The 288358-nt window shown below is 44.7% G+C and overlaps 2 protein-coding genes across 15 annotated transcripts; one reads left to right on the forward strand and one right to left on the reverse strand.

Moving 5' to 3' along the window:
• Nucleotides 1-4919: 4919 nt before the first annotated feature.
• LOC146865436 (zinc finger MYM-type protein 1-like) lies at nucleotides 4920-60129 on the reverse strand. 14 transcript variants are annotated; one of them, XM_085632238.1, is made up of 5 exons: nucleotides 60073-60102; nucleotides 55105-55150; nucleotides 54406-54590; nucleotides 16904-17125; nucleotides 4920-7831 (listed from the first exon to the last, which is right to left on the reverse strand). In XM_085632238.1, the coding sequence occupies exon 5, from the start codon at nucleotides 7806-7808 to the stop codon at nucleotides 5235-5237; it is 2574 nt and encodes an 857-aa protein (XP_085488364.1). In that variant the 5' UTR covers nucleotides 7809-7831; nucleotides 16904-17125; nucleotides 54406-54590; nucleotides 55105-55150; nucleotides 60073-60102; the 3' UTR covers nucleotides 4920-5234. The 14 variants fall into 14 exon arrangements, with proteins under 14 accessions (XP_085488364.1, XP_085488363.1, XP_085488358.1 ...); XM_085632237.1 differs by lacking the exons at nucleotides 55105-55150; nucleotides 60073-60102 and adding exons at nucleotides 44964-45058; nucleotides 46889-47260 and having other exon boundaries at nucleotides 54406-55097; XM_085632232.1 differs by lacking the exon at nucleotides 16904-17125 and having other exon boundaries at nucleotides 60073-60129.
• Nucleotides 60114-228972, forward strand: MTX3 (metaxin 3). The gene is made up of 9 exons (XM_085632246.1): nucleotides 60114-60263; nucleotides 88284-88353; nucleotides 117383-117459; nucleotides 160930-161022; nucleotides 170181-170363; nucleotides 170473-170549; nucleotides 172143-172300; nucleotides 208789-208877; nucleotides 221771-228972. Exons 1-9 carry the CDS (start codon nucleotides 60183-60185, stop codon nucleotides 221879-221881), a joined length of 939 nt encoding a protein of 312 aa, XP_085488372.1. The 5' UTR covers nucleotides 60114-60182; the 3' UTR covers nucleotides 221882-228972.
• Nucleotides 228973-288358: the final 59386 nt, after the last annotated feature.

Here is a 288358-nt window from a genome sequence, read left to right on the forward strand (position 1 = left end):
GCCAAGAGTTAGGGAAAGCAAGTTTGTGGCATGGCACAGTGCACACTGGATACCTTAATCAGTGCCCCTTGTATTTTATTTTAGGAATGCTTGTAAAGGGCAGAGATAAATCCGGTGAGGGCACCAACAAAAGGCAATTGTAAGAAGCAGGTCTACGCAAAACAAATACAAAAAACCTCCCCCACTGTGCACAGCCAAAGGCGAATGCAGCAGGGTTTGGATACCTATGACAGGTTGGATGGACACAGTGGCAACTTTTGAATGCGGTGTTTGAAAAAAATGTAGAAATTCACTGGAAATGTTTAAATGAAGTTATGATTAGTGCTGTTTATAACCTCATACGTTTAAATTTATGGTTAGCTACGCAAGCCATAGCATGCACAAAAGCCATGCAAACCGTAACTCCAAATGCAATGCTTATGACCTCAATATTTATACCATTAACTGACAACACCTAAAAGCAAAACATAGTTAATTAACACCACATAGTCAAACCAATAAATAATACTACTTTCATAGTTGTATATGTCACAGCGTTAAAAAGAATTGTATATTTATTCTCAACCATTCACACATTTGGAATTGCGTCTGACAGATCAAAAGGTGAGGGTCAGGAGCATTGTATTTTTTGTGCAAGTTATGGATTGCACAGCCAAGCATAATTTGCAAATTTCAGTGAGTTTTTTGGCTTGCATTTCTAACCATTATGTTTAAGTAAAATGTTGAGTGTTTTAAAAAATATATGTTAAGGTATTCTAACCAAAGCTAACTATAACTTCACTTTGGTTTTGAATACATAAACATATATAAATATATATTTCCTACTAGCGGTCAGTCCCCAGTAGGCAGTTATAGTGAGGACCATGTTTCGACAGAAAAGCCTTTTTTGACTTGCCTATATCTTTAGAGTCGTTTGACGAATCTTCACGAAATTTCTCAAAAAAAGTGTCAAGTTAGGCCTTGCTGTGCTTTGTTTCGAGGTGATCTATCCGACCGGGCCGAGAAAAAGAGGGGTAAAAAAAAGTGTGTTTTCCCATGTTAATTCTCATAGACTCTTTAGACACGCCTGCAGCCCGAACCGTTGGACGGAATTACAACAAATTTGGCAGAAAGCTAGATATGGTTCTGCAGTTTGTTCTTTTTGGTGTAAATCAGTTTAGCAGTTTTCTAGATATTAAAGGAAATCTAAACTTGTATATCTACTATCGCGAAGCCTTCGCGAATAATGACGAGCTTGTGCAGTGATCTGCAGAGCTCGGACTGGCTCCCAAAACTTTAACCAGGAAGTGTTGGCAGTCATCTTGGGACTCTGCTTCAGCCGAGCCCTCCCCCCCCCCCGAAATAATAAGCAGAAAAGAAGAAACAAACTAGCCTTAGTCTTGAGATCCTGAAAACGTACCCGGTAGGGCAAAAAAGAAAATAATTTTTAAAAAGTGCCAAAAAATCGTGAAAATGTGTGCAAAAATGTTAAGAAAAAAAAAAGCTCAAGCCCCCTTACTTGTTTTGAAAAGGGCCCCGGGTGGGCCAGGTGCCAGGGGCTTTTATAAAAGAGAAAGGAGACCCTCCTGAGGTTTTTTAGCCTCAGGGACCACCACCACTGCGGGGCTTCATTTTACATGAAGGAGAAGGGCCATGTGGACCCACCTCCTGGGCTTCCTAGAAGCCCCAGGGACCACTACCTTCCAGGTGGCCGGCCCGGGCACAACAAAAGAGGGAAGGGGGTGGCACAGTCCTCCTCCTGGAGCAAGTAATGGCCTTGGTGCTTGCCACACTCCACCATTAAGTTATGGCCAGGCCCAGGGGGACAGGGTCCCTGGGGCCGTTCTGGCCCAGATGCTTATTTCACAGAAATGAAACCTCAACAGGATGTACTTACAAATATAAACACCGCTAGCACCCAGCTGAAGATCCACTTCTGTAAACGACAAATGATCCTAACTCCTGGGCTTGGCCAAGCAAATGTGTTTTCTCTGTAATTCCATTTTGAAAGATGACCTGAAATGTTTCGTGGAGATGAATGCATCATTGATCTAATGGAGCGCAATCTGTAATGACTGTGACGAGTGGGTATTTCTCCTTCCCTGGTGAGAGCAGAGTTCATGGTTCTCCCTTTAAATTGCTACGACTATTCAAATATACAAATCACTTGGAAGCTTTGCCGTTTGGCCCCACCCACCTTAGTAGTACGAAAAGGTCTCACAACCTTTGGCAAGAATTATGGACAGCTTAACAAGTGCCCCCCAGCACGTTTCTCGCTGATTTAGGTGAGGTGCTGTTGATGCAGAGGAATATGAATTCTCTACCACACAAAGAAGCACTTACTTCATATAGTTAAGAAGAAAGATCCTTGTTTAGTTGAGATTTACCTCTTTGAAGTCTTGTTGTCTTCTCTCCAAGAGGATTTACGTTATCATATATTTCTGGATAAAGACGCACCAGGAACAATCACATTGCCAAGATGCACACAAGGTCACTGGTGACAGTTCCGCTTGCTCCATCACACAGCTGTAGTGTAGAATACGCCCTGGACATTTACCCAAGGCAGTAGCACTAAGTAATTAAATAGTAGAAAGTTCCCCACTTAGGTAAATATTTTGTGCTAATCTGTTTAGTCCTGTTGGATAAAGGGACAAGTGCTGTTCCTCACATCCACTCACCAAGCCACTCATGCACCCACTCACAGAACCACACAGACCCTCTCACAGAACCATTCATACACTCAGACCCAATGAGACTCATGCCCCCACTCACAGACCCACTGAGACACTCATGCACTCACTCACAGACTGACATACATTGATGGAGGCACTCGCAAACCCACTAAGACACTGTCACCTACTCACAGACGCACTCAGACACTGATGCACTCACTGAGACATTCAAACATTCACTCTCAAAGGTTAGTTAGGAAGTAAATTTAAAAAAAAACTTGGAATGTCACTAAAAAAACAAAGGTTAAAGGGACAGTATAGTTAGGAAAAAACATTACAAAAACACAGTATTCACAGAAAAAAAGAAAACGCCACAGGGATGTTATAGTTCGGAAATGGAATTTAAAAAACCTTAAGAAATTCACTGGAAAAAAACAAAAGTTACAGGGATGTTATAGTTAGGCTCAGATTTCACTCAAACAAAACCACTGAAATTCAGCAGTTATAGTTACCTTAGCTAACTATAACTCATGCCCCCACCATGCACTGCTTATGACCTCACATATTTCATCACTCATAACATGGTCCGTGACATCACTGATGACATCATCCACAGAGCCACCCACACCCCCATACTGCACATACGTCCACTTACATACCCATTCACAAACCCATTCAACGTCTCACACACCCACTCACCCATACAGCCACTTACACTAGCATTCACTCACCCATAGAGCCACTCACTAATACAGCGACTCACCCATACAGCCACTCACATACCCACTCACTTATCCATACAGCCACTCACACTAGCATTCACTCACCCATAGAGCCACTCACTAATACAGCGACTCACAAAACCACCCACACAGCCACTCACACTAGCACTCACCCATACAGCTCCTCACACGGCCACTGACTTACCCATACAGCTACTCACACATATGTTCACTAATCCAGTTAACCACTTACATACCCATTCACACACCCATACAAGCAGTCACACACCCACTCACCTATACAGCCAGTTACACAGACTCTTACTATGCAAAACAGCCACTCATACACACTCACCGATATATCAATTTAAAGTCACTAACTTACCCATACAGCCAATAACACACCCATACAGCCACTAACACACCCACTCAACCACTCACACAGCCACTCGGTCACCAAAACAGCCACCCACACACTCCCCCACCAATATAGCCACTAAGGCAGCCACTCACTCACCCATCCATCCAATCACAATCAATCACCAATACAGCCACTCACAGTCATTCACACACCCTTATTCAACTATACATCCACTCACACACCCACACATACAGCCCTCAGACACACACCCCCACACTGATAGTCACACTCACACAGATGACATGTCAGAAACAGTATCAATCATTACTAGTTTAGAAAGATTAAATTAACTTATGCAGTAGCTTAATATATATCTTTAAACCTCAAAAACATTTAGAAAACACTCAATCACTGAATGATGTCATCAGTGATGTCATGACTGATATCACGGACCATGTCATTAGTGATGTAATATGCGAGGTCATAAGCAGTACATTGCGGGGCGTGGAGTTAGCTACGGTTAACAATAACTGTTGAATTTCATTTGTTTTGTAGGCGTTAAATCTGAGCCTAACTATAACATCTCTGTAACCTCTGTTTTTACTCGGCGAATAGATAAAATATATATATATATATATATATATATATACACATACACACACATATACATACACACACACACAGAGACACACACAGTCATGTGTAAACATTTTAAACAAGCAAACATTGGCAGAGTGACTTCATTTCATCTGCACCTATTTACAAACGTAATTTAACATAAAAGGCATTTATAGAGTTATAAAGCAAACATTCACACACAGAGTCTCTTGGCAGTATAGAATTGACAGACATGTATTTGTTATTCCCCAACTCAAGGGAATTAAATTTATCGTTCGCAGAAAGGTAACAGACTGAGTAGATCTGCAAGGATTTGAACGTGTGTAAACGTGGTCACACACATATCCTTAAGGTGGATGCATTAGTCCAGTGAGGTAAACGGCCCAGCTAATTTCGTAATTAAAATTCTGGATGTTATACTTTTTTTTTTTTTTAATTACGAAGAAATAGGGCATATGAATAACTATGCCATGATATTTACCACAACAAACACAAATCGGTCAATTGCTATTCAGAGCTGCAAAGAGGAGCCAAAAGGTAGAAAAAACATTCAGTTTTCTAAAAATGTCAAAGGAATTTTGTGGTTTATTTTTACATAAAATACACATGGCACTTGATTTGTATTTAGAAAAATATATATAGTGATCTCAACTACAAAAAGTATCAAGAAATGCTTTAGACCCAACATTAGAACAGAACTGTTTATGCACACTGCTGTGGTACTTAGTGCATGCCATTTTTTTCTACCCCTATGGTTCCAAACAAATATGAAGATTATCTTACAAATAACGAATGCCATATTTACAGAAATTCACATTAAGACAACATTAAAACGATCCTTTCTTACACATCATATTCTATGTCGCAACCCCCATGTTTACGTTAGTAAAGGTTTATTCTGGAATTCTTGTGGATTGCTGCAAAACGGTCAATAAGAGTATCCATACTTATTTGGTCTGCAAGTGTGGATTCAGTTGCTAGAGTTCCAAGATCGGACAACGTTTCCTCTGCTTTTATTGTGCAGAGATATGACTTTATTAACTTTAGTGCTGAAAAGTTTCTTTCACAAGATGCATTACTGACTGGTAAAACACATGCAATTTTACACAGCTTGAATAGTTCAAAGAATGGAACAGCATAAGGTTCAAGAAAGTTTGTAAACTCCAGAATCGTCCTCACCTCAAAGTAATCTGAAGTCTTTTTCCTCTCTAGAGTTTGATGTGCTTGCTTAATTTCAACTGTTAAATCATCGAGATTACAACTGTAGTAAGTAGCCATTGGAAATAACTTCTCAACACTGAGAAAAGACTGTGACCTGGGGTTCAGCGCTTGGACAGCTTCCATAATCCGTAAAGAATCAACTGAAAAGCGCAATTTTAGTTCTTTGAGAACCCTGTCAAGAACAACATGAACAAAATGTGTACGGTAATCTTCCTTTTTGCTGATTTGAAGTCTGTGTCCTACAGATTCCATTATAATACTGTCAGATAAATGGAAAGGCAGATGGCAGTCACGTTTCTTGTTAGATGGTGTATCATCTTCATCATAGGGTGCTGCTATACCACATTTAGCACTGAGCAGTAGCGCTTCTTCCCAAATCTTGTATGTAGCTCTTGACTGTGTTGAAAATGCAGTCTTCCAGGACTGATTGCGCATTTCCTCAAGTTCATGTATAACGGTCTTTGCCACGAGGACAGCAGATCCCAGGTCAGGAACTGTTGCTTCTAACATGTCGGATAAGGTTTGTGTCCTTCTCAATATGTCCTCAAAGACTACAAGGGCCAGAATAAAGTTGAAGTCAATGGTCTGACGAATTGCATTTGCTTCAATGGCTCTCTCTGCATTTCTCCCTTCTGCCAATACATTAAGTGTTTCCAAAAGAGGCTCAAGGGTCAGGAGCACAGTTTTGCATGCAGAATGTTGACATATGCATCCTGTATCACTCAACTGTTTTAAATGTATTACCTGACTTTTGGATATTCGTTTTTGCACAGTTATAAATAGAGAATGAACTACAGAACTACTGCAAAACACATATAGCTTCTGCAGTTTAACAAAAAATTCAGCTGCCATGTGTACATTCTTAACAGTATCAACAATTATGAGGTTAAGGTTTTGATTCATGGAATGAACATAAAGTGCTTGGGGCACCTCCTTCTGAATCTGTGAATGGACACCATGAAGCTGACCACTCATCACTGAGCCACCTTCATATGCTTGACCAACACATTTGTTTTTATCAATGCCTAGTGATGAGAATACACTTAATATGTTATTAGTTAGTGAATCAGCATCAAGACAATCAGGGTTATAACCCTTTAAAAAACTTTCATTCACAGTTTTATTATGAACATATCTGACAACAACATATAATTGATCCATTTTGCTTAAATCATTTGCCTCTGCTCCAAGAATACAAAACGGACTGTTTTTAAGGCTGCCTGCAATTTCTTCTCTGACTAGAGCAGCCATAACTGAGACAAGCTCATTTTGAATGGATGGGTGCAAATAATGTATATTTTGTCTTTCATTAAGTTTCTCCTTAACAATTCTGTCATTCTCTGCAATTAAATATAAGATTTCTCGTATATGTCCATGGTCCAGCTCATCAGTAGTGAAGCAATTCTCTCCTTGCCCAATTTTAGTTTTAATTGTTAAGCGTATAACTTTTGCAATTGTTTTGATGTAATGTCGGTTTTCTTTAACTTCTTTGGCATAGGCTTCCTTACGGTCTTTCATGAGTGACATCTCTTTCATTATGTGCCTTTCAAAATCATCCCACCTTGCATAGGCTTTTTTGTGCGATGCAGATTTGTCATGTAGTGAAATTCCCTTTTCATTTCCTAAAGCATGTTTCCAATTGGTGAATCCTACAGTAACAAAAGTGTTATTTTTTAATCCTCGGCTACCAGGATAAAGAGAAGAAGACTGACACAGAGAAAATAAGCGACAGGGGAAACAGTATGCTGCGTCCTTGGAAACAGAGTACTCCAACCACTTATATGTCTGAAACCATTGTGGCCTGAAAGATCTGAAACGAACTCCCATTTTTTTGAGAGGGTACTCCTTTAGGATAGGCTGTCTCGGCCCTTCTGTAACTGACTGTCCAAGATCACTCGGACCGGGTGCTTTTTGATTACCACAACTAATTGATGCTTCAACTGTAACTTCACTACTGTAACTGCAATTGAGTCCACCATTAGAAAGGACAGAGGGTTGGCCAGTTTCCCTTCCATCACTTCGAATGATCAGTGATAAAGGTTCCTCATCTCCTAATACTTCTCCATTACTTGAAGTGGCATCGGTTTCCATTGAGTCCTCCCACACAAAATTTACATCTTTTAAAGATCGAGTAGGAATATTGTCCTCATGTGGCTGTTCCTTTGCACTGTTTTTAGTGTCTTCATGTGGACGTTTGATGATCTTGGAATGTGAGTAATACGATGTTATATCCATTTCAAGTATTCTTGCATCGCCAACTATAATCAAAAGAAGAAAACATCAATTGGAAAATAACCCATTTGAAATTAATACTGGACTGATGGATAAATACTAGGCTACATACCCAAACCTTACTCTCCCACTAGAATGGCATTTTTGTAAATTATACCTAAAACGCAATATTTCAGTCAGATGATATTTTTGGTAATGATATGACATATCTCCCATCCATCTCTCATTTTGTGTGCATGTATTTCACTTTCTCTTCCACAAATTGCATACACATGCTTTCTGCCAAGGCAAATGTGCAACCGTTCCATATCATCAAGCCAATAAAAATTAAGGATAGAATTTCAGCTGGTGGTTGAAATCCCCACAGAGCAAATCACTTACAAGTTGTTAAGAACACTTCTGAATACTGTTGACATTTTATAATATACACCAATTTTAGTCCCCACTGAAGCATTCTGTCACCTGTTGTTAACAGTACTGCAGGGGAAAGTCATGTGGTTAGTAAACACAGGAGCTAGATAAGTTTCACTTACAATAACACCCAGGGGTGGAGGGACTCATTAAAACAGCACTAGCAAGTGGCAGGGATTTCAAAACAAAGACACAAACGGCCCCATCACTTTGACAGACTGGATATTTACTTCATTACCTTATCAAAGACCTTACAAAAACAAATCTGACCTCTTTGCATACATAAATCATTAAAAGAATTACCAGTTGCATAAAACTTGCATACTTAAAAGGTAGTTTACAGGAAACCCCAGACTTGCATGTTATAAGAAGGCGAAACATGCACTGGCTGTGCTATGAACAAATATGTGAGACTGATGATAACATGTAATCAATTCTGAGAAATAACCTTGAATGAAGAAAAAAAAATCCCATCAAGAAGAAAAAAATAATTTTCTCTTTCAATTAGAATTTTTGATATGGGCTACTTGAAAAGCAACACGTTTAAACGTAGTCTATAATTCACAGGAAAGGGGCCACATCAGTATCACTGTGTGGGGATTTGCTCTATTGTCTTAGTTACTAATATAAGGCATTCAGGGAAGAAATCTGGCCATTCTTCTCTTTAACATAATTCGTCAAAATTCCTTATTGTATTATTGCTTGTCAGATGGCCACATTTTCAGACTATTTCAAAAGTGTATCCATGATTCATATTAATAGTTATCAATCTCTCTCATCCCTAACTTATCAAACCCCTCTCTCATTCGGTCTTCATTTCTTAAATGCATTCCCCATCTCCCTCTCGTTTGTTTTCTTAAAGATCTTTCGTTCTTTCCCTTTTTTCCTCACTCCTCCTTGCACCCCCTCTCCCTTAAGAATTCTCTGCGTTTATTTTTTTCTTGTAGGTCAAATAAAAATTCTGTAACAGTTTACTAACTGTTAAGCTGTTCCTAATGAACAAATGTATTGTTAAGTTATATTGGGGACAGGGAGTAATTGTCAGACTTCTACTACTCTTGATCTGTGTGTTGCGTACACCTTAAAAATAAATCTGATTGCACTTTGACTCCAAGTTAGAATTTGGAATCGCATCTATTTTACTTCAATGGTAAAGAATTATGAATAGTCTTTGAAACTGAAGAGAAAAGGCCTATTGTGAAATCAAGAGAATTTCTAACAAGCTTCAGGCCAGTATGGGTGGAAATGGATCACTCATATATCAGACGGCACCTAATAAAACAAATTACTGACAACAAATGACTTGTACTTGTAAAGACTCCACAAGTTTATAAAGGGATTTCAAGTTAGAAAATGTAAGCAGCTTACTGGCCTTGACGAAACACTTCAGGGTTGTCACACCTTTTCAGTGACCTTCATTGACCATCAAAGTGCACAAAAGGAAGCATCTTCTAACATGGACATGACTACTTTGTTCTATTTGTCACATAACACACTGAAGGGTCACCCACGAGCATTGTGACTTTTCAAACATGGACATCTCACATGAGCACACTGAAACTATAAGCTTCTGTGTATTGCCTAAACATTCACTACCTTCCACCAGCTGTAGACTAATAAATATGAAAACATACTTTGCCAATAGCACCTGCAGATGCAACGGGAGGGAACAGGGTCACAACTTTAGAAGAGATCCAGGCACTCCTTCAAGTGCTGATGTAATATTCTCCCATCTGAAAGACAATGCTAAATAGTACTACCAGTAATTAACCAGCAACAATAATGATTGCTGTAAGCTTATATTAAGCCAAAAATGCTCCCTTTAGAGAACTTCCTAAAGACACAAATGAACACAATCCTAAACAAAGCCAAACTTCAAAAGACAAGCACAGTGATGCCTCAACTTTCCCACACAAAAATGTGTGAAAAAGGTGATTTTTTCAGCTAAATTTGAGGTTTGCAGGGCATTCTGGGTAAGGAAACGTTGGGGGATCCACGCAAACCATACCTCCCTGGAATCCCCCGGATGTCTAGTTTTCAGAATTGTGTGGGTTTGGTAGGTTCCCCTAGGTGGCCGCCGAGCACCGGGCCAAAAACCCAGGTGACCCCCCCTTGCAAAACCAGGTCGTTTTGAGGTAGGCAATTTTCATGTCGCCTCAATACGTTTTGGGACCTTGCCTGTCGCGGGTACTTGGGCCTCCCACACGAGTGAGGCACCGTTTTTAATCGGGAGAACCGGGGGAATGCTGGGTGGTAGGAAATTCGTGTCAGCCCGGTGATGCCACAACTTTCCCACACAAAAATGTGTGAAAAATGAGATTTTTTTCAGCTAAAATTGAGGTTTGCAGGGGATTCTGGGTAAGGAAACGTTGGGGGATCCACGCAAGCCATGCCTCCCTGGAAGCACACGGGTGTCTAGTTTTAAAAAATGTATAGGTTTGCTAGGTTTCCCAAAGTGCCCTCAGAGCTAGGGTTCAAAAACTACAGCTAGACATTTTGCCAAAAAAGGGTCATTTTTCACTGCGAAATTGAGGTGTGACCACATTGCGTTTTGCACCGTTTCCTGTCGCGGGCACTAGGCCGACCCACACAAGTGAGGTACCGTTTTTCTCGTAAGACTTTGGGGAACGCGGGGTGGGTGGAAATTTGTGGATCCACGCAGATTCCGGAACTTTCCACCACAGAAATGTGTGGAAAATGTGTTTTTTTGGTAAATTTTTTAGGTTTGCAAGGGATTCTGGGTAACAGACCGTGGTGGGAGGCAGTCAAGTCACCCCATCCTGGATTCCCCTGGGTGTCTAGTTTTCAAAAATGTATAGGTTTGCTAGGTTTCCCAAGGTGCCCGCAGAGCTAGGGTTCAAAAACTAGAGCTAGGCACTTTGCCAAAAAAGGGTAAATTTTCACTGCGATATGGAGTTGTGACCACGTTGCGTTTTGCGCCGTTTCCTGTCGCGGGCACTATGCCTACCCACACAAGTGAGGTACCATTTTTATCGGGAGACTTAGGGTAATTCAGTTTAGTAAAGGAACTGTTATTATCTATTGACTTTCGATGCATTTCTGCCTTCCAAATGAAAGATATTGTGTAAAAAAGAAGTCATTCTAAAAAATGACTGATAATTCTCATGCTAGTATGAGTATCCCCAATTTCAGAAATGTGCAAATATCTACTGTTTCTAAACTCTATATTTTGTTCCCATTTCATACATAGGTGTCTTTCATACCGATTTTTCCATGTACACATTTTTACCGAATAATTACTATATACCCGGTACATAATAAAAAACCATTGCAAGTTGCTGCTCAGTTTTTGGCTCTGGGTTCGTTGGGTTCTTGGTGACCCTACAAGTCCTATATATCCCCACAACCAGTAATGTCCAGCGGATGTAATGGTATATTGCTTTCAAAGAGCTGTCATAATTAGAAGAAGTTACAGGTGAAAACGTTGACACAAAAGGCTTTTTTCAACTAATTTTTAATTTATCCTATATTTAACTGTTAGTTTCTATAAAAAAACCTTGATGGATCTACACAAATGACCCCTTGCTGACTTCAGAATTTTGTCTTCTTCTCGAAAATGTATAGCTTTCCAGGATCCATTATTGCTTTTGTACCCATTTCTGCCATTAACTGGAAGGAGGTCAAAACCACAAAAAATAGCAAAATTAGGCTATGTCCCAGAAAAATGCCAAAACTGTGTAAAAAATGTTGGGTTTCTGACAAAAGTCTGGTATCCCCGAAAAGCCGGGAAAATGGTGATTCCAACCCCACAAACCCTTTTTTGATAACATTTGCAGGGAAAAACCCAGATGCTTTCATTTGCAGCCCGTTTTTCCAATTTTTCCGAAAAAAAAGCAAAATGTTGCTGTATTTTGGCTAATTTCTGTGACCCCTCTGGGAGAATCCACAAACCCTGAGTACCTTTAGAATCCCCATGATGTTGGAAGAAAAGGACGCAAATTTGGCGTGGATACTTTATGTGGTCAAAAAGTTACAGGGGTCTAAGCGCGCACTACCCCAAATAGCCAAAAAAGGGCGTGGCACAGGAGGGGAAAAGGCCTGGCAGCGAAGGGGTTAACCTGCAATGACAATGATTTACAAGGGAGTAAAATGAAGTCCAAGTTACAGATTTCTTTCCACAAAATACCTTTTGATTCAGTCCAAGAGGTGGTCATCCCTCTTGCTGACGAAGCATATACACCAGAAGGAATGTTTTCATTTACAAATTTGTATGCATTGAAAAATTGCAAGCTTTGACCGTAGCAGTCTTTTTCCTCAATTTGTTTATTTATACCTAAAAGACAGTTGTTTTTACAAAAAGAATCAGTTCTATGTAAATAAACCAAAATTGCCCTTTAAGCCCAGGGAACATCATACCCTTTCACCTACATCACCACCCCTAAATTACACAGTAACGAGTCTTTTAAGGATTGAACGCCTTTTATGGACTAAAACTTTTACCAAGTTCTAGGCCTGGGTGCAGAAGGAGGGTTTTCCCTGAACATTAGTGTTCTATGACTTCATCTTTAGACTGACACCGCAGGAATAAATATTCATAAGGCTACTTGGAAACCAGGCAGGGGCTATACACCACCTTCCTAATATCTACGCACAAGGTTCATCTCATACGTCATCCTCATACCAAACAATGGCTAACACAAGAACAAAGGACAAAGGGACTCTATATACTTTTCTGTATAAATACAGCACCTCTTGCAATCAGTAGTTAGAGGGAACCAAGACTTCCAGGCCAACACACTGACCAGCGACGCTGAGGCTCCTACATGCAGATGCTCCAGCTGACAGTGGTCTGATCATCTCTTGCGGGGTGTCCAACTCGAGACCAAGAAGGGCTCCGACATTCTCACACTTCAGGCAATGGGGTTTGACTAAATCCTGGAGGGATTTTTGGCTTTATACCTACTCACATGCTAGGTACACTTAGGTACATCTAGACAGGCATCGTAGGAGTACGCGCACTTTTATCATGCATTTTATATTCATATATTTATTCATGCTTATTGCAAAATGGTAGAACTGTACTATCCTTTATATTCATAGTACTGCTAATCATACATCTCTGCGACTGTCTAATGGTTGTTGCAGCTCATATATTTTATACGAGAATAACAACTGTTCAATAAATCCTTATTTAAACGCCCAGACTGTTTATTCTGTGTACCTCTGAGATAAACTAAATGAGCATGAGTGACTGAGCGAAAAGTAGTACACTGTTTCCACGATCTTGAGGGATCAGGGTTTTCATGATCTGAGGTTGTCAGAAACAAATCTCTCCCCGATAAGAGGAGACACTAGTGGCACTGTGAGCTAGCTAATTGAAAAAATGGCTAACATACGCGGTAGGGGTGCTCAGAGTTAGTCTGCCACCAATCCTACAGTTTATGTTATCCTGCATGAGTACTATAGGAACTGCACAACATGGCGCCACCAACGTTGGTTGGGTACTTATTGAACAGTAGAATCTGAGTAGTTCAGTCTTGCTTATTCTCAGAGATCCCTACTCACAAAACGCCAGAGACGTCTGGAGTGGGTGGGTATAAAGTACGCCACAGCAGAGTAGGCGAAATATCCTATATATTGGCTGCTGGTTAATCAAGCTTGAAGGACACAGTGTTCCTAAAATTGTGCATAAAACCTTATCTCAGTTTCCTCGGATAAACTTCTTCGGTTAAAAAATTACTGAGAATGGGACTGAAAATAACCCAGTAGCGGATCTGCACCTCTCAGGAGAAGAAGAGGTGGATGGAGTTCTCATTCCACCTAAATTCAGATGTGCTATCACCCTGAAACTACTAGAACATGTTTTATCAGCAGGGGTGGCTTAGTAGCCTTTGTGAGTGAGGCACACAGATCAAACAAAACAGAGGTATTCTGTTTGTGGGTTAGATTCCCAGAAGCAGATGCCAGAACACATACATTTCACTCTTACACAGAGGGAGATGCACCAGCGAAATATGGTCCTTGCGAGGACATAGAGGTTCCGCTCATGTACCAGGAACATTTTTTCTGGTTTAAAGGCGCCCTACCCCACTTAAGACACAGAATAAGATTAGACCCGCTCGGAGAAGACGGGACAACATGGCCAATATTAGCAGCTTACACACCGCATCCTGACACAAACAATGCCACAGCCAGAATTACTCATACAACACAAAGATTTAATTAAAATCTACAGAAACCTGACGCAATTCGTCATGCGTACTTTCACAGTCCAACCAACAACAGTTGCAACAAATGGAACTCAATCACAGGGTACAGCTACTAAAATAACTCCACAAACATTACACGTAGTAATGGGCAAAATGCCCACGAAACGAGAACAAATACCATTCTGGGTAGCTCACAAAATTACTCAGCTTGAGGCTGCATTCCTAAATACTACTACATTTGAAAAACACAAAATGTTAAAATCTGCTTGCCCATGGGGCTAACATCACAGTTAGAGGATTGTACCACTTGGGGTACAGTCTTTGCTGCTATATAAACCAAAACTAACGGTATTCCCTCATAAGCGGTGGTACCCGAAGTATTGAGAAAAATACAGAATGAGTACGGAGCAGAGCCTGCTCTCAAATTAGGGATGAAGTTATTAAATAACTACGCCCAGGTATCAGCCATAATACTAGCTAATATTAAAGGGAAAGCAGCTGCAGTAGTAATCCGCCAATGCCTAAGGGAGTTCAGTCCATTAGATCAACCACACGAACTACCCAAAATAATTGAAACAGCATATGAAGAGATAGGCAGAGACAGTTTGGGTGGGAAAGCTTTAAAACCACAACTGATGGGCCGTCCTGAAAAGGACACTTCTAGGCAGACACCTACTTCTTCTAAAAAAAAAAGTGGGATAATAAAAAACAACAAAACTTTACAGAAAAAAAGATCTCAATCCCGAGGTAAATCTCCTCCACAGGAGCACTCTGAAAAGAGGTATAATCTCAGGAATAGGGATAATGTTAGGAAACCTGACGGGTATCGGGATACTGATACACGTTCCTCTCGTTCCTTTCAGGTTTCAACGAAAACATCAGAGAGAGAAGGACGGTCAGAACATAAAGAAGAGCGTACAAAGTCCAGAGACAAGCAGCACGCTCAAGACTACACTTCTAAAAAAGAAGACAAGACAAAATCAAAACCTCAATTTAAGAAAAAGAAAGTTGCAGGTCTGAAGATCAGACATGCCCAGAATTCTGAGGACGCAGCTTCTGAAAGGGGAATGGGCTCAGACGATGCTAGACAGTGCGGCAGAAGTAACAATAGCTCGCCAGAACCTGGAGGAATTTCTGGTGACCGCGGACTTGAATGATAACATCACGGTGGAAACATCAGACACCAGGGTGAGCGTCCCACATAAGTTACACGAGATAACATTCCAGATGGAGGGGGACAAGCACAGGAAAGTAAAGGGTCTCTTTTGGGAAAATCTGTCATCCGGGTCTGACATCCTATTAGCAGAACAAGATTGGCCACCAGCATTCGTTATGGAGTGCCCAAGGGGAGAAAATGTAATTTTTCCATCTTTTTCCGATCTCGTTCCCATACATCTTAAACATGCATATGCATGGGAGTGGGCAGTAGCCCTAGCTCCAGCATTGTATAAAAATCACGCCAGATGGGATGAGGACTCAACCCACCACGTGATCCCATTAAAATGCTCAGAGGCAATACCCTATAAAGCAAGAAGCTAAAAAACAGGTCAGGGGAAAATTGCACCTCACCAATGAACAATCCTTTGTTTCCTGTATCAAAACCAGACAATTCATATCGTCTAGTTTTAGATTACAGACATTTAAACACTTGCACAAAGACATTTGCTGTCCAAAAAGCACACAGTGCCTCATTAATGAATAACATTGAAAGGAAAAAATACAAAACACTTGATATCTCAAATGGATTTTTCGACCAAAATATAGCGCCTGAAAGCAGGTATTTGACCGCATTCTCAGCGCTGGGGTCTCAGGGACAGATTTTTCGTCTCCCCCAGGGGTATAGGAACAGCCCCGGGGTATTTTCAGCAAGGGTAACAGAGTTACTGCAAAATTTTGATGAAGAAGCATTGTCCTATGGGGATGATATTTATCTGACAGACGATGACTTAATGAGGCACTTGACCAGCGTGAGCACCATTATTATGGGATGCGCTTCTGAGGGCTACAAATATAACTTTAAAAAAATCAAAAATAGCCCACCACAGCGTCCTGTTTTTAGGATACGAGCTCGCAAGTGAAGGAAAAAGTCTGGCAGCTAACTTTTTAGAAAAGTGTGCGCTGCTCCAACCTCCAAAAACATTAAAAAACTTACAATCAATACTGGGATGCCTAAATTTCGGCAGAACATACATTTTGGATTACAAAGAGGGAGTAAAACCTTTTTACGTTTAATAAAACCTGACTTTTCAGGTAGACGTTGGACACAGGAACATTCAAATATCCTGTGTTCATTATAAGAGGACATGATTGCTTCCAAACACTTACAGACACGCGTAAACGTACGCAACTTGGTGATGTGTGTAATAGCGGGTCAATGCGGGTACACTTACTTAGCTTTCAATGAAGGCGAAATGGTACCAATCGCATACAAATCACACCTGTACACAAACGCAGAAATGTGTTTTACTTCAACAGAAAAAATACTGACAGCTATTCAATCATACAATGAATACTTACATCATTGGGAACCAAACGGGTTTAAAGATGCGAAAGGTGGCACAATTAAGCACAAAATGCTATGGGAACAGGTAGTGGTGTTGAAAAACGAACTACAGAGGGCTCATGTGATCCATACACTGAGTCATCAACGTGATGGCGTTCACGTTGAAAGGAATTCATTGGCTGATGAAGCTTCAAATGGGGCTGTACGTACGGCTTCCGTAGCTGCAATCACTCTCCCTAAAACGAGAATAGGTGGTGAGATTATGGTAGCTGTCATCGCTTCACGCAAAGGCAGCACAGCAGTACCTAAACAGTTTCCACTCAAGTACTCCTACAAGTTAGATGCACGAAACATTCCATATGCTCAGATTCCTGCAGTGGGGGATAGGGTAATATCAAATATGGATCGTAGGCAAGATTTAATACTAGCAACACACGAGGGTTTGGGCTCTGCGCACACAGGCGTTACAGCGACTATTTCTTTATTGAAACAGCGCTACTGGTGGCCAGGTCTAACAAAACAAACTAAGGACTATGTCTTGAAAAGTGACATCTGCCAGCAGATGAAGTGACCCACCATTACATGCCCGGCACAGACACCACTGTTAAAATCGGACAAACCTCTTGCATGTGTGTACTTGGAACACTGCGGCCCCTTACAATCTGATGGGGCTAAAAAATATATCATGGTTGCAGTGGATTCATGCTCCAGATTCCAATGGGTTTGGCCTCAACGCTCGGCTGACGCTCGAACTGTTATAAAAGATTTGCGAGTCTTTATAGGGACATACGCAGTTGGCACATTAAATTCTGACTGCGGCACAGTGTTTAGCTCTCGGGTTTACAAAGAGGCCATGAAAATTATGGGCGTAGCATTACAGTACTCCTCTCGGTACCATCCTGAGGGAAATTCGGTCGTGGAGAGGAAAAACTGGGACTTAAAGCAATCTTTAACAGCTAGGGTATTAAGCAATCTTTAACTGCTAGGGTATTAGGCAATGGCGGTAGTTGGGTCAGTCACTTATATGTGGGACAGAGAGCGCTTAATAACCAGTCAAGAAGTTCTCTAGGGGGTGTCACTCCATATGAACTCCTATTTGGGACGAGAATGTTGGTACGTAATCTTGATTGTGAAGGCACAGTGGCGGATGGGAAACCATTTGATATCCATGATTGTTTGGCTGTTTACAGGATCTAAATGAATCCAGAACAAGACAAATTAACGTCCTTTCAAAACAGACCGCCACTGGGGGAAGTCAAAGCAATCACAGCAAGACCTGTCTGGATTCCAAAAGCCGGGGGATCTGGTCAGAGAAAATAGAGGACAAAAAAGAATTTGGACCTTCATACAGAACAGTGGTACCTGTCCCAGCAGTACAGGGAACAAGAACTGTATTTCTGCTGCCTCTTGCCGGGAAAAAGGAGAAAAGATTTGTCTCAATTGACTTAATCAAACCATGCTATGTGGCCGATAATAAACAGTAGGCCTCGTGGACTCCACAGTAGCAGACGCCCTCCTCTCCCTACAATCCAAGAAGTTCAAACAGAAAGACTCATCACATTTGAAGAGCCTCCTGTATGGAATGATGGACTATGCAACAATGCTATAGAACTCGTTCCTCTTGAACCCGAACTTCAAAATCAAACTCAAAGCAACACCCAAGTTGCAATTAGACCAAATACAGACGTCTACATCAACATGCCTCGACAAGACTAAAATACAATTTCAACAAATCCAGATGCAATTCCAACAATTGATCGAACTGCGTCTGGCTACTTCATGAACTTTGACAGGGCTCGAAAAATCCACTCGCCCGCTCGCATATGCAAGCTAAATTTAATGAGGGCGAGCTGTTTTTAGGTCCTACTCGCCCTTTCTGGCAAGTAGGAAGACAAACTAACTTTTGTCCTCTGTCTGTGAAAACAGAGCAAATGTGACAAGATAACAAGATTTATAGGAATTTTATTGCTCACAAAGTTAGTGAGCAATAAAGATACCTTTAAATCTTGTTATCTTGTCACATTTGCTCCGCTTTCAGAGACGGAGGTCAAGTAGGTTGCAGTTAGGTTGAGGAGATTTTTCAAGGTACTAGTTATATCATTTTTTGGATTTTTCGAGCCCTGATTGATATGTTTTCCTTGGATCCAAGTGAACCGGAAACGACGCCAGCCCAACAATCACACAAGTAACAAATCAAGAACCTTCTTCACTTTCTTCAAAAGACATACCTGGTATCACCTTGGGTAGAACTCTGGGATATTGTATTTTCTTTTCTGGCTAGGCTTAGTAATAACTTTTAGCATGCTTATTAATAGACGATACCTTCAGCAAAGCTCTACAGTCCAAAAGGTCAACTTCATTTTAAAGCCACATCAATCATCACATCGTGAACAAAGACACTTGCCATCAGTGAACATCACAGCAGTTCCTATACCAGACGGCATAGTTTCGGACAAGGTTAATTTCAAAATGTTCGGTCCAACTGAACTTTTAAAGATTCCTCACTTATTTAAAATCTCATTAAGTGATGTCATTACCTCCAGTATTTTTTCTGATGACTGGGACACTGAAACTTATCTGTTTAAGAAAAACTGCTGCATTTATGAATACTAAAATGTTAGAAGATAATTCAGACTATGACACTTTGTACTGTTATCAACATTATGTCATCATTTTCCACACAAATCTATTTCACCTAGAAATGTATTTGAGTACCATCAATGAGAGTATTGCCCTACACCACCAAAGAGTAGTTTGCATACCTTTGCACAGAAAGTTTCATATTTTTCAGGGTTTAATGCCACTGACCCGACCTGATACTATTATAAATTTACAACAACATCGGCACTGAAAATTATGCTAACACCAAACAGATTTACTCTGCTTCCTTTATTGGCCACCTGTCTGAACTGGGTTTTGACCTATGGAAGGACACAATTGACTTAAAATCAGTCTGGGGATCTAGGGACTGGCAAGTCCAGAGAACAGAAGCGCCATTTAGAGCATGCCTCATTGCACAGCAGATGATATTTCTTAATGAAACTGTGCAACAGACATCCTGTCTTGGATTAGCCAAGATAAAGGACCTTAACACACCTCGGTTTCCAACACCATCACTGGAGTGGCAAAATTCAACTACAACGGAAGGGGCAACAGTAGATGACATTTTACAGTACAATAGAACATACCTCAATTAGAGAGAATGAGTGGTTTGGCACTTAGACACGAACATATATCATAAGAAATTCTTGGGTATCGCCGAAGGGTTAATTATCCACAGGCCAGACCCACGTTATGTACAACGAGACCAACAGGGGTAGTGACATCCTACAGTGTTGGGAAGTTGTGCCTTGATTGTCTAGAAACCTCAACACTCAAAGACGTGAAACAACACTTATCTTTACTCTCAGACATGGATCTTAGGGATTTTTTACAAGGTCCCAGAAAGACACGTCAGGAACGTTTCGCATATGCTGGCATTTACGCTGCCTATAATAAAATCTGGAAAATATCTCAACCAGAGGTTGCAGAAAGAATGCGGGAAATGGACTGTATTAACTTAGAAAAATCATTCGCTGTCGTAGATAATGGGTTAACAACTTTGTCCTCCAGGATATGTTCTTTAGGCAACATTGTGTCTTCTGCGATAGACATCCTAGAACAAGATTTGGCCATATTACAACACGGGCAATCTCAATTACGTTCTATCATGCTATTAAGCTGGACGCTGCAATCTTTGCATGCAGGCTTTGTGCCTGTTTTCAGAATATAATCTACCAGATAAACAGGTTGAAATGGCACAAAGTGGAGCAAAATATACAATGCTGCGTATTGAAAATCCGGACCGACTTCCATTTACAGTAGCAGAAGCTCCGTCTACTGAATGGCTTATCCATGGCCACATAACTCTAACGGTCACTACTTTTCAGTTTCAATATTGCCTTGAGCAAAGGCAGGCGGACGGGCAAATGTGGAAAATTGGGTAAAGATTACATAAAGGAATCCTGGAATTTACCATATAGATTTCAATGCCGGAGTGGGGATCAAGAAGTGTTTCTAAGTGGTACAAACTGCAAGAACGCTTTGAGCGGTTCGCTCATGTGCCAGGACATTTTGTTGCATGGGGCTTGTAATGGGTCAATAGCAAACTTGTCCTGCCTCATGAAAGGGGCTCCAGCTGCCGTGATTAAACCGGTGTTCGAGCTGCGCTCGAGTGGGAGTTACTTGATGATGAACGATCAAGGTTGCTGTGGTATGCATCCGGGCATTGCCTATCTGGTCACTGTAAACTCCAGGGTTACTTGCTGTATGCAAGTATTGTTTCCACTGACAAATACAGTCAGGGAGGCGCCGCTATGAACTTTGCTGAATGCTTCTTTTATACAATTTGATACTTTAAGCAGACTGAAAGCCATGCTTTTACAGCAAACTGTACCCTTAACCTCCGCTCGAGAGACCTTTGATCTTCAAATAGCAAGGACCTCGACTGAGATACAGGCACTTATACGTACAAACTGCCCCATTCATTTTGCAGAAATGGTAGGTCGTATCTGTAATATGTCCGACAGGAGTGGTATTGTACACCTATTTAAGACCATAGGGTCAGGATTTCTTAGCACCTTTCAGACAATCCTCTGAGTTATTCCAAACTTTATACACTCCGTATTTGGAAGCATTTTTGGAGGCCTGCCTCTAATCCTGCTCTCAATAGCTGGAATCCTGATTGTCGTTTACCTGCTACGCAATGGACGGCCCAATCACCAACAAGATGGCAAAAGCACTCATGGAGCGGAATTACTGTGAACGTATGGTACATCATGTTGGCACACCTCGCCTAAGGGAACTAAGCGCCTCTTGGTTCCTATCATTTAGACCAGTCTGGATGGACTGCATCTTACCTGTTCTTCGATGCCTGTTTTGTGGTGAAGAATACGTGTTGGACCTCTGTCTGACACTTGCAACGGACACTCCTACGGACTTGAATACCGGGCTGGAACCCTTGAGGTCTCATGCTCAGCAATGTCACCAGCGTATTTCTATCCTAATGACCGCATTCCTTGAGAATCCGCAGTTGCCTTTCACAATTGGAGTGAGCTTTAGCTCTGCCACTAGCACCACTTGCACCCAGGTATCAACAACAGCACCGGCTGCCTCTACACCAATTGTTGGCAGTACTGAATATCATCTGTGCTCCATTGACGTACTCTGCGAGGTGTTACAAGGACCGTCCCCTGCAGCAGCAAGCAGCGATGATGTTGCGTCTCCCAGCCAGGACATTTAATCTATAATTGGCTCATCGTGTGCTAGGAAAGAATTCAGATTTTCCTTTTCATTTCAAAATCGACTAAATTTGGAACACTTCCTAAAATTGACACTTTCGCAAGAAAAAGCATGGCCTTCCAAAAGCTTGTGGGGGGGTTCGATCTGTATAAACGAACTCATTTAGGACGGTGACTTACGTTACAATTTTAAGTAGTAATTTTTCAGAGAACATTTTTTACCTATTTAAAATGTTTAAAATGTTTTTTCAACAATTTTAACGTTTTTCCAAAAATATAAATGGCTCATTGATAATTTTATGCGCTGCCACCTAGTAAAATTAGTGTTTACCTTGCATATTATTATGGTTGACTATTCGGAAGAGGAGTGGGTGTTATGTTTCATATTGGTATCCTAATATAGGCCCAGGGAACATCATACCCTTTCACCTACATCACCTCCCCTACATTACACAGTAACAAGCCTTTTAAGGATTGAATACCTTTAACGGACTGAACCTTTTACCTAGTTCCAGGCCTGGGTGCAGAAGGAGGGTTTTCCCTGAACAATAGTGTTCTATGACTTAATCTTTAGCCGGACACCGCAGGAATGAATATTCATAAGGCTACTTGGAAACCAGGCAGGGGCTATTCCTAATATCTACGCAAAAGATTCATCACATAGGTCATCCTCATACCCAACAAGGGCCAAAACTAGAATAAGGGACAAAGGGACTCTATATACTTTTCTGTATAAATACAGCACCTCTTGCAGAGGTGTGTTGACTTCCAGGCCAACACACTGACCAGAGAGGCTGAGGCTCCTGCATGCAGACTCTTCCGCTGACAGTGGTCTGAACATCCCTTACGGGGTGTCCAACTTGAGACCAAGAAGGACTCCAACATTCTCACACTTCAGGTAATAGGGTTTGACTAAATCCTAGAGGGATTCTTGGATTTACACCTACTTACATGCTAGGTACATCTAGATAGGCATGGTAGGAGTATAAGCACTTCTATCATGCATTTTATATTCATGTATTTATTCATGCTTATTGCAAAATGGTGAAACAGTACTATCCTTTTATATTCATAGTACTGCTAATCATATATCTCTGCTACTGTCTAATGGTTGTTGCAGCTCATATATTTTACACACGAAAAACAACTGTGCAATAAATCCTTATTGAAACGCCCAGACTGTTTATTCTGTGTACCTCGGAGATAAACTAAATGAGCACGAATAACTGAGTGAAAAGTAGTATATTGTTTCCACGATCTTCAGGGTTGTCATGATCTGAGGTTGCCAGAAACTAATCTCTCCCCGATAAGAGGAGACACTAGTGGCACGGTGAGCTAGCTAATGCAAAAACCGGCTAACCTATGCTGTGGGGGTGCTCAGAGTTAGTCTGCCACCAATCCTAATATTTAAGTTATCCAAACGTGCAGTTCCTGCATGGGTACTATAGGACATACACAACACTTCTGGAGGAGAAGGATTTGACATAAAGCCCGGCAGAATTATATCTTGTTCTAAATGGAACTTAGAATTGATCTTTGGAATAAATTTCAGTGCAGGCCATGATATTATCCTGAGGAAATATTTTTGCATAAGGAGAATCCTTAATCAAAGCTTCTACTTATCCGAAGTATCTAGCAAAGGTTATGACTAGAAGAAAGGCAACTTTAGCAGTTTAATATGAGAACACTATTGTTTGCAAAGGCTCATAATTCTATATTCTAGGCCTCTTAGAACTAAATCCAGACTGATGTGGGTGAATTAACAATAGCTGTTTTATAAGAAACACGTTCAAGTCTTCCTGTCAATATGTATACCAAAGAAATGGGACTTTTAAATGTTGGATAGCTTTGAATGGAGCCCAATGGACTTTTAAAGTAGAGGGCGAAAGAACACTTTGTAATCTATCCTTTAAAAATTCGAACACCTTGAAAAGATTACATGAAATAGGAACTAGATTCTTCTCCTGACACTATCTTTTTAGGTCTCGGCCTGGCGAAACCAGCGCATGCATTGCTCTCGCCATACGAGGGCTTCTTGGAATCAATATGAATTCCGAAGCCGTGTCTCCGCTCCGCCTGCAATTTTCATTTGTGCGCTTCGTTTGGCGTTATGAATTACGCAAAAGGCAGTGCAACTATTGCACCGGAGGCATTTAAATCCCTCCTGGTTGCCACCCTCTTTCTCCTTTTGGCCTCGCCCAGCGGGATTGGATCTCTCACTTGCGGCATTACACACTCTCCTTCATTAGCTGGGACGCACTATGTTTTTCACACAACGCCGACAGCTTGTTTAAAATGCGCCTCGGCGTGCTCCTGTTGCCACCTCCCTCGGGCCAAGGCTTGTTATTCAGTGCGCTTTTTGTTTTACAATAGCGGCCCTGTGGCGTTCTATTGTGTATTGTATGAGGATCTCCTTCGTTTCTTTGAACAATAATATGTTCTTGCTTAGTATATTCTCTCCGTTTTGTCACGGTATTATTTGGAGTAGTGAAGAGTTTCACGGTGACCTTGCTCATTTTCCCAGACTAGCTGTGGCGTGGAGGGCTCCCTGCGACTTCCGCTAGGCGCCTCCAGAGCTGCAGTCGGACTAGGAGAGATCGCATGCAGTGAGGCAGACGGAGCTCAGAAGATGGCGACCCCATGCATCGTTGAGTGTATGCAGGAGGCGCGAGCTCTTTGTCTCTGGTGTTCACTGCCTGGGATTGCCTGTAGCATCTAGAAGACGTCTGTGAACCAGAGGAGACTAAAGACACCCCCTCCTTGCGACACCTCGGGGAAGGGGTGGGATCACCTTCGTTTCTCCAGTTCTTTTAAGCTTGGGAAGTTTTTTTCAACTATTCCATCTATTGGCAACCTTCCAGTGGTATGTATCCGGTCTTAAACATGAGGGCAGCAGGGCACAGCACCTCAATCACTTATTTGCATCCTATGTAAGACCCACGATTAGAACTGAACGCCAATATAGTTTTTACCGTAATACTTTCTGCTACGCGTTTCATTGGGCTGACTGGGATTTCGACTGTGGTCCCGGTTTCTCATCAAAACTCTTCATTGTTTAACTTTATAACTCAAGAGCGGTGCTACAGGTGTAGTGTTGGTTCAGAAACGACCACAACCAAAATGCATTTTATTAAATGTAAATATACTGAACTAGGCAGTGAAGGGGTTAGCCATCCACTTTATATTTTCTGTAATTGTTATCTGTTAAAGTAGGACAAACAGAACAGATAACTAAATGCCTCAACTTTTTCTGTCCTGTGCTTTCCTCTTGCAAAACATTATTTTCCGGTAGATTAGCCCACTTGTTTCTAAAAAAAAAAAGACTTCAGGTCCCAGGAAGCAGTGTTTTGCTTGATGAAAGTCATGGCTGAACACCCAGCATCCCGGTGATAGGGAGTGACTTTAACACGAGACACGGCGACTGTGATCGGCAGCCTGTAATATGTTTGCAGTGAAATGTTAAAAAGAGCCCACGTTCAGTTCTGGAAATGTAATTAGCCATTTCCACAGCTCGGGAGATGCCACTGCGATAGCGCTGCACGGGGTTGAATGTCGTGGAGTAGCAGAGTCAAATTGACAGTTGCCTTTTATCTTAAAAACTTAACTGTGTTGCAGATACATACGTTTTCATACCTGTGTCACGCAGCAGAAAAGACGCAAATGCATAAAGATAGTTTGGTAATTAAGGTGCTGGAGCTTAAACTGCCAGCCTCATGTAATCAATAGTAGCCCTAAAGAACAAGCATTAAAAATGCAATAGGTCTCGCCTTTCATTAAGTTAAAGCCATTTGCTTTGCTATACAATACAATTAGCAAAGCAAAAATATTTAACTTAATCAAAGAGGAGACCTATTGCATTTTCAATGCTTGTTCAATTAATGCAATGTGCTGAGTAGGATTGTCACGGATTCTCTGTGACTGTCCCGTATATCTGTGGCAACGTCTTTCGAACACCCCAATTGTTCTAGAGGCAACCTTACCTAACAAGAAGACGGCCAGTCTGAAGGACAAAAGGAAGCCTAATATGTTCTGTAAACCATTGCTATCCCCTTCTAGACAGGTTGTACATTCCCACCAAGTGTGGATGAAAGAACCTCTGTGACCACATTGTCTCCAACACAGTGGGCTGAAGATTAGAAACATCTTGTGTACTTTATTGGGATGGAGAACTAACCGTTCAAGACCTATGTTGTCAGATTTAGGTGTAAGCCGAGCTGCGGAAGCGGTGTGGCTACAGAAGTGGACTAGGAGAAATCAGGAGAAGCTAAGGAAGAGTTTCCAATGATAAAAAGAGTCCTCCTTTGTGGTGTAAAGTTATAACCATGGCATTCCCGAGTTGCCTATAATGATTTGGAACATGTTTGGATGAAGGTGAAGAGAAACCATACAGGAAAAAACTCCATTAAATTTGTATGCATACTGTTTTGAGTTCCTGCTATATATGTGACAATTAGGAATGATACATTCTCCTTATGTGCTGCGTTACATCCTGCCATTAGGGTCTCTGAATTAATTTACCCCTGTGTGGCTGTATCTCTGTGGCTTCTTCCAGAATCCGAACTGAAGGCATATTTTTCTGAAGCGTTTTGAAATGCATCATTAACTACCTTATCAGTGATGCCCCGCAGATTACTTTGAGATACTGAAATCATTACCTCATTTTTTTCCACCTCAGTGGGCCTTCTTTTTGAAGAGCACTTTCTGGGCTCCACAGAAGCACTAAACTCAAACCACAGGTGGACTTTAAATACCTTCAGGATTAATTTCTCTCTCCCTGACCAAAAACAACAAGCATTGGCATAGCCAATAGGTCTCGCTTTTGGGACCTTATAAGTATTTAGTTATGCAGCACAATATCCTTGGTGCAATAACATCAACTGTTGCATGGCTAAAAACTTATAAGGTCCAAAAGGCGAGACCTATTGGCTATGCCAATTCTTGTTTTTAGAGGCCTGGCATGCAGTTTTAAATGTAGGCTGGTAAGAATGGTGCCAACCCGAGGTGCAAGGTCTAGAGAGAAATAAGATAGGAAGAGTGGTGAGTTATAATGAGATAGCACAAGTAGAAATGAGAGGAGGAAAGAATGACAGGTCAGGTAAACAAAGTAGCGAGGCAGATAGAGCCGGAGGGATGAAAAATAGAAAGATATGAGAAGTAGAGAGTAAAGAGGTGCAGATGAGGTAGAGAGATGAGGCTCATACAGAGCAAGGGCGAGGGAGAAGTAGAGAATGGTGAAATAGGGAGAGAGACAGAGGTAAGAGATGTATTAAACCAGTGAGACATTGGAAGCAGAGAAAGTGAACGGAAACAGTGAAGGAGATAGAAAGAGATGAAAGAAAAGGGAGTGATAGATGAGTGGAAGAGGTAGAGAGAAAGAAATAAAATAATGGGAAAGGTGAGGGAAAGAGGACATCAATAAAAAGAGAGACATAGAAGGTCAATAGGTGAGGTAAAATGGGAGGCTAGATAGTGTATGAGAGGTGGGGAAGAGAGATGAGGCAATGAGTTGTGAGGCAGAGAGAGAAATGAAAGAGAATGGCGAGGTAGAAAGAGGTAAGGTATAGATGGCAAAAATGATAGAAAGGGTGAGATAAAGAGATTAAATTAAGAGGGAGGTGAAGTAACTGGAAGAGAAATGAAGGGGGATGAGATGCAAAGAGCAGCAAGATGCAGAAAGAAGAGAAAGTGGAGAGAGAGAGAAAGTGGAGAGAGAGAGAGAGAAAGTGGAGAGAGAGAGAGAGAAAGTGGAGAGAGAGAGAGAGAAAGTGGAGAGAGAGAGAGAGAAAGTGGAGAGAGAGAGAGAGAAAGTGGAGAGAGAGAGAGAGAAAGTGGAGAGAGAGAGAGAGAAAGTGGAGAGAGAGAGAGAAAGTGGAGAGAGAGAGAGAGAAAGTGGAGAGAGAGAGAGAGAAAGTGGAGAGAGAGAGAGAAAGTGGAGAGAGAGAGAGAGAAAGTGGAGAGAGAGAGAGAGAAAGTGGAGAGAGAGAGAGAGAAAGTGGAGAGAGAGAGAGAGAAAGTGGAGAGAGAGAGAGAAAGTGGAGAGAGAGAGAGAGAAAGTGGAGAGAGAGAGAGAGAAAGTGGAGAGAGAGAGAGAGAAAGTGGAGAGAGAGAGAGAGAAAGTGGAGAGAGAGAGAGAAAGTGGAGAGAGAGAGAGAAAGTGGAGCGAGAGAGAGAGAAAGTGGAGCGAGAGAGAGAGAGAGAAAGTGGAGAGAGAAAGTGGAGCGAGAGAGAGAGAGAGAAAGTGGAGAGAGAAAGTGGAGCGAGAGAGAGAGAGAGAAAGTGGAGAGAGAAAGTGGAGCGAGAGAGAGAGAGAAAGTGGAGAGAGAAAGTGGAGAGAGAGAGAGAGAGAGAAAGAGAGAGAAAGTGGAGAGCGAGCGAGAAAGTGGAGAGAGAGCGAGAGAGAAAGTGGAGAGCGAGCGAGAAAGTGGAGAGAGAGCGAGCGAGAAAGTGGAGAGAGAGCAAGCGAGAAAGTGGAGAGAGAGCGAGAGAGAAAGTGGAGAGAGAGCGAGAGAGAAAGTGGAGAGAGAGCGAGAGAGAAAGTGGAGAGCGAGCGAGAAAGTGGAGAGAGAGCGAGAGAGAGAGAGAGAGCGAGAGAGAAAGTGGAGAGAGAGAGAGCGAGAGAGAAAGTGGAGAGAGAGAGAGCGAGAGAGAAAGTGGAGAGAGAGAGAGCGAGAGAGAGCGAGAGAGAGAGAGAGCGAGAGAGAGCGAGAGAGAAAGTGGAGAGAGAGAGAGCGAGAGAGAAAGTGGAGAGAGAGAGAGCGAGAGAGAAAGTGGAGAGAGAGAGAGAGCGAGAGAGAGAGCGAGAGAGAGAGCGAGAGAGAGAGCGAGAGAGAGAGCGAGAGAGAGAGCGGAGAGAGAAAGTGGAGAGAGAGAGAGAGCGAGAGAGAGAGCGAGAGAGAGAGCGAGAGAGAGAGCGAGAGAGAGAGCGAGAGAGAGAGCGAGAGAGAAAGTGGAGAGAGAGAGAGAGCGAGAGAGAGCGAGAGAGAGCGAGAGAGAGCGAGAGAGAGCGAGAGCGAGAGCGAGAGCGAGAGCGAGAGCGAGAGCGAGAGCGAGAGCGAGAGCGAGAGCGAGAGCGAGAGAGAGCGAGAGAGAGCGAGAGAGAGCGAGAGCGAGAGAGAGCGAGAGAGAGCGAGAGCGAGAGCGAGAGCGAGAGCGAGAGCGAGAGCGAGAGAGAGAGAGAGAGAGAGAGAGAGAGAGAGAGCGAGAGCGAGAGAGAGAGCGAGAGCGAGAGCGAGAGCGAGAGAGAGAGAGAGAGAGAGAGCGCGCTTGAGGAGAAGAGAGGGGCAGAGAGCTGACCGAGAGCTAGAGATAGGATCGGAGAGAGGTGGCAAGTTGAGGTCATGAATGGTAAGTGCTGTGGGGCACTGAGGTTTATTGAAGGAGAGGTTTAATGTACAGAGAGAGTTTAAAGGTAGAGCAATAGTGTTGTAGGTACGTAGCCATGTATAAATAGACAGGTAAAAAGGGAGTGTTTAGGTAAAGGAATGAGACATCGGACAGAAAGGTGCGACAGAAAAAGAAACGTATTGGGTGGTATAAAGTGACAGCTATTCACAGAGTGTGGTATGTAGAGACATACTTTACATCACACTGTACAGTCTGATGCCTGAGAAGAACTGAAAACAGATTGCAAACATACTGTTTTTGACTCTTAGTCTTAGATTCTGGATTTCCCAAACATGTGCGCTACTTGCTACTCATTTACCAGGGATCCCTTCCGCGTTATCTTCCCCAGATGTGAATATTTTAGCATTCAGCAAGGGCATATTTATTTTCAGATTATCCAAAAAAGTGAGTGCCATTCTGCTATATTGTATGGTTCATGATGTCTTTAGAGATGCTTCCCTTCAGATCTGCCCCCCACACACATTACACAGGAGATGGCTCAGGAGCTTAAAGGTCGAAAAAAGGGATAGAAATGCTAACGGTCTGCCATTATCAGGGTGGTGCGTATTTCACGTGTTGCCCATATTGCCTCCAGAACTCCTTTAAGGGCAATCCTCTGGATGCTACAGACCTCTGTAGTACAGGAGGCCCGTTGTCTCCAGCAGGCCTTCATCCCTGCACCATCTGAATGAGAGTAGCCAAAGAGTATATCTGACTTTGGCGTATTCCCACAAAGTGAGATGTGCAAAGATGCACACAATAGCAGTCTCCCTGAAAAATGCAAGCCATTCTATTGAATGATGGGCTTGCACATTTGTTGAAGCTGGTGCAAAGTTTCAGAACATATCATTATGCATCACTTCTTTGCACAAGGGTTAAAGTAGCTCAATAAGCATCTGTTATTCAGCGCCAAGATGCCTACAACTGAACGTGCGGTGGCCATACTGCTGAATCTAATTACGACCTGAATATGGGGTGCTCATTACTGGACTAGAAAGCTCTATCTGCTTCTGTAATCACCTCCCCCTGTCTACTATGGGGAGGATGGCCCTGAATAAGATAGTATTGCTCCTGCATTGCCTGTATGCCTTCAAGAATTCCTTCTGTTGTATCCCTCGTGCCACTTTCACCACCCTGAATAGTTTGCTGATATATCTGATGTGGGCTGGTAAGCAGAGCAGGGCGAAACTAGAGGTGTTGAAACTGGATACGGACACTGGTGTCACACAGTATACTGTCAAAACCACATTTTGATGTAAAAGTGACATTTTGGGACCATTTTTGGGAATTCACAAAAATTCATTAAAAAATAACAATTTCTCAAACCCTTATATTTTCGGCAGTAAACACGGATGCTTCTATGAATCGGCCCCACAGAGTTTTACAGGTAGAGATACAAAAGTAATAGACAGACAGATGTTCCGATGCAGAAAATGGAGAGAAATGCAAAAAGTGGAAGAGAGACACAGAGAGAGAAAGAGAGCTAGTAAGAAGAGATAGGAGGAGGCAGAGAGAAAATGATACGAAAGTACGCGGAAGCATGAACAGTGCGGTAAAAAGACAAGCCTAGAGAAAAGTAGAGACAGACAGAGGCTCAGATAGAGATTGAGCGGGCGGTGGGAGGAAAGTAAGGTCTGGGAGAGCAGGCAAAGATAGGCGAAGACTGCGCTACATGAAGTGATAGAAATATAAAAAGAGTGAAGCTCAGCCAATGGCGGGGGAGGGCAGAAGAGGCAACGAGCGATGACATGAAAGGGTGCCCAGAGAGAGGCGCTTAATTTCCCATGACAACAAAGGAAAAGCAGATGGGGCTCCACGCGTGCACATGCACTCAAGCTTGTGGCCAGCAAAAGCCTGGGTAGAACTTTGAAAATCCACTAACTAAATGTCTCGCCAGAGCAGCTGCGCTGCCTAGCGAGACCTAAAAAACAGGTTTGCAAGCCCAGAGCCATTGAAAAAGAAACTTATCAGTGAAGGGGAAGGATGGAAGAGTGCCAGGCTCTGTCCCCCACCAGTAAAAAGCCAATAGATAGTGGTGTGTATTTTTTTATAAAAAATCCCCCACTGAAAGTTTGTTGACCAGGGATCATTTATTGTGACAAACAGTAGTTAAAGCTTATAGGCAGCTGCTTATTGATTATGAAGACCCTTTGAGAAAGGCAATAGGCAGAGATGTGTTTATTGTGTAAAGCTTGTTCATTTGCAAATTTATAATTGAGTGCGTGCACTTTAACTGTGTGTCCAAAAAAAGTACTGGCTGGACACTGATTTATGTAAGTGTTATTACACTGTTCTGAGTTCTGAATTTGTAGCCCACACCACATCCCAGAGTATGAATTAAACAGCTCTGCCTCATGATCCTCAGGGATAACTGAAGAAAGGGTACTTGGTGCTCAATTCTAAGTCTAGTAGTAAGTTGGCCACAAGACACTAAAGGTTAACTGTCCCATATGACAAAATCCCTTCTTGGTAATGCCGACTAATGGTATGATACAAAATCGATAGTCAGAGGTACAGGGCGTCCTTCCATTCCTCCAATGAACAAATCAACATTGTTTCCTATTGTCCACTGTGCAAAATGTATGTTTGTAAGCAGTTAAAACAAACAACAAAGGTAACATTCCATAAAATACTGCATTTGCACAAAAGGATTACACGAGACCGTGGTAGGCTGTACTCATTGACAGGCTTTGGAAGACGATGTTTTGACGGCGGGGCTGTTAGTAGACCAGGTGAAAGTCTGGAGTCAGGCGAACTCATAGGAGTCAGGGTTAAGGAACACATATCTAAACAGGGAACGGAAGCATCATGTTTACACCAGAAAAAGTTTGACGGTCTCTGAAGAATGTCTTGCTGTGAAGCAGATTTTATGTGCAGCAGCTGCAAAACAGTCAAAAAGAGACGAAAAAGAGTTGAAAGATAAAAAAAAGAGGGTTAGAAAGAGAAGTGAGGGAGACCAAGGCAGGAATTAATATGCGAAAGATCCGTAACATGAAAATAATGAGAAAGTAACAAGGTTTTTGGATTAGAGAAATCAACATCATCTGAAAGAAAAAGGCTACGCTGTGTAAATGTGCAGCATATTAATAACTGTAAAAAAACAATTTGTGCTGGAAAATAACCGTGTTCTGCAAAATGTAACAATGCAACCATATGGTATGCGAGTTCACTGACAACCGTATGGGGGCAAAATAACCTCTAAGAGACATGAGCCCAGCGGCACTATGATGGAGATGATCACATACCATACACCACTTTATAGATTCGATTAGCACTGACATTTGGAGGGGCGCAAGATTGAGAGAGTTAGCAAAACCACTGGGTGATGAATTAATCAGTTTTTGTGAAGCATCTAAGAAACAAAGACCAGCGTACCGGTGAGGTGGCAACGATAAAAAGCAACAACCATTGGCTGCGCCGCAGTAAAAGTAACTCCGCGTAAAAGCGAAAGTCATCGCGATCACTGTGAAAGCGAAAGTCATCGCGATGACGCTAGGGATGCGCGCGCAGCAGCGGGGGAGGGGCGGAGGCAGGGAGCAAGGGAGAGGAAAGACAGATGAAGCACAGGAAAGGCAGATGGCCGCACGTGCACTCAAGCTCGTAGCCAGCCAGCAAATGCCTGGGTAGCACTTTCGAGATCCCCTTTACAAAAAAGTCGAGCAACGGCGCATGAGCTGTTCTAGGCTCGACCTAAAAAGGTATAAAAATTAGCCTTCAGCGGCACACCTACTACTAGGAATGCATTCCAGAAAGAACACAATCGAGACACTCCTCTAACCTGGCTAAGCACAGCTCATAATGGAAGGTAAGACTCTCCCTGGGAACAGGTCCCCAACTAAGCTTGGTTTCCCGCCAGCGCATTAACCTCATTCTGAAAGCTGCATTCACTGCTACAGTAAGTGAAGAAACAAAGTATGTGAAGTTAATGTGGTGCCTTTAAATTATTTGCTTAGTGTTGTACTACCTTTAAGTTTGTAATTATGATGCGCTTACCTTAACACAGAAAATGCTCAGCCTCTCATTTGTGATAGGAAAATTATTATGGGTAGGGAAGTGGGTCATCCTTGCTTAATAAAATAGAAAGAACTCATTCTTCATATACATAACAAAGGTAAACAAAGAAGAAACGATATTATGCTTACTAGAACGCATGCCTCGCATACAGGAATACTCGAAACGTTGGGACTATGGTGAGGAAGAACTGACGTGTCTTTACTCTGCAAGACTAAAGGCTACAGAGAGTCCCTTGAAAACCATTAATTGAACAGAGACATTCTGAGGCCGAACGAATAAGAATCAGTGTTACCAAATGTTAACTGATTAGCTAAAGTTCTTAAATAAAGATGTTGAGGGTGATGCCATGAAGCGGAACTGCTTTAAAATACAAATCCTATTCAGAAGACATACTTTGCAGAAGGTTTCCTCTGTATTTTATGTTAAAGTATCACACAAACGTGGAAAAGAAGCTAATACAAAGCAAAAAGACAACATTTTTGGAATATATGTTTTGAGAATGTGATCTTTTTCTTACCTTAAATGTTTTTTGTTAGGACCAATTGGAATTGACCTTCGGACTCAGTTATACAGGTGCACATATGGACTTCAACGACTTTTGCTAATGCGACTGAATGGAAATATTTTTAGCATTCGATTGTTGAAAAGGGGGCAGACATTAACAAATGAACCACTTTCACTGTCTATATGGACATTTTTCGAAACAGAAAGGGCAGACTGTGTCGCTACTTTAAAATATGCCAATTCTGCAAAATCTATGTCAGTAGTAAATGGAACAATAATAACTGTGTGCTTATCTCTGTCAATCTAATATCACAGTTCGGCAATAAGGTGTTTCACAAATTTGACTTAAAGTGGCTCGTTTCTTCAACCCTCGGAGGATGAAAAGCTGAGTCAGTCAGCTGGGATTCCAACCCGTGCATTTTACCCACAGATACTCCGAGAGCACGCAATAAGCCACTGCTGATGCCTATGCGGAAGATAATTAAAATAGTAACTCAATTTTATTTATTTTTTAAGTCTGAAAAAACAAGGCGGTGTACATTTCTAAGTTTACCCATGCCAGGTTTAAACACAATTCCAATAATGTCATTACAGCGCCGCTCGGCTTGTTTAAGCGCAGCGAGAGAGAGACGTTTGAAATGCACACCTTCTTACAGAAAATGAAGAAAAGCTGGGACGCAGACAAGTAAAGCGAAAGTGATCGCGATGACGCTAGGGATGCACGCGCAGCAGCAGGGGAAGGGAGAGGAAAGACAGATGGTGCACAGGAAAGGCAGAAGGCCGCACGTGCACGCGCATGTGCACTATAGCTTGTAGCCAGCCAGCAAATGCCTGGGTAGCACTTTCGAGATCCCCTTACAAAAAGTCGAGCAACAGCACATGCGCTGTTCTAGGCTCGATCTAAAAAGGTTTAAAAATTAGCCTTCAGCGGCACACCTACTACTAGGAATGCATTCCAGAAAGAACACAATCGAGACACTCCTCTAACCTGGCTAAGCACAGCTCCTAATGGAAGGTAAGACTCTCCCTGGGAACAGGTCCCCAACTAAGCTTGGTTTCCCGCCAGCGCATTAACCTCATTCTGAAAGCTGCATTCACTGCTACAGTAAGTGAAGAAACAAAGTATGTGAAGTTAATGTGGTGCCTTTAAATTATTTGCTTAGTGTTGTACTACCTTTAAGTTTGTAATTATGATGTGCTTACCTTAACACAGAAAATGCTCAGCCTCTCATTTGTGATAGGAAAATTATTATGGGTAGGGTAGTGGGTCATCCTTGCTTAATAAAATAGAAAGAACTCATTCTTTATATACATAACAAAGGTAAACAAAGAAGAAACGATATTATGCTTACTAGAACGCATGCCTCGCATACAGGAATACTCGAAACGTTGGGACTATGGTGAGGAAGAACTGACGTGTCTTTACTCTGCAAGACTAAAGGCTACAGAGTGTCCCTTGAAAACCATTAATTGAACAGAGACAAATCCATACCTGTTACTATCTGAGCACAATCATTAGAAAAACTGCTTAAGCACGTTTTACGCTACCTGCCCCGAGTCCTAGGTTGCAAAAACATACCCTTCAAGTATTTCTGTCTCAAGGTCAAAAGAAATGGACAATTGCGGGGATTGTGTGCTAATGGGAAGTTATCACAACAAACGTACTGACTCCACTGTCAGGAATAATAATTATTTTTACTTAAGTCACAATGTAATACTACTACATCACCCCCTTTCCTTACAAAACAACAAAAATATTTATAAAAATAGTACTTGTAAAGCAAGAACAGATTAAAATGACTAAAGACAGGATCTGAACCAAGTGAGCAAACAGAACTCACCCAAATTAAATAATTGCAATGCAGGATTTATGATACATAAAAAATGCGCTAAAACCTATTAGTAAGAAGGGAAAGAAATATCATACCTAAAATACTAGGTAAGTTAAAACAAAACATAATCATGCAGTTCAGGAGGTAAGCAGATTGTGCACAAGTTACGTGTGGACACAGGTCTCAGCAAACTCTCACCAGAGCTGAAACATGGCACACCATTTGCAACCCCAGCTACTGCACCATCAGTAATCATACCACTGACTCTACCACCTTTATTTGTTTGTGCAACACTTGAGGGAACAACAACCCTTGTCTCTGAAGAAGGCATGCTGGATGTCAGAGCACTGCTGCACAAAACATCACCAGTCACAATAGAAGGTAACTCAGGATTACTATAATCCCCGATAGCAACATCAGAGGATGACATTGAACTGCCCTTGTCCCTACTGGAGTATATTCATCCGTAAATATCTGCGTGCGAATTAGAAATGTGAGCAACATTGTCTCTATTCCACCACCCTTTCCCTTCCAATAGAACAGAAGCTTTGCTGGACCATATCACTTTCACAGGTAATGAGAACTTGGACCCCCCTTTTTTAACTATGAAACACCCAATCACTCACATCAATTTTAACATCTCTGACACCCTTCTTGTCCTCAGAGTGAGTTTTCTGATCTTGTTGTTTATTGAACACTTTGCTTCTAAAATTCATATTGGCTAAGCTGTTGGACACTTTTGCCCCTGTCCATATATATTTTTGACATCCAATCTGGTGTAAATTTAGTTCTGGGATACATTCCTCTAAGAAGTTTAAAAGGACCCCCCTAGTGGAACGTGGGGTTGTAAGATAGGCCTAAACTTTATCCTGAAGACATTAAGAAACATCAATGTTGGCAGCTAATGCAGTCTGAATACCTTCTTTCAAAAAGCGATTGACACTCTCGATGAAACCACTGGATGAAGCACTGTATAAGGCCACTTGCGAGTGTATTATGCCATGTGTTTGCATGAAATCAGTGATGAGCTTTGATACAAAATGCATGACACTGTCAGTGACAATCGTTTTCGGGAACCCTCCACTCTGAAAATTTTACCCAGAAAGGAAATCACTGTGTTGGAAATTGCAACCTCTACAAAAGAGTAGTAAATCCAGGTTGAGAAATAATCCACAGCTACAATAGCGTACCGTTTGTCTTTAGGTAATAAGTTGAATGGACCAGTAAAATCCAAAGCAATTTTCTCCCAAGCTTCCTCAGGAAAGGGAACAGGAAATAAAGGTTTAGTGGAAGTCCCAGTGTTTTTCAGAAAAAATACACTAAGAGCATTTCTCAATTACATTAGACACTTGTTTGTCTAAAACCAGGCCACCAGCAAGTTAGTCTCAATTTCTTGCACATGCCAGAACTACACAATGACCTTCAAATGCTATATCAGTTATCCTGTTTCTTAACTCTGTGGGTGGAATAAATACATCACCTCTTAAACAAATATTGTCTTCATGAGACAGCTCCTTGGCTACTTGCCCAAAAAACCTGAACTCACCAGTAAGGTTCTTCTCAGAAGGCCCTTTTGTTTTTAGGTCTCGCCTAGCTATTGCGTTTACGCAATTGCAATGCGAGACTCTAGTAAGGGGCATTTCAAAGTGCTCCCAAAATTGGATTGCATGGCGAGCACGCGCACTATCACGTGCATCGTGCCACCATGCAATCCGTTTTGGGAAGCGCTTCAGCCCACCTGCGCCCCCGCCAAGCGCGCGCTCTTGCTTTCACTTTCGCGCGGCGGGCGCTCGCTTGCGTCCGGACCAATTTGTCTTGTTTTTGTAGGCACGGCGCTGTGTCCTGAGGTTGCCTGTTCCGTCCTCTATCTCCCAATTCCCTCCCGCTTTGCAGCTTGATCCCCTCCCCTATTGCCGCTTGTTTATAATATTGGTAGGCGCAAGCACATGCCAAACATAACAATACATACTTCTGTGATGGGGGTATGAAAGTCACGTGCAGAGTGAATGTAGTCCAGCGCTGTGCAAACCTACTTAACAATGAATTTATTAATAAAACTCTCCGATGCTGAGTCAGGTTTGATAGCATCCTTTCACACTGGTGTTTCGTGAAAGGCGCTGATGTGTACAAATACCACTGTTGTCTTCTGTCCGCCGGTCTTAGGATGCCCCGCACACAGGAGTTTAACTCTTTTCTTGTAACTCACCACAGACGGGCCTTTCTGCAGGGCTCGGGGGCAGCTGGGTGTCCCTGTAAAATGTTTTAAGCTGTGCACTGTATTCGATACACTTACAATTCGGTGTATCACGCAAGCATGCATTCCTCAATCATCACACTGCATGGCCCAGTGTGTGGTAATTGTTCAGCTTTTCAATCCCTGGTTTAATTTCCTTGCTGTTTTTTTTTTCAAGTTGTGTCCCTTAACCCATGCGCGGGCGGGGCCATGACGTAACGGTTCCGTCATGCGCACAGCGCAACCGACGTGCATGACGGAACCGCTCCGTCATGCGCGTCGAAGGGGTTAATTTGAATGTAAGGTTGGCAAATTAAAAACAGGTAAGAACGGAGAGACACGCCCCTTACACGTGCTCCTGGTTGTAAAAGGAAGTGACACGCAAGATGAAAGCCCACAGCATGTGTTGTGCACATGAAAGTGACAATCCGGAAACAAAGCAGCCTGGCGGCTCCTTGGTCTGCAGAGATCTTATCGGCGCTATAAGGTCTCCACCATGAATGGGCCCTAAACACCGTCGATCGCCCTAAGTGGCCATATGTTAAAGTGATGCTTCACTTTAATGGGTATTTTCCACTTTGAATTCTCCCAGCTCTGCCCGGAAGAGAAAATTTTTTGTTTCAAACTGCTTTGCCCAGTGCTGTTCTATTCACTTTAATTCTGAATGTGAAATCGTGCTCGCATACAATAATATTGTATTTGTGCACACAAACGAAATGGAGGTGTTCCTAAAAGCAGGGCATAAATAAATGGAATAAATGCAATTTTGAGTCTTTCATTAAGGATGAAAGCATGTAAGAGTGCCTGTGTCAACCAGGGAGGCCTTGAGGACACATAGCTGTGCTTTCAGAAACTTGGTCCAAAACACAACTTGCTAATGATATGAATGTATTAAATTCATATTTTGTGGCTTGGAGATAGCACGCACACACATCTAGTCAGGCGCAAAGGCAGCTTCAAAGAGTTAGCACATGAAAGTCCGATGGTTTGCCTTCAGCAATGCACGTCATGAGTGTCACTTGGCCTTGGGAAGAGTTTGTGGTTCATGAATGCAGCAAACAGCTGTGTTATAGTATTTCCATTAAGAGATATATTATGTGCAACGACTGATTACAGAATTTGCAGCCCTCCATATGTGCGGTCTGTGTGGAGACACAAATGTATAGCATATCTAGTTTAAAAGCCACCTTATTTTTCGTATATTTAACAGTGGCAGTGAGCTGCACTTTAAGCAGGACTTCCTGTGCCACTGACACGGCCCCAGCCCTTCCAGTGTACCCAACGCGGTAACAGAGATTTTTTTACTTTAACTAACAGGCACCATAGTTTTCACCTTGTACAGTGGCAGTGAGTTGCACATCAAAGCAGGGTTTGCCATTTCACTAATACTGCCCCAGCCCTTCCAGTCTTTCCAATGCACAATCCCACTACAAATAATTCCAGTACACTAAAAACCACATAATTACTATCCACATAGTTCTACTGCACACCATGGCACATAATTCCAGTAAACACATCTGCGCTACACCACACATTTACGCGTCACACAATTCCACAATTAGCAATTTCAATCCAACTCACATAATTCCACTCCACATTCATGCACTCCGCTCCATAACACATGGGTAAAGCACATTGTCATTTACAGCGCCAATAGCTCTAACTCTTGCAAAAGTGAGACCTATGGCCATTGCACACAATAAATTCAACTTTGTAGCATCCCACATAATTCCAGACAATATAATGCTACTCCACACCATGCCACATAATCCCACACAACACCACACTATTTAATGCTACACAATTCTACATCACACAACATAATTACACTCCACACAATGCCACTCAGCGCTGCATAATTACACTCCACATAATAACACTCTACTCAATACAACATAAATACACCCCACATAAATGTACTTTATCCCACATACCAGCAATCCACATAAATGCTCTCCACACCATGACACATAATTCCAATAAGCATAATTTCACTCAACGCCACACAGTTCCAAACCACACAATTCAACTCTACACATTTCCAATACATACCACACCAAACAACATATTTCGAATACACAACACAATTCCACAACACACTACATATCCCCCAATCCACACCACATATTTCCACATCGTGCCACAAAATTTAACAGCTCACCACAAAATTCAACTCCACAACATGCCACTCCAAAACACACGTCATTTTACACAATAAACTCCATAAAACACAATCTCACTCTACATAATTCCAGTACACCTAAAACCATTTAATTACTATCCACATATTTCCACTACGCAACTCCCCACGACACCACACCACACAATTCCACAACAAACAATTCCAATACAACAAATCTCTACCTCGCACTTCCACCAACACGGTTATCTCTCTCACACACAACCACTGCCCCTCTCATCTCCTCCTCATGCTGCCACGACCCCCTCTTATCTTGCAATCCCACTGCCCCCTCGCATTCCTCCCTCACATTCTCTCTATACTGCCTCCTCACAAATGGTGCCTTCCAGTACCTCCTCGTGCAGTGCACTGGTCCACCTTTCAACTCCCCCCCACCTCTTGGTGCCTCTCCCTCTCAGCCTCTCTCTCACCCCTCCTCTCGCTCTCTCATGCACTCCTCCTGCCTCTGTCTTGTGGTTGACTTCAGGTCTTTGAGCACGATATCTTCCGGTGCCTTTTTTCAAGGTTTCCGTCCCTCAAACCCACGCTCTACTACTCTTCTTGGGGTGTGAGTTCTGCGTACACAGGTGCTCCCTCTTTATGCGACTGTGGCCTGCTCTCCACTTCTTTCTCTTTCTCAAACACTCTTTCTGCACCACTTCCTGCACAAACCACCTATCCCTCTCTCTTCCTTTCTATCTATTCTGTGCAGCTCTCACCACATCTATTCACCATGCCACATAATTCCACTACCCAAATACACTGCACACCACCCAATTCCACCAACACGATTCCAATCCAACCCATATACACCCACTCCACTCTAAACCAAAATACATAGGTAAAAGACATTGCCATTTACATCGCCAATAGCTGTAACTCTCACAAATGCGAGACCTATTGCATTGTAAATGCTTGTTTTACATTGCATCACCCTCAATAACACAACATCCTTAGCCGTGGCTGAATTCCACTCTTCCTCAGTGATGTGGAGAAGCTGCCAATGCATCCACTAAGGCTACAACACACTCCTTATCCTGATCAGCATCCAATGCCTCATGATACGGCAACGGTATGCGTGACAGACAGTCCGATTTAACATTTCTGCCTCCTTGAATATATTTGACCACCAAATCATATTCCTGTTACTTTGATAACAAGCAAACTAGCCGGGCAGATACTTTCCCTAACCATTGCCACTCAAAAGATACTCCAAAGGCTTGTGGTCTGTGTACACATCACACGAGGTACCCCAAATATAGGTCTTCAATTTCTGTACTGCTCAAACACATGCCAAATCCTCCCTTTTGATGGATCTGTAATTTATTTCTGCATCAGAAAGAGTCCTGGACGCAAATGACACAGTGATCTCATGACCACTGAACCACTGTCCGAACACCACACCAAGACCTTTAAGACTGGTATCAACTGCAATGTACAATTTGCCTGTGGGAACAAATGGCTGCAGCACGGGAACAAATTATTTTGATGTTTTCAAATGGAGTACTAATAGGACTGGTCCACTCAAATGTACTACCCTTCTTAAGGAGAGATCTTAGGGGCTTGGCAGTCAAAGCATAATCTGGCACAGAACCCCAGTAATAAGCGTAAACATCTTTATCAGCGGGTGGAGGAGAACTCTTGATTGCTTCTAAATTAAAAAAATGTGGTTAATGCCATTCTCTGGTGTGGCCTAATTGTTCCACTTCTTGTACCAAATGTTTACACTTGTTGGGCTTCACGGACAGCCTCTTGTTTGTAGGACATGAAACACCCTTTCCAACGCCTGCAAATACTCCTCACGTGTCTCTGTGAAAATTAAAATGTCATCTTGGAAAGCCTGTACATGGGCCATGTCTTTAAAGGTGGCATCCATAGTTTTTTGGAATACACTTGCCGCTGAACAAGTCCAAAAGGCAAGCGTAAGTACTTGAATACCCCAAAAGGAGTCACAAATGTAGTGAGATACTGAGCATCTTCACTCAAAGAAATTTGATGATACGCTGAATGAAGGTCTATGGTTGAGAAAAACTTTGATCGCCCCATATTAGCTATCACCTCTTGTATGTGTGGTAACAGATGACAATCCACCAAGATATTCTGATTGAGGGATCTCAATCCCACACACAATCTCAAGTCCCCAGTCCCTTTTTTCACCTGAACAACCGGAGAAACCCACTCTGGGGAATCAGTTGGTGGAATAATACCCTCAGATTCCAATTTCCCCAATAATTTTCTTAAACCTTTCTTACGCTTATTGGCACTGGCCTAACCTGGAGCACCATTGGTAACGCATCAGCTTTAATTTTATAAAATGCTAAAATCCTTGTACAGTACCCACTTGATCGGTAACATATTTGGAAATGACATGATCATGCGATCCATGATACCTCCTGGCACATCAACAGTCGAAACAGACTCCAAACCATTCCGACTGGGCACGTCACCTAAGGCAACAGGAACATTATGACCAGGACATAAAATAATTCCCAAATTGGCTTGCTCCCTCCAGCCCACAATGTCCATGCCCTTGATAGCAAGATACATTTTTGTAATAGTGGATCTTCCCAAACACTGCAAAGTGATCCAAAAAAATCCCAGAAGGTGACTGTCCTGATCCCCAAATGCCTTAGGACTGATATAAGGGTGGACCAGAACAAATACCTTGGGCCAGAACTTATGGCAAGTATGGTCAGCTAAAATTGCGACTAGAGCCCTGGAATCAGCTATTCCGTAAGATGTCTTTCATCAATAACTTTTTCACATAAAGGTCCTTTAACATGCTTCTAAGGACCACTAGTAGCATCAGGCATTCCCACCATCAACATCACATTTGAAAATCTATCAACACATACCTGTGCCTCATCACACAAATCACCAATGTACACATTACTGATCTTCAATTTGCTGGTACCACCACCACCACCACCACTCAAAGAGCTTTCACACACCCCTTGAAAATGCCCCAACTTGTGACATCTCATACCTCTTGCTAATAGCAGGAAAAGAAGGATTGTTTCCAATGTAATTTCTTGAACCACACCAACAGCATACTCGCTGGCCACGACCTCTTTGTCCTTGAGCCCTTACCTAACTTTAAATGATTACTTACAGCACAAACCAAATGATCCTCAAGTACACAACTAACAGGAGGTTGCCCCCCATGATTCGCCAACACTTTAGAGGTGATAATAGATCTCTCTATACTTTTCGCTACATGAATTGTCTCTGCCAAAATTAAGCTCGGACATGTTAACAAACATTCCTGAATTTTTCTAGAACAACAATAAAACACATATTGGTCACAAATGAAAATAGCCTCATTGTTCCCAAAATCACAGTTTGCTGCTAAGACACGTAGAGTAGCGATATACTCTTTCACCGACTCATCACATGTTTGCTTACACATGGCAAAGTGCAACCTTTCCAACAAATCACTTGAATCATCTTTTTTCATCCTTTTCATTGCTTCCAAGAAAACATTCCATGGAGTGTCATCACCTCGAGGTGAAGGAATAGGTGGCAAATTATCAAAAACACGCTGCCCTGCCACTCCCAAATGGTTTGATAGACGCGCATATTTTCTACTCGGTTGGTATCCATTAGCATTAATTGCAGAGAGGTAATTTTTAAAGTTTCGCAACCAGTCCCACCATTTCACTTCTGGCTTTTCTGCTTTCTGTAAAAACAGAGGACGTTGTACAACTCCTTGACGTGCAGCCATGGCAACACCAGAAATCTGTTTATTATGAATACAAAGTTCTGCCATTCTCTTGAAATAGTGCACAAATAACTAAATGCAGAGTGCTTCCCTAAAGGAGGAGTTATGGTAAAATATAAATACCCCAGAGTGAATTGAACAATAGTTTTTTTACACTGGAGACGAGTTGAGGGAGCTGTGGAGGGGAACAGTTCTGCAACATCATCATCCATGGATCAAGTACAAGGCAAGTTAATAGTATTGGTGTGGAGTAATCAACAAAATGGAGGAAAGTGATGTCTGGAACTGATTAACATCAATCAAAACTAGCTCTGTATATCAAACGCTCATTTTTCATGTGTATATATGCAATAAACTTTTAATTTACTGAGCCAAACTGTCAGAGAAAAGCAGGTCTGCCTGTAACCTGGATTTTAGATTACGCAGCATTAACATTGTGCCTGCCGGTGTTCTGTACTTAAAGACAAGCAGTGTTGGTATTCAAAATAAGTTGGGGATAGGGGCATCGCTGTGTGTGCCTCCCTGTGGTTTAAGTGAAGTTAACCGGCATCTGCACAGCGTGGTCTAAGTGAAAATAACCGGCATCTGTGTGCGCGGTCTGCAAAGATAAAGGAAAAGCAGACTCCGGCGCGAGGCCAGTATCGGCGTGCGGCCTATGCACCAGGGTGCGCGGTGTCAGCACCGTCTGTTCAAATGCACTGTGACAACACGCAAGAGGCCGAGTTGGAAGAGCTGTGACAAACAGGCAAACGGCAGATTGCTTAAATATCCAGATTGCTCAAACATCATTTCAATATGTGTTCACTAGTACACTGACAAGGCAGACATACGGCAGAGTCGGGGCACGTCCAGACCGTATTAAAATCCCAACATACTGTGTAACTGTGGAAAGAAAAGAAGTAAAGTAAAATACTCTTCTCACTTCGTACCTCTGGGTTTCTGGTTGTGATTTCCTGCTTTTTGCTTCAACAATTAATTTCCTGTTTCCTGTCCCGGCAACTGTATTAGAAGAAGGACTATTGGCCTATGACAATGAACATAAAAATAAGACTGCTGTAATAAGGACTATGGACTCATTACAATGAACATAGAAATAGACTGCTACAATAAGGAGTCAAATATTTGCATTATTTGTTTTAGTTTATTGTGGTAGCTTATTATATTAAATTGTTATTTTAACTTATTGTTTTAGTTTATTGTGTTGGGTTTATTGCAGTGATGGCAGATCAAGGCATGGCTTCCCCTCCACCTTTCTTAGCTTCTCCTGGAGATCCACCTGTGCCGTGGAACTGTTTCTCACGTACATGTTGGCAATTTGTGGCGATTGTTATGGTCCACCCAGATGTCAAGCAATTCTTCTCCATCATTTAGGCATTGAGGGGAGGAGAATTTATGAAGATTTGCTGGAAGTATCCTTAGGGATGGGTGATGGGCAACCAAACAATGTTTTTGATATGTCCATGCAAATGTTAGATATCCAATTTACCTCTAAGACCAACTTGGTACTGGAACGACATAAGTTCTTCTCCAGTGTGCAAAAGATGGATGAAGACATAGCGTCTTATGTTGCAACCTTGAGAGGATTAGTATTGTCATGTCGCTTTAAACAGTGAACAGATTCTCTTATTAGCGATCAAATAGTGCAATGCACCAACAAGAGGGTTAAGGAGAGGTTGTTAATGAAGGACCCCAACTTAAGAGGAAACCATTCAAATTGCAAAAGGCATGGAACATACGGCGATACGGTTAAAGGAGATCGATAGTACAAGCAATGAGAAGAGACAGTGTCATAGGTGAAGTTGGAGCTGTGCAGCCAGTGAAAAGAATGAAGATAGAAATGGTGATACTAAAAAATTGAGTGAGGAAAGAAACAAAGAGGAACTAGAGATGAGACAGAGAAATACAAATTGGAGAGAAATAAAGTGTTTCCGATGTGGTGCTGCAGGCCATATCGCATCTAGTGCAATGTGTGCAGCTAGAAATGTGGTGTGCAGAAAATGTGGGAAAAGGGGACTTCTAGCTATAGTGTGCAGAACCAAGATTGAGGTCAGGGATACACAAAGAGTCAAACTAGTTGATCAAGAAGTTAACAATACTTCTGAGAGTATTCAAGAAATAATTTTGACTGTGGAGGAAGAGAAGGAAGCCAAAAGCGAAGAGGCAAAGGTCAAGTTACCAGGAGTAAAATTAGAAAGTGTTGACAGAGAAACCGCAGTGTCACGTTCTCTTTGATGGACAACCCATAGAGGTATTAGTAAACTCTGGGAGTCTAGTCACTCTTATTTCTAGGGAAACATTTGAGAACAAATGGTGCTGCACTGATGGTTCCCAACTGCGTAAGTCTGTTATAAGATCTGTGGGATATGCAGGGAAAAAGATAGACATTTTTGGAATGAAATGGATTACAATCAATTTTAAGGGCAGATATGTCTATGGAAGGTGTACATTACTGACTATGGATCAGATTTGCTAGGTTGGCGTCATCAGCGGGATCTGGGCATAATGATCAATTCCCAATGCTGTGGAACCGATAATGTTGGCTGAACAGAATGTGGTGGAAGAAGTCTATGTGGGGGACCATGAGGGCTCGATGAAGAAATATCCTAAAGTGTCTTCCGACGAATTGGGTCTGTTGAAGGGGGGTTCTCACATAAAATTGTTCTAAAGGAAGGTGTAAAACCAGTGGTGCACTAAGTGAGAATGTTCCTAACATGATGATGGAACCTTTGAGGCTAGAACTGTAAAGACTACTGAAAACAACAAATCATCGAGCCTATTGAAGCCACCGAATGGTTAGCTCCAATTGTGGTGGCACCTAAGGGAGAAGGAAAGATTAGGTTGTGCATTGACTTACGTGACTTGAACAAGTGCATTTGGGTAGACAGGCAACCACTACCAAACATTTCCGAAATGTTGACCATGGAGGGTGAAAGAGTTGTGTTTAGCGTCCTGGACATGTCATCCGCATACCATCAAGTTAATCTTCACATGAAGTCACGTCATCTGACTTCTTTAGTTACTCTGTTAGGTGCATTTCGTTACAAGAGAATCCCTTTTGGACTTGCTTCGGCCTCAGCAGTTTTCCAAAGGGTAGTGAAGAATATCTTCAGAGACTTATATCAGATTTTGTGTTTTCAAGATGATGTACTCATTGTGGGAAAGAATGATCGTGACCATGACAAGTTGTTTGAGGAAGTGATGTTGAGGTTGGAAAAACATGGCTTGACTGTGAAGAAAGAGAAATGCCAAATTAAGAAAGAGGAAGTAGCATATTTAGGACATACCATTAATGCTAAAGATACGAGTCCAAAGAAGAGTATTGTAACAGCAGTTGAGAATGCGTGCAAGCCTAACGCCAAAGATGAATTGAAGTTGTTTCTAGGTTTGGCAGAATACTGTGCAAAGTTTGTGAGGAATTTTACGGAGATTGTTGAACCCTTGAGGGGGTTAATGAAAAAGGGAGTAGGGTAAAATTGGACGGAGGAGTCTGAGAGTGCCTTCCAAAAAAGGAGCGTATCGTTCGTGCCCCCACCTTGGGTCATTTTGATGTAAGGAGTAAAATGTATGTCATCACTGATGCTAGCAAAGTAGCGATTAGTGCAGTTTAACACAACTTAAGGATGGAGTTGAGAATGTGATTGGGTTCGCATCCAGGAGATTGAAAGGAGCAGAAACTGCTTACTCCGTGATTGAAAGCAAGACTTTAGCCTGTTGCTGGCGAATCAATAACTTCGGGTTCTATGTGTGGGGAATTCCTTTCAAACTAAGAACTGACCACAAGCCTTTAACTTATATCTTCGAGGGCGAAGAGGTTTGGAAGGAAATGTTACACCACGCATCACTAGATGGTTGTTAACTGTGATGGAGTACAACTTTGAAATAGAATTTGTGAAGGGTAGCAAGAATGTGGTGGTAGACTTTGTGATGGGTAGCAAGAATGTGGTGGTAGACTATCTGTCGAGGATGTCTGTTGATATAGAGGAAACAGTTGCTGAGATAGCTTACAGAAAGGATATGTTTGTGGATGGGGAGTTAGCTATTGTTGAAAGTGAATGGATGGTTGCAAGGGAGGATGATGATGTTATGAAGGAAGTGGAGGAGAGGGTTGTGTGTGGATGGGAGGACAGTGATGGACAGAGAGAGAAAATGTGTGAATTCTTTAAGATCGGGGACGAGTTGTGCATTGTTGATGGAAAGTTAAGGAGAAGGACCCAGTTTGTTCCTCCCAAGAGTATTCGACCTAGGATTCTTGACATTATTCATGAAGGACATCTTGCCTGTGGTGTCATGAAGAGGAAGGTGAGAAAATCGTTCTGATGGAATGGTGTCGATCACGATGTTGAGGAAACAGTAAAAGATTGTGTAGCATGTGCAAATAGTGATAAGACCAAGATGGTTAGAGCTTTTAGGTTTCCTGACAAGCCCTGGGAGAAGCTAGCCACTGAGTTTCTGGGACCCGTAACTAGACTGGGAACAGCAAACAGGTTAATTCTAGTTTTTACTAGTAGATTACCACTCCAAGTGGTTTGTGATCAAGGTGGTGCCAGAAGTGAGCACATCAGCTGTCATCGAGTTCATGGAGGAAACCTTCATGGATGAGGGAATACCAAAGATTATTGTGTTGGATAATGGGGTGCAATTTGTGTCTAGTGAAATGACGGCTTATCTTTCTGGTATGGAGATTATGCAGGAGAGGGTAGCTCTCTTTCGACCTCAAGCCAATGGGTTGGTGGAGAGAGTGAACTGGTTGGTGATGGTGAATGTACAGTTGTCCTTGGCTAACCACTTATTGTGGAAGAAGGAATTGAGGAGAATGATGTGGTCACATAGGACAACTCCTCATTCTGTGACAGGGATTTCACCGTTTGTTTCCTTAAAGGGAAGGCTGCTGGGTACGAAAGAATGTCCTGTGTGGTTGGGAAGTATAGTGAAGGTCGTAGTTATGTTAATGGACTTATAGAGTGCATAGCTGCCCCAGCAACAGGGCGTCCCAGGGCTATGTCTAGCATAGTAGGTATCCAGGAGGCTACTGATTGGAGAATAACCACGGCGTGACCATTTTCCTAAAGATCTAGTGGTCGGATGTGCTGCGTGCGGCAAGGGGAATGGAGTTCCACAGGGTCGGTGCCATTGCCCTAAATGAACGGCCACCCGCTCTTGCCCTGCATACCCGAGTTATTCGGGCCAGGTGCAAATCCGCAGAGCACAAAGCCCGTGCAGGAACGTACCGGAAGCACATATCACTTAAGATGTCAGGACAAAGGTCATAGAGGATCTTATGGGTAGTGCAGAGAGCTTTAAAAGTAGACTCTCTGCTCTATAGCTAGCCCGTGGAGCCTGCAAAGAAGGTCCAATACATGGCAATATTTTGGAAGTGCAAAGAGAGCGGTGGGCGGCCGCATTCTGTGACCGTTGAAGCCTTTTGGTCACTGACTTGTTGACGCTGAGGAGCAACCCGTTACAGTAGTCTAACCTTGACACGACGGTGGACTGAATAATCAATTGTCGAGTATGTGTGTCAAATAGTCCCAAAATCAGCTTTAAGCCATTTAGCAAGCCAAAGCAGGTACCCGTGAGTGCCTTGGTGTGCCCCTCATATGAGAGGACTCCATCCACCAGAACTCCCAGGTTCTTGACGACCAATTTAGGTTGAGGGGGTACTCCAAGGGCCACCATTGACTGCCCCACAGATGAGTGTCTTTGTCCACTAGGAGAACCTCTGAACAAGGATTGAGAGGAAGTAAAAAGAGAGTTCTAAGGTTGCAAGGGAAGAATGTGGTATACTACAACAGAATGAAGGGTGTGAGAAGGTGTGGCATTGGACCTGGTGATTGGGTAGGTGTGAGAAAAAGAGAATTTGTTCCTAAGGGAGAAAGCAAGTACTCTACTCCATGCAGAGAGAAGGAAGTCAAGCGCAGTGTGGTGGTCCTGGAGAATGGCACTACAACAAGTATGGGTGATGTGTGTAGTGTCATGGGTTAATCCTCTGCAATATGTGCACCATTGTGTGTGTGTTGCGTTACAGTTATTATTGTTTCTACAATCACTCTGTTATAACCTTATAGCATGCAATTATTTCTGGAGTTCTATTATTGTTGCTAGTAACCTTTTTATGGCTGACTTGTCTCATCATTTACATAGTGTCAATGCACACTCGCCAAATATTGCAGGCCAAAGTATAAAATATTTGCAATATGCAGACGATACTATTCTTCTAAGTCACACGCAAATAGGGCTGCAAAGATTGATCGATATATATTGGTGAATGGTTTACAAATAAATGCCAAAAAAACAAAAATTATGATAATAGGATCAACAAAATCAGAAAAAGACATTATGGAAAATGAAGGATTTATCTATTGAAACAGTAAAGCAGTATAAATTTAGGAGTTACGCTGGATGATAGAATGACTTTTAAACCACACTTTGATAACTTCAAGGCCAAGGCAACTTCATTGTCTTTTGCCTTTAGATCGTTGCATGATAAACTTTCATGCCCTAGTAACAATCATTTATTAAAAGTAATGAAGGCAAAACTTATCCCTGCGCTTACATATGGGTCAATAATTTCCAAGGAAAAAAGTTAGCCAACTGCTGGAAAAATTACAAATAAAAGTTTTTAAGTCCATTTTTAGGATTTCAAAAAATGTTGGACACGCTAGTTAGAGTGGAATTTGGTTTGCTAAACCAAATATTGGTAAGACGAGCTGCATTTTTAAAATGCCTATTTTCACTTTATTTATCGGACCCAGAGTCCCTTGCATGTATGTGTTGGCAAGAAATAAATAAGGAGTATGCAAGACCATGGAGGTCATACTTAACGTAAAGTTTGAATACTTTTAAGCTCCAACCTTTTGACAATATGATTAGAAATAAAACCATTTTAAAACAGATTTTAAATCAATCAACTAACTTGCAATCATTAATATTGGATCAGGAGCAGACTGTAAAAAATAAATTAAAAAAAAGAACGCCTGGTCGGTTATTAATTCGTATAATAAAATTGAACCCCAATTCTATCTAACATCTTGCTTGGACACCGGTGGTAAGGGGTATATTGCTTAAGCTTAGATTTGGAAATTACCCAACAAAAGATGGTACAACTAGATGGGTACAAGTTTGACAATCACAAAAGTGTAGATTATGTGGTTATATTAATGAAATGTTATTGCACATTGTATGTATTTGCCCCAAATTGTGTCAAGAAAGATTAACACTTTTAAAACCAACATTTAACGAACAAGGGGTGAGAATGTGTCGCCAAGCAATAATACTGTGCCTCCAAGGGCGTATCATCAATTTAACAGTTAACTTTGTCAAATGTATTATTATAGCGGAGAAAAAACTGGCTAAGGACGATGTTGTGGTCATATAATAGGAATAGAAAGCGGCTGTGATTCCAACTATATTGTTTTCCCCTATACTGACAATGTAACTTGATACATTTTATAAAATATCTGAGATTCGGGGTAATTTTAAGAAACGTGGATGCACTTTATATTTTAAGTACTAAGATCACAACTGGACCAAACATGTGTTACTGTATGCTCTGCTTCTTTTTAGGGGCTGTTTAAAAACCTGAGAGGGGACTCAAAGATTATCTGTATGGATGGGTTTACTAATATGTATGGTGAATAATAATGAAATGTAATGTTTATATTCGATTATGAACAAAATACATTGTCAGCATTCCATCCATCATTTGTTTGTTGTAACGCTTTTCGCCCTAAGTGGGATGGGTATTCCCAGACGTGGGACCCGTGCTCACTACGCCACTGGAGTCAAGCTATCCTGGCTGATGACGGCTGATAGCCAGAAACCGGTCCTAGGATGCTTGATTCCGGTCCAGGGAAGACATGGCTTGGCAGTTCGGGCTGGACTGTTCCCATGAGGCACAGGGTCAAGACTGATTTGCATATGGCCATGTCTGAACTGGGGTGGTGTAGTGGGCAAAAGAACGATGGATTTAACCCAGATCTCGACTGGGGGAGAATGTATGCATTGTCAGCATTCCATCCATCATTTGTTTGTTGTAACGCTTTTCGCCCTAAGTGGGATGGGTATTCCCAGACGTGGGACCCGTGCTCACTACGCCACTGGAGTCAAGCTATCCTGGCTGATGACGGCTGATAGCCAGAAACCGGTCCTAGGATGCTTGATTCCGGTCCAGGGAAGACATGGCTTGGCAGTTCGGGCTGGACTGTTCCCATGAGGCACAGGGTCAAGACTGATTTGCATATGGCCATGTCTGAACTGGGGTGGTGTAGTGGGCAAAAGAACGATGGATTTAACCCAGATCTCTTGACTGGGGGAGAATGTATGCATTGTCAGCATTCCATCCATCATTTGTTTGTTGTAACGCTTCTTTTTAGGGGCTGTTTAAAAACCTGAGAGGGGACTCAAAGATTATCTGTATGGATGGGTTTACTAATATGTATGGTGAATAATAATGAAATGTAATGTTTATATTCGATTATGAACAAAATACCTTTTTATGATATTTTATGTATTTCTAACAGTTATAAAGATATGGTAACACTTCCTCATTATCTTTAAGGAATGTAAGAAATTGCCTTGTTTTATGAACGGTGTTGTTTTATTGTAATGATTTTAATTAATCGGACAATAAAGAATATATATATAGTTGTTCTAAGAGTTCTAAATCACAAATGTGAATTTCCTGTTCAGGATATTGTAGGGGGGGGGGGGGGAGATGTGTGGAGACATGCAGAACTGACAGCATAGAATGTTATGATATCAGATCTGAGAAGGGAATGTTAAGGCATTGTAACTGAAGAAGCTGGTGAGCATTGAGCTTAGCTGGAGATGTTGTGCTAAAAATAAAGCTTTATAAGAAGTATATGCTGTCCCTGGACCTTTACACACTCCTACCAGCTGGTAAAGGCTGCTCCACTCAAAACTCAAGCATCGATGCAACAAACAGCGGGATTTACCTCAAAAATACCATCCCGACAATCCACTGTGTAAAATTGCCAGTGGAAGCAGCCAAAGTGCGTGACGGAATGAGGTCACAAGTCGGGCGCTGGCATCCAAACCAAAACACGCGAACAAGCTTTTTCAAATCGGCAAGCAGTGACGTAGAGCCACTATACATAAGATTACCTCATCGGAACAGTTTGTCACTGCATATGTACAATAATTGTTGTGAAGGAATCCTCAAGTGCGGAGACATTCCAAATGTTTGTCCAGTTAACACAAGCAACAGTTTAATGGCTCACCAGTTTAACGCTCGCCAGCACCCTCGTGCATAATTCACACCCAGGGTATCCAAAATAGAAATCTAGACAATGTTCACATCGGCCACATCAAATAGAAAGCGGTATCCTCATAACATCAGCGAGCCGCTTTCAGTGGGTCCAAGCGACAGTGGGAGGTTGAACCCCACTCCTGGTACCAAAATGTAGTGTGCAGCCACAGGAATCTCTCAGAACATCTCAGCCACGGTCTGAAAAAAAGCTGGAGACTGATGGTGTAGCTTGAAGTATCTTTACTATACAATTGGACCCATGACCACTCCGCACGGCTCAAAGAACAGTTGGCAACTGCTCATTCGCCTGTAGTTCTAGAACCCACACAATACACAATGAAGTCGCATTCTAGAAAATAATGTATAAGCAGAGCTACAGCATGCATTGGTAAAATCAAATACTTTACAGAGCACATCGATAATAACAACCTGAATGGAATACTACACCTCCCAACATGAAGCTTGGTGAAAGCCACAATAAAGCACCCTAAATTTTCACCCCCCCCCCCCCCCATAGATGTCAAATCAACTTCAAGCCTGATTGAAGCGTAAGGTGTACAGATCAAAAATGTAAATAACTTCTAGATTTAGTTGTTTTTAATCATGTTTAACATATTAAAATTACGCAAGTGTTGAGTAATGTCACGTAAAAAGGGTAACGCAAAATGGCATAAATTATGCAAATTAAACCGGTACAACTGAAATGTCAACCTTGTATAAACATGAAAACTCAGCTCGTTTTGGGCTCGAGGGTCCACGAGGACCTCAAGCTGCGCAAGAGCCAGTGTTGTGTTGGATAGTTCTATGTAATCTTTCTGCGTGCTGTCTTTGGGTTCCAAATTCTCGGTTGGATTCTGGAGACAGTAGCTGCTGGGGAAGACGAGAGCAGAGGAGGTTGTTCCGTTCGCTCTCCTGAGTTGGTGCTTCATTTAGAAATAAACGAGCTTTAATATTATTTCTGTCTACGACTGTTCATTACATACTGGCGACGAGCGTCTTTGAAGCACCAAGAACCTACAAATATAGCGTGCAAGTTCTTATGCATTACGGCGAATACCTGTTTAATACTACATGGAAAGATAAACCTTGGCATGTTGGATTACCTGGATTATCTGCTTTGAGTCTTCAAGTAAGGATTTTCTGCTTCTTTCCATCCATTATTCTTCTATTGCTGGCTTTTACCCTTATGATCGGCGTAGGATCATTTTTCGACTTGCCGAGGCGTTCCATTCAGTTGGTGTGATGTCCGCTCCCACCATCTTCAGCCGATTAAGCGTCTACTTCACCTCTGGAATTACGTATGTTACACGTCATTGCTAGGCTCCGAGATTATCACACCCTCGCCTAGTTACAGCCATTCCTATTGTAACGCAACGTTTTGGATCACCTCACGTTGCGAGGTCACGTTACGTGCCTCTATTTTGTTTTCCATTACGAACTAGGGACACAGCTGATGAAGGTGTCAATTTCAACAGCGTATCTGTTAAGTTTGCAGTGCTCATAAGCGTCTATTTCCACAACAGCCACAGCTAAGTTTGCAGCTTTTTACAAGAGCAATACAGTCTGAGGCCTTCTATAGGTAAATTTTTCATATTTTACAATTTCAACAGCGAACTAGTTCTTTGTTCAAGTGAAGAGTGGACGCTGTTCATTTTATGTGGAATTATCGTTTGGCTCCTATTTTCTAGACTTCATTTCTCATAGCCATGGCAGCTCAAAACGTTACACTGCAACTCCCACAAGCCTTGTGGCCAGTCGGAAGCAACAACCCATGCATGAAAGGGGTGGAATGGAAGGCTTACTTTCTTAATGTCTTGGAACCCATAGATGATGATGGCAAAATGGCTCCTGCACAGAAAAAGAAAATCATCTTACATTCTGTTGGTCCTCAAGTCCTTAAAGTATATGAACGTATGACTAAAACCTCGGGTGGGGGTGATGCTAATGTCTCATTTAGTACTACAGGGTGTTGATAACCATTTCTTACCTAAAGTCTGTATAGGTATCGTTAGGTATACATTTTTCCAAAGAAAGCAAGAAGCCAATGAAACTGCTGATGAATATATTTCTGCACATACTAAACTTGTGGATGATTGTAAGTTTGATCACATACAGGTACAATTTATTAGATACCAAGTGGTCATGCACACTAGAGACCCAGAAATTCAAGATAGACTTTGGCTAAATGGGGACGCTGATCTTAAAGATATTTTAGCTATTATCAGGAAAGTAGAATTATCTAGCTTAAGAGCTAAAGCTCTAAAATTAGATTCTAAAGTTAATCCTGATGAGATTATTTGCAAGTTCATAAAACAAGACTTTTGTCAATACCATACCCCGATGTTAAAAAAGAAAAAGTGAGGTGAACAAAAAAGGAAGGCTTTAGATGTTAACGTTGTGGCAGTGCTTTTCACTTAGCATCCAGTAAATTTTGTCCAGCTATCAAGCTAAAGTACTCTAACTGTGGCGTAGTAGGACATTTTGCTAAAGTGTGTAAAAAGAAAAAGTATGTTAAAATTAAATGCTTTGATGAGGGTAATTCCAGTGATGGATGTCGGAGTGTAGTAAGGAAACTCTCTATAGATGACACAGAATGTTTAGCACAAGATTTTGACTCAAAAGAGCTTTTTCTTTTGAACATTAATGACAACTCAGTCAGTGAAAGGAAAAAAACATTATGCTCTATGTATATTGGTGGAGTAAGGGTGCAGATGTAAGCGGATTCAGGCTCCCCATATACTATCATTAATGAGAATGTATGGTTGACAAAATTCGTCAAGCACATTGGGCACAAAATAATTGATACTGATATTCATCCAGAAGGGTATTCTGGACAAAAAAATTGACATGCTGGGGTACCGTCATTTAGTGTTTGGATTCACAAATAGGAAATCTTTTGGAAAATTGAATGTTGCCAAGAAAGATCCAGCTGTACTTGGATGGAAGGACCAAGGAGAATAAGGAATAATTCTTAACCCCAACAGCCCGGAACCTGTTATGCTCATGAATGAAAGTAATACTTTGAGTTCAGAAATGTTGGAGGAATTTCTTAAAGTATTTAGTGAAAAAATAGGAAAATTGAACAATTTCAAACACAATATATTCTTAAAACCTGATGCATGTCCCAAAACACATAAAGTTAGAAATATTCCCATCCAAGTAAGAGATGGAGGTGGAAAAAGAGTTAAAGAAGTTGGTAGATGCTGACATCATTGAAACTATTGAGTCCTCACAGTGGATTTCTCCGATTGTTGTCGCAAGACGTAGCAATGCAACAATTTGTCTCTGTATTGATTTGAGACATCTCAATAATAAGATTGTAATTGACAAATTTCCACTTCCAAACATCTCTGCGATGTTAGCCTTAGTTAAGGATGCCAAATATTTCTCTACCCTTGACCTTTCCGCCACATATCATCAGATTCGTTTGGGTGAGTAAAGTAAGTCCTTGACGGCATTTATCACTCCCTTTGGATGTTTTCAATATCGTAGAATGCCGTTTGGGTTGGCTTCAGCCGCAGCAGTTTTTCAGAGGTTGATGTACCAACTATTTGGGGACTTGGCGAACGTGAAATGTTTCCAAAACGATATTTTTATTTATGGTAAAAGCATCAGTAACATGATAGTATTTTAACGAATGTCTTAAATATTCTTCAACAGAGGGCTGACTCTTGAACACTCGAAATGCAAAATTGCTGTACAATCTGTTACATATCTGGGACATGTTTTGTGTGGTGAAGGGGTTTCTACCAAACCATCCATTGTTGAGGCCATTCAAAATGCTCCACCTCCCACGAGTAAGGAGGAAGTAAGATCTTTCATTGTTTTAGTAGAATTCTATTCCAAATTTGTTAAAGGATTCTCTAACCGGGTATATAACATAAGACAGCTGCTTAAAAAATAAAATTTAATTCTGCTGGACGGAAGAGTGCAGTAAGGAATTCACTGACATCAAAAAGCTAATTGTGGAAGCCCCTGTTCTTAGATGTTTTGACCCTGATGGTGAAAGTATTGTCACTGTGGATGCTAGTAACAAAGGACTAGTGGGTGTGTTGTCCCAAATTGATTCAGAAGGTAAGGAGTCCATAGTAGCATATGCCTTCCGCTCCCTGTCTCCTCCAGAGGAAAGAGTCTCAGTCTCTGAGAAAGAAGCATTAGCTTGCGTTTGGGCTCTGGAGCATTTTAGACCTTTCAATTGGGGTAAGCAATGCAAAGTTTGCAGTGACCACAAACCTTTAGTAAAACTATTATCCACTCTAGGCATGTATAATGACTTGGCAAGGATTGCAAGAATGTCTATGAGGTTGCAGGACTTTGTGTACAAAGTTGAGTAGGTTCCTGGGAAAAAAAAGTAGTGGCTGATTTTTTATCAAGCATGCCTACTGACATTAAGGAATGTCATGAGAATGAGTGGGATGATTTCCAAGGAACCTTGGTGCATGATGACAGTGCAATTAGCTTAAAGGAAGAAGAGTGGAAATCTGAGTATACTCAAGAAGTGTGTACACAACAACTTATGTTTGTCGAGCTCGGTTGGCCAAGCAAATGTTCGATTGGGAAAGATTTAAAACCATTCTGGGAAGTGAGGAATGAACTTGCTGTTGTTCATAGATCTCTTTATCGGGGTGATAGTCATACCTCCTAATTCTATGGGGGTGAATATTGTTAAATTGTGCCATGACGGTCACAATGGTATCGTAAGAACTAAACAAAGAGTTAAAAAATGGTACTGGTGGCCGGGCATGGACATACTTATTGAAAGACTTGTTAGAAATTGTGTTTGGTGTACCAATTCAGATAAATCTTTGAAGACATTGAGACCTAACATGTGTGAACCCATCGTCCCCAAGAAACCTTGGCACACTGTAGCAATTGATATTATGGGACCTATAGGCACACCTGCTAAGTATATTATTTCCTTGATTGACATTTTCTAAAGATAGCCTGCGAATAAAGTTGTTGAGAAGGTAGATTCTAAGGAAGTTTTATTGTTTATGGAAAAAGTCTTTGTAAGTGAGGGTTTACCAGTGCAGGTTATTTTTATCAATAGGGTTCCATTTTTATTAAAATTAGCTAAGGATTATTTTGAAAATATTGGAATTTTGCATAGAACCACATCTCTGTATAATCCCAGTGGCAATGGTATGATAGAAAGATTCAACAGAGTGTTAAAGAACACTGTTCAGATGGCTATCAAAAATGGCGCTGACTGGGAAAAAGAAGTTTTTAAAGCGGTGTGGGCATATAGGACTACAGTACATGAAGCCTTTTGAAGTAATGAGAGGCAGAGGAGCAAGAACAATATGTAATCCTGAGTGGATGTTACATATCCCAGTTACCACTGTTCCTATTGAGGTTGTAAGGGAAAGAATTATTAGAACACATTACAAGCACAAGGAAACTTTTGATCGCAACAGAGGTTCTGGTTCTCCTGAAGTGAAAATTGGCTTGTGGGCTAAGGTTAAAAAAACGTGGGAGGTCAGGAAAGATCAGAGCCAATTCTCAGAACTTTTAAAAATATCCAAAGTTTTCAGCAATGCACAACAGCTTAGTGATGGCAAAGCATGGAATTTTAGGAGAATTGCTGTTTTAAAAGCAAAGAAGGACCTGTATGAGAAATTTCAAAGTGTGGAGAAGGATCTAGTCCTCAGAGGACAAACAATTTGTGTGAGGATTTTGATTGCGTCGTTGATGCTGTTCCCAGTGTGTGTAGAAAGGATGTTGCTGAAAGTTGAATTGAGGCTGTTCCCAGTGTGAGTAGGGAGGACGTTAATGTTGCTGAAAGTGTTGGTGAAATTGAAAGTGATGCTGTTCCTAGTGTGAGTAGAGAGGATGTGAATATTGCTGAAAGTGGAAGTGAAGCTGGAAGTAGGGGAGAGATTACAGAGATTAAAAGAGTAGGGACTAGACCTAAATGCCTTTCGATTTTATTTGTGAAGATTCTAATGACAATTATTGAAATTTATTATTAATCTTATTTGGTACTGTATGGTGCACTTCATATGGTTATTGAAATTGTTATTGATCTTTTATTGTATTGTGTGTTTTTTTTAGTTTGTTATGAGGAGAAGATGTGTTGTGTTGGATAGTTCTATGCATCTTTCGTAATCTTCAGCGTGTTGTCTTTGGGTTCTAAATTCTCGGTTAGAATCTGGAGACCTAGCTGCTGGGGAAGACGAGAGCAGAGGAGGTTGTTCCGTTCGCTCTCCTGAGTTGGTGCTTCATTTAGAAATAAACCAGTTTAATACTATTTCCGTCGACGACCGTTCATTACAGCCAGGTTTCTAACTCCAGCTTCCAGGGGCTTGTTCACCTCTAATTATCTCGACTACCCAGCTATGGACACCTCAAATCTACAACATACATCTCCTATCAAACTTTTGTATCTATACAAATACAAAAGTATTTCTTAGGCTCGGCCCACTTACAGCCCAAGAGAGTATCCTGCTAAAATCATTAGTTACCGATCCTCTGTAGAAGAGTAGTGGCACTATCCAATTAAACTGTCTGTTCTACTGGGAAGCGCTGGTACTGTCACACAACAAGTACAATAGCCCTCTTAACCGGTACTTGTCTTATTCAAAACCAACTTATTCCCGCCGCCGTTTCATTTCAGCCCTGCTACTTACTATTTCGCGTTCTCGCTTTTCACTCCCACTTCCCCATGGCGTGCTCCCAAAATATGTTTTCCATGTCTGCCGCTAACTGATTTGTGCTTATGGGCTTTTATGTTTCCATCCACCCAGCTGAGCATCCGCTACCACCCTTACCTCCTCCTTCCTTCCAAACAACGCCAAGCGATTTTAGAGGAGAGGGAAGTGGAGGGCGGGTGGAATCAAGTGCAGAGACTCCTTCCGGGTTAAGGGCAAACGATAACAACATGGCGACTGCCATGAAACTGAGCTGCTGGGGAGGAGACTGGGGACTTCCTTCGGTGCACCCCGAGTGCCTCGTCGTCATGGTAACACAGCTAACAGCCCTTAGAATATCCTTCGTTTTTGACATTGGGGCATAGGGTGATGGTAAGGGGAATGTTCTGGTCTCACAGGAGCAATCTGTCTGCGGGGACGGGATGTGGTCCGTCGGCTAGACTGCAGACCTTGGTGCTGGAAACCAGGGTTCGAGCCTCGGGGTCGCGTCCACAGCCTGTGATTCTGGGCAAATCACTTAATCTCCCCGTGCCTGAATGTGTAATGTAAATAAGGTGCTCGTGTAAAGCGCTCCAATACCATTTGGTCGAGTTTGCGCTATATAATTAATGCAACACCGGGGGTGTAGCGTTACTGGGAAAGCCCGGATCAGGTTTCAATACCCAACAACTGTGAGGTTGCTTCTGGCTCAGACGAATGTCCGATTTCTTTTGCGTTGCACAACTGGGTCAACCAGTGTAAATCAAGATACTACATACATATACGTGCGCGTGAAGTACTAGCAACAAAGATGTTCAAGATGCACTTTTTTTTTGTTTTAGTCCGATACTATTAATGCTATAAATGAAAGCAATGTTGTATTTAATGTGTAACACATTTAAGAAATGTTAAGTTGTCCCACTTAAGAAAAAACCCTTTTAGACTACTTCGACCACTGTTTGTAATCAAAATCATTTGTCTCTGACCAGCTAATGATTACATGTAATTTTTCAGTCCCTCAGCTGGCTGTTAGAATATGGCGACCCCTCATAGTGGGCCCTTTGGGGTTGTACTTTGTGCGCAGGGTTGAAAAAATACATTTTGGGATGTATTTAAACACAAAACGTTCCATGCTGTCAGCGTTAGGTGCATTATGAAACAGTTTTTTTGTGCAAGCTAGGGTGTAGAGTTCCAATATATTTTTAGATATATAAATGAGGATAGCTATGCGTAAGAGTAAACAAAATCAGAATCGGAGATGGGTAGCTTAAAGTGAGACCTCAGAAAGGTGTTCGTTCCTTGTTAGACCTTTCAATTAAATAATTCATCTGCTCATAGATGATCAAGCTGTTATCACGTAGTCAGAATGTACTCTCTTTACTAAGCAGCTGATTGAATAGGGCAAATTCCTGGCTATAAACCACCCAGTAGATAAAGAAAAATGGGGTGGATGAAGAATAATGTTTCTGCTCTTTTTGGGCTACCTTTTAGCTGTTCGGTAGGAAATAGCCTTTTGTGGACCATGCCAAAAACTTACTTCACCCATTACCTACTGTTGGTTGACTTTTTTTTGCCACCCTCATTTGCTTGATTCGTATTCCACGACTTACCTTGCTCCTCTTGTGATTGCCCAGCATAGCTCTTTACCATCCTTTTGATTGGTTGACTTGTATGTTTCCACTACTCACATTTAGGGAACTATGTTTTTCATTTTTCATGCTACACTACATGTAAAAGTGTGTGTTTGTGTGTTTTTTCTTGCTCACTCCATGCTCTGTGTTGCCATCTCTCCTAGTTTGTCTGTGAATGAACAGCAACAGGTATATTTTTTTCCCAGTTTAAAAGAGCAGATTATAAGGATTTTTGTTTTGTTTTTTCTCCTGCATTCCCAATATTACAGAAATACTCATGCCTTCGCTATAAAGGTTTTTATTGCGTTAGGGGAGTGGTGCATGCTGCACTCACTCAGCTAGAGTTTGAGGCAGAAAGTGCAATTCAAATTAAGGCAAAGGAGATGTCTCCTTCTGTAGGCCCATAGATCTTTTCCTTGCACTACTGCTGTTGGCCAAATGGCTGGAGCATTTTTCAGTTCCGAGTCCTGTGGAAAGTAAATGACACGTTGGCAAGCATTTTCCTATAAACTTTCTTATTCTTAAAATCTGTGCAGAGTTTTCTGCATAAACAGTCTTTGATAAATAAACCATGCCGTTTAGAAAGGCTGAACATATTTAGTTCAGTGTGCAGTTTTGAGATCCCTTTCAATATGTGCTTGCTTTTCGTCGAATATTTTGAAATGTTTCTTTCTTTTAGTTTTTAAACAACTCTTTACTAAGATGCATTGTCAAAGCCAGTACCTTGGCATTCTTATTATAAACGAGCAACCTATTGGCTTTGCCAAATCTTGCATTTTTACGTTGCATTAAGCTGCCAGATTGCTTTATTACAGAATCTAGATAGATTAACCAGCTGATAGGCATTTGATCATGGCTGGTCTTATAAACAGTGTCATAAGAATTATTTGCCAGTTGAGGGTCAAATTTTGTTTATGTAACCTCTTTACTATCCTTTTGATTGGTTGACGTGTATCCTTCCACTACTCACTTTTAGGGAACTCTATTTTTATTTTTCATTCAACACATCATGAGAGTCTGTTTTTTTTCTTTTTGCTGTCTCCGAGGCTCTATGTTGCTCACCACCTCTCCCAGTAGCTTCCCAGGGTATTACTAAAAAAAGCATACTATAAGGGTTGCTTTTGTTTTATCTCCTGCATTCCACATATTGCACAAATGCACAAGCCTTGGCAAACAAAGGCTTTCATGACCTTGTGAGACTGACTGGACACTGCACTCATCCAAGTGGCGTTTGGGGCAGAAGGCGTAATTAGCATGACTAAAAAGGATATATCAGTTCGTCTGCAGGCCCATAAATCTGCTTCTTGGTCTACTGCAGTGGGCCAGATGGCTGTAGCATGTTTCAGTTCTGAGTCCTGTATGAAATCAACACATTGGCAAGCATTTTCCTGTACATTTCCTTATTCTTTCAGTTCAGTTTTCTGAAAAGTATTTGATAAATAAACCATGCCCTGTATAATATGTGAAAATATGTAATTCAGTGTACAGTTTACCTTACAATATGTGCTTGCTTTTCCTCCACTATTATGAAGTGTTTTTTTCTTTTATTTTGTAAATCATTATTTACTTACAATCCTTGGCAACGCCAATAGCTTGGCATTCTCATTAGAAAGAAGAGACCTATTGGATTTGCCAGTGCTTATTATTTTACTGGTGTATTTTTTAACTGCAGAATTGATTGCATGACTGTAGATCCTAGATAGGTTAACCAGGTCACAAGCATTTTATCGAAGCTGGTTTTACTTCTAAACAGGGCCATTGGAATTATGTGGCAATTGAGAATCAAATTATGTTTATGTAGAGCACGCTTCGAAACATACTTGATTCTAAGTGCTGAGGTAAAAAGCTGAAATACAATCCAAATGTTAGTAGTTCTGTGAGTGAATCCTCTGCAAGGCGCGATGGAAGGTTTCTTTTGATGCAAAGCTTAGGGTCATGTTTATTTGGAGAAATTTGTATAGATATAAAAGTTTGATAGAAGATGTATATTGTGGATTTGAGGTGCCATGCCTGGGCAGTTGAGGTAGCAATGACTGTGTTTTCTGGCCTTATATAAATCCTAATTTGACGAGGCATAATGAGAGAGTAATATATCTTCAGCATGAATGGAATTATGTGGCAGGGATGACTATGTTTGGCATCAGGAAAAGGCAAATAATGTAGCCTCTCTGTCAGTATTACGTTTTTGTCCCTAAAGTAATTATATTTGAGAAATATTTCATATGCGATAAAAGAAATACTCAGTCTCAAGATCCTATTGAAAATGTTGTTCATATAAAACTTTGTTTGCATGCTTAAACTTAAAGAACAATTCATAAGTCACTGCAAGTAACAATGGAAAAAATGTTCATGCAAGGATCAATCTTTGCTTTTTGTCATATAGCAGGATATAGAGCACTCAGAAAATAGTAAAACACTATTGACTTTCTTCTACAATTGATGTAATCTGTCTCCAGGAAACATGGAGTACTACAAACAATGATATGGCTGGATATGAAAGTTTTGCTGTTTACAGCCAATAGACTCTTAACAAAACGAAGATCTTCAGGAGGATTAGCCATTCTTTCAACAACACATCTTCACCTGGGTTGCACTAAGCTGAACATTAATTGCACAGGTGCAAGCTGTCAAATTGAACTAAAAAATATTTCACTTCTCTTATTTTTTTGATCCCATTATATACATTTATTCTTCGACAAAAGGTAAGAGGTCTTGCATTAAGGAATTAGCCAATATATTAGACTCCTTACAGCCCCTCGCCCAAGAAGCCTGCCGGACAACTTCAGTGTCAACCAAATGGCCAGACCCAGATGGCACGAACAGGAAGACAACCATTGGAATGTACCTAAACCTTCGATCTTCAACCTGGGAACATGTGCAGAAAATCAAAATTTTATTCCATGGTTTGAAACACGTTTTTAATCTGGTAACTCAAGAGCAGACAATATTGCCGCATTATGAGCACAAATCCAACAAGGCGTTCGATTGAGGTTAAATCTTTATCCATGTTTCATTGACTTCCGTAAGGTCTTTGACCCTTGCTTTGGCTAAAGCTCAAACAAATGGATATTCCATATTAGCTACTTAAAGCTATTCAATTGCTATATATGGGCAAATGCGTTCAAATCAAATCTGAGAATCAGGCATCTATTTCTGACAAGGGTCCTGTAAATAAAAGCCTGAAGCAAGGGTGCATTCTCGCTCTTTTGCTATTTAACTTGTATCTAGCTGACATAGGAAAAACCTTTGAAACACAAGAGGCTTGTCCACCAGAGCTAAAAATATAAGCTTCTCCAGGTTATTCAATATGCTGATGACGTAGTACTTCTTGATCAAGTGCAATGAGGCCTTCAGCATTCACTAAAACAATTACAGTTCTGTTTCATCTAGAATAACAGACTAGGATTCAATAATACTAAAACAAAAATTATATTGGTTGTCTCTTCATCTAAAAAGAAATTAATCTGGGGATTTAATGAAGCCATGCTCAAGAGATCAATGTTTCCAGTAGCTAGGCATTAATATTCAACGTGGTGGTGCTCTTAAAGCTCACCTTGAAAACATGACGTCTAAAATTTCTCCAATGTTATATGTTTTTCAAAGATTAGCTTCTAACCTCTCAGGTTCTTCACTTCTCCCTCTTTTGGAAGTAGTAAGAGCAATATTTCTACCAACTCATATGGGGACAAGGCGTTTCCTTTAAAAAAAGCTAGGCAGTTGGCTAAACATAGCACTATTCAATCTCCACAGAAAACCTTTATCTAAATTCTGCTAAACCAGGACCCTCTAAGATTCCATCTAAAAAAGGAACTGGATTCATGGAAGACACCATCATGATGAAACATAGTCTCTGCTTTAGCAACACAAGACTTCAATCAATGCATACAAGAGAAACAGGGTTTGACATATTCAGACCTTAAGAGAATAATACCCAAGATGTCTGATCAGGTACATGAGAAGCTAATCCGTAACTTATCTTTCCCCTATGGCGATACCATCTCTGGAACATGTCTTGACTTTTAGCCTGTCAATCTAGAAATAGCTTGCATCAGCCAATTTCTGCTCTTCTCTGGATATCTGTCCCCATAGATCTGTGCTGTTCTTTCCAATTAACTTGCCTCGGTTATTTGCTCCCTATTCAATCTTTCAGTTAATACTGGGAAACTGCCTTCAGCATATAAAGCGGCAGAGATGATACAGACTCTAAAGAAGGCCAATATGGCTCCTACTAATCTCACCAACTATCGGCAAATCTCGATGCTTTATTTACTGGGCAAGCTATTGGAGGGACAAGTAAATTAATAACTCATGGATTATCTAGCAGTTAATAAGATTTTGGATCCATCACCATCAGGGTTCCGACCCTCCTATAGCACTGAGACTACCCTGCTAGCGGTTACTGACCACATTAGATGTTTTCTGGATGCAAATCAACCATCCATGCTTGTGCTGCTGGACTTGTCCAGAGCATTTGATACTGTGTCTCATCCCAGGCTGCTCCGAAGATTACAGATTTGTATACATGGCACTGCACTACAATGGTTGGCGATTTTCTATCCAACAGAACCCAAACCATCAGTCTGTGTTCTTTTAAATCACTCACCATGTTACTGGATAAGGGAGTGCACAAGGGCTCCTGTCTTAGCCCTGCGCTTTTTAATATATATGCGGCTCCCCTTGCCTATATTGTCAAAGCCTTTAGCTTCAAAATACTATCTTATGCTGATGATACGCCACTAATAATCTCTTTTGACAAAGATCTGGCCAAAGTGAAAGATAGCTTTTCTGCTGGGAGGAAAGCTGTAGCTGATTAGATGATGGAGAATTGCCTCAAGCTGAACGCTGATAAAACAGAGTTAATGTTGTTCGGTAAGGCCCAAAAGCTCTGGGCCCCGATTGGTGGCCCACAGAATTAGGCATAGCCTGACTCCCAAACAGATACTCAAGAACTTGGGCATCCGACTCGCTCAATCTCTTACCATGAAAGAACAGGTTCTTTGGGGGGGCGCTAGGTGGCGCCGTGCAAGATGGCCGCACATATGTGAGGCTCCTGCAGTTCGGCGCACTGATCCGAACATTATCCTGCCCACCGGCGATCTGCGCGGCCTGCCTGCAGAGGCTGCATGCCCTAACACCGTCCGACCACCCGACGGCCACTTCTGACGGCCGGGGGGGCCTCGGTTGACGAGCGGGAGCGATCTTGGCAGGACGGCTGCGGTGGCGGAAATCGGAGAGGTGGAGCAGCCCGGCCACTGATCTACGGGAGCCCGCGGCTTCCCACGAGGCGCGCAGGCCGCCAGGCTGCAGAGAGATACGCCGAGATTCCCTGAAGAGGTCAACTTGCTAGACGCGACCTGGGAGACCTGAGACACCTGCATGCGCTGTCGGAAAGAGTGAGGTGGCGGTACCCTTGTGCTGCGCTGGACATCGCCGGAGGTCGGGTGAGTGCGACCGCAGCTGCTGAGTGACGGAGGCCCTAGCTGTGCTGACGGCGAGGATTGCAGGCCGGCTGCCGCATCGGAGCGGGGCTCCGCGACGGACGCTGCCTGCCTAGAGGCTTGCTGGGTGAGACGTCCCACTGCACCCCTTCGCTCGCTGTGGGCCTGTAGTGCGAGCTGGTGGAGCCCCCCTAGTGCAGCGGGAGAGGGGAGAGTGCCGCGACCTGCTTTGAGGCCTTCCTTCCCGGCACCCTCCACCATAACCGCATGGGAGGCAGCGCTGGGGCACGAGATTGACCGCACTGGCCGTGGATGACTGAGCCCCTGCAGCCTCTCGTCGAGGGTTGGGCCTGCTGATTCCTTCTGAGGACGCTGGACAGGGAACAAGTGGAGGACTGTGAGTGAACTATCGCCCATTGCCAGCAGTGCGACATTTTTGCGATTGTGACTGCACAGGGCCGGAGGACCCCTGGCGCGGCCCCCTTTAGAGCCTCATCTGCCCCTGGGAACGAGGGGGACGGCGCACCGGCGCTAAGAACGCGAGACTGGACTGGAGTGTGGGGGTGGCCCGGAGCATCGGAGGACCCGGGACGGTGAAGAACGGCGACTGAGGCCGCAGTTGGTGGCTTTCCGCGCGGGGCTCGATATCGCGCCCCTGGTGGCGCCTGGTGATGGGGAAGGCCGATGCTCGACAATCTCGCCTCACCTTTGAGGCGAAGAAGACGGGCCGTGCCCCTCCGGCCGAGAGAGTGGAGATGGCCGACTCGGATCAGGCTGCTGGGCCTGCAGAGAGTGCGGGGGAGCTGACATCGCTTCTCCGGGAGGTCCGGCAGGGCTTCGCCACCATGGGGGAGAAAAAGGATGGTATGTCTACCCGGATGGACGCCATCGTGCAAAAGCTCGACAAACATGAAGATCGCATCTGTGAGACAGAACGCCGTATTTCAGATGCAGAGGATACCACCACCCGGGTCTCGGCGCAGGTTGCACAAATGGATAAACTTCTCAAACTAATAGCAGCCAAGAACGAAGACTTAGAAGCGAGAAGTCGACGCAATAACATTCGCGTTCTTGGGCTACCGGAGTCCACAAACACGGGCCGCTTAGAGGATTATGTGGAGAGGATGTTGATTGCAACCATTGGGAAGGAACAGCTCTCTTCCCAATTCATCGTGGAACGAGCTCATCGGTCCCTGGGCACCCGCCCTCCGCCGGGAAGCACACCTCGCCCCATCATTGCCCGACTTCTCAATTACAGAGACCGGGACACAGTACTACGAGTAGCGAGAGGTAAGCAACAGCTCCAATACGATGGGGTCTCCTTCTCTATCTATCCAGACTTCACGGCTGCAGTGCAGGAGGATAGGCGCAAATTCATGGCGGTGAAAAATAAGCTGCGACAGGCACAGGTAGACTATGCTTTGCTGTACCCGGCGCGCCTCCGGGTTACCCATCAGGGCCGACAGCACTTCTTCACTAACCCACAGCAGGTGGAAGTTTTCCTTAAACAGCTCAGACGATCCGGCGGCTGCTCTGATCCGCTGCCCGCCTCGGGCGGCCCAACCTCCCAGGACTGACGTGTATTGCTGCCGGGGGTGCCCTGGCCAGGGGACGGTGAGCAGGATGGCCGGGAGGGAGTGGCGGACTGCAGATGGGCCTAGCGCAGCACATCTTTATTATTCAGCTGATGCGAAGGACTTAGAAAGGCCCACGCCAGTGGGCGTAACATTTGGACCACGCCGAACACCCTCTCCTGACCCGCATAGGGCTTGTCCCTACATCCACCAGCGGGCTTAGGGGGAGGGGATACCCGGTTTGCCACCTAGAGGTTGCACCCCAGCGGGTAGCACCCATTGACTCACTTAAGTATGGGTAAACCTAACAGTATTGCAGTTTTCGTTGTTTTGCGGGTGGGGGGAGGGACTGGGGATTCTGGCAAGTTGGGGATGCTTCAGTGGAAGGTGGGGGGGATGTTCATGGGGGTTCGGTATCCAGGTAGCAATTGTGGTGTGACAGAGGAGGTATGCAGGGATTTACTATGCAGGACTGGTATGTGTATTTGTAGCGCAGATGGCCCGGGAGAGTAACGACGTGATTAACATAATGACGTGGAATGTGCGGGGATTGGGGGACCCGAGGAAACGCAGGAAAATTTTGGCATACCTAGACAGACAGAGAATTCAAGTGGCGCTGTTGCAGGAGACCCATCTAGACCCGGGGGTGGTTAGCACGTTCGCCTGCAAGTGGGCAGCACATCGGCTGTTTTCCTCCTACTCCACTTACGCCCGTGGGGTGGCGATCCTTTTTAAAAAACAGCTGCGCTGCGAGATAGCAGGTACGATCTCAGACCCACAAGGCCGCTATGTGATTGCCTGGGGCAGGTTAGGAGAGGACTCTGTCACGATAGCTAATTGTTATGGCCCGAATACGGATAGCCAGACTTCTTTCATGATATATGGGGAAAAATACTGACGATTGGTTCTGCACACATAATATGGGGGGGAGATTTCAACATTGCCCTCAGGCCCGCTCAGGATCGCTCTCACCCATGCCGCACCACTACACTAAATCCAGGGAAGCTTTGTCAGGCATACTCGAGGAAGAAGGGTTAATTGATGGGTGGCGATATTCGCATCCCTTGGGGAGGGAGGGCTCGCACTTCACATCCCACTTGGGCAGTTGGGCGAGAATTGACTATTGTCTGCTATCCCGAGGTCTGGCCTCGGGTATACGAGAAACCTCACACTTGGCCAGGACATACTCGGACCATTGTCCGGTGAAACTATCACTAGCACTGCCAGGGTATACTGCTCCTAGACCGCGCTGGCGAATGCAGCCCACTGTGCTGCTAGATGCCGTCTTTCAGACGGAACTCGAGGAAGAGATACTAGATTTCTTCGCACGCAATAAAGATTCGGTCAGCAGTGTGGAGGTGATATGGGAGGCCTTTAAGGTGACGATACGCGGCTATTGTCTCTCTAAGAGCTTTGGAGTACTTAAAGATATACAGCGCACTCTTGGTCGCCTGGAGCAAGAACTGAAAGAATTAGAGGGCCAGATGGGTCAGGGACAGGCGGAGGCAGCACAAGGTGCATTTCGTGAAACGCTCACTAAATACGAGGCTGAGGCGCAGCGAGAGTTGAAGTTTCGTGGGAAGTATTGGGTGGCCCGCAGATACGGAGAGGGAGAGCGTCCCGGGAGGGCTCTCGCGGAGGTGACGTGCCCTCCTCGTTTTGGTGCCCACATACTAGAAGTACATAGCTCGGATGGCACGGTTCACAGAGATTCCCGTGCAATACTTGACACATTTGTGGACCACTACCGCTCACTCTACACGTCTCAGAGATCGGGGGCACTTGAGATGGCTGATTTCTTGGACGATGTGGCCTTGGGGTGGTTGGGGGATGCACAGCGCGAGTTTCTGTGTCACCCGTTCGAACTCGACGAGGTGCGGGAGGCGATCATGCAGCTGCAAAATGGGAAAGCGCCGGGTTCCGATGGGCTACCGGCAGAGTTTTATAAGAGTTACATTGAGGTGATGGCGCCGGTCCTTCGGGAGGTGTACACTGAATCCCTAGAGGTGGGTGTGCTGCCGCCGTCCATGAGAGAGGCGGTGGTCACCTCGTTGCTGAAGCCAGGAAAGGCCCCAGACTCCTGCGACTCCTACAGGCCACTCTCGCTAATTAATTGCGATGCCAAAATATTGGCGAAGGTGCTGGCGAACCGCCTCAAGTTATTGATGGACAAACTTGTCCTACCAGACCAAGCGGGGTTCGTGCCCGGGAGGTCAACCTCCCATAATCTCCGGACGCTCTTCTCCCTGGTGCAGATGGTAGATCAGGAGTTCCCGCTAGCCGCTGTGTTTCTCGATGCCACGAAGGCGTTTGACTCAGTGGAATTGGACTACCTATTCGGGGTTCTCCGACGGATGGGTTTCCCTCAACTGTTTCTTTCCTGGTTGCACTTGCTGTATAATCAGCCGACGGCCCGTGTGATTATCAACGGGCATTTATCCCCAGAGATACCGATCTCGCGGGGTACCCGACAGGGGTGCCCGCTCTCACCGCTGTTATTTGCATTAGCTGTGGAACCGCTAGCTGCTCGGCTCCGACAGATGCACAATGACAAGGCGTTCCGCTGCAGCCTGCGGCAAATATTGATCTCGCTCTATGCGGATGATATCACATTATACATCAGGGACCCGCAAGACAACATAAACCCCATATTGCGGGAGTTTATCCGATTTGGGCGACTCTCCAGAGTGAGCATCAACTGGGGAAAATCTGTGATGTTCCCGCTCACGGCGGCGGTGACCCCCTTCCCCCTTGATTTCCCGTTGGAGTGGTGCCAGGAAGATTTCCGGTACCTAGGAATTCAAGTAACCCGAGATAGGGATGAGATCATTAGGGCGAATTACGGCACGGCTGTGGAGCGGCTCAAGACCAATGTCACGAAGTGGATCGCTCTGCCATTATCAATGGCGGGCCGTGTGTCGCTCATAAAAATGAAGGTGCTCCCGCAGTTTCTGTACCTTTTCCTCAACGTTCCTTATTACCCTGGGCGGGCTTTTGTCGCCACGCTGCGTTCGGAGCTGATACGATTAGTGTGGGGCGGCAAGCAGTCACGTCTGAAATGGTCTATCCTCACCAGGCCGTACGCTCAGGGCGGATTCGATGTTCCGGACCTTGAATTATACTATTTATGTGCCCAGGCACATTATGCCTACTATTGGATGCGTCCCCCGCGGTATATGCCGCAGATAGCGGTAGAGGCTTGGCTGGCCGACCCCATCCCCCTTACTGGTCTCATACATGGCTATAAGGAGGCGCCTGTTGTGGCACCCACCACAATCACCGGTACGGTGGAGGCGTGGCGACGTCTGGCGGCCTTCATGGGAGCCTCGTTCCTGTACTCCCCCAGGTTACCACTCACGTATCATCCAAGTCTGACATTGCTACAGGAGAAGGGGTTTCAGGATCTCTGCATCAAAGCGGGGGTCGCGACTTGGGGAGACCTCTTCCGAGAAGGGACCTTTCGCACTGCTGAACACTTTGTGCAGGGCACGGCGGGCACGCCGCTCGATGTCTTTCTTTACGTGCGGCTGCGGCAGGGTATGCGTTCATTGCTTCCCTCTTTCCCATGCGAGCCAGAGTGTTTCACACCGTTGCATCTGCTTTTGGGTGTGGTGGATGGGGGGCATCTGGTGTCCAGATTATACGCTTCCATGCGCGAGCGAGACACAAGAGAGCGCGACTTGTCCCGGACCCGATGGGAGGGGGAGCTGGGCAGCGACCTCACGGATGAACAATGGCAATACTGCTGTCGCCAGACGGCACAAATATCTGCTAGCAGTAGGTTCCGGGTCATACATTTCAAATTCCTGCACCAGATTTACTATACACCGGTCAGGAAACTACGTTTTGGGCTGGCTGCCGATGATCGCTGTGGGAGATGTGGCCAGGTGGGGGCGGGCTTTCTGCATCTTGCCTGGAACTGCGCTGTGGTGCGGAGCTATTGGGAACAGGTGTTCACGGCACTTGGGAGTATGATTGGGACTCGACTGGACGGAGACCCGATACTTGCGCTCTTGGGTCATACGGCACGTATTCCCCCTACCCATAAAAAATATGTTGCCATTGCCTTGCTCCTGGCGAAGCGAAGAGTGGCCTGCAGATGGGGTAGGGGCCGGGCCCCGAAATTCAAGGAGTGGCTGGCGGACATGACGTTTTGTCAGGAGCAAAGCACCACTTACGCTGAGCTATTGCCGCGAGCCTCACGGCCCAGAGATGTGTGGGGACCACTGGTGGGGTACCTCCTGGCGCAGGATCCAGTGGGGGGGGGGCCTCTGTACAGGGGACGGCGGCAGTTGCCACCGAGGAGTGAGTGGTGAGGCTGCCTCAGCCAGCGGAGTGGCTGTACACCCCCCTGTCCGATGGGGTTTGGGCGGGCTCCCTAGAGACTTGATGGGAAACGGGGTTGAATACAAGGAGGGGTCCTACATGCATCGCGTGAATGGGATATTTGTTCTTATCCTGCTGGGTCTGCTTACTCATTTGTTTGTTTCCTTCCCGCCGTTGCCTCTGCCTGAATTACTACATGGGCCCCGCACGGGCATCTGTTGAGCTCAATGATTGATTCCGGACTGTGTGCCTCCTATAACCATTGATTCTTTGACATTGCTGGTACTGTAATTTGGTTTGTTCCATAACTGTTCAAAACTACAAATAAAGTCTTAAAAAAAAAAAAAAAAAAAAGAACAGGTTCTTTCTGTTACAGGTACCTGCTTTCATATGATGCTCTTGCTGAGAAGAGCCTTCCCTTTTCTCCCACCTTCAGCGAGGAAAACCTTGGTTCAGGCTCTTATTATTAGCCGTCTGGATAATGGCAATACCCTTCTGGCCTGGGCAAATGAGACATTGCTATCTAAGCTGCAAGTTGTTCCGAACACTGCGGCCCCTCTCATTTGCAATCTTCCTTCCGGGGCTGTGTCTTCTCCCTCTTGCGCTCACTACATTGGCTGCCAGTTCGGAAAATACTTATCTTTAAAATCTGTTGTCTTACTCATAAATCTCTGATGGGGAAATGTCCCAGCTATTTATGTGCCTAACGTATTCATTATTGCCCAGTCAGACTTCTGTGATCTAGTGACAAAGCCCTACCATGGGTCAGAAAGTCTCGAACTGGGGGCAGGCCTTTCTCATACATTGCCCGCTCTACATTAATGAGTTGCCATGATCATTTTAAGTTTAGGAAATTACTCAAAACAAAGCTGTTTTAATGTTTATATTCCTGTTGCCTATCACCTTTTCTGTGCTGAGATACCGCTCCCGGGGTGATTCGTGCGCATTATAAATTTCAATTAATAATAATAAAAGCCCAGGACATCCAACTACTAAATACAAGAACAATTGTCACTATTGTCAATCAACTTGTACCTCATTTAAAACTCCCAACCTCCTGGGAGCTAAAAACCAAAGGCTGCGATTGCGTTTGTTCGACATAGGTAAATCCCATCAAAACTGGAAATTCAGAAGGGAGGACACCATCTGTCAGCCATATATAGCGAGCATAAAAAACTATTGCTTCCACACTAGAGAAGGTTAAATATCCACACCGCCAAGTAGTAATAAACCATGCTTCAATAGCAATGAAGGTCAATTGCTAACAGGCTTGGTAAAAATTATCGATTTAATCACAGACAATCTCTCAAATGTAATTTCCCCAAGGGAATTGTAACTCTGTGACTTTAAATCTGCACAATTCACTGTGCAGTTTACGATTTTCTTAATCACAATGACGTGTATTAAACGGGTTTAAGTAACTATCAAAAAAAATTTAATTTAATTATGTTTACACTGAAGTACAGAAACACCGTTTTATTAACATAGTCCTTATAAGTCCCAGAGTGAAGACAGTTTTGGTGAAAGAGACAATATTGCTCTCAGGAGACATTATTATGTGAACCCAGTTATTTTTTAGTAGTCTGTAGTTTTTGTGCTATTGTGTCCATATTGGATTAGAAGCACTTCTTTTCATTAAAAGATAGTACTGGAGAACAGTATCATATATTACTTATGTGTAATGAAAGGGCCTTGTCAGGAGGTGTTGAAATAAAGGCTGCTTTCAAAGACTATCATTTTGTAACTTATTTGTGTAGGAAGAATTAAAGAAATATTTGAATCATTTTGTTTGAATAACAATGAACTTTGTCAGGTATGTTTTTTTGTAGGTCAAACCAGAGCTCTTCCTCAGTTCATCAGGAGCAGGCCTCAGTAGTACTTATAGGTAAAATTCACCCCTCATCAGTACTAGTTCAACACTTGAAGATAGCAGTCGGCAACTGAAATATGACCTTTGCATGGTGTGTGTCACTGTATTGCATTATGCGTGGCTTGTTTCTTTTACTAGCTTTTGTTATTTAGTTGGAAGCATTTTTTTTATTGAAACCTGCAGATAATGCAACAGATGATACATGTGGCAAATGCAGTAAACCCATAATAATTACGCAGCAAGTGTCTCATCTGCACAATTCCAGTGTCGATGCTATACAGTGAACAGGAGGAATATTTGCTAGCTGTAATGAGAGGGAAGTGGTGGGGCGGAAACAGAGATTAAAACAGCGGGGACTCTGCAATGAACTATGTCTGCAATTCTGAGTGGTGGATTTGTCTGACTAGGTTGTTTCAGAGTTGGAAGCTGCCACTGAGAATCGTCAGTCATCTCTTGCTCAATATCAGCTTGTTGATGACCAGGAGTATAGGGTACAATTGTTTTCTTGTAAGCATTTGGGAGCTGTGACTTCGATGCATTTATATGTGAGACAGAAAGTATTGAGTGTGATTCTGTCTTTTACTGGAAGCCAGTGTAGGCTGCTGATGCTTTCTATGTTTTGTCAGACCAAAAACCACTCTCTCATGGGCATTTTCCACCTACTGAAAACGATTGATTTTGTAGACAAATACCCACACTACAGAGGTGTTAAATTGGGACACGGTGAATAGGACTTTGTTTTGATGAAATGAGGTTACTCCCATTGCTATTACTTGTGACTTTAGTTAAAAGTCTGCATACCACAAGGCTCCCATCTTGGTAGGCAACTTGAAATCTATAGTGATTCATAATGTCGAGTGGCATCTCATCCTTGAGATTTTTTTAGGCCTGCTTTGGAGTGTTAGTTGGTGGTATCTCTGGGGTTAGGAACTAAGTTCCCGCTAAAGTGTGCGCCTGGGTACCTGCGCAGCCTCTGCCTTTGTGCCACGTACAGAGAGATTAAAAGCACGTACACGGCAAATAACACTAACCAGGGTGGCATTTACATTCTCTTTTAACAAAATCGACCCACGGGTGGCAGGAACACTTTCCTGCTTGGCTGTGACTGCCTCACTGAATTCCTCCATCCTAATCAGCATCACAATCAAGCACTGGCAAAGCCAATAGGTCTCGCCTACGAGACCTATTGACTTTGTCAACGTTTTTCAGCCATTTTATACAGTGGCATATGTTCTGCAGCATGGCTGAATGTAAAAAAATAAATAAACAATCACCATGACTGCCAAGTCGTAGCCCTTTATTTTACATTCAGCCTCGAAAACATTGACAAATCCAATAACTCGTTCATAGGCGACACTATCTCCTTTGACAATGCTTTTTTCACTACATACTTTGAAACGTTCATATAAGAAAGAAGCACTTTAAACTGTGTCACAGAGCTGCCTTCATGATCACTAACTGACAATTAAGATGAACAACGACAGAAGGGCATTTTTAAAATTAATGCAGATGACTTTACAGAACATTCTATTGAAGTGTCATGCTGAATTTTAACACGTGAACCAATGGCCGGCTTTTGTAAAGAATGTGTACATGTAGAGTTTCTTTGCAAGTTTTGTGACACCAAAAGTAGAGGGAGCAGAGCAGCAGCCAGATGCATAGACCATCGCAGACAGCTCCCATGCTCGAGGGTTGCGATGGTGCAGGAAAAAATGGGTGAGATAACGAATCCATACAATGAGTCGAGCCAAGGGTTTGCCCTGGCTCAAAGAGCCCATGCACGCTCCGAGCCCTGAAAATATTCTGCATGGCAATCATGCAACATACATCACAGCAGCTCTTGCTTTTGAGGGCTGTAGTGGGTGTATGATGAGGTGTCTTCAAAATTCAAGAAGGTGCATTTATTTTAACCTGCAGAAATGTTTCACCTTAGTACATCAGTTTATACCAAAAGTATAAATTGAAAGGAGTTTTTAAACATCAACTGAGAAGCACTTCTGTCCCGGCCCTGATGACAATATTAATAGGAACCAAGCAGCAAACCAAAATTCCCAGTAAAGATGGAGTGACAGTATATGCCATTAAATCAAACACAAATGAGGTTCTTTGAACAGCGCACATCCTGAACCCATACATTAGAATTTGTTCTTCTATGGACAATGAACAACAAGTACTGTCATGTACAGTCTACATTACTGACACCTGCCTGTGAAAAATGCAACTCAGCCCAATGCCTTTCAACCCAACCTGCAGAGATCAAGCAGTACGGCATCTGCTGCCATTTTACCCTTTAGGCAGATGGTATGTAAAGTAACCAGAGAAGGGACAGACCGATTTAGACAACTGATGTTGCTCAGTAAGTCCTGACCAGTATTTTAAAATGGCAAAACACTCACTTCAGGGTAATAATGGCATATTAAATGCATAGTCTTTGCTCTGAAAACACATCTTAGTTTGGTGGCAAGGAAGAGTGCAAGCAACAATTACTGGGGAGCAACGAAGTAGACAGTAGAAGCATCAAAAAACAAGCCCAATCCCCCTATAATGGAAGCCGAAACTAATTTAAAAAAAACCAGCAACGGAGTAGGAGGTGCAACAACGGGAAGGAGGGGATCAGGACCGAAGATGCCATAAAATATGAGCACCGAAGCTGAACACGCGCCCACAGTGTAACACGAGTAAAAAAGAAATAAAAAAAATAGCCCCCCAAATGAACAGATAAATAGCCTAAGCGTAAAGATACAGTACCTGGTGCCTGCTCCGTGGGAGGAAACGAAAGACAAAAAGGAGGGACAAAGAGGAAGGATTGACCACTAGCAAGCAAGGATTTTTAAAGGACACTGAAACAAACAAGTAAAAAGCAGTGGGCGGGCTTTAAGTCCACAAACCAAATACAAAAGGTCTCGAAGCTTGACCTAAAAACATTAAGTATGGTTAATGCGCTGCATTTTGTGACACTTAGCTGCTGCGGTGCCAGCTTCTCAGGTAAACAAACACCAGTAACTGAAACACCTTTCATGCCTATTTTTACAGACAGGATGGAGTATTCTGCGGAGGCACCTCTGATTACATGAACTCCGGCCTGAACTTTGTCTTCTGAGCCACTGTGACTTAAATATTAAAACGTCCCTGCTACATTTGTTGACTAGCTATTATTTAGACTGTACAAAACCAAATACATCATGTGGCAATTTTAAGTATGTATATTTAAAGTGTGTTCCTTTCTTAAATCGTATGATATGAAATCAAATTCAAAGGGTAATTAATCAAATAGGTTTTCTTTTGCAATTGAATGGGGGTATGAATAAGGGTAAACTGGCATTTTGCACTGTGTTTCCAACTAATGCATGGACTGTGTGCACTTTAAAAAACCTATAAAGCAACAGATAAACCACGCTTCATAATCTCTATTAAAAATGTTCCTAATTACTCTAGAGCATGGGTACTCGCAAACATTTGTCCAGGGGCCACAAAGTATGGTCTGTGGTGTGTCCGAGGACCGCACTGATGCCAGCATGGTGGTGGTAGGGGGCCTGGGTGGGTCAGAGATTGTGTAAGGAGGGCTAAATTGGTTTTAAATAAACAGGCAAACATTTATTTGCAGGTTAATAAATGTTTGCCCGTTTAGTTAAAAAACAATTCTTGAATATTAGTGCTCAGCAACTAAACAGCAGCTCAAGCTGCTATTCACAAGAGGGGCCACATGTGAAGATCAAGAGGGCCGCAAGTGGTCCCCGGGTCGTACTTTGAGTATCACTGCTCTAGAGATTTGTACAGAGTTAAGTGGATGGACAAGGAGGAAAGTGTAGTTGCCACATTAGATGGGCTGCATTTTAGGGATTCAAAAATGCATGGACAGTTTGAACTTTTGTAGATATGTTTGCTTGTATTTCCCACATACCCCATGTTTGCGAATAGTAGCACCAGTTAACTCGAATAGAAAATATGCTAGTGTTGTTTATCAATGATCCTCTTCCACTCACCCAATCAAATACGGTATTTTACTTAGTACAATGTAATGGAGTACGTTTTCGCGTTCTTGGAGTGCAATGGTGAGAATTATTTTACAGGCCTGGCACTATGCAAGGCTTTTGGATTTCATTAAAATAATTGTTACATACATACGTATAGGGGGTTGCTGTTAGTCCTCTTCATTCATTGGTCTGTTGTGTCTTTCACATTATTTCTTCTGCCTACTAGAGCTAGAGCACGGGCAATGGTCAGCCTAGTTCAGACATTGTCCAATTTCACAGTGAGTGATGCCATTCTACTTTTTATAATAAGCACATCCACATAAATATTAGTTACCGTTAATGCTGGGGACTACCAAGGCAATGTGAGCTTTTTGAGTCAAAAACATATTTTGCTTTTAAGCAATTTCGTTTTATATTGGCAAGGACCCTACAACTCCCCCAACAATGAAGACATGATGAAATAAAACAAGGATTAACAAAGCCAAAAGGCTGGCAGTCAATTCTAGACCCATTGGCTTTGCCAATGTTTGTTTACTATTTGGTCAAGCACGTCTCGTTTAATACAATGCTGACGCAATTACCCAGGATCGCTTGTACAGGGCAAGGGTTTCAGTACGTAAGAGGTTGAAGCACTTGTGTGACCTCGCATTTGTCCTGGCACACTTATCTTCAAACTGTGTCCTCTTCTTTAAAGGAGGGATGTCTGACTGCCCTCACCTCATTTTACCCTCTCTATGTTTATTTAAATGTTCTCTCTTTATATGTGTGTAGTATATATGTACATAGCAGATGTGTAGAGTGTATTATGCTATTTATTATCATTGGTGAATATGGGTGGGGGCTATAACTCATGAGAGGTCAAGCTTCGAATGGCTCATTTTGCCTTCCTCAATAATTGTAATAATTGCATATTGCTACCTGTACCTCTGCATATAAGGTTCATGGCATAGTGGATTTTCACATGTATTTGTTATAAAAAATGTGTAGTAAGAAAATCGGGATGAAAGGTAAAGTCACATTGTAATGGTCTTGTGACTATTAGAGGAGTTGTTTCCCTGTGCAGTCTCATTGTGACATATCTGTGAGGCAGTAGTGTATGTGGTAATAATATGGGAACTGACCTAGTAGACTTAATATGTGTTATTGCCCAATATAGTTTTTACTGGTTTGAGGGTTGTTGAGTGGGTGCGTGCGACCCAGGTGCCCTCTAATAAACTCAGGTGAACAACTCAGTGCTGAGACCAAAGGTATACTTTCCTCTGTTGTTATATCTCCTTCCTTCCCAATTGGATAGGGATTACCTCAGCTTCAGCCAGGACTAGAAAGTATCTTTAAACTTTGGAAGGAGAGCCACCTCCACCCTTGGGTCACTACAGTTTCCACTCAGTGCCTGGGTTTTGTGCCAACCAGACAGGACTCTGGACTGTGCATCTCTGGCCAGTACCCCATTTTGGGAGATTCAGTACTTTTCATCAAGGGGCTGATGTCTGTTACCATCTGGCAAAGAGGAACATTTTACCACCCTCTAACAAGCTATTCAGCCTTTCAGGGGAGCCCATTAGAAGTCCAAGTTGTAGAACTGGATCTCAGTTAGAAGCAACCGGGGACAAACTTGCTTCTCTTTTTCTAATTGTTTTTGCTAATTGATGGGCCTCTTCAGCGCCTTACTATTATAAGCCACCTTTGCCACCACCCGTCAGATACAATGACACGCTCACCCCAATAATACGCTTTGTGGATCATTACTACTCTTGGTCCTGCACATAATCTAGCAAATTGTGCCCAAATATATATTGTTGGCACACCCAGAGGAAATTTAATAGAGGGAGCATTGATCAGGAGTGTTTTTTTTGTGGAGAGTTGTGATGTCAGATTGGTTAATTGCACTTTACACATTTCCTTCAGTCGTGCTGCTGTTCATAAATGTGCCCACCTAGGTAGCTGATATTATGTTTCAAGAGAAGAACGATTTGTATGCAGAGAGAGAAATAGTTTTCATATTTTAACAGACAACGATAAAGAGGGTATGCCAATGCTAAAAGAAGCATTTACAAGTGAGTAGGTGTCATGTTGTCCAACCTTCTCGCCAAAATCCACGCAGTAGCAAGATATTGGTTTTGGAGAGGTTAGCTAAGCATGAACGCTTTTTTTTGCAAATCTGTTTTTATTAGTTTGTAGTTTTGGTAAAAGAATACATGTTACGGCAGCATACTTTACACACAGAGATTAATAAGCATATACAGATTGGTAAACTGTGCCTGCAGTCAAGAGAATATAACCTGCTGTCGGGTTATGCGCCAACCACCACCCGTTTAGGAGCCGGCTACATTGTCCTTATCAGTTCAGGTGTCGTCACTTGAGAAGGGGCCATCGCCACCGCATACCAGCCACTGAGCCGTACATGGAAACTTATATCGCCCACACAACTTAGGCGTAAAAAAACCCAGAAAAGTTACGTACAATGCAAAAGAAGAACCCATAACAGAGGCAGCGTGAATAGTGATACACATAGTTTGCTCCTTCCCCCTTCCTACCCCGACTCCCCCCACCCCCTGGATCGCCCCCCCAGCTCCCACGGATGCAACTATCCCCAAGTATTAGCTAAGCATGAACACTTAACGGTTATATAGGTTCACTTGCATTTTATCTTCTATTCCCTGAGCCTGTCTGAACTTTAATGTATTCATAATGATTTAGCATTGTGCCTTTGCACCATCACACCATAGCTGCCTACATTAAACCAGGGATTATAACCATTGTTCCATGGTGAGCAAGTTGTTGGAGACCGACCCCACCCCCTGTAATGCATACTTTAGCACACCTACAAAAATGACTCTTCAAAGTATGGGGTGACCTCACCAACATGGGGTTTGGTCTGGGGTTCCTGGGTTGGGTGTGCACCCTGTACACTGATCCGTCAGCATGGGTAAAGACTGGTCAATTGATCTCTAACAGCTTCATTATTCAAAGGGGCACCAGACAGGGCTCCCCATTATTCCCCTTCCTTTTTGCCCTGGCCATGGAGCCACTGGCATGCCATCCTCGCCAATGTGCTCTGGCCTGGGGCATCCCAGAGCGGAGCATACACCACATCATTTCGCTATATGCAGACGATGCCCTTGTCTACCTACGGGACGCTGGGACTGCCCTTCCTGGCCTCATGCGTCTATCCGATGACTTTGTGTATAGATCTGGCTACCGTATGAATTGGCCAAAATACTGTTTGTTTCCCTTAGCGCCACGGCCAGCCCACAGGGACTCCTCTCCAATGGTGCTACGATACCTTCAAATACTTGGGAGTCCAGATACATCACAAAGAGAAGGACCTTAAAGAGGGCAATATTGACAAGGCAGTCGGTTTTGTCTGCTGGTCCTTGCCCTTCTGCCAGACGTTGCCTTTGTCCCCATTGGGTCATATAGCGATTACCAAAATGTAAGTCCTACCCAGTTTACTTTACTTTTTTGCAGCCCTCTCAATTGTGTTCCCCAATTTTTTTTCTCGAAAGCTTAATGGATCGCTGCTCGAGCTGATTTGGAGTGAGGGTCGGTGACGAGTTGCTTTAATCATGCTCCAGCATCCACTGTTGGATGGCGAGCTTGGGGCACCTAACTTCGAGCTTTACTATGCTGCGGCGCAACTGCAATGGCCGATAGCCTGGTTGCACGGTCCAGCCTGTCCTGAGTTACCACTCGTTCCGGGGTGTTGGGGGGTGTGAGCATCTACACATAGCTGTCCGATGCCATTGTCTGTCATTAGTGTGATACAAGACTGATGGCAGTGGCCCACGCCTGTTGGCACCTGTTCGTGTACCCCAGAGGCCTCCACCTTCCATACTCTTCAGCAATTGCCATCTGTGAACTGCCATGATTGGTGTCTGTAGTTTATTTATTTAAAGTTCTTTTTATTTAAATTTTCAAAAGGAATACAATGAATAGAGAGGAGAAGTCACGCCAACAACATGCAATTAGTCTTCGGATTGGCAGCCTTGATTACAGCGGGATACTTTCAAAGGATAATTTTGCATAGTCCCGAGCAACAGTAATGAGTCAAGGCCTTGTTCCTGGTTGCGGTTGTCCGCCGCCAGTAGCGTCCGTCTTCCCACAATGTATTCCAGGGCTCTGCATGGCCCTAACAAGGCAAAGGAGGTATGGGAAAGAGGGGGTTAACAGGGAAGGGAGGAAGGATGACCTCTCTGGCTCAAATGTAGGTGTGATGCTCCAGTTACGTCCGTATACCCTGTGACCCATGTATAATGGGGATGCTCCGCATGCAGTGTCAGGGCCTAAACAGCAGCGCTGCTCTCAGTGCTGGGGGGTAAAGAGTCTAAATAGCCCTGCAGTGGTGCCCATATGTCCTTGAGACAATTGATGGGGGCAAAACACTTCATCTGTAAGCCACTCCGCAACTTTTGGTCTGCGCCGTCGACCCTAGCAGATGGCGATCCTTCTCTTTGCCAAGAGCAATAGCATAGCAACCAGTTTCCTATACGCGGCACCTATTTCACGCACACACCCCAACAGAGCCACCAGGGGGGAACACTCAACCACAGCGCCCATCAGCAGAGCCAGCACCTCAAAAACTCTCTCCCAGAACTGCGCTACTTCTGGGCATTCCCAGGCTAAATGCAAGAAAGAGGCCTCCGGAGCTCGACAGCGCACGCACCTCGCATCCTCACTCAGCCCTGCCCTATGAAGCCAAGTAGGGGTCCCGTCCAACATGTGGAGAAATTTGAAATGGATAAGGCGCAGTCTGTAGTTGGGCGACAGCTCCCTCATTTGCGTGCCCCAGTATTTCCATGTACCCTCCTCAGTCTGGTCTCCCAGGATCTGTTCCCACTCGCGCCGTGCCGGGGGTCACATATTGGGGATGTGCGCTGAATTCCCGAATACAATAGAGTAATGAGCCTCCGCGGTGAGGGATTCACTAGGAATTCCTCCAGCACCAAGGATTATGGTGGTGCTGCTACAAGGAAGGATTTGTAGAGTGTGCGCAGCGCTGCTCGAAGTTTGTAATAAGTGAACCTATCCAGCAGCCTCGTGTGGTCCTCGCCCAGCGCTTCATCCATAGTAGCAAACACCCCGTTAGGGAATGCCCATCCCAGTGTGTGGATCGGAGCTGCCGCAGTCTTTTGTCTACCCCCGCCTCTGCAGTAAAGGGCAGTCTGGGATGCTTAATAGGTTGAATCGAGGAAGCGAACATAGTTTCTAGGCCTCTCTACGTCTAAGTTCCCACCAAGCCCATCCAGTACAACCCACTGTATCCACCCTGGCTTGGGGTCGTCTTTGGGGGCCAAACAGCGCAATATGGAGGGGTGTCGGATCTGCCCTATCACTCTCCGGTGTGGTGTGTGCCATGAAGAGAGTCGGGAACACCCCGTGGTAAGCGAATTGTGCCTGCGCGGAGTTACAGTAAAGTTCCAAATCCGGGGCTGCCATACCACCCTGTTCAAACAGCTTAGGCCCATATTTTTCAGTTAGTGAAGGGGATATCCCGTAACCCTAGATTCCACTTTACTCAATTCGATTATGTACATCATACCTACCTCGCCCCCCCCCCCCCGCATTATGCTGGGTTCTACCACATGGCATGGGACTGCCCAGTGCTACACCCAATCTGGCAAGTGGTTACGGCCTCGTGGCAGAGATGGCAGCATACGATCTGACACCCACGGCTGAATCTTGCCTGCTGGGTCTATGCCCCCAAGTGAAAGGGAATAAAATCTTCACCGATTCATTGACCCGGCCTTTGTATTGTTCAAACGCCAAGTAGCAATGGCATGAAAGGCATCCATCCCACCGCTAACCTCCAGCACTGGCTTACTGTATTACTGACATGGACCTGGGCAGAAGCCTACACTCTCTAGCTGCTTTGCATGAGGTGGGAGTCCCACACAGGTGGGGAAAGTTGGGAGACCTTCCTGCTTAATTTAGAAGCCAAAAAACATGCGCATCCACCTTGATTCACGCTTGCACAATCCACACACAGGCTTGCGAACACATGCTCATTGGTATGATGGTAGCCCCCCTGCCAGCCCGCGAGACACACAGGGACCCGTGGGTTCAAAGTCAACACATACCACGCCCTGCCTGAGATACACATCAGGCCTGACCTCTCCCAACTTGTGACATCACCATCGGTCTACCATGGAAGAGTCCCCCCCCCCCTGGGGTCAGGTTGCAACTCCTGCTTGGGTTTTACCCCGGATGGGTACTCCCCTTGGCTACCCCTTGCCCATAAGACACATACCTTCTCATATCCTGTGCAGACTCCAGAGTTTCTCTTTTCTTTTTCCATTTTCTTTTTCCATTTTCTTTTCTGTTGTGAAATATTGTTCATGTGTTTGCTGTATACATTTTCTCGATGAGCAATCCAGAGCCGAAGGCACTGTCAATTCACTGAAAAAACTTGATTTGTATTCATGCCCATGTATTACTATGCTTGGATCCACATTTGAAGTTGATCTTGTACAATGTGTAAAACTTTAATAAACCTATACAAAAAAAAAGCATGGGATGACATGAATCGCCCGGCTGCATAGGCTACGTTCCCCTCTCCAGTCACTCCTATTCATCTTAACCTTGTATTTCCACCAGCACTTACACCGGGCCCTTTTGATCTCTGGAGGGAATGAGGGTGTCTTACCATTCCTGACTTGTTTCATAGATGGGAGATTCTCACCTGTAAAAAATGTCAACAAGACTTTGGCATACCAAATTCTGAGAGATACCATTACACTCAACTGAAACATTGAGTTCTCCATCCTGACTTGAGAGTATCAGCCACTAAAGATGTTTCTCCAGTTGAGAAATTTGTAAGACAAGTGGGGGGTGAAATTGTACTATCTCCATCCTCTACTCACTTTTAATTGATACCGCCCCCAAAATTCGGCCATGTCACATAGATGTTTAGACCAATATACTATCGGAAACGATCTGTGACGAGCAATGGTGGGAGTCATGGTGCAACATATCTAGGTTCAACCACTATGGAGATAAGAGACCCCCATTACCAAATTCTGTATGATTGGTTTCTCTATCCCACTAAACTCGAAAGAATTTACCCCCCAACATGTCTGACCTGTGCTGGAGAGGATGGGAGTTGCTCGTAGATTTCGTCACATATGGTGGGACTCTCCCATAATCTGTCCTTTCTGGTCTGACGTTTTAGCTCAAATTTAAAGACATAGTGGGGTACCTGATCTCATGTGCACCAAGCTTTGCTCTTTTGGGGCCACGAGACAAGACCCTTAAGCACCAAACCTCAGGAGATCACTCCATTATGTGGTTTTGCCTAGGGGCGGCCAAGACAGAGTTGGTGGCTTTTTGGAAAAAACTATGGCACCCTCGGTGACCCAGTGGCATGCCAGGGTGTGGTAGGCCTTGACAATGGAGAGAATGGCGGATATTCTCCTGGATAACTATAAACATTTTGAATATAACTGGGGTCCTCTGGCAACCTTCTTTCTGTGGGCCTTCCACTCACGGCATACCCCAAATGTACTCAGGCACTTCATCTTTTTCAGATGTAATATCATAAGAGAACTGGTGAAGACCCTGGGACTACCTGAGGTCCCATTGGTAGGCTTCGGACGTGGCTTGCCACGCCCACCACACAACACACAGGTCTAGTATCCTCACTCATGGTTTGTAGCTTAGGTTTACATGGGGGATTTTGATGGGCCCTTTTTATGGTTCAGTGAAACAGATCATTCGATGACAGTGCTTTAATTGAACTCTTTGATTGCGAGGATGTCATTACATATTGGAAACTGTATGTACTAATTGCATTCAGACGCATACTTCTGATGTTATCGTTGTGTATTCCTGCCTTTGTTTAGCGCTGTGCCTTATGACAAACTCAATAAAGAAAGTTTGACAAAAAAACCTTTCTATCAGTCCATCCATTAGGGAATTGGAATATTTACACGATATGTCACCACAGTCAACACCTAAACACAATAATCTGCAGCTTTTAATTAAAATCTGTAAATCAAGCAGTCGATAATTGATTGTGGCATGGGCTGCAAATATATGTTTACATGAGAAAAGCTGCAGATTGAATTTTATCCGGTGGAAAGTTAAGTAGAGACCACATGAGAAGGAAAGAAGGTGGGAAACAAGAGACCTTAGATTATGGATTTATTGTTAAAGAGAAGTGATAAAGAGTTGAAAGGACGAAGGACTTGAATTGGAGGTTTGCGGACTTGTTACTCCATCACAAACGTGATTTATGTCCCATCCGCCGTATCACAAGTGCATTTATACCCTAATGCTATTGCTAGGTGCAGAAGGGATACCCCCTCAAGTTTGTGACAGAGTACCTGCCCACCAAAGCCTACATCATTCCAAAAGATTTATTTGAATAATAAAGTACATTGGTTAGGCATAGAGTATATTCGGCCACAAAACGACCTCTGAAAATATACTAGGTACGTCAGTCGATATCCACCAGTGCTTAATTTGAGCTGGAGCTTTCCGGTGCTGAGCACCGGCGCTTAATTGGTTTCCGGTGCTTGGCACCGGCACCTAATTGTCAATACCACACTTAGGGCAGTCTACCACATGGTGGCGATGTTGATGTAATTTAGAGATGAGAAGTATTTCTGATGTTAAGGAAACCAATATACATTAAAAAAATTACTAATACCTGACTCCCTGGCCATTCCTTTAGCTTTGGGGACCTGGAATAATCTGAACTGTCGCATTTACTTCCAAGAGAGATGGTTCGTAGTTGTTTTGGCAGCGATAACAAGGGCGATGGGTGGTGCAAGCTGCAGTGGTCTCCTGATCAGAGCCCTGGCACTTAATATTTTACAAATTAAGCACTGATATCCACTGATTTATTATGTAGCATTAAATGTGATAAAATGTCGAAAATGTCAGTAGAATTTCACGATGTCAAATACATAATTACACAAGTAGATTTTTAATTATTTGGGGTAAGATTAAGTGTGATAAAATAATGTTACTGTTTGCCTCTTATTGTGTTAGGATAGTATATAATATGAATCTGTTAACGTGAGTAACGCAGTGACACGATAACTTCTATTCTAATCATGCAGCTTCTACAAAGCAGCCTGAATTTCTTACAACCTGTACATCCCAAATAATTAGTTCAGAAGTTGAAAATCATTTAAGGTCTAGTTTGTACTATTTGAGTTTACAGGCGGTGTCCTTGGCTTCCGTGTATGAAAAGTCTGGCCATTACATACTCATTTGCTGCCAAAATACAAACCACCAAGTTTAATGGTTCAGTTTTCAGATACTCAGCTCTTTCATATTGTCTACAATTACTTTCACAATCTGTTTTTCCAAAAATTACCATTATAGTGGGATTCATTATATTGGTGCCAAGTAGCATGCTATTTTCAGCGTAACATCAGTATCATTGACTTGTCCCCAAAGAGGGCTATGTTCTAAGGCTCCTGTTTCGCTCAATCCCGCTTCATTGGATGGTCGCTGAGTGAAGAGATCCTGTGCTGTACAGATGACAATACTATAAGTTTACTGACGTACCTTTTTTTGTAAATTTATTTCAGGCTTATGCTAGATTTGCAAGCGCTCCTGTGATAGTGGATGTTGTAGATCACAGCTGGAGGAGTCCAAACGGTAATGGCAATTTAAGTACCTTTAATGTCTTTGTTATAGTTTGCAAGTTGACGTCTGATAAAAAGCACTGAAAGCTTCAGTGGATTTAAAAAGTATGCATAAAATGTTTAATTATGTTTTTTGGACCGACAATATTGCGCATGCCACGGTCAGATCAAATGATTGGAAAAATTGTACCTTTCCTCTTTCATACCAGAACAAACTGGATCTGTCAATGATAGGCCTCCTTCTGACACTAGGCTGATCTGTAATAACAAACCATTGCAGGACATTTCACCTGCTCATGGATAACCACAGCACTTGATTGTTAAAAGGTATTAGACAGGCTGTGGTAGCCCATATAAAATGTCCAGGTGGAGGAGACGGCTTCATTCCATTAGTCAATGTCCAATACAACACCCTCTGTAAAGACTGCCAGGTCATTTGCCTCTTTCTCCTGTTATTCAGCCCTGCCTTTGAGTCACTATCCAAGAAAATCATATTAAATGATCTTATTTAATTAATGCAAATTTACAAATATGAATTTATAGTCCCATCCATGTTAAAGATGTACCATTTTTAACTCAATCCTAAATTTCCCTGTAAGTGTTGATATCTTCACAACAAGATTAGCGCTTTAGTTAATGTTTTTTATTGATTTTAGTAAGATCTAATATAAATATGGTGCATATTGGAGGTAGCATTGCAAGACAATAATATCAGTAGCTAAACGATATGCATGAAGGTACACAGTATAATCATTTAAACTGTTTGATATAGAGTACATTATATAGCATATAACTCAATCTTAGTAGAAAATGCTAGTCCATAAGCCATGAAATGAAAAACTGAGTGCAGTAACAGTGAAAGCAGGCCTGGTGATGATATAAAAGGAGTTATTGTATTTGCAAGAGGGAGGGAACCAATGGGAGAACAGCGATAGAAAGCTGACTTGAAGGGCAGTAGTGGTCGAATATATAGTCAGTCTAGATGTAATTCCAGTAGGAGGCAACTCACGAGCAATCCCAGAGCATATGCTTTAGGTCTGCTTCAGGAGAATCACAGCGAGTCAGTTAGAACTGGCATTTTCATATATTTTACTCAGCCTGTTGGGAGTCAAGTCGGCACGATGCAGAATATTTTTGTATGTATTGAAATTTGGCATTTCTTGAAATTTAGTGTGGATGAGCAAGTGGTTTCTCCCTTTCTTTTTGTGTAAATATGCCGCCTACATAAGTTTCTCCTTTCAATCCCAACTACTCTAATGGGTCATCAGTCTGAACTGGAATGGATCTGGCTATCCAAGATATTAACTTATGTCCTGTGCCTGTAATAAATAATGTCTGCACCATTAGGTGAGTGGGATGTTCTGTGTTTGTTATAGCCCAGGTAGGGGTGAATGTTAGAAGAAGACACTTAATAAGAAGAAGTGTTCTAGAGGAAGACCAAACTGTGTGGATTAAGTTTCAAATGGAATAAGAGCCCTGTCGTAAAAGAAGTCTCCCAAGTAAATTATCACAGAGTTTTCCCAGGCTTCAGCTGCAGTATGAGATGCATCTCGCTGAAAGGAATAGATACTTATCAGCAGTATGCCAGAGACATATGGTATAGTCTGTCATGAGAAGTTCAGCACCCAGTGGTAACTAACCTAAGCTATATGTAGAAGTCTATTAAATGGTTTAGGTATGCTAGAGTGCCGGATGAATCGTTTCTGTATTTTGTCTTTCACACCACGTATGTCTGCACAAGACACCTCGAATAGGGGAAGCGCAGCCAACCGGTAGGTTGGCCATCGAAGTTGCGCCAGCAAATAAAAGTGTTTGAAATCTAGAGCACCCAGGCCTCCTTGATCGGCAGGCAATTTGTTTCACCAAGGAAACCCTACACCTGCTATTAGTCCATATTAGATCACCCATCATACTATCTAAAGTACAGAAGAGGCTTTGTAGGAGACAGACATGCAAATTAGAGAAATAATAAAGAATTCTATGTAGCATTATCATTTTTGCAAGGGCCTCTCTGCAAGGCATCAATGGAGGGAGCGTTCTCTAGCACGAAATCTGAAACTTAATTGATAACACTGTTCTCATCACACTTCTGTCAATCTGGTCTTTGGTGGAGTGGTATTTATTGACAACTAATAGCAGAAAGTGGTAGGTTCCCATTTGGTATGTTTTTTTTTAATAACACATTTTATTGTGGTTTAATTGGTAGTACAACACGGCCTAAAAGGCCCGCAAATACAAATACAACAGCCATTTTGCAATTCTGAGTGGTGCCAATGTTACATAACTTCAAAACCAGGCACAGACCCAATACTAATCCACGAACCCCAACATAAAAACAGTCCACAGTATTGGTGTGATTAAAGCTGTGGGCTACTATTGTGTCCAAGTCCATACGACCATACCTCCATCTCTATAAGGGATACGGAGGGTTGTACAGAGGACAAATCAATACCCCTGTATTCTTCCCACCGCTTCCAGATTTTGTTATGCTTCCGGGGGCAGCCTCTTGCCATAAAGACTGCTATTTCCAACCCCATACATCTGTCCATGGCACGCTTCCACCCTCCCACTGAGGGCGGGGAGACCGTTTTCCAATGTTGGGTGATATCCTTCTTAGCTAACGTCAATAGCAACAAGCATTGGCATAGCCAATAGGTTTTGCCTTTGGGACATTATAAGTGTTTAGCCATGTAACAGTTGATGTTGCACCAAAGATATTGTGCTGCATAATTAAATACTTATAAGGACCCAAAGGCGAGACCTATTGGCTATGCCAATGTTTGTTTCATTTAGCAGTGAAAATACTATGCTAGCCTAACAAAAAGTAAAGTTGTTTTTAATTGAAACCCTCCCTTAGTATCCACTCATACAACAGTAACTAAGAAAAAAAGTGAATTAGTCGTATTGGTTTGGTGCATTCAATCCCTTAACATATGACCCTGTAACACCCTAGCAACGGACAGAGCTGCTGTCGATCTGAAGAGCACACATCCCAGATTCAGCATGCACGAAGCATTTGCAATATTTTTAGTCTACACAATTGGCGCCCCGAGCAGCATTTCTTTTTCATGTCCCGGCACAATCAATGTTAAAGTCTTCCTCACGTCACTCAGGAGTGCAACCTCTAAAGCTAAACACTGACCAATGAAATAATGTGGCAAAAACAGCAGCCTATTCAGTTGCCCGGACCCCAGGGCATGTAAGTAAAGGCACCCCCACTTCAATATGGCTACAGTTATATTAAATACACGAATTATCAGAGTTCCGTGGGCCCCGGTGCCATTGTACCTGCTGCACCAATGGAAGAAACTCCCCTGGGCAAAAAAGCACAAACAAGTAATCAATAAGTACCAACTTAGCGGAACCACTGCAAAAAATAAAATAAAAGTAATTTCCTCAGAACATTTACTATGAATGCATAGAAGCGCTGCCATTATAGTATTATTAATAGAAAATTCTTGCTACACGTTTGTTTTTGAAGTGTCGAATTCTAACATGGAGAATGAGGATGGTATATTTTAGGAGGGCAGAAGAGGCGCATTGCGCGAGATTGCGCTAGCATGCATCACAACCCACAAACCTCGGACACATTTATGGGCAGCGGAATGTATAACATGCAGAAAGTATGTGAATCACCACGTTCTTGCAGAAACCCAATGATTTGGTTAAAGCCTGGCCACATGTTATCAAGTACTGCAGAAAAAAGGAGGAATGAAAAGGGAAACATGTGTAAGGAGAGCTGTTTTCTTGTTTAAGAACAAGGCTGTAAGAGAACAGCGGTATTTAAAAGTCAATTGCTTCACTTAATGCGAGGTTTTGTTATTAAAGCAAATTAAAGGGAGTGGACAAAAATAACAGGTCCCTAGTCGGGAAAGCTGAGTCTATGAAGCAAAGGTGACCCAAACAAGATGGATTTGCCAAGGGATTTAAGGACAGTGAAGAAACGGAAAGCAAGGCCTTCTGCGACAGAAAATGAACGAACAGGCCCTGTGAAGCAAAGGAAAATGCTGTCATCTGGAAACAGAATTAGGGTGTAACAGGATACTGAATGCCTGTAGACGCTGAGGACGTCTGGCGTTTCCCTTACGGGAGTGAGCAGCAAGGTGCGATAATTGCTAACCGATGGCGCCACTGCTCGCTCCCGCAAGGGAAACACCAAAATCTGCACGAGTGCCCATAGAGAGCAGTGCAAAACATGAACAAGTTTTAACAAAAGTGCTGAGCGATGCCAAGAGGTCTCTCTAAGCAGCGCTTGCGCGCTGCGTAGGTAAGACCTAAAAACAAAAGGTGTTGTTTGTATCTATTACCAGCTATCGCTTCTGTGCTATGCAGGAGGACTAACTTGGGTTCAAGGGGGATCTGCCAGGACAGCACCTGAGCTAGACAAGAGGTCACCCCGTGCCAGAAAGTCAGCAGTGCGGTACAGCTCCATACTGTGTGGAGAAAGGCCCCCTCTTCCCCACTGGAGCGGAGACGTGTGAGGGAGGAAATTAACCCCATAGGCGTGCCCTTGTGTAGTAGGCTCTTAAGTCCTCAATGTCTCCCTCCCAGTTTGCCCGCAGTGCCCCCAGGGTGGTGTGGCTGTGTGTAATCAGTGTTTGGTCTAATCGCCCATGTCCACCAAAACCAGCCTGCCTTCTAATGGATTAAACTCGGGTAGATCTGTCAGACCTATATATGGTGTTAGAGTGCGTATGAGTTGTAAATACTTATGGAATTGGCTACGATTTAAGCTGATACTCGTCTTGCAGCTGTTGTAAGGATTAGAGCACTGTCCCCTTCATAATGTCACCTAGTGTGGACAAGCCTATAAGTTCCCATGGGCGGAACCCAGGCAACGCCGCCACCTGCCGAATGAAGATTCCGTGCCACATTGGTGTCTCCCGAGTCAACCTCTCACACCAGCCCAACCGCTGGATCGTCCGTTGCCATAATTGAATGACCACTTTGGCCGCTATGGGCAGGTGGTCTATTCTTGTATGACTATAGAGGAAGTCTAGCATTGACCGGCTGCCCATCGCTTATCTCTCTACGGCATTTGCTGGATCTGTCTGCTCACTATACCACCCTTCCTTGATGTTGAGTAGGTGGGAGGGGGAGTAATAGGCATACACATCTGCTGTTATGTTATGTTAGTTTATTTTTATAATGCGCACAGCTACCCAAAAAGGGTTTCCCAGCGCAAAACTAAAAAGGAACCTCAGAAAAGAAAAAGCACAACAGATTAAGCAGGTTATTGATTAAACAGCCAAGTTTTTAGCTGTTTACGAAAGTTTAAATACAAAGGTTCTTTGCGTATCGACAAAGGGAGAGAATTCCAAAGACGTGGGCTAAGATAGGAGAAAGAGCGACCGCCCATTCTTACCAGCTTGATCCGAGGAATCTCAAAGAATTCCTGAACAGAGGAGCGCAACGAGCGAGCCAGTTGGTAAAGGTGTACCAGGTTTAGCAAATATTTAGGTGCCAGTCCGTTTTTGATTTTAAACGTATAGCTCATGGCCTTGAACTTTGTTAGATTTTTCCATCCTGAGCCAGTTCAAGCCTCTCACGGCCTTAGAGACAGAGGACATTCTGGGAATTTGGCAAAGCAGTCGAGCAGCAGCATTCTGCACCGTTTGAAGCTTGCACAGTATATCCTTGTTGATGCCCAAATAGAGAATGTTTCCATAATCCAGGCGTGAGATTAACAGTGCCTGGACTACAGTCTTCTGGGCATCAGCAGGGAGCATCCACATTTTTTTTTTTAACCACTTAAGAATAGTAAAACATGTGGCAGCAGTTTTTACTGCATGTTGTCTCATTGATAATTTATTGACCATGATAAAGCCGAGGTTACAGACGTGGGAAGAGGGTACAGGTAAGGGTCCCATTTCAACAGGCCAGTGTTGGGTACCCCAGAGGTCTGCATTTTTTCCAAAAATGAGAACCTCTGTTTTTTCCCCGTTGAGTGTGAGCAGTTTAGATTGCATCCAAGTTGCATTTTTGCGCAAGCCCACCTGCAGGGTAGATGGTCCAGAACTACTTTCAGCCGCTAAAGAAAAGATGATCTGAGTATCATCGGCATAGGAGAACAGTGACAGTCCCGCTTCTTCTGCAGCTGCCGCCAGAGGTTGTACATAAATATTAAAGAGAAGCGGGCTCAGAACAGAACCCTGTGGTACCCCATACGGCGAGGAAAAAACATTGGAGGAAGCCCTAGAGGAAAAGACTTGAAATGTACGTTTAGATAAAAAAGAGGACAGCCACCCTAATGCTGATCCCGAGATGCCTAAAGATTGTAGAGACTTAATTAATACGGTATGAGAAACCGTATCAAATGCGGCACTTAGGTCCAGCAATATCAGTGCCACTGTATTGCCTGCATCCAGGCGTTGACGGAACGTTTCAGTTACGCCCAACAGAGTAGTCTCAGTTGAGAAACCTGCTCTAAAGCCAGACTGTGCAGGATGTCAAAAATTAGAGGATTCAACAATCCGAGACAGTTGAGAGTTTACATGTTTTTCCAGGACTTTTGAAAAAACTGGAAGAAGAGAAATAGGCCTGAAATTGGCAGGCTGGGAAGAATCCGCATTGACCTTTTTTAACAAAGGGAGAACCATTGCATGCTTCCAAATTGGCGGCATTACAGCCTCAACAAGAGAGGCGTTAAGTAGTTCCATAACAAAGTTCAACGATGGCTGTTCAAATTGCAGAAGCACAGCAGCCGGAAGAGGATCAGCCGGAGAACCCGATTTAATGATGGCTAGAATTTTAAAAAAAGAACTTGTATTAAGTGGTTCCCATTCTTCCAAATTTATCAGTGGGACAGCCCCAGCAGTGGGATCTACATCCAACATGGCCAAAGTTGGAGAAGCTAGTTTACTACCCTCTAACGACAAATGTATTTGTTCCACCTTATTTATAAAGAAGTTAGCAAGAGTGTTACATTGCTTTTCATCCAAAATAGGAGAAGAAGGTTGCGTATCTGAGCCCGCAAGCTTCTTAACCATAGTGAACAAAGTACGAGGGCAATTCTGCGCACTTGAAATAGTACGGGAAACATGCTCTGCTCGAGCTATTTTGCATACATTTTGATATCTTTTCAATGCACTTTTATAGGTGCATTTAGCTTCAAGGGAATAGTTCTTACGCCATCGTCTTTCCGTGACTTTACATTTACTTTTTTCAGTTTTTAATGGCTCTGTGAACCAGGGGGCCGGAGGACGATGATTATTCAAATTTTTTGTAGACAAAGGAAGGCAGACATTAGCTGCCTCAGTAATCCAGTTGTACATACTCTCCACCGAGGCGGGAGATATAGAATCAAACAGAGGCAGACAGTGCTGAATTAAATTTTTCCACATCCAGTTTCCCTCGATTGACCTGATTTGCCCAACAATGGCAGAGTCGGGGAATCTAAAATTGTAAATTCAATTTTAACAGCAAAATGATCAGACCAACAAAGGGGAAGTGCTGGAGGGCAATTGATATGGGACAAATTCGAAATAAAGGGGTCTAAAAAATGTCCAGCTATATGAGTAGGGCCATTATTACAAAGCAAAACATTCATTGCTGAGAAATCAGAAATCAGTGTCTTACTTGCAATACAATCTTCTTTTTCCAGATGCCGATTTAAGTCACAAATTACTGAAAAATGTGCCATTTTAAGTAGCAGAGGGGCTATCAAGTCAGGGAGTAAAGATCCCCAAGGACCAGCTGGCCCCAGTGGTCGATAGATGAGTACCCCAGACATCGTAAATTGAGCTGTAAGAGTCAGTTTAAAGAGTGCAGCCTCGCAATCAGCTAAAGGAAAATCATCAAATTTACAAGAGTAACGTCTTTCAAAAATTATTGCTATGCCACCTCCTTTTCTGGAGGTTCTATCTTTTCTCACTATGGCATAGTTATATGGTAAAGCACAAGCCACATCTGGTCCTGAACATGCATTTAGCCAGGTTTCTGTTAGGAAAATAGCATCTGGTTTTTCACTAATCAAATATCTCTTCCTTATGTTTGGGCAGAGAGCGGCAGTTGATATTCCAAAAGTTATACATTTTATTATTACTTGAAACATATCCAAACTTTCGTTGGGTAATGGAACCATCAGTATTATCATTACCATAAATACTCGACTTCCGAGTACAAAAGCAATATTTGCAGCCTGCACATATGGTGCTTTCCTCCGAGGGGCAGAGTATATTACAGTCTGTACCCGTCTTACCTCGTAATTCAATCAATTCTTTGTAAGAGTAATGTAACATATTCGTATGGGTAGAGGTGATTTGGGCATGACTCATGGCCACTGGTCCCGGTCGGTCTCGGACGGTCACAGACGGTCTTGCCTTTGTCGCGCCTTCGGCGCGGCATTGGCGCGCCCGCTGCGCGTGTCCGCTGCACGACCGGACCATGGCCTTTAAATGTAGGCAATGACCGGGCGGCGTGCAGCGACTGGAGCGCTGACCTCCGTCAGCGCGTGGCAAGTTCAAAATGGCCGCCAGGGACGATTAGCGTCCCGAAAAAGTAAAGTGCAAGCGCGATTTTCAATTAATAACAGAGTAACACTTTCCCGTAGGTAAAACAAGTTTCCTTAAAATTTTTCTCCAATCATTAAAAACGTTTTCTTGGCCTAAATAAAAAGCAGCAACGTTTTCCCTCCAAGCAATTCTAGATTTTTGATTCCCCCTTCACAATCGAGAATTGTGCAAATTTTAAGCAAAGCTCCTTATAGCTGTGGCTATTCTACAGTAGGTGGACTGGGCACAGGTGCGGAGGGCTACTCTTACTGCGCCACCCCCCAGGAAGTGATTGAGTACTGCATAAATTTGCCAGAACCACGATCGTGGAATGCCGTAGGGGAAGATTTGGAGCTGGTATAACAGTCACCGTAATGATACCATTTTAAAAATGGCGGACCGTCCAAGTAATGACCGTGGCAAGGGAGACCACGCTCACACCTCCTCCCGGACACGTGACAGTAAGGGATTAATGTTATGCGTCCAGGAAATGGTCGGGTTCGGGGAGATATAAATTCCGAGGTACTGAAAACCGTCCACAGCCTGAGTCAATGGAGCTGACCAAGTACTTCTGCCTTGATCACCACAGACCGGAAACAGTACAGATTTCGACGGGTTCATGTATAACCCTGAGGTCTCCCCAAACACTCATAGTATCTGCAGGATTCGTGGGCCTGTGAACCCCGGGTCCGTGAGGAAGAACAGCACATCGTCTGCATACAGTGCGATCCTGTTAGATATCTCAGTGGATCATTGAAACCTGAGCACCAGGGGGTCCTGCCTCACCCGCGCAGCCAGTGGCTCAACATCTAGCACCAATAATAGGTGGTAAGTGGGCACCCCTGTCTAGTACCTCTGAGTATGGGGAATGGGTCTGACAGCACCCTAGCCACGTGCATGGATGCAGAAAGATCTGTGTAGAGTAGGCGGATATATGTCAAGAATCTTGGGCTAAAGTTAAGAGCCTGCAAGAGAATGAATAAGTATTCCCAGCTGATCAAATTGAACGCTTTATCTATGTCCGCTAATAAGATAGCTGCTGGTCGGGCAAGTTCTGGCACCTTTGCTAGAGCGCTATGAACTCGCCTGATGTTATGGTGCGTGTATCGCTGCGGTATAAAACCCGCCTGGTCAGGATGGACGAGGCCCGAGATGCATGGGAGGAAATGATTGGCTAGGATCTTACCCAACAGCTTGGTTTGTATATTTAATAATGAGATTGGTCGATATGAGGAGAGTTCTTCAGGGGGCGCCCTGGTTTGTAGAATACCACTATTTCTGCATGTCGCCAGTTGGGTGGGAGGATCTGCATCTCGGAAGCCTCCTGCAGCACCTTTAACAAATGTGTTCCCAGCTGGGGCATATGTATTCTCAGGAACTCGCTCGGGACCCCATTAGGTCTCGGGGCTCGGCCTGGGCGCAGGCTTGCCAGTGCTTTAGCGAGTTCCTCTTCAGTTATTGGCATGTCGAGCTGTGTTTGTACATTATCTTAGACCGATTTTGGCGGTATTTTGCTTATAAACTCCACTATCTAAATACGAGTTAGGTCCTCTCACCTGGCATATAAGTCCGCTTAATATTCTGCGAAAGCTTGAGTGACTTCGTAGGAGTTGGAACGCAGTCTGACACCGGTGTCCTGCAGCACAGGCACCGGTGCTGGCGTCTGTGCCACCTGGCATAGACGCTGTACCATTCTGCTCGACTTGTCGTCCCATTGATATATCCTACACTGTGCCGCTTGCCACGCCATCTGGGCCTTATTCATAAGTAATTGATGCAGTTGTTGTGAGAGAAGCAATCTACGTCGAGCCTGCGCTCCACCGCACTCTCTAATCTCTGCCTCGAGAGCCCTCTGATGGACTTCTAGTTCCACTACCTGGTCGTTGTGGTGGCGCTGCTCCCAGGCACAAAAGCTGATGTCTACTCCACGTAGCGTGGGCTTCAGGGCTTCCCACAAAACTACGCCAGTGGGGGCCGTCCCAACGTTAAATGCTAGATATTCCATGACTACTTGATCAAGCTTAGATTTGTAAAATGGATTACGCAACTGCCAAGGTGACATTTGCCACCGAAATGGGGATCTCTGGGACCCAATATGTAGTGTAAGGGCCACTGGGGAGTGGTCTGACAACACTCTTGGCAGGATTGTTACCGCTGAAACCCTGTGTACCTAGCAGCCTGGGAGGAAAAGGTAGTCTAACCTGGAAAAGGACCCGTGAACCGCAGAGAAGAAGGTATAACCGGGTTCTGCTGAGTGGTAAGCACACCATACGTCTGACCACCCCAAGGAGGATGCCAGAAAGCGCAACTTTGAGTCGCCCGTGTTATGACCAGGCCCCTCTGCGCTCCATCTGTCGTCCAGCACCATAGGTTGTTCCGCCGGGCGTGGCCCTCCGCATCTTCCACCCAAGCGGCTTGTTCTTGGGTCACCACGGTCAATTTGTTGACTTTTAGTTGAAGTGATGTTATGGTGTCTCCTACCATTGACGCTCTGGTTTCCGTTTCTGTTATGCGGTCTACCGATTTTCTGAAATCCTGTTGTAGAAGTGTGACCTATGATCCGACCACACCGATATTGGCATCCAGCATGTTGTGTGATGGCGGCAAGTAGGGCAGCATTGTCTGGGGTAGACCCAGCTCCGTCCAAACTGCCCGCAGCCCCCACGTTTGCGGTGGTGTATTGATCCGGGGTGCTTTGTTTCATTGGAAGGGCAAGGGATTTGTCCTTCATCCTGACGGATTTAGGGGACTCCACCTAAGGCAGAACCACAGTGCAGTGTAACTTTGTTTGGGGTGGGGGGGTCCTGTTGGTTCCTCGTGCTTTCACTTCAAGGCCGTTCCGTAGGCTTGTCTGCCAAATCTGGGGCGTTGCCGGCTAGGCCTCACGGAGACAACCAGTCCTGGGCAGCATGCCGCACCGGGCCTAGCTCGGCCGATTCTACTGCCCAGGGACTGATCGCAACGCAGACCCCCTGATGGGATCTCACGTGCCGGACCACCAGCCCGCAACGTCTCACTCAAACACTATCGAGGCCTCCCCGCTGCTGGAATCACTCAAGGTAAGCCGCTTGTGGTGTGGGCCCCAGGCGCAGTCTATAGCAAGTGGTATGGCACTGTACAGTGAGAGGGCAAGCCCAGGCCCAGCACGAATGGCCCGGGGCTGTTCAATTTGAGTAGATTCAGCTCCCACTGCAGCACATCAATGTGGTCCCGCAAGGCGGGCCTATCTTCTTATGTCTGGTGAGGGATGCGGTGTATGTGTGTACTGCGGCACTCAGCTCCACTGCGGTAAGCCTCCCACCCCCCAAGCACTCCGCTGGCGTCACTAGCCTCCCGGGCACCTCACGGTACACGGCGAGGCCGCCGGCATGCAGACTCTTCTCTGCTGTGGCCATGGTGGGCCACCGGAGGGCCAGACAGACACGGAGCTCGGCCCGTTAGATGTGCTCCATGGGCCCCACGCTACTGGCGTCCTATGTGGGTGAGCCCCCACTGGCCCCAGGCTCAGTCAGGACCCCCATTTGATATGTTGACCGTCTATATTATTGACATTTTGGAGCAGTCTGCAGCATATAGATTAGAGGTTAAAAGTGAAAAAACCGAGTTCCTGACTTTAATAAAGGCCATTTACAATAAATGACATACACACTATTTGCTTCCCTTGGGAATGTGTCTGTCCAACGCCTTGCTAGTACTCTCACCATAACAGTTTAAAACAATGCCAGGTCAGCTTGAACACATATTTGACAACGTATCCCTAATACCTGTGAGTAAGGTCTGATTGGATCAAAATTCTATTTTCTTGGGGTTGAACCCTTTCACTATGCTACTAAGTCCTTTTCTTTATAAATTAATTGAAGGTTTGAATTGCTTTAACTACCCAGATGGTCCCTAGAATTGACCAATTGATGCACAGAGTAAATCATTGGCAAACAAAAGTAAAAACCAATGTAGGTTCAAAAAGAACTCGTATCTTTATCCCTCTGTTTTTCATTATAAACATGACCCAACATAAATTCATGATAGCAGTAAGAGGGCTACCGTAAATCAGGAGTTGAATGGGAAATAGTGTTGATAACAGTGAGGTTTTAGTTAATTCCTGTAATGTCGGAGCTTTGCCCCTGTATATCAGTCTTCAGTACTAAACCAAAACTGATATTAAAGCTAAAAGGGAAGATATCTTACATAATGGTGCCCGCAGACAAGTGGAAAAGTCCTACCGACCGTATGGATCAGGCTGCAGAGCTCATCCACTACTCTCATGGAGCATCATTGATGCCACAAAGCTTACTTACAGTCAGCCTTTCAGAATCTGAACGAGGCTGTAGATGCTCAACACGAAGGGGTATTCTAATACAACTCTTATTAGAACATTGGAATGTTGAGAGCCCTGTTGAAGATAATGGAGCGGCAGCGACCTGTATGAACTGGTGTAGGGCCGCTGCTCTCAACATTTCAATATCCTAATACACAGCTCCTGTCTTTCTCTTTCCCCTGCCTCTCGAAAATATCTTAATGAGGCAAAGGAAAAGAAAGGTAGAGGCCATGCAAAAGGACCCACGCAGACTTCCCTCCTCCTGTAGCTCAGTGGTACTAGGGCTTCAGATGGAGGGAGGGGTGAATGCTGCTCAGCTCCTGGGCATCCCTGGCTTGGCTGAACTGTAAAAAGCAGTTCAGCCAAGCCGGGGAGAACCAGAGGCTGACTTTAGCCCCTTTTCACAGCTCTTGCTGTGAATATTCAAAATCTAACATCCGTGGCCCTGCACACGGCTGTTAGCTGTAGAACATTCACAGCAACAGTTGTGAACAAAGGCTTCAGAACTTTGTTTTACTAATTAGAATATTCCACCCCATCTGGGCCGAATGTTCTAATAGCTTTATAGCCCACCATAGCTGGGCTATACTGGCCATTATAGGCTCGCTCGCTACAGGCTCTCGCCTTCGACTCGGACCTTTAACGCTAGAATGGGCTTCAAATGGCTGGCATAGCCTGCCTCAGCGGGCTATAAAGCTCTATTAGACCGCTAATAGATCAACTAACATTGAATGGAAATTATCATACTACCCCTAGAAAACACCCCAAAGCAGCAGCCATCAAGAATGAACTGCTAATTTTCATAGTTATCTCTTGCACTACAAACTGAAAGAGGACTTTGGTAAAAGGTAAGTCCACAAATGTGCATCACATGATGGAACTTTTTATGTCTGACCATCCATTTAAAACAAGAGGCTGTACGTAGCCTGAGTGAATCTGAAATACCTCTAGTGACTTGGGAAATCCTTTACAACTATTTCAGAAAGCCTATGTCAAAACGATTTAGGGGAAAACGAATTCTTGATGTACAGAACCTTCCTTGAAATGTTACTGCTGCCTTGTATGGTAAAGGTGTATGACAATGTCTCTATCACTGTACCAATATGCAACACCCCACATGAACTGATCACAGTTATTAAATTGAATACTCACATTTACCATAAATCTATTTAAATCCAATACTTCTGGCAGTATTAGAGCTTTGGAAGTTCCTTCATGACTGTCCCTTCAAATTCCACAACAAACCAGAACGACAACCTTGTGTCCTCCTTCACCTCGTTTGACGATGGACTATGATGGTGTTTTTCATGGAGTTCAGACATAAGCATTGTAACATTCTTGGAAAACACTCATCCCACAGTGATGACGTGGAGTATAAAATATAATTGCCTTGCAGTCTTTGCAGTTAGTGAAGAGTGTTCTTCTAAGACTCAAAGCAGAACTCTTAACACTGTGAATTTCTGTGTTTTGAATTGCGTATTAAAAAATAGAAGAAATCTTACACATTCTAAAGCGTCGAGACGTGCGCGAGTACCGGCATTTGGTTTCTGAAGGAATGCACCACACAAACAATCCTAACCTATTTTGCAGATCGTTAAAAGCAACTGGGAGCCCCACATAAGTGCTCTTTATAGCAGTTAGGCAGATTTGACCATGCCCAGGTTGGATGTCCATGGCTGATCCCTTGACTTCTCACACGAAACCTCCTGTGGGGAGTGAAACACACCTTCAGTTGCAGTTAGCCTTCATGACTCTTTGGGCATTGCCTTCTAACTGTTTCTGGAGTAGTGAGCTCCTATTCTTTCAGTGTCTTAGTAATCTGGCGTATTGAATATATTCCTCGCTCATGGTCCAGTCTTTGTGCCCATTAATTAAAAAAGGGAACCAAAATACCCTGCTTAACTATTGCCTTTTGGCCCTTCACTGCCCAGTCAGCAAAATGTGTGCTAAAATTAAACTATCTGCAGTGCAAGCCTGGATGAAGTCTAATTTCATCCTGCTTTCCCCCCCAGACAGGATTTTTGAAGTCTCCATTAACCCTATCAGAGTCTCTGTTGCTGACCAGCCTGATAATCCAGGCCATTTGACAAGGCATTCCTCCACTTTACTGCGCATTCATTGACCTTGAGAGTGCCTGCGACCTTTTTGACATGCCGCTCTTGTTCAATAAATTGCACAAATTGGAAATGCGTTCTGAGATGCTGAAAGGCATATGCCTACTTTTCCAAGTATGTGGACAGTGGTGTGCATGCATAAAATCTGCATGACCAGAGACGTGAAGCAAGGGGTCTGCTTGTCCCATTCTTATTCAATCTTGGCATCACTGATCTAAACAATGACTATACAGCCTGGATTAGAAACCAGCTGAAAATTGGCAGACAAACCATCGTTCTTCTCTGCTGATGATATGTTGATTCTTAGCCATACACCTGTGGGGATGCAAAACCAAGTTAACTGAAGGCGTACTGTGCATAGAGTAGGTTGAAACTAAACCGTAAAAAGAAAAAGGCAATGACTGGCAGGTGAAGCTCGAAAAACCTATCTGGGCTACATGGGCTCTCACATCTTGAGACAGTTAGGGGATATATTGGGCTAGCTCTCATAGACTAGCAATTGTGGAAAACCCTCCTGATAACCTAAAATGACCAATGGGAGGTTATTGAAATTCAGTGCATCTGACAATAACCTATTGCTGACACCTGTTTTTCTTGCATATAAAGTGAAAGGTATCCTATACCTACTGCGTTATGTGATATGTTATGTGTAAATGTTAAGTCACTTCCACCACAAGGGTATCCTGGCGCAGAGCAGCTGTGTGTGTGCCTTGCCCTCCCTATGGTGGATTGGTTACTTGAAAAGCCAGGTCTTCAGCATCTTGTGGCATTCAAGAAGAGAAGAGGAGACTCTGATGTGGAGTGGGAGGTTGTCCCACACTTAAGGACCAATGTAAGAGAACGCCTATCCTCCTGTTCTAGTCCTCTAAATCCTTGATATGTGTGCGAGTAGGAGTCTTGCGGAGCAGAAGTGTTTGGGTGGTTGGTGAAAGGACATGCAACTGTTCAGGTAGGTGGACCCTGAGTTGTGTAGTGCCTTGAATGTGTGTGTGTGAGGAGTTTAAATTGAGAACATTTGTGTATTGGGAGCCAGTGTAGTTTCCTGAGGTATGATGTGAGTTCTGTGATGGAGGTTGAGGATGAGTCTGGTTGCAGAGTTCTAGAAGGTTTGTAGTCTTCTAGTGAGTTTCTTGGTGATCCTGACATAGAGAGTGTTCCCATAGTCCAACTTGCTGGTGACTAGGGCGTGAGAGACAGTTTTTTTTAGTGTTGGTTGGGAGTCCTTTGAAGATCTTCCCCAGCATCTTCAAGGTGTGGAAGCAGGATGCAGTGACTGCATTGACTTGTGCGGGCATGTGGAGTTTGCTGTTGATTATTATATTGAGGTTCCTAGTGTCGGTACTGGCTGTGGGCCCAATTTCGACCAGCAAACAGTTGGAATCCTATAGTGAGGTGTTCTTGCCAAAGATCGCTACTTCTGTCTTGTCGGTGTTAGCTTGATACTTTAAGGAACTGCAATTTGGGCTTTAAATTGATAATCATTGCAATTGATTCTATGTAAGTAACCATTTTAAAACCAGCCGTTTGAAAGAGAAAGTCAATTCCTATTCAAGCCATTCGATGGGAACTCTCTCTGATGTCTGCCAAGACTAGAGTGGTCCAGGGAAAAATGCATGTAACTATTTAACATCAAATCGACAGACTTTGGAAGCTGAAAGATCTGGCAAAGATCCTAGGGTTCTCGACTGCCACTGTCTGTTTAATAATCTTTTATCTACTGAAGAAAGTAACCTTCCACTGGCCGTACTGTGCTAGAATGGCTTACCTAAAATGAGAGAGCTTCATACTCTAGCTCCTGCAAGCAAACCAATCTATAGCTCACCACAGTACTGCACTGTACCCATGCTACCTGCTCTGAGTGGGCTGTACATGTTATTTCAATCAAATCAGGTCCCATTTTTAAGTTTGATAGGCTAATGGCAAGGCGCTACTCCAGTTCATTGTTGGTGCAAATATTTCCTCAGGAGTTATAAAGTGCACTAGGCACATGTTGCTCAAATGCACTGGAATGGTGGAGGAAAGTAGGTTGTGTAGTTACCTCAGGTACCCACCAATCAACCTGTCAACAGTAAGGTCTGACTCCATTGTTAGTGCACTACTAGAAGGAAGACTATGTAATGTAATGTGAAACAACTACTTAGGCATTGAATTAAGCAAAATTATTGCTTGAAGTTATTATTTTAAATTAACTGTATATTTTGCAACTTTAAGCATACAAGACGTTTTTAATGATTCTCATTTTAAACCGAAATAGAAGTCTTTATTCCAATAATGCTACAGGCAAAAACATGGGTATTTGTATCTTGAACACGTAAAACTTTATTTGAGAGGGTCCCTGGCAGTACCTGGGGCTGTTGTGAAGCATATGGGTTTTGGCGAGGCCTTTCTAGGGTATGTGCTGACCCTTTATACAGTATCAATTGCTCGAATGGCCATAATGGTGCTGGTCTCAGGTCTTTGCGGACATCCAAACTTGGTTACGAAGATGGAATATTATGAAAGTTGTGATGCTCCCAGTGTGTATTCCAAATTATACCACTACTTGTCCCAGTCTCCTTTTTTCCATCTTGACAGCAATGGGGGAAAAATGGCTACGCTATCGACCCCAAATTCTGCTTCTCCTGTAATTTCAGTTTATCATATTTATTTGGGATCAAGTGTTGTGGATTGCTTTTTGAAATTTACTAAAACAGCTCACAGTTAGGAACCCTCAGAGAAAGAAGCCAGGTACCCCATCTGTCTAATATTGTGTGAGCTGTAAATTCATTAACCCATTCGCTGCTAGGCCTTTCCCCCTACCCCCTGTGCTAATCCTTTTTTTGGCTATTTGGGGTAGTTCACGCTTAGGCCCCCTGTAACTTTTTGACCACATAAGCTATCCACACCAAATTTGTGTCCATTTTTCCAACATCATGAGGATTCTAAAGGTACCCAGGGTTTGTGGATTCCCTGGAAGGGACCCAGAAATTAGCCAAAATACAGCAACATTTTGTTTTTTGGGGGGAAAAATTGGAAAAAAAAGGGCTATTGATAAAAGCGTCAGTTTTTTCCCCCTGCAAATGGTATAAAAAAGGGGTTGTGTTGCTGAAATTACCATCTTCCCAGCTTTCAGGGACAAGCAGACTTTTGTCAGAAAACCACACATTTTTACATAGTTTTGGCATTTTCTGGGGACATAAGCTATTTTTGCTATTTTTTGTGCTTTCAACCACTTTCCAGTAGAAATGGGTATAAAAGCAATAATGGATCCTGGAAAGCTATACATTTTGGAAAAGTAGACAAAATTCTGAATTCAACAAGGGGTCATTTGTGTAGATCCTTCAAGGTTTTGTTATAGAAACTAACTGTTGAATATAGGAAAAATTGAAAATTAGTTGAAAATAACAGCCATTTGTGTCAACGTTTTCACCTGTAGCTTCTTCTAATTATGACAGCTGTTTGAAAGCAATATACCGTTACATCCGCTGGACCTTTCTGGTTGTGGGGATATATAGGACTTGTAGGTTCACCAAAAACCCGATGACCCAGGGCCAATAACTGAGCAGCGTCTTGCAATGGTTTTTTATTATGAACCGGGTATATAGCAATTAGTTTGGGAAAATATATAGATGGAAAAATCGGTATGTAAGACACCTATGTATTTCTGAAATTGGAACAAAATATAGAGTTTAGAAACAGTAGATATTTGCACATTTCCGAAATTGTGAGTTCCCATACTAGCAAGAGAATTATAGGTCATTTTTTAAAATGACTTATTTTTTACACATTGTCTTTCATTTGAAAGGCAGAAATGCATCTAAAGTAATAACAGTTGCCCTACAATTCTGTGTTACCCTAAGTCTCCCGATAAAAATGGTCCTCACATGTGTGGGTAGGCCTAGTGTCCCCGACAGGAAACGTCTCAAAACGCAACGCAAACACACTTTATTTTTACAGTGAAAACGGAATCTTTATTTGTAGAGTGCATAGCTGTAGATTTTGAACCCTAGCTCTGCCGGCACCTAGGGAAACCTAGCAAACCTATACATTTTTGAAAACTAGACACCTAGGGGAATCCAGGATGGGGTGACTTGACTGGCTCTCACCAGGTTCTGTTACCCAGAATCCCTTGCAAACCTAAACATTTGTAAAAAAAACAAAAAACATTTTCCTCACATTTCTGTGGTGAAAAGTTCTGGAATCTGCGTGGATCCACAAAATTCCACCCACCCGCGGTCCCTAAAGTGTTCAGAGAAAAATGGTACCTCACTTGTGTGGGTAGGCCTAGTGCCCGCGACAGGAAACGGCCCAAAACGCAACGTGGACACAACACATTTTCACAGGAAAACTGACCCTTTTTTGCAAAGTGCCTAGCTCTAGATTTTAAACCCTAACTCTGCCGGCACCTAAGGAAACCTATGCATTTTTTAAAACTAGATACCCAGGGGAATCCAGGATGGGGTGACTTGACTGGCTCTCACCAGGTTCTGTTACCCAGAATCCCTTGCAAACCTAAAAATTTGTTTTAAAAAACACATTTTCATCACATTTTTGTGGTGGAAAGTTCTGGAATCTGCGTGGATCCACACAATTCCACCCACCCCACATTCCCCAAAGTGTTCCGAGAAAAATGGTACCTCACTTGTGTGGGTAGGCCCAAGTACCTGCGACAGGCAAGGGCCCATAACGTATTGAGGCGATATCAAAATTACCTATCACAAAGTGACCTGGTTTTGCAAGGGGGGGTCTCCTGGGTTTTTGGCCCTGTGTTCAGCGGCCAGCTAGGGAAACCTACCAAACCCACACATTTATGAAAACTAGACACCCGGGGGATTCCAGGGAGGTATGCCTTGCGTGGATCCCCCAATGTTTTCTTACCCAGAATCCCCTGCAAACCTCACCTTTAGCTGAAAAAATCACTTTTTCCACACATTTTTGTTTCTGAAAGTTGTAGCATCACCGGGCTGACACAAATTTCCTAACACCCAGCGTTCCCTCAGGTCTCCAGATAAAAATGGTGCCTCACTCGTGTGGGTGAAGTTCTAACAAAAAAAAGTGGTTTGTTTCATTGCATGGGATGTTGCTCACTGTTTTCAAAACCGACGTGACTTCAAAATAGGGTAAGATACATTTAGGTGATTGAGCAATCAGCCACCAGCATTCTTATAATAAAATGGCTGAATCCTCTAATAAAATCATAAAACCTCACTTCTCTGAGGCTTCATGAAATTTAACACCCTCTGCAGAAAATGTCCCAGTGCTTAAGATGACAAGCAGCCCTGACGCAGGGCGCCTCGCCTTGCAGAGAGCCAGGATGCAGCCATTTTATTGGAGCCAACTAAACATGTTTCCCAACCAGCCTCTGTGAGGTCAGGAGTAACAGCCGTACATGCCCAGCCTTCTCTACTCAGGCTAGTTCCCAAAGTCCCAGCATCATGCCTCACCATTTCAGAGAGGTGATCCTGTTACCCGCCTTAGCCCGGTTTTAGGCACTCTGCGGTGACTGCATTGGAAGGACACCACTCTTTGTGTCTTTATCCTAATGCATGTTCCAGTGCGGGCCAAGCGGCTTTCCCCCTTTCACACTGAGTACATGCCCTGTGTGCCAATATTTATGGGGTATCTAAAGTTCCATCCAGCATCTGCCATCCAGTGCTACTTTTTGAATTACTATTCACACCAGGAATCCCTGCCAGTGGGCCCAGAAGGAACCCTGCAGTGATTGCTCCAAGGAATGTGGACCATCCTCGAGCCAGGCTGCCCACCCTCGATTCAAACCATCATTTTCATAAGTGACATTCTAGCAATCATTAATATAGATAATGCTACCCAGTAGAGTATTGTAAGAAACTAGATTATTATTAAGGGTGGGTGACTTCAAGGAATATCCCAACCCTTGTCAGGATGAACCCGCAAAGTCACCAAGTCACCAAATTAACCTGAGCTCAACCCCCTGCTAGCTATGGCACAGCTCAGACCGGATTAACCTAAGGAAATATATAAAGTATTTATGCAGTACCAAAACAGTAATAAAATCAAAATGAAAAACAATAAAGAAAGATCCCAAACTAAATTAGAAAAATAGAGTAAAATGTAATAAACAAAATGACAAAATTCCAATATAGGGAATTGGAGATATTAATATTTAAAGTTTTAAGTAGAAATACTTCCAAAAAGCACAAAATGCCAATGATAGTCAATGGTGACCTAGGCCCAATATGAGGCTGACTGAGATGAACCGTTGGTCATGTACAACAAGCAGATTTTATCTTCTGACGTTGTCTTTTAAGTCCAAATCCTCCACAAGAGTACACTTCTAAATCCCCCAGGACCTCAGGGGAGGCACCGAAAGACTCACAGGGTGTGAAGCAGAGTCCAATGGCAGGGTCCAGTCAAGGTCCAGTTGCCGCTGGTTACTTCCAGGAAAATGCCTCTTGTAATATGTTGTACCTCTGTAGCTTAAACAGGTGATCAGCCTTATAACCCTGCCTGGACCTGCAGAAGATCAGAAGAGGATTGAACCTGCTCCCTCTCGTACAAAGAAGTGGTCTCCCTGGGTTGTAAGTTTGACCTCCTGTACAAGCTACAGGGATACAATAAGCTAGGAGATGCCTTTTCCTTGATCTCAGCTGTGAGCCGATGACTACACACCAGGTAACCCTGAGCTCCCACACACCACTAGGAAGAGACCCGGGAACACATAAGAACTTTTATTTTCCAGGGTGGATGCTTCTTCCTTTGGTTGGTGGGTTCTTCTGGTTCTCTAGGATTGTGCAGGCACACTGCTTGCATACCCTACATACCTTATATTTCACAGGAGACTGTTGGTCGTAGTCTCAGCCTTTTATTCTGAGAGTCAAATAGTTTTGTTCTAAATATTGTAATGTTGTTTTGCTGCCCGGCGACTTTCCTCCTCTGACGGTATTGAGAACACTTCTGACGGCACCTACGTTCCACTAAAGGTCCCTCCATAGGGTAACTTTGGCCACAGGGCTCAGTGTTAAGCAAAAACAGTGCACCTTTTTTTCTAAAGTTAAGAACTATCTGGCTGTTTGATTTATTGACAGCTAAGGTGTTACACTGTTTCTGACTTCCTAACCTTATACCGCCTCCTGGAGTAAACAATGACTGCTCTCAGGGAGCACTTGGTCACTGAGTGTGAATGCAACAATGTTGTGAGCCCAAGACTGCAATGGTAAATGAACATAACTCCAAAGATTATTGCACAATAACGTCGGGCTGCAGTTTGCGCCCAAGAAAAGGCTTTACACTAATGGTCCTCAATGTGAATGGGATCAGATTAAAAAGAAATAATCTTCTCTTCATTGACAAATGTACAGACAATCAGAGAAACAACAAATATACTCGATCTAAGTTTCTTAGCCAGGGGTGATAATTGTAGCCTAACCAGACATTTGCATAAGTAGACTTATTTTTGTTTTTCTCCACCAAAACGTTCCTATGTCCCTAGCATTCATTTTCCTTCTTTCATGTGTAGATGGCCCTTGTTTCACCTTGCCTGTGAATTCTGTTGACATTTTGTCTCTTGAATCTTAATAATCTTTAATGGGTAGGATCAATGAGCCCTCCTCTACCTTTGTTATCATGTTGTTTTGCCTCAAGTCCATACAGTAGCCATAAACGAAATAGCTATCTTTGTTTGAGGTGCAAAGCCGTGGCCAAGAAAGCATTTGCCTGCTTGTGGTCGCAGAATGGCATCATTTGAATTTGCTAAATTCACCCACAAAACGCAACATTTGAGCAAATTTGGCACTATCCTTCTGGGGCTACTTCCTCTGAATCATCAGTGCATCAGTCTAGTGAGAACAAACTGTTCAGGCCTGCCCTAGTCAGTTTCCTGCTGTCACTAGATGAATGGCCGTGATGTTTGAGAAACCGCCACTGTGGTCTTCGGTGATCAAGCTCTGTCTGGACTCTTGATTGGGGAGTAAAACAACAAAGATGGAGACATTTGCAAGTTGCTGATATTTTCTAATGTCCTGCTGCACTTAAGAGAAAACTTGCGCTTTACAGATCTTACAGTGGTTTTATAAGACAAACATTTCTTCGAACTCTTTAAGACTATGTGCAAGGTCCTATCCATAGAATGAGGTGATATTGAATATAATCAGTTTTCCCCCGTTATTTTGCTAAGGGTTACACCCTGAGCATATTGATGATGAATTCTATGGAGTAATTAAAGTGTGCCTATTGATGGCCAACTTTGCTTCACTGGGGACCTTTATTTCTGGCAAAGCATCTTTCTCTGATTTGGGGGTTAAAAGGTATTTTTGAGCCATGAAGTTGCAGTCCAGTCCAGCACCAGTGCGGCTTAAACAATAGTTATTTTATGGGGGTTTCCAAAGTTCAGCCAAAAGAAAAACTGCAGCAGTTGTTTTGAAATTATAGAACAGCAGACTTCATTCATACTAGAAAGCATCAGGGTCAGCGATAGCAGCTCAGCGTTGCAAATGGATGCGGTCTTGGACAGTGAACAGCTCGGAAAACATGCACATCAAGTTGGAAGTTACAAGTCGCAACACTGGGTCACATTATGGAGCTCTTAATATATCTAATGAGAGCAGGGCGGGAATATGACAAGTACAGTCTCTTCCTAGCAAGGATTGTGTGGTCTCTGCCAGATTTTGTGGTCCTAATGGAGCAAACAAAAGTCAGGTTGGCTCCTCTAGTAAACCGATTGTGGCTTCTTCCATCGCTTCCTAAAGTATGATTATCCCTCCAATCTTAGAAGGTCGCCTTTGTGGGTTGGTTTCTGTTCTAAGGGTATTAACAAAGGTTCCTGCCCTTTCAGTTAACATATTGCAAAATAGAATGGTTCCTAACTTTCCATACTTAGCTAATTGCGTAATGTCTCTTTTGTGCATCTTCCTTTAAAATTAAAAAGTAAGCTGTCTGACAAGTATGTGAAGAGTACCACTCCTGTTGACTGGTACTCTTATGTCAGTCTCCCTTTGCCTGGCACCTGGATTATTCTGTACAATTTAATTTAGGTTTAGCTACGTGTGTGGACCTGTTTATTTAAGAGAAGAACTTGTGTCCACTGTTCCTGCTCAGTTTCCCCATCTCCCTTGGCTTGAATGGTAGACACACTTTAACTCCATCGGTTACGAGACCTTCCCTGAGCCCCCCATCGTGGGTATTGTTAAGGTTCAAAGAACGTTGAGAGAAGAAAAGGCAGAGGAGGTCCGGGTGGTTCAGGAACTGCCTTTGATTAAGCCCATATTGCCGTTTTCCCCCAGAAGTCCCCCAAAGTATTAGTAGAACCTTCTGTCTGGCTGTTTCCACCCAACAGGTCTATTCCAGCCCAGTTACCACTTTGCCAAGAGCTGTTGTTCTAGGGGTCTGCTAGGCTTGTCAGTAATGTATTTTGCTGGAATTAGAGGTATTGTAATTTCAGAGCTATGCGGCATTAGGACTCGTTCGACTTCTTTAGAGGTTTCAGCATTAAGAGTCCGTTGTTCATTCCCATGTTCTTTCCTCGGAATTTCCTTTTGTCCTCTGTGTCCTACAGCCTATGCCTTTTGAACCTCTGGCGGAGATTCATTTAAAAATTCTCACTGTCTCAATGATGTTCTTGGTCGATAACTCTGGTGTAGATTTGGCAACTCTCTGCCAATTTGTGCAACAATTTCCACTTTTTATTTTCCCTTTGGGGCATGTTAGTGTTCAGGGCATTTACATACAACATGGATGCTTATTTGTTAGGCCCTCTGTGCGGTAGCTTACAAAGATTGTGCAGCAACAGGGTGTTTTGGCTAACTTAGCCGATCACATGACCTGCGGTGCCCATCAGTTAGAGTGGACCCGCCTCAGTCAAGATCAGTGCGCTAGTGGTTGGACACATTGAGGGGAGGGATAAAAACGCAATGCTGACGCGACTGCGCAGCGGGCACGCCAAAGGCAAGCCTGTCTGCGCCCGTCGGCACCCGGAGTGCGCCACAACTCCTGTCCGTTATCAAACATTCTAGACTGAAATTGATTGCCTTTAATCAGGGTAACTGTAATAATCATACTCTACAGACTTAGAACTCGAATACTCTCCCCATACTTTGTCCATTCTGTCAATATTCGTTCGCAAGTTATAAGGGTCGCGTACCGTCCTCTTCTAGCCTTACACATGATAATAATATTTCTGGTGCCCTTAAGGCTATCCTGGTTAATGCCAGATCAGTCAATAAGCATCAGTTGGAGCTGGAGTGTCTGTTGCAGGGATCCAATCCTTATTTGATCTTCCTTATGGAAACATGGGCAACCCCCACCTCAGAGCCGGACTGGGTGGCAGCGCTGACTAGGACAAATGGGTGGAGGTATTGCAATTATATACAGAGATGAATATAAAATTACATTTGATTCAGCACCTCTGCCTGGGGCTGAAGCTATGTCATTCAATATCAAAATTAACAACAAGTTCTCCGTCGCTGGCCTGCTTATTTACAGACCACCTGGACCTAAAGCCCCTTTCACGCAAGGCCTACTTTCTTTGTTGGAATCCTGTCTAGACGCTTCTTCCTTTACCATCTTGGGAGCTTTTAATTTTAATTTAGAGATTTTTACTGATCTCTCCACCAGGACACTACTGGATAATTGGGAAGGGTTTGGCCTGTCCCAGTTAGTTGAAAGCCCCACTCATAAAGCGCTCCATACTTTGGATGGCATCTTCACCAATCTTGCCACTATTGAATTCAACAAGATCCTGCCTCTTACATGGACAGACCATAGGGCAATTTTCTTTAGCTTACTTGCCCCTCAGGTTCCATCCCCGGCAAAGCGCCTACCACCAACTACTACTCTCTCCTGGCGGAGCATTAATTTTGATACCCTAAATAATCTGCTAGGTAATAATGCACCACTGCCTACAGGTGATCCGAACAGGGATGCAGCCAGTTATGATTTTTGGATTAGATCCGCTAGTGATCAAGTGTCTCCCACTAAATTGATCAATAAACAAAGGCACAAACCTACCTCCCCTTGGTACTCTGCAGAGTTAAAAACTCTCAAAGCCAAATGTAGGCGTGTAGAACAAATATGGAGGCTAGACTACAGTGTAGAAAGTAAAAACAACTACAATCGGGTTCTTGCAGAATATAAAGACACTATTATTAGGGCAAAGACGGAATTTTATACTACGAAAATTGAATTGTCAAAGAACTCTACCAAAGAGCTCTTTAAGACGGTTACTCTACTTTTCAAACTCCAACAGGGAAATCAGTTTAGCCCCGATCAGACCTTATGCGATAAAATGGCATATTTTTATCAAACTAAAATTCAATCTATTTACAAGGAATTAGAGGGGACAGGTCTTGCCCCCCAAATGTCTTCTTTGCCTGGTCTGGAAGAAGGACCACCAACTACTAACTATTTGACTAGTTTTCCACCACTTACGGTGGACTCAGTAAATGATATTTTACTGACCATTAAGTCAGGCTCTCCTGATGATCCTTGCCCTCCAGACACCATTCATGGTGTCTCGTACTTAGTCAGTCAAACCCTTGCTCCGTTACTAAAAACAGTCATAAAGTCTGGGGACTTTCCACTGTCCTGGAAGAAGGCCTGTATCAGACCGATCCTAAAGAAACCTACTCTGCTCCCCCATGATGTCACTAGTTACCGTCCAATTCCTGTCTGCCTCAGGCTGCCAAGGTTTTGGAGAAAGCTCTAAATAGAGTGTTAAACAACTACTTGACAGTACTCAACATGGCTTTCGAGCTAATCATTCTACTGAGTCCGCATTAATCATGGCCACGGAGGAACTGAGATGGCAAATTGACAGAGGGGGCAGGGCGGTCCTTATCCTGTTGGACCTGTCCGCTGCATTTGACACGGTGAGCCACTCTGTTCTCACGCAGCGTTTAAGAGCAATAGGGATCCAAGACTCTGCGCTGGCCCTCCTCACCTCTTTCCTGACGGGGAGAGAACATAGGGTCAGACAAATTCCATCTTCCTTGCGGAGTCCCTCAGGGCTCGGCACTGTCACCCACATTATTTAACATCTATGTGACTCCGCTGGCTTTACTAGTCAAGCACCATGGCTTTCTGCTCGTGTCATATGCTGATGACACACAAATTGTAATCTCCATATCTTCTCCAGATAATTTGCCCTCGGCCATGTTTCATAGTTGTATAGTACACATTATTCCGTGGATGCACCTTAACTTCTTAAGATTGAACACTCCGAAGACGGAGGTCATCGAATTTGGCTCTGGCCCTCCCATCTGGAATTCTCACTGGTGGCCTTGAGAAGCAGGTGCCTGCCCACTGCCTGTGACTAAAATGAGAAACCTGGCTGTGATGTTTGACACCTAGCTCAATTTTATGGGGTAGATAAGCCAGGTCACCTCAGAGAATTCTGCTGAAGATTTTACCGTATCTCCCTATGGAGCTATGGAAAACAGTTGTCATAGCAGTCATTCTGTCTCAGATCGATTACTGCAATGCTCCCTATCTTGGTTTGGAAAAGAGACAATTGAACAAGTTGCAATCCCTACAGAATGCGGCAGCTCGGACCCTATTGAATCTCCCTAAATATAGCCCTATATCTGGGGCTATTACAAAACTTCATTGGTTCCCAGTTAAGGAGCTAATTGAATTTAAAGCGTTATGCTTGGTTCATAAAACCTTACATGGAGGCGGACCCATAGAATATTGTAAATTATTTCAATGGTATATTCCTGGTCGTTCCCTGCGCTCAACAAAGCAAGCACTCGTTAGGACTCCAAGGATCAAGAAAACAAAGTGGGGTGGCAGAAGCCTCTCCTATCTAGCTCCCAAACTATGGAATAAGCTATCATTAAATATCAGATCCTCACCGGCCTATGCACACTTCCGGGCCTTGTTGAAAACCTGGCTTTTTCCTGCCGAGTAACCATTTCCTCCCCTGCCTTTCATATCTCTGCTATTCTAGCGCCAAGACGCCTCAGCAATAGTGCGCTTTACAAACTTTCATTCATTCAGTTCTTGCTTGCATTTTTCATAATTGCCATCAGGTAGGTTATTAAGAGATCAAAGCATTTTTTCTGAAACCTAGCTTTTGCCCCGAAGTGTCCTTCTCCACCTCATAAGAAATTGTTACTTCTTCATGTTCTCTCAGCTCTTGGTGGGTGTAAACAGAGACTGGTTCATTGTGTTTCCCCCCATTAGTGACCTGGCCTGGAAATTTAGGCTGGACTGTTCTTACTGAAACATGATTAAGTCTTATTTGCTTAAGATGAGGCTGGCCCTCGTCTAAAATTGAATAGTGAGCAAATAACGATGGACAAGAATGTGTGGCTCTGAGCTACTGTCAGTGGGTGTGACTTTGCAGGCATCTCACCACTTGCTTTTGTGTTTCATTTTAACACCATAAGTACGATGGATATGCCAAGAAATGAGTTTCTTGCTCGCTGTGCCACAGGACTTGAGGTGCACCTCAGTGATAAAGCTCAAAAAGGGCTAAAACTGGTCTGGGTTTGCTAGTGGGCTCATTCAGAGGGGATGTGGCATGTCCGTTCGGGATGGACTGGTCTTATTGGGGCAGTATTAAGCTGGATTTGCATTGACTACTTCCTGTCTGGAGTAGCATATTGGGAATAAGATGGTGGACAGGAATACAGTGCCAAACAATTGCCAATGGCTGAGACCTTTACAAATATACCATGCCTGACTTCTGCATTTTATTATAATGCCCTACTTTAGACGGATATGCCAAATTGTGAGTCTCTTCGTCGCTGTGCCACGGGGCTCAGTGACTTGGCTCGACAAGGCCGAAACTGCACTGGGGTTTCTTGGAGCCCCATTGAGAGGGGGTATGTCCTGGCAGTTCAGGCTGCACTGTTGCTATCGGAGTAAGACCAAGTCTGATTTGCTTTAGGCCGGTTAATGTTTGGAATGTCATAGCGGACAATGGAGTGGAATGCTGTTTCAAGGGATTGCCAGTGGCTGAGACATTAGCACTCAGTATTTTCTATCATCATTGCTCAACAGTGTACAATTCCTTGGTTGACCTCAGAAATAATACACCTTGCAGTTTATCCACTACTATTGTGTGTTGTTTTTAGTACTTTACACGTGCTAGATGCACACTTTATAAAGTGCAAAATGCCATTGTGATTCATTTCTTAAATATATTTTTTTGCTTACTTGTAGGTGTTGTGCCAGTCCTAATTTTGGAGGATACCACTATTGCACATCCAGTGCAAATCTTGAACTTCTTAAGGAAAAAGGTTGGTCTGTTTGCATGTGTGGGTGCATGTGCATTGCTAGATATGTAGACAGTACGGACACCTATAATAATCCTTCACTGGGATTTACAGTATCAGTCTAAACCTATAGATACAGAAACAGCAACAGGGACAACAAAATCCAGAATGAGATTTCGAGCAAAAAGCGGGTGATTTATATAGTATCATATCTCCAGAAATGCCAACCCTAAAAATATGTTTGGGAACACAAGCAAATTACAGCTATTGGTTAACGATAATGTGTGTAGTGACAACATGCATGCACTACAATGCTCAAAATAAAACGTTACCAGCACAAAGAGGCAAAATCAAAATAACAAGCATATATTGTGCTGACGTATAGTGAAAAATCATGCTCTGGATTTGCTCAGCACCAGCCTTTAACACTTCGAGGCCTCATTAAGAGATTTAAGTTATAATCGCCAGAAATGAATTGACGGTGTGATGGAAAATCAGTAATAACTATCAAACAACCTGTGCAGTGCAGATATTATTGGTGTAAAAATCACTGTTGCATGTACTGCTGCCAACACCAGACAGCGTATCATTCTCACGGAGCAATACATTTCTGATCTGCAACACAGAGTGTAAAGACTATGAAGGCACTGTGCTCTTACTAGACGTACGATGGCCAAGCAACTGAGGTTGAAGTTCTCAATAGCTAGGGATTAGTCAGTGGAAGACACGCTCAAGAATGAGTGCACCCAACATGTTGAGAAAGCTATTGAGCGAAACTCCTCTTACCATCCCAACCACCAGTCTGTTGAACTGAAACAACACTGTAGGGCATCATGCGGAAGTGCTTGGATTCAGTATTAACTACCTCAAGCAGTCATCACATCTCAAAAAGTGAGGTGGGGCGATTGTATGTCAGAATATTGAGTTTTTAGTAGCTTGTTAGCATAATATCAACAACACGTATTTTGAGACGGTAACAGTGGCGTAACAAAAGTTGAGTGGGGCCCCCTGCAAGGTACACTGAGGGGCCCCGCTCCAGTTTTAATCCGGAGCTCTCAGGCTCGAGTACTGTGCTGAGGGGGCCTGTTTTACGCTCCTGGATGGTAAGTATATAATGGTATATCTAGATTTACTATTTTTAACTCCACATCCACGTACCTTCAAGATTTGTTTGTGTGTGTGTATATATATATCATCAAGGAACATATATGTGGATTTAAGTATCGTAAATATATACGTACCATTTTGATTGTTGATATTTTTGCTGCTATAGTAAATGCTTGATACTCTGGTACCATAAGATTGTGTCAAAAACATCAACAACCAAAATATAGAGACGGTAAGTATATATTGGTGAATACGTATTTACTATTTTATCTCTATATTCATGTACCTTGAAGATGTGTATCATCCGGTCCAGTGAGCCTACACAGGGGGAGGTTTCACTTGGCCCTCAAATTCTCATAGTGTAGATAAAAAAAATGGCAGATAGACTAAGGATTCAGGACTTCCTTTGCAAGCCGGACATGTAACATCAGGAAGAGCATGACTAGAAAACAGTTTGGTGGGGGAGAGTCTTGTATCTGAGTTGAAAGAACAATTTCTGTGCTAATGGGAATTTTATTTACCCTCGACAATGTCATTAGATCCCCAACTCCCACTCGGTAAGGGGCAAGCTCCCTAGTCGTCCATAGACTATGCCACAGCAATAAGTGCTTATAGTCCATCTTATGAACAATTTTTCTTTGGGCCAAATCAAGGAATATAGGAGTCAGGGGAGTACTAGCAGGTAGATTAAGAAGTGATCTTATGAAGCGATGTTCCATCACAGATAGGCAATCGATGTTCCCACTTCCCTGTAGTTCTGCTCCATACATAACTGATGGCTAGGGCTGTTGTATGAGATATTTCTAATCCTGGAGCCACTTTCCTAGACATCGTTCTTCTGTGGATTTTAGTTATATGGACGGTCTGCTGGATTAAAGACAGGTGAGCTTTCTCTATATGAGGGGTCCAGCACAGATTCGGTTGCCAAATAATCCAAAGTAGAAACCAGTTCAATAGTGCGATTCCCCTACATGCTTACATCTCTTGGGTGTCTTCGTAATGCCCTTTGAAAATACCATATATTTCATTTTTAAATCATTTGGCTCCAGACCACGCTCCTCACAAAAATGTTTAAAATCATTTAATAACTGTTGGAGCCCTTGGGGAGACTTTGATATCAGTAGCGTATCATTGGCAAAGAGAAGAGCAGGAGCCCTACTCTCTCCTATTTTTGGGGTATCACACTCCTCTCTATCGAGAATATCCTCTACCCCATTGATAAATAACCAAAACAGGGTAGGTGCTAAAATGCACCCTTGTCTAACTCGACATTTAATCATAAAGGGCTCTGTTAGTTGACACTCTACTCCCCACTTAACTTGGTCCTTATTTGCTGAGTGTAGCCACATCAAAATATCCAATACATTTGGTGGGATCCCCATCTCTGCCACCACCTTCCAAAGTTTGCATCGAGAAACCAAGTCAAAAGCCGTATGCAAATCCACAAACGCTACGTACAATTTTCGACCCTTTAATAAAAACTTATTTCCAAAAAATACAAAGGAAAAGAAAAACCTGGTCCAATATTAACAAAAAAACACGCTTGAAAGTCAGACAGAATATTTTCTTCTAAAATCCAGTCCTGAATGTAGGCTAATATCTGCTTGCAGAAACTTTTCTACACATAATCTATTAGGCTAATGAGTCTACCTGGATTAGCCCTAGCCCCTTTCCTAAAGATCGGTATGATCTCAGCCGACTTCCAAGAGGGGGGAGTTTCCTTGCCCAAGAGGATGGCATTTGATAACCTATTCATGTAAGTGGTCCACACTTCTAGACCTTCCCGGTACAAATTATTAGGGTTTCTATTGGGGCCGGGAGCTTGTGGTCACTTGCTCATATAGGATGCTCAGGGGGAGAGTGGTGTCACTGTATGCTTAATAGCTAAAAAAAAACAATATGATGGAGCGCAGTCCTTGGAGATATATCTCTCAATACAAATGGGAAATGAACAGCCTTAGTGGTGCCAGTTTCCTCACTGTACACCTGGGTGGTTCTCCCCCGGGGTTCCTGGTCCTGGGCAGTCTTCTCCTGCTTACCGTCAGAAGAAGGTGGTTGACATACGTCTCTCAAAATGAGCAAATAACAAAAGGTCAGGCGTCTGGGTCTTACTCCGGTACACACACTGTATCCCTTCACCATCACCCAGGGGTGTTTTGTTCTTTGGTCAGTACGGCATGCTCAGTACACCAGCGAGTGTAACAAAACCTATTTGTGCCCCGACCTCCACCTACCAAACGTAAGGACATTTTGGAAGGGTACTTGCCTTGAGCCACGACCCTCCAGGGTTGTGGCAGAGGGAGTCGCACCGCCTTTCTCGCCCTTCGGGACGGCTTGACTGGCTGGCAGTGCCTTTTGGCATCTGTTCCCTTGGATCCACGGTTCTCTCTTCCTCGGCGCTTCCGCTGCTTCCGCCTTCTTGACGCATACTTGTCATGTTTCCTGGGGGCAGCTAGATCACTGTTTTCACTCTCCTCACGCAGCAGCCATGTTGGAAATCCCGCCCGGGAACGGTGCGGGATTGCAGAGCTCTAGCTGGGATGCAGGAGCTAGTTGTTGCATGGGTTTCACGAAGTGAAATTTCAAGAACTTAAACAGTACCAAGTGAAAGAATATCCCGTAAAAACCTGCATCCTCCTTATTGCCATGAGCATACAATCCCCCGAAATGGGATGCCCACTCTTCCGGCTGTACAGTAAACTCTAGGGCAGTCCTAGGCCCGTTCAAACACAGAGCTGCTTTCTTTCAAGGCACTATATAAGGAAGACAATAGTGAGCATTCCCATTGTTTCAAGGCATGATCTAGTGTTTGCTTCTAGCTCTGCATCCCACCATGTCAGTGCGAGATTTGGATTTCACTGCCTGTAGGAGCTCACCCTTGGCCTTATTATATATCCCACTCTGCCACAGTAACCCTCTTTTTCCCTCCTAGTTTGTCTTGACAATTCCACCTTTTTTTCGATTGGCCCAGAATTTTCCTAATCTGCATATAGAGTACCTCATGCAGATTACTCATCTTCTCTATTCTATCCACTCTAGGGGGTTTAGACAGCACCTGCACCTCCTCGGATACTTTGGAGTTAACAGCTTCTAGCGCCCATAAATTTTGCCCCACCCAATACCATCTGAACATTCTAAAATCGTTCTTAAATTATTAGTATGGGATAACTTCCCCAGGTCACTAGGACAACTGGCGATGGCTTCACTCTCCCCAGGGTTAGATAAAGATAGATTCAAAGCATTGTGGTCACCATCAGATCTTTCGACCACTTTCATATCAGACACAATGAGCCATAGACTGAGGTCAACCAAACAATAGTCAATTCTACTTGCATAGCCAGGTCCATTAAAAGTCATCCCACCATTAGAATCGGATTTGGTCCTACCATTTGTAGCCCTCAGATCATGCGGAAGCGTTAGGTTCAACTTTTTTCCTCCTCCTTTGGTCCATCTAACAGTTGGTAGCTCTCACCGAGGGATTTTCCAAAGTATATCTCACTCCTCAGTCAAATATGGTGGAGTGGAAGCAAGAGGCTCAAATGAGCAATTAAAATCCCCAGCTACCAGTAGGGAGGTGTTACCTGTATATTCGGTAAGGGCGTAGTCAAGGGCACCTATAGTATTGGTTTCCTCTGTGCCTGGGCCCACTCTGTTACATACATTAAAAACTCTGATATTCAGCCCTGAGGGCAGAACGAGGTCAATTGCCAGGATATTCAAAGAGTCGACAGGGACTATTTTGACTTTGCACCAAAGTGTAATTTTGACCCAAATCACTAGACCACCCGAAGGCCCCCCTTTCTTGGTTGCGTTTATACCATAAGAAGCATACCCACACCTGTAGGGAGTGGTCAAACTCCATGTTTCCTGGAATAAAATATAAATATCCTTATTCCTATTTTGTTATTGTTATTGTTAAATTATATTTATAAAGCGCCGATCACCGGAAGGTCTCTAAGCGCTATTTTAGCCCTTATCTGCTGTTGTACTTATTCTGCTCCCAGTGATTCATGATGTATGCACTATTACTGTTTTTTTGAGGAGGATGTCATTGAACTGTTGATGTTTTCTTCTGTATTTTATTGTTATTGTTTTTGTGCTGGTTCTCTATACAGGATTATACTCCTCTCTATGTTGTGTTTGTGCGGACCAATTTCTAGTCGAGTAAAGCTTTTGAAAATTAAGAAATAAATACATAATTTAGCCTATGTGTAGCTGCGCAAACCAAGTTTATTTTTAGCCATCAATCATAGAACTACACTTAGGCAACAGATTTGTCTTGAGAGCTTCAGAAATTCAACAGATCACTGTTAGCGTAAATAGGGTAATTAGCATAAATATTTGCCCACTGTCGGAAACCCTTTTAGAGGGCCATGGGGCACGCAAGGGCTAATGGGCCCAACCAGTGGTGGTTGAGGCTGTATTACTCCTGATTTCCTGGGCCCCGGCCTACTATGTATTCTGAGAAAATGGGCAAAGTACCCCTTCTGCACTTGACTCTCTGCGGTAAATGTGGTCGAGGAGTCCAAGACTTCCGTTCAGGGGAGGTGTGGATGCACATAAATGAACACAGGCTTACAACTCAAAATGCATGCAGCAGCACTCATTGTCCAGCCAAATACTCACTTTTATGAAAATGAGAAGTGTTTTATTTATACTGCAATCACACAAAGCAAACATACAGCATTCACAAATGATTAAACAGTCCTCCCCTGAGGTCGGGCTCTAGTGTGTCTCTGGCGCCGTGGTCAAAGTGCATTTTAAAAAAATTATGGGAACTGTGATGCTGTGCACAAAGGCGGTGGGGTGTGAGCATGGGGGTGGGGATCAAAGGTGTGGCTAGAAACACATAATCTGTAGCTTTTTTCAGTCTTTCACGTCTAGGTACCTACATATAAAATAAAGCACAGCGTAAATTAAAAATAAGTTAATCAGTGGGAAATGCACTATGGTGGATGAGGTGTGGCGCCGCGGCCAAGGTGCCTGAGTCCGGACCACGGGGTTCACGGTTCGATCCCCGGTGCCAGCGACAGCTTAGCTCAGCACCATGTGACTGGGCAATAGCTCGCTTAATCTTCCCGACGGCCCCCAGCGCCGGTACACCTCTCCGGAGGTAGCTGTGCGCTTTACAAATGCTGGTATTTCATATTATTTCATTTCATATTCAGTGCTACAAGCTCATAGTCTGTGAAAGAAAGCACTGTGAATATGTAAGTTGTTATTTTAAACTTGCATTGCACACAATATAGGATAGGTTTCTACATAATGTGCAAAAAGGTTTAAAATAAATAAAAACATTCTTCTAAATATAAATTTTAGTAATACCCACACTGTACATAGTGCAATTGTTTTATAACTGTCCTTTAAGAGCACACACTTCGCAGTTCAGCTTGTAACTCCCTTGCAATACCTCTCAAAAAAAATAAATGTGTCATCAGGAAGCTTCAAGTGATTAAATTAATTTAAGAGCCATACCGGCTTCCAAGAACCCTTTACATTTCCAGATTAACCAGTTCCGTACATTTACATTCCTTTCAGGCAAGCAGGTACCCTGCCAAGAAGGCTTGTTTTCCTGTCTGATACAGCACAGGAGACTTCCTGGCTTACATTTCACCTGAGGCATTTCAACTCTCACTAATACCCGTCCCGGGATGGTTCTCTTTTCCCAAAGAGTAGCGGAACTGTTTTTCTTAATTTAAAAAAGTAGGGGCATGTCGTGCCCCTCAGATCCTGCCCACTTCAACCACTGCTCTGGTGATTGATTGCTTTTCCCACTCACTTCTCGTGTTGGCGATCACGGTTATTCTTGGCAAAAAAAGAAAAGTATGAGGGGGTCCAAGGGATCAATTTAAAGACCTGCACAGTATAAATCCCCAAATCAAATACAGTACTCACAAGGTATACTATCGGTCTAGAAAACAGGGATCAGAACAAATACTGGTGGAACAAGAAAAAAAGGAGAGAAAATCCGAGGTAGCTAAGGCAGGTATATGGAAACCTCCACTGAGGTTAAAGTTCCCATCACCCACCGGAGGTGGTTCATCATCATTTGGGAACTAGGGACATTCCCTAGAGTACCAACCACTATGGGGATTGTGATGGTACCCTGGTTATCCCAGGCAACCGTGCCAAATTGTTACCAACGGTAGGGTGATGAATGCAGTGCGAAAAATAGTGATAAAGCAAAAGTGAGATTAAAAATGACTACCAAGACACTGTGTACTTTATTCTGGCGCTATCTTGGTGCCAAATTAAAAACAGTATTGACAGCCTAAACAAATAACTGTCAGTTCTTCGGTCTACATGTTTCGGCTTGTGGACAGGGAAGTCCAAGCTCTCATCAGGACCATGTAAACGCTACTGCAAAAAGCGTGATAGCAAAGCAAAAATCTGTGATATTAGACAATAGCCTGAATCAATGGTTGGTACCCAGATACAACCTGATCGAGTCCTGTGTTTCACATTGGATCTGTTATAGGCATTGTCTGGTGGTGAACCTTTAAATAGAATCAAAACAAAAAGGTATTCTAATGAGGATACTCTACTTAATCATATTGTGCAACAGTATATATTTCTGATCCAAAATGTTATGTATAATTCAATATAATATACACTCATAGTTTCGTATGGTTTCTCAAGATTATATACGATATATTTTTGAGACACAAGGTGTAATTGACACACGTGTTGATGTGCACTTACCCGGTTAGATGTGAGTACGCACCTCGCCTCACCTGGCATCCGCTCAGGCCTTTTGAGGCACCGCTCTAAAAAAGGGGGGAATTCCAAAGACAAATTAAGTTATGCCCGTGGGCCAGAGACCCTCTACTGCCTCAGCTGGCAAATCGGAAAACCCTTAAATGGTGCTTGTGGAAACTATGCTAAAACCATGGCAGAAGAAAATTAAATAAAACGACAAACAAGGAATGGAGTCAAGAGACTACTACCCGTGGGCAGGAGGATTGACTGTTAGTAGCTACAAACAGGCTGTCTTGTTGGGAACCGTTGTAATCTTACAGCAATGTCTGAGAAAGGCAGAGGAGGTGACAATGACACACCTCTAAAGAGAGCCTGATCGGCTGAGTGATACTGCCCAAATAGGCAGTTTGAGTATAGAGGTTATCTTTTACAAAGATTTTGTACAAATGTCTGGGGAAAGTGTTTTTGAGCAAGTGTGTGACCCAAAATCACACCACAAAAGAGAGCGATAGTCGGCAGACAACGCTTACCTGTCCGTCGGTACCCCGCTCCGAACGCCAGAGCTGGAAGGGGAGGTATCCGGCGGGCGGTAATGAAGGTGTTTTATTGGATGTCGATGTGCGTGTACGCGTGTTTCCGTTTCAGCAACTACGGATCGCGCAGATGGTCAAAAAGCAAAATAGTATGCACTGGAGCGCTAGGCTTCCTGGGACTTGTAGTCAGGAGAAATACTATGAAACTGTTCGCAATGTGTGTATCGATAAACTGTGATAATAAATACAAATTACGAATTTGAATAGGAATGTATTGGAGTTTGGCGAACTCTATGAAGTACAGAAAAATGTATGAATCTGAACACAGAGATCTGTTTACACGAAAAACCTCTATATTGTGAAGCATTGTCAGAAATCATTGGAGAGGCAGAGTGAAACCAACGGAAATTGGGTTAGTTGAAGGAAAAGTTTCCCTCGCACTGGTAGTTGTAAGTAATGTGTAATCCTAACCTGAATGCAAAGTAAAATGGATACACAACGGTTCTAGGAAAGGATGAAATCCTATAAGAAGGACCACGGGATATCATCGTTTAGACCCTGTTGGTCACTCTTAAGTCTAAAAACCCATTTTTGTTCTTTAATGAACAGAAAACGTTTGATATCAGTCACATGATTCGGAATGAAGGGCTGTTCCAAAACCAACCATCTTAGATCTTCAGGTTTGTGTTTGAATTCCAAAAAATGGTTGGTGAGTTTCGTAGCTTGTCTGCTCCGCCTGATGGTACTTTTATGCTCGTTGATGCGCGTTTTATCCTTTCGTGTTGTCATGCCAACATAGCGCAGAGAGCAGGGGCATGTAATCAGGTAAATGACTTTCTCAGTATTACAGTTGGTATGTCTTTGAAGTGTCCAAAGTATGCCGGTACCTATGTCTACTGATTTAGTCATCTCAGTTTGTGGGCAGACAGAACAGTGGCCACATGGAAAATGGCCTTGAACTGGCGATAAATTCCATAGAGTATTTGTCATGCCAGAAATTCTACTTCTGGGTCTAGTATGTACGAGATTATCGCGCAGATTAGACCCTCTCTTAAAGGCAAAAAGAGGAGGTGGAATAACCTCATTCCCTGTGTTCAGTATGCGCCAATGCTTGCGCACAGTCTTTTGTACTTGATTGGACCATGTGCAAAATGTGTTAACAAAAGTCATTCTGGACAGAGGGGGCTTAGGCATTGGAGGTTCCAGAAGGGCCTCCCGGTTATTGTTCAGTGCTCTTTTGAAGGCCTGTTTGACCAGACGTCTTGGATATTTTCTATCTCTCAGTTGATTCGATAGATCCTCAGCATGGTGATTAAAAGTAGTCAGATCCGAGCAGTTCCTGCGAATGCGTAAGAACTGACCAACAGGTAAGTTTTCACGGAGGGATCTGGGATGATGACTTATGAAACTGAGTAAGGAATTCTTAGATAGTGGTTTCCTATACAATTCCCAACCTAATTTACCTTGATCAGGCACTATCAGGATGTCTAGAAATGGAAGACGTTGTTTGTCAAATGCGATTGTGAAACGCAGAAGGCATTCTTGGTATTGAGCCAGGCATGGAATTCTAGTAGTGAGGCCAGAGACCCTCTCCACACAACCAGGATGTCATCGATGTATCTCTTCCAAATGGTAATTTGTTCTCTGAAAGGGTTAGTCTGGACGAGTACATTATTCTGCTCAAAGAGGTGGACGTACAGATTGGCCAGACTGGGCGCGAAAATGCTGCCCATAGAAGTACCCGAGATTTGTAAATAGATAGTGTCTTCATGCTTAAAGAAATTCTCCATCATGGCCAGTCTGGCGCATTCCATGATGAAATGGACTGGTGTAATCGTGTCCAAATCTCTTGCATCCAGAAGACTTCTGATGGCCTCTAAAGTTTCCATTTGTGGGATACAGGTGTAGAGGGACTCTACATCAAAACTGACCAAGATCACGGTTATTCCCCATTCACTACTGGTAACATCTAGGTTATGCCCCGCTAGTAATCCGAGTCTCAAGACTCCATTATGACCCTGATTTAAAGTCAGTATGTTCCAGCATACATGTGCTTGATTTAGCAAAAAGTTCCCACAAGGTCATCAGGCACAAAACAAGTCTTGTCGTCTCCGGCAGGATGGAACTTTTCAGAGACCTGGAGTGTGCACTTGGCGGGTGTAGGCTATCTCCCTGGATGTTGCACACAGCTTCTCCTGTGGAGTAAGTGTTCACACACTCTGGATGGGGTGGGGGGAGAATGGCTACAACGATCCTCTTCTTAGTCCCACAGTTGAGTGACGGCGCTCTCACGGCACCCTCATTTATCCTACTGAGTCGAACCAGTCACTGTCCTTGGTGCTTCTGGTGGCCTCCTCAGATACGCAGGGTCACCACTGCTTACTGTCCACGGGCTCCAGCCCGGTCAACATGGCATAGTTATCCACAGCGCCCCCACCTCCCAGTATATGGGCTTGCTGTGCTGCTGCCGCACAAGGCTCGGCTTGGGCCCTTACTGCACGTTAGTCTTTCACCAAGGTGGCCACTGCTGGTCTATGGGGTCGCCATACCGCTGCCTCACAAGGCATTGACCCTTACCGCACATCATTCTTTACCATGGCAGCCCATCCTTGAATACAGGATCGCCACACCACTACCGTGCAAGACTTTGCCCCTTACCGCACAGCAGTCTTTCATCATGCCTATCTTCACAGCATTCCTCTCCTGGCTTATGGGGTTCGCCGACTCACTACTGCACATGGGCAACCACCCGGTTGGTGCAGCAGCTGTTTCCTCATACCTCGCAACAGGAGTCCACTTGACGGGGCCCCACACTGGACCTTGCTCCTTCAAACGCTGTCCTCTTCCTCACAGGGTACACTGTTCTAGGCAAGCAGGCAGACAGTGGTGGTACAGGCTCCAGGGTAGGTCTTCTTGGAATCCCTCACTCAACAGAGAGACCTGCATGCCTTGGCCCTCAGCCCTGGTCACAGGCAGAAGTCTTACAGATGTTCTCCTGCTTTCACAGCTCGTCTGGCTGCTCGGCAGATGTCAATTGTTGGGGTCCCAACCTTCCCTTCATATAGTCTATTTTCAGACAGCAAATGTGATTTAGGGTCTGAGTCTTTGAAGTTTTATTTTGGGTTCTGCTTCTTTTGAATTGCATTCTCCTCTACTCCTTGTTCATCTTGAAAAGCAGTCTGTCACAGTAGGGATGTCTCCAAAGCGGATAGTCCCACAACATAGGCCATTGGAGTGACTAGAATTCACACCTGGTTGTCAGCTACAGTTTTAGAAATGTGTCAGAAGGTTAGCCCAGGGCTCCCAGCCCTATTCTTTATTATGTTCTTATCTGCTCCATCTCCTTCTTTAGATGTGCACAGGCCCCCTCTTTGTGACCTCTCTTTAAATCAAAGAGGAAGAGCACCCTTTGAAGTGTACAGAGGAAGCCTGGTCCTCCTGTCACCAGTGTATGCCCCACCCAGATTACAGGAATGCAGCAATCCACAAATCTGTCTGGTGGATCTCTACCTCCACTCCATGTATCACCATGCAGGCCTGGACCTCCCAAAGAGGATCCCAGGGCCCTCCATGTATTGTACCATCCACCGGCACACATGGATCCAGTGCATGTGTGCAGCATACACGCTCTGCATAGTACTGTACCCTCCAATTACTGAACCATTCAGAGGCACACATACACACAGCACATGCACCTATGATGCATGGCATCCTTCATGTATCGTACTACTCACAGTTACACATACGTCCGGCACATGCATTTATCCTGCATGCACTGCACAGCCCTGCATCCTTCAGGTGCTCTACCAATCACAGGCACATGCACCTTCAGCACATGCATACACCATACACACACTACTCAGTACTGCATTAGCCCTGTAATGCACCCTTCCCACTCAAAGACACACCCAGCGCAGATACACTACTTCTGCACTGCGCAGCACTTCACATAACCTGAGGAAGGGCACCTATAGGCCCCACTCCAGTAACACAGGTTAAAAAGGATCAGTTCCCTTCTACTGATCACTACACAGTATGCTGCCGCTACTGCACTCATGGTGCTTAACTCATGGCAAAGGCATTAGCCTTCCACCGCTATGAGGGTAACACTTTGGTCACCCCTCCCGGTCCAACAAGACCACAGTCCGCGAGACAGGCTTATGTCATGGCACACAAGCATGATGCAGGACCTCTCCACCTTTCTGCCAGGCATGTCTGCATTCTCATGATGCACTTGTTTTCCAGCTTTCTCATCATCCCTGACATATATTGTCTCCCATAGATTTGCTTTTATCATCAACTTCCTTAATTCATTAGGACGACGGTAAATCTAATTGTTTCTATATAGAAATTTTTATTGCAACTGAGCTTGGTGAGTTACAACACTGTCTCATTGTTATTACACTTACTTATGGTAGTCTACCCAACAAAATACATTGAATGTTATGTTATGTTATGTTAATAATTTCTTATGGAGCGCACGTTCACCAGCAGGTTTCATGGCGCTAGCTCTAACGTGTGCCGGGACCAAGCAGGAGTTAGTTGTGGGCCTGTGTGAATAGCCATGTTTTAAGCATTTTCCTGAAGCTTGGAAGGTTGTTGCAGGGACGGATTTCCAACGGAAGGGAATTCCATAGTCTGGGAGCCAGAGTCGCAAACCTGCGTCCACCCTGGCGTTGAAGCTTAAAAGTCGGGGCGGCCAGGAGTTGGAGGTTGGCGGAGCGGAGGTTGCGGGAGGGGATGTACCTAGGAAGAAGGCATTTGATGAATTTAGGGCTGCGGCCATGGAGGGACTTAAAAATAATGCAGGCCATCTTAAATGCAGTGCGTTGGGGAAGGGGGAGCCAGTGGAGGTTTTTTAGCAGGGATCTGGCAGATTGCCATCGTGGTTGCTGATGGATCAGTCTGGCCGCCTGGTTCTGGACCAGTTGGAGGCGATTGCTGAGGAAGAGTGGAAGGCCCAGATATGTAGAGTTCGCATAGTCCAGGCGTGACAGTACCAGGGCTATTACAACTTGAATCAAGGCCGAGTGGGTGAACATGCGACTGATCTTCCTGATCCTGCAGAGCTGGAAGAAGCAGGAGGACACAACCGTGCCTACCTGGGTCTTTAGAGAGATCATTATTGATGATCACCCCTAGGCTTTTTACAGAGGAGGATGGAATGGGGGGAGCGCCAAGTTCTGTAGGCCAATAGTGTGGGCCCCAGAGGATTTGGCTGTTCCCATTCAAGACTAGCTCGGTCTTACCGGGGTTCAGCTTCAGGTGGTTTTGGTCCATCCACTGCCGAATGTGAAGCGTGATACCCTGGAAATCCTGAATTGATTTAGGGGAGTTATCTATTGTGAAGATCAACTGGAGATCATCCGCATAGTTAAAGGTGATAGTTTTACGTTCCTTCAAGGACTGAATCAAGGGTATCAGAAATAAGTTGAGCAGCAGAGGGGACAGCGAGGATCCCTGGGAGACCCCACATGCTGTGGGAAGCTTAGGAGCAGTGAAGGGGCTAGGCGTACCGCTTGAGTGCGGTTGCTGAGGAAGGACCTGATCCAACTGTGGGCTGAGTCGCGGATGCTGGCCTGTTTGACACGGTCCATTAAGATGGCATGGTCGACCGTGTCAAACGCGGCCGAGAGGTCCAGAAGGACCAAGGCCTGAGGGATTCTTTTATCAGCGTTTCCTCGTAGGGCATCCAATACTGCGAGAATTACTGTCTCAGTGGAGAGAGCCAGGCGGAACCCTGCTTGATGGGGGTCTAAGTAGTCGGACTGCTCGACAAAGTTAGACAGACACGTTGCTACATGAGCTTCAAGGACCTTCGCCAAATAGGGGAGCAGAGAAATGGGCCTGTAGTTGGAGAGATTTTGGGGGTCCACTCCTGGTTTTTTTTTTTAGGAGGGGGACTACGACTGCATCCTTGAAGGCTTTGGGGACCCTACCCTGAGATAAGGATTCATTTAGGAAGGTCAGGATAGGGGGAGAAAGGGCCGAAAACGCGTCCTTCAAAATGTGCGGGGGACAGCAGTCCCTTTGTGAACCAGATTTCACCATGGCCAGTAGAGCCTGCAAAGACTGAGTATCTATGAGTGGGAAGTGGTCGAGGGTGCGGGAGTTGAATATAGTGGCCGGGGGGTCCTCCTTGGGACGGGAAATAGAGATACTGGCTTTGATATTGACAATTTTTTCCAAAAAGTATTTGTTCAGGGAGTCACACAGGTCTTGAGTGACCACGGGCTTGGGGAGGATTCTCTCAGCGTTAGATAGCTCGTTCACTATGGCGAAAATGTCCTTAGATTTGTTATTCGACTTAGTCATTTTTGCCGAGAAGTAGGTGGCTTTGGCTGAGAGAATGGCTTTTTTATAGTTTTTGCAGGCAATCAAGTAAAGAAGTTTTCCTTCCGGGGTGTAAGTGAGTCTCCATTTTCTCTCTTTTTGGCGGAGGTCTAGTTTTTGGGCCCTGAGCTCAGGAAAAAACCATTTCTGGGCTTCAGAGCGGCGGGCGATTTTGAGTTTTTTGAGTGGGACATGTTTGTTGCTGGCTGCTAGTAGCCAGGCAGAGATGTTTGCTTCAGCGATATCCATATCGGGGTCAGCTGCGGGGGTGGAGCTAGCTAGGCTATCCAAGAAGTCCTGTTTATTAAGGGAGCTCCATTTCCTAATCAGGCCCCCCTCAGTCGCAGGGGGCTTGTTACAAATAGGAATTGAGACGGTAAATTTTATTAAATGGTGGTCGGACCAAATGCATAGTGATATTGTGGGGGTGGAGACCGTGAGAGGAGTTGTCCACACCTGGTCCAGAGTGTGACCTTTAATATGTGTGGCTGAGTTGATATGGTGAACGAAATTGAGGTTAGAAAGGAGTTCCGTCAGTTCAGTGGCGTGGGGTCCGCCAGATTCATTGTTGCACCAGTAGTTATGGTCACCTAGTAAAAGTATATTTGCATAATCCATGACCAGGTTGGCCAGCTGCTCACTCAGTGAGAGGGGGAATGATGGCATGTGCTGTGGGGGTCTGTATATCAGGATGCAGATTAGTGGCCTTGCACTGGAGTCCAGTTTAATAATCATGTTATCCGCAGAGGACATAGAAGTGAATGTATAGTCTTTGTGGATGATGGCAGCTACTCCACCGCCCGCTTTTCCTGGGGTCCGGTTGACATGTAAAATATAATAATCGTAGGGAAGAGCAGCCAGAATGTCAGGGTTGGAGTCAAGGTTTAACCATGTCTCGGTAATAAAGAAGATATCAGGCTTATCTGATAGTAGAAGTAGAAAAATATCTATCTGGTGTTTGACGAGGGAACGGGAGTTAAGGTAATGTATCCGACGTATGGCCCTGGCAAGGGGTGGTGTGCGGGAGCCCTTGGAGTCTACTCTGCCTTTGAAGGATTACTGTATGTTTCATGTTGAGTGTATGAATCATTATTAAGGCTCCCTGTTTTCCATTTTTATGGATTTTTACAGATAAATACAGACAGAAAGCAATGTGTTTTCTGTCTGCATTTATTTTTTAAAGTGGATAAATACAGAAAATTGTGCTTTTAAGTGATTCTCCGTGCAGTCTTTCATGAACTATAGGCCAACAGCTGAGCAGATGGACAGCAAGGGAAATTAAAAAACAGGATGAAATTTATTTAAATAACAGCATATGTCAACATACATTTATGGTATAATGCTAGTAGATACCAGTGGATGTACTGTTATGTAATATTTGGCAGCTTAAATAGCTCAAAACCGACAGACATCATAGTATGAGTGCGCGTCTATCAGTTAAATAGATATGGAAATGTACAGTTTTACAACTTCATTTATACATAAAGTACAAAATAAATATGGATAAATACAGATAAAATGGCCAAAAAATAAATGTGGATAAATACAGACGGAAATGGCCAAAAAATAAATACCATAAGACCGGGAGCCCTAATCATTATATATAGCCAGTTACCTTAGGCAGACTCAGACACGTGTAGGGGACACGTCGTCTCCTGGCTAGGACAAATTACAGCAATTAAAATACTATTTTTCCTATTTTATTATATCTCTTCCAAACACTGTCGGTAAAGGGTTCTTGAAAAGAGTTCAGATGTTTGCAAGAGCACATCTTCCATTTTACAATGAAAGAGAAAATTGCAAGGATGAACCAGAAGACTTCCCTGGCATCTAGGCATGGGGGCAATATCGTGTCCTGGCACAGATAGATATTATACTGCTGCCCAGTTATGGGTATTTAATGACTAGAGATCTCTCACTTCTGAGAAACTTTGGCCCTTAATAGAAGAGGACGTGGCAGGCCAGGGTCCATAGCATAGTTTGAAATTACCCAAACATATTGGAGAAAAGTATCAAGTCAGGAAGGAGAAGGTCCTTATAAAAACATTATGAGCTAGTCATGGTGGAGGTAATGAGTCAGATTTCCATGTATGAGGTGTCGAGAAATTTATTGTTGACTTAGTAGCTGCGAGAGTGGGCCTTCCATTGTGATGAGTAATCTCCTTCCTGTCTTAATACTTTGCTACGACACGCCCGGTCTACTTAGTTTTTCTTCCCTGGAACCAACTGGTACGTTAATAGGAGTGCTCCAAAATGAGATTTGCTCCTGGTGATAATCTTTAACATATGCAAGAGATTGAAACCCCCTCGGCTCACATACATCTAGACTCATTGACCCTATTCTTTTGTATAAATTGCTGAGTCATAAGTCAGTTGCTCACCTATATGAACATGTCGCTCTTTGTAAGATTGTTGCCCTCTGTGATCACGCCTTATTTTTTTTAGCACTTTACTGTTGCTAATTGAATACATGTCTCAGTAATTCACTGCAGTGTATGTGTATGGCATAAAAGAATAGGTGGGAAATTAGGATAAGGTAGCTATTTTATTTTCCATAAACTCTTCTTCACATAGAGTCATTGGAAATAATTTCATTTATATGGAATGTTCTGACTCTGGAATTAATGACCTATTCGGCTAAGCATTTGCCATCAGTGAACAAAATCATTTTTGTGGTTTGAGTGGGAAAATGGAGAGTTCCTTTTAAGTGTACTTTCATTTCGCCTGTAGGTTTTCTTGTTAAGGCTTTGCAGTAGTCACCACAAGGAATGCTCCCTCTGTTTAATCTTTTAAGAAATCACAAACTGCTCTGTTTAGAGTGTGCTAAAATATCTGTAGGCTGAACAATATAGTTCTAAGCTTTTAACAATTACTGCCAAGATACTGAGAATGTTATTTTAGTTGAGAGATTTACAGTTGTTTTTTCTGTTGTAACATTACTGAGATCCTGTCTGGCCTTTCGTTTATGGTTAAGCTACATAGTATGTCATGGGGGCGTGTGGGTGGAGGGGCTGATCTTTACAGCATGTTTCTTACCTCATGAGATCATTGTCTGTGGACGCAGAGGGGTATTTAAAAAAACCTCAAGATGTGGCCATCGTTTGGCAATAGGAGTTTCTTGCAAGTGGAGTTAAGAAACCTTTTTTTAAAAAAAATTGAGTGTCTGACTTTACATAGTGTTCAAAAAAGCAAGTGCATGTCGCTAAATAATTTCATGTCTTCCTTCCATCTTTGAGGATGTTCTCCTGGTCTCCTTGTAGGTAACAACTGTATTGTATCGTGACAACACTACTGAGACAACAGGGGACCTAGATTTTTTCTATTGAGAGTTGCTGATGCAGTTCCCACATTAAACTAAAAAGAGTAATTTACTGACCAAGGGGCATGATATACAATTCCTATTCACAAACCAGAGATGTGCTAGTTGCATGCCAATCACAAAGGAGGGATTTGGGCTTTTTGGACAGGTCCAGCATACGTGCCCAAACGTAGTAAAGATACAGAAAGTATGCTGTTCCTAATTACGAGACAAGGGAAAACTAGGGATCAGGTTTTGCGTGGTCATGAGATATAGGAGGACGGGGATTCCTCCTCTTGGAATTTGGGGCCCTCACACACCTGGTTGGGTGTCATTCTTCTTCAAAGGGCAGCTCCTCGTCAGGCCGGCACTGCAATACATGACGGGCTCCCTATAAGGGGCTCTTTGGCAGAGATCTTTTATTCCAAATTGCCGTTTGGTGCCGTGGGTGTGCGGGGCCTAACCAGTGCAGATGAGTGATTGTAGGTGTCATCTATTCATAGACAAGGTGATGGGCCACCACACGTTAACAAGACATCCACTTGAGGGGGCTTCTGGCTTTCCTCCTGCCATCACTCCTGTGCTGTTTGATCTCTATTCTTAGCTTGGTTCCTTGAGACACTGATTTTTAACCAAATTAACCTGCCTGGAAGAATGTGGAGATTGTTCATGCATCTAAGAAAGAACACCCACAGATTTGATTACCATGTAAGCAACTCAATTTTTGTTTTGAGCACTGGAGTACACATTTCAGTATATTTACTGCCCTGTTAATGCACATTTATACCTCACCCTAATTGGGCATCACATTTCAAATGTTTTTGTTGTATTTCGTGTAGCCTTAGCCATTAAAGCCATTTATTGTTTTATTTTTGCCATTTGTAGGGCGCACGGTATCACCTAAGCCTCCATAGAAGATTGTAGAAGGGGGTGGAGAAGAAGTTAATCAAAATATTTGAAGTGAACAGTTGTTTAAAAGAAAAGTAGGTCTGTGATAGAGAAAGAGACTTCTACAGGTACAAGAGGCTAAGCAGGTGGGAGTTGTTCAAGTTCAGAAAGATGATCTGACAGGGCTGTAGAGGGTCTGTTGTACAGAAGTCTATGGGTGAATACTGAAACTTTAAGATTGGAGTGGTCCGTCACTGGGAGCCAGCAGAGGTCTTTCATGATCAGTTCAGTGTAGTTCTTGATTTTGGCATGTGAGATGAATCTGGAAAGAGTTTTCTGTAGCGTTTGGGGTTTTCTTCGAATTGCCTAATTAATGATTTTGAAGAAGGCATTGCCTTACTCCAAAGTGGGCATGATGAGGCCTGTATTATTATCCTTCGAGTTTTTATCCTTGTATCAGTCATTGAAAGGAGCGGCTTCAAGTTCCTTATGCACCTTAGGATATGGTTTCTTAAATATATTATTGTGTTTATATGAGCATAAAATGATATGTGGTAGATGGTAATTTAAGGTGTTATTTTCTTTTGTAAGTGAAAATACTGTAGGCTATGATGAAATTGTTGGAGCAACCAGTTTTGGTGGGGGCCAGGACTCTGAGGATCATTTTTGTGAGGAGCACATTTTTGTCTAATCCATTTTTAATGGAGTTGAGAATGACAAAGATTTGATCTAATTTGTTATTGCTATTGCTGTGAAGACTCTTGTTGAGGCGAGTGTGGTTAGCTTAGATATGAAAGCGGAATCCAGAGTCCCATTGATGAATGTACATATTGAGCACAGGTGGTACGTGTATGGAACCTAGACTGATCTTTATGAGGAAAGAATAAGAGAGACACAGCTAATGCATTTTGTCATGTTTCGTTTTGTCTCTTTTGAATTGACAAGCAACTTATGGATGGCTTGGGGAGATGTCTCAGTGTTTGAATCCATGGCGATGGAGCCCATTGACAAGTCCTTTATTATTAGAAGAGTATATCTGTGTAAGTCAATTAGTAATAGATAGCAGAGCATTAATTACTGTGGTTGCGGCTATCTCTATGCCATAGTAAAAGTGGAAAATTGTCCAATATGTCATAGATCTTCAAGAAGGTGTGTTGGTGACAAGGGCTTCAGTAGTCTTAGCCATGAATGTAGGGGTGTTGTTGGGTGGTAGCAGATAGAATGCGATGGTTAGAGGAGGGGTTTTCACTTCACTTCACTTTGATAGCTTTATTTCGGTCGATGACCATAAAAGCACAGGTAAAATATATACATACACATAAAATACATAAATAATTCAGCACTTGAGATAAAAAGTTATTAAACAGCAGTTATCAAAGAAGCAATAATAAAGAGTTAAATTCCATTAATATTAAAAATAATTAGTTGGTTAATTTATCAAAGCAAACCTTCTTCTCCACATACCATATAAGAAGCGAGAAACAGAGAACACAATTGGGGGGGAAGTGTCATAGCGTAAAATCCTGCAGGCTTGTGCACAATGCTTTAGTCCCAAATTTCTGCACAATGGTACAAGCCAGGCTCTGCGTATTTCGTTGTAGGCGGTGCAAAAAAATAAAACATGAGCAAGGTCTTCTTTGGTTTTATTACAGACAGGGCAAACCCCCGTACCTCTTCCCGTCCACTTGCAAGTCAATGCTCCAATTGGAAGACAGCCATACCTTAGTTGGATATATAATTTCTTTGCTCTGGGAGGCTGAATCAAGTCTAGGAACTCCTCCCTGCTAGGAATCAATTTTATTTGTAGGAATTCCGTGGTCAGCCTGCCCATAGATGATAGGCGGTATAGCTGGTCCAGATTATACTGTCTAAATAGAGCTAGCAACTCCGTTCTCTTTACCGCCATGCAACTTTCCTCTGGAGTCTCCCATAATTGGGGAAGACCAATCTGATATAATACGGCCTTAATATGGGATAGCCAATGTATATTTCTACTCTTCAGCTGATCCCAAATTGCTGAGAACTCGGCTCTATAATCATCGAGCTCTGGTGCTGTCCACAACCTTCTCCAATACAGGAGGGGTCTGCTCATCAGGAGTTCAGAAATAGGCTCTAGGTCTAGATCTAGTCTCAGAGGTATCAACGGGGTGCTCTGGGGGAGCCCTATCAAATTTCTAATAAATGTGTGTTCGACCTTAGAAAGGGCCAATACACGGGTATGGCCCCAGAGTTCTGCGCCATACATTGCAGCGGGTCTAGCTGGAGCTTTATATATTTCAAGACCGGGGGAGACTGGTTTAAATAGCGTTTTCCTTTGAAATTTATTTACACCCCCCGCTATCTGTGCGAGCCTCAGGGCAGATTTAACCACCTGTGGGCCCCAGCCAAAGTCTTCAGTCAGGGTAACACCCAGGTAGACAAAAGTGCCAACCCTTTCTAGTGCAATGCCATTTAGAACTGGGCAGGGGCGGGTGCGCTTCGGGGGGCCAAAGATCATAAACTTTGTCTTTTCTGAATTGATCTCAAGCCCCCGCGATGCGCAGAATGTTACAAAGCCATCCAATACCCTCTGGATGCCTGTAGAGGTTCGAGACAGCAGTAGAGTGTCATCTGCGAACATCAAAGCAGGCACCCGTCCAGATGACAACCGAGGGACATCGCTATTCTTAACATTATCTAACTCACCCACCAAACCGTTGATGTAGAGGCTGAAGAGAGTGGGGGCCAGGGCGCAGCCCTGACGTACTCCTCTAGTAACGGGGAAGCGGTCTGAAAGTTCTCCATTTTTCCCACAGCGTACCTGGGCGTAGTTCTCTTTGTGGAAATGCTTCAGAACATCTAGTAGATAGGGCGGGAGGTTTAGGTCCTCCAGGACCCTCCATAGACTCTCTCTAGGCACGAGGTCAAAAGCAGCCCGTAAGTCTACGAAGACCAGGTAAAGGCTACCGCCTCCCAAGATTACGGTCTTCCAGAACAAGACCTGTAATCTAAAAAGCTGGTCCAAAGTCGAAATCCCAGCTCTAAACCCTGCCTGGTAGGTACTTAGAATCTTATTCTCCTCCGCCCACCCAAGTATTCTATCTAGTATAATCCGTCCCATAAGTTTCTGTGTGGTATCCAGAAGGCTTATAGGCCTGTAATTTGAGGGAACTAAAGGGCAACCTTTTTTATGAATAGGAACAATTTCTGCCCCTGCCCAGGTGTCTGGTAGATTTGCTCCTAGCAGAACTGCATTAAATAATACAGCTAAGTAGGGTCCCCAGATTTTAGGTTGGGAACGAAAAAGATCACCTGGCACTTTATCGAGCCCTGGAGCTTTATTAGGGGGCTGTCTAGCAATTGCGGATTCTACTTCTTTAATTGAGATACTCTCAACACTTTCAGAAGTCATCCGCATCCCGGTTCTTAGATGGCCGAGCTGGTTTCCATAGTCTGGAAACTCCTGCGGACAGTGCTCATGTGTGGGATCTAGATACAGTGGGACACAAAATTGCTCATCTAATTGCATTGTCAGAGCCCTATTCGGTAGCTCCAAAATAACCGAGGGGGAAGAGTACAGTGTAGCAAAATGCGTTTCCCACACTGAGGGAGCAATATTTGGCAGAAAAGATTCCCTACTACCTCCTATAGTGGAATTCACTAATGCCCAAAAAAGTTTAGCGTCTTTTGTCACTAAGGCATCCCTCAATGTTTCCCACCTCTCTTCTTCCCATTCCAACCTGCTCCTGGACAGTTCCTTCTTATATGCTTGTCTAGCTTCTCGGAAATTGGGTTTGTTTTTTAATTTGATTGCAGTAAGAAGGTTCTTTTTTAATTTTCTACAGCTACTGTTAAACCAAGGAGGCACATACCTCTTTGCTCTGGCTATTGGATAAAAGACATCCCCCCAGTTCCATCACTATCTGTTTATGTATTTCCACTGCCTACGTAAACCCTGTTTCGGCAGCCATCTGGGTTATCAAGGGTATCGCTGTTTGATAAATTTTTGCGAGTTGTAAAGGTGACATTGCCAAACGAGGCCATTTCACCCTTCTTCGGTTGTTAGATAATACAAGGGGAGGAATTGCCACAGTTAGTGTAGTCTCAGGGTTTTTTAGCCCGAAAGACCCTGGCTTCAAAGTTAAAATCAGAGCATTATGGTCACTATCCTGCCTTTTTTCAACTTTGAAGTCCTTTAACTTGTTCCAATTTTTAGCTTCTATCATTACATAGTCAATGATAGAGACCCTATCTGTCCGATTAAACGTCCCTATTGCTGGGCGGTCAGAGTCCGTTCTCCCATTGCACGCCCGCAAGGACGTTGCAAGGGAGAAGGATTTTACTTGTAACACCAAAGGTGTCCAAGCTCTGACTGGGGAAACATCAGGATCTGGAATGTGCCATAGCGCATCTACCTTGTCCTGCTCACCCTGGTCCACCCCACCCAGTGGTTCGAACTGACAGTTGAAGTCCCCACCAAGAACTATAGAGATACAAGGATCTAGCCCTGAGATAAATGATGCCAACTCATTCAGTGTGGTTGATTCTTTACCATTTCTAATTGGTCTCGAATAGACATTAATTAATGCTACTGGGGGGTTATCTGGCGGTTTTAATAAAACACATTGGAAATCCAGAGATTTTGCTGGTATTTGCACAGCCTGGGTTCCCAAATGTGTGGCTATCCATATCGATAATCCCCCAGAAGGGCGGCCTTTACCTACTGATGTTGCAAAAATATTGTAGGTAGCAAAAGTCGGACTACTGCTATCCTCCAATGCCCAGGTCTCTTGCATTAGGCAAATATCGAATGTAGCCATAAATGCAGTCCAATCTGGGGTACCCAACTTATTTTTTAGGCCAGCAATATTCCATGAAACCAATTTTATACAACCTTGTGTCAAATCATCAGGACTCTCAGCGGCCGAGCTACTTATATTAATTTCCCTACCCACACTCATCTGATCAGTTTGTGAGTTGCTTGTAAAATCTACTAGCGGTACTTCTTCCTCTGGAGCCCTTGTCCGGCTAGAAGCTTTGCTAATGGCTTGCTGGTCTAATTTTACGCCTAAACTAAGTCAATCTACCTCTTCCAATACACTGAATCTATTCCAATGTGGTTGTATCGGGAAGAGGGGAGTGCGAATAGGCCAGTTCCTCTCTTTTCCGAGTTACAGGGTGGGAGGTAATGCCCCCTGTTGAGGAACCTGGGTCTAGGGCAGTGTGGTTCCAAGCTAGGAGTAGGATAAAAATAAGAAAGATGTAAAGCAGATATTTGGGTGTTTTGCCTGTACGTGTCACTACTACATATATATTGTACAGCAGTGGTGTCCCTGAAATTCAAAATTATTACATCCCCTGCTACAGTCTTTGGATTCCTCCCAATCCAACCCACTTTTCTAGCCAGCAAGATTTCTCCTGAAATATCTCCTGGCAGGGGTCTGTTTACTGTGAGCCACTGAATACACTTATTTTTTTAGTTCGCCCTCATTTTCTCTTTTACCCTCACTTAAGGGTGGAACACCCACAAGTGCGACGACAAAAGATTGGGCTTCGGGGGGTAGATTTATTGTTGGTAAATGCTGGGCAGTAGTTTCTAGCATCACATTACCTTTCATGGGGATGTTGGTATTATTTCTCAGTACACCTGGCTTTGGTTTAGTCAGAACTTTATCGGGTTTACTTGCCAGATTTTTTGTAGATTGGCTATTCTTTTGCTGAGGACCAGTACTAGGGGTATCTCGGGGTGGAATGGATGTTAGTCTTTGGGTGTCTAGGGTCACTCCCATATTTGCAATCTGTGCCGGTTGGCTAGTGGTTCCAGCTACTGGGTTGCAGGAAGCTTTATGTTGTTGGGCTTCCGTAGCAAGAGGCACAGAAGTTCTTTGAGGGTTAGCTACCTCGATTTTCCCCCCGCCTCTGGCATTCAGCATAGAAATCAGTTTATCAAGTTTTGATACCAGGGGCTTAAGCTGCACAATAATTGTACGTTCCAGGGAAGTTTGTAAGTCCGAGACCATATTAGTAACCCAACACGGTATTCCTGGCGTGGAATCGCGTAGATTATCAGATGGAGTCACCAGGTCATGATTAGTATAAGTATTTTTATTTGGTTTAGTTGGGGCACTCTTATTTTTATTTCTCGGACACGGTTACATGTATCCACCCTTTTCTCTGCAACAAGGGGAGAGGTCAGGATAATAGATCTGTCACGAAGATCTTTAGAGTTTTCTGTTGGCGCCTGGCTACAAGGTAGATCTATGTAAGATGATGTCATATAGGAACTGGCCTCCAGCGCTTCAGTCATAGTGACTGAAATGTCTCTTTCCTGACTTGGGATGTACAATGATGGTGTAATGGAAAGCCGCCTCTCAGTGTTCTCAATAGCGTTAGCCACAACCCCAATGGTCTGCTGTAACATCTTGTCAATAGCAGTCAGCGTCGGTAATGGCTGGGGATCTGTAGCTAGAGACTTAGTGTGCGACCGTGTTACAGGGGTTTTGGCTTTAACTTTCCTTCCCCGTTTCATCATTTCCTCGATTTAGCAGATGGAACGAGTAGAATACAATATAGAGATAATTCTAACACTAGCAAACTATAAATGAGATTTTCAGTCCAAACTGTTGGTAGTCTCTAATCCATCAATGGAGGGTCTTGTACATCAATAAGTAATTAGCTTATCCAAATACCTGTGTAACATACAGTTCAGCTAAGAGCCAATACCAAAAACACCGTACTAACCCACAGTTTACACCGAAGGGGATGTGGCCCAGCCCGGCCTCCTCTGGCCCCGGACGGCCACAGACGGTCCCGCCCTTGTCCCGGGCTTCTTCCGGCGCGTCCCGCGCGCGTCCCGCGTCCTTTTGTGCGCCTCCAGGCGCGAAGATGACTAGGAGGGGCGCAAGGAGTGCTGGGAGGTGTAGTCTCCCCTGCTCACGGCCGCGGAGTGGAGCTGCGGCAGCAGGGGAGACACGCAAAGCAACAGCCCAGATTTGTCGCTGTCAGCGGGGCACAACAGCGCAGGTAGCGTTCACGGGGCCCCAACAGGTACAGCAAAGCTTCGGCAGTGGTTCCCACTCCACCGAGGGAGTCGCGTCCTTTTGTGCGCCTCCAGGCGCGAAGATGACGAGGAGGGGCGCAAGGAGTGCTGGGAGGTGTAGTCTCCCCTGCTCACGGCCGCGGAGTGGAGCTGCAGCAGCAGGGGAGACACGCAAAGCAACAGCCCAGATTTGTCGCTGTCAGCGGGGCACAACAGCGCAGGTAGCGTTCACGGGGCCCCAACAGGTACAGCAAAGCTTCGGCAGTGGTTTTCAGTCTGGGTTTAATCTATGCCAGTTTCAATGGGGGAAAGTGTAGGCCTTGGTGCAAATATATGATGCAGAGTGAAGCCATCAACAGGCTCCAGATGTTTTTGCTGAGTTTATGAAGTGAATAGTACTCTGCTGGGAAGCTGAAAGGTTTAATTCTGGAGGTTTTCTGTAAAATGTGGGACGATGAGGATGATAGCCTTTACCTTTTTTATTTAGGCTAGAAAATATATATAGTTCTATGCCGTTCTTTGCATGGTGAGAGTGAGAGCTATAGAGGGCTATCATTTCTGCTACTATTTTGAAAAATTCTCTTGGTCTCTGAAAAAGGTAAAGTTATCTAGTGCGGAAGATTGGGGCAATACTGCGAAACAAATAAGCAGCAGTGGGTGATGATAGGCAAGTCATTCTCCAATTTAAATCTTTTCACGCTCTCTAGTGGCAGGTGCAGTTTCTAGTTATAGTGTTTAATCAATTTTCACAGCTCAAGTCTAACAAGTTTTGAAATCACTGACAATATTTTGTTCTGGGATGCTCATTTCTTAATACATTTGTATGCCCAATGTGTATAACCTGTCTGCAGCGGACTGTTCTTGGGAAGTAATCATCCCCCTTTCCATTATACTCGGTAGTGTTGGCTGGGGACAAGTGTGGCCTATCCATAAATATATAGTGAGTGTAGGTGTAGTTACCATGTGCATATTTTCAGAGGGATCTTCCAACAGCTTGTCCTTTAATGCAGTGTTTATGTATTTTATTTAAGTCTTGCACGCCTTCATGCGGTACGCAAATTTCAACTCCAGTATTCTCCTACATACAAAGATGAACATCTTTGTGCATCTCACTACCCTAAGTATGTATTGGAGCAGGTGACGGGCAGGAGGGTGTCCAGGGAATGTGGGTCATGTGGATTTAGTATACTCTATAGTCGTGTGTAGTGGAGTTTGAGGCACAGCGGTCACCGCGTGGCTGGTCTACGTTTCTGATACATGATGAAAATGCACTGGTTTCAGTCTGTTTTTCTTTAATGACTGTGCATATTATCATTTTAAAGACATTGGTATTAGGATATGTCTGACACAGGAAGTGGAGTTTGAGGGACTGTGATCATCTTGACCAACCGAGTCTTCAACATAACAATAGGAGAGAACTTTGTCATCTCTGCAGCCTGCGATGAGTCACTCATAGGTTTCCTCATGAAGAGGCCAATGTGCTTAGTGTAAAGGAAACCTATTATTCGCAATAGGTAGTCTACCATGTCTGGTCTGTCAAACATATTGAAAAAGAACTTCCAGGGCTCTGAACCAAAGGCTTTCTCCACATCTAGGCATGGGAATGCGTACATTGTACTAGAATTTCATCATGACCCATTCCTATTATTGTAAACTGCCTTATGTTGTTTGCAGTGGCTCTTCCAAAGCTGACACCACATTGCTATAGCTGGATAATCATTCATTAATTTACAGCGTATACTCTGTGATTTACATGGTTCTGGGCGTTCTTGTTCTTCTCTAATAAGAGACTTTCATGTGTCTTAATTCTGAAAAACAGGAGATTTCGTGGTTTATGCAATAGGAGGTATCATTGACTGCTACCCTTTCCATACATGAATCGTGACATACTGCGCACAGTGGCACAAGTGATGAGACTATATACATCCTAAGTAATCACACCACAAAATCGTATTAAACATTTCTTAAAAACAAACCCATCCACACTCTCCCACAGTAATCTGAAAAAGAGGACTACGCTGATACTAGTATCATGAATTGTGCATTCATATGTGCCCAAAAAGATCATGCCGTCATGCTTACAAACTCATTGTCGTATTACTCTGTAAAGTCAGGCGGGCCCATCCGGATATTTGTTTTGTCATTAGCTGCAGTGTGCACTCATACATACCCATATACATTTGTAGGTCTCACCTGAGCCAGCGCATGCGATGCGAGACATTTAGCGCTACCACATGCTTTTTCTGACCTCAAGCTTGCGGTCACGCACGCGTGTACGCGCTATCTGTCTTTCCTCCGTCACGGGTCATAAAGTGCATCGCGATCACTTTCACTTTCGCGGCCGTGTCACTTTCGCGGCCGCGCGGCCAATGCTTGTTTTCATTTACTTTCTTTTTACTTTTTCATGGGCACGCGCGCACGCACACACCACTCGCGTGCTTGTTTCTTTTACTTTCGCGGCAGCACGGCTGCGTCACTTTCACGGCCGCGCGGCCACTGCTTAGTTTTTTATTGCATCCTCTGCAGCGTCAAATTTGAGGCTGTGCTAATGTGCTCTAGATATCATACAACATAAAGAATGACGTGCACGCCAGTTATTAAAGCCGATATTATACCCTTGAAAAACTCGGATATCCGGGTTAATCAGCGTCAGCTGGAAGGTTTTCACATTGGATTGTATGTCCTACAATGAAAACCTAAAGGAGCTGAGTTTAAAATGACAGAACTGTCCACACGCATTTTAAGGCAAATGTAAAGTCTAGTTTCCTGCCGCCTCTTCTTCAGAGCAGCAAACCGCGGCTCTTTTTCATTCTGCAAAATATGTGTATTGGAAGATTACTGCACACACCACTCCATTATATAAAACTATAGCATTAACACAGTTTTACTCAAGAACTAGGCGTCTTGTGTCCGATTTTTCAATTTCTACATTTAAATCGTGCTTTGATATTTTTTCTCTCTCATCCTGCTAATTTATATTGTTTACTGAGAACACTTCCATAGCAAGATTTTTTTTAAAGGATTATGACAGAGCGAGGTGGGTCTTTGACAGCAGGCGATGCCAACGGTGTTGTGCTCATGTTCTGATAGATGGTGACATATTAGAAAATGAACATCAGAATATTGGAATGCTAAGAGCTGAAGACAGTGGAGTTGCCCGGGGCCAATAGTGACTGGTATAGACCTTCTGCTCAGACATTCCAAGGTTGCATTTCTTTTTCTCCCTTTTTAATATATAACATTTTACCTTCAGTGGATGGACTAGACCTTCAGCCTCGGTTGTTAAAGACCCTCTAGCTACCACCCCCCATCACTCTGGTTCAGGACCTTTAACAACAAATGTAGTCTTGGACAGTGGGCTATCAAACTTTATTAAACATTGTGGAGTTGCTTTTTTAATCCATAACCTGATTATTTAATCTCACAATTCTTTACTACCAGGACATTGTATTTCATTTTTAAAACAAATCTCTTAATCAGCCTTTGAAAAAATAAATAAACATGGCATCGTATTACAATGTTAATAAGGAATTTAAAGTTGCATTTATAAGACAGTTACATTTCGCGGGCAGTGGATTTTGGAGATATTCTACTACTTGTTTATCTCTCTCTCTCTCTCTCTCTCTCTCTCTCTCTCTCTCTCTCTCTCCACCTCTCTCCACCTCTCTACATCTCTCTACATCTCTCTACATCTCTCTACATCTCTCTACATCTCTCTACATCTCTCTACATCTCTCTACATCTCTCTACATCTCTCTACATCTCTCTACATCTCTCTACATCTCTCTACATCTCTCTACATCTCTCTACATCTCTCTACATCTCTCTACATCTCTCTACATCTCTCTACATCTCTCTACATCTCTCTCGCTCTCTACCTCTCTGCACCTCTCTGCACCTCTCTACCTCTCTGCACCTCTCTGCACCTCTCTACCTCTCTGCACCTCTCTGCACCTCTCTACCTCTCTGCACCTCTCTGCACCTCTCTCTACCTCTCTGCACCTCTCTGCACCTCTCTCTACCTCTCTGCACCTCTCTGCACCTCTCTACCTCTCTGCACCTCTCTACCTCTCTACCTCTCTACCTCTCTGTACCACTCTACCTCTCTACCTCTCTGCACCTCTCTACCTCTCTGCACCTCTCTACCTCTCTACCTCTCTGCACCTCTCTACCTCTCTACCTCTCTGCACCTCTCAACCAGTTGAATTCCAGGAAGCCCAAACCTTCCGTATTTCAAATCTGTGCGTGAAACGTGGGTAGGATGAGCCGTGGAGCTCAGAAAGAGATGTTCTTTTTACATAATTTGTATTTAATAGAATTAGGAAGCAGGAGAACAGTCTCACAGTTGAGATAGGGATTTACATACACTGGCGACCGCTTTTGAATTGGCTTTAAAACCATTCAAAGATGGCTGCAGCGTCTACGTGGGATGCAGTGGACTAAGTGGCTGCCGGAGCCCTATAGCACTGCTTGTACTTTTAAAAAAAAAACAAGCATTGGCATAGCCAATAGGTCTCCCCTTTGGGACCTTATAAGTGTTTAGTTATCCAGCACAATATCCTTGGTGGAACAACATCAAGTGTTGCATGGCTAAACACTTATAAGGTGCCAAAGGCGAGACCAATTGGCTATGCCAATGCTTGTTTATGGTTGTCACCATACACATGTATTTTTTACAGTTACACGTTTGTTTGTTTAGAGTTGTGCAGGCCTGAAATAGATGTGAGGGTACGTACTGCCTACTGACCAGGTAAAAATGAATTCTCGTGTGTGTTCTATGCACATTAAAACCATGTGTAATCTCTTTTGCCTGGGTATCCTGTCCTTTCAGCAACAAGTTAATTTAAACTTTCCCTTGTTAGCTTGGCACGAACAGTCAGGCTTATTCTAGAAGCAGTGTGTAAAGCATTTGCACATAACCAACACTAATACAGTTTAAGCACTACAAAAGGACACCACACCAGTTTAGAAAAATAGCCAATATTTTTATATACTTAAGACAAGACCAAAAACGATAAAAATCCACAATACAGTCTTTAGAAATCTTCAGTTATCAAAATAACCTTGAAATAAAGCTCCTTGAAGTCGATAGCTCCGTCCGGGGCTATCCAGGCGTCGTGAACAAACAAATCCAAACAGTTCTGGCTGACCGCGGTGTTGCAGGCCAGCTACGGTGTCGGGAACACCCGCAAAACAGTACCTTTAGAAATGTAGGGCGTTGGCGACCTCTTGTTGAGCTTCTGAAAGCACGGCGTCCGCAGGCGTCTGTTCCGGAGGTCGGTGCAGGAGTCGCCGGGCCCTTGAAGTCACACGCATTGCAGATTGAACTCCTCGCGGTTGAAGTCAGGAGCGCAGGCATCGGGTGCTGCAGTGTGAAGTGCAGCGGTGCGGCGTGCGATGCCCTCAGGTCGCGGTGTGAGCAGCGGCTTGGTGGCGGCGTCAGATGGCGGCGTCGGTGAGACCAGGGTCGCGGTGCGAAGTGATGCAGTGCTCGTCACGGTGCTGGCAGATCACGGTGCAAGCAGCGGCGTCGTTGTTGCTAAACCGCTGTCGTTGGCTGACGAACTGGAGTCGATAGGCGCTAGGGTCGGTAGGCAATGGCTGCAGTACGGGATGAGGGCGGTGCGTCGTGTAACTTTATGAGCGGTGCCCTCGAACCACGGTGCAAGCAGCAGCGTCTATTTCGTCATGGCACATTGTCGTCGGGGATACCAAGGCTGTAGCGTGAAGCCAGGCGGAGTGCGGTGCCCACAGGTCGCGGTGCAAGCAGTGGCTTGGTGTCGGTGTCGGCAGGTATCAGTGAGACCAGGCTGGCGTTGCGGCGTTGCAGCGGTGCCCTCTGCGATGCCTTCAGGACACTGAGTCGACAGCGGCGTTGTTGACCGCGTCGGGTTGCTTTTTCTTCTGTTGCAGTACAAAACACACAGTCCCCAGTGCTGAGGGCAAAAGAACTTGAAGGCTTTGCTGTTCCTGAGACTTCTTGAACAGGGGGCAAGCTCACTGCCCAAGACAGAAGCAACCACTGCAGGCCAATACAGCAAAGCACACAGCAAAGTGGTAGTTCCTTTTTACAGCTTCTCCAGCTCTTCTTCTTGGCAGTCTTCTTGGTCCAAAAGAGTTCTAAAGTTCAGGGGTTTGGGCCCCACTTTTTATAGCCCAAAATCCTATCTCCTCTCAGGCAGAGAGTGTCTGTGCCCAGCCAGAACCAGTTCTGTCCTCTCTGGTGTAGCTTCCTGTCAGGGGGTGGAGATGGCATTTTCAGAGGCAGACCAGGCCCATTCAGGTGAAAGGAAACCTCCTCCCCTACTCTAAATGCAGCCCAGGTCTATTCAGCCCTGCCCTGACTCATCAGACTTCTGGAGCCACTGCTCCTCTCCAGTCCCTGTCATCCAAAACCCAGACAGTCAATCCACAAACCCAGCAGAGGCCTACTGGATCGCTGAGCACAAAAATACCTACTTTCTAAAAGTGGTATTTTCAAACACAGAATGTAAAAATCACCTTCACTAAAAGATCCATCTTTAGATTCTGAGTTCAGGCATACTAAACTTTATTTCTCTACCTAGTTCCCAGGACCACTTATGTTTATAAGATGTTATATACAAACTCCCCACTCTGTCCTATGGGAACAGGTAGCCTTGCAACATTGAAAAACTAATTGGCAATATTTCACTATCAGGACATGCCACACACATCAGAGCATGTCCTACCTTTCGCATACACTGCACCCTACCCACAGGGGTACCTTGGGCCTACCTTAGGGGTGACACACATGTAAGAAAAGGGAAGGTTAGGGCCTGGCAAGTGGGTGCACTTGCCAAGTCAACATGTTACAAACTGCGTCCGGACCCTGCAGTGTCAGGTCTGAGTTACCTTTGCAGGGCTACTCATTGGGTGGCACAATCAGTGCTGCAGGCCCATTAGAGGCATTTGATTTACAGGCCCTGGCACACTCCGTGCACTTCACTAGGGGCTTACCAGTAAATCAAATATGCCAATCATGGAAACACCAATCCATAATACAAATTACATAGAGAGCATATGCACTTTAGCACGGATTTGCAGTGGTAAAGTGCCCAGAGTCCTAAAACCAGCAGGTCAGGAAAAAATAGGAGGAAGAAGCAAAAGGTTTGGGGATAACGCTGTAAAAAGGACAATTTGCAAGGGATGTGGAGAAGAGGGTGCTTTTCTTACTTAATTGTAAAAGATTACTACAAAGCAATAATGAAAGAAGTAGGTACTGTTATATTTACAAAGTGGATGATCCACTTAGACAACACACAGCGCCTTTTAAGATAATAACTTTAAACATGCAGGGCCTGAATTCCACCATGAAAAGAAAAGTGTTGTTGAGGTTGCTGAAGCTGAAAGAAGGGGCTATGGTGTTACTTGAAGAAACACACTTAATGGTCTCAGGTTCCTAACAATGATATTAATACTGGTACTTCCTGAAGTATAATTTCTCTGGACCTAATAAGACCAAGGAAGTACCAATTCTGATCAAGAAGGGAGTCCCTTTTGAATTAGAAACCTACTTGTAACTTTGAAACAGAAGTTGGGTGGCAATCGGTGGCACACTGGGTCCAGCTAGTATGGACTTGTTCTCTGTATATGGCCCCAAAGAGGTGATGAGGAAGTTGTACTCAAACATGATCTGAGTCCTGGTTGAATCCTCAATGATTCTTCACCCTATAGAGGACCGGTCTGTGGCTAGATACGACCTACCTCGATGTAGGAAAGTGCACCATTTTGACATGGCCATCCCCACTTTTTACCTTAGTATTGATGCTTTTTGACTGAAATTGCACTGGGTCCCTGCTAACCAGGCACCCAGTGCCAGTGCTCGTTGCCTTAAAACAAGTAAATGTCCAATTGTAACCCAATTGGCAAGTACTTTAGCACCCCTGTAAGTCCCTAGTGAATGGTACCTCTGGTACCCAGGGTATGGGTACTAAAGAGTTCCTCATGGGCTGCAGCATGTTTTATGCCACCCTAAGGGACTCGCACACAAATTGCATACCGCCTGCCATTGTGGGCTGTATGAATAGGTGTAAACCATTTTGAAAACACGACATGGCATACCCTCTGTGTGCCATGCCCATGCACATGCACACTACTTTACTACATATAAATCACCCCTACAGCAGACCTTAGAGCCCTATGGTAGGGTGCATTATATTATATTTGAGGACATATCTGCGTGAGCGGGTATGCCCCTGTGATGTCTGGTTCCATTTTCACAACATTGCAAGTGATCAGGAAGCCATCTTAAGCATATGTATTGGGCACTGGTCATCACGAGTTACATATCTACATAATGGATTCACTAAAAAATAATGGTGTTTGGTATCAAACACCTTGTCTTAATAAATCTGCACTAATACCTGTGGTCATTTATTATGACATGCACCCAGAGGGCACCTTAGAGGTACCCCCTGAAACCTACCAGTCATTTAGTGTGCTGGCTGACTGGACTCTTCCAGCCTGCCACCCCAGACGAGTTTCTGACCACCTACTCGGGACAGCCAATGTTCTCAGTGGTCAGGAACAATGCCTGCTCTGGCAGCAGGTGTTTACACCTCCTCCCAACAGGAAGGCTAGTGACGGAGCTCATCACGCCCCACGCCATTGCCTCCTTGGACTATATTCAGCTCGGAGACCTGACCTTCCACCTCGAGAACCTCAGCGACCCTAACTCCACCTCCCTCCTGGACAACCTCACCAACATCGGACTGAAACAGCTCACCACCATCCCTACCTACAGGACCCACCTTCAACCCCATCTTCGCAGCATTCACTTCAGCCACACCACACAGCCCCTCTGGACGGACCACCACTGCGCACAATTCTCCTTCGAAAAGACCACCACTCACAAACCTACACCACACCCTCCACGAATGAATTGGAGCAGGGTCACCGAGGAGCACCTCAACTCCACCCTTAACCACGATCCCCCTCCCACCACAACCAACGTCCACTCTGCAGCCAACAAACTCCACAGATGGATCATCCACTGCGCAAACAAGCTCGCCCCCACCGTAACTCCGACAGACAGCTCCCCATGAAAGCCACCTGGCTCACCACTGACCACCGAGAATCCAGACGCACCTGCAGATGTCTCTAGAAAGTATGGAGAAACCCCAAAACCCTGGAAGCTCAAACCACCTTCAAGAACGCCATGACAGAATACCACCAAAGCATCAGATCCACTAAGAAGACCTTCATCCAGGACAAAATCCTCGCCAACTCCAGCGACTGGAAGGAGCTCTTCAGCATCTTTCCGGAATTCACCAAACCTCCAATCGAAGCCTCGGACATCACACCTTCCCAGGGCCTCTGCGACAAACTTGGTTCGTACTTCCATCTCAAGATTAAGGCCCTCTACGACAGTTTTCAATGAACAAACACCTGATGCTCAAACCCTGCTCACCCCCAGCAACACCAGCCAGCCTACTATCTCCGCCTGGACCCTGGTCACCACCGGCCGCGACCATGTTGAGCACTCACTCAGGAGCCCCGACAGACCCCTGCCCGCCGCACAACTTCCACAGAGCCGCCACCGCCATAGCACCCAAGCTACGTCGCGTCACCAAAGCCACCTTCGAAGCCGGCACATTCCCCGACAACAAGAAACGCACACAAGTCAAGCCCCTCCTCAAGAAGCCCTCCGCAGACCCTACGGACCTCAACATTTATAGACGCATCTCTCTTCCCCCCCTTCGTGGCTAAAGTCACTGAGAAGATCATCAACAGCCAGCTCATGAACTTCATCAAAGCCAACTCCATCCTTGACTCTTCCCAATCAGGATTCCGCAGCAACCACAGCACCGAGACTGCCCTCGCCGCTACAGACGAAATCCGCACTCTCCTGGACCAGGGCCACACGGCTGCCCTCATCCTATTTTACCTCTATGCAGCCTTCAACACAGTCTCCCACCGCACTCTCACTGCCAGACTCCACAACGCCGGCATACAGGGAACTGCCCTCGACTGGATCCGCTTAGGAAATTGTTATATTGATTGTGTTTTACATAAATAATTGCTTTTTAACAAATGAAAAAAGTTTTTTTGATACATACAAAAAAAGTTTCCTTTACTTATAATTGAATTATGGGGTTTGTTGTAATAGTGGACTATGAATCATTAGATTGTCCTTTGTATGGTTGAGAGTGGATGAATTGATTATTGATTAGATGCAATCCAAGAGAGACACTCTTTTTCAGATATTTTAATCAAAACTTGACAACCCACATAACTATCTTTCTTCTTGTATCATAACCCGGTTCGTTTGTATTTGTCCGGCTAAAAAACCCTGGACCTTCACCCCCAAGCCTGAGCGTGAATATTACCATATAAAATGGTCAATATAAACATCAAAATCCCATAGTGAACGTTTTCTTTTGTTTGTGTCTTGGCATCATTAAGTTTATTATAAAAGAATAATTTCAATTTTTTTGGAAGTAGATTATATGCCAACATCTGTAATGGAAAAAATATGAAAAGGATATGTTTGAGTATTATTGGCTCTCTTTGGATGTGTTTAGTTCCCTTCTGAAGAGACTTTGTGAGGTTTTTGTTCTTGCTGTCACTTTTGGTGCCTAGTCGCTCAACTTTTCTTTTTTGGGGGGGGGATAGTTGCCATCTCCATTCGCCTCTTAAGTCACACCTCTGTGGTTCTCCTGACTTCTTTCTTGATGGCTTTGAGTTATGTTGGTTTCAGTAGTCCTTTCACATCCTCCAGCGTACTTACTATATGTTGCTTGTTATTAAAGGAGAGGGACTAGGGGAAGGAGAAACACCAAACGTAGGGGATTTTCTTGTGTTTCAGAAACATTGTGACCTCTCTAATGTCCCTTCTTTTGACCAGCGTCAGAGATGAAATCTCTTTGTATAGTTATGGTCTCCTATGAAGTGGATTTCACCTATCCTGTGTACTGCCGCTAGTACTTCCTCCTTCACTTTGAAGAAATGAATTCTCCCCGCTCGCTCCTACTGTGATAGAGTGGGGCATGACTTTATAAAAAGTTTTAAAAGAGGGGGTAACCTTGACCTTGGGGGGTGTGATTCTTTTTCCCCTCCCTCGTGTGCTCTTCACTCGTTGTCTTGCTGGCTTACCTGCCTTTAATGTTTTCGTCTGTGCAGCCTCTATAGGGGCCTCTGGAGCCAAACGTAAGTGGAAATCAGGACTTACCCCCAATTTTCCTACTGCTCGGGTACGTAGAGTGTACCTGGATGTTTTATCGGATCGGATACCCTATTTTACTGATGCCGTATCGGGTTTCTTTCATATGGGCTTCCTGCTGTTCTCGGGAATTCTCTTCGCCTCCAGAATGCCTTCTCTGATCACCACTCGATGGCAGGACGGCCTCTCTCCCACTCTCATAAGGTGCCGACACCACTCTGCCTCCTCCACACTCTCCCGCCCTTGTGCCTCCTCCACACTCTCGCGCCCTTGCGCCTCCTCGATACGGCTCACTTGTGCTGCCTCTACCGCTATACATGAGCCGTCCGTATACGCCCTACCTGCTCTGCGGCTCGTCTACTCGCTGGAGCGGCAATTCCCAGCTCGGAGCAGCTCCGGAGGCCCGCTGAACAAATCAGCATAGATCCGCGGTGGAAAGTAAGGGGGACTTCACAGTATTTGCTGCTTCGCTGTTTCGATACTTCGCTATTGCTTTCAGGGTTAGGGAGGAGGGTGAATAGATCGCTTAGACTTCTATCCCCTTCATCTCCTCACTCCGGCGGTCCGCACCGTTTACCTCTCGGCCGCCATGTTCCCCGCCTCTCGTCAGATCATCTTGTGCAAATTTTTGACGAGTCTGGAATGTAGATAACACACCATGTCATGTGTGTGATTAAAAATGACCTTTTGTTCTTCTGGAGACTGGAGTATGTGACAAATTATGACATGGACGTGGCCTTCCATTTCTTCATTAGTTTATTCTTCAGATTCCAATATTTATTTAACTGGAATGGTTGTCGCCATCGTCGATCTTATCTGCTAAATCTTTGTAGTGTAGTTCGAGGGTGTCCATTCTAGCTGATAGTACATCTTGGTCGTTTGGCTATTGGCTGTAGGAATGTGGAATCTGACTGCATGTTTACCCCCACATTTTGCCTGGTGTTTTGCTGGTTTTTGACTTGGTTTGACTGGGATCCTGCTAATCAGGACCCCAGTCTATTTGCTTTCTCCATAAATTGGTTGTTCATGTACTTTAGGTACACTCCAGATTGGATTCTGGGGTACCCTTATAAGTCCCTAGTATATGGTATACTATATATCCAGGGCATAGGTACCCCAGATGCCTCTCAGGGGCTGCAGCATGTATTATGCCAACCCTGGGAGACGAGTCAAAATGACACAACAGGTCTGCTACAGCAGCCTGTGTAAGGTGGTGCATGCACCCCTTACTAAGATATAGGTTCACTATATCTATCCATATCATTGCACATATAAACCTATCAGTCACCCCTATGGCAGGCCTTATCAATCCTGAAGGCAGGGTGCTGGGTTTTATGTGAGAGGGTGCCCATGCATGAGCAGAGCCCCTCTGCTGCCTTCGGAACCTCTATTCCGGGGTTGTTTGTGATGCAGCCAACCATATACTTTTAAGTGCATTTTAACCTTGCGGTAAATGCTAACTTTAAAACGGCTGCATGGAAACATGCCGTGTTTGGTGTCAAACACCTTGGAATTCCACCCTGCTAGAGGTAGAAATATGACAACACCGGTACACCCGGTACCAGCTTTACAAACCCTGACATTACAAAATGGATGCTGCCAGGCACAGACACGAGTCTGCCCTCCTGCTGCTGGACGAAACTCTGGCAGGGGAGGCTGGACAATAGGTTTCCTGTCACAGGGAGGTGTGACCACCTCCCAGACAGGCTTTAGTTTATTGGGGCTGGGTGTGAGTGCTTTGATGTCTGCACTGGGGGCACGTTTGATGTCCCTGTGCATAGTCCAGCTCAAACCAGTTGCGGGGGCTATCAGCCCCTGCTCTGGCGCGAAACTGGACAAAGGACATGGGTGTAAACCCCTCTGTCCTAACCCTCCCATAGGTGGGTCCCCAGAGTTTGTCCCACCCCTTCCTTGGGCATAAGGTAGGATCCCCTGGCTACAGGACTTTAGATTTACCTGGATGAAACTCTGCTACAGAAACCAAGTACTTCAACTATCTACACTACGTTGGATGACCGAAGAATCTCCCTTGGAGTAAAGGAGTTACTCCCCTGCAAGGCAGGCACCAAAGACGTATGTGACCGGTTTGCATCTACGCAGCTCCTGAAGGACTCCGAAGATTTTGCAACACAGGAGGTGGGTTCCTAAGCTTCCCCAAGGCTGACCAGTACTCTCAGCAAACCTGAGACCCGCAGCCCTCGTGGGGACCGTGCAACCCGTACCCCTGGACACCGTGCACATTTGCAGCAGCATATGCTTTTTGGCGATCCCTGAGGCTGTGGTTTGAGCTACTTGTAGTCCAGACCCCGAGCAGTGATTCCACCGAAGATTACAGACCTACACTCCACAAGTGTTCCGTGGGCTGGTATTTTGTGATTCCTCTCGAGGTTCCTTCGCGATCCCTGGTCCGTCGACCTGTGTGTCCCTGAGAAGGACACTTTAACTTTCAGTGGGCTTTCCTGGTTGCCCCAGACGTGCCCTGACTCTCCATTGCTTGGGGAGTCCCCAGGACCTTGCTGGTCCTCACCGAAGCATCTTTTCTCTAACCGCGCGGTTTCCAATTGCCAAGGATTGTTGGTCTCCAATCCGGACACTGACCCCCCCCCCCCCCCCAGCACTCGACATCCTTCGGGGGACAGCTCGCCTGTGGACTTTGGTCGTCGTCAACGTCTCCTGGTCCCTGTGGCTGCAGAGTCAAGCTTCACCTCATCTCACTTGAATTACCTGACATCGGTGGGCATTCGTCTACCGAGCCCCGGGTCACCCTGAAGTGACCCAGACTCTGTCCCCTCTGCTTTCTGGTTCTTCTCAGCTCCGACCCAGGCTTGGATCACACCGGACACTTCTCATCTTCCCGGCAGCAGCACTTTGCAGCATCACGCCCTTGAAAACGACGAAGATTCCCGACACCTTTTGACACCTATGCACCCGGCTTCCCGGGGTTAGGTAACACGAGTTCTCCAGTGCTCACATGGGTGCTGGCCTTAGAACCTTCTAAGTTTGAAAGGGTTTGCTCAAAGATCTCTCCTAAGTGTCCTTAAGCTTTAAAATTCCAACCGCGACTCTCCCATAGGATTGTATAGAGCTTGCGGCTGTGTTCTCACACTGCACGCGTCCCCCGGTGGTCCCCTGTGTCACTACCTTGGGTGGTTCCTTGGGGTCCCTGTGATTCTACGTGCTCTAGGCACTGTGTCTAGTCAAGTCGTGGTTGTTATACCACTTCCTTAATATATGGTTTGGTCTCCCCCTGGGGCCCACTGTGTATTGTGCTATTTGCTGTCGTTCTAGTGCTTTAATATTGTGTATATTGTGCTCTAATCTCATAAAGACGTTGGTAGAGAGTGTTTAGAAATAAATACATATATTTTATATATATCTTGTGTTGTTCTCCTTTCATTTGGTCATTCAGGAGGTTATAATCTTCCTTCGAGACTTAGCCTGAAGGCTGCTCTCCATAGCTACCACTAGGATAGCTTTCAATAAAGGTTGTCGTAAACCTAATCATCAATAAGGGTCGTTTCTTCCAGCAATAGGCAGTGTGGAGATGCAGGGGCTCTAAGAAGGGGTGAAAACACAACAAAGCCTCGTTAAAAAGTAAATGCTCTTTTAAAGACCTGTGATGTACTCGGTGCGGCTGCAATAAGACGGACGCCAGACCAGCCAGCGTTGCGCGCCTGCTTGCAGGTCTGTTTTGATGTCAGTTTTGTTTTGCCGATTTCATTCGGTCCTCAGTCTCCCTACACCATCTGAGAAAGACTTCTCCTAGTCAGCCTCGTTTCAGATAAACATTCTTTAAGGTCCCCTTTGGCGAGCGTGTGTGCTGTTTTGGATGCCATTATAGGAGTTTCACACTGCATGATCGTGTCTCTGGGAGTGCGATTATGAAAGGAAATCTCTGTCGTGCTTTTGCGTTTTTGTTTTGTCCTGGGACATAGGTCCTTAGTCGACGGTAAGCACAATACCGGGGTTAACTGCTTGCTGCACCCTTATTATTTGTTATGTCTTCCGTGATGGCAAACTATTCGGACTGTGTTCCTTACACACCCAATTTATGATTGCAGTTAGGAGCGACCTTTTCCTTGCTCCCTTATCACAGTGATTGATGCGAAAAAGGTTGATTTCCTCAATTGGTTCCCAGTATAAGATCAACCTCTCTTTTTAGGTCAACGCCTACCAGACAAAACTTCTTGTGTGCATTCTGAAAGTTTCCCTGGGAATGCATTCCATCCATTTGTGTTTTCTGGCTTGCTATTTGCAGGCTTCGTTTGTTTTGCTGTCCAAAATGTCTTTGTCGTTCCTGAGGAGCAAAGCTTGTTCCCCGTTCCTTCTTGTATTGTTCCACGAGTCCTCGCTTTCTGTAAACAGGCCTTTCAATGTTATTCTTATTTTGTCACATTTGCTGTGCCTTCAAAGAAACACAGGTCAGATGTCAGACTCCGTCTTCAGAGGGAGCTTGGTGGGTACTTTTCTTTCTCTGACTTCAAAGTGAGAGGATTTATTTGACAATCTTGCCTGTACTGGGAAAGAAAAGGTTTTTTTCTAGCACACAACAACATTTAAATGTCTGCAAAATGAACTGTGCAAGTATTTCAGAATATATCGGAATTAGGAAAGCACAAATGAAGCACAATTTGTTTTGTAATTCAGAAGTGTGTTGGAAACAAATATTTTAATACGATAAAAAAAAACAGTACACTAGGTAATGCCGTTTGCACACATTATCATTTGTGTCCTGTATAGTTTTATCAGTAAAACTGTATGTGTAAATGTAGTGGTCATTTCAATTGAAAATGTGTTTTCTGTAATGGCACTGTGCTACCACACTATGCATGTACCATACTATGCCGTTTCACTCCGCTCCACTCTATGCCCCTCAACCCCAATCTATGACTCTGCTTTCCACTCCACTCTACTCTTCGACACTCCAGGACACTCAATGCCACTCTACGACACAACACTTTACTCCACTCTATGCCTCTCCAGTCTATGACATTCTATTTTACTCGCCTCTACTCCACTCTGTGCCACTATGTGCCACTCCACTTTGTGCCACTTTACGTTAGGCCACTCTACTCCACTCTATGCTACTCCACTCTACGCCACTCCACTCTACGCCACTCAACTGTACACCACTTCACGTTAAGCCACTGTTCTCGACTCTACACCACTCCACACTATGACTCCACTCCACTCTGACTTTACTACAGTCTACGCTACTCTACGCTATACCACTCTGACACTCCATTCTACAACACTTTATTCCACTCAATACTTCTCCACTCTACGTTTCTCCACTCCTCCACACACCACAACACTCCAGTCTATGACTCTGTTCTCCACTTCCTGCCACTCCGCTCTCTGCCACTCCGCTCTCTGCCACTCCGCTCTCTGCCACTCCGCTCTCTGCCACTCCGCTCTCTGCCACTCCGCTCTCTGCCACTCCGCTCTCTGCCACTCCGCTCTCTGCCACTCCGCTCTCTGCCACTCCGCTCTCTGCCACTCCGCTCTCTGCCACTCCGCTCTCTGCCACTCTGCTCTCTGCCACTCTGCTCTCTGCCACTCTGCTCTCTGCTACTCTGCTCTCTGCCACTCTGCTCTTTGCCACTCCACTCTTCGCCATGCCACGCCCCTCTTCGCAACTCCATGCCACTCTTCGCCACTGCACTCCACTTCACTCTTCACCACTCCGTGGCACACCACTCTGTGGCACTCCACTCTATGCCACTAACTTTTAGCCTTGCTGAACAGCAGCCACGCTGGTGTACAACATGGCTTAAGCACATTGGCAAAGCTCATAGCTCTTTCATAGGCAAGACCTATTGGCTTTGGCAATACTTGTTTTATAATCACAAGCCTGGTTAGGTTCTCTTAATGAGCCCCACCAGTAGCGTCTCTAGAAGGGGGAAGGGGTCATGTGATCCAACTCTGTTTGTCCTGGCTCTCTTCAAACCCACCCCACTCCCGTCCCGTGCCACACCACCAGAGCTGCAGAACGTACCAGGAGGCGACACAGTAAAAATAAAATACAGACACTGCATTTTGCCACACACAATAATTTGTCAAACCACCTTTCATTATAAAGTAGGAACAGTTTGAGGGGCAGAGCCAGACCTAATTATGAGGGTGCAGGACAGACGCAAGCACAACCAATCCTCAGATTATGGCAGGGGTGGTAGACATAGCACATCGCCAGACCCTTCCCAAATCGTTCAGCCTAATTTATGAAACACAAACGCTTACCATAATTCAGCATTTCTTTTAAATAGACCTCGTCAGAAGTGTCTGAGTAACTCCAATACTGATGAACTTGGGTATGTTGGTCAGTCGAGAAACATCAATAAATGCAGATGAAGAATGCAAGACTTGAATGCAATGGTGTTTGCCAATAAGTGCAATCCATATTCTATTTTAATGTAATTATTTCCGGCTTTTGCAGAAGTACAATGCTGATTATGATCTGTCTGCTAAAGAGGGAGCAGACACCTTGGCCTACATTGCGTTCCTCGAAGAGAAGCTTCTACCAGCCTTGGTAAGGACAGAAAGTCACTAGGTTTTCAAGTATTTGCACAATAACCTCTCTTGTGTGCATGTAAAAGGGGATGTTGTATACGTAAGTCACATAAAAGAGGGCGGGTAGGAGAAAAAGCTACGCTGTTCGCACATACACCTTGAGATGCTGACTATAACCAATAACTTATTCCAAACAAGCCCATCTTTACTTATGCTTTTACTTGTTAAATTGCAGTATTTACTGAATTGTACTAACTGACATGTGGCCGCTCATTATCAGCATGTGCCATTTAATATGCTGTTGAAAAGCACCACTGTGACCAGTCTGAGTCCAATTGGACCTGCAGTGTCAATCAAAGGTTTGCCAACGGGCATCACCATACTGTCCGTACTGCAGACGGATAAGACCGGGGAACTACACGTATCTGAGCAATGATCAGCATCGCCGTAGCTACTAGTGACACCTTTCACCATAGGATTAGGGTTATGTTCATGATTTGATGTACTTAAGAATCGTTGTCACTGATGACGATGAAGTCGTTTTCATAAAGCGCAACAATACCCTAAGAAGAGTGTCCTGGCGCTACCAGCCAGATCCAGCGATCCGTTTACTATGACAACCTTGTCTTCAAACTTTATGAGACTTAAGGTGATTTTCTTCACCCCTTAAATGAAGGGGGTGGCAGAAGAGCAGGATCTCCTGCCTTTATGTATCAAGCTGACTTGTTGAACAGTGAACAAGAAAGCATTACCCGGCCATAAAGGCCGCACAAAGACTAGAACTGAAATGGATCTGCTTTCTGTTCTGAGCCCAGCGATTTGTTCTTCGGGGGGGCTGTGGGGAGTTATATTTTAAAATTAAATTTTTTTTAAATAATGCAGATCTTTCAATATATGGGCAGCGGGCTCATTAAGCTCAACACCTACCAACAATCTAGCGACCCAATGTTGTACTCACTGTAAACAGGCTGTCGCCTTAATTGGTGCCCCAGGTATAGAGCATTACAATAGTCCAAGCGCGAGGCATGTTTACAGTCTCAGGAAAGGAATGTTATTAGTATTATAATTTTCAAATATTTTTATTGGCAGTTCCTCAGACATTTCATCATACATTAAATCGCCACATCAATGTCTACAAATATTCCAAGTAAATGTCTCATTTGCCAATTTTGTTAACTTATTTTATGTTTAGTAATCCAGTCTATTTATTATGCATTAGGCTTATGACACTTTGCAAGTACACAAAATATAAAATAGATCTACTCCAACAATGCCAAGAAAGCGCTTAAAGCTGTGTTTTTAGGACAGAAGTGAACGTGGATAGAAACAAACGTAAAATGTTACGTATAGCAGTAGGGAAAACAAAGAATAAACGGGGGTGTCCGATACAAAAGATTATTTTTTATTCCTGATATTTTACTTTTTATCGTGTTCAGGAGTATTATAGGGTCATGACAGAAAAGGAAGGAATCTCATCTACTGTCCCCTCTCAGTGCTCGACTACATTTGGCAGTAGAGCGCTGCACCCCAGTTATTCTATGGTATGGTGCTCCCATTCAGTGAATGCAGGTAGTAGTTGGGAACCAACTCTTGAATAGGTTTGCTTGTGCATTACCCAGCAGTGTACTTTCTATAGGAGTATGAGTGAACTGTACGGCGATGCAAGTTACCACAAACATACACTCCACATTCAAGGCCCCATACACCAGGAGATCACCATGCCTATTGCCAGCAGTGGGTTAGTATTGTATAGGGGGCTCGGGTGGGATCAAGATAAGGATAAATTGCCCATCTCAGCTCAGAGACACGCACAGGAGAACATCCATCAAGCCAGTAACGTCAGAACCTACTACTTGGGTCAGTAGTATAGAGGATCATTAAAGAATTTATTGACAGTTTGGAACTCATCACATATATTTGTCCTCTCCAGTATGACCTATTGCGCACCCATAACCCCCAGTGCTTTCTTTACTTTGTTATTCCTTTGCATGCCTTCTGAATTTCTGAAGCGAAGTCAAGATTAAAGGAAAGTTTGTTGCCTTGGTAACTGATATTTCCAGGTTGCTTTGCTGCAAAGAGAAAGTTGATGATGTTGCGAAATATAAGGATCCTAATCATGATAAGCCTAGGGCCAAAGCCCAGAGGTGACTGCTGACTGGCAGATCGGTGAGGGACGTCTACAAACAGATGTTCCAGTTCACCTGTATCTAGGAACAACTGATGGATCAAGTCTTCAATTAAACAACCTATGCCTCCCTTCTCACCCTTCCAAAAGACCCAGCTAACCTGGCGTACATGCTGCTTAGTTTATTCTTTTGACGTTCCATAAGTTCCACAGTTTTGCCCACGCTTGACTTTTTCTGCTGCATCATGGTCCATTCACTACAGTCCGCATTCCAACTCCTAGGTTCTCTTCTTCACCCTCCGTAGTCCTTCACATATAATGTTGAGGCTGTTGTTCAGTTCATCCATCTGGTGCTCAATTACTTATTCCCCTCAAGCATGTGCTATTTCATGTCACAACAGATTTCCAGAAGAAGCAGCATTCATGTCAATGTAGCCATATCTGGGGGAGTTAACTGTGGTAAGTTGATCTTGAGGCTTTGGCAAGGCAATCTACAATCTCGTGCCTCCTCTTTGCGGTTTTATCCTTGTGCATAAAACAATAATTAACTGGTGCATCAACTCCTTCACAGGGTCATCAGGATCATAAAGGAAGGGGAAGGGTGCCAGATGACAGGTCCCCTCCCTCTTTTCAGACCACCCACATCAGAGTACATGGAAGCGGTCCCACGGTTCCAATCACTAGAAGGCCTGCAGCGCAGCAGATAGTGAATAGTGAGGTCATTAACGGTACGTAGTGTATTAGAGAGCTCCACAACCACTCGTCAGCCAATGAGAGCCTGACATAGGAGGGTAAATTCTGTGTCAAAGATGTCTCATATAGCCCTTAAGTCAGTGCTACAAGTGACAGAGATCAAGGCGAGAGGAGGTAGAAAAGGGTCAAAATGCAGTGGGCAGAGGCCAGAAAAGCATCAGCGAGTGACAAACCCAGTAAGTTATCCAGAACAGAGCTAGGATATTTTAACAGACACCATGTGCTACAAACAAGCTGAGAGTCACCGACAAACCTCCAGCCACATCACCTCCATGTTAGAGAGGAGGTGAGAAATGACCTGGCATGGAGATAGCCAAGCTGTGATGCCTAGACAGAAAGATGTGTCCTAGATTTGTGAGGGAGGAAGCAAAAGTACCAAAGTTGCCTAGAGAAAAGTGCCTCAAATGAACATGTACTGAGAAGACGAGGAAGCAGACCGGTCATCAACAGAAGGTGTTCTTCGAATTGCAGCATCATAGCATGGGTGCATACACCGTGCCGGCACTATGGCTGTCACCAGTTGAGATCACTGTGTGCCAATATCCAATCATAATACATTTAGCATTGGTTTCTGTAGGAATGAGGGGGACTAAGAACAACCAAACATTGCAGCGGAAAAGGATTGCTGAACGTCAGGCGTCATCGCCATGTATATTGACTGTCCAGTTGCATTGGCCCAACCCCAACTTAGTTACAGCTATTCCTAGAAGTCATGCAGATGGATGGTCCTCAACGCTTGAAACAGCAAAAGGCAGCATGGAGAGTGGGTTACTATGGAACTGTTGAGCTGCATCCCCACAGACAACCCACTGAGGTCCAACAGGGTCCATAAAATGGTGGTTTCATTCCCCTGGAGGCTTGCAGTCAGGAAGCCTCCTTCTGCCATTTTGAAGCAGTCTCTCATGGTGAGCCCCACATATTTCCTGTATTGACTTTTGTTTGAGGAGCATGTTTCAAGAATAAACGCTTGACATAGTTTAGGTGTGAATTCCACAACAAAGCAATGGTAAAATACTTTTGCAAATCTCTCTCAGTCCATGACCGTAACTTTCGCTGGCCTTTTTGATTGCAGTTGTTTCATCCTTTATGATGTTAGCATTTATTTCAGCCAGACCTTAATCAGTGAGTATGGGGCACCGGATCCTGTCCGAATGCGAGCGTTCAGAATGGATTTAGGAGGGCCCGGCATAAACCTTTAAATGGCAGCCTACAGCCACTAAAATGTTCTATGCACCCTCCTTGCTTTCACAATGGTTAAGTAGTGGTATTTGAAAAGATACTCGGCACCTCTGAAGATTCAGCCTTGAGTAGAATTTGTATGGTTCAATTGAAAGTTTAAAAAGTGAATGCTCAGTGTTTACATCTCCTTACCTCAACATGTTGTACTCTGTTTTAGATTCAACAATCCTCAGACCCTAAGTGTAGTTTTAAGATTGAGAGAAGTGATTTCTCTGAGGGTTCCTTAGGAACTAAGTTGAAATGAGTGCCATTGTGAGCCCACACAATTGGTCCCAGTGATTGCACTTCTAGAGGGGAAGAGTGTCTCAACTCAGACTGCCCCTGCGTACTTAACTGAGCAGTATTGAACCAGTTTGTCCCCGTCGTGCCAGACCGCTCAAGCTCCACCCCTAGAGCCTTCCGCTATTTGATGCTGAATATCATCAGCAGCAGATTCCAATCCCCTGAAGATGAGCAAACTGGTTTCCTGCCTGGTTCACTGACTGCATATATGTTCTGGAGAGGGTTTCTTTTATTTAATTTTTCTAGATTAGTTTTTCTGGCTTTAAGACTCTGCGCACTTTACCACTGCTAACCAATGCTAAAGTGCTTGTGCTCTCTCCCTAAAACATGGTAACATTGGTTTACACCTGATTGGCATATTTAATTCCCTAGTAAAGGGGTGTACCATATACCCAGGGCTGGCACATTAAATGCCACCAGTGGGCCTGCAGCACTTATTGTGCCACCCACTTAAGCAGACCCTTAAAACGTTTCCCAGGTCTGCCATTGCAGCCTGAATGCAGTTTAAAATTGCCAGTTTGACTTGGCAAAATAACCCCCTTGCTAAGCCTTAAACTCCCCTTTTATTACATATAAGTTACCCCTAAGGTAGCCCCTAGGAAGCCCAAAGGGCAGAGTGCATTGTAATTTAAAGGTTGGACCTGTACTTTTAATTTTTACATGTCCTTGTGTTGAAAAAATCCTAAATTCATTTTTCACTACCATGCGGCCTTCCTCTCCCATAGGATAACACTGGGTTGCCTTATTACATTTAAGTGTCACCTTTTGTTTCGGAGCATGTAGGAGATTTGTGTGTGGTGTCTAACAATTTGTAATTTCAAACCCTCTTAAATGGTTGAGTCAAATTTAAGTTGCAATTTTGAAAATGGCACTTTCAGAAGGTATGCATTTTCATGTCCTAGCTATTTGGTGCCTGCTGCCTGTTCTTGGGTCACATGACTGAGTGTAGTTAGCAGTTGGACTTTATTTCTCCCAGACAGCCGCACAATAGAGGGATTAGGTGTGCCTGGATGGGCCATCACTGTGACGATGTAGGTGGAGCTGGGCAAGGCCCCACTTGCAAATTAATAGGCTCTTCCCTGCCTTCACTCAAAGGACTTCTCACCACTGCATTGTTCAGTCAGCCAGGTTCAAGCCAGGGAAGGGGAGGTAGGATACACTAAGCACTTTAAAGGGAATTCTATAGAAACGTCTACTTCAAAGAAGGTATCCGGTATAAAAATAGAACCCCCAGACCTACTCTTCAGTGCACTTTCTGGATTTGCAAAAAGACACTCAGAGGGCTGCCTGCTGCTGTGGCCTACTTTGCACAGAAGAATGCTTTTCTACACCCGCTAGGACTGCTTCTCTGCCTGAAGCCTGCCTTTAACTCTTAAGTCTGCCCTGCTGCTTTAGCCCTGCTCCACTTCTTAAACCCAGGACTACCAGAGTTACTGAGAGGGCTAGCTGGCTCAAACCATCTTGAACCCACACGTGGACCTGTGTGAGCCAATCCCCTCTCCCACTCAAGTGCTGCCCCTCCAGTCCTGTACTATCTGGGCACCTTTAACGACAGCACTGATAGCCAGAATCTAAAACTTGGGACTTACAAAATGTTTGTCTAAAACTGCTCTGAGAACCAAGAGGGGACCAGGAGATCTCTGCTCGTCTACCCACCCAAGGTGTGTCGCTGGTTGGCCTGATTTTGTGGCAACTCCTGCTACGTTCTTCTCCACAGCAGCAAATCCTGTTCAGCAGTCCTTCGCAGAAGGGTATCCGGCCTCATGGAGCTCTCGTCTGCTTCAGCCTCCAGCCTCGTGGAGATTTTGACTTTCACAAAAGAGACTACGTTTAAATGTGGAAATCTTCACTACAACTTTGTTCAGCGACTCCCAGACAACGATGTCTCCTCCTCGAGCACTGCCTGCAGTCTTGCCCTGCTGAACGTCTGTCTTCTCAGACACTTTTTCATGAAGTTTCTTATAATTCTTAAGGTAAGCACCGACTGAGCCCAATCCACTGACTTTTATCCCACCCACGCTCCATCATGGTCTTTATATTTTTCAACTTTGACTCCGTCTTGCGCGACTAGGTGTCCGCAGTTGGGGCATTGATCTTTTAGGCACTTGTGTTAACCCTAAGCTTTAAAAATTCATAACTCCAGGTTCTACTGACTAGATTTTTGTTGTTTTATTAAATTTGACTCTTTTTCTAAATTGGTGTGGGATTTTTCTTGTGCTGTGTTTTCACTTTATTACTGTTTGTGTTCTGCATAAATACTTTACACATTGTCTCCAAGTTAAGCCTGACTGCTTTTGTGCCAAGCTACCAGAGGGTTAAGCACAGGTTAATTTAGTGACTTTTGTGGTTCTCCCTGACCTGGTTTGTGGCTGTTGCTTGAGCAGGGTTAACACCCCACTCAACTAACAGCCAAATTTCTCACAGCAGACAAGAGCCCTAAAATGTGATCAGATTTTTTTTTTTAAATAAGGCTGTTAATTTGCATGTTTTTGTGGCCTAGGGTGGTAGTATCTAGGGAGATTTGTATTAGTCTGCAGAATTTTGAATGACTGTTAGATTCATCATGCCTACATGATGATCCATATAAAGGCCTGTGTCTGTAGCCTATGACGTCCAACATTGCTTACCACAATGTTACATAAACACCTATTTTAGATGCTGACAGAGTACAACGGAGAACGTCTTATTCAATGATGGCCATCAAATTGCTGTACACTGCTAAATATATGGTTGTTTTTTTAATATCACTTATTATATCTTTAACTGAAGGTTAAAACAAACAGTCAAACAGGCTATTTTTCACGTATATTAGACCATTCCTTCTTAGTTAACCTTTTTGCATCATGTCATCCAAATATTGTTTTGGTGATGTAGGCATCTGCCATCCCTTGTTAAAGCACAGTGCAAGGGCATGTGGAATGTTTTGCACTTAGTGGTTCTGAGTGACATGGAATGCTCGAGGTTTGCATTTGCTGTCTATGTTATTCACATTCCTTCTTTTGAAAACCACCTCTTCGAGGATGCTTATATAGGTGAAGTTCTGTATACAGATATGTGCTATAATGGGTCACAGCATCCTTCTGTGACATGTCGTGAACAGTTAGAAACGTTTTGTATTTGATGTTCAGGTTGTTATGTTTTTTTAAAGCACTACTAACACCATAAAAAGTACTTCCTGCCTCTGATTTGCAGCACAATTCAAGTTGTATATACTGCAAGATGGTGGAGAAAGAAAATAACTGCTCGCCATGCTGCATAGACCTGGGTTCATCGGTTCCAGAGCGGAGAGGCCTGTAAAAAAAAAAATAACAACAACTATGTTTAGCCATAGACGTCTTCTCAGTGCTGAGAGATGCTTATTGTGGCAACTGTACAACGGGCTTTCCGTTTCTGGTTACTATGGAGATTTTTACACGGTACAAATGCTTTAAAAATGACTTGCTTTCCCATCGGAAAGCAAGTGAAATGTGGCTAATGCTAGTGAGATGTGTTCCCAGAATGGGGAGGGAGTCGGGTCTGACCACTGCATTTTGGAGGCACTGCAGGTTTTTAGAAGGTAGGTCAGATCGTCAGGGTAAACTCCATTGAAGAAGTCCATTGTGGACATCGTCTTTAAAATAATTGTGTAATTTCTGTCCATGCCCAGTTAGGGAAAATTCACTTGTTAGAGTTCAATTGTGGACTAATGGCAAAGCCAATGATGGTGCATGATCAAATACAAGCCCTTTGTGTTTAACCTGGCGAGACTATTGGTAGGGGGGACAAAGAGGGTACATTCCAGGCTGCGACCAATTTTAGGTTCTGTTTTGTTCAATTTCATTTTAAACAGTGTTGACCAATTCATTTTTGGAAGGCAAAAAAGAGAGAGCTAGTAGCGTTAACCTGCTCGCCTGCATGTAAAGGCATCAGTCCCAGGATAATTTGAGTATCGACTGCATAATTATAGGATGTGGGTTCAGATGACTGCAGGATATTTAACAAGTGCCATGAGTATATAGTAGACCTGAGGGAGTCAGGATAGAGTTCTATGGGCCTTCGCTGGTGATATTGGATGGCTCAAAACAGAAAGGTAATTGGGAGAAATTTTACACCATGCAGTCCTTGTCCCTCTGTTGAATACACATTTAGCAATTGGTTAATGTTGCTGACAAAATGTTAATGGTGTACCGAACTGAAGTGCTATATAACAAAAGCTAGCTTAGAAATGAGAAAGTGTGCAAATCATCCCCTTCCAATGGCCTGGTGCAATGCCAGCATGATTATGTACCCAGGGTTGTTAACTGGCTGAGGCTTCACTTGCACAAGAGAGATCCAGAGTCCTACTTCTCAAACAGTTACATGGATAGTCTAGAAGGGGTGGATACTTTGTGGATCGGGCAGAGCCCGCAAGCATGTACAGGGGGTACTTCACGTGATCATTTTTTTTCTTAAGGGCTGTGAGGAACCTGACATCAAACAATCGAGCTAGTTGTATTGTGTCCCTAGATTTCAGGAGATACCAAGACATAGAGATTCCAGGAATGGGTCCTAGACATAGTAATGTGGACATGATTGCCCCTAATTGAAAACACATTGTAATGGAGGAAATGTAAGGAGAGATCTTCCTCGCATTACTTCCCACTGATTTCTAACTGAATGAAAAATAAGCATTCCTGAGCATAGTTGAATGTACTGGAAGTGTGACACAGCTTTGGTGGTTACAAGCCTAACATTTATAATACCAATTTATTTTTCTGTGTTTTTTACTCTGTGTTGTCCTTATGGGTACTATGACACAGCTTCACGTGTTCTGGGTTGATGCCGAAAATTATAGCAGCATGACACGGCCATGGTTTGCTTCTCGGATTCCGTTCCCACTAAGTTTGTATTTACCTGGGAAGATGTCCCGCCAAGCACTAAACCGGCTTCTGCTGACGAGAGGCGAGCCACCACTATTTAGAGTCAGCGACGTCGAGGCACAGGTATGTTGGTCATGCAGTCCAAAACAAGTCTCATGATAAATTAAAATGTGCCAGTGCCTATGTTTCACATGTGCTTCTTATTTTCAACCAAATGTTTATTTTTCACTAGATATATAAAGACGCTAAGGAGTGCCTGAATCTTCTTTCCCACAGATTGGGAAATTCTCAGTTTTTCTTTGGCAATACGTACGTATGAATTAAACCTATTGAAATACAATTTTCAAATACAATATGTATATGATAAAGTATGCTGATTAACATTATTTTCCTGTTGCCTGAAATATAGCCTCATTTTCTTTGGTGTTCATTTATAATCTTGATGAGGGGTAAAATTATCTGGGGTAATATCTGGGAATAAAAACACTATTATTAGTGAATCAGAACTAAGACAGTTGTGCATGCTACTCTCAGTGCTCACTCTGGTACTTTTAGAACTTAGGTGCCTTCCCTTAACCAGATTCAGCTCAATCTGTCTGACTCTTAAGATCTAGGACATTGGCATTCATATAATGCATGACATGGTTTTACTATTACGTTTTGGGCATTCATACCAAGTTGGGAAATTTGGAGAAGTGATGGCCAAAGTTCACATCCTTATACGTAACACAGAATTCCAGTGCATGGACTCACCTTCCCTTTGAAGAGAAGGGTTAAGTCCTGTTGTAAGAACTTATTATGGACAATCAAAGTACTGTAGCTTCAAGTTAATTGAATATGCAGTAACATGGTCCTGAATCACCATAGCTGTGCACCAGTTACACTCTGCATTAAACTCTTCATTGGGTTCTGTTGGAATACATTCTGGCAACCTGTGAATATTTTTAGTAGAACATAACTGTTAATGTGCTTGTTTGTCAGAAACCAAGGTGACATACTTTAATTTCTATAGAGAAGGTGTCTTGCAGTTTCTCTCATGACAAAAGTGCCCATCATTCTGAGGGGTCTCAATTACACTTATTCAGAGAATATTTAAGCCTGCTCACTTGATGGCATTTGAGTTTGTTTTTCTTCCCTTCAAAAGGAGATGCAAAGAATTACGGTGTCAAGTAACATTGCCTTGTCTACAGTGTGGCTAAAAAATCTGCTATTAGAAGCAAATCTTCCTTTAATGAACCTGTTCTGACTGGGTTGTATTAAAGATTTTAGAAGCTGCTGTAATCTTTTTGCATAGCTTTTGCAATCAGAGTGGATTAGGTAAATTGGACAATAATTTGTTGAAAAAATGGTATCTTTCTCATCCTTGAGAAGGGCTATAATAGTTTCCTCACAAGCTGAACCTGTTACTGCTCCCAAATCTGTTAATGATCAAGTAGCCGTTTTAGTGATTGAATGGCGTCAACACCCCGGGTACGGTAGATTGTGGGCGGATACCCAATTGGTCCCTGTGCTTTACTTCAATTGCATAGCATTCTTGTTTTCCTAGCACTTGATGACTTTTTTTCTGGCAATAAAGTTGGAATTGGAAGTCCATTTAGAAAGTCTAATCAAGATTTGTATGTGGCGTAGTTGTTATTTGAGTACAGGAGAAACTAACATTTGTAGACTTTTGGTTACAACCCATATGTTTAAACAGTAGGAAATAGCGGTAACAGATTGGTGGTACAGACCCCTTTGCCGAGATATCCTATAAATAATGGTTAATGATTACTAAGTCGCCTTCTTTACAGTTGAAGTGACTCCAATGTGAACAAAGAGATCCGCCATTTTGTGCTAGGCTGACAAGTCATGAAGTTCTTGGTCTTGCCTGATCCTTAGACTTCTCCTTTCCTGTGTCCTTAGACCAACCACACTTGATGCCTTTGTGTTTGGCTTCTTGGCCCCTCTGTATAAAGTGCACTTCCCGAAGGTCCAGCTACAGGAGCATTTGAAGCAGCTGTCCAATCTGTGTCGCTTCTGTGATGACATCCTTAGGAGCTACTTCTCACAGAGTGTTACAGGTAGGATGCACCTGTGGTGATACGACATATTTTTTTAAACGAGGGGGTACGTTGTGGGATCAGCAGTCTTTATGTAATTACTTGGCTGGGGCGCATTTAGTTTTGTAATTGCTTATTGAATATATTTAAACAGCACAGTAACACTTTCTTAACAGCACTATCGTGATGTCTGTTTTGCAGTTGATGCAATTTATCACTAGTATAGGACATTTGTTGCACTTATAAAATCTTTTATGTATGTCCATTAAATTGTGTTCAAATTTACTTTTAATTTTCATGCAAGTTATGTTTAGCTAATTGAAAAGATATACATGCCATTTATTGCATTTGAGAGTTAGACTTAGCCTTTTTCTCGCTTGCTGTAGAAATTTCCAAGAATGCATGGTATTGTTGTGATGTATTTAACACTTTAAGGCTGTCACACTTTGTCCTCTATTAAAGAAGATTCGGTGTCTGTACATTTGATGTTTAAGTCAATTGGAAACCTAATCGGTAAATGAAATCCTGTTTCTGTAAACATTCTTTTTATTTGTTTTATAGCAAATAAAAAGTAAAAAAAACAGAAAGACAAGAAGGCAATACAGGCATTTACAGCAATGTCAATAGAATGGCGCCCAATCTGACTTGGCCTGTGCCCGACTCCCCGACCTAGTGCTGTGTCTTCTACTGGCGGGGATGACCTTGTCTACCTTCTTGTCCTGAATCATTTGTGTTACTTTCTGTGGTGGTTCAAAACGTGAAAATGCTGCAGAGTTTTTAAAGAAATTCTAAGAGAATGATAGCTTTGTTTTTTGATATAGCTATTGTCAAGATTTGTACAAACTAAACAAACTGATTTAAACTTACATGTATCAGACATATTACATATGAAATCAAGAATAAAGTGGGATGTCTATTTCGAAGATATGATTTTGCAACCATGACATTAGGTGTGTGCTTAACATCCCTCAGGGAACAATTACCTAAATAATTAATACAAGTAGATTGATAATTGTAATTAGTAGAAGTTCTAAATAATCATTATTTGTATTAACAAGTCGCTACAAATGCACAGGGCCCGGTTTCATCATGGACATGATTCTTCTCCATGTTGACCTTTTTTTAATATAAATATTTAAAAAAAAGAAAAAACGGATGGTGCCTACTGGTTGAAAAAATATTTTTGTATCATGTGTTGGCTGTAGATACATATGGTTAGGTTACTCCTGCCATCAGTTTTGGGCTCGGACGTTTGCAATTTGTTTTTCTTTGATGAAGTCTTCCGAGTCACGAGATATTTTGACTTTTCCTATAGTTTGTATTGCGCAGGTTCATCGCCTCCTTTAGATAGGTTTTCTGCACCATTGTGTTTGGTCGTTGACCTGAGCTCTAGGACCAAAGCTTCGATTCCTGCCAGGAGTCCTCCTTTGGTGCCCTGAATCATAATCCTTCCACTAAAGATACGACAACTAACCACTGGTTTCCTTCACATACTTTGTCTGCCTGGGCTCCGGCCTGGTTGGAACTCTGCTTTTAACTCCGCTGCCATCTTCTTCCACTCATCGACACAGAGTGATGGAAAAGACTCACTTCAGTTCCTGCCGCAAGTGTCACCCCAAGTACTCTCAGCAGAGTCAACACTTGACCGTAACTTCTGCCTATTCCCAGAACACAACAAGGTGTCGTGTGAAGCTTGCCTGGCCTTCCGGCCTAAAAAAGCTCTTCAGCAATTATGGGAACGCCGCTGGACCCATTCCACCATGCAAGCGTACCGAGCAGAAGATGTGCCCGATATTTTGGGTGAGCAGTCAACTCAAGCTCCAACTGGAAGAGGAATTTGAGAACCCCAAAGCACAAGATGTGCCTATGGACCGTCCCATACTACTCGCCAGCAGCGGGGAAGGCTCTGACTCTAAACCGTCAACATCCAAGGAGCTCATAAGTACTACCGCGAAATCCAGACAGACTCGAACTAAACAATGGCTCACAGAACCCCACTGCCGTCGGGCCATCGAGGTATCCAAAAGCAGGTAAAGGAGCAGACACGTCTCTTCATCTAAGCAGACACCACAAGATGTCGAAAAAAATCACCAACCACGCCAAAGTTAAAGCTAGCCTCAGTGCCAGTGTCACAAATGCAAGCGTCAACACTAGAAAAGCACCACAAGCATTGGTCCCAAAAATACCATCTGCGCCGAAAGATACTCTCCAGCTCAAGAAACCATCAGCACTGAAAATGCAGTTGATGCTGAAAGTAGCCTTGGTGCCAAAACCAGCAAAAACACAGTCGGACCCGAAACAGCAACCTGTTGAGCCTGTACTTGCAAAACTGCAAGAAAAACTAAACAACAAAAAACTTTGTTCATCAATCCGGACATTGGAAGGGTAGTCGCAAAACCACCACTCCCACCAACAGACTCGCTCCATAAACCTTTGAAGAGGTGGTCATGGGCCCAGACCCACCCAAAGCCCCTATCAGTCCCAATACACCAGAGGGACATACTATAGGCCACAGTACAAATAACAATAGAAGAAGGGGTCTTGGATCCGCCTCCAAACGGACTACTCCCACTAAGCAGTGGCTCTCTATGCCTCCCCACTCCACACTTAATAACAGTAGGGGAATGGCTGCAGCACTACCACAAAGACTGGGCACAAATTACAACAGATCATAAAAGATTGGTACTGTCTAGAACTCATAGCTACCCCACCCACTATACCACCTATCCCAAAATAACATCAAGGACACAGGATCGTCTCACTGTACTTCCTCATTCCAAAAAAGGATGGAACCGTAAGGCCAATACTAGACAACAGGCCACTCAATAAGTCCATCCTGTTAGAGCATTTTCATATGGTAATACTTCAAGAAGAAATACCATTGCCCCAGAAAGGACACTTTATAAGAGCCATAGACCTCAAAGACTGCTACTTCCACATTCCAATGCATCCAGCCCATCTCCGCTACCTTCGATTTCAAATAAGTGGCTAACGTTACTAGCTCAAAGTGTTGCCATTCGGAGTGACTGCTGCTCCGAGAGTATTCACAAAATGCCTTGCAGTAGTAGCAGCTCTCCTCAGAAGGTGGGGGGCAGGCATACACATGTTCCCATAACTAGATGACTGGCTAATCAAGAGTGCAACCAAACAACAATGTCGGCAGATCACTGTCCTACACAAATTAGGCTTCACATTCAATACAATAAAATCTCACCTTCAACCCTTGCAAGGTAGCCATTCTTAGATGCAACACTATACTCTATTGCAGCCAAAGCCTATCACAGTCCTGTAAGAGTTCAAAAGTTTCAGTTAGCATTGTCTCTTTTTCAGCCACGTATTCAAGTTACAGTCAAAAAAGTGATGAGTTTTCTTGGAATGATGGTATCATGTATCTCTATAGTGCCACACGCAAGGCTCAATATGCGCCCCCTTCAAGTCTGTCTTCAATCACAATGGGATAAATTGGAGTAGCATCTACAAGATCTAGTGTTGGTAGGGCCAGCGACCCATCGCTCATTGCAGTGGTGGAAAAGTAACAACTTGATGAAGGATCTGCCCTTCAGAGCCCCAGTTCCACAAATAACCATTACGCAAGATGCTTTCCTACAGGTTTGGAGGGCACATATGCAAGACCTCACAGTACTTGGTCTATGGTCTCCATATCAGAAATACTTACACATCAATCACCTAGAGGTTTTTGTGATTCAGTTAGCTCTCATATGTTTTCAGCAACATCTTTACCACTAAGTAGTTCTAGTTCGTACTGGCAAAATTCCGGCAATATATTACATTAAAGGCACACACTCCATGCAGCTCTCATTCATTGTGGAGTAGATATGGCACTGGGCCATACATCACAAAATCCACCTTCTAGCAGAATACCCACCAGGGGTGGACATCAATTTCGCAGATATGCTTAGCAGAATGCATTAGCAAGTATATGAGTAGGAGATCAACACAACACTACTCCACTTATATTTCCAACGGTGGGGAACCCCGGAGATAGACCTCTTAGCAACATAGCAGAACACAAAATGCCAAAGCTTTGCCTCCAGGTTTCCTCACCCACAATCGAAAGGCAATGCTCCATGGATAAGCTAGTTAGGGATATTATCTTAGTTATGCTGTTCTCCCTCTCCCACTCGTCCCTTACATGGTTCAGAAACTCACACAAACATCCCTCACTCTTCTCTTAATAGCCTCAATTTGGGCACGACAAGCATGGTTCACAACCTTTCTATCAGTTGTGCCACAGGAGAAACTGCCACTTTGGCCACATCTGCTAATTCAGTTACAGGGAAGGGTTATACATCCAAATCTCAAGCAGCTGAATCAACAGATCTGGCTCCTGAAGTCTTAGAATTTGAACACCTCAATCTACCATAAGAATGCATGATAATTCTAAAACAAGCTTGCAGGCCAACCACACAAGCCTGCTATGCAGCCAAATGGAAGTGGTAGTGGGCGTGGCCAAGATGGTGACGGAGCAGCAGCCTTTTCACGGAGCTCTGCCGACCGAGGCCGATAATAGCATTTCCAGCGGCCATCCTGAGCTGTGGTGAGCCCAACGAGACGACAAACTTGGTGTGACTTACAGGGCCACAACTTACTGATTCTCTGCCACTCAGCGGGAGAGGGAATCCGTAAGCTGAGAAGATTTCCTGAGCGGCTTCTGCTCGGACACGAAGCAAAGTACCAAGCGCGGGGACCCCACGCTGGAGGCTCCAGAGAAAGTGCTGCTAGCAGATCTGTTGAGCTGTGACTCCTGGCATAGGTCCGGGGCCGCCCTGCAGACCTAATTTGCCAGCCCGGGTTACGATATAAGCCAGGTCAAGCTGTGGCACCATAGTTGGAGGCATGGCTCTGGTTCACTGCAGGTGCAGACGGCCTCGTCAATGACCTAGGTCCAGGACCGTCGTATGGCACGCAGAGAAAACGGTGATGGAGATACAAGACAGAGAGGATGGTTCCCTAGCGGGGGGCCAGAGGCGCCAGCACAGAAGACCCACGCAGGCATAGTGGAGGAACCTAATAAATCGACGGTTACCAGCACCTTCAATTGAGAACCTGGGGCTAGTGACCTAAGGCCAGATAAGGAGTGGCGTGACCGGAGTATTTGAAGCCACTGGGAAATACAGGCAGAGGAGATGCAGCTTTGGGGCACACCAAATAGGATTTGTGGGACTTAGGAGTTGCGGACTACGGCGGCCTGCTGGGTGAGAATCATGTGCTCTGGCTTGTAAATGACCTGTGCCCACATCGTGGGCGCAGTGAGAATCTACCCAGCTCCCGTGGGCTTATTCCTTTCAGAGATGACATCCCACAGCGCAAAGAAAGAGGTGAACATCAAAGACCTCCTGCAAAAGCCGAGAACCAAAAAAACTGATGGAAATGTCCCTGATTTGCCATCAACGCACCTACAGGAGAGAGATATGGACCCTGTGGTAAATAATTTAATTACCGGGACCTAATTTGATACAGAAACATAATAAAATAGCTCAGTAAATAAGAGGCAGAATCCGTGGTATTAGAGGTTCGGAATGGGCTTTATTCCAATGGTCGATTATAATCGGTTGCTCCAAGTTCCATCACCACGAAGGTTCAGGAAGTGAAGTACATACATTATTGATAATTATTCACTTTTATACAATAGGCATTACAGTGAGGCCAATGCAAGAGGCGTAACAATTGATAGCAAAGATAACATTTCACATGCGTAGCTGAAGGAGGCGTAATTGGGTGTAACAAGGAAAACGTCATTGGTTATGATGTCACATATGGGTGGACCTATGAAATAATTTCGCAATGTCAGCAAAAATACTTGGCAGGGATGCGCGCGCAGCAGTATGACGCATGATTGACGTGCGACTAGGGGGTGAAGGGGACTTGACATTTAGCTCTACATGTGGCGACAGAAGTCTGGAGGGTCAAGTCAACCTAATCCCAAATCATATCTAACATCCTATGTTTAAAGAACTATGTTATCCAGAAGGGAGGTCTCTTAGAGTAGAATCTTATTCTATACTGACTATACTGACTGTTAGTGCGTGTACAAGCGTCTAAGTGTCTACACTAGATGCGAGGGCAGGAATCTTCCATAGTAACAGGGCTATGAATTACTTGCATGAAGACAGAGAAGCCGGGCCTTTGCTCGGTAGCTGGAAGAATGTTTATTGAAACTACTAGACAGGAATGCATCGGGCAGGGAACGGAGCAGATAATTTCGAAGGTAAAATACAGTTTCTTGGCAGGCAACAGGCTGATGTCAGGCTTCGTGAGCCGCGCAGGGAATGAGACAAAGTTCATGGTCACAGATGCAGGCTCAGACTGGAGCTTCAGAGGCAGAAAGCAAGAAAAGCTTGATGACAGAATCAGGGCCTACTTGCCTGGACTGTAAAATGGCATAAGTGAACCATATAAAGCCGGTGGCCTTTCATACTTAGGAATGGAATATCCGGCCTATTCATGGCGGATCTGAAAGAGGACATGTTGACGGTGGACGCACATGGGTTTGCGTCTTCATAACTGGAACTGGAGGGAGCATACATGTACTTGTGATTCATACATGAAACCGTTGGGGTCCAAGATAGGGGACATAACTGACCAGAAAAATCCATATTTCCACATTCCCTCCTTGTCCCCTACTTGCCCGTCAAGAGATATCAATCTTCATTAATCCGTTGATCTGTTCATATAGCATCATTTGTTCTTCTTTTTTCTTCTGGGACGAATGAAATCTTGGTGATGGGACACACGATGTGGCACACAGACCACAAATCGCTGGTCCACATTGTAGGCATAGACAGCAACTGAATAGTATGAGAAAGCCAATACCTAGGAAGGATAGGACCTTCCATCCAAAGGTAGATAATACATTCCAAAACCAACCGGACCAAGTCCAGGTGCCTGGATTCTGGTGTATCTGGCTTACAATCTTATGAAGGCGAGTTATGGCTTTATATACAGATGGCGAATTTTCTGGTATGAAAATGCAACAACTTGATCCGATGACCCTACAAGCTCCGCCCCTATCGGCCAGGATGACGTCCAGGACAAGACGATTTTGAAGCACAACAATCCGCATAGCAGACTGCTCTTCTGTTAAATTGCCTAAGGCGGAAATAGTTTCGTTCACTACTGCTTCAAGGGTTCTGGTTAATCTACGTATCAGCTTACTATTAGTAACTGTACCTATATAGGGAAAGAGACCTTTATTGAAATCTGTGTATTTTTCCCATGCTGTTTCAGTGTAATCGACTATTGGGAGATCTCTCCTTTCTCTATTGAGTACTAAATGAGTATTTCTGTGATAATCAGGAGGAGCTAGAAAAACAGGCGGCAAAAGAAATCCAATGTAGCAGGTACCATCCCAATCTAGAGGCAAACGTACATATGCTGTCTGACCACATATGAAATAGGAATGGCGGGAAGCTCTAAATGTAGACTTGCCTTGATCACTAAATTCTACTACAGTGGTGCATCTACTATGGCCCATATGTATGGAACCATTCTTTCTTACACATAATTCACCTTTTACTGGAAATATTGACATAGCGGGCAAAATTGGAGTAGCTTCGGATTCGACATTTAGGATCATAAGATTAAGCGTAAAATTTCCTAATCCATACACTTCATTTTCTAGATCAGTTCCTGTTCTCTGGGGAAATCCCTCCTTGTTAGGATAGCAGACCTTAAGTAAAACTAAATTCAAATTTCCCCATACCCAGTTATCTTGATAAACTGCAGAATTCGAATCTAGGGAATTGATTAAGCTAAACCATGCTCCACAGGAGCCGTTGTGTGTGAACGGGTATGGAAAGAGAGGTAGAATTCCTTTATAATTCTGATAGGGAGGGAGTCGGCCACATATCCAACAATTTGTAGCATTGCTAACCTGATGGGAATGATGTAACATACTAATAAACGTGTTATTGCGCAGCGCAAATCTATAGGACAACTCAAGCGGAGGTAATTCACTAAAAGAATGTTCAGCAGTAACATTATAAACGTGTCTAAAAATAGGATAATATATATGCAACAATATACTTGCAGTAATTATTAAAAGACTTAAGGAAAACAAAATTAATAACGTCACTGTACAATGACTACACAGTGATTTACAGTACGCCTGTCGTTTCAACATTTTTCGGGTGCATTCTCTATTCAGGTCCAAGGGATACATGTCAGAGACAATTCAACCGCTTCACCTCGGAGAGGACTTAAACAATCAAATTGCTTGACTGATTGGATCTGAGTTTTAGTTTATAAAGTTCGGAATTACTCTTTTCAACAAAAGGAAGTTTTGAGTCAATGGGTGAAGACACACGAGGTGTGGTATTCACATCCGCTGGTAGTCCATGAAATTTCTTGATATGACTTGAATGAATCCAGCCTTTTCTGCCCTCGATCTTCACGGCTGTCCTTGTGGTGAGCAAGACCAATTTCGGTGACTTCCACCTAGGATCCAGCTGAGTCTTTCGATCAAAGTTCCTCACTAAAACGAAATCCCCCGGAATTACGTCATGGGGTTTCACCTCAGTGTTGTCAGGAAAAGCTGCAGCTACCTGTGAACGACAAGATTGTAGTGCAGACATCAAGGAAGCCAAATAATCTGTCAGCATATTACAGTCAATATCAGTTATTTTGCGTGGTATAGGTGTCCCCCACATATTTGGTGGTCTGCCAAAGATCACCTCATACGGGGATAGCCCTGTTCGAGAGTGTGCTACCATTCTTGTGTAAAAGAGTGCAACTGGTAACGCTACTACCCAGTCGACACCTTTCTCTCTGCATATTTTGGACAATCTAATTTTCAGGGTCTGATTATGTCTTTCTACGAGACCTGCTGCTTCGGGGTGTCGGACACAGTGGAATTTCCACTGATAGCCTAACAAAAGTGAAACGTGTTTCATTAATTCGGATGAGAACGGCTGGCCGTTATCTGAGTGAACAACACGTGGTAAACCGTATCGTGGGAAGAATTCTCGAACTAACTGTTTGGCAGTAGTCGGGGCCGTGTAATCTGAAACCGGGTATGCCTCTGTCCAACGGGAAAGAGCACAGACAACTACGAGAACATATTTGAATCCTCGACATCGTTCCATCTGGATATAATCCATCTGGAGGACTTCAAAAGGGTGATCAGGAGGCTGAAATCCACCCTGTTCTACGGGAACGCTTTTTCCTGGGTTGAACTGACAACAGATCATACAGGTACGAACTTTTTGTTTGGCTGCAGCTCGTAAATGTTTATTGAACCAAATGTGTTGAATGCTGTCTAGCATAGCTTTTTCTCCTAGATGTGCTGGACTATGTACAGTGTTAATTATAACCTGGACCATTGAATCAGGAAGGAACCACACAGACTTTTCCTTCATCAACCATCCTTGATCCGTTTGGATCCCTCCTAATTCAGTCCATTTCTTTATTTCGTCTGGTGTAGCATGTGTCTGTATATCAATTACGTCAAGAGTAGGATCTTTAACCGTCATACAATGTGTTGGCGTCGGGACTATTGTCTTTGTCATGTCGGATGTTTGAGTTTGAGCAGTCTGTTTAGCTGTTCTGTCAGCTAGATCATTGCCTTGAGAAATGATATCAGTAACTTTCGTATGAGCTTTACATTTCATAATTGATATTGCAGTGGGTAGATGTATTGCATCTAATAAAGCATGAATGAGGGGTCCGTGCTGAATGTGGGCACCGTGAGAAGTTAAATAACCTCTCTCTCGCCACAGCACGCCGAAGTCATGTACAACTCCGAATGCATAACGTGAATCAGTGTATATGTTGACTTTTTTATTTGTGGCTTGAATACAGGCTTGTGTCAGAGCGACAAGCTCTGCTGCTTGAGCGGACAAGGTATTTATGCAATTTGTTTCAATGATTTCAGTGTCTGTTGTGACTGCGTAAGCGGCCACTAGTTCTCCTGTACCTTTTCTCATACATGAACCATCTACATACAACGTCAGGTCTGGGTCTGACAATGGGACATCTGTCAAGTCTTGTCTGGGTTTCGTCGTGATTGTAATAACATCAATACAGTCATGAGCTAGTGGGTCTGTTCCATTTACAGGTAAAAGTGTGGCAGGATTCAATGTGTTACAACGTCTGATTTCTATATGTGGCTGAAACAGTGTTAGTTCATACCCTGTAAGTCGTGCTATAGTCAAGTGTTGTGTTTGCGTTCGATTCACAAGAACCTCCACTGCATGTGGTACTTGTACTGTCAATGGATGTCCTAACACTATGGCATCGCTTTGTCTGATTGCTAAAGCTGTCGCTGCCACTGATTTCAGGCACGCAGGCAGAGCCTGAGCTACGGGATCTAATGTACTAGAAAAATAAGCACACGGTTTGTGTGATCCTGCTTGTTCCTGTGTGAGTACTGACAAAGCAGTACCTTCTCGTTCTGTAACAAAGAGTGTAAAATGTTTTCTGTAACATGGTGTTGCTAAAACAGGTGCTTGGCATAGAGCTTTCTTTAAGCTTTCAAAAGCTTGTGTATGTTCCTGAGTCCAAGGGAGAACAGTCGATGTGGCTGCCTCCTGTGTTGTCAACTGAATGAGTGGTTTTGCTAGAAATGCATACTGAGGGATCCACTGCCTACAATATGAAGTGAGGCCTATAAAAGCCTGCACCTCCTTTTGTGTCTTGGGTATTGGCATGTTAGCTATTAACTGAATGCGGTCGGGTGTAAGCTGCCTTCCCTCCTTGGACAGCGAGTGTCCAAGATAAACAACTCGCTGGACACAGAATTGCAGCTTAGAAGGGGACACCTTGTGCCCCTTTTCGGCTAGAAATCGTAAAACTGTCAGTGATGCTTTCTCACATTCGGGTTCGCTTCTAGCGGTGATCAGCAGATCATCGACATATTGAAGCAAGGCAGTGTTAACTGGCATGTGGATACTGTCGAGTTCTCGTTTCAGTGCTTGGCTATAGATGCTGGGGCTTTCTGTAAATCCTTGAGGTGCGCGTGAGAATTTGAAGCTACGTCCATTTAAACTAAATCCGAACAAATATTGGCTTTCCGGATCTATTGGGACGCTGAAAAAGGCATTTTTGAGATCAATTACAGTAAAGAATGTTGCTTCGGAATCAATAGCTGTCAGTAATGACGAGATATCTGGGACCACAGGGAATTGTGGCACAATGCATTTGTTCAATTCGCGCAAATCAATGACCAATCGATATACTGGCGGGGCCTTCGGATCTGTTCGTTTAAGAATCGGAATTATCGGTGAATTACATACATTGGAGTCTGTTTCTACAACCACTCCTTGGGCAATGAGCTCGTCAATGATTTGTAGTAAAGCCACTACAGCATCTGGTGGTAACTTGTATTGTCGCATTCGTGGTAGTACCACTCCTGCCTTTAGTGTAACTCGATATGGTGTAATATTCATGCACCCAACATCAGTAGGGCCTTGTGCCCATAGATGTGTAGGTAAAGTCTGTAGTCGGGGATCCATGTCTCTAGACACATAGTGACCTTTAAAATCACGTAAAAACAATCTTACTCCTTCCGGAGAACAACATATTATAGCTCCTAGAGCTTTCAGTGTTTTTATACCTAACAAGTTTTCTGGACAGGATTTAGTGAGCAATAAATCTGTAGTTCGGGTCAAAGGTCCTATCGTAAGTGGAAGAGGCTGTGATACTTCATTAACAATAGGTTTTCCTGAAAAACCAAGGGAAATATTCTGTGAGCCTGAGAGGGGTGCCCCTGGAACTTCACTACGTTTTATGGTTGTTCGACTTGCCCCTGTATCGAGTAAAAATTTTCTGTCTTGACCTAATAATTCACTATGTACATAAGGTCCTTCTTGGTCTACAGGGATCTCGATAAGGGGTAAGTCAACTTCCCTCTCTAGGCTGTTTCATGCATATCGTTGATAATCAGGATAGTCATACTGTGCGGTCTGGTACAGCTGTCGTGTCGTGGTTTGTGTGGCAGCAACAGGCAGCGCAGGTGCAGCTGGCACAAACTGTATAGACTGTTGCGGAGCTGGCATGGACTGTGCATGCTGCAAGGCTCCTTGTTCATTCTGATCCTGTCTAAGTGGCCGTGGTCTTTCTTTTGTAATACCTGTGGCGATATTACGCTTCAGGACTGGACAATCGTGTACATAATGACCTGGTTGTTTACAATAGTTGCATGTCCCTTTTACAGGTCCTGCTGAATCACCGGAATGTGTCGTACCCTTTTTATGTCCTTCAGCTGGAACTGTCTGGGAGACTAGCATTTTCATTTTTGTGTCTTTCATGCGTCTTTGTTCATGATCTTGTTCCTCTCTAATTCTATTGTGATGATACTGTAACATTTGTAACATTTGTGATGGGGTGTTACCTTGCCAGGTACTCTCGAATTTTAATACTCTATTCTTCACTTGGGGCAAGGAATTTTCAACTAATTTTGTCACAAACAGATGTGGGTATGATTCGCTACTTGCTTTTATGCCACTATTTATACCAAAACATTTTTCAAATCGTGCATAGAAATCACTAGTGTCTTCATCTTGCTTTTGTTTACAGGCTGAAATTGCACCCCAGTCTTCCTTTTTCGTGGTTAATAAACGTGGCAGTACCTGTACTAGTAAACCTGGTAGTGCTTTAGTTTTGTCCCCAAGCCCCGAACCTGGACCTCGGGCCTTTTCTTCATTTTCTAATGCTGTCCAGTCTATCTTTTGGTCTCCCACCTCCCACTCTTTTTCCTTGAGTTTTTCATAAATGCCAGCAGGCATCAATACCTTTAATATGGTCATAATGTCGGGATAGGTATACTCTCCCATGAGTAACATGTCTTTAATTTCTCGGTGGAAACCCGCTGGGTCTTTGTCATGACTGGGTACCACTTTCTTCATTTCTAACAATTCTATTTTCGATATGGGCGTATATACAAATACACGTTTAAACTCATTGTCCTCGCCTTTTATTGGGTGTACTTCTCGTAAGGGATTCTGTCTGTCCATGTAATACGTTGTTCTTTCCTTAATGGGCAGTGAGACATGTTCTGGGCATATAAAAAGAATGTACTGCTTTCTTGATTCTAGTATTTCTTTAATTAGCTTAGTACCTGAACCTCTCCATCTATTCGTGAGTAATTCAGTCAATATATCAGGTAAGGGACCAGGGTCTGAATGTTGGCTTTTATATAGTATAAGAAGTTGTTGAATCATATAAATCCCAGCTAAACGCTGTTCATCTGGGGTGAGATTCAAAAATGTGTGTGCTACTGTATCATCATCATACTTTCCGGGACTGTCAACCCAATGAACGGCTGACCTGGCTAATTCTTGTTCATCCATAGAATCGAGAAAATGATAACCCCTTCGTTCTCGCAGTAATTTGTCAACGGCTTGGAACGACTGCTCGGGGGACCTTATATTTATTATAGGTGTTTGAAAATTCCTGTTATTTTCTAGACATATCGGACGTATCGGGTCAGTAAGACATCTAGTACTTTTACAAGATCTTCCTCTACCTACATAGGCTATGGTTTCTGACCGTCCTGTGGGCAGTCCTGATCCTTCCTCCTCATTTTGTTCAAACTGGTCTACCGCTAATCTCTCTTCGTGTAGGCGTTCTATTTCTTTACGGATCTTTCGGCACATGGCTATTATACAGTTTTGCTTATCATGTCTCCCTTCTGATATATTCTTGCTCCATCTGGTAAGAATTTGCATTGCTTCCGGGTCTACCCCCGGTCGGTCTTGATTTCTGATCACACAATTTATGAGGAAACGTAACAGTTCCCCCTGTATTTCCACTTTCTGGTATTCCATAGCTCTGTTAATACATTCAGAATCTCGCCCTGTTTGGACAAAATGGTATATATTATCTAGATGCATAGTCATTCCTGGTAACTTCCCTAAATACACCGCGGCTCGTCTGATACGTAATGATGCCAGGGTCATTTCGTCCTCTTTTCCGGGCACAGGGTCATATCTACAATCTATAAGAAGTTCCTTAAGCGTACGGGCATTTATGAGTTTGGGGGTACGTGGATGTGCTGACTCTTGAAAGGTAAGTTTATTTATTCTGGGTGGCGTAGAAAAAATGTTGGTAGCACCTCCCGTAGCCCCATCTGGGGTATCGGGCGTGAAAGGATTCGTTGAACGCGATACAGCAACTATAGGTGTGGACACAGCTGTAGAAGCAGCTGTAGGAACAGATGTGGAAACAGATGTGCTTGCCGGGACTTGTGTCAGGATTTGGTGCTGTAGAGATACAGATACAGGATCTCGGCGTTGAACCTCCCCGGCCAACGGTCTATGTGGGGCGGGGTTAGCATACTCGGGAGCTGCGTCATCTAAATATGAGGAAAGAAAAACATCTTCTGCGGTTCTAGGATGCCCCTTGGGATGTACCTTTATTGGAAATAATGGGGGTGGCAAGTCTTTTGGTATCCCCGCAGTAGCCTTAGGTAATCCCTCGGCCAGATGGGGATACATACCCTTCATAAGGGCATGTCTTTGTCTGTCTACTTGTTCTGATTTCACTCGTGCACCTTCTTCAATTAATAGATTTTCTCGGACTTCATTTGAATTCTCTTTACTCTTCTCTTCCTGTCTACGTGCTTTTTCTGTACGTCTATACGATTCTTTACGCCATAATTCAATGGCGTCTTTCTGTGATTGTCTAGCTTTCTTTTTCCATAATTCTTCCTCTACTTTCACGATGCACTCTGCATCCCAGGTCCCAGCCGCGGGCCACCTCTGACATTTGCTGGTAATTCCTTAGTGTAGTCTACCCATAAATCAAGAAATAATATAGCGTCTAAGCCGTGTTTATGATACATGAAGTACCCTGGAGTGTCCCTAGGAGGAATAGGAACAGCTTCTTCGAGTACCCCTTTTCTAGTTGTGATCTGTCTTAATTTCGAAAAGAGCGGCATATTGAGAACTGATCTGATACTTGATCTTGAACAAACTTAATACAGTAATCACAATAATGAACAGTCATTCATACCACAATATGCAGAACGTACTAAAAACATTTAACATTTAACATTTAACTGAGCAACAATGATGATACGATCTAAGGAAACTTAATTACTGAACATAATACTCGGCATTAACTGAATTATTCTGAATTTATATACTAGATATACTAGATGTACTGCTAAACAGTACAGATACACTGCTGAAACAGTGCAGACCGGATTTGTGTACCCAAACCCGTCTGGACCGGCACAACTTATGTGCACGCCAGAACGCCTCCCCAGTAATGGTACTCACCGGGTAGCTCGGAACGGAAGGCCTCGGAAACTGAACTGAACTTGAACCGGACTGGACTCGACTCAAACACTTCGGAAACTGGACTCGACTCGGGACCACGCACCACCGGCGCGTGAGATGAGAAAGTGTCCCTATTCGGGCGCCATTCTTGTGGTAAATAATTTAATTACCGGGACCTAATTTGATACAGAAACATAATAAAATAGCTCAGTAAATAAGAGGCAGAATCCGTGGTATTAGAGGTTCGGAATGGGCTTTATTCCAATGGTCGATTATAATCGGTTGCTCCAAGTTCCATCACCACGAAGGTTCAGGAAGTGAAGTACATAAATTATTGATAATTATTCACTTTTATACAATAGGCATTACAGTGAGGCCAATGCAAGAGGCGTAACAATTGATAGCAAAGATAACATTTCACATGCGTAGCTGAAGGAGGCGTAATTGGGTGTAACAAGGAAAACGTCATTGGTTATGATGTCACATATGGGTGGACCTATGAAATAATTTCGCAATGTCAGCAAAAATACTTGGCAGGGATGCGCGCGCAGCAGTATGACGCATGATTGACGTGCGACTAGGGGGTGAAGGGGACTTGACATTTAGCTCTACATGTGGCGACAGAAGTCTGGAGGGTCAAGTCAACCTAATCCCAAATCATATCTAACATCCTATGTTTAAAGAACTATGTTATCCAGAAGGGAGGTCTCTTAGAGTAGAATCTTATTCTATACTGACTATACTGACTGTTAGTGCGTGTACAAGCGTCTAAGTGTCTACACTAGATGCGAGGGCAGGAATCTTCCATAGTAACAGGGCTATGAATTACTTGCATGAAGACAGAGAAGCCGGGCCTTTGCTCGGTAGCTGGAAGAATGTTTATTGAAACTACTAGACAGGAATGCATCGGGCAGGGAACGGAGCAGATAATTTCGAAGGTAAAATACAGTTTCTTGGCAGGCAACAGGCTGATGTCAGGCTTCGTGAGCCGCGCAGGGAATGAGACAAAGTTCATGGTCACAGATGCAGGCTCAGACTGGAGCTTCAGAGGCAGAAAGCAAGAAAAGCTTGATGACAGAATCAGGGCCTACTTGCCTGGACTGTAAAATGGCATAAGTGAACCATATAAAGCCGGTGGCCTTTCATACTTAGGAATGGAATATCCGGCCTATTCATGGCGGATCTGAAAGAGGACATGTTGACGGTGGACGCACATGGGTTTGCGTCTTCATAACTGGAACTGGAGGGAGCATACATGTACTTGTGATTCATACATGAAACCGTTGGGGTCCAAGATAGGGGACATAACTGACCAGAAAAATCCATATTTCCACAACCCGCCCAGAACTGGCATGGAAGAGCCGGTCGCTCGCCAATTCCTGGAACACTTATTTGGGACATCAAGAAAAGACTTTGCAGGTCTACGCCAGGAGGTTGCTGCTGAAATAAAGCAGGTCAGAACTGACATCATTAAACTGGGTGACTGTGTGAACTCCCTGGAGAGGACCGGCGATTGTAGGGAGGAAGAACTGACTGACCTACTGAAGTTGTGGGACCGCAATGAGGACCTTTGCCTGCACCTAGAGGACCCTGAATACAGATCATGATGCTCCAATATCCGCATCAAGGGAGTACCTCTTCAGGTGGATGCCAGGAAGTTATTGGAGGATTTTGTTATGTGATGCTGCGCTTCAGACATGTTACTCTGACGTTAGGCGACAAGGAGATTGCCCTCGACCGCAGCCACCATGCTGGACGCCCTGCAGCAGGCCTGGGTCAGCTGCAAGATATACTTACCTGCCTTCATTGGTACAGGCAGAGGGAAATCATTATGACTGCAACACGGGACATGGCAGTTATGTAATTTGAGGGCTTGTAGGTGGGCATATATCAAGACCTCACCCCCTCAAGCAGCGCAGAGCCCTGAAGCCGGCTACCGCCTACCTATGTGAGAAAGAAATCTGCTATCGCTGGGGGCACTCCTTCAGGCTGATCCTCATCTGGAACAAGGAGACGCATGCAGTGCAGTCCCTGAAGGAGGTGCAAGGTGTGCTGGATGCTGACCTGGATGATGGGAGGAATCTGGACCGGACGGCTGGAGAAGTACTGTCATTGCAGACTCCGCAACAAGAAGGCGATGCAGGACAAGGAAGGATACATGGTCACTGCCCTCTGAAATTGAAAGCCAGAAGGAACAGGAGGCTCTCCTTGGACAGCTGCAAGATCGCGGTGATAGTGAAGAGACCTCAAAGGAGTGACCCCATCGTCACACTAGACTAACCGCGTTCTCTCTGTTTGCCGGTTACCTGCGGTTACCGGAATGGAACATGAGCTCAGCCACATCGGGTGGAGCTCAACCCTGCGCCACTATCCTTTAATTATGGTGATGTTGCGCCATCTGCCTTACACTACGGTGATATTGCTGCTCATCTTTGGGCTGTTATCTTGATGATCTCTTTATCGCATCATTATTTTCTCAGCCTTCTCCTCCTTTCTTTCGTGCGCCTCTTCCATGCATTCCTCTTACAGATAGGGACTGGGGATTGTATTACCTCTCCGGAGACCCGGGGTATGTGGCATCTACTCGTATTGCTAAAACTACAGAAGGGAGTCAGGGGGTACCCATGAGTCTTTCCTTTTCGGGCTGGCCCCGCAGACTTACTTGGCATGCCGGAAACTCTGCTGGGGCACCACGTGGGACATCACTAACATAGGAATAAATGCCGAGACCACTTACAGGTCCTATCCTTCCTAATACACACCACAATCGGGGACCTCACACGGCAGGGACAAGCTGGGCATCTCTTTTTTTCCTCCTTAGTATCTGTCGTTTCCCTTCCCTGGCGTGGGACTGTAACGCCCTGAACGTCTCAGGATCGTTTAACAGACACGACAATGAGGACGCAACCACTTGTGAAGGGTTAGTTCTTTTAATGAAGGCAAATAAAATACAAAGAACAAACAAAAGTTATAGTCACTGGAATCCTCCAGGCTAAGTACGTTACCAGCCCACAGCACGGATGGTCCTAACCGTCCTCTGCATATACGCCGATCCCGGCGTATGCCAACAGAGGGCAGAAATGAAATGGCCGACAATGCCAATCGGTAGGCTGTGAGGGGCACGAAGAGTGTTGGGGAGAATCGAGGAGTCAGGGAAACACCCAGCCGGGGTCTCTACCTGAAGGGAGCAGCCGCTCAACCTCTTCCTCAGACTGCACCGGGACGCGGAGTCACCTCCTGGTGATGCGTCACCGATACCCCAATCACAATCAAGAAGACTGAACCGAGAGCAGCCGCTCGATCGATCCTGTGGACTTCCGAGTCTGTAACGCGGCAAACACCTCCTGGTGTGCGTTACAGCTGGCAGTCCCTGTGTCTCTGGTCGGGCTGGGAGTTACGACTCCAACCAGCAAAAGCGCCACTGCGCTTGGACTCAGCCGAGTCAAAAAGCGAAGCTCAATGGTTGACCGGTAGAGCTTCCGGGTCCTTCACAGGTGACGATGGGGCAAGACACGGCCCAGGGAGTAACGACTCGACCTACCTCCGTTCTTGCCTTACTGGAGCACCACTCCGGAACACTGCTCTTCACGAAGCAGGTACGTCGGTGTAAACACAATATCCGACAGCCTTGTACCTCCCGGTTCCTCCCTTTATAGGGCGTGTTTTCCTTGAGTTATGTAACAGCTCTCCTGTTTACATAAGGGCGTGTTTCCCTTGAGTTATGTAACAGCTCTCCTGTTTACATAAGGGCGTGTTTCCCTTGAGTTATGTAACAGCTCTCCTGTTTACATAAGGGCGTGTTTCCCTTGAGTTATGTAACAGCTCTCCTGTTTACATAAGGGCGTGTTTCCCTTGTATGACAGGAATTCTTGACAGTACATCCTCCCTCTCAGCGGCTCCCCACGGGTCCAGCGCTGGCAGGAAAACGCCGATGGAACAAGGAGACCAAGCGCGGAGCATGAACCCCTTCAGCCGGTTCCCATGAATGCTCCTCCGGGCCATAGCCTTTCCACGCAACCAGGTACCACAGCTTCCCCCTGCGCCATTTGGACGCCCGTATGCCCGACACTTCATACTCCACCTCCGACTCCACGCATACCGGCCTAGGTGTCCCAGACGGCTTGGAGGGTGCTGGTTTGAGCAATGATACATGAAAGACAGGGTGTATCCGCAATGACTGGGGCAAGCACACCTTCACGTTCACGGGACCCATACACTTGGTAATTCGATAGGGGCCCATGTACTTGGGATGGAACACACTGTTCTTTCGAAACCTCATGTTTCTTGTGGATATCCAGACGTAGTCTCCAGTGCGGTACAGTGGCCCGGGTCTTCTCTTCCTATCTGCCGCAGCCTTGTATCTTCTCTTGGCCTCTATTAGGACAGCCCTTGAGCGCATCAACGTGTCTTTTATGTGTGCCACCCTGTCCGCTGTGGCGGGAATCCTGTCCTCTCTGAACGGATGTAGAAATGGCAAGAACCTGGGATGTTGGCCATAGTTGCTATAGAACGGAGATGACTGTGTGGAGCTGTGAGTGGCGTTGTTATAGGCTATCTCTGCAACCCATAGCAAGTCGACCCATTCTTCCCTGCCCTGGTCCACAAAACATCGCAGATACTGTTTGAGCGTTTGGTTCAGGCGCTCGGTTTGGCCGTCCGTTTGAGGGTGGTAGCTGGTGGACAGGGCGGTCTTAACATGCAGCGCAGTGCACCAAGTCTTCCAGAATTGCGCAGTAAACTGCGACCCCCGGTCCGACACGATCACCCCAGGTAATCCATGCAGTCGTACCACATTCTTTAGGAGTAGTGACGCCAATTCCCCGGCCGTAGGGACTCTCTTGCAGGGGATGAAGTGCCCCATTTTCGTCAAGTAATCCACCACCACCAGTATTGCCGTCATCCCCTGGTCTACCGGTAGGCCCACCACGAAGTCCAGTGATATGCTATCCCATGGTCTATCCGGGGTCGGAAGTGGATGTAAGAGCCCTTGGGTTCGGCCATGGTCGGCCTTCATGGTAGCACACGTAGGACACTCCTGTCCCCACCTCCTGACATCCACTCTCATGGTTGGCCACCAGAAATGCCGTCCCATGCTAGCCACCGTTTTTTCAAAGCCCAAATGACCTGCGCATGGAGAGTCATGGCACCAGATGAATGCTTGTTTCCTTAGCCTAGGCGTGGGTATCAATAGGCACCTGCCCTTCAGGGGTATCCCGTCCTTCAGCTGCCATTCTCTGTGACTGAGGAGCCACCTCCGCCATGCGAATGACCTGATCCCTCTCTTTATTCCCCTCAGGAAAGTATCCGGTTGGATAACCCCCCAATACCATCCTCTGGGAAATGATGGAACGCTCGGTTGCAGGCAATGGTTCCTTAACTGCAGATTGACGGGACAGGGCGTCCGCCTTCCGGTTTTCCGTCCCCGGCCGATATGTGATGCGGAAGTTGAACCCCGCAAAGAAGATCATCCACCGCAGCTGCCTGGGAGAAAGGTGTCTAGTGGCCGTCATGAACTGTAGGTTCCGATGGTCCGTGTACACCGATACCACATGTCTTGCCCCCATCAACCAATGCCTCCATTCGGTGAAGGCGTCCTTGATTGCGAGAAGCTCCTTCTCCGCAATATGGTAGTTGCGTTCGGCGTCGTTGAGTTTGCGGGACATGTACGCAACGGGATGAAGCACCCCTGTGTCGTGGTTGCGTTGGGACAAGATAGCCCCCAGCGCCACATCCGACGCGTCCGCTTCCACCACGTAGGGGAGATCCGGATCGGGGTGAGCCAACACCGGCGCCTTACCAAAGGCGCTTTTCAGGGCCTCAAAGGCTTTGTTCGCTGCAGGGGACAAGACAAACTCCTTGGACTTCCTCAGTAGCTGTGTGATTGGGGCCACCACTCCTGAAAATCCATCTATAAACCGCCTGTAAAAGTTGGCGAAGCCAATGAAACTTTGGACGTCCTTCACGCTTTGGGGCACCGGCCATTCTTTCACCGCCTTGATCTTTCGTTCTGCCATCTCCTGTCCCTCTGGACTCAGCATCACTCCGAGGAATTCCACGGATGTGACGTGGAAGTCACACTTGCTGAGTTTACAAAACAGCATGTTTTCCCTCAGCTTTTGGAGCACAGCTTTGACGTGGTGTACGTGCTCCTCCACACTGGACGAATAGATGAGGATGTCGTCGATATATACGACCACGTAGATATCCAACTCCTCTCTGAATACCTCATTCAAAAAGTACTGAAAGGCTGCCGGGGCGTTGCACAGACCGAACGGCATGACGAGGTACTCAAAAAGGCCGAACCTGGTCTTAAAGGCGGTCTTCCACTCGTCTCCGTCCCTCATGCGCACCAGATGGTATGCCCCTTTCAAATCCAACTTGGTGTAGATACGAGCTTTCTTGACCTGTTCCAGAAGTACACTGATGAGAGGCAAGGGGTACCGATTTTTTATGGTTATCGCATTCAATGCCCTAAAGTCCACACAGGCTCTCAGCTCCCCATTAGCCTTCGGGATGAAGAAGAGTGGCGAGGCGGCCGGAGACTTGGACGGGCGGATGAATCCTAGCTTGAGGAGTTTATCCAGGTACCCCCGGAGATGCACGTTTTCAGGCTCCGTCAGGGCATACAGCCTGCCGCTGGGAACGCTGGCCCCTGGCACCAGGTCGATCTGGCAGTCAAACTGTCTATGTGGTGGTAGCACTTCCGCCTTCACCTCATCAAATACATCCTCAAAACTGTGATAAGCCTGGGGGAGAGCCACATCTTTTTCTGCCGCTGTAGCCACCGTCTGACTCCCGCTCTCATCTGCGTCAAGGGATTCCGTTCTTATTCCACAATGCAGGATGCAATACGGTGACGTCATTTCGATGCGATGTGTTGGCCAATCCACAAAGGGGTTGTGTTTCTGTAGCCACGGCAATCCCAATATGACGCCATATTGGGGCGCTCGGATGATGTTAAAATCGATTTGTTCCAAATGGTTCCTCCCATATCTCATCGGAAGGACCCCCGTGTGCTGTCCGATGGGCCCCGTCACCAATCGCCTTCCGTCTACCGCATAGACGTCTTCGGGTACTGCTTTGGGAAGAAGCACTAGCCCTAGCCTGCATGCCTCGTTGTGGTCCATAAACATGCCAGTGGCCCCTGAATCCACCATGGCCACAACGGGTATCCACTGGTCATGCACTCCCACGTGCACCGTGATAAACAGGTGTCGTTGTCCCTTAGTGACCGAGTTGGAAAGTGAAGGGATGGATGAGTGACTCCGAGATGCCCCTTCTCTGGTCTTGGAGTCCTCTAGTTTTCCGCCGGTATGTCCACCACGGCTGTTACCGACCGGTTGGCCCGATAACGTGACGTCTTCGGTTTGGCAGGGCATTCACGTACGTAGTGGCCTTTTTTGCCACAATATAGGCACAATCCTTGTTTACGGCGTGACTCTTTCTCCGTGGCTGTGAGGCTCGCTCGTATTGCGCTGATGTCCATGGGTTCTCCCTTGGATGCGGTGGAAGTTTCAGGACTTCCCACCGTCACATAGGATGGAAGGGATTTTCCTTTTCTCCCATGATCCCCCTTTCTTTCACTTAGCCTATGTTCCAGCCGTAATACCAGGTTGATAAGGCCCTCACATGTCTTGGGTTGAGGGTCAATATGAGCCACGGCGTCCTTGAGCTCATCGCACAGCCCTTGATGGAAGAGCGCCGTCTGTTTAGCAACAGGCCACTTGGTTTCCGCAACCAGCCTTCGGAACGCGTTTAGATACTTCACCAGGTCGTTGGATCCCTGTCTCAACTCAAGCATTTCACGGTCCGCCGTGTACGAGTCAGCCCTTCTGTCGAATACCTTCAGGAATTCCTCGCAAAAAGCACCCCAATCACATAAGAGGGGGTCGTCCCTGCTCACCAGAGGTACGGCCCATTGTGCCGCGTTTCCAGCCAAATAGGATATAAGGAAAGCCACACGAGCCTGACTCGTGGGGAACGCCTTTGGTTTGCACGATAAATGTAGCGCCACTTGTGTGAGGAATACCTGCACTGTGTTAGGATCCCCACTGTACCTCTCTGGTGTTGCCAAGGGGATGGCTACCGGCATTTCCACTACTACCGCAGGGGTCTGGTTCGTGAGGGAGGTGCTGGGCGTGAGCGGGTCCAATTGGATAGCATCCAGTCTGGCTTTTACATCGGCTGTTTCTTGCCTAGAGGCAGCCACTTCAACTTGCATGGCCGCTAAAGCAGCCAGCACGTCATCAAGTGTTGCCATGTCTGTTATCGACCGGGAGACAGTTAGTGTTATTAAGGTCGGATATTTTGTAACGCCCTGAACGTCTCAGGATCGTTTAACAGACACGACAATGAGGACGCAACCACTTGTGAAGGGTTAGTTCTTTTAATGAAGGCAAATAAAATACAAAGAACAAACAAAAGTTATAGTCACTGGAATCCTCCAGGCTAAGTACGTTACCAGCCCACAGCACGGATGGTCCTAACCGTCCTCTGCATATACGCCGATCCCGGCGTATGCCAACAGAGGGCAGAAATGAAATGGCCGACAATGCCAATCGGTAGGCTGTGAGGGGCACGAAGAGTGTTGGGGAGAATCGAGGAGTCAGGGAAACACCCAGCCGGGGTCTCTACCTGAAGGGAGCAGCCGCTCAACCTCTTCCTCAGACTGCACCGGGACGCGGAGTCACCTCCTGGTGATGCGTCACCGATACCCCAATCACAAGCAAGAAGACTGAACCGAGAGCAGCCGCTCGATCGATCCTGTGGACTTCCGAGTCTGTAACGCGGCAAACACCTCCTGGTGTGCGTTACAGCTGGCAGTCCCTGTGTCTCTGGTCGGGCTGGGAGTTACGACTCCAACCAGCAAAAGCGCCACTGCGCTTGGACTCAGCCGAGTCAAAAAGCGAAGCTCAATGGTTGACCGGTAGAGCTTCCGGGTCCTTCACAGGTGACGATGGGGCAAGACACGGCCCAGGGAGTAACGACTCGACCTACCTCCGTTCTTGCCTTACTGGAGCACCACTCCGGAACACTGCTCTTCACGAAGCAGGTACGTCGGTGTAAACACAATATCCGACAGCCTTGTACCTCCCGGTTCCTCCCTTTATAGGGCGTGTTTTCCTTGAGTTATGTAACAGCTCTCCTGTTTACATAAGGGCGTGTTTCCCTTGAGTTATGTAACAGCTCTCCTGTTTACATAAGGGCGTGTTTCCCTTGAGTTATGTAACAGCTCTCCTGTTTACATAAGGGCGTGTTTCCCTTGAGTTATGTAACAGCTCTCCTGTTTACATAAGGGCGTGTTTCCCTTGTATGACAGGAATTCTTGACAGGGACACATGGAAGTGGTTCTCCGATCCCTCTGGTGGGATGGCCCGACACACTGCACATTTGCATTAATCTCTCCTTTAATGGCTTCCCATAGGGTCACACTATTGAGCCTCAAAGCACGAGGTTTAATTCACCTGTGAAAAGGCGCGCACTCATTACTTTGCTTATGGATTCCCAATGTGACATTTGCCTCTTACAGGAGACACACTTAATGTGCACTGACTGGAGACGCCTTCAAACAAGATTTGAATGCCAATACTTCTCTTCCGTAGCAGAGAAGAAGGCGGGGTGGCCATCCTATTCACAACACACTTCCCTGGAAGGGTGATAGACACAGGAGGAGATACCTGGGAGAATGCTTGCACTACGAGTGGTGATGGTGGGGGGGACATACCTACATGCTTCTATCCATATACAGCCCAAACGACCACCAGGAGGCGTTCCTCAGAGAGGCTTTAAGGACCTTATTGTGGGCGGAGATTTCAACATAGTCAGCGACCTTCAACTAGACAGACCATGCAGAGGGTTGTACATTCTGGGGCACTTTCAGAATCCACAAAACAGTGGCTGTCTGAGGTGGGACTGGTGGACATTTGGCGACAGCGCAATCCCACTGTTTGGGAATACACCTTTTCCTCAGCAGGTCATCAAACCTATGCCCGTATAGATCTCTTCCTGACATCCTTGCATGCCACATTATTGATACGAGATGCTGAAATAGGGATAGCGGCACTCTTGGACCACTCTCCCATTACCCTCACCCTGCAGTGGACTGGGGATCATGGCCGCCAAAGAATGTGGAGGCTGAATCATAAATTGCCCATATATGATACAAATATTAAAGAGGTACAATGGGTCATACAAACTTACTTAGATACCAATGATGATGGCCTTACCCCTTTGCTGTGGGACACTTTGAAAGCAGTGATCCGGGGTCAGTTCATCGCGATAGCAGCTAGGCTAAATTAAGACAGGAGGGACAAACAGGATCAATTGGGAGGTCAGATTAGGGAGATGGAGGGGGTATATCTGCATACGGTCTCGGTTCAATCTAGACTTCAGCTTTCCACTGTGCAAAAGCAATTGAAAGCATTGGATTTTAACCGGGCAGAGTATGCGCACTAAACCATTATAAACAATGGGGTATCCTCATTAAGTCCTTGGACCTGGGTATTGATTGATACAGAGAACAATGGTCCTAGACCAATAATTCAAGAGGAACTTATTTTGTTTAACGCAATAATCAGTTTAAACATTTCGGAGCTAGCAAATATCAGCTCACAGTTTATATTCAACCATTTGGATTTGCAAAAATATAGAAGATGTGCAACAACCAATTTACGAAACAATATTTATTCAATTGATAAAAGGCACAACATGGTTCAGAAAAATGGAGAGGGTCGTAAAAGGAAGAAAGGTTGTTCCAAGGGGAACATGTAAAGGAGTGCTCAAGGGTGTCAAAAAATTTAAAGTATAGGGGACATAGAGTTTTAAAGACTGTACATAGAACTGATAATGAATAACCAGTTTGTTGTAGCCTGGCCAATCTCAAGATAAAGTTTGGCTGCGACTGTCTTGGAGTGAGGAAGCTGGTTTTTTGAAGCACCACAAGCTCTATTCATTAGGCTGTGGCCCTAAACAATTTAGCAACCAGATCCGCTGCCTGTGCCCACTCGGCGCGACATTATTGCGGGTACTGATGCCATTCCCACCACAACCTCAATAAATGATGATTCACAACTACGAATGAGGTCATATACGGAATATAGCTGATGCCTCACCCCCTGGACGCTTCGGGCATCTAACGCGGTTGATGAGGGTCGCCCCGTCCCACCCCCTGCCCTGAGGAAGATCTGCATGGCTGAGGTTTAAATGACCGCTCTTTGCCGTCAAGTTAAATCGAAATGTCAACGAAATCCCCCCATGGGTACCCGGACCACAATTTCCTGTCACTGTATACGTACACCAGTTCGAAGAGGATCATATATTTCATGTAAACAACCCATTCACGGAACACCTGAGAACATGGAAACGGTACATTGACGACGTTTTTATTGTTTGGCGAGGGAATGAAGACACAGCGAGACAGTTTGTGGAATGGGTCAACAGTAAAGACCAACACCTGATATTCACTCACTCAATTAGCAAAGACCATGCAATTTTCTTGGATCTCGACATCAGCATGACTGCAGAGGGAATCAGCACAAAGGTACACAACAAACCAACAGACAAGAACAGTCTCTTGCTATATGAAAGTTACCATCCAAAAGCCCTACGTAACAACTTACCAGTGGGACAATTTCTGCAGGTATGCAGAAACTGCTCAGAGACTGAGAGCTTGGCCAATGACCTTGAGAACAAACTACTGGACCGGCATTACCCCAGGAAAATGATAAAAAGCGAGCCAGGAATAACAACCGCAAAGCCCTATTAGAGAACATCAAGAAGGAGAAACCTGACAGAATAGTGTGTGTGACAACATACACACCAACTTCCAACACGGTACAAAAAATCATAAGGGAAAAACTGGCATATCCTGGATGGTGCTGACAGACATTGGGAACCTCCACCTTTCGCTTACAAGAGAAGTAAAAACTTGCGAGATGAGCTGGTACACGCTAAGGACCCCCCAGAAATAGGGAAGACCAAATGACCCCCTGGAACACTCAGAGAGCTAGGAACCACACGGCCCCTGGAGACTGAATAACTTCAGCAACTGTAACACCGAAAATGTGGTGTACCTTCTCATTTGCCCCTGTAGCCTGATGTATGTGGGTATGACCACTAGGAAGATTAAGATCCGCATTAATGAACATCGTAGTACGATACGATGTAAAAAAACAAACACAAAACTGACAAGACACTTCTTAGCACATGACCACAAAGATACTGTCCTGAGGTGGGTGGTTCTAGGAGTCATGAGAAAGCATAAAACCGATCTGACCAAACCACTCCATATCCGAGAACAGAGGTGGGTTTACCGACTTCAATCCTGGAGGAAAGGACTCAATGATGAGATTCCTTGGATACAACTTGCTCCATAGATAGCACACTTTCTCTTCCAGCTTATCAGAACTCGTATGGCATGTTGCATGTCTACTGGACAAATGACATAGTCATTAGACAGTTATGTACCTACCACCTATGCGCTTTTCCCCAAAACCTTTTTTTTTTTAAAACTCATTTTTCCATTCCTGGCACACCCCTAAAACGCCTGGGTCTATGGTATCTAAAAAGCAAGAGTGCAGGTTTTGCTAGCTTTGTCATGGTCATAATGTGACCTGTTAACACTGCAGCAAAGCAATGTGTATGTTCAACAGAGAATACCCACCCCCGCACCATCCTGGTTCGCTTATACACAATAGTGTATATACGACCATATATACCTGCACAGCATAGATTATATTAGAGCCACTCATTGTCCACCTAATAATACCGACCGTTTAAAACTCCTTTTTGTCGCACTATGCATCAGTGTATATACGACCATATATAACTGCACTGCACAGCTTAGGTTGTATTAGAGCCACCTTACCAAGCGGCTCCTCAAATTTCTATACACCATTCGTAGCACCAGGCTCTCCAGCTTGATTATGTTTCATACTGGGTATTAGCTGTACCGCTTAGCTCAGAGGCAATACCACACGGAATGTAGGAGGAGATACCATTTCTCCTATTTTTGATATCGAACTCCTGGACGGCGCTTTGTCCCGACTGCACATGCTCTAATTCCAAGTGTCCCGGGCGCATGCGCATTGCAAAAACACACCATCTATGTGCACGCGCTGCGCCGGGCACCCACACCGGCACCCAGAGCAGGAGCTGGAATCACACTCCACCCAGCCAGCCCGCCTTCCATAACTCGGACAAACAGGCAGTCTCTGGGCAGTTCGCCGGATGTCCTTATTAAGGCATACGATCGCCATCAGCCCCTCAGGCAGGTCAGGCATACCAGTGGGTTTATCGACACCGCCAGTTTGTGACACCGGATCCGGACATCACGGCAGACACCTAAGGCCAATTAAACCCCGTAACAACACCAATTATCAGCCGCAGGCATTATAAATAGCCGGCATTTGCTCCACTCATTTATCACGAGGAGGGAAGGAGAGCACATGTAGGTGAAAACGTGGAGGACACACCACGGAACAGTAAGGGTGTGAATGTATGATTAGTATGTTTTGTTTTTTCATTAACACCAGAAACCCCTCTTTACCCTGAGGTACCATTGAACCTCTTGGCTGTATTCACATGGATTTACTCACCATGGTAAATCATTTGGTGCTATTTCTTCTTATTCTCCTCGTTATTTATAGCTCGACCAAAGGGGTCCGCTGCACTTACCCTCCTATGGGGCACCTTGTCCAAGCATTAGGGTAAGCATTGTGGAGACAATTATCTCCATATAACTATAAAGTGCACCTTTGACTGACACGATTGTTGCACTTATAGCTATTCACGATACTGTTTGACGCATTTGGCTGACTGTAAGTCCTTTACACTTTGTACATAGAGGCTACTTTTTACTATAGGTTGTTTAATATTTGTTTTCTCTTCTAGGCTTTAGATTCAAGCCGTATTTCAGTGGAGTGTGAGTTTTCACCCCACACAGAGGGAACTCTTTCACCATATTCTGGTAAGAGTGGAGCCCGCCATTTTTTCCTCTAGGTCCTGATGAATGCCGCAGACCCTACTGGGCCACAAGGCAGAAACATGTTGATCACATTGAATTCGGTGGGGGGACAATAGAATCCCCAATACACCGATCACTTATTTTAAATACCATATAGATGCCAGCCATATTAAAACTAATTTGACATCTATAATGGCCTTTTAACTCACTTTCTGTATGTAAGGGCCCCCACTTAGTTTAGAAGTGCATCCCTGTCGTCAGGTGTATGCCCGCCCTCTACCAAACCAAGTTTTTAGAGGGCGAGGACTGGTCAATGATGAAGCATGACACCAGGTGGTGTGTGAGAACAGTCCTTCACTTTTTATGAGATGCCTGCACTCACATTATAAGAAACTGTAGCATCTAGGACATCCAGCTGGGAGCGGCCCCATTTGTGATTAGCAAAGAATTTTTACACATATATACAGTTGTGAAAGGAGCACAAACATTTTGTTAAAACTGCCTTCACCCACAACAAGATGTGGCATGCTTTATCATAGGGCTGCTACTAAACGCCTCTGCGCAAACCAACGCTAGAGGCGGAGTAATAGGGAGGGGTAGACAATACAAACACAAAGATAACAGGAAAAGAAAAGGATCCTACAAAAGTGCAGACAGAAAGTGATTAAAACTGACTAGGAGATATCTTCATAATATTTTTATTCCTAGATTCCCTAGACAGATCTAAAAAAATAAATAAAAAAAAAGGGTTGGTTTGAGCAGAGGCGTTTAGTAGCAGCCCTATGATGAAGCATGCCACAACTTGTTGTGGGTGAGGGCAGTTTTAGCAAAGTGTTTGTGCTCCTTTTACAACTGTATATATTCGTAAGAATTCTTTGCGACTGATATTAACCTTACCTCCTTTTGTATATACCTACCCCAACAAATCCACTGACCTTCTTTATAGGTAATCCGCAATTCCCCCTGGCTAGGGAATGAAATAGCTACATCAAATGGCAGGAAGCTAACTGCAAGAGCATTGGCGACCTCTTTGACCTAGCAGGCATAATGGATTTTCCCCAACTCTCTTCTGACTATGGCTTACCTAGAGAAGCCTACTTACAATACCTTGCCTTGCGGCATTGGGTCACGCAAGCCCATATTCGTCCACATGCAAGCCGCCCACTAACAAAATTTGAGAAATGGTTTATAACTCGACAATCGGACAAATGTCTGCTTTCAAATATATATTTCTTTCGCCTTACACCCAGACAGCGAGTTAAGTACCTTGAGCAGCATGGATGGAAATCTGAATGTGAGTGCGAATTCTCCCCAAAAGAATGGCAAGGCATAATATATAGAGCTAGAGCTTCTTCCTGCAGCACCGCTGGGAAAGAAATGTTTCCCAAAATAGCACACTACTGGTACTATACTCCAGCTAGGGTAGCATGCCGGAAGCCCGTGGCGGACAACCATTGTTGACACCAGTGTAGCCAGGTGGGCGCACTCTCACATGTTTTGTGGCACTGTCTGAAGATACAACCCTTCTGGGATTCAATATTACCCGATATAAATAACACTTATAATACAGATATACCCAGATTCCCTAGCTACACACTCCTGGGACTCCCAAACGCCTTAACCTACCTTCTCAGGTCGTGCCGGGGAAACGCCATTACCCTGGCACTAGGGGCTGCCAAACAGGTGTTGCTTTCTAAATGGGGAATGGATGAGGGCCCAACTAGGCAGGAATGGCTATATAAGCTGTGGGAAGTGGCTGGCATGGAGAAAGGGCAAGCGTCATGCATAAACTCCACAATTTCGACAAAACATGGGCTCCACTATATAATTTACTGAACTCACTTGCCCGAGATACTTACGTGTACTCCGACTCACTTGTTCACCCCCTAAGATGGATAGACACACTTCACCGAGGCAAATTTAACTTGCTGACCTACTTCCCCTCCTGGAACAATTGCTCCCATTAGCTACAGAGCTCTCTCTCTTACCTTTCTTCCTTTCCACTCGCTACAAATCTCTACTATGCCTTCTCTTGACTATCACTATAACGATTCTCCCCACTGCCCTCCGGATGTAGTTGGTGGCTAATGTTATATTTGCAAAGCTTAATAAACAGATTTAAACCACAAATGGAAGAGGTTTATCCATTACTGCTTAGCCAAACAAATCCAACCACTTTCTCCAACAGTGCAAGATATTGTTTGTTATCTATTTCATTTACAACAAGCAGGCCTGACATTTACCTCTCTTATATTACCCTTAGTCGCAGTTGCTGGATACATGCAAAACAGGCAACATATATCACTGTTCAAAATCCCAGTAATCAAAGCATTTATGGAAGCACTAAAAGAGCCCTTCCAACCTCTATCCCACCAGAAACAGTTGGAACCTCAATATTGTTCCCCAGACTCATGGGTCCACCTTTTGAGTCACTACATTCATGTGATTTACAGTTCCTCACATGGAAAGTAGCAGTCTTAGTAGCTATCACATCTCTAAGGGGAATAAGCAAACTTCAAGCGCTCACTCCGTCCAGACAAATTAGTACTTAGAACAAACTCTAAATTCCTTCCTAAAGCAGTTTCTGCATTCCACGCAAATCAAACAATTGAGCTACCAATATTATTTTCTAAACCAGATTCAGTCGCAGAATTGCCGGTCTCTCTCACGTCTTCGGCCCTATCAAGGATTTTGTTAACAGGAATGCTATGTTTAGAAGCTTGGCTCGGTAAGCCTTCCAAGATCAGTCAATTCTTTTTTTAGGGTCCTTTACGAATTTGGTCAAGAAACTGGCCATCTTCCCATCAGTTTTGGGGTTTATTTATAACTTACATTCTACAGAGGGTCTGGTTCATTGAACTCTGAGGCGACCTCTCACCTTTTTGTCAAGATATTTTCTCAGTTTATTGCCCTCATGTTGGGCTACATTTCCATATGGAGTCCACTCCGAGGAGTGGGGTAATAGATGTATTTGGGTTCCAGCATGTATGAGATACTATTATCTGCTGGACCTACTGGGTCCCTATCCTCTAGCCTTGGATGTTTGGCCTCAGCATACAGACACCTGGGTTGAGTGGGTCCCTGATCCTCGCTAAAGTCCTCATTAGGACCTTCTGTCGCATTGGGGGTCTGACAAAGGAGTTTTTTTTCCTGCAACAAAAGGTTCAGGGCAGGATTGCGCCACGTTTCCTTAACCAAATCACTGTTAGGCACTCAAAGGGGTCTGAATGGACTCCTGAAGCCTGTTTACTCTTTGCCATATGCACTTCTTGAGTGTCCTGGTGTTCTTTCAGCATATGATGCCCAGGACCTTTCCCCAGCAGTGGACCTGTGACTGGGCTGCATCCCAGACAGACTGATTTGTCTTCTCAGGGAGTCTAGGGCTGAGCTTTGTAGCGAGGAATTCAAAGCATCCATGAGTTCTTCACTGGGAGAGAAGAAACATTGTTCCTGTAAGATGGTCCTTCTAGAGATCGCCTTTACAAGACTCTTCCATTGAGATCAGAGTAATATTCAGATTACTCCTTAAAAGGCTAAAATATAGGCCAAGCTCAGGAAGTCTACTTGAAAGGTCCAAGTGGGAACTCCTGCACCAACGCCCTTAGGTTTTTTAGGACAGCTGGAAACCTATACCCACCTGTCAAATCCTGCCGAAAGCAGCAACCTGTAGATGTTTGCTTGTTGCTTAACCACCAGTTATGAGTAGAACAAGTAGAACAGGGGCCTGGTAGCAGCAGTTGTAATGTGGGCTCCCCATTGCCCAGAATAAAAAGCTGCTAAATAGAGCACTGCTCTCTACAGCACCCCCTGGTGGGCTGGTGAGAAACCACACCATGCACAAAAGCAGAGACTGCCCACTACGACCTGCATCCAAGTCTCCACTTCCTGGCCATTGATTAGGACGAATGGTGGCTGAATGACGCACCATCCACATAACCTCGATCAGGCGGGCATGCTAATTGCTGGAGGGTCAGGCACATTCGGCTGACCATGTTCGTGATATGATGCCTGCAGTAAACCTGAGAAAAGACGAAGTTTAGCATGCAAACATAACTTCCCATCTAAGACAAGGTTCCATATCGGTACAGTGCATATAAGATATCCCCTGTAGTTTGAGAAACTGTCCCTTTTTCATGGTCATTCCCAATGTTCACTACATTTTATTGCTGTTATTTAGAATCTGCAGACTGGGACACTACTGTCCAGTGCCCAGTGTATGTGCTCTGACCCATAAACCATGTAAAAATTGGCTAATCCAGGATTTTCTTATTAAAGTCTCCTCTAAAGCCATAGTATATGGTGTAGAAACTACACGCATGGTTGGAATGTTGTGGATTGCAGCACTTATTGTGCCATCCACTAGTGTGTCACAAGCAACCATGGCTTCAGCCCTACCATTGTGGCCTGACGTCTGCAGTTTACACCCCTGTGTAGGTCTTGCAGCCCACAATGTAGGGTGCGTGGTATTTGAAAGTGGGACATGTAGAAATGTAATGTTGCGTCTCTGAAGTGACAAGTCCCCAAAAATTATTTTCACTGTGGAAGGCTCTGACTTTCCTATGAGAAACTAGTGCACAGATTAAACTATTGTGCTATTTAAGGTTTGAGACCAGCTTGAAAAATGATTCAACGCTATTTTTAATATCCACTTCAAATGGTGAATTCAAATTTTTTAATAAACATTTAGGGAAAGTATTCCCCTTGCAGCAAGACCAGAAACTTCATTAAATTGTAAAGGGCCTGCCCTTTCAGACGAAAATGTCAGGTGAGACCTGGGGACGGCAAACCTTTACTCTTCCAGCCAGGCTGTCTCCAAACCCAGTGGGAAGTAACTACCCCTAGAATCATTTCTGAATGTCCACAAAGAAGGATGCTACTCATTTTCCCGGACACCTCTCTGGGCGGGCATTCAGACCCTTCACAAGGGAGAAAGGGTTTCCAGATCTTGGATTTTAGGAACAAGGTGCACTGTGGGATTGTTTGCAGTAGGGCAAACACAAACTGCTAAAAACGTGGGTAGTGTTGCTCTGCAATCTTTTACCCCCTTGGTTATGGAGGTGCCAGGAGTTACCCCCATCCACTAGCTAGTGTCAACCATAAATAAAGCACCTTCCTGAGACTTCTTCCGGGACCTATGAAAGATCAGAAGGAGGCTAGACCTGCTGTCCGTGACCCAAGAGGAGCCCTTAAAGTCTGGACCTGCTCCCTCTTATACCCAGGGCACAGAAGTGGATTCAAAGGTTCAATTGACTGACCTCCTGTGTGGCTATATGGACAAACCAAGGTGAAATTTACTTTTTTCCCTCAAGTAGCCTGTTGACTACTACTAACTTACCTGGATTGGAGCTTGCTGGTGGCCCCTAAGTGTGGTCCCTGAGATCCAAGGAAACTTAGAAGTAACCCAGAGAAGTTTCTCCACAAACTCTAAAGAGTTGGAACTTTGAAAATGTCGAGGCTTCCAACACCTCCAGAGCCTACAGTGCAACCTCACGGCAAAGGTGTCCAATTTCAATACAGGTTCGATGGATAAAGCTTCAGGCTTGCCCCGCTAGAGGATTTTGAGCTCCATAAAAAATAACTAAGGATCTGATTTAGCTCTTGACAGACGGTTACTATATTGCAACGATGACAGATATCCCATCTGCTGAAATATCAATCCTATTATGTCCTATTGGATTTATATTTCAGCTGACGGGAAATCAGTCACCGTTGTGATGGAGTAACCCGTCTGGCAAGATCTAAATCAGGCCCTAAGTCAGAAGGTAAACTCTCTGACCTGGACGAACATGCTTGGTGTATCCGACCTGAGCTCAACTGCAGTCGGCCTGATATTGCGCCTGGGTCATTGTCTACTTCTTCCATAGATTAGTCCTCCTTAGCGCTATTTTTACTAAAACTTTAAAAAATAATATCTCTGATTGCCCTTATTGTCATTTTGGTGTGTTAAATTGTACTTTTATTTTTCTAAATTGGACTGAGATTTTTATTGTGTTTTGTTTTCAACTTTATAACTGTTTTGGTACTTCTAAATGCTTTACACATTTTCGATGAGTTAAGCCTATCTGCTACGTGCCATAAGTACCAGGGTTTGAAGTCAGGTTTTAATTACTGAAACCTTTGCCTTGACCTAAGAGATTATTGGTGACTTTGGCCCTGATTTGGAGTTCGGCAGATAGGTTACTCTGTCACAAAGGTGACAGATATTCTGTCCACTGTATTAGAAGTGCCTCACGTCCAAAGGCACTTGCAATACAGCAGCCGGGATATCCTTCACATGTGTGACAGAGTGACCCATCCGCCAAACTCTAAATCAGGCCCATTATAGTTGTGGTGGTCTACCACCCACTCCGAGTAATAATTCACGTTCTTACCCCTAGCAATATAGCAATTGCCAAGAACACAACTTATGCCGCTGCTGAGCAGCAAAGAAAGAGGAAGTGTTTTTTTTTTTTAGGATTCTTATATTGGAACTTTTGGGCCCTGATTAGGTAAGCGGCTGATAATGTCTAATCTGGAGAGAAAACACGTAGTCCTTTAGGTTTGATATGATGTTAAGTTTGTTTGGCTATTGAGAGAATAAAAGATTTAAGAAATGCATAATTCTCGCCTCCGGTGCTGACATAGAAACCTGGTGACAAGAAATTGCAAATGGTTTCTGAATCAGCAGGTGGTTGAAAGATTAAGACAACCACCCCAGAACGTGAACTATTGAGTCACATTTTAGACAAAATAAGCTTTTGGCAATAGAAGTGCAACAGCCATTTTACCCACTGCCTTTAAAAGTCTACACTTGCCCTGCTAGATGCATGATAAGCGTAGACTACTTCCAAGACCAAAGACTTCTAAAATGGCAAGCAGTCATGGTGCTTGGAACATAAGGCTTATGCTTTTTTCACCACTCTGTTTGCAATGTCAGAGATATTCCAACCATGCTCAAAATGATCTGCTTCAGGCACTTTCTGGAGGGAGCAGATTGCCAGAACGGTCCGACTGCTTTCCCGTTCCAGGGCGTTGGTTTGCGGGTCTTGAGGGAGAGTGCTGAGATGGTGCTCTGGGCGAGAGGTAGTAACTTATGCTTTTGCTGCCCATGTTACATCTCATCATTGGATATATGTTGTAAACGGTTCATGTGAGTGCCTAGTTTGGCTTTTAAGCAGGTAGGTTATCTGCTCTGTTGTGTAACGTTTTTATGGTGCACAACTTTCCAGTTTACTTTTGCTTTCTCTCACGCCAGCTGTGCCAAAAGCTTTGAATTCTTTCTTCAAACCTTTTCCTCTCTTTGTATGTTTCTCATCTTTATGTTGTAGGCTCTTCTCCAGTTGCTCAAGATGCAGGAGATGCAAATCTGCAAAAACTCACTCAGCTTGTAAATAAGGAATCCAACTTGATTGAAAAGGTTGTTTCCTGTGTAATTTTTCTTATTTTCATCTTACTCATTTGCACGTTTGTGTTTTTGTTTGTATCTTGATGACTACATTGTAGTGTGCTCTGCATTCTTTATTGTGCCTTGTGCGTTTTATTGCTTATGCACATAAGCTGAATGTGCCTGCTTTGAAGGATGTACATGGCAGGATTGAGAGGTATGATATAAGGTAAAAATGTATACATATTTTACAAGCTCGTAATTGTACTGTCTTTGCATGTGTAAAATGATATGGTTTCTGGTGAGCCTTAAAAGTTTTGAGACATAAGTGCATTGCCCAGATTGCATTTGTGTGGGCAAATGGCACCAGATCAGCCTCCTCCATGAGAGTTCATGTGAGTTCTCCCTGAAAATCTGATGATAAAATGGGATGAGCTGGTGTATTTCTCAACAGAGTTTTCACATAAATTCACTAAAAAGCTGTAGTTTCTGGAAGGGCACTCATAACATATCTCACCATGTTGTGCCACACAGTCCTAAATGTTGCCGCCCCAAGGAACACTGCTTACAATTTTTTACTTTTCAGTTAAATTGCCTTAAAAAAATCTGAAAAACCATAAACTGCAGTTGCACATGGCTTAATTCTTATAGCATTTATCTTCACTTATATATTTCAGTACCTTTCATTTTCCACCCTATGACTTCTACGTAAATTCTTAATCTTATGTTATAATTGACAGTCTCCTTGGAACGGGTATTGTGTGAAAAAAAAAAAAACATACACACATCTTGTAATCTCATTAAGTGCTGAATAACCTTGACAGATTTTACAGGTGAGTACAGCAAAGCTGTCCCTCAGGTTTTGTAGACCTTTTAATTTAGAACACCAGATGGTTTATATCGATCTTACAGACCAGTTAGGCTCTAATTCGATTCGGAGTCTGGTCTTGCTGCACCTCACCTCTCCGGGACCATCCTTGTTGTCACAGCAAATCGAGGCCTTTAGGGATACTGTTATGCACACCATTGTTAGCACGCTTCCCTTTTGTTCTGGTGTGTCTCTGGGCCCCTTGGATCCTCAAGGGCCTCCAGTGGAGCTACCAGCAGAGGGGTCACCCTCTGTGTCCTTTGAACCTTCTTCGAGTTCTGCACCGGTTTCGGTGCTGACTTGTGTTACGGCGCCACAATCTGCACTAGTCCCTTTAACTTAGATGCAGGGGTCGGAAGGGGATCTTCTACCTATAGTGCTTTCCAACTTCTTAATCTGACACACTGCTTTTACCACACAGTTGCATGCAGACACTACATAACATTTTCGGCTCAGATTCAGACCAAAGTCTAACTTTGGTGATGACGAGGACACATTTGCCCCACAATATGTTGAGGAAAACTGATACAAAAAGCTACAGTATGCCAGTAGCCTGGATACCTCCACAGACACGGGATTATTCACCCCTTCTGGTTTAGCCATGAAGTAGAGTGCATCATTTGCTGTAGTGATCAGATGAGCTACAGAGGTCTTCAACCTACACCTCCCAACTGGGTAGGTTAAAACTAATGTTCTTATGGAGGTCCTTCAGCCTGGCGAGGTACCTTCAGAACCTCTTATTGCCGTTAATGAAGCCTTTACGGATATGCTTTTGTGCACTTGGGCAAAACTTTGTTCTGGCCCTCTGGTCAATAGACAGGTCGCTCGTCACCACAGACCCGCTCCAGGCAACCCTGACTTTCTTACATAGCATCCAACTCCAGAGAGCTTGGTGGTGCAGGCGTCTACCAGCAAAGTCAACCCTAATGCTTTTCCTTCAACCCCTCCTGACCGTTAATGCAAGCGTATGAAGGCATTTGGAAAGCATATGGAAGTGTCCCTCTGCCTGTCTTGACCTCTGTTCAATAAATTCTAGTTGCCTCCCTATGCACTACATCCATTTGCTACGGGACATGGTCAATCTGTCTTACTGGAGGTTGCTGACAGTTTATGGGCATCTTTTACGCAAACTATTCAGTATGATCGGAATGTGACTACATTTGTAAGCCGCTCTGGCCTAAATATGACAGCTTGCTTGGGTCGCTGATTGGCACGAGCATGGTGCTTTGCCACCACGCTTGTTGAGGTCCATGGGCTTCTATGGGGATGTCCAGGCATCCTTGACGCTTGTGCCATTTGATGGTTCTTGCTTCTTCGGTGAGAAGGACCTTGAACACTTCAAAGAGTCGTTTCACAGCTCGTCATTTGGGTCTTTCCACAGCTGCCAGGCAGTTTTCCTAGTAATTGTGTTCCTTTCGGGATTATGCCAGGGATTGGCATATAGATAAAGCCAGACCCCGTCGACATCACAATAGACCCCCTCAGTCCTTTCGAGGTTAGGGCTGTGGCTTCCTGAGACATAAGAAACAACACCCAGCTCAGTCTCCCGCCCCTCCAGCAACCACAACTTGAAAAAAAAGCTTTAGAGTGTTCTTTACTGTATTCATCCACTCTGTAGGGGCAGGAGCTGAATTTCCTCCAGGGGTGGTAAGACATTAGTTCCAACAAATGGGGGTCCTCCAAATTGTCCAACGGGTTTTCGTTCTACTCTATCACACCATCTATCCCCATTAGGGTGGCTGACAGAGAACCACATGTCCACTTTGCAGCAGGAAGGCCAGGTTTTATTAGCCAAATTTGCCATAGAGAGGGTACCAGACTCAGAAGTAGCAACTGGTTGTTACTTCCTTGTGCCAAAGAATGATGGAGGTGTTCGTCAGATGTTACATCTTTGCCCTCTCAACACCTTCCAGCAAAATGACAAAGTCAAGATGTTCACTCTAGCCCACGTTCTTTCTGCCCTGGATTCTAGAGATTGAAGTGTAGTCTTGGACCTGCAGGCTGCTTATTTCCATATTCCCGTCCTGCAGTCTCACAGGCATTATCTACGGTTCACAGTGGGCGAGGAGCGTTTTCAGTTTGGGGTACTTCCTGTCGGCCTCACCTGTGCCCGTTGAGTGTTCATGAAGGTGATGGTAGACCACCTCCAGATGATGGTGAACCTTATAACGTGCCAGTGTTACACCCAACTCCTTCAGACGCTCCTAGACTATATTTTAGCCTCTGTCCTGGATCTTAGTAAAAATTGCTAAGGCTACTGGGACTGTTGGCCTCCTATATCCTCCTGGTCGATCATGGCAGATGGCTCATGTAGGCTTTACATTGAGATCTGAAGTCCCGGTGGGCGCAGCACCTTAGAAATCTATCAAATTCAATCCTGATTTTATAGGAGACTGCAAAAGATCTGCAGTGGTGGTTTTTAGACCACTTTTAGGCCAGAGGCAGACCCCTCATCTTACCTCACCCAGAGCTGACGGTGGTGACAAATGCTTTGCTGCTGGATTGGGAAGACTCCACGTCTATCTGTTGGGAGTGAAGGTCATTCGTTTCGCGTTGAACGCCTTCCTGCCAACCATCAGAGGGAGGCTGGTAGAGGTGCTCACGGACCGCACCACTGCCATGTGGTACTGCAAGAAACAGGACAGTGTGGGGTCTTCGGCTCTGTGCCAGGAGGCCCTACTTCTCCTTGGTAATAAACCACCCACCCAGAGCGAACTAACTCAGCCGCAGACGCTTAGCAAATTATGAATGACACAGCCGGAGGCAATGTGAAGAACCTTGGCTCAATCTCTCGCGCAATGTCAAAATTTTTCCTTGCTGAAATTCCCAAGAAGACTCTTTCTCAGAGTGGCATTCTGCCTGTAGTGGAGCTGGGGACCCCTGTATGCCTTTGCACCCCTGCCTCTTCTGGCTCAAGTTCTCAAGAACAACAGCCGGGCTAAAATAATTTTAGTGGGCTTGCGCATCTGTCCTCCGATCAAGTTGTCTGCTTGGGAGGATGTTTCGTCTCGGCAGCAGGGCAGGGTCTTGTACCCTCTGTCTGGGGAGGTGTGTAGCCCACTAGCCTCCTGAAGGTCCATATAAAGATTCTCCTTGTCGTAATAATGGGATACATCATCCCTGTCATCTCCATGTATCCCCATGTTGACTTTGTTCAGAGTCTGAGGTAAAAGGAATGTGGAGCGTCCTAAGCAGCGGCAGTGGTCTGTTTGAGTCAGAATGAGGTTGGCCTGGCTGCATGAAAGGTTTTGGAGGGCGCAACTTTGATTGAGGTTGTGTCTGGTTCGTTCCAGAATCTGATAAGACAATGGGTTCTTCCTCCAGCGTTGGGACGTGTCGGTATCAATGTGGCAGGGGCGGTGTGGATCATGGCACGGGATTCGCAATCTGGCTGGAGATGTAGGACATTACCGCGCGTGGTTTTACTACAGGGGTCTTTACATCACAGTATTGACCACGCAAACCAATAGGACATAATTACATTTGCATTGATTATAGATGCAATTGCTACAAACATGACTAGCACGCACACCGTCACCACGCATATCATTACATCGGATATTTTTTAATATTACTTTTAATTGTTATTAAAATTTGCTGTGTTGATTACATCTCATAAATTGAAAAACGTTGTAAATAAATGTTAAAATTGTGCTTTAAACACTATGGTTTACATATTGAAAAAAAGCCACCACCAAGATGGCGGGTCCTGAAAATAGAGAAGCTCAGATTGGTAACGGCAAAGATTTTTTACGTTAAATCAAGGTTCAGTCACACTGGTAATGTGAAAAAGCAACATTCCCAATTCATGCTTTATTTTTAGAAGTAGTTATACCGCACCCGTGAAACAGGATGTGCTCCTGATCTCAGATTGTGCTCTCCTCTCAACGCCCCTTCCTATTTCCGGCTGCCTGGCTTGCGGTTACCATGCACACGGTCCTAGTCTTTCCTTCAATGCAGGCAGGTAAACAACAAAAGGAAAGTGTATTTTATTTATTTTCCTCAGCTGTTGTTGGATTTTGGTTGCCATGTACATGGCTGTAAAGACACAGCGTTGTCTTTTAAATAAAGGTTTATTGCATACCAAAAACACTGCACAGCATACCAAAAACACTGCTCCGCAAGAACATGCTTCCACCTTCAATCTCCTGCGGCAACTGCTCAATTCCAGCACAACGTGCTGGCAAGACAACAGTTCAAACCTGGGATGTGGTGACATACATAGAGTATTTACAGTGTAAAAAATGCGTTATTGTTGTTCGTAGTAAAATCTTCGTGGTAAAGGCTCTTTCCCCTGGCTGAGCATCGGCCCTGGAGTCTGGGTAGACCCCGCAGCAGCGTGAAGAGGTGCTGACTGTCTCGAGGACAGATCCACTGCTTGTAGTATGACGGGAGGCCTTCTCAATCCTTGGGGCCCGATTGCACACCAGAGGGAGGTTGAAGAGTGCCGTAGATTCACAACATGGCTTCTATGAAAGCCTCTTCTTGCTGCTTCGCCGAGGGACCTGTAAATTTGGGTAGCATTGGGATGAGCTGTGGCATCTGTTTCTCTGTAAGAGACCGGGGCCAAAACCAGGAGGCTCCTTAACTTTCTTGCAATTACTCTAGAGGAGAGTGGCAGGACGAGGGAGATCACACCTTATCTTCTTGTGTTTCTTTTTCAACTTCGACTTACCTGATGACTTGGATTGGGAAGAGGACCTTTTATAGGAACAGCCCTGAGAATGGGTATCGGTCTGCGTCCTCGACTTGGACTGGGCCATGTCGAGGGCACCTTTTACCAGTGCTCTGCAACGTAGAGCTTGGTTTTCCAATATCAGATTGCACTGGTATTCTTCCGGGCGCAGTCTCTGCTGGACTTAGTTGTATGAAGATCCTTGGCACCAGAGACATCCCTCTTGGGAGTCTGTCACATACATCTGCATGTGACATTTCCTACAAGGTTTAAACCCTGTAATCTTCAGTGAGGACATGTTCCCTAGCAGTGTAGGAAGCTTTCAAAGGAAAATTTGTCAAAAGAAAGGTTGAGGGAAGGAGCTCCAGATTTGCCTACTAAGGTGCAGAAAGAAAGAAACTTATATCAGCTCAGAGGGGTGGGTTCAGGTGTCACTTTCGGTGCGGAATGAAGTTGATGCGGTTCTGCACAATTCCTCCTGCTAGCGCACTTGAGTATTGCTGGCAAAAATCTCCAGATCTAGTTTGGGCCATTGGGTTATTCACACAGTGAGGAATCTGCAGTTAGAATGAGTATCCACCAGAAAGATCTTTACTGAAGTTAAGTAACTTTTTCATTTATGTTTTTTTAAAAGGCGAACCATTACCCCAAAGGGTCTTCTGATGCTGGCTGGCAACTGACTGGAGGGCCCAACTATAAGAAGAGACAGAAGAGTTAAAGAGTTTGCATGGTAGAGGAGGAGGAGTGAACAGTCAGGTTTTCAAGGCTTTCTGATGGTTGGAAAGAAGTCTGCTAGACAACAGGAGTTTTTTCCGGTACTATGTTGCCAAATGGGAAAAGGATCTATTTCCCAGAGAGGCATTCTTATAGTTAGATGAATGGAGATAATACAGATATTCTGAATGAAGTCTGCTGGAAGCGGTATAGCACCAAATGTAGAGAGGGCTGGTGCTGTAATAAGCACAGTGACAAATGCAGAGTCATACAGAGAATTAGTTTGTCGATGAGGAGGCAGTGGAGGGTGGGAAGAATATGACAGATGGAGGCACATCTGTGAAGGTTGAGGAGGAGGCACATGGTAGAACTTTGAACTACCTGAATACAGACAATGAGGGCTCTGGTCAGTCCTGAATACAAAGAGATCTAATCAAGGTGAGTAATTTAAGTTAGAGAGTACATTGCCTTTCATGCAGTTTTCAGGAAGCCAAGGAGATTCATGCTGACAAGACTAATGCAATAAAAACGTTTGGAAAACATTTGAGAAACCTGGGTGGAAAAAGAGAGGATTGTCAAACCAGAAACCAAGATTCTTGACTGCATGGGAAGATTTTGTGGGGGCACCAAGGGAGGGTGGCCACCATAAGGAAGACCATACCGAAGGAGGGTCTCTCGTAGTCAGTACCTCTGTGATATCCAAGTTCAACTTCAGGGTGGTTAACCTCAAGCAGTGGCCTCTGTCAAAAAAGCAGGTGCAGAAGGTGGCCCTTCTGTCTTCCATGCTGATGACAATTTGAGTGCTGTTGACATAGGCCATCATTGTTAGCCTATAAAAGCAATTTAGGTGAGCTAGGTGGGTGATATTTATATGTTGAAACAGTGGGACTGAGGGAGGACCACATGTGATTCTATAGGTTACGATCTTGGAAGAAGTTTGAAATGAGGGAAGATGAACAGTCCGAGAATGTTGGTATAGGAGCTAACAAAGGTATCCAAGGGCAGGACCCTGGGGTCCCATTGCAGAACATTGATTGATGAATGCTGTTGAAATATCAAATAGGATCAAGGCAGTTGTGCTGTCCTAATTGAAGGTCACCAAAATCCATCCAACACTTCGAAGAGAGACAACATATTACTGTGGTGATATTTGAAACAACATTGGGGCAGATCAAAAATATCCATAGATTCAAGGAAAGTGGAAAGCTAGGACTTTATATGTGTTCCAAGATTTTGTTGGGAAAATGGAGTAGTGAGATGGGTCAAAAAATACTAAGTACTTTGTGGTCAGTCTTAGGTTTCTTTTTGAGTAACCGCTCTACTAGGGCTTGTTTTCTGGCAGTGGGCACTACTGCGAAGGCTAAAGAAGCATTGTTGCATAAGGGCAAATGCATCTAAGGAAGAAGAAAACAAAAGTGCTGGGAAAGGAATGGAAGGGTTACCTGGTTTATTAGACTTAAAGAGAGCAGCCACTTTCTATGCTCTGACAGAAGGGAAGAAATAAGAGCAAGAAAAGGCATAGTGTATAAAAGGCTAAAATTCTGTGAATATTGTATATCAGACTGTTTGGAAACCTGATTGGCCAGATTTCACTGTACCAAAGTCTACGTTAGCCGAGTTTTTAGAGTCTTGACTACAGGATACATTAACATTGGCACTCTTAATATTAAGCAGCTTTTTGGAAGTTCTGCCAGATAGCATTTTTTCACCCATGGGCAGTAAACCAGATGCTCTGTATTACATTGTCCAGCTTAATTCAGAGGAATACCAAAGAGCTAAGGGTCTGTAATCACAGATGTAACCTTTTTGAGATGGGCAACCTCATGGAAAGCATTGGATACCAATGAGTTAAAGTTTATCCCACTGTCTTTCATTGTTGAATCAAGAATGAAGAAGAGGAAAGAGAGTGATGAAGTTCAAATGGAAGGATTTTAAATAAATGACGATGTGACTGCAGTGCTATGGTGGGCACCGTACTGGGTAGGAAAATGGGCACACTGTGACCTTTGGGCAAATAGACTGCAGTGCTAGAGTCAAGAACAGAAGTAGAGTCAGGCAGCTGTGGCTTGTCTATCCTAGTGTCAAAGCCAGGCAGGTGTGTCTTGTCCATCATGTTGTTATTGTCAGGCAAGTGTGGCTTGTCTATCCTGCTGTTAATGTCAGGCAGGTGTGGCTTGTCTATCCCGTTGTTAATGTCAGGCAGGTGTGGATTGTCTATCCTGGTGTTCATGTCAGGCAGGTGTGGCTTGCTATCCTGGTGGTAACGTTAGGCAGGTGTGGCTTGCTATCCTGGTGGTAACGTTAGGCAGGTGTGGCTTGTCTATCCCTGTGTTAATGTTAGGCAGGTGTGGCTTGTCTATCCTGCTGTTAATGTCAGGCAGGTGGGGCTTGTAAATCCTGTTAATGTCAGGCAGGTGTGGCTTGTCTATCCCGTTGTTAATGTCAGGCAGGTGTGGCTTGCTATCCTGGTGTTAATGTCAGGCAGGTGTGGCTTGTCTATCCTGGTGTAAACGTAAGGGAGGTGTGTCTTGTCTATCCTGGTGTTAATGTCAGACAGGTGTGGCTTGTCTGTCTTGGTGTTAATGTCAGGCATGTGAGGCTTGTCTATCCTGGTGTTAATGTCAGACAGGTGTGGCTTATCTATCATGGTGTTATTGGCAGGCAGGTGTGTCTTGTCTATCCTGGTGTTAACATCAGGCAGATGTGGCTTGTCTAGCCTGGTGGTTACGTCAGGCAGGCGTGGCTTCTCTATCCTTTTGTTAATGTCAGGAAGGTGTGGCTTGTCTATCCTGGTGTTAATGTCAGGCAGGTGTGGCTTGTCTATCCTGGTGTAAACGTAAGGGAGGTGTGTCTTGTCTATCCTGGTGTTAATGTCAGACAGGTGTGGCTTATCTATCCTGGTGTTATTGGCAGGCAGGTGTGGCTTATCTATCATGGTGTTATTGGCAGGCAGGTGTGGCTTGTCTATCTTGGTGTTAATGTCAGACAGGTGTGGCTTATCTATCCTGGTGTTATTGGCAAGCAGGTGTGGCTTGTCTATCCTGTTGTTAATGTCAGACAGGTGTGGCTTGTCTATCCTGGTGTTAATGTCAGTCATGTGAGGCTTGTCTATCCTGTTGTTAATGTCAGGCATGTGAGGCTTGTCTATCCTGTTGTTAATGTCAGACAGGTGTGGCTTGTCTAGCCCGGTGTTAATGTCAGGCAGGTGTGGCTTGTCTATCCTGCTGTTAATGTCAGACAGGTGTGGCTTGTCTAGCCTGGTGTTAATGTCAGGCAGGTGTGGCTTGTCTATCCTGGTGTAAACGTAAGGGAGGTGTGTCTTGTCTATCCTGGTGTTAATGTCAGACAGGTGTGGCTTGTCTGTGTTGGTGTTAATGTCAGGCATGTGAGGCTTGTCTATCCTGGTGTTAATGTCAGACAGGTGTGGCTTATCTATCATGGTGTTATTGGCAGGCAGGTGTGTCTTGTCTATCCTGGTGTTAACATCAGGCAGATGTGGCTTGTCTAGCCTGGTGGTTACGTCAGGCAGGTGTGGCTTCTCTATCCTTTTGTTAATGTCAGGAAGGTGTTGCTTGTCTATCCTGGTGTTAATGTCAGGCAGGTGTGGCTTGTCTATCCTGGTGTAAACGTAAGGGAGGTGTGTCTTGTCTATCCTGGTGTTAATGTCAGACAGGTGTGGCTTATCTATCCTGGTGTTATTGGCAGGCAGGTGTGGCTTATCTATCATGGTGTTATTGGCAGGCAGGTGTGGCTTGTCTATCTTGGTGTTAACATCAGGCAGATGTGGCTTGTCTAGCCCGGTGTTAATGTCAGGCAGGTGTGGCTTGTCTATCCTGCTGTTAATGTCAGACAGGTGTGGCTTGTCTAGCCTGGTGTTAATGTCAGGCAGGTGTGGCTTGTCTATCCTGTTGTTAATGTCAGACAGGTGTGACTTGTCTATCCTGTTGTTAATGTCTCCCATGATAAGAATGTTAGGTGATTCCATGATAAATAAAAAGGGCCAGGAGCTGAATCAGTGTGTGCTAAAATGAGCAGCAGGGCCAAGGAGGATGATAAATCAATGCTTCCTAGAAAGATGCTGTGAGAGATATTGCTAGTTGCATCTAGAGTACTTCACTGAACATAAGGGTTGCAGTGGAGATATGCAAGTTATCACACGTGTTTCTGTTCACTATTGTGGTGCCAAATCCGAGCCCGGATGCCTGATTGATGTGTAATAATTATGTATGATGGGGTAAAGCACATTCGATATCTGGCACAGAGAATCTCACAATCAAGTTTCTGTAAGAAATAAAATGTCATAACTAGAAGTTTATAAAAATGCAATTCACCAGAATAGTGTGGGACAGACCTGACATTAAAAGACCATTAAGTTGAGGGCAATTTCCCGGAGTATGGCTGGGAGTGAGGTGGTAATGAGTGAGTAGGGATCGAATGATATGATGGGTGGGTAAAGAACAAAGAAGTATGTCACATGAATAGGTGAAGTAGGACAAGGAAGATGCAGCATTCTCTGCTCTGAACTGACCGTGGCACGGATGGGCGCCGAAGGACTTGCCTTCAGGGCACCCGCTGCATGTGTTAGCTGCACATCCACGCCAGCATCTGGCTCAAAAGCCTTCAGGGAATGAGCAGTGAGTAAGGGAGTGTTTTGCCCAGTAACTGGATGCTCCTTCCTTTCCTTTTTGCTTCACGCAGTACTGATCGTTGCAAGAAACAAAACCACTAGGCAAGTTGGAGTTCAGGATCCACCGTGTTCCATCTCCTGCCTCTAAACTAGGAATATGAGACTACTAGAAACAGAGAACTGACAAAAATGAAACACATACAGTAAAACAGAGTTGAAAGGTCACAAAGGACTGTATGCAAATATTGAAAGGGTAGGTGCTATTTCCTGATGCATTCAACTAGTCTTTGTTGGGTCCATCAATCCAAGAGAAACCACTATTGTTAAAGGGAAGTTATTGTTATTACTTACATGAGAAAATAACATGTTTATTATTTATTTATTATTTAAATTTGTAGCGTGCACAGCTACTCCAGAGAGTGTCCCGGTGCGAGCCAAAGAAACGGTTGAAAGTAAAAGACACCTAAAAGAGGAGGGTTTTGAGCTTTTTCTTAAAAGTGACAAGATCTTGAATGCTACGTAAGGCCAGCGGGAGAGTGTTCCAAGCAAGAGCAGCTTTCCGAAAGGCAGAACTCCCGCCAAGCCTTTGTTGGTTGAAGCGGTCTGTCTGCGCAAACAGTTGTGAAGAAGAGCGCAGTTGTCTCCCTGGAACATAGAAGGAAAATCTCCTCTGGAGATATTTAGGCCCCCGGCCATAAAGAGCACTGTGGGCAATCGTCAGAATTTTAAATATATTAAAAAATATTTAAAAAACTGAAATTCCCCCGAGGCACTTTAGGCAGAATGGTCGATCTAAAATCTGAGTCACCAGCTGTGGTGATCTGTGAAAACATAACCCTCCCATACTCTCCTGAAGGCCTCACCCATTATATCACAGATGATCACTGGGGATATCAGTTATGCCAGGCTTGGTCAATGGCCAGGCTTGGCACCCTGACTTTGGGTAAACACAGTTCGAGGTCTACTGAAGGGTGGTTCTACACTCCGTGCACTATATGCAAAGTCAATCCTTGTGCACAGCGATCCCCTGGAGTAGAGATGTTGAGTGAAGTCTTATTTTCAGGGCTGTTCCTCCCTGCTACGTGTGATCAGAGCCCACTGGTCGTGGCCAAAGGAAGTGTTGGTCTCAGCACAGTCCGTGTGTATGGCCAGTCTGTCTGCCCAGAGCCTGAACACAATGTATTCTCTGGTGTTGCGGTGTTGACCACCTTCAAGGATGTTATCGATGGTGTAATTTGTGGTGTGACGAGGTATGATATGTGATGTCACCAGTGATGTCATGTAAACAGTGGTAACATGACATCTAAGTGTATCCTATACATTGTGGGAAAAGCTTGAGTTTTCTCATACACACTTGGAATCCTACTCTGGAAACACCTAGTGGAGCACTGTGAAGAAATCAGAATTGTCACAATTTGTCTCCATATACGTGTGGTGAATAAAGTTAGTCTATCAGGTTGGAAGAGCGACTATCCAGTGCAGTCAGATAAGTGCTGTTTCCCTTGGTCTGACACCAGAAAGATAGGTTGAGGGATGTGGTGAGACAGAACCTAGTTTTTCATTATTTCTCTTGTCCTCTAAGACCTGGAGTAGGTGACTCAGCAGCAACCTGTCCTTCCTTTGCCTCCATGTGTCAAAGAACACCTGGAGCACAAGGGAAGGATGGCCCTGCAAATACCCACTTCTTTCGGGTCTTGGGTTATTTTCAGTTTGGAGGCAGGAACCAACTCGCTGTACACCTCTGTGTTGTCTCAACAGCCCCCATTTCTAGAACTGTAGTTTGATTGAAAAATGGGCAGTCAATACACCTGAAAACAATACATTATGATTATAAATTGCCATTATACTGAGACGTGAGAGAGAAGAAAATACCACCCCTAAGAAAAAGAAAGGGTGAAACTATGGAACCAATAATTTTGTGTTATTTTGAAATATTGATGAAGAACATTGACAATGATCACTGGTAAAGTGACACAGGTATGCTGTTCTTGGGTTCATGGAGTTTCATTTTTACATCTCATTAAACTTTCATTTTGTTACAGATGGATGACAATCTTCGAAGAAGTCCTCAGCTTCATCCTCGAAAACTGTCCATACTAAAGCCCACTCCAACAGGGGACGAGAAGAGTTCACCGCAACACTTATCACCTTGACACTTTGAGATATCTGCCTTTTAAACAACTGAACACCCTTGTCCTTTTTTTACTTGAAACTAGAGTCGACTGATGGTCGGGAAAGCCCAAAATAGGTGCATGGTCTGGAGAGCCTACACACGGAGGATTAGTCACTGTCCTTTGCTGTGGGCCATCATCGGAGAATATGGAGCACTCTTCGACCACACACTAGAATAAGGTTCAAAAGGGATGCAAATGAAAAGTATTGCACTGCGTTTAATGCCTTAATCTTGCACAGTTTATATTTTCCATGGTACAATGATTGACCATAGTTCTGTTGTCTTAGATATTTAATTTTTGAGTTACATTACTTTATTTTCATTATTTTGTGGGTTTGATTGAGTTGCAGTCAAGTTAACTGTTGGTAATCCAAGGTATACTATTGTATACTTTGACAGGCATTTCTCCTACTAGTTGTACTTAGATTGAGTTCTGTGTTGTCTAACCCTCATCGCTTCCCAGTTTTCCCTGATGAGCAGCCCTCCTCTTCCTAGCTTCCCACTGTTTCGCACCTTGTTTTTATTAGAACTACTGTGCATCCAGCCTTTCTATGCTTTCCATGCTCCTTGTCCCTGCAGAAGCCGCTTCTCCTCCATGTTGTCTTCTACACCTCGGCTACTCAGTCTTTCTTTATTATCTATCCTGAATGATGCTAAAAATTGAGAAAGCTACCAGATTCCCCCTTTGTTCCTCGTTCATGGTTATTGTCTTTCCACACTCTCTCGTCTAAACTATTGTCCATCTCCGAATTATATTGCATCGTTCATAATACCATCGGTGTAAGTAACTGATGATCTTCAAACTGAATGCAGATCTGATGCTGATGATTCTACATTATTGTTGCTGATAGTTAATGGATGGAAATATTGTCACCCCCTTTCAAGGACCTACGGATGTGTAAAAACTATTTTTTAAAGGTTTTGGGCACCACCGTGCTTAAAAGTGGGAAATCCCAAATGACGTGAACATTGCTAAAACAAAAAGTCTGAATAAGCTCCTCACCACAGTCCAACCAGTGTATTGTGAGCTGAGTCTCAGTTTGACTCGCATACCCTGCAGCAGGCGTCTTTGCCTGATGGATTTTGTGCGATCTTGTTAGTCACTCTGAATATTGCTTTCAGAATAATAGTGATGGCATTCTGGAAGTCCAAAGTGTTAAAAACAGCAGCCCCCTTGCCTCCATGTTAACACATGTATAGTTGCTCCAGATTCCATGATGAGAGAAAGTAGTGAATTTTGAGCTCGATTTGTCAATTTTGATCTGGATTTTGATCTCTTGCAAATGTGAGGGGTACAATTTCAAATAGTTTATAACATCTGAACAGGTTTTAAGAATTCATAAACTGGAAAACTGCCTACACTGCACACTGTTATACTGTCACTCCTAAGCACTCCCACCTTGCTTCAAAGATAACTGACTCATACTTTACTGCCTAGACAAACTGAACTGAGAGCATCCCTCTCCACACCCAACTCACGAGGGACTGGGACTAAATAAAATCAGAGAACACTCTGCCATTCTTTGCAAGTTCAGCCATCTGCACATGCCCATCTAAGACCAAGAGCATTCTCCCACAACTCATTGAAGCTGGCAGATTCATATAATATAAGACAATACCAATACACCCTATTTATAGCTCATTTACTCAGGCTAGAGCAGAATTCAATTTGCAATTTAAAACCTCAGAGCAGTTTGCAGAATTCCTCCTCACATTACTCAAAGTGCGTCGATGCAGTAGGATATTGGGCGCTATGTGAATGCCAATAACCAAATATAGCAGAAACCTAAGAACATGCAATAAATAAACCTTTTCACCACCACCCAGCATCATGGTAAATCAGCCGGTTGCAACTTCTGTCACTATTGAATGACACTAGTCAAACCAAATTAAAGTTTTCTTTCCAAGCAAGTACTAATATTTTAAAAGTGATATCAAATGATTTTATTAAACACACTGTTAAACAGTTGCAAGGGATTGGTGCATGAACTGTTTTAACTAGCTGTGTAAGATGTTTTGCTTATTAGTGCAGATCTTTACAAATATTGGTTTTGTGTTGGATACTAGCAAGTTGCTTCTTTCGACCTGCATAAGGTCATTTTCGTTTTCTTAATGTGGAAAAATAAATGAACTCGGGTCTGCACTTTCAGTATTTTGGATGAAAGGCAACCAATCGCTTACCTTCTCTCTTTTTCTCTGATACAAAGGGTTAAGTCAATGGATAGGGCACTGTTATGACTTATGCAAGTGTGGTTTGTAGTCTGCTGGCTGCTGCATTACAATATAGTGGGTGTCTGTTGACAGGGGCCTATGGTTTTGTACTTTTTGGTTTAACCCTTGCAAATGCGAAACCTAGGTCTGTGGTTGAGGGTGATTACACTGAAAGGCACTCTAAAGGACAGGTGTGGTCTTATGACCTTATGCTAAATCTGTGTCAGTATATCAGTGAATATTACATTTAGTGTGATCCAGATAGAGGGACATTGTGGGGAGGAGTGGCTGATACCGAAAGGTGGGCTTGGAGTAGAGTATTGCATTGGATGAGGGCCGGGGATTGAGATCGGTTGTATAATATTAGTGGTTGTTCTAAGGCTGAGGAGTGCTTTTTCATGGTACTGTTGGTTGCATCCACAGGGACGTTGAGGTCCAAAATAAAATGTTGTTGCAAATGTTCATTAACGCTGAGATAATGTTCTAAAAGATTTTGATGTTAAAGATGGAGCATGAACTCAGAAGGTTTGCAGACAAGGGGGAAGATGTCGGTCTGGGCTCCAGATAGTGTGAAAAGGTATGTAAGGAGTTCAAAAGATTTGAGCAGTGACTGCTGCAGGAGACTGAATGGCCATGTAGACTTGTAGATGAATTTCAATTCTATCTCCATAGTGTTGAATGTGGTATCTAGATAGGACTAGGCTATCAAAGATATGCATGGTGTGGAGCCAGGTTTCTGAGATGAAGGGATCATCTAGTTTGTGTGTTAATTTTGTATCTGTGGTATCGTTTTCTTGTCATGCTGCAGTCTGTGCACTGATAAGCATCACATGCAGTGTGTATCCTGTGAGCTTGTTATGAGTGGTGGTGCCACCCTTCTCTTACATGCTGTACATACCACGGTGTGGCTATTTCGTAGCTACTACTTTACTTACACCCCCACTGGTTCTCTCACCGTATCTGATTCTATTGCAATACAGCTAGATGCTTCTCCAAGTGTGTGCCCTGTTTATTTTCCTCTTACCGTTTTATTGTATTGGAGTCTTCTTGTACAGTCTGAGTTCTGATATCTTCCAGATCCGGTTCCATACTCTAAAGTGTTTTGATACTGTCAGATGCAGCAGCAGTGATGCGTGTGGCAGCTCAAATGCTGTTTTTTCAAGCAGTAGTTCAGAGGCTGTTTCTTCAGGCTGCAAGTCTAGGAATACCCTCGGTATCCCTGGGTAGAGGCAACTTGTTTGAACATCTCTTTCTTTGTAGGAAGCAGGACTGGATTATACTGCCCTGCACTTTGGCTAAGCATTAGTCTGTTATACCCTTGAATTATCATTTCAGATTCAACAAATGATTGATTTTCAAAACAATCTGTAGCTCTGACTGAGCATTTGTAGGATTTGTTTGAAACTGTTCCCACAGGGCATTTGTCAACTATAGTCTATTCACATTTTTAACATACTTTCTAGACATTTTTTATGCTATTCCAAGGAAGAGAGTAATGCTCCCTTCTTACTGCCTAGTTGTTGTTCTACCATACATTCACCTGACAGAAAGCATTGGGTCTTAGAATGGTAGTCTCCAACCCTGAGTACATGAACGTGACCCCTTCCTAAGGATAATTAGTGAGCATTTTATGAATGTATTTTGTTAAGATATTAGTCTGAAACAAATGCATGTATTTATAAATCAGTTTATGCGTAACCAAATGCTTGTGTAAGTATGATACCTCAACAGCATGCCTACTTTTAAACACTAAAGGGAATCTCCTGTCTGGATTCAAATCAAGTGTCGGAAGTGTCATTATAGAAAGGTAGCCATCTGAAAAGAAAACTGTATTGCACGGTTCCTTGATATAATGTATTATCTCTTTAGAAGTTGTTTGGGTGTAGGACATAACCATACTAGTGCCTTCACTGGTCTACTGGTCAGAGAGCTGATGTTTAATTGTACACAGACTAAATGAAACAATTTATTTCATTGTCTTGTAAGGCACGAATTATCATCAGAGCAATTTTGAAAAGTTCTTTTTGTGGCTGGTCGTCAGAATTATGCTTTAGTAGACCAACTCTGTTTATTATTATTTTATTTTATCACTTTCACTGAATTTAAACTGCAATCATCTCGTGCCTAACAAATGCTAGCACACACCCAACATCAAATGGTTTATGTGAGAATGTCGTGACTAATTCTCACATTAGTCCGCTTCTTCTGCCTTCCCTTGATATGAATGGGTCATGCAGACAATTGGCATTTAGAAACACCACAAAGGCTTCTGCATTGTATCTTAAAATAGAAATGACTTGAATTCTGTTTTAATAGGGATGTATAATTCAAAATTATTGTTTGAAACTGAACATATGTGTCCTTGCCACATTACAAGATTGTTTTTTGATTTCAAAGTCCAGATATTCTTTTATGAGCGGAAGTAGTGATTTCTAATACCCAATCCATGTACACATTATAGTGAAATTTCTGCTAAGTAATAAAACAACCTACACACTGCTGATGAGTTCCAAAATGTTCTTGAACGTTTACCAGAGTTCAACTTGAAGGGAGTAAAACATTTTAGAAAATTAAAACATAATATTGCATTTTAATATGTGGTGATGATACATATCAATCAAAAGAATGATTAGACTGTATTCCATCATTGCGTAATTTATATTGATCACAAGATAGTGTTAACATATTAGTGGCTGCTCAAGGCACCTTCTGCTAATCTGTGATCGGTTTGTGGCTGTGCTTGACCATACTTCACTGTCACCGTAATTTTTTAATCTTAAGCCAACAATTTGCGTAAGGTGAAAATATAGACTACAGAAATAACCATAAAATATTTGCCTAATAAAATATTTGCATGCTTATATTGACACTATGATGCATGTGCCTTCCTGGATTTTGAATATAAACTCAGTTCAGGTCCATAACTGTAAGGGATGCGAGTTTGGCTATGTTTTGGAATTTCAAACATCAATATTTTTGTAGGTAGATATTTTTGTAATGGCTTAATTGTAGTAATTTACAATATTTAAATCTTTATTCCTGTAGTTTCTCTTTTCCAAGTCTTTGTTTTCTAAAGGACTTACATTTTTAAAATCTCCTTCATCTTGGATTTAATACATTGTTAGTTGGAAGTCCTCCGTAACATTTTCCACAAAGGAAAGGAAGTCTTAGATTGCTTTGGTTTAAGTTATAATTGAGGTTTATTTCTTGTAATACGGAACAGAAGAAATTAAAGTAAACTCATAATATTGAAACTTCTTACCCTGACAGCATGTAAAAGTATTAAACTGTACTTAGTGTATTATCTTATCGGGGTTGCTTCCTGCTTTTCTTAATTTTGACAGGCAGATTCTGTGCCAACAATGTTGACTTGTAACCCTTTATTTTGCTGCTGTCATTCAATTGGTGTGAGAAAGATGTCTGGCTTCATTGAAATGCAAAGAAGCCCAGTTAGCTGTAACTTTAGGTCACCTGTACACACTCGCAAACTGTACTCTTTAAAAATGTATCTTTAACTTCATAGGATGTACTACTTTCTAATAATGGTTTTTTTAATTATGAAACAGCTACTTCAATGACCAAGCAGCATCCTCGGACTATCAGATTGAAATATTCACGCAACCCCTACAATGCATGTATGTTTAAATAGTGTTTTGAAGAAACCTAGTTTAGTGGGTGGTGCAGTAGGGGGTGATAGTGCCAATTGAAGGAAGGCGGAAGCAGCTGTTGTAAATAAATGATATAGGAACACAGTTGTGTCTACCAACTATGATGACTTAGGACACGATGGATTAAAAAACGACACAGCAAATGTTAATAACTACTTAGCTTCAAATTCCAATCATCTATCCTCATTTAGCTTAATACACAAGTTTATGACCTGTTAAAACTGTTTAAAGAATTAATTTGACATGAACAAACCCTTCAGTAATACATTTAATTACATGGCTAGGTCTCTGAATTTCAGGCATAGACTGGTAGCTGGTCACTTATTTATAAAAGGATGTGTCAATGTCTGTCAGATGCATCTGCATTTTGTTTATTGTCCTGTGTGCCCAATACTGGACTAGCATTGGGCCCTTTTGGGAGGCATTGGCAGTCCTTAGCTAGCACAACTGCAGGTTCATTGATGTTAAGCTTTGTATCAAAGTAAAACACTTCTCCCACTTCAGCTATGCCAGGATACAATTTTTCTTAAAAGCAACATGAACGAAAATTGAAACTGGGGCAAAAGCAAAACACCAAACTGCTACACTCAGCATCTAATGTGGCTCTATATTCCCCAGCCACCTTAAGCTCTACATCATAAAGTAGTCTGTTGAAGTTGTGGCTGTGTTATTTTCAAATGATAGGACGAAATAGGCTGATGAACCTAAAGTAATGTAAAGTGAAACCTTCCTCTGAAATATTTTGTGGCTTATTGCATCATCCTTAACAGCTTGTTAGGCTCTTTCTATGTACAATAAATGTTTATATTTATAAATGCATAGATAAACTGTAAATACTGCACTTTTACACTTACTTGAAATTGTAAATCAAAGAATGTGGTTTTTATGTTTGTATATTCCTTATGGCACTTGCCAAAGGTTTAGAATGCACAATTTGTGTCTTATGTATTTTTGTGAATTTACCATGAATATTTGTTCTAGCTACATAACAGCATTTTGTTCATGTTCTGTGCGGTACTCCAAGATGCAGAGTTGTGCACCATAATATCAATCAAGTTAACATGTAAACTGAAAGCATGTGTGACATTGTTTGCAATCAAATTCATGGATTTGGATTTGGAATAGATAATGATGTACGCCATTTTATATTTTCCTGTATAGAGTGGAATTAAATACATATATTCAGGATGAAGACACGTTCTCCTTGAGTACTTTTCCTGCAGTGGCAGCTGGTAGACTTTTCAAGCAGGTGTGTTATGAATGCACCACCCAAATTGTATCAATATTATGTATATTAGGAACCAGCCTACATTATAAATGCACTGCCCAAATTGTATTAATTGTATTAATATAATGTATATTAGGAACCAGCCTACATGTAAAAGGTTGATCCAACCTACCAAAAATTGAAAATTGGGCCAAATTTCACTTTCTGTAGCACAACAACCCGAAGTGAACAAGCCATAGTTATGAAGGTCGTCCTGAAGGTACACTCTTAAAATATTCTAGCAATTCATGGTCTTCTCAGCAGGCCTGACTCTCCTCAGGAATACTAGGTTAGCTCTTTAGGCCTCTCTAATCCTCTGGATACATTTTGCATTTAAGAGCACATTTTCTACACTGAATAATTCTCTAGAAAGTGATAGATTTTAGAGATAATTCAAACAATACAAGTATGCAATCTATCACCATAAAAAAAAAAAACATTAACCATCTCCCTTAAATGTTTTACATACTTTAACTAGGGGTATTTATACCACTATGATGCGGTGGTACACCACAGTTGAAACTGCTTCCCCAGAAGCAGAAATTAGATTGAGTACTCTCTTTGCTTGCGATTAAGTAAACGTTTCCACTGAACACCTGCTGTTCTGTATTTGAGGACCAAATATGCTTAAGTTCAACAGTATTACAAGCATAAACTCTGCAACTACTAAATTGAGTGTGCAAGCTGAAATGTTAACCAGTTCTTTGAGATGTATCCGTTTTCCTAACAGTAAAAACGTAGACTCAAGTTCAAACAATAATCTGAACAAGCATTGGCATAGCCAATAGGTCTCGCTTTTGGGACCTTATAAGTATTTAGTCATGCAACTGTTGGATGGCTAAACACTTATGAGGTCCCAAAGGCGAGACCTATTGGCGATGCCAATGCTTTCTAATCGTGGCACCGGCGCTTTACATTTAACATTAAAAGTAAAGCGGGGTGCCGCGATTATAGCAAAAGTAAAGAAATAGATGTTTGTTAATGATTAGTAGCAAATGCATTGTACGAAGAAGGAATACAACCAGTATCATATTAGCTTGTTTATTAACATTTCCCTTCTTTATTTTATCCATTGCCACATTACGTGTGACATGTGTCATCTCTGTTTTGCATTTATTCTCTACTAATTTGACTTCTAACAAAAAAAACACACATTGATTCAGGGGGAAGAGAGAGAGGAACCCCGAACTATAGATTGTTGCCTCTGGAACATTTTTCTGTCCCATGTGGATCTCCTTGTAGGTTACATCATGGGAGTAGTTAGCGCCTCTCCACTGCAAATGGCAAGTGGTATACATGCGCTACTGAAGGCCAAGAGAAGTTTACCAAGTCTGACCAAGTTTGCGCTGTAACACAACATTGGGATAATTGTAACACTACATTGAAATCTGTATAAATCATTTGAAAAGCTTATTATATGTCCAAAATTCTATTCCATATATGTATGGTATGGTATACCATAAACGTGTTTATAAAACTGCTTTTGTGCACAAAGTTTCATTGTAACCAATCATGTTTTAATGAATATGGAAATAGGTTGACCCTCTTGTCACAGTAACCTAAGATCTAATGACAAGAAGTTACACGGAATGCAAGCCTACAATGGAGTGACAACATTGGGAGGGCTAGCGCCTACTGCCAAGTGCAGACACAACAACATTTTGCTGGCACCCAGCTTCACAAGAACACTACTGCCCCGAAAGGAGACTTTTCAGTGTAGTCTCTGCCACGGTTCTGACCTCCTCAGTTCAGTTCATTGTAGTGCATGCATGCGCGGCGTGCCCCTGGAACAAGGGCTGGATTGTACAGCCTTTCCAGCGCAGTATCCCCGAGTCTGAAAAACTGCTTTCCCCCTTCCTGCCAGACTAGTAAAGGAGAGAGATTAGGTGATGAGTACTCTGTTGATTGGCAAATACCTCCCGCACATTAAATGAAACTTTAACAATTGTTCTGACTTATAGCCTCTCAGCAAATACAGACAACCTTGTTCTAACCCAGTGCTATTAAAACGTATACATTTAGGTTAACAACGCTAAAAAAGTTGTACCATGCTGAGACCACATTTCGGTGTCAGCTAACCCCTTAAAATAATGTATCCTGTCAAACCACACAGCCCCCGCGCAGCACGATTCTGTTCATTTGGGTAATGCAATGTCATTTTGAACCGGCGTTTTTTATTTGTGCTAGACACAGATTAAATGTAATTATCCACTACACAGCACATACCGGCACAACAGTTGGTTGCTATGACAACCCGCAGAGTGCCTGATCTTTTACTTTATTATGTTTATTCATTTTCTGCTTTTGGAAAGGAGCGGTCATTAATTTTATTTTTGTGGACTGCGCGGAGAAAAAAATACCTTCCCCAGGCACCCATTTCCATAACCTATCGTGCCCAACTGATGCCCACAGGTCTGGAGACATTAAGAGGAACACATTAAAGATTTGTCATTTGTAGCTGAGGCCAAGGAATTCTGTCAGATTGGGTGCCATGTCTAAACGTTCTAAAGAAAGAAACGAGGAGTTCGAATTTGAACTGTAAGTGGACCCCGGCAACAACACAAACTCATTAAAAATGGGCCAGATTCACAAAACCCAGAAATACCGGAGCATCTGACCCAGCTGGGCTGCTTGCTGAAGTATGACTTCCACATGTTTATTTTTTCATTTATTTATAAAGCGCAACATTCATTCCAAAGGACATCACGGCGCTAGGAAGCATAATTGAGTATAGGCGGGGAGGATTTTAGATTACAGTTTAGTAGCTGGGAAATAAATGTGTTTTTAGTTTTTTCCTGAACATTAGATATTCTTCAGTCAGACGTAGTTCTAGAGGAAGTTTATTCCAGTTGACCGCTGCTAATATTGAAAACGATCGATCGCCCATCCTAGATTTGGTCATACGTTTGACTGATGCCAATGACTGATGGTGAGATCTCAGATTACACAGAGGTGCGTGAAATTTTAGTTTCCCATGTAGGATTTGAGGGCCAGTTTTGTAAAGCGTTCTATGAGCAAAACACATAAGCTTAAAATTAGCTCTTTGACGTACAGGTAGCCAATGTAATTCTTTCATGCAAAAGGTGGCAGAACTATATCTAGTCTTGTTGCATATGAGTTTAGCAGCTGCATTCTGGACCACTTGCAATCTAGTAAAAAGGTAATCAGCCATGCCCATATATAGTGCATTACCATAGTCCAGATGGCTAACCAGAAGTGCCTGTGTCAGTAAAAAGTCTAAGTCACACATGTGTATGGTGACTTACATTTAAACATAGAAACATCTACGTTACTTGTGTGGATGTGTCATGGACTGAATGATTCTTCTGTAAAAGAAAACAAGCGGCCGCGAAAGTGATCGCGATCAAACATCAAAGCAGCCATGTGGCCGCGAAAGTGAATGTAATCGCGGAAAAGCATGGCGCCCGCGCACATGCACAGTAGCTCTAGGCTGGCCTGGTAGCACTTTTTGGAGCCCTCTCAAAAAAGTCTCGCCAGAATAGCGCATGCGCTGGGTCAGGCGAGACCTAAAAAAGATTTCCTACTACCAACCCCGAAAAAAGGCAGAAAAGCAAGGTTCTGCTACTTGGGAAGAAATCCTGCCACCTAATGCAAAACTTGGAATGTCCACCCTGGAAAACTAAATGGCAAATGATGGGGCACTGTCTTACATATCACAAACAGCAGACTATGAAACAGGTGCCTTGTGTGCTACTGGGATCAAGGTACCCTTCTCAGCATGATCTGTTTCACTTGGACTCCCATATTCAATGGGAACCATTGTGAAACCATGATCTTAATTGCACATAATTTGCTGAAATTCAAATGTTGCTTTAGGGGACATCAAGACAGCTGGGTCAACTGACAAGAGCAAATAACTTGGAAAACTGGGTTAGTATAAAGGAAGAGTATTGAAGAAGCCAGACTAAACACTTATCTGATCGATGCAACTTAGAACTGCATCTAAAATCCATGAGTTTGAATTTGGAGAACCAAGCAAGGTGCTCACATTTACATTTTTTTGGTATTCTAGAAGGGGATGAAGCAAACACTCTTTTTTCTCAGTGAAGGCTTAGTACTTAGACAAAGAGGTTCAACAGGCTTTTGACTTTCCTGTAGTGCCTTGGAGAAGTGAAATCCAACATGAAGCCCTGACCTCTTTACTTTATGGAGCTTCTTACTGAAGGAAACAATCTATGACCAAAGACTTGCACCACAAATCCTCTGCCTTTTAATATGTTTAACCATAGCTAATATTATTAAACAAGCGCCTTACAATATTAGAAAAATTTTCTTCAGTATTTTGAACGCCATGTTGCATGAGATGGCATATTATTCTCAAGTTCCATAAAGAAGGCCAAAGATCTTTTGGCTAAGCTTTGAAGACATAAACTTAATAGCCCCCATTTAGGGGCAGTTTGAAAAGCTCTTCAATATAAAATATATTCTGAGTAACATTCCCTAAAATATACCATGCTTGGATGTCGATGGGTGGAGGAGAGAAGTGACATGGGGATGGAAACGTAAAGCATTATAGGCTAAGGCCAATAACGGCCAAAATAGGCATCACATTGGAAGTTAAGTAACAAAAAAGTGGGGTGGGGAAGTGAGGCGGTGGAAGGCGCTCTCAAAATAAATTCGAGACAACTAGAGAAATCCAGAAAGACGTTGATGGAGACTACATGTGGAGTGAAGAATAACAATCTAGTTGTGTTTAGGTCTGAGTTACGGCATGGGGAACAGTGTTCTCAACTCAAGAATAAGGGCATGTCACTACATTTTCAATATTAGTTGGATACAAATATATGTGTGCTACAAAAACACATTTGAATGCTTCCCAGGGAGATTTGTTGAAATGATTATGGATTAAATATATCGAAATTATTTGTAACTGTTTAAACTAAAAAGGTTACCATTTATTTAAACAAAAGATCAAGCTTTAGAGTTCTGTAGCCTCAAACGATCAAGGTGGAAGGGGACTACTTCATGTATTAAAGGAAGAAAAGCATTAGATTTGGATGATATGAATATGATGAGCAATCTAGAGTTGAAAGTAGCATTTTATTCAGAAATTACTTACAGGATTAAATATGTTCATTGTTTCATATAACACTTATCACCTACAACCCACTAGCCAGCAATGAACAAAGCAATTGTCAAAAACAATATCACATGAGAAAAATATATTATGAGGACTAAGAAAGAAACAAATGCTCTTCACCTAAGCAACCAACCGTGTTGGAAAGTCCCTTCATAAACTTGGCACCATCAAGTGGCCTAGCTCGCAGAGGGGTGGGGTTAACCGCCAAGCACAGCGGACCCTTAGCTTTGGGGCTCCTGGCCCGGGGCTCGTAAATCCTGTCACATTGCATCCTGGCATAGCTACTTTGGTCACCAACCCTCAGCGAAAGGACTCTCTGCCTCCCGGGACAGTGGGGAACCATCTCCGGCCTTTAAAAACCACATACACTCCACTATCGGCAGTGTGGAGACAGGAGCGCCGTGAAATCAAGATGGTGGACTCCTCCTTTGTTCGAGCTCGGGAGGACGGAGCTCCGTCTTAAATCCCTGGGAGTTCGCAACCCTTCGGAAGCGTCGCACTGTACACGTCGCTGCAGAAGGACCCCGCTGGCTCCGTGGTTGGCCCCTTACGGCGCCCTCATGCCAACCTCCCTCCAGTACAGAGAAACTACGGGAGCGCCTGAGTGCGCGTGAGTCAGCATCGCTGCTCTGTCTGCCCTGCCCTTCACTGGATAACAGGGTCGGCCCCACGATCCGACCGCCACATGAACTGATGAGAGTACGCGGGTACGGAACTGGTGACCGCACGGCGGAACGAAGTCGAGGCCATCTGCGTCACTGGGCCAGTGCTGGAGTCCATGTTGCGGCAGAGAAAAGGAGTGGAGAGAACTACAGTGCACCGTTTGCCCTTGGGGCATTACTGCGAGGGTGACACCCGACCGCAGGTAGATCTACAGCGAGAGGTGAAGTCTCTTTTCGTCATGGGGGGTATTTTCGAGATAAAGAGCACCGGCATTGATCTCCGCGACCTTGGGAGTCCACATCAGATCGCTTGTATTCCCTCATTGATGCATTGGGATTATTTTCTACGCAACGCCATCGGTACTGGCCCATTTATTTGAACATCGCAGCGTGGCTATACAGCTGTGTTTGGACCTTTGAAGCCCCCGACAGGGAATACAGCGTCTATTCTCACTGCATCATTGTCTGAACTCGCGCTTGTACTGCGCACTGTGGACCTGAGCTGGCGGTGGGACCGGCGGGGTTGATGGAACTTTTGCACTGTGTAGTAAAAGAAGGGGAGAGAGTTTTGATAGCCCCTAAAACTGCAGTGCCTCTTCCAGCTAATAGGTGCCTGATACCAAGTGAGCTTACCCACTACACATACCAACTTCAATTCCACCACGTATGTAATCCTGTTGACGAAGTGCACTCGCCATCATAGGTCTGCACACTCCTTTTGACACGCACAACAACTACTTATCGTTACTCTGTGCTGCCGCTGGAGACAAGAGCGGAATCACAATGGGTCGCGCGAAGGGAGCCAAACCCCAGGAAACTGAAGATGTCAGCTCATCCTCAACTATTGCACCCACAAATGTAGTCCCCCCTACTGCAGAAACCGCTCCTTCAGATAAATTGGACGTTATTCTCCAGGAAATAAGGCAGTCCCGTTCTTCGTTGGAACAACAGCTGGGCTCACTGGCAGCAGATGCGGCGCTAATTAGGGACAACCATAGGAAGCTCACGGACAAAGTGGCACAAATAAAGCATCGCTGCAAGAGCTCATTCCGTAACAAAAAGAGCACTCAGCTGATTTGGAACGCCTACAACACCAAATCTCGATTTTTACAAGACCGAGTAGAGGACGCGGAGGATCGATCACACTGCAATAATGTCCGCATCGTGGGAATGCCGGAGAATGTTGAGGGACAAAATACTACGTCATTCATTAAAACATGGCTACGCACTTGGCTACCGACAGAAACACTGACGAGCACCTTCTGCATTGAGAGGGTCCACAGAGTCCCTACCAGGTGGAGAATACCCAGTGCGCCACCTCGCCCAATTTTAACCAGGGTGCTTAATTGTAGAGACCGAGATCTTATTCTTTAGGCGGCACGTGAAAAAGCCTCAGTCCTAAAGGACAATGTGTGAATCTAATTATTTCCGGATTACACCCTCCAGGTCCAGAAGCAGAGAGCAGCGTATCAAGGCGTCAAGAAGCACATGCAAAGCAAAAACCTGAAATATGCCCTGCTATACCCCGCCAAGATTAAAATATTGCATGACCAAAAAAGTCATTTTTCGACACCCCAGAGGAGGCGTGGGAATGGCTGGAGCACACATTTCCTGACTTCCCTATCGACTCAGCCCAGCGACGAAACGAGGAACTGCTGCCCAGAAGGCGACCGCAACAACAGAGACATAGGAGAACCAAGAAACCGGAGCACGATCCAACATCGACACCGGCGCAGGTCTTGGAAGGTCAACGACGAGCCATAATATCTGCAGTTACATTTCACGAATATAGGACAATAACTGATGAGGAACTTTCTGCAGCTGACACTATACACTCGGAGCCAGACACTAGCCAGTTGCTTTATTGCTCCATATCCTCTCAAACAATCACGACCTGTTTAATTGATGATCAGGCACCACACAATTCGGGTACCTACCATGGATGACTTGGGTGGTCCCACGAAGGCAGTACGTGTTCTGACAACTGCCTGAGACACCGGCGGGTCCACTAAGCTCCTGTTGGTCTCTGTGGGTCTCTGTGGGCTGTGGTGGAGAAGGCACGGCAGCCAATCGGGCTGTACAGCGAGTCGCGTTGGGTGGCCCTGGACTCCACCGGGGGCAGAGGTAAGACTGTTGCCATGATAGGTTACAGGAAACGGATATTGATAAGGAACACTATGAGGGCCCTCTATGAACTAATGTGTTACACGGCCTGAAAATTTGAATTCTGTCAACTGGCGGGTTGCGGGCGGGTACCCAGGCCGGGGGCTGGAGACTTTTCTACAATATGCCAATGGGACTTACTCAGGACCCAGAATACGATGTCTTAACCATGAGCTCTATTGCAATAGCACAATGTTTGATCATAAGATTGTTAGTATTTGTGTTTGGTTTTGTTTATTGGTCGAACACAGTTTTGCAGTTGGCCTGTGTATTGGTTAGATTAAGGGGGAAGTCGACAAGCACTGGAAGGCTTCACTATGGGCAAGCTGTGACATTAGCACGATATGACCGCTATACATACGCACACTATACAACACTATAACTGTCGCACTTGGAATATAAGGGGAATGGGTTCACCTCATAAACGTCACAGAATAGACACTCACTTAATCCGGCGTAAAGCACAAATAGGTTTTCTACAAGAAACGCATTTGAATGCAATAGAAGTGCCCAAACTACAGAAAAAGTGGAGGGGTCAAATATACGGTACGGTTTACTCAGCCTTTGCCCGAGGAGTGACAGTCTGGATACGATCAGGACTGCCCTTTGTGTTACAGGAACAGCGATTAGATAAAGACAGTAGATATGTCTTGCTGAGATGTATGTTGGTTGGTAGTCCTGTGATGATAGGAGGGCTATGCGAACCATAATTCGGATCAGGAGCCATTCTATAATCAGGTGAATTCTGTGCTTACAAACTGGATTGACTATCCATGGATCCTAGGTGGTGACTATAATACGATTTTACATACTGCATTGGACCGCTCTCATCACACCCTGGATGGGGCCCATATCAAACGACTGTCCCCTTTACTACATAACTGGGCTCAGGGTTGGTCCCTTACGGAGACACGGCGTAGTCACAATAAAGGGATGCAGGAGTATTCTTACTACTCACCATAGATCATATATTTTGCAGTACATCACTTATACCACAGACAACACGCTTGGCCTATGTGGGTAAAACCCTCTCTGATCATAGTGCTTTGGAAATGAAGTTCGAATGGGGCCATGTTCCGTCCCCGGTGCCTACATGGAGACTGAATCCGTGAAACTTAGAGGACAGAGTATTCAAAGACACATTATGCTGCCTATGTGCAACAACTGTCTCCACACCTTAAAAAACTATAAATGGCAATCTATGACACTGGTACCTTACCACCTTATACAGCACAGGCTCTAATAACTTCCTTACCTAAACCAGGTTGCGATCCCACGACACTGAGCGCATATAGACCGCTATGATTGTTGAACACTGAATATAAAATCCTCAGCAAGATGTTAGCAACCCGACTGCAACTACTCTTGACAGGATTAATACATGTCGACCAATGTGGATTCATACCTACACGCAACACATCCCTCAATATACGTCAACTCTGCTCTATACTGTTTTCCTGCACTAGGGACCTATCGGAAGCTGGGTGTATCTCATTGGATATAACTCAAGCATTTGACACATTAAGCTGGGAGTACATGTTAGCAACACTAAAGAAATTTGGAATCCCTCCGGAATATATAAAGTGGGTACAAGTGCTGTATCACCTCCCAACCGCTAGGGTATGCACCTGGCTATACATCTCAAAACCGCTTGATATACAGAGAGGCACGAAACAAGGTTGTCCCCTCTCACCTATGTTATTTGCCCAGGCGATGGAGCCGTTATCTTGCAGGATCAGATCCGAGGGACTTGGATGTGGCATCTCCCTTTCTAATACACACCAGGCCATCTCTCTGTATGCTGATGATATCATACTGTACGCTCGTAAATTATAGGATAACGTGCTGGTTGCAGCACAGGCCTTTATACACTTCGAATCCATAGCGGGATTAGCTATTAATTATGAAAAATCATGCGCGTTCCCTTTCGGTGACAATGTAGATACGCCAGTTATCCCTTTTGGTAATAGGCATATAGCACTAGCCCATACTACCTTTCGATATCTAGGTATACAAGTGTATAGGGCCCCACAAGATATTATCGATGGGAACCTCCAGAAGGCAGGAGGATTAGGTGCGTCCGACTTCTATGCCTACTGTCTTGCTGCGCAATTACAATGGTTATCATATTGGTTGGCAGGCCAAAATCTAGGCGAAATTGCATACACTCATCAAATGTTGACACAGGGTAGGCTGCACTAGCTGCTTTGCCCCAATGTTATGCCTCCCCCCCACTTCACACATCTGCTCAGGACAGCAATAGATTACTGGAAACGGGCGCTACGGTACACGGTAGACGTTCCAGCTTATGCACCCAAAATACCACTGCTAGGCATCCCCACTAACACTGTAACGTTAATTGATCGACAATTGGAACCATGGACACAAGTCGGGGTGCACACGGTGGGCGACCTATTTGGGGGTAGAACATTATTGACGCATAACGATTTTGTTAACGAATGGGGCGCACCAGAAACACACTCCTAACTCACGGTAGCCTTACATCTTATGTTAAGAAAAACTGGGCTCCTCAAGGAACCGAACACTCAACAAATGAACTTGTTCATCTCATGTATCTCATGGGAACAGGTAGTCATCTAACACGCTGGTTTTGTCACGGGTTACGTACACACCAACCGACCCCGCTAACTGCAGTGTGCAGTAAATGGGACCGAGACCTCAATAGACCTTTACAAGATAAGGAATGGGCTGTTATACTGAAATATCCTAAACATGTGTACCTAAATACTCGTTTTAAGTATATTCAATAAATGATAACCCAGCGGGCATATTTAACACCACATAACATGAACTTCATATACTCTGATGCCAATGCGCTATGTCCCAGATGCTCAGACCAAGATGCCGACCTGATGCACATTTTGTGGACCTAAAACAAACTACGAGGGGGATAACGAAACTGCTGACAGAGTTCTGGGTGACGTGGGTCTCCACATAATGGATGTTTGCATCTTGGGGCTTTATAGAAGACGGAAATGCCGGAGGTTCCTGGTAAGTTTATGGATTTGGCTCTCTTGCTGGCCAAACGGGATATAACTAGGAGGTGAAAATCTACAATAGCTCCTACTTTCCTAGCCTGGAAGGACAAAATAGTTAAATGGGGACTTGCGTAGCCATTGGTACTGAAGAAAGTCAGGCCCTCCGGAAAAATCCCATAGCCATGAGTTGGGACACTATATTGGAATCTTTAAAAAGCAAATGATGCTTCCACTCCTGGAAATGCATAGGCCTGACTGTATCTGGTACTAAATACTTTTGGAACGCATAAATAATGGAGTTTCCTGTATTGTTCTGTAATCTGTATTCCAATAGGAATTGTTGTATAGTAGAATCTATGTCAGGAATACGTTACATTGGTACATTTTCTACTAAGATGTCTTGAATTTTCGTTTCCCATTTTCTTTTTTTCTCATTTGTGCTACTCATGGAACCGTCAGCGGGGAGGGTGATGGGATTGTTTGAAAGTTTATTTGGAGTATTAAAAAAATGTCTACATTGTAATCCTGGCACTAACCCAGCGGGATGGACACTGATGGTTATTATGGGAGCTAGGAGGCGAATGTTCTCCTAGATGACATGGACCGAATAGTCACTTGTGTTAAAGTTATAATGTACATTGTCACATTGTTTCGCTTATATTATTACTTGTCTTCTCCTGCTGTATAATTGTACTATTGGTTGTTATGTGGAAAATGAATAAAATGTGTTATAAAACAAAAAAGTGGCCTAGCTCGCTATGCTATCATCAAATTCCAAGTTCATGTTCCATATATTTTAGAATAAAGACCTTTATGATGGTTTAAGTAATAACACCTTCATGTATCTCGTGCACATAAACTCCTTATACTCAGCAGGCATTCCAGGAACCTTGACCAATCTGTTTCTAAGGCCCTTTTGCTCAATTAAAGGACTGCATTTTTCGCAGCAAAAAAGTCCCCTCTATGTGATGCAACACCTCTATAATGTCAGGGACCCTTGTTTTACTCCAGAGCGATGTAATGGCCTGTTGAGAGGAACATGGTGCCATTGAAATTTGCCTTCCCTTCCTGAAATGTCTGGGAATTTCGGAGGCCCAGTAAAATACTCCAGCGAGGCTAAGAATCCTGGTCATAAACATTAAATCAGTAGCATCAATCACAGCTATCTAATAGTGGCAATGTTTTGGTAGTGTTGGAACAATTGGATCAGGGTGCCAATGGTGTCACAGCCCTGCCAATGCTTTTCAGATATCCGTCTATCCCAGGCATGTTGTTTGGCTGGCATGTAATACCAATATAATGGCAATTTTACAATGGGCAGTCCGCCATTCAAGCTTTTAGCTGTGTGTGAGTGTGTGTATAAATCACTCAGGGCCATTCCTTTTGGAATTCTTTACCCAAGTCCTTCTCCCATCTGCTTTGCCCTGGGGATGATCATAGATCGTAATGCGCAGTAGGGTTTTATAAACTTCAGAAATTAGCCCTGTGCCACTATCCTTTGTCACTAAGCATTTTTCAAAAATTGTCAGCGGTCTATATGTTTGCAGTCTGTCTGAGGAAAGGAGTGGCCAGTATTGAAAAAACAATATACGGCCCCCTGTGTTGAATCTAAAACTAACTGCCCCTATCCATTTCAGGAACACCAAACTCTGACCTAAGAGTCTACAGGGGTTTAATTCCTGTTATGTTGAAGAGGTCACAGAATCAGAGTTAGCCCAGAGTCAAAAATGCCCCAAGTCTAGTGCAGGGGTAAAGTCAGAGTTATGGGCTTTAGGTGTAAACACTGATGGGGATTAAGAAAGGCCCATCCTTACATAATCTTTTCCCAAACTGCTAAAGTGAATTTGGTGGGGAGCGTGGCCAGCGAGCTAATGGAGCGGATGTGAGGATGCAAGGCTCCACTTTCAATCAGTCTACATCCATTTAGAGAACCCCCACCCCAGGGTACAACCCACATTAATTTTGGGGTGTTCAGATTTGGTTAGCTCTAGGGTCACAAATGGGGCATGCGGGGTCCTCTGAGAGCCCAAAGTCGGACCTGTACCACTACCACCGGAGACAGAACCTGTGTCCAGGGCAGTCATACTGTGTCACGGTCTGCCACAACCTGATAGCAGGCAGAAAGTGTAGCAGGGTTGATGACTGAGGCGCCGAGATTCGCACCCTGATAAGGAAAAGGTGCTCAATTACAGCGGCAAGGGGGCGAAGATTCTGTGGCTGCCATCTTGTATCAAGCAAGCACTGAGCGTGGCTTAGTTGGGCAGCGATTGTGGCCCTGTTGGAGAGCCACACAGAGCCATCAATCCATTGCCAGCAAGGAGCAAGTATCCAGCACAGCAAAACTGAAGCTTCACCACTACCTCTAAATGTAATCTCGAACAACACGGCGCAGCACCAAGGACCTACAGATTGGGGAGGATTGACCCAAGTTTGCGGCCCTCTGCCACTGGGGACCCCCAGTTTATTTCTCAATTCCAGTGGGAGTAAAGCCTGGCACAACGAAAGAGCCATCAGCATACGACACTTAGCGGCAAATACCATGGGCCATAACAGCTGAAGCAACCACTCTGGCACCGATGAACAGCACCCTAAAAAATTAGGGAGAGACAAAAAGCTTTGTATGCCTATCAGGCCCATGTAAAGAGACAAACCTTCCTCGCATAAGCTCCTTGGGGCCCATGACACAACTCAATCAGAATAGTAACCAAGAGGATGTGAAATATTGTGCGGGGGAATTGGGGAGGGGAGGAGAGGGGTTTAGAGACCTTCGAGCAGAACTCTCATAAGCATGACCTTAGACTACATGCTTAACACACTTGCAGAGTGACCCAAGGGCCCCCACTGTTCACTTTGGACATCAGTGTGAAAGCCTCCAAGAGTGCTCATGGCACTCAGAGGGAGCGTACAACTGGTTATATTGTGGACAGTGACCGCAGGCAGATCAATGCCGCAGTCAAGGATATGCCCACCACAAAAGGCAGCAAGACCCGCAAAGGAGATAGAACACACACACAAAATAAGCAAACCCCAAATAGAGAAGACAGTCAGGACATACCAACCACTATATCAAAAGAATTTCTTCAACACTTTCTACAGGAAATTACGGGGGAACTGACAATGATCAGAATCAACATGAAAGAAACTCGTAAGGACACACAAACCAATGTGCAAGACAGGGGTACATGGGTTGATAACCTAGAAGGCACAGTCGATGACCGTGGCTAAAGAACTGCAACAAGTTGGACTGAGGTTAGCGACGCTGGAAGGATGCTATGAAGGCCTGTCCCTAAAGCAGGAGAATATGCAAAACCGATCATAAAGAAATAACTTTCTGTTGTAAATGAATGACACCTGGTCCATGTAGTTTATGAAGGTTGATTAATTAAGATAGATGTTATTATCACCCATCAGCCCCACCAGGAGCAGCCTTCCTGCTGCTCAGCCCATCCTCCAACTGACTCTTTCACTCACCAACATTCCACCACCACAGTCACACTGGCTGAGCAGCAGGCATAACACATTTCCTTTCTTTACACAGAATAACATTAGAACTCTTGCATGAATACTTACCATGAAGCAATGAGAACTAATGTGAATGCATGAAAACGAATAGGTGGAAAACATTTCACACACGACATATCATAACACACTAATTGCAAACGTGCAGACAAAGAACAGATATAAAACATTGAATGCAATTTGCACGTCATAACATAATACTTGTGAACAAAACCACAGTAAATAATAATACATTCACCCTCATCTATTTTTTTTGCAGAGTTTTATATAGCTCGAACTTGACCCGAATCCAATCAGGTATCAGAGCGCTGTACATAGCACCAGTTACGTTACATGAGGACACACATTCATTTTTTTTTTTAGGCACAGGGAGATTAAGTGATTTGCCCAGAATCACAGGATGTTTAGCGTCGTTACCGAGAATCGAACCCAGTTCCCCCAGGTCGGAGGTCGAGCGCCCTAACCGTTAGGCCAACTCTTCTCCCTTTCTAAGCAGACAACAACACACACTCTACCACACCACAAAACCTCAATCCAACCCCTGATACCACAAAACCTCAATCCAACCCCTGATACCTCAAAACATGCCAGCTTGCCAGGCTAACATAAAAAGCAGCACGTAGAGTACCCACCAAAGGGCGTGGTAGAGAACCGTCCAAACAACTGCAAAAAAATAAATGGAAAAGATGAAACACCTTGGCATATCACTGCTCCTCACCCTAACACTTAGCAAGGATGGAAAAAACTCCATAACACGTCAAGTGTGGCTTGGACTCCGCCCCTCACCTTTACCCTGTAGGAAGGGTGGAACACCACATCACACCAACCATTTGGCATTTACACTGCCCTTCACCCAAACCCGTAGTAAGGGTGGAAAACACTGCAAACACACTAAATATGGCTTCACTTTGCCCCTCACCCTTACCCCATAGGCAGCGCGGGAAAAACTCCACGCTCCAACACTAGTAATTTGGCATCTACCCTGCCCTTCACCCAAACCCGTAGTAAGGGTGGAATCAAATTCTAATAACACATCAAACCTTCAACCACTCATGAGTTGGCTTAATCATGCCCCTCACTCTTACCCCGTAGGAAGAGTGGAAAAACATTTCATTCATTTGGCTTACTCTCTGCCCTTCACCCATTCCCCGTAGGAAGGGTGGAACAAAACATAAAACAAACACCATACATGACCAAATCAATGGTGTACCTAAGAACCATAGGGCCCATATTTCAGGAACCTACCAACTTGACCCAAACATGTGCAGGTCTTACTCCCGCAACAGCACAGTAACCCAATGCCATATGGATAGCAAAGACACTCTTAATAAAAAAAACTCCCATTCACAATATACACATACGTAACTGATGGACCAAACTCAATCTATGCATGGTAATCACTCACAAACGTCAACTCACCCAACTGTATTCGTACTATAAACACACAAGGTGCACAAAAACGAATTCACACGCACTGCATAAGTATATTCGTATAGCACTGCACAACGTCCCAAAAGGTCAGAAGGGAAACCACTGATTGATCCACCAACAAGGGTGTTAGACCGCCTACACACCCCCAAGACAAGAGAACATTTGCTACCCTTTGAAGCAACTCCTTTTCCCCCACATCCTTTTTTAAAATATATATATAAACGGTAGTCACAAGGAATCAAGACCTTCCATGTCCATTCAGACCAACATTAAAGCCTCTTGAGCAAAGTCATTTTACAAACTTTCCCTAAAAATCAGCGTAGACAGAACTCCCAGGAAAGTTATTGAACATTACATTGAGTCTCTTTCCAGGTTTGAAGGCCACACGGACGAGCAACCCTTGTTGAAACTCCAAGTCAACGCTGAAAGCGCGAACCACCACCAAATCTTTTGTGAATCCAGCCTTTCCACATCTCCAATGTCATCTTTACGGTTTAGGAGAGCGTTGCTCAGGCGAAAGCGCAGTTGCCCGGGAAGCATACTTCCTGGACCACCCCAGCTGACAAAGTGGCAGCACACGTATGCTAGGAGCTCGTCGGGTGGCTCCAGTCACATACGTGCTGGCCAGCGTCACGATCCAGAGCTCCTCGCGATTACTGGAGGTCCCGATGACTGGACACGCGCCAATTACCAAGAAAACCTAGCGCGCAAGCAAATGACTGGACTCACGCTAGATCCCAAATTCCATGAGCGCGAGCAAAAAACGTTGAGATGAGTACCTTCCCATTCATATTTTTTAAAGTGAGCCTGGTACAGCGGTTGATCACTGAAATAATTGACATTAAAGCCAAAGATTGAAATTAAAACTTCACCTGAAGGGCTGTGAATGTCTCATTCCATGGCTCTTTTACAGTTGCCGGGTTCCGCAGTTCACTTCTGGACCTGTACAGACTCTGCCAGGAAGACCGACTGCTGGGATGCTGAAAGGATTGCCACTCTGCTGAACTACTGCTTTGCTGGAATACTGAATTGCTGGATTTCTGCCCTCCTGCCTGAGTGAGAGGGATTTTGACTAGCACCTGAACCCAGAACTCCCAGATTGGCTCCTAGGGCTAGTCTCCTTGGCTCCTGTTCAGAGCCACAGGGACATTACAGGCTCCCAACCACCTGAACCGGCACCCAGATCCACCTAAACCCCAAGTAGTGCCCCTCGAGTCATGGACTCCTAGTGTGCTCTCAGTGGAGCAGAATTAAAGTTTTTGGAATCTTCACAAGCGCAAACGGGCCCATTGGCACAAAAACCTTATCACTTGCACTGACCGTTGTTGCGGGGATTCTGCACATACACAGAACTATACAGAGGAAAACAGGACCTCGGTGTATAGGGGTTGTACCTTCCGACCACCTTAGTGCCCAAAATCCCAAAACCGACTAGCTATAGTGTCTCATTCGTTCTCCTACATAATCACGAAGCTACAAATGATTAGACAGCCCAGAACACAACACTCCCGACTCTCTCCGGAATCGCGGTAGCAAGACTTACCCTTTCGCTCACTCACTCGTACTTGTCCACAATAAGGATTGTCAGAGTCACTGTATATTGTGCTCTAAAATGCAGTAGACGAGCTACTACCAGCAGCAAAATGCATAAACTTAACACAGTGAGCATCGTTAGAGAACCATAGAATATGAAGGGAGATCTCATATTCAGACAGTGGAAAAAGGACTATAAGGCCTAACCACCCTCCCCTTGGTAAGTTGAGGTTTATTATATAAAGGGAGATCTCTGGGCTTTGTCAGCAGACCCATACCTTAGAGCCTAGAGGAAAACTTTACATCATGGGAACAGCATAGCTCTTCTCCAAGGAAATGTTTCCCTCCAAGTGTGTGTGAACAACATGCATCCCCGTAATATCAAAGCATGAGTTTTCAGCAGTGCAGCTGTATAGCATGTTTTGTCTAGGTGCTAGGGACTGACCAGGACAGAATAACAAGGGGCATGTTTATCGAACTTGCACATCGTGTTCAGACTAAACTCCAGGATTAGCAGAGAACGCAGAAAGCAGACAGTTCGTAGCTCATGCTAACTTAGCAATGTCGAGAATGACCCTAACAGACATGTAACACCCTCCCCTTGGTAAGGTCATAGTATATAGATAAAAGACTAAAACAGAGTTAAAAATTAAGCAGAGTTCAGAAGCGCTTGAAAAAACCAAATTGGAAAAAAATGTAAAAAAGTTTTTTAGGATGTTTTAAACTATTGTTGTTTCCACGGAAAACGAGATTAATAAGGTGGTGGAAAGTCCATGAAATTACGTGAACCTAAGAAAGCAATGCGTTCCAAAAGGTCATCCCTATCGTTAGCAGAAAAACGGGATGCCATCCAATTCAGTATGTCGAAGGAACAGACATGCTCTTTGTATTGTGATGCCTCCAAAAGCATATTCGGACAACTCGCATGATATTCGATGAAACTTCGTTGTAGGGGGTTCTGCACAGCCGCACAGATATCCCATTCAACTAGGATTCCAAGTGGATCAGCACGCACCATTTGACCATTCCCAGAACAGGCCTGATCATCGGCCTCTAGGGAAACCCAATAACTGGTTAAAGTTTGGGACTGTACATGACGTATTGAACAAGCACAGATCCAAAGCCCAATGGAAAGGGCACCGCTGACAATAGAACACAGGTTGCACGCAAGTGAAGTAGGCAACGCGAAATATTAATCCATAACTCACGCTAAGCGTCGCTAATGACAAACATCCAAAAGGTTTTTGCATTCAATCACGGTACAGTTGCAATTGGCATGGTCTGTGCATTACCACAAGATGAGCAGCCATTGCGTAGTAGAAGCAGAAGAGTCAGTATTCCACCAGCATGCGCCAATAATAAAGGAAACCCTCCGAAGACGCTAGAAAAAAGAGAATGAATAAAAGCTGGTATTACTCCAAATATCGTCTAAAAAGAAGTCACAAGGCCGGATCCCACAAGTTTAAAAAAATGAGCAAGGCCTGTGGTATCAGACGCATTAAATATTTGATGTATAAGCTTCCCAAAATGAAATGAGAGGTTAGTGTTCAGAAGTGACTGAATCTCGCTAGATGTTCTAGCCACCTGCAACTTGAAGGTCTCTCGAGCTGAAGTGAGGGCTCACACTTCTTGTTGAAACAATAGCACTTTGAGCCTCCTCAATTTGTTGAAATTTGTTTTCAAAGTTGGAATGGAAGGCCTAATTGAACTATCTACTTTCCCATGTGGGGGCGGAAAAAGCACATTGATACAACAAGTAACGTGTTGTGAAACCCTTACTAAATACGGGATCCCTGCCCGTAAACCACAGCAGTCGTGGTTGTTCAAAACAAGAAAAGTGCAGTTATTAAGTAGGGTAAAAGCGGGAGATATTGATGGGATGAAAGTTCCTTTTAAAAAAACAAGCATGATTAGGCGCAGATACATTACAAGTGCCATGCAACTTAACGTGTTTACAAACTAAAGAATGTCCTACTGTGGAATCACAGTCCTCCCCTGTTAGAAAACTTCCTTATTCTACTGTTGACATCTGTAAGTAAATGGAAGGGACCATAATTCATGTAGAAAAGCACTACCTATGGGTTCAAAGTGGCCTATCTGAAAATGTTTCATACATAACTTAAATTGAAACAGTGAGAAAGGGAGAGTTATAACCCCATGAATTGACGAAACAGCTGAATCTGTTTCTGCCACAGAAAATAGCAAGGGTTCTAACTGTTCGATGTAGAATAGGGTGTATGTAGCATCTTTCATGGACATAAATCTCTGTTTATCAGTCAGATTAATTGGTCAAAACAAAGCAGAAGCATTTAAATAATCCCAAGGCACTTTTCCCATCTTGAGAGTCTGCAACGTCCATGCAAATTGCATAACTGATCTTAATTGATTTTGACCATGATATAACACAGATACATCATTCTGAACAATATCAATAACAGATGAAACAATATTATCCAAGGTGTAGATACGTGAGAACAGTGTATTGATGCTATTATCAACCACAGCAAGAACCTTTTCCAAATTTGCCTTATGAATGTGATGCAGACAAAAAGCTGCTTCCATCTGCGAAAGTTTCCAAATTTCATTGTACGCCTCTTGAATAAATCTTTTATTTCTAGGGGTTCTAGGACCTAAGATAGAATCTGAAAAATTGATGTCGCTCGATAAGAGTGACAAGTGGTGTTTTACTAATGACAAAGAGGAATGTTTCAACCATTGCTGGTACAATTTACCCACAGAATATGTCGTGACTGTATGCGGATTTGGAAAACGTGGATCAGGTTGTGATTGTATGAAACCATGTGTAACATTATAAAAACGCAATTGACATGCATTTGAATTTGTTTGCCATACCAACCAACTGGATTGGTCAATCTCAGAGATATTGAAAGTGTCATTACGAAACAAAGCCTGTAATACATCAATTGTATAATTAATATGTGAGTGTGGACGTGTGGGACGGGCGGACCGGAATAACAGGCAGGGAGGCCGAATATAGTGAGCAATGTCTGAGTTTTTAATCGACAGATAAACAGAGATACAGAGTCCCAATGCCGGAAGAGACGGTAGACTTGGCTGGTGACCCCGGTCGGCGTGGTGGAGTCGGGATCAAGTCTTGCTTCCCCTTTTCAGCTGGCGATCCCCTCGGTAGGGTACTGGGCTCCACGGAGGCTTGAGAAAAGGAGAGAAGCGTAAGGGCTTTTAGTCTGAGCGACACCGTCGCAGTACTTCCACCGACACCGGAGAGTGAGGGGTTACGAAAGACTGATGTGAGGGCGGGAAGGATCGGGGAGGTAGAAGAGGCAAGTAAGGCGGGGGGGGGGAAATGGAGGTGCCAGGTGCTGGGCAGTGATTGGGGATTTATACAGTGCTCGTGAGAAGGGGGATAAGTATACTGTGTCTGAGTGCGCGTGTCTCCTATGCTATTTACAGTTCTTATATTTACAAGGATAGTGCAAGAGGAGCACGGAGAAAGGTGACGGGTACTCACGTGCCCCGCCGCAACTCTCGTCCGAGTTGCGGCCGCTCTCCAGCCTCCTCCTGAGGATGCCACCAGTCCTCCGTCCAGACGTCCTCGTCCTCTTCCTTGCTTCGGTCCAGTCGTGCTGCGCCGCTCTCGGTCGGGGGTTCGTCGCTCTCCGTTGTCTCCTGCCACGAGTCGGTTGCTCCGAACGCCTCTCCGTCGTCCTCGGGTCCTTTTCTAGCTCCCTGCTTGCTGTCGGACCGCCCACTTCCGGGGTCAGGGCCGGGTGCTTCCGGGTCGATCGAGGTCGCCCAGTTTCTGCTTCCGGGATGGTTGGCGAGTGTTTCCGGTTCACCAAGTCCAGGGGCCGGTACCTGCAGGGGACGAGAAAGAGAGGGCGTCCTGGGTGACCGGGACGTTAATCGACCTAGCGCGGGGGACAGGATCCCCGCGGCCGGACACCGCTGTAACGGGGTAGGGGTCGCCTCCGTTCCACATCCCCTTTCCCTAGCTGTCTTTCTGGTAGGGGGGCTGGGAGGTGGATACCGGGACAGATAATCAGCGTTGCCCTGTTGTAATCCTTTCCTGTGTAAGGTTGTGAACCTAAAGGGCTGTAGGGAGAGAAACCACCGAAGGACTCGGTCATTGTGGCCCCTATTACGAGCCATCCACTCTAGAGGGGCATGATCGGTGTATAATATAAATTCACGCCCCTCCAGGTAGTACCTAAGGCTTTCCACCGCCCACTTAATGGCTAGGGCCTCTTTCTCTATAACTTCTCGGGGAAAAAGCTTCCTACTAAGGTATAAGATTGGTCGTTCGATCCCTGTCGAGTCCTTCTGTGAAAGAACAGCCCCTAGGCCCTGATCAGAGGCATCGGTCTGCAAGATGAAAGTCTGGGTATAGTCTGGGCTGACTAACACCGGCTCCGAGATTAGGGACTCTTTCAGTCGTTCAAAGGCGTGTACCAGCAGGGTTGAGGGATGTCTGAGTAGTTCTTCAGTTCTCGTGGTTTTCTTCAACAAATCAGTTAAAAGGGCCGCGGTTTGGGAGAAATTCGGGATAAACCTCCTATAGTATCCTAATAAACCCAGAAAGGCACGAAGTTCCTTTCGGGTTTGAGGGAAGGGGATGGCCTGAATGGTTTTGATCTTATTGTTCTGAGGTCGTATGAGCCCTTCCCCCAACAGGTATCCAAGGTATTTCACACTCTGGGCAGCTAGGGTGGTCTTGGAAGGGTTGATGGTAAAGCCACTGTTCCCCAGAGAGGCCACTACCGAACGTAAGTGTTGTAAGTGTTGCTCCCAACCGTCACTATAAATGACGATGTCGTCCAGGTATGCCCCGGCATACCTTAGGTGTGGTTGTAGTACCAAGTTCATGGCTCTTTGAAACGTAGCCGGGGCCCCGTGAAGCCCAAAAGGCATCACCTTAAACTGAAACAAACCCTCAGGGGTGGAAAAGGCGGTCTTGGGTTTATCTGTTTCTTTGAGGGGGATTTGCCAGTAACCCTTGCAGAGATCCAGGGTGCTTATATACTTGGCCTTGCCTATGCGTTCCACCATTTTCGTCTACTCGGGGTAAGGGATAGGTGTCGAAGGCGGATATTTTGTTTACTTCTCTAAAGTCTATACAGAATCTGGTGGAGCCATCTGGTTTGGGTACTAGCACTATAGGGGAATTCCAGCTGCTATTGGAGGGCTCTATGATGCCCATTTTCAACATTTGCCTGGTCTCCTCTCTGATGATGGCTCTTCGAGCTTCAGGGATGCGGTAGGGCCGTTGTCTCACGGTTTTTCCTGGTTCCGTGTGGATGGCATGTTCAACCACATTGGAGTGTCCCGGAAGGGAGGAAAAGACTGTTTGTACCGAGGACAGGGCTCGCCTGAGATCCTGTTTGTTAGGTTCGGGGAGGTCAGGGTCAATGCACCCTTCAAAGGGAGGGGGTACTGTATTGGAAAGGACAGGACGGGGTCCCTCCCACTTCTTCAAGAGGTTCACGTGATATATCTGCGTGATACCTCGGGTGGGTTCTGTTTCGACTTCATAGGTGACAGGGGTCACGGCTCTTAGAACAGAAAAGGGGCCCTGCCACTGCCCTAGTAGCTTGTGATCAGAAGAAGGCAAGAGCAACAGTACTAGATCGCCAGGATTGAACTGCCGGGCTTTGGTTCCCTTATCGTACTGGTGTTTTTGGGTGCCTTGAGCGGCTATCAGGTTTTGCCTCACAATGACCCTTATTTGTTCCAAGTGGGTCTTTAGGTTGTCTACGTATTCAGGTAAGGGCCGGGTTCTGTCGGGATCGGCTTCCCACGCTTCTTTAGCCATATCTAATAGCGTCCGTGGGGCTCTTCCATACAATAATTCGTATGGTGAGTATCCTGTGCTGCTTTGAGGTTTACACCTGATGGCAAACAGCGCCAGGGGAAGCATCTCCTCCCATCTTTTACTTTCGAGGCCCAAAAGCTTTTTCAGGGTCGTCTTCAGGGTGGCATTGTATCGCTCTACTAGTCCATCTGTCTGGGGGTGGTAGGCTGCTGTTCGTATTTGTTTGATTCCTAGCTGGGAGCAGACTTGGCGCATCAGGGAGGATACAAAGGGCGTCCCCTGGTCAGTCAGTATCTCGCGGGGAAAACCCACCCTCGAAAAAATGGATATGAGGGCTTTGGCAATGTTTTGAGTGGTGGGGTGGCGTAAGGGTACCGCTTCCGGGAAGCGGGTGGCATAGTCCACCAGTACGAGAGCATATCTACATCCGGATCTTGAGGGAAGCAAGGGTCCTATAATGTCCATGCCGACTCTTGTGAAAGGGACGTCAATGATGGGGAGGGGCTGAAGAGGAACCCTGGGGGGCCGATATCGACTGTTCCGTTGGCAGACCGGGCACTCCCGACAATACTGTTTGATCTGTGCGTGGACCCCAGGCCAGTAAAATTTATCTAAGATGGTGTGCCCGGTTTTTTCATCACTGAAGTGCCCTCCCAGCAAGTGGCTGTGTGCTAGGAACAGTACTTTATCACGAAACAACCCGGGGATAACCAGCTGGGGAGGCTGTTGGGGTCCTCCCTTTCTGTAGAGGAGTCCGTTTTTCCGGAAGAAATAAGGACCTACATGTAGGGGATCTTCAGCGTCCAGCGCACGCGACCATGCCTCCTGTAACACCGGGTCTTCCTGTTGCGTGGCGCGGAATTCCCTGTCGGTTTCCCATGGGTGGATATCGACTTGGGCAGGAAAGGCCACAGCAAAGTCCTTCCTTTCGTTCCTCTTCTGTCGTTTGGTCTTGGTTGGTTTGACCGCTGGACACCCCGGAGGGGATTCGCGGAAAAACGGAGCTTCGGCCCACCACTTCCTTAGAGATTCGGTGGTGTCTTGAAGGAGAGGGGGTAGACCACTATAATCACTTCCCAATATGGCTTGTTCGGGGAGGGTAGGTATAAGGCCCACCGTCAACATACTACCCGTATCCGTGGGGTTTTGGACATGGACCTGGGTGGTTGGATAGTGCTTGGTGTCGCCATGGACACATTTGATAGCCACGGTTCCTGTCACTGGACCGACAGGGTGAGGTAGTTCTTGGGGTCTTAGGACGCTTTGTCTGCAGCCAGTGTCGGCCAGTGCCATCATCCTGTGTCCTTCAATCCGCACCGGGCATCGAAACGGAGGGGGGGTGGTGTCAGCGGTGAGACATACATAGTTTTTAGCGATCCCTATGTCCATGGGCTCCTCCTTTTGAGGACAGACGCGAGCAATATGTCCGTATCCACCACAATGAAAACACTGGGGTCCAGGTGGATGGGGCCGAGGCAAGACAGGATAGGGCACGAGGGCAGCAGGCTCGGGTTTCCTGACCACCTGAGGGGGTCGGGTGACCCGGGGATGGTTCCCCGGAGGTATACGGGAATGATGTTCCTCCTTGGGTCGCTGAGACTCCTGGGCTCTGCTGTAGGCGCTGGCTATTTCCACTGCACTGTCGAGCGTTAGACGTGAATGTTGGCGTACCCACTTCTGAGTGGCTGGATATAGGGACGCCAGAAATTGCTCCAAATATATTTTGGACAGAATGTCTTCCTTAGTGGCTGTAGCCGATTTTAACCACCGATTGGCCAGATCCTGAATACGGAAAGCTAGAGCCCTAGGAGTTTCTTGGGGTCCTTCCCTTGCTTGACGGAGTCGGACCCTATATGTCTCGTCGTCTATCCCCAGGCGTTCCAGGATGCAGGTCTTGATGTCGGCGTATGGTGTCTGTCCCTGGATATTGGCCTGCTGGTAGGCGGCCTGCAGTTCTCCAGTCAATAGGGGACCTAAGTAGTGGCCCCACCGGTTTTCGGGCCAGGCAGCTGCCTGAGCTAGGCGCTCAAAATTCGTGAAGAAGTAATCGGGGTCCTCTCCCGGTACATACTTCTGTACCACGACTGAGGGCAGGGTGGTGACAGGTCTTTGGTGTCCCATGACAGTGGTGAGTTTCTCGAGGGCTTGGTCCTGCGCGGTACCCTGGCCTTTCAACACATCATGCAGCTGCCCTCTATCATCTTCCGCTGTCTTGAGGAATCTCTCCATCATCTTCCCCAGTTGCTCCTGGCATTCTGCCAATTGTTTGACTGCGGCCTCCATGCCTCCGGATGATCCCACTTCTGACACCACTTGTGGACGTGTGGGACGGGCGGACCGGAATAACAGGCAGGGAGGCCGAATATAGTGAGCAATGTCTGAGTTTTTAATCGACAGATAAACAGAGATACAGAGTCCCAATGCCGGAAGAGACGGTAGACTTGGCTGGTGACCCCGGTCGGCGTGGTGGAGTCGGGATCAAGTCTTGCTTCCCCTTTTCAGCTGGCGATCCCCTCGGTAGGGTACTGGGCTCCACGGAGGCTTGAGAAAAGGAGAGAAGCGTAAGGGCTTTTAGTCTGAGCGACACCGTCGCAGTACTTCCACCGACACCGGAGAGTGAGGGGTTACGAAAGACTGATGTGAGGGCGGGAAGGATCGGGGAGGTAGAAGAGGCAAGTAAGGCGGGGGGGGAAATGGAGGTGCCAGGTGCTGGGCAGTGATTGGGGATTTATACAGTGCTCGTGAGAAGGGGGATAAGTATACTGTGTCTGAGTGCGCGTGTCTCCTATGCTATTTACAGTTCTTATATTTACAAGGATAGTGCAAGAGGAGCACGGAGAAAGGTGACGGGTACTCACGTGCCCCGCCGCAACTCTCGTCCGAGTTGCGGCCGCTCTCCAGCCTCCTCCTGAGGATGCCACCAGTCCTCCGTCCAGACGTCCTCGTCCTCTTCCTTGCTTCGGTCCAGTCGTGCTGCGCCGCTCTCGGTCGGGGGTTCGTCGCTCTCCGTTGTCTCCTGCCACGAGTCGGTTGCTCCGAACGCCTCTCCGTCGTCCTCGGGTCCTTTTCTAGCTCCCTGCTTGCTGTCGGACCGCCCACTTCCGGGGTCAGGGCCGGGTGCTTCCGGGTCGATCGAGGTCGCCCAGTTTCTGCTTCCGGGATGGTTGGCGAGTGTTTCCGGTTCACCAAGTCCAGGGGCCGGTACCTGCAGGGGACGAGAAAGAGAGGGCGTCCTGGGTGACCGGGACGTTAATCGACCTAGCGCGGGGGACAGGATCCCCGCGGCCGGACACCGCTGTAACGGGGTAGGGGTCGCCTCCGTTCCACAGTGAGCGCCAATCATCATATTCCGCTACGGAGGGGATGGATGGGATATTCAAATTTTTAGCAGTTGCCAGGCCAAAACAAGTGGTTTGGTGCACTGTAGTATTTAAAAATTAAATTTGAGTCGAATCAGGCAGGCACGATGCAGTGATTCAGTACCCTGAACCTGCAAAGCCTTAGTGCTCCAAATTGATTTTAACTCAATGGTATCTTTCCAGTGTGTATAGCCCTGTTTGGCCAATTCCTTTCTAAACTAAGTGGAATAGATCAATTTAGTATGGGTAAGGATACATTTGGGCTGCGATGAGGAATGCAATAAAAAAAAAATAGGATCCTGGATTAGACACATTATAATCAGTAAAATAAGTGAACTTATCTCGAAGTGTTTTAGAACTCCCTGCAATGGGAGTTGGACAATGTTCAGTGTTGAGTGTAATTAAAGACAGGTCTTAACGTGTTTGTTTTGTGTAAGTAATGATGCCCATAATGTTGATAACAGAATAAATCAGCATAATTGGCAGAATCTAAATACTAATCTTCAGCATCAAAGGCAGCCTCATATTTCAAATAAGAAAACAATGAATGTACAGCTTGCACATCCCAATCATCGAAATGAATGTCCTTTGTTACCCCATCTCCTAAGGAGACGCAGAACACATAGGGTATGTTAAGGACTTACATCGGGCTGTGGATTTAAAAAGCTACTTTATCCCAAACAATGCCATCTGCAACTGGGAATGCTGAAATGTTCACAAGAGCTTGATCATGTTTCATGATATGGGACGATGTAAGAGGTGCCAGAACTTCGTCGACCAAATTCACAGCAGAGTATTCTGGCAAATAATGACCATTCATCAGCAAGAAAAACCCTGTCTCAAATCCAATCGACATGAAGAGAAAATTCAGGATAAGCACCAACCAGATGTAGGTCGAAGGTGGGAGCAGGTAAGTCTTTTTGAACCAAGAGATGAAAATATACAATTTTGTAGGTGGAAGTGTCAAATTGGAAGACGAGGAGGATGAGTCAGATGAGAAGCTGAGATGATCTCCAAAATAACCACTAGCACTCATGTTAATTAGAGGTGGCCGGGTAGTTTCAGCGTGATGTTGTCGAGGACTGTTCAGCATTTCACTATTAGACTCATCTGTAGGGTAAGTATACTCGATGTCTGTATTGGAAGATTTTGGAGGCAGAACAGGCATAAGGTCAATAGCAGGGTCCATCACTCCCTCAGCCACACAGACACTGCTGGAAGAGGATGAAGTCATCGGATTCAATCAAATTGCGTTGCACGCAACTGCAGGTGTGACACTATTCAGAATCAGCCAGACGGTGTAACTTGACATTGTCCACTGAGATGTATCTGTTCTCTTTGAGGCCAGGTAAAGGTGGTAAAATGACTGTACGAGTACCCTTCAATCCAAATACTGGAACCGGTGCACAATAAGAGGGACCAAATTATTTTTTGTTTTCCAGCTTTTCTCGTACCAGATCTCCAATCTTAGGAAGCCAGCCACCTACTGGAATCAGCAGCGCTGCATCATTGGAAGAGGGTAAATGTTTAGTTGCGTACCTGTCATGGGTCTTTTGTAGGTCCTGTAACATAGTAGAATGATTATCTACGTCAAAGGTTGCGGTAGCCGCCACAACGTCTAGACCATCAAGGTCTGGCACAAACATTTTAATGCCAAAGAGCATTTCGTATGGGGTCCACCCACCCAGAGATCTTCAAGGGAGATTATTTAGTGTACGTTGAACCCCATACAAATGGGCCTGCCAGTACCAAAAACTCTAGCTGTCAAAGATTGCTTTCAGTCACGGTTCATTCGCTCCACTATGGAATTGCCCTCAGGCCTATATGGGGACGAAAACTGCACCTGCACCCCCATTGACATAATTGCGTTCTTGTACGCCTTAGAGGCGAACACTGGACCTTGGTCCGAATGGAAGGTGCCACAGGCAAACATTCCGATAAAGACACGCAAACATGAAAGTGCCTAATTACGACTCGGTTTATATAAACCACGCCACCAGTAATGTTGCTGTAAAATATAAACTGTTGCGGACACTCCGGCATGTGCAGAAGCCATGCTCTTGTGTGCAACAATGATCAGTTTGTGTGAAGTTCTTGTTGGGAAGTAGCCGATCCCCAACAGTTGGAATTGTAGCATAAGGAACTTGTTCAGGAGATAAATTATAAGAATACTTCTAAGGGAAACCCTGCGGAGGAGCAGTTCCATCCTTCGGCACAGCAATAGCTGCCAAAATGTCGTTATCAATCTTAGTCATGGACCTTGTAATGGCTGCTACAGAACATGTGGCTACTGCAGACTTGGCCGCTTCATCAGCCTAAGAATTACCAAGAGCATGTGCTCCCACACGCTGATGGCCAAGAGTATGGATAACCTGTGTGAGTGGGAGACATTTTTTAAGTTCCGCCACTCCAACCCAAAGCATTTTATGCTTTATTGCGCTGCCTTTAGAGTCCCTATAGTCGTTTTGTGACCAAAAGAAGAAGTTTTCATTAAAAGACTGAACACAGTAGTAAGAATCGCATACAATAACAGTATTCACATTAGGATCAGCAAACTCAAAAGCAAGTACAAGAGCATGCAGCTCCGCCAATTGTGCTGTACAGTCCCCAAGTGCCTGCGTATGAACTATGGAAGACTTAAACTCACCGTTGACAACTGTACCAGCCACAATAGCGCAAGCCGCTGAATAAGCATGTTTAGAACCGATGGCCGGTTGAGCCGAGCCATCGGTATAGATTATACATTTGTACTCATCTAAAGGAAGCAACGACAGTGGAGGAGGATGAACATGTTCATACTGTAAAAACTCCTGTGTCTGAAGAGCAGGATCAAAGATAAACCCATTGTATCCAAAGGGGTTGTATGACTAAACAAATACCACTTAAACACCGAATGCCTAAACCACGAAGGCTTAAGCACTACCAAAGCCAAACCACTACATTCTGTACAACAAATGCCTAAACCACGAAAATTAATCATTTTTCACATTACTGGAATAAACAGTTCTAAACTCCTAATTGAACTGTGGTGGGTAAATGTATTCTTAGGAGCAACAGAAAACGCGAAACTTTGTCCCCGCAGGGAATCACAACGTGGTCGTTACAACAACAGCGTTGTGATTCCGCATACCATTACTCCGCAAGTCGGAACAACGACTTGCGGAGGGGGGGGGGGAAAGTATTGGATTTAAAATCCAACACCTTCCCTAGTGTCCGCACAGACTGGAGTTGTAATAGTAAATTATACGCCCCCCCCTCCATAAGTCGTTGTTCCGACTTGCGGAGTAATGGTATGCGGAATCACAACGCGGTCGTTGTAACAACACAACTATTATTATATAAAGAAAGATCTCTGGGCTTTGTCAGCCAACCCCATTCCTTAGAGCCTAGATGAAAGCTTTACATCATAGGAACAGCATAGCTCTTCTCCAAGGAAAACTTTCCCTCCAAGTGTGTGTGAAGAACATGCATCCCCGTAATATCAAAGCACAAGTTTTCAGCAGTGCAGCTGTGTAGCATGTTTTGTCTAGATGCTAGGGACTGACAAGAACAGAATAACAAGGGATATGTTTATCGACTTTGCACATCGTGTTCAGACTAAACTCCAGGAATAGCAGAGAATGCAGAAAGCATACAGTTCTCATGTGAAAGGCACAAACAGAGTCTTGCAAAATAACATTATGTAGTAACGTGTGCAAAAGCAGCATCATGGCAGCAGAGCACATGCTAACTTAGCAATGTCTGGAATGACCCTAACAGCCATATAACACCGTCAACGCAAATTTCTGTCAACGTGACCCTTTGCATTAGAGTATCAACTGCTTATGGCTTGCGCCAACACGAAGCTCCGGCCCGACCACCCGCGACAACAACAGGATCTTCGTGCTACAGCGAGAACCATCCACAACACTCATCGCGCTATAATGATGACCATCCGTGACACTTCCATGCTCCTTGCAGCCCTCTTTACTGTGAACGGGACGCATTGCGCTGAACTGAGGAGGTAACTTTTCAGCTGTACTAACCTGGTCCCTGTGTCAGAACTGTGCTCCATCGTGCTCTGACTGAACTTGTTGCTCTCTCCCAGTCTTGCACAGCCAGATAGCCACAAGTGACGCTTTGGGCTTTTTGGTGCCATTGTCACTTAAATCTTAAAATTGCAAATCTCCGGTTCTACTGATTGAATTTCTGTTGTTTTATTCTTGATTTATTTATTCCATTTTGATCTATTTTTCTAAATTGGTGTGAGATTTTTCTTGTGTTGTATTTTCACTTAATTATTGTTTGAAGTGCTGCACAAATATTTTATTAATTGCCTCTAAGTTAAGCTTGACTGCTCTGTACCAAGCTCCAGAGGGTTGAGCCCAGGTTAATTTGGGGTTTTGGTTGTGCCACATCCTGTCCGGGATTGTGGTTGCTGCCTGAGTAGGGATTCATCCTCCTTAACCAGTAGCCTAAGTTTTCAGTCTTTCTCTGATTTACTGGGAATATTTATTCAATTATAGTCCCATTCCTTTGCTAGTGACTCCTCGGTGGAATACTTTCTCTGGTGGCTTGACAGATTTGCAGTCAATTGTTCAGGGCATGTATGGTTCTGATTTCTGAGAAACCGTGGGGAGATGTGGACAGTGAATTGTGGGTTCAATGGATGTATCCACAAAGACCTCCACCCACTATGCACCCAGCCAGTGGATTAGCAGTTCCTCACCACCCCAATTCCGGTGCATGCTGGAGTTTTAATAGGGGTACTGTCCACGTAACCCATGCAGATACAAACATGAATGTTCAAAATGTGGGGAAAAGCATGCAATCTTACAATGTTTTGGGGACCAAGCAAACTTTTGCGGGAGTAGTCAAGGCATGGGCAGAGGGGGATCATTCCAACCTGTTTACAAAAGCTTTTACGCCACTTAATCTTGATGCATTAAAATATTGGTTTTACGTTTACCCTAATTGTGAAGATGCAAAAGTTTTGGAATGGGGTTTTAAGGACGGTTTTAGGCTAGGTTATCAAGGCCCGAGAGCACGTAGGTTTGCTGACAATCTAAAATCAACTGAAGAATACCCTCACATTGTAAAGCAGAAGTTAGTTAAAGAGGTGGCAGAAGGACGAATGGCAGGTCCTTTTAAATACTGGCCGTTGCCTGCCCTTATGATTTCTCCTTTAGGAGTGGTGCCTAAGAAGGTAGCTGAAGAATTTCGGATGATTCATCATCTGTCATGGCAATGATTTTATATCAAGGGATGATACCGCAGTGCAGTTTGCTTCTCTGGATGTGGCAATGGCTTTGATTAGAGAAGTGAGTCCTGAGAGTGAGTTGGCTAAATGCGATATAAAATCAGCTTTTTGCTTGCTGCCAGTTCATCCATTAGATTTTTCCTTGTTAGGTATTCACTTTGACAATCAGTTCTACGTCGACAAAATGCTACCAATGGGCTGTTCGATTTCTTGCAAGCTTTTTGAAACATTCAGCACTTTTCTTCAGTGGAGTTTTACTTTTCGAACAGGCCATGAATCTGTCACTTATTATCTGGATGATTTTTTATTTATTGGTACAGCACGTTCTCAAACTTGTGAGAAAGCACTCCACCTTCTTGACAAAAAGGTCTAGGAAATAGGTGTACCGTTGGCTTTTGTGAAAACAGAGGGGCCGGACACATGTCTGTTTTTTCTAGGCATAGAATTGGACACAGTTAAAATGGAAGCGAAATTGAAGAAGCCATGTTGTAACCTAAATTGAGATTGAAGCAAGTTCAATGTTTATTGGGGCATTTGAATTTCGCTTGCCATGTTGTCAGAGCAGGACGTACTTTCTGCAGACGACTTGGTTTTTGAATGTCTGGCGCTACCTTACCGCATCACAGGATCAGAATCACTGCAGCAATAAGGGCAGATTTGGAGGTCTGGTTGATGTTTTTGAGGAGATTCAATGGAGTCACAATCTGGTCGTTGGTTTTCGATTTTGTCTGGTTGGTGCAAATATATTCAGATGCAGCTGGTGCAACTGGCTTTGGTCTATTCTGGGAAGGTATATGGTGTGCTGAGCAGTGGCCCAAAAACTGGATCAACGAAAAGAGAAGCATTGCCTTTTTTGAATTCGTTCCATTGTTAGTGGCTTTGTCAGTTTGGGGTACAAAGCAACCTAATAAAACTGTTATTTTCAACATTGACAATCAGACTGTTGTCAATTTGATCAACAGACAGAAAGTCAGAAAAGGCCTTTTGGGAAAAATCAGGGATTCCGCAGTGACAAAATTAAAATTGATTGGCGGGGAAAGGGGGGCATGAAATGGGGACAATTGTTACCATGTTTATCTAATCTACTGCCTGGTAGGATCTGCCCTGATGTATTACTACTACATGTAGGTGACAATGATTTAGTTCAACTGTCTGGGTTGAGGTTAATAAAGAAGATGAAGAAGGATTTAGAAATCATAGTTAAATCATGGGCAGGGACGAAAATAATTTTGACTGGCTTAATTCCCAGAAGAATTTGGCATGGGGCTAAAAGATTCACAGCAATTGAAAGGGCTAGACAAAAAGTTAACAGAGAAATGCATCGTTTTTGTGGCATAAATATTGTAGCTTGGTTGGAACACAATGATATAAAAGTTGAGGATTTTCAGTTTTTTAGACAAGATGGGGATCACTTGTCATTTGTGGGTAATGAGTTGTATTTACTTAATATCAGGGAGAAATTGGCATTAATGTTGGCTATCCAGAGATGGTGTTAATACTGTTCTATGCTGTTTTGGCAACAGGCAAAAATGTTTTTTTCATATAGCAAAATTGTTATCGAATTAAGATACAGTGATGTTTTCTATGAAGTCTTTTGCCTTTCTTGCATTAAAAATGCTATAGATGGAGAATTTTGGCTCATGTGAACTGTGAAAGGTTTGTTGGGGGGTGGGTCAGGAAAAACGCCTTGTCAGGGTTTTTTCATGGTGGCAGAAAGTGAGGAGCTTGAGACAGGCCAGAAGGGTTGGACATTGCAGAGTAGTTGCGGGCAGAGGGAACATAGGGGAGCGAGGGCTGAGGCATGTGTGAGGGTCAGTGGATGAAAGAAAGGGTATGGTGAGGATGGTATCTTTGAAGTATGGTTTGTGGATTTTTATTGCTGGGAAGGTTTTAGGGTGGGGGGTTAGGATAAACTATGTATTAGGATATAATTAGTGAGGCATTGAATTATATTTTGTAATATGTTGATCTGCATACCTGTCCTAATAAAGCGGCTGTGCTCAGGTCCCCTCCCAGGACCTGTAACTGACCCTTGTTGCTAGTAGTTAAGTACGGACTATAGGGACCACTAGCTTTATTTGGGCGTAGTTTATTAAAGGAGAAGACAAGGTTCAAATAGAGGCGGCTGAAGACCTCTATTTAGTCGTGATTAAACAAAGAAATGAAAACTAAAGTCCTCCAGGAAGGAAACTGAACGATGCCCCAGGTCCGGTGGTCGCTTCCTCCGGTCCCTCTCCTGTTCGCTTTACGTCAGCTTCTTAGGTTTCTCTGGGAAAAGGTGGTGTCCCCGGGAGACAAAGGAAACAAAAGAACAACCTCCTGTCAGTAATAGGTCTCTCCTTGGATGTGACAAGCCCTCCACCTGCTTTTTTTATCACCACGATTTGTGAGGGTGGGGAAAGTTGTGAGGGACAGGTCAGTCCTGGCTAGTGCCCCGTTTCTGGTGTTCCCCTGGCTTTCGCCCTCCCCGTTAAGCGCTTCAAGTAACTCAGGAAAGGCACTGACCTGAAGCTACAGTCCTCCAGGACTGTAGCATGGGGTGTCTCGGCGTCCTGACTCTCCCTGGGACGACTGGACACTAGAGCGGTGTCTGCTGGAAATCCATGGCGTCTCTGCTCTTCCTCTCCGGTGCTCTCTCGCTCCTGCCTGCTAGCCTCGATTCTCCCTGGGTCTGCTCCGCGTTCTCCTTCGTCCCTCGCTGGCTCTCTCTCCTCGTCCGTCCGTGTTTCTCTTGTCCCGGCGCGTGAAGTCAGCTCCGCGCCGGCCGGGAGGACTAGAGCGCTTCCCTCCTCAGGACGGGCCTCCGCCATCTTGAAGGGCACGGAGGACGAGTCTCCCGTAGTGCCCGGATCACACTGCCTTTCTCCTGGGGATGGACGATCGGGCCATTCCGAAACAGGACAACGGGAGAGGAAGTCCACATTACTTTGTAACCGCCCCGGGAGGTGGATAGTCTGAAAGGAAAAGGGTTGCAGTGCTAAGAACCATCTCAGTATTTTAGCGTTGGTATTCTTATTTGTGGCCAACCAGGTTAAGGGTGCATGGTCCGTTATCCGAAAGAAATGTCTTCCCGATAGATAGTATTGCAGGGATTCTACGGCCCATTTGATGGCTAAGCATTCTTTTTCCATGGTGGCATATCTAGTTTCTCTAGGGAACAATTTCCGGCTTAGGAATAACACCGGACGTAGAAGCCCTTGAGTATCAGGTTGGGATAGGACAGCCCCTAGCCCTCTATCCGAGGCGTCTGTTTGTAGTACAAACGATTTCTTAAAGTCCGGACAGGACAAAACAGGGGCACTGCATAGGGCTGTTTTTAGAGACCTAAAACTGTCCTCTTGCCTCTGTCCCCAGTCTCTTTCTATCTTTGTAGTTGTGTGTCTCAGTAGGTCCGTGAGGGGACTGGCCAGGTCAGAAAACCGGGGAATAAATCTACGGTAATACCCCACTAACCCTAAAAAGGCCCGAACATCTCTTTTAGTAGTGGGGCGTGGAATTTCTGTATGGCTTCCAGTTTATTGTGTTGTGGTAGAATCGTACCCCTGATGGTGTACCCCAGATATTCGATTTGATGGGTCCCAAGGGTGGTTTTCTTTGGATTCAGGGTAAGACCAGCGTCTCTCAAGGTTTTGAAGATCTGGTTGAGATGTGTTAAGTGTGAGTCCCAATCGGGACTGTATACTACTATGTCGTCTAAGTAGGTGACAGCATATTCCCGATGTGCTTTTAACAGAACATCCATAAGTCTTTGGAACGTCGCAGGCGCTCCGTGCAGTCCAAACGGCATTACCTTAAACTGGTAGAGCCCGGAGGGGGTGGAAAACGCTGTCTTTTCCTTCGCTGACTTGGTTAAAGGAATTTGCCAGTATCCTTTTGTTAAGTCAATTGTGGACATGACTCTAGCCTCTCCTAACCTCTCCACTAACTCGTCCACCCTGGGCATTGGGTAGTTGTCAAATTTGGAGTGTGCGTTCACCTGGCGGAAGTCTATGCAGAAACGGAGACTTCCGTCGGGTTTAGGCACCAGCACAATGAGTGAGCGCCAGGGGCTGTGAGACGGTTCGATTATGTCGGCCTTGAGCATTGATTCCACCTCTGCTTCTACAGCCCCTCTCCTAGCCTGGGGTATCCTATAGGGTTTTAGGTTCACCACTACTCCCTCTGGAGTAAGGATGTCGTGAGCCACAATAGAGGTACGTCCTGGTTCCCCAGAACTCAACCCTGTGTAGTGGGTTAGCAGATTGTGAACCTGTACCCTTTGTTCGGGGGATAGCCTGGATCCCAACTGGGGTATTTCTTCTCGGGACATACCTTCGTGCTTCATGCATACCTCCAAGGGTTTATTGAGGGTCACGTGGCATACCGGCTGTATCCCACTCCCATTCCCGTTGCTGTTCACTCTCTCCTCCCACTTCTTTAAAAGGTTTATGTGGTATGTCTGTCCTTGATCATTAGTGTGAGGGACTGCTATTCGGTAAGAGACCGGAGTAACCCTTTGGGTTATGGTATGTGGGCCTTGCCATGTTGCCAGCAGTTTCTTTTCCGAAGAAGGCAACAGAATCAATACTTTATCCCCTACGTTCAACTCTCTCATTTTGCTGGTCCTGTCATACTGAGCTTTTTGGTTAGCCTGGGATTTCTCCATGTTTTGATGAACCGTGTCCCACAAGGTGGCTAGGGTTTCTTTCAAGGTGGATACATAACCTAACAGGGGTTTCCCTTCGTCCTCCTCTTCCGTCCACTGTTCCGCGGCCATCTCTAGTAAGGTGCGAGGGGTACGTCCAAACAGGAGTTCGAAAGGACTGAACCCTGTGGACTTTAGTTCGTGCGTTCTAATGGCAAAGAGGACCAGAGGCAACTTCCGATCCCAATCTTTTCCTGTATCCCCAATCAGTTGTTTCAGGATGGTCTTGATGGTCTGGTTATAGCGTTCCACCAGTCCATCTGTTTGGGGGTGATATACCGAGGTTCGGATTTGGCGTACCCCTAGGATCTTGCAGATGTCTTTCATTAATTTGGCCATGAAAGGGGTCCCCTGATCGGTTAAGAGCTCTAATGGGAACCCTACACGGGAGAAGAAGGAGATCATAGCCTGGGCTACGGCTACCGTGGTCATGCTAGTTAGCCTCTGGATAACGAGTTGCATAGTCCACCAGGACCAAAATGTACTGGTGGCCCCTTGCTGACTTTATTAGGGGACCTACCAAGTCCATGCCTACCCTCTGAAAGGGAACATCAATGTTGGGTAACGGGCGCAGAGGTACTTTTCGATCTTTGGAAGGATTGATCATTTGGCATTTGGGGCACTCCGCACAGTATCGGGCTGTCTCCCTATACACTCCTGGCCAATAAAACCTGTCCAGTAGGTATTTTAATGTATGTTCCTGTCCATAGTGTCCCCCCACCGTTTGGTTGTGAGCAAGTTGTAGGGCCTGTTCTCTAAATGCTACTGGGATGAGCAATTGTTCAGCCCTTCCTCCGGGCCCGTTAACGGCCCTGTACAGGAGACCTTTTTTTACAAAAAAATAAGGGCCTACCTTGTTGGGGTCAACTTCCTGAACTTGCTTCCAGGCCTGTAACAGGGTGCTGTCATCTTTCTGATCCGCTCGAAAGCTGCGGGTGGGAGTAGTGTCGTTGTCTGAGGAAGAAAACATACATGAAGATACACCAGAGCAGGCCTGGGCGTATTGTTCCTTATCTCTTCTTTTCTCACTACGGGATTTTTTTTCTCTCTCTTGGGGCCTAGATATGGGTTCGGTACAGAACGGAGCCTCTTGTAGCCACTCTGCCTCTGCCTGCATGAGTCTGATTAAATATTCATGAAAGAGGGGAAGATCCGTCCCTAACAACACTCTTTCAGGCAGTCCCGGAACTATCCCTACTTTTCTCACTTGCGGATACCCGTCTATCTCTAGTACAATCTCAGCTAAGGGATAAGACCTAACATCGCCGTGTACACAGGATACCAACACCGTCTCCCCCTCACACCCTTTTTCTCTTGAAGTATCTCACTGGCTATGATGGTATGGTGACACCCTGTATCCAATAACGCCTCAATAGGCTTCCCGTTTATCCTGACGGTTTTCTTATACCATTGGCTAGGACTTCCTGTCACTAATACCCTCCCTCGGGACCACCCAACCTCCATGGGCTCTGAGGTGTCAGCGTTTAAAGGGCAATTCCTAGCTATGTGCCCCCATTCAGCGCAACAAAAACACTGGGGCCCCATGTGAGCTGGAGGTTGTTTTGGAAGGGGTTTGGGAACAGGTTTTGACATGGACAAGGGTCTCCTGTCCCCGTCACTGGGTGGTTTGGGAGGAGTCTTGAGAGGAAATGGCGGGACTCTTGCTGGTTGGGCTTTAAAGTCCGGAGACCGATGATAAGCACATGCTAAGTCGATGGCTGTCTGTTGAGTCAACCCCGGGTGCTGTTTTACCCAAGCCCTAGTGGTGTAAGGCAGAGCTTCCAAATATTGTTCTAAGAACACCTTCTCCACCACTTCCTCCATGGAGGCGGTACTGGGTTGAAGCCATCGGGTTCCCAGATCTTTAATTCGGTAGAACAACGCTCTAGGGTTGTCTCCGGTCACCCACTTTTCTTTACGAAACCTAGTCCTATAATACTCGTGATCACAACCCAGTCGTTCCAAGATAGCCCTCTTGATTTCCTGGTAGGGCGTGGTGCCAGCGGGGTTGGCAGCTTGGTAAGCGGCTTGTAATTCCCCCGACAACAGCGGTGCGATATACTGTCCCCACCGTTCCGGTGGCCAAGCAGCAGTGGTAGCCACTCTTTCGAAATTCCTAAAGAAATAATCAGGGTCCTCTCCCTCTTGGAACTTTTGTAGTACAATTCCCGGGACATGTGGATGCACCCGGGTGTTGGCTATCACATCCGTGAGTCTCAAAATAGCCGTGTCCTGTACTTGTTGGTTGTTGGTTAGTAGGGAGGCCTGTTCGGTCATAGCCTTTTGGAATGACTCCCTCTCCTTCTGTGCGTTTTGGTTTTGCTGTTCAAGGACTATTTGCAAATGTCGCTGTCCCTCAGCTAATTGGGTGATTATGTCTTGTAGGGTCACGGGTTGTGTCATCTTCGAGCCTCAGATGACGATCCCACTTCTGACACCACTGTGCTCTGGTCCCCTCCCAGGACCTGTTACTGACCCTTGCTGCTAGTAGTTAAGGACGGACTATAGGGACCACTAGCTTTATTTGGGCGTAGTTTATTAAAGGAGAAGACAAGGTTCAAATAGAGGCGGATGAAGACCTCTATTTAGTCTTGATTAAACAAAGAAATGAAAACTAAAGTCCTCCAGGAAGGAAACTGAATGATGCCCCAGGTCCGGTGGTCGCTTCCTCCGGTCCCTCTCCTGTTCGCTTTACGTCAGCTTCTTAGGTTTCTGGGAAAAGGTGGTGTCCCCGGGAGACAAAGGAAACAAAAGAACAACCTCCCGTCAGTAATAGGTCTCTCCTTGGATGTGACAAGCCCTCCACCTGCTTTTTTATCACCACGATTTGTGAGGGTGGGGAAAGTTGTGAGGGACAGGTCGGTCCTGGCTAGTGCCCCGTTTCTGGTGTTCCCCTGGCTTTCCCCCTCCCCGTTAAGCCCTTCAAGTAACTCAGGAAAGGCACTGACCTGAAGCTACAGTCCTCCAGGACTGTAGCATGGGGTGTCTCGGCGTCCTGACTCCCTGGGACGACTGGACACTAGAGCGGTGTCTGCTGGAAATCCATGGCGTCTCTGCTCTTCCTCTCCGGTGCTCCCTCGCTCCTGCCTGCTAGCATCGATTCTCCCTGGGTCTGCTCCGCGTTCTCCTTCGTCCCTCGCTGGCTTTCTCTCCTCGTCCGTCCGCGTTTCTCTTGTCCCGGCGCGTGACGTCAGCTCCGCGCCGGCCGGGAGGACTAGAGCGCTTCCCTCCTCAGGACGGGCCTCCGCCGCCGCCATCTTGAAGGGCACGGAGGATGAGTCTCCCGTAGTGCCCGGATCACAGCGGCCTTTTGCTCTCATTGGGTCTGGTTATTTACCTTCCTGCCCGATATGCAGGCACTGGGAGAGAAATACATTTTTGCAACTGAGATCTGACTGGCTACCAACAGTGGTAGCGTGTTCCAGAATGCGACCGATTTTGCCAGGCCCTCCATTATAGGGAGACCAGTCATCCCGGATGTCCCTGTTTTCACCAGCTGTCCCAGCAGATTTCGACAATTTTGGCTCATGTCCCAGTTTTTAGAGGGGTTCGACTGAAAACCGTGAGAGGCACCTTTTAGGTATTCTAAAGTTGTGCTAGTTAGCAGCTGTTGTAAGTAAGCAATTTAATTAACAGGTATGATGCTGGCTTTAGAAATGACATTTTTTTTTTTTTTTTTTTTGAAACCTTTATTACAGAATTCAAAAGATATACAAAGATGGGCCTACAACCTTCGGGCCGGCCGCTAGTAAACGGTATGAGCATAGAATACAGTCAGTAAACAGTCGCTGCAGCGTGAGAGAGGACACAGGAGTTGAAAGAAGCGTTGGCGGCCACACCGTCCGGACCCCCCACATGGCGGTTCCATTTTTATATAAGAAACGACAGACAAATCCACAAGGCAGCCAAAAGTCAAAGCAACAGTATGCGCTCCCCTGGGGAGGACCCTACCGATCCACAGGAATAGCGAGGGGGATAGGAGACAAAGTGGACTCAAAGCCCAGAACCAAGGCGACAAGCAGACTAAGGAGACGGGGCCAGTGCCAGATCAGGCGTCAGCGGCGGGGTACAAATTCCGCCACGGTAGGTGTTCCAGGGGCCCCACACTTTCACCCATTTCCCAGGCTTACCTCTCGCAACATACACTACCTTTTCCCGAAACATACACCAATCCATGTTGTCCTTCCACGCCGAGACCGTTGGCAACCTCTGGGAACCCCACAATTGCGCAATGTCACGCTTGGCCACCATATATCCCAGAGTCACCCACCACGTCTGCGGCACTGAGTAGTCAGTCGGCTCCCACACATTTAGCAGACATCTCCTCGCCTCGGGAAGCAGCGTCACATGCGTGACCGCCTGCAACACCGCGTGCACATCACGCCAGAATCGCGCCACCTCCGGGCATTCCCACAAAATATGGAGGTAGGTCCCTAAAGAACCACACCCACGCTTACACAACCCATCCACGGCATATCCCATACGCATCAGACCTGGCCCCGTAACATAGACCCTATGGAGTATCTTGAGCTGGACGAAGCGAAGGCGAGCCGGTATGGCCACCTCTTTCGGGGAGGCCACCGCAAACACCCAATCCTCGTCATCCAGCTCCAATCCATCGGCCACCCACACCTCACGAAGGCTAGTCAGCAGTCCCGAGCGATCGTTGATGAGCTTTTTGTAAATCAATTAAATCGTGCCGTCCGGTACATGCCCATCTAGCACTCTATCTTCCAGAGGGGAATACTCCGGGATGGAGGCAACATCCGGGAATACGGAGCACAGCGCATGACGGACCTGGATATATCGAAAGTACTCCCTGTCCTGCAACTGGAATTCAGTCTGCAGCACATCGAACGTTTTGAATCCCCCCCTCGTCCAGAGATCGCCCACCTTGCTGATGCCTATCATGTCCCACTTCTCAAAGCCCTTCGAGGTCCACAGAGAGCCCAGCCGCTCAGATGCATACAGCGGCGTCGCCCGGGTCAACCGATCCTTCCACCCCATCGCCGAGTTTGCCGCGTGCCACACCCGTACCGCGACCCGCGTAGGGCCCGTCAGACGTGCGTCGAGCGATCTAGAATAAAGCGCCCGATTATAGTCGCCACCCGGCAGTAATAGTTTATCCATTTCAAAGGCCGGGTTAAGAGCGGGCCCACAAAGGCCGTGGTTTATAGCAGCCAGCTGGGAGGCCCAGTAATATCGTTTGATGTCTGGGAGGGCGACCCCCCCGTCGTACCACGGGAGCGTCAGCTTCGCAAGGGCGATACGCGGCCTACCCTCCCAGAACAGGCGTCGCTGCAGACTCTCCACCTCGCGAAAGTAGCGCGCCGGGACAACGTCCATCGTGTTCTGTAAAGCGTATAGGAAACGTGGCAGCGACATCATCTTAAACAATGCCGCACGGCCGAGCGGTGAGAGCGGCAAGCGCCTCCAACGCGCCACGTCCTCCTTCAGGCGCTGGAGGGGGGGGAGCAAGTTCTGTTTATATCGGGCCTCAGCGTCCAGGGTAATGAAGATACCCAGGTACTTAAATCCCTGCGGAGCGATCTGGTTAGGACAACCCCGCGGAAGGATAGGAGCCTCCCCGGAAAGGACATACACACAGGATTTAGCCCAGTTGATGACTAAGCCGGAGTTGCGGCCAAATTAATGCAAAACATCCACAAGTACAATCAGCGATTTACGCGGGGAAGCAAGGTATAAGAGAATATCATCAGCGTAAAGGGATACGCGATCCTCATACTCGGGGGTCCATCGGAGAGCACGGATAGAAGGGTGCCACCGCAGCCACTCCGCCAGGGGCTCCAAGGCAAGCGCGAAGAGGAGCGGCGATAGCGGGCAGCCCTGCCGCGTGCCCCTGCCCAGCTCAAACGGAGCCGACACTCTACCGTTCACCGCCACCTGCGCCAGCGGTCCGGAGTATAACAGTTTCACCCAACCAATAAATCCCGGGCCAAAACCAAACTTAGCCAGCGTCGCCCAAAAATATGGCCACTCAAGCGTGTCGAACGCCATAGTGGTGTCCAGGGACTCCAAAATGGCCGGCTCTCGTATGAACGGGACCCGCGCGAGCACCCCATGCAAACGCCGCAGGTTGAGCGCGGTGTTGCGATGAGGGATAAAGCCGGACTGGTCCTGGTGAATCAGATCGCACACCACGCCAACCAGCCGATTAGCCAGCACCTTGGCGAGAATTTTGGGTTCCGCATTCAACAGCGAAATGGGCCTGTAAGACGTGACCCGATCCCGCGGCCTCCCCTCCTTATGAATAACCACGATAGTGGCCAGACGCTGGTCCAGCGGGAGGGAACCCGCCGAGCGGGCCGCGAGGAACATAGCACGGAGATGCGGCGCCAGCGTATCCGGTCGTAGTTTGTACAATTCGATGGGAAGGCCATTAGGACCCATGGCCTTGCCGGAGGCGACCAAACGTATGGCGAGGGCAATCTCCTCAGATGTTGGGGTCGCGTCCAACAACACTTTATCCTCCTCCGAAAGGGAAGGCAGCGCAATGTCTTTAAGCAGGGCATGGGAATCCTCTTCCGAGCGGGAAGATACCGGGGAATACACCCCACGGAAATATTCTGCAAAGCAATCAACAATTTCTCCTGGTTCAGTGACACACACACCATCCAATTTCTCAATCGACGGGACAACTCGACTCGCTCTCTCCTTTTTATCCAGCCACGCAATCAGTTTACCAGCCTTATCACCCACATCATACAGTCTCCCCTGTTGCTCTCTACTGAGGCCCCTGGCTGCCTCCGTGACGAGGGCCTTGTAGTCCGCCTGCTTGAGTCGGAGAGCATGCAATTTGTCGTCCGTCACCCCACACTCCAAATCACCCTCCAACTCGGTTATCTCAGTTTCAATACGGGTCACCTCCTCCCGCTCGCGCCTCCGGGAATGGGAAATAAGGGACAGGGCCTCCCCCCGGAGTACCGTCTTAAACGCCTCCCACAGAGAAACCGCGGACGACACAGACCCCACATTGTCTTCAAAATATCGCTTAAGAGATTTAACCAAATCTGCGCGAATTGTGGGGTCACGCAGGTACCAGGGATTAATCGGGTCCACCCTCCCCTCCCCCCTCGGGACAATGTCGAAGTGCAACAGGAGCGGGGAGTGGTCTGAAATACCCCGCGCCAAATGTCGTACCTCCCCAACCCGCCCCGCCTGTACCGCTGGCATCAGGACATAATCAAGTCTCGAAAGACTGCCATGAGCCCCGGAATGAAAGGTGTACTGTATCTGCGTAGGATGTTTCAACCGCCAACAATCCACCAGCCCCAAGGTATCCAGGAGGCCGGACAACCACGCTTGGGCACGGGGGAGATCCCTAGGAGGGTGACGATCCTCAGTCCCGGAAACCACAGCGTTAAAATCCCCCCCAACCACTAGAATCCCCTCCGGAAGGCCAAGGAGGAGGCGCCCCAGATCCGCAAAAGTAGTCGTTTGCAAGCCTGGTGGGACATAAACAGAAACGAAAACAATCACTCTACCCTCCAATCTACCCACCAGAACCGTGTATCATCCCCTGTCATCATGGAGCACCTCATCAACTTCCAACGGGAGCGAGGTCTTAGCCATAATGCCCACACCCCTCGAACCTGACGTGAAGCCCGAGTGGGCCATAAGGCGATAGCCCCGTCTGTTCATGGCACGAAAGGAGTTTCCAATGAGGTGTGTTTCCTGCAGAAAGACTATATCTGGTGAAATTCGTTTTAGGAACTGCAGGACCACCCCCCGTTTTATCTTGTCCCCCAGTCCATTAACATTCCAGGACAAAAGACTCAGTCCCCTACCCCCCATCATAGCCGAAGTCGATCAATCGCCCCCCAGAGAGCCCTTTAGAAATAGCACAACAATACTTCTGCCTTGTGGTACAAATAAACAATACCCAACCCCAACCCAACAACCCCAACAAAACTCCCCCCTCCCTGCACCCCTGCATGAGCCCAAACAGCCCCCCCAACTTGCAGTGTGCCTGTCGCCCCTATGTGATTTGAACTACTAAGACCCCCTAGAGGAGGAAGGAGAACCCCCTCGAGACCCAGCACCTCCTCCAATGGAGGGGGGACAAGACACAACAGACAAAAGACCCTAAGCTTGGCCGAAAGTGGCATCATCCGGAGTGAGCCCCCGTGCCAGTACCTCAGACCCGGTCCGGTGGGCACTCTCCTCCCATCCCCCCCCCCCCAATCCCGACCATGACCCCCAGACAAAGTGTCCAGCCAGTCCCCGGACGTTTCAGGACGATCAAAAAAGTGAGTGCGACCACCCGCCTCCACCCGCAGCCTGGCCGGGAAGAGCATGGCGTATTTTAAGTTCATGCCTCGAAGCCGCCGCTTGACGCCCAGGAAACTCAGTCTCTGCTTCTGGACAGCCTGCGTGAAATCAGGATAAAAGTTCACTTCCATGTTCTCCAGCTTAATCGGCCCTTGCAGTCTGGAAGCTTGCAAAATCGCATCCCTGTCCCGAAAGTTGAAAATACGGGCAATAAGAGGCCGCGGAGGGGCTCCGACCTTCGGTCTGCCTCCGGGAACTCTATGGGCCCTCTCCACAGCAAAGAATTTACTCAGTCCTCGAGGCTGGAGATGGGTAGAGATCAGGTCCTCCACAAAGAGATCCGCCGCCGACTCCTCCCGTCCCTCGGGTACTCCGATAATACGGATATTATTCCTCCGGGCCCGGCTCTCGGAGTCCTCCAGGCGCCGATCCATGAGCGCACTTGCCTGACGGAGCCGGTGCACCTCCGTTAGAAGGGCCGCCACCTCAGTCGTGAGGCCCGACGCGGTGTGGGCCAAGGAGTCGACCCGGTCATTCGTCTTGGAGAGATCAGCTCTCACAAGGTTGACATCAATGAGGACCGCGTCGAGTTTGTGTGCCAAAGTGTCGAATTGCTGGCCCACCGAGGTCTTCATCTCAGCAATGGCGCCCATGACGTCTTGCAAAGTCAGATCCGTAGGCAAATCCGGGGCATCCGGGGGGCACTCGGAGGACTTGTGCGATCCGCCGGGAGATCCCTTCGGGAGGGTGTAGCGGTCCATGACGTTGGCCTGATGTGCGGTGCCACGCCGGGTCGACTTGGCCTTCAACCGATCCCCATCCTGCTTCGTGGCCATCGTCGTATATCTCGCACCCGCACCAGCCACGCAGTGGAGAGCAGGCAATCAAGGCCAAGAGCCTCGGGAGCCACCCCAGGACGGCAGAGCGGGCCACCGCAGGCAGGCAGGCAGGGTCTCCCAGCGAGGCCACCCCAACACAAAGAAGCGCTGTGATCCCACTTGCGATAATGGCAAGGGGACTCAAAAGCGAAAGTGAAAGTGTGGGGTACGCGACTCGCCAGACCCAGCCCGCCGTTGTTGTTCACTTCGCCACTGGGTCGCCCCCAAACTCGAATCTGGGGTCAGGAGAGAAGTAGGCCGCAAACTTCAGACGGTGCTCACTCCGGCACCCGGGGTCCAATTCGAAAACGGAAAACGGGTACCACCTCGGCTCAGGCTCACCGACACAGTCCCCTCAACCGATTCAGGATGAAGACAGGATAAACGTAGGAGGTTGCGGAGGTCCTCGGGAGCCTCGCACCTATGCGGCCATCTTGGTTGCGCGCTAGGCTCCTCCTCCCTAGAAATGACATTTAATTTATTTTCTTAGTGCATCTTCTGTGTTCCTATGTTTATGAGAGCTGTCATTCTGCACCCCTCCGTTGATGTAAAATTGTACTCCTTCTTCTATTTTGGCAAAATGTCCCGGTTTTTGGTTCTCAAGATCTGGTCACCCTTAGGGTGACCAACTGGTATGGGTGCAAATTCAGGACAATGAATGTAAAAATTCAGGACAGAGGGTCAAAATTCAGGACAAAAATTCAGGACAGAAGGTCAAAATTCAGGACAAAACTTCGAGACAAAAAGTACGTTTTACAGACATATAAGAGGAAGTGGCGCGATAGTATAAAAGTAAGCAAATAGACAACCATTTAAGTACAAGTCAAAATAGCTTTGAGCAACTGTGCAGGTCTTTTTGTGGTATTTAATATGATAATAATCTATTTATATGGTTACTGCACTGGGTTGTCCAGTCTAATATTTTGTTTACAACTCATGGTCCTGAGCAGGCATGTTTGGTGGGAGAAGTGGTCAGGAAGATCTGCTTGGATAGACTTTGTTACTAGCATCTCATATCTGAGTGCCATTGTGAGATGTAAAGCGGCACACATAGGTGAACTAAAGGGAGGATTGCTGTGATGAACCCACTATAAGTAACGCATTATGGGTGTTTCAGCAAGTGGAACTTAAAATATGGAATCTGACTTTGCTTATGGGGGCTTCGCAGAGAGTTGCACAAGCTGACGGAAGTCACAAAGGGGCTTTTCCCTGCAGCTTTCTTAAAGAATGTACTGTCAATACACTACTAAATAGTTTATTTTTGACGCCTTGCCTATTGTTACAAACACAATATACATCTCAATCACAGCTCATGGCACTATGAGGCTCTCCCTAAAATGTTACACCTAAAACAAAACATGCAAAAATTTACAATTACTAGTGTAACATTCAAGTATCACTTGAGTGTCACTCAAAATGTCCTATGCATGATGTATAGATCCCACGCATAAGCACACAGCAAATACAGAATAGTAACACGTAGGCAAGGGAGTAGCCAGAAAATGTAAATACATCCCACTTTGTACTAAAGCTCTTATGGCACCAAGAAAGCAAAGTAAGTCATCAAAACCCTCCCCATAAGAGCTCCCTTGTCCAAGGATCTAGCCATTCTTCCTTCCATCAAATCCCTGATATCCACCATTTCAAATTGACATTCTGTCATCTATTAACTCTTTCATCCATAATTCAGTCTTTCACCATTCAATCTGTCCTTCCATCTGTGTGCCCATCCATATCCAAACGTTTTCAACCATTGGCAAACCTATCCATCGTCTATCCTTCCATCCATCATGTCACTCATCCATCCATTCACGTATCCATCCAACCATTTAACCAAATCATCCTTTCACTCATCCATCCACTCTTCCACCCATCCATCCATTCACTCATCCATTCAATCATTTACTCTATCACCCATCCAGCCATCCTTTCACTTACTCATCCACCACACAGTAACTCATCCGTCCAGCCATTCGCCCTTTCACTAATCAATCCATCCTTTCTTCCAATCTCCCTTTCAGTCATTTATGCATTCTTTCACTCATCCATCTTTACATTCTTCTTTTCACTCATCCATGCACCCATTCGTCCATCCATTCTGTCAATCAATCATTCATGCTTTCAGTTATCCATCCATCCATCCTCCATTTCTCCCTCCATTCCCCTTTCACTTAGCCACCCATCATTCCATCCACCCTTCACCCACCCATCCAGTTGCCGACAGAAGAGGCCCATCAAGAACTTCACCTTCGCTGTAGTTCCTAAAGGAAGGGGTGGGGAGGGGTGGGTGGGGGAGGAGAGGGTTCACGATGCCCCTGCAATTAGGCAATCTGAAAACTCCGAAGTCATGAGTCATGCATGATGCACAGTGCCAGGACGTGAGGTGACTGTGACATGGTGATGTTTCCAGGGCTTTAAGTGGGATAAAAAAACTGGGGTCTCTCCAAGGGGCATGTCTGATGTAATTAAAGGTGTGGCTTAAAACACCTCAGCTAAAAGTATGTGCCGATAATGTGCTGCCCGACTGGTATTTTGCTGTTTCTATCATTGCATCCAGTAACATTAGACCTACAACAAGCCATGACTATTGGCTTTGTCAATGGATGTTAGTTGCATAAAATAAATTAAAAAGTAGTAACTATGACTTTGTTTTATATAATAATAAAAATGCTTCAGCTCTGAAATTATGAGACTGTGTTTGAACTATAACCTCTTCTTTTTAACTTTGGACATTTGTTTTGTACATTTCTTCCCTCTAACCCTAACAGAATGCTCTGCCCTGGACCGTGGCAGGACAGCGGCGGCTCCCCGTTATGGTGGAGGAGCCTCACCCCGCCTGCTGCCAGCGCGGCAGACCCATTGTATCATGTGTGGAAGGCTCGCGCTGCTACAGCGTGAGGGCGGAGCTGATTTCATCAGCGCCCTGCCAGTGCGCATGAAACATTGGCCGGCTGTCTACAGCCGACCAATCTGACCTGAGCACTTCGAAGCCTTAAAAAAGTAAACCGACTTCAAAGAGGTTCTTTCCACGTTTGGGAGTGACTCCATTATTTTATTTTTTGTGAACTGCATATGCTTTCAGGAGGCCACTTCAAATCACAAACCTCATGCACCATGTACATTGTTTAAATATCCCAAATGACTGGCTTTAGAGCAGTGCTTCGTGTGAAAATAAAGAAGTGCCGGTCCCCAAAACGTTTGTCTGAAGCCTGCCGCCCACTACTACCCTTACTGGCGTCACCTACTCCACAGGGGGTCCTGACTCTCCTCTCGTCCTCTCTGCTCCTATTCTTGCTCTCATGTTTCTGTCCTTTCCTACATAGCTTCTTCAAAACATCTCTCTGTCTCCTCTCTCTTTTCCTGCCTGTCGCCATCATACTCCCTCTTCTTTCCCATCTTTATCTCTTTCTCCCTCTCTCTCCCTTTTGTGTCAACCTCTTTACTCATCTCCTCTGTCAGCATGCCATATCTATCTTTCTCCTGCTAATGTACCCATGTCAAATGTCCTTGTTCCTCACCCCCTTCACCTAGCTTTCTATCCCTCCTGTGTGCTCCATCCCTGTCTCTAACACCCTTTTCTCCACAGCCTGCCTCATCCCTTTTGCTTTCCCCTGTATATTTTTCTCTTTTTCCACCCTGGCCCTTCCTCTGTCTCCCAGTGTTTTCCCTCTGATTCCATCTCTTTCTCCCTTTCTTTTCCCCTCTGCCCCTTCCGCTTCTCTCAATTTTCCTGTGGCTCTCTATATTGTGCTCCCCTCTATATTCTCATTTGTATCCCTCTCTTTTGCCCTCTGACCCTACAATGTTCTCTTTTTATAACCCTTGTAGCTGTTATGCTCTTCCTATTTCCCAATCTCTGCCAATTTATCATTCTACTTCCCCCTGTGATCCCCTCTTAACTCCTCTCTATTTTCCTCTATTCCAAGCCCCTCTCTCGCTCTCTCTCGCTCTCTCTCTCTCTCTCCCCTCATTAGTCCCACCCTCCGTTTTCAGATCCAGACTTGTGTGCACAGTATTTTGGGCTGCTCTAGTACCAGGTTTTGGTGTGGTTATGTTATGTTATGTTCTAGGGTATTTCTTAGGCTCATAAACTATGTTATGTTATGTTATGGGGTATTTATTAAGCGCGCAGCTACTCCTAGGAGTGCCCCGGCGCTGATTTGACCCCAACACAGAAAGCAGGATTAGCATATTGTTACCACTCTAATATTGAAAAAGCCAAGTTTTCACGTCCTTACGGAAAGTTAAGAGGTCGCATTCTTGTCGCAGCTTAAGAGGGAGGCTATACCATAGTTTGGCTGCACCCACCTGAAAGGAGCGACCACCTTTACGAGAAAGGAGAAATTTGGGCACATTTACTAGTTGTTGTGAAGACGAGCGTAATGTTCTGAGGGGTTTATAGAGCTGAACCTTATTTCTAAGATAAGGTGCTCCAATTCTATGGATGGCTTTAAACGTTAAAACCAGGGATTTAAAACATATCCTTTGTCTTACTGGCAGCCAATGTAGGGTGCTCAAATGAGAAGACATATGGTCTCTAGGCCCCACTGTCAAAACTGCCCTGGCCGTGGCATTTTGAACTATCTGCAAACGATTCAATAAGTAGTTTGGAAGACCCAGATACAATACGTTTACATAGTCCAGTCTGGACATAATCATAAGTAACTTGTTAGCACTGCACTGAATTATACAAACATAAAACTAAGAAAAAGTAGTACAGATTATAAACTACCATAAATAAGAGCATATTTAAAACTATTTTTCATTTGCTCAATGAAGTTTGGGAATACAAACTAAGGCAGAAGGCATTCCACTCCTTAGCAGCTGCATGCAAAAAAGCTCTTCCACATGAGAAGATAAGCATGTTTTGGGGACATCTAAAAGAAATGTAGCTCCCGATTACAGAGTACGTGTGGGATGGTGTATTTAAAATTTTCTGGTAAGAGTAGATGGAACTTGGCCAAGTGCCACCTCATGTAGGTTTGTCAGAGATTTAAATTCATAATCATAACGATACATGACATCTTCTCAGCCCCATCCCGTGATTTTGCCCACCCTATTAAATCGGTGTTTTTCTGTAACACTCTCTGATGTGGCATATTTCCTATTTGAGAGCTTTCAACCTCTAGGGTCTGCAATCAAATACAAGCCACCAATCCAGCTGTTGTGGGCTGAGACCTTTAAGGTAGAGGCCCATGGGGGATTAGAGGTGGCGGGAACCACAGACTGGCAGTCGAAGGGGTCTTGTGCAGCGGTGGTTGGTAAAGGGGCTCAGAGAGCTGACCCAAGTGAAGGTTGAGGACCTATATTGTAGGATACTCTTGTAGAACATAAGCCCCTATAGAGTATGATTTGTTTTCCAGTATCTGTGACCTGTATACGTGTGCACAGTGCAAAGCCCTCTGTGCAGTGTGATTGTCCCTCTTCTGTGTAAGCTCCTGTAGGGTATAAGCCTCTTGTACTGTTGGCGGCCCCTATACAGTAAATGCTTCTTGTACTGTGTATGAATACCCTGCACCGTACACGCCCCACTGTGCAGTGTGGCACACTGTACAGCGCACTGCATTCTAAATTCCTAACCACTACCTTCCCCGCTTCTTTCGTCCACAAGTCAACCAAAGAGTAATGTGGTGTGGATCACTTGGCCTTCTCCACTGACTCCATGTCGGGTCTGTGATCTGAGTGGCTCCATTCCAGGAGGCAGGTTGTCCACAAAGTCCACCTAATTTTTGTCCCTAGACGGGCTGCCAGTGGGACAAAGAGTTCTTACTAAGCTAATGATTCAATGTTTGGAAATTAATGGATTATAATTTAAATGTAGACTCTTATGCATACTTTTTTTTGTCGGGAACATTCACAGCTTCGCAGTGTGGCGCTGTCCTGCTCTATATTTACAAGACCGCGTTTGCGTGGCTTAACGCTGCCTTCCTGCATTAAAGGGGCATGCAGTGGGTGTTGCTGTAGGCGTTCCCAGCAACACCCCTGGCTTTTTGACTCTGCCCCTGATTTCTATGGAATCGTAAATCTGAGGCAGGGCCATAAACTTACACCTGCCCAGGAGAGGCGTAAGGGTGGCACAACGAGAAGAAATACTTTTATTCATAGAAGGAGCAAAACACAATTAATGAGTATTTTTGTGCAAGAAGGTGCCCCTTCCTGCACAATAACCATCATCCCTGCAATGCAGGTACCCTTGCACCATGGCGCAAGGATGTCTGCATTGGCGCAGGGCTGCTGTTTGTGTGCTGGCACAGGGGTGAGTACAGGAATGTGGAGTATTCTTGTAAATACAAGCATTCCTGCACTTAGACATTGATGCAGCTCGTCACAGCAAAATTGCTTGCGGCACGGCGCTGTGTCATTGTCTTGTAAATATGTTCCACAGTATCTCAACTTTGCTGTAAAGTAGTCCAATCCTTTTTCCATGAGGGATATTACAAGAGTTTGGCGTCACTTCCTATGACATCATTTTCCGTGGTGTGACTGTATGATGTCATGACATATACAAATTAATCACCCCACAAATTTTTTTAAGACTTGAGCCCTGAGCATATTTATAACTACTGTGTGATTCTGCTGCACAAAATAAATATGAGATGAAGTCATGTTGTGTTGCGTGCAGTTATGCGACAAATGGGCTGTTGTTAGTATAGTGCCGATATGGGCAGCCCCACTCCCCCCCCTTCGCTTAGCAGTAATTGCTGGCGCTGCACAAAATAATCAGTCCACACAATGTTTGTTGGAAAACAGTTTGCTACGGGTTTATTTCATACAAGAAGTATGCCAACATTCGACCAATCGGTAGAACCTGGTTGTCCTCGAGGGAAGCACCACGTCAGACGTTCAGCGCAACCAATCAATATGTAAATAGCCTTCACTCGGTATCAGTTGTATGGGCTGTGCCTCATGAATATTCACTGTGGAAATCCTGCACGTGAGACCCTGAAGTGAGTGAGTGCCGTGCACTCGACCTTGCTAAATGGCCCTCCCCAACCCCCGTCTGCGGCTTTGCTTAGACATTACAATTTCTAAATTATGCACAAGAAATGCTTATTTTTTCAAGTCCGCCTGAACTCCAAGGGGAAATTAGCCGCACGTCTGTAGACATTATGTGTCCCAGAGCGGAAGGCGAATGCGGGCTGCTTGGCATCTCAATCAACCCCTTCCCGGAGCTGCTGAGCGCTGCCTTGGACGGGCACCATCTGGCCGCTCGAGGGCGTATGACCTTTCGAAAGGGGCCTGCGGTCTGGCGTTTCAACCCAGACTTCAGTCACGGTTGATTATTCCCAACAGCTCCCTTCATTCCAACACGACGCAATCCCCCGCGTCTCATTAGTGTTTTAACCCGCGGGCCCCTGAAGTCATTTTGTATATAAACTCTGGATGCAAGCTTCTAGGCGCCGAGATTGTAAAGCGTCTTTAAGAGCATGTCTTTGCATTTAAGCGTGCCAGCAGATGTTTATAGCTCTTCAAGAGCTCTCTTCAGCGCTAATGACGAAAGCAGAAGGTTCATACGCGCTACCGGTTTGGGCCGGTTTTGTGCTTTCGGAGTGGGAGTGAAATTGAATGGGCAGCAGAACATTCCCTTCAATCATTGGCTCTGATAGAGCGTCGCAAGATTCTGAAATTTGTTGGGGTGCATCATATTCACTGTTAGTCAGCACCCTCATATTAATCAATGTATGTTTAGAAGTGTTATAGAAAATGTATTGATGCAATCGTTTAAGAGGTGATTAGAAATGTAATAATGCTTTGTGAGGATTAACGTTGCAAGTTATTGTGAATGTACTCAACAAATAAATAATCATTAGTTTTCCTACAATGCAATGTATTAGGCTAAACGTGTGCCATGTTAAAGTTTACGTGTAGGTTGCTTATTCATATATATGAAAATAGTGAACTAATGCTTAGAGTGTGGTTTAATAGTGTTTAATGTGTAAAGGCCTGATCACCTATATGCTAAAGAGAAGGCCTGTTCAATTCCTTATGTTAGCAATTGTTGTAGGCCGAAAATGATTCCCTTGGTAAAAGCTTTGGGTTGCAGGGAAATGTAAAATCTTAAAGATGTGAAATGGCTTTTCTCGTTCCCATGTTTCTGTTGCAGGTGCAAGGACATGTAGCTCGATAGGGAGAATAGATCTTTGTTTTAGGAGTTAGGATGCTGTGGGAAGCCAACAGGGGAGTGCATTGGAATGTGAGATAAATACATTTACTGCGCAAGGTGCCTGGGACCCAAGGTCAAGCTAACCGTCGTTGGATGCAAGACAACTTTGAGGAAAACTACAGAGAGAAGACCTGGCCGAAGAGGTGTGCCGAAGGGCGTGTTCTATGATTTTGGGGTTTTATATTAGGGACAGTGCCCCGTGGGTTGAGCAGAGGAGGTTTAGACGGGAAGCTAGAAGGAGCATCTTAAAACGAGCTCTGACTAAGTGAAGGTACTTCTTAAAGGAGTATTCACTTCTGCCACCTTTTCCTTGATTCTCTTGCCTGGGATGGGAATGCTAAGTAGGGATGTCACCTTAGAGGTAGAGTAGGGACAGACTAACGTTTCTCTTTTGACTAATGATTCCCAAATTAGACATTGGCCTTACAATCGCCTTTTTGATGATTTTGGGATCTGTAATTCTTTTCGTTTTGAGTCGGATGAGAATCTTACGTAGGCTAGCTTTTGTATTAGTGCCCATTTCCCTTTTGCACCTTGTATTAAGGTGTTTGTATGTTCAGCTGTTTTTGGTTGTAATAAAATCTTAAAAATTTTAGATTCGGAGTCAGTGGTCCTTTCCAAATGAAGTCCAATTGTGGTAGATATATTTTGATAAGTGTGTTCATCCCCTCCACGCTATCTGGCAAATAAAAAGATCCTGGCGACCGGTGAGGATTCTTGGAGATAACCAGGTAGGCAAGAGGCCGGCCTTAACAGTTGGTAGCAGAGCAGGATGGTTATTTCCGATAGTGAGGGGAGATCTAGATTAGGATAAGAGATCCTTGAGGCCCATAGAAGTCAAGTGATGGTGACTCATCGGATGGCGAGCAGCGGACGAAGGCGGTGGATGGAGATTGATGGAGAGTAGCAGTGCGGCGTAAAGCAGCAGTCCGTGGAGGAGTGAGTATGAATAGGGTGAGATGTTGTAGATTGAGGTGTTGTTTTGATGTGTGATGTCTTGCGGAGTTGAAGTGAATGTTGAGTGATTGTGAGATCAGGCTGTGAGCGTGCGCAGCCCGGGAAAGTCTTAGGCTCGACGAGTAGCTTAAGCGATTGTGGTATAGAAGACACCCGAGGTAGATTTTGTTGACCACCGAAAGGGGATCGTGAGATGTCATCGATCACCTGGACCGAGATAGGGGGAGCGAATGTGTGAGTGCGTGAGAAACCGACGCTGGTCGTGGGTTGTTGTACGTGGAATTTGAGTATTTGTAACCTACCAGAGGTGATTGTCTGGCCGGACAAGGACAGACAGTTGCCAACCGAGGTCGACAACTTCGAGAGACTGTGAACGGACAGTCAGAGAAGTAACTTGTTTGGGACAAACGGTTATTTCAGCGTATGAATGGGACGAATGCAAGGGTGAGACGTGTGCTGTGAAGGAGGGGAACTGCTGCAAGTGGAGGACGGGTGACGTCAGAAGGTGCCGGGCTGTGATAGGTCGGTTGGTGTGAGTCGCGCTGTTATTGGTAGGGTATGACATCAGGAAGTAAACAAAAACATTGTGTGCGATTGAAATTTGTTCATCATGAAATGTTTTAAAGTTTTCCGAGAATTGTGTAGAGGTGACAAACATGTGGTTACTCGTGGGGGAGAAGAGGCCCCTCCCGAAGATACTCCAGCGCATTATATGGTAAGAAATGTAGGGTTGCATACTATAATTTGGCTTGAAAATTGGCATAAAATTAGCCAGAATGAAGGAGAGCTAGCTTTCCCGCGATATGGCTCATTTAGATTGGAAGTGTTGTACCAGTTGAAATCTGTGATGGCGGCATTACGACCCTTGCCGAGACTAACTCAGTTTGAAGCGTTGCATGCATGGATTAGAGCAGCGCATGATAGGAAGAGGGATCGAAGTCAGGAGAGGGTGAAAAAGTCGATTAAGGCTTTCCAGAATGCAAGATGGGATGCAGAAGAGAAAAGGTAGAGAGTGCAAACGATAGAAGGAGACAGCTTGTATCCCCTACTGGTAAAAACTGATGGCTCAAGGATAAAGAGAGTAGAGGATGATGATGACAGTGACACAGATGATAGCCTGCTAGAGAGGTTGTTGTCCGAGAGACCACCTCCATACAATCCCGATCCTTGCGAGGGAAAATCGGCTCAGTCACAAGAGAATAATGGAGTACCGACTCAGTCGGAAGTGAGAATAGAAGGGAAGATCTCGACAGGAGCTGAGAGTACTAGAAATCAGCCTGTAGCCAGCACAGAGGTTGGGAGAGGTGCGCAGTTACCGATGCTCTAAAGGTACCGGTCACCATTGGGCCCATTGTTTCTGTTTGCGACCCAGATCAAGAGAAAGTTGGAAGCTCAGTGCAGTCAGCTGTAGGAATGAGGAGTGTGATCGAAGGAAATGAATCAGTGAGCGGAATGGAGCAAACGCCAAAGCCTTCAGAATGGAGTACGCCATTGCCAACTACAGCAGACTCCTCTAGGGGACAGACAGATGTGAGACCAGTGAGGCCGAGGCCTTTGGCCAAGTCAAGATCAGATTTGCGGATGTGGGCACCACCCGTGAGGAATCAGAATCAGAGTGTGAGAACAGCAGAAAGTGAACGAGGCACAATAGTGAATCGTTCAGTTCCTATGAGTATGTCAGAAGAGAGTAGATCTCAGGAACGAGAAGGTGATTATGATGAAAGGGATGGTGCACCTTGTAGGGAAGTACTGAAGGGAGCCCTGAAGGGGAAAATGGTAGATGTTGTTAGGCTAAGGGCAGAGGTAGACGAGATCATAAGTGGGAACTTGCCTCTTGAGAGAACATGCATGTACGAACAAGACGAGTTACTCTTTGTAGCGAAGGATGTGACTCGCAAGGCATGAACTGCACATGAGAAGTTGTCAGAATTGGTCAAAAAGTATGATGTGGACTAGTCCAAAACGAAATCATTGCAAGGAAGTCATAGATTGCAGTATAGTGATTAGGAATTGGAAGAAAAGAGAATCATGGGTTTGAGAACCCATATCAAGGATTTGATCATAGCAATGCGTGCATGGATCACGCTTGATAAGTGGGAAGAAAGATGGTCCAAGAAGAAAAGTTCGAGAAGAACGATAGGAGAGACGCCACCCCCAGGTGGAGGGATGACGGAGATAGGGAATTTCCCGTTACGAGAGGTACAGAATGGAGGATATGTGCATGTACCGTGGAGTAGGGGTGATTTGGCTGCGTTTACAAATGATTTTCCCCGGTTGAGGGAAAAGCCCGTGGAGTGGTACAAGCAAGTTGATCGGTTTGTCAAAATTTCGAAGGTGTTGTGGGTTGATTTGAACACATTATTTGACCTCGTGGTTCCGAGTGATTTGTGGTCGGCATGTAAGATTGCTGTCGAGTGGCCAACCGCAGAGCCTGACAGGGACCCAATCTCGAATGGTCCGTCGCCCATAGTAATGAAAAAGTTCGAGCAGGTGATCACATGGTTGATGTCGAAAACCTCACCTCAGGACATTGATTGGGTGAAGATAGATCGGATAGTGCAAGAGCCAAACGAGACGGTGCATGAGTTTTATGAGAGACTTTTGCAGGCGTTTAAACAGTACAGTGGATTAGACGTGTTAGACACGAAGGACATGGGACAGTTTGTTTCGAAATTTGTGTTGGGATTGAGGCCAGAAGTTAGTCTCATGATACAGCAGCATTTGATTTGTTGGCAGAATAAGCCAGTGGATGAGATTTTACGGTATGCTAGGTACTGTAGTGATGAGATAGAATCAAAGCACAGGAAGTTGAAAGACAAATTGATACTTGTTCAGATGCAAACAGCTCAGGGACAGCCTAATGGAGGGACCTTAGGAAGAAAACAGGGAAATAATCAAGGAGGAAACCAGAATGCCCAGGGTCAGGGAAGACCAAAGTCAATTGATCCTAAGACAGGAATGGATGTGGCGACATTGAAAAAGACCACTGCGTGTCATCTTTGTCACCAGATCGGACACTGGAAACGCGAGTGTCCTTTGAACCCGTTAAATCAGATACAGCAAGAAGGAGAGGTAGTTTAGGTTCCTGTGGCGGACATGGTCCCTACAGTGACTCGACCGAAGATGGTCAAAGGGGGGTCTGGTGTTCCGCAGATGCAGGTTCCTCAACCACCTAAGATACCGAATACGCAACAGGGAGTCCGAACTTACCTACAGATGCCCATGTTTGAAGGGAGTGAGTAATACAGCCCAGATCCATTGGCACGACCGTGCTTGAGAGGGGAAGAGGACTGCGCGCTTGGAGCAGTCTTGGAGGTAGATCAGAGGGGACCATTTGTGGAAGCAGACATTGATGGTCACCCTACAACCTTTTTGGTTGACACCGGTGCTATTCGGTCTACTGTACGATCTGCAGTAGTCCCTGACCTATTACTCTCGGGACAATCAATCCAAGTCGTTGGTGTGGCAAATAAGAAAATGACTAGTCCATTGACTGAGCCAATTCCAGTGAAGATAGGAAACTTCAGAGATCGGCACCAGTTTGTGATGTGCGATTCTAGTCCAGTTTGCCTGTTAGGTAGAGACCTGTTGTGCAAGCTGAATTGCACCATTTATCGTACCCCAAAGGGAGTAGAGGTACAGACGAGGGATGATGATGCGACCTTCAAGGTTGCGAATCAGCGTGTGTGTATAGAAATGTATCTGGCATTGACAGTGGAAGAACTCCCATTAGATCTGAGGGATTCCGTGTCAATTGATGTTTGGGACCTCAGTGGAGAAGAGATCGGATTGGTCAAGGGTGTAGACCCAGTGAAAATCCAGGTTAAGCCAAACGTTGAGTTCCCTAGGACGCCCCAATATAATTTGTCACCTGAAACTATTGCAGGGATCAAACCTGTAATTGAGTGGTTGATCAAGTAGGGAATTCTAAAGGAGATCATGGGTAGCCCATGCAATTCACCTATTATGGGACGGCAGAAACCAAGTGGGAAGTTCAGGATCGTATAAGACCTGCGAAAGATTAACGAGATAGTCGTTCCATGTTGTCCAGTGGTACCAAATCCGTCTGTGATCCTGTTCCAGATCCCATGTGAAGCTGAATGGTTCACAGTGATTGACTTGTGTCAAGCTTTCTTCTCGATTCCTCTACATGAGGAAAGCCAATTTCTTTTTGCTTTTCGGCTGGAGAATCGTGTGTTAACGTGGTGTCGTATCCCACAGGGGTATACGGAGAGCCCGTCTATCTTCAATCAGATCTTGAAGAAGAATCTTGAAGGTCTTGTGTTGCCGCAGAACTCTGTTCTGGTGCAATACATCGACGATCTGCTCGTTGCGTCGGAGACTGAAGACGCTTGCAGGTTCAATACAATTGCCCTACTGAATTATCTGGCAGAGAATGGACACAAGGTGTCTCAGAACAAGCTGCAGTATTGCCTGAGTGAAGTGCAGTACTTGGGTCACAGAATTGAGAAAGGCAGGAGAAAGGTGTCACCAGACCGTATTGAGGCTATTATGAATATGCCTGTGCCTACCACTCAG

The sequence above is a fragment of the Triturus cristatus genome, chromosome 2_1, assembly GCF_964204655.1.
Source record: "Triturus cristatus chromosome 2_1, aTriCri1.1, whole genome shotgun sequence".
Taxonomy (NCBI): domain Eukaryota; kingdom Metazoa; phylum Chordata; class Amphibia; order Caudata; family Salamandridae; genus Triturus; species Triturus cristatus.

Bases quoted from the DNA above. Each gene is read 5' to 3' on its own strand.
- LOC146865436 (XM_085632232.1), bottom strand. From the start codon at position 7,808: ATGGATATAACATCGTATTACTCACATTCCAAGATCATCAAACGTCCA.
- MTX3 (XM_085632246.1), top strand. From the start codon at position 60,183: ATGGCGACTGCCATGAAACTGAGCTGCTGGGGAGGAGACTGGGGACTT. The intron at 170,364-170,472 runs GTATGTTGGTCA...ATTTTTCACTAG, and splicing joins TCAGCGACGTCGAGGCACAG to ATATATAAAGACGCTAAGGA. The intron at 172,301-208,788 runs GTAGGATGCACC...TTTATGTTGTAG, and splicing joins CTTCTCACAGAGTGTTACAG to GCTCTTCTCCAGTTGCTCAA.